Below are 271,248 nucleotides of genomic sequence, written 5' to 3' on the forward strand. Positions count from 1 at the left end.
TTGGATCACTGGCTGTTAGGTAAAGACAAGGATAACGCCAGGGAGGTAAAACACTTAATCTTTAATTAGCTCTGTTGTTCTAAGCTGTTGCATAAAAGCTATTTAAGTTATAACAGGACATAATGTATGCTTGCACAGTAAGAACAACAAATATAGGCAGAACAGTCCTGGTCAGAAGTATCCCTCAATCCACCACAGCAGACCTCTCTGCCATCATTATGGAGCTCATGGCCAGCCTGGCTGAGCAGTGCCAAACAAACAGCCAGCACCAAATGCATTTAATGGCAGCAGCTCCTCCTCTTTCTAAACAATATGTGCAAACATGTCTTTCCGTCCCCTGGGGCTTTCATTGTCTTATGATTAGCAGGTCCCTGAATGTTCCTTGAGGAGAGACATCAAGACAAACCCACTGCAGGCCTTCCCCAGTCCATGGGGCTCTTGCTGCATGTGCTACAAGGAGACAGAGGCCAAGGGCTGAATCACTGTGTAAAAACATCGTTTATGTAAGTGTTTCTCACGTCTATTAATTCTGTGCTTCCTTCTGTATTTTGAATGTTTTAATGATTATTCTGCATTTTGTCATTCAGTTGTTGCAGTAACATCTAGATCCTAAAGTTGTCAGTCCTGATTTCTGTAACATCACAGCCCAACTCCATTAACCTTGTTATTTGATAAAAAGATCATGAACTTTTTATGCTTTCTGTATTGACACAACATGCTGTTAGGTGCTCTCTTTGCTTTATTAACAAAACCAGACACCTTTTCTGAACAAAACCAGGTTTCTTTTCTAGCTCTATACCATTGTACATCTAGGTATGAAGTCCTTTGCTTACTTCTGTGTCCAAGGGAAGTCAGTCGGTGTGATCTTTCTAGATTTCAGCGATGTGTATGATGCTGTTTCTCACAGTCTCATTCTGGACAAAGTGCCCAGCATACAAGTAGGCAAAGGCATGATGTGCTAGGTGAGCAGCTGGCTGATGGGTCAGGCCCAAAGGGTTGTAATAAATGGGGTTACATCAGGCTGGCGGCCAGTCACTGGTGGGTCACACAGGGCTCCATTTCAGGGCCAGTTCTCTTGAGTGTTTTCAGAAATTATTTGGATGCAGGACTTCAAATTAAACAAGCACCAGTGTTGGATTCTCAACCTGGGATGAGGCAACGCTGGTTATACAAACAGACCAGGCTCAGGCCTGACCAGAGCTCAGGGAGTGTTGGAACAGTGATCTCAGCCATAGGGATTGGGTTTTGAGTGGTGCTGTGTGGGGTCAGTGATTCTTGTAGGTCCCTTCCAACTTGGTTCTGTGGTTCGGTTGTCTCCTGATTGGCCAAATGCTCTCACATGCAAGTAAGAAACAAGTCCTTTTTTTTTTTTTTTTTTTTTTTTTTTAATCTAGGCCTTTCTATATCCTGCTTGGTCTTATTTGTATTCATTCCCTTCTCATTATTGCTAAAAGCCTTCATACTGAGAACAGAGATTTCAGTTGTCAGCAGCAAAAAAAAAAAAAACAACCACCACATGGCAAACACCACTCCAACACCAAAACTTCCCAGCCCTCTTTCTTCTTAGCCTCTAATTGCAGATCACACCCATTTCAGATTTTAAAATATGTCTGACTAAAACTTTACCCAATACAAGTGGGTGCAACAAGTCAGAGACGCTGAAGACATTCATCATTAAGGTTGGAAAAGACCTCTAAGGTCATCTAGTCCAACCATCCACCTACCAGTATTGCCCACTGAACCGTGTCCCTCAGTTCTACATTTACACCTTGAACATATCCAGGGACGGTGACTCCACCACCTCCCAGGGCAGCCCATTCCAGTGCCTGACTGCTCTTTCAGAGAAGTTGTTTTTCCTAACACCCAACCTAAGCCTCCCCGGCACAACTTAAGGCCGTTCCCTGTCATCCTATCACTGTGACATGGGAGAAGAAACCGACCCCCACCTCGCCACAACCTCCTTTCAGGCAGTTGCAGAGGGCGATAAGGTCTCCCCTGAGCCTCCTCTTTTCCAGACAAACTGCTCCAGACAAGATGCTGCCTATTAGAGGCATTTATATAATTGAAGTGGTCTATATTTATCAGAAGTGCATGAAGTTCCCACCTCAAGGGTTGGATGCCCAGCAACTTGGAAAACATTAGCTTTCCTAATGAATCATCAGGGAGAAGAACCTAAAAATATGAGTGACTCTGAGGATGTGTCCTGGAGCTCAGGGAGTCAAAGTCAGGTAGCACCAAGTGCCATCCTGGCACTGGCTATAGTTGCGGATGCTATGCTCAGAAACTCCTTGCCTGTGAGAGCAGAACCTGTGCTGGATCCTCATGTCAGACTTCAGCTGTGATGTTTGATGTTGAGCCAGTGTTGAGCTAAAGAGAAAGTCTCCTGACCCACGCAGGGGTCTGCTGACAATGTTTTGAGGACCACTATTGCTGCTTCATCTTGAAACTGGAAGCCAACACAGATTCAGCTTTGCCTGTGAGATCCTACTGCGTGTGGCTGGAGACAGCAAGGTGATCAGACAGCCTGAGGGGCATTTCTGCTGTTGTGCATGAGCTGAAGTGGTTAAGAAGAGATATCTTAGGCAAATAGAACAGCTGGAGGAGAATAATGAATAGTCTCTTGTTTGTTTTTTACTGTTGGAAGTGGTTATGTTTCCCCACCATACCTGAGAACACAGCTTAGTTTGGGCAGAGTGGTCCTCTTTCTGCAGGCCCTATGTTGATTTTGTGCAGTGTCTAGTATGTGACAACTGTCTTTTTAAGCTGTTAATCATTATGTCCTGGATCACAGTTCTGCCTTCCCTTATACTAAATGGAAGACCTGCCTGCTGGAGGCAGACACCGGCCATTCAGCTGTCCTGCTGCATGTTCTTCTCAATGTATTGATGGTCCACTTTGGTGACCATCTTCATGGCTCTGCATCCCTGTATTGCTCCTTGCAATGCCTTTGGTCCCCAGCATCACCTAGTTCAGCATCCTGCTCCATACAATCTGTACGTTTGCTAAAGGTGGCACAAAAGCAGTACGTGCAATTCACACAGTGAATCCACTTGAAGTGCAGCACAATGATAGAGAGGTTAAACTGTACTGAGCCAGTGAATTAGTGACCCATCACAACCAAGGTCAGTGTGCCTCTCAGTAGCATCCACAAAGCAGTCATTCTCTCTGACCCATCTGGAGCCTCCACATTTTGTTATGGTTTGGAAAAGCTTCATCAGAAGGTGTTCTCTCATTGCTATTGTTACAAGTTTCTAAAAAACAGCTCTCTCCTGTGAATGCCAGGCTTGAGGTTACCTAAATGAGCTGTAGAGCTTCCCGACTCTACAGCCAGTATTAATTTAGCCCTGAAAGAGGGATACTGCTGAGCTGTGGGCTATGAGAAGAAGCAGAGTCTTGGGGATGGTGGAAGTGATGCACAGAGTGAAAGGACAGGAGGTGCAGCAACTCAGGGTCTTCCCCAGGATGGAGGGACACGGGTACAGGCTGCCATCACGTTGGTGCTCTGCACAGATGTCTGTATGCACTCTTTGCATGAACTGCACCTGGATGCTTGCCTGTGGGGTTCCTGTGGTCACTGCCCAACCCACCCAGTCACCTGGGCAGCCATTGGTGGGACTAGACTAGTCTTCCTGAGCTATTGCTCCAAGCACCTGGGGGCAGCTCCCTGCCACTGTGATTTGTCCACCCAACCCAGTACCCCCAGCACGGATGCACTGGTCAGTCTGGGACCAGGCTGGGAAATGAGGCTCTGTTGCACAGCAACCAGGAAAAGACACTGATCCAAAACTAACTGTGAAGCTGCTCTGCGCACTGCATATTTCTTAAGCAAGGTAATTTATTTGGAAGAGAGCTGATTCTGGCAGCGCTCCTCATGCACATTTTCTGCTCTCCTCCATCCTCCATGCAGACAGCTCTGCTGTTCCAGAGCTCCTCTCTCCTGCCCTGGCTGTGAGTCCCTATCCTGCAAGAGCTGCTGCAATTGCTTTTTATTTTTAAGCCCTGTGCCACAAACACCTGACCTTGATCATCCACTTGCAGCCCTAGCAGTTTCACACATCCTCATTTAGCCAGCAATAGTAACTAAATGGGCCCTACTGGTGCACAGGGTGGAGATGACAGGTCAGTGTGCCCACAGCTGCTCCCCTAAGTGAGACTGAAGGGGCTGGGCTCACATAAACCCTGCCAGATTTTCTGCTGGCAACAAAGAAGGTCCTTCAGAAAGAGTTAATGGGATGGAAAAGTGGATTATGGCCTTTGTGATGTTATTTTCCTGGTTTGAGACCCAATTTAAATAACCTTTCTTTTTTTTTTTAAATCCTTCAGCCCACCCCATGAGGGAGGATACAGTAGACCCTCATCCGTCATTTGGCTGTGCGCAAGGAGATGCTTGTGATAAATCAATCTGAGAGGAAGCGTGAGCCCTCAAAGCAGGGCTACTGCTGAAGAGGATATGGGCCCACAGGCTGTCATGCAAGGAAGGATATTAGTGCAGACTCAGTCAAGAGAGAAAGCCATACCACCATGCTCAGGCTTGGCTGTAAGTACCCAGGCATTCAGAAATGTTGAACTCGGCGTTCTGGGCTTGAGTTGTGGTGGCACTTGCTCCCAGCTGGCTTATCGAGCTCCCAAATTCACTGCGGAGTCTCCTAATGCAAAGGCACTTGGCAAGCTTTCCCTTATTCCTTGGGCTGAAAGGTGAAGTTGAACCTGGAGGGTTCATGAGTGCTCCACCACATTTTTGAGGTGCAAAACCAAGCACATGCAAAGAGATTTGCTATGGTACGTGTAAAGATCCGGGAAATAATGGGAGCCTGCTCGTGGGAAGGAATGGTGCTGTGCTGTGGTGATGGGAGAAAATATGCTGCAGCCAGTGCTCATTTAGGGGCCAGGAATGTGCTTTTGGTACCACAGCCAGGTCTGCTGCAAAATTTCAGCTTGACTGGAATGCCCAGGATGCTAAGTATGCCCTTCTGAGAGATCCTTCACCCTGAGACAGGCACCAGCTGATACATAAATTAACATTTTCCCCCCAGCTTTCAGAGCAGAGAAGGCTTACAGCAGGTTCTCTAATTGCACAAGTGTTTAGCACGACTTGACTAAATTTCTCCAGGCGCTGCTAATGAAAGTGAATCTACTGGGATGACAAATGTCTTCCTCTTCTCACCCACAGCTGCTGCAACCGCTTCTCGTGCTCCAGTGCTGCCTTGCTGACTCTTGGATGCTGCCTGTGCAAGGCCCAGCGCTGCCTTGCCCGCTTGGTGCGGGTTATCAGTGGTCAGTTCCTGTTTCAGCAAATAGCTCTGCTGGAAAAGGACTGATCTGTAAGTCTCTTGTCGTCCTCCTGTCCATGCTTGGTGGGGAAACTGAATAAAATGCATTGGATGCTGCAGGAAGACACAAAATTTAAATAAATTCCCCTTCCTTCTCAGTAATCAAAATGTTTCTCCCCTAAGAGCCCCTTGATTAATCGATCTCGCAACTGACAAATCGAGGCTGGGAATTCAAAATCCAATTGAAATGGAGGAAAACAACATTATGCACCATCTGATGCAGTCAGCAATGTCACAGAATGAAATGACTGCAGAAAAATAAGGCCTTGTGCTGGAGGAGCCGTCATTAAGATGTGGCGAGGGTATTATTAAGTAAAAGAACATTGATTTTGTTTGAAGGATTTGGCCGTCCATGTTAAATATCATCTCAGTAATGTGATCTCAGTAGTTGCTTGAAATGTCAGACTTGCTTGGCTACATCTGTTTGCTGGGGCTGCTGCCGGAAAATGGAAATGAAATTTTTTTTCTTTATCAGCCATTGGTCTGCATTAGCAACTCGATAGGCTTCACCCATTTGGGGCTGAATTAGCATATGAGCTCACTGCAGTGAATCTAGGTGTGCCAGGAATGCTGGTGTTATCAAATGTGTGATGGTAACAAGATGAGTATTTTCTGCAGGCAGAAGCAGCCACCACAGCGGGGTATTCCAAAGCCAGGATCCTCTGTGAGCTCTGGGCTTTCATGTGACGTGCACTACGGATCCAACGCTGGTCCAGGTCTTCTGCTGCACGACTACACGCAGTGCTGCTGGCTTCAGCTCCACGTTCCTGCTTTGGGAGAGCACGGAGCCTGCATCTCTGCACCCACGGACACTGCTTCTGTCAGGTACCCAAATGCCAGTGCCCTTGGTACTGAGGGAGGTAGAAACACATCGGTGTTCTGTGTGAGTCCTGCTGAAGGCAGCCCTTGGCTGGGCCAGCCTACGAGGCCACCCGTCACTGCTGGGGACGTCTGTTTGTGTCTCTGGGAGAGGTGCTCAGCCCTGCCACCAGCTCAACCTGCCAAGAGGAAAGCAGCAGCCATGTCCCAGCCTGGGCAGGGGTTGGGACTGGGTGGGCTGTTGCATCCCTACCAACTCAAGCCATTCTATGATATTTTCTACAGAAAAAAAAAAAAGAAAGAAATAGGAGAAGAAAATGGAAAGAGGATAATTCTGTGTTTGTTGGGTGAGCCTGGTAGCCACAGAGCACAAAGGGGAAAATATACATGGAAAGCAAAACACAGAAGCTTTTGTGTGATGCCAGCAATTTTTCTTTTCTGAGAAAGGAGCTGTGTGAATGTGAGGTGTGAGATTCTGCTCTTTTAAATGGCTGAGTCAAACACCATCTCAATTACAGAGAGCAGTGCAGGAACATGAAGGACACAGAATGACTGTGTTTTGTCATTCCTCCTGCAGACTCAACACGTGTAGAGAGCGGGAAGAAGGGAAAAGATTGTGAGAGAATTCGGACAGGATTTGGATAGCAGTTTTCAAATGAAATTTAAAGGTTGTTCTTAGACCCAAATGCAGGGTGCTGCTCCAAGCATGAGCAGACTGGCAAACGATCTGCATTTTTCCACTTAATATTACTTCTAGGGATGTGTTTACCACATAAGCAGAAAGAATTACAAATGTTATACTGGATACACTGTCAAAATACCAACAGAGCAATGGCTGGAATTTATAGATTTTCTTAACCTAAAGATTTTCTTCTCTATAACTGACCATTGATACTATTTTTTATTTTGCAAATGAGCAATAGTCCGTGTGGCAAAAGCCAAATGTGGAGGAGGATCCTAAGGGGTGGTTGCTGGCCACAGTGACTGTTTTCCTTAGGGGTTTGGCGACCACTGGAGATGGATCACTAGCATCCCTAGCCGAGTGCTGCAATATGGGGTTGGTTTGGGGTTTTACTGCCCTTGCATTCACTCCCCCTCGCAAAGCTTCCCCAGATGCTGCCCTTCCTTCCAAGCAGCAAAGGGGGAAGGACGCTGCCACCCTCCACACTCCCCTTTGAGGCCACGTTCTGCTGTCCTGGCATGTGCGCATTGACTCCACCGCCGCCCTCCATTGAGCTGTGCACTGAATGATGATGAAGTGACATCGTCATGGCAACACGTGTTGACTTCCCGGTTGCATAGCAACCTGATGCAGGCTGATGTAAGAGGTGTGCTTGTTTCCTCTGCTGGCTGCGCTCCTTTGATGTGTCTACGAGATTCGGGCTTGTTTTAGTCTATTTTCTTTCATTTTCTGGACATGTTGTGACATCAGCGTGATGCTGTGTGTGTGCACAGAGGAAAAGAGATAAAGCTTATCTCCTTCAAACGCCCTCCTTGGGGCACTTAAGATACACAGCTCGTTTTTAGAGGCTCAGTAGTATTCAATCTTGTCATTGTTTTGTGCAATATAGACTCGAGGAGACCGGAAGACACCGTTAAGTGATTTTGTCTCCAGCTTCCCTCTTGATTTTGCATAATCTTTTCCAAATGCCCAATATCTTTGCGTGTGGGGCAGGTCTGCTTTGCATGGTATCGCAGCTCATTGCCACAGTGAAGCTGCAGGTCTGATTTTTGTGCATTGTCGGCTGGGTTTGCTGTTTCATGGGGCATCTGCAGTGAAGGAAGACTACTAAATCTTTGTTTACAGTCATCAGATTGAATTTTTGCACCCGACAGGAAATGATAGAAATCTGCAATGTCCTCCTTGTTGTAGGCTGTGTTTCTTTATACTGAAGCAGAAGAAAGTTTGTCCATGTAGATCAATGGAAGATGGAGAAGCACTTCTGGTAATGTCATGCGTGGCCCAGGGAGAGAATTAGAATATCCTGAGTTGGATCACCGAGTCCAACTCCTGAAGCAGCAGGTTGTGAGACGGTCTGGAAGGGGAAAGGACAACATGCCCTTATAGACCAGACTCTGCTTTAGGGTACCATAGACCTAGGGCACCATGGGAATGCCAGGACCTCCTCTGTCAGGCACCTCAACTCAGAGAGGGGTGAAAGTGGAGATAAGGGCCTCCTGCATACAGATCTGTGCCAATATCTTCTTGTACTATGTGAGGTGATAAGACTGGGCACTTGGGGATGGCACCTGTGCCATCATTCATGAGCAGGTATTGCCCTAACTGGTTTTGGAGAGAGACTGCTTAGCATGGGAACCTGCTGGTGTCCATTAAGGGGAAAAAGTCCCCACCCCTGTCAGAAAATCTGTGTATGCCCTGATAACTCCAAGATCTAAATTCTGATTCTCACAGTAAATACACAGTAAATAAATTTAAAAAATGCTGTCAGGTTTCATCAGTGTGCCATCACCAGTGCTGTAATGTAGTGGTTTCAGAGTCAAAGCACACCTGTAACCAAGTTTTCCTATCATCAGGTCCAGGAGATGTAGATGCAGAAATCTGAAAGGAGAAATTGATCATTTATTGTGCCAAAGACAGGCTGAATCTCTGTATACATCACTCCTCAAATGTGTGGGGTGTTATTTAGTGATGGCAGCCTCCAAACAGCTCTTCCACATGATTGATGGCAACAGAAAATCATCTGTCACTGCTTGGCTTCAGGCTCTTCCAGCAAAACCATGTGTTTGTCAAAGAAGAAAAATACTTTGACAAAATCTGTGGGAGGCTGTGAGTGCTCAAACCCAAAAAAGTTATTGTTGGCTTTTGACATGTGCTTGGGAGAGGCAGTGGCAGCCTTTAAAAGGCCTCTTCAGTGTCACAGAGATGACTAACTGGCTAGCACAGCTCTCCCACCTCTCACCCCATGCCCTTCTCCCCTCCTCTGTAATGAGCAGAGAATCTCTCTCATTTCTTCTCTCAAAGTTCTTCTACCTCTGTAAGGGCATTAACAAATTGCATTTATGATTTCTTTCCTGTCCCATCCCAACCCATTTGGCCTTGTCATTTCTTGGAGGAACACAAATAGTTGTTAAGTATCCCTTTGTTTTCACACTTATTCCTGGGAACTAAATCTCAGCTCTGAACAGAGGAGCGTGTGGACGCGTGGCGCTTTGTCCTGCTCACAGCCTTGGTGCTGCTGTCAGATGAGCTGAACAATCAAAGCCCCACAGAGGTGGGAGCGCTGACCTTGCTTGCAACAGCTCTTCTGCTGACTACTGTGCTTGGATGGACCACTTATTCTTGTCTGCCTGATTGCTTTGCTTTGCAGCCCATTCACAGGAAAACGGGGAGCACTGGGTCTGCTTCCTGACCAGGAGTGAAAACAGCCATGCTGGTGGATGATGCTTGCTGTTACTTTTCAGGGAATGCAATTGCTGCTTTTTTTTTTTCATCAAAGACTGAGACTACCACTCTGTTTATGGATTGATCTGTTTGCTTCAGTTTTGTCTCCTTTGATTGATTTTCTGGAAGAAAATTCAGACATGAGTGGTTTGGTGGAGAAGAATGCTCTCCCATGCGTTTGGCACCATGCTTGTCCAGGAAACAAAGGAAAATGATTTTTTTTCTGAGCAACTCCATGTCGTTGCAGCCTTTTTGACTGCAGGCAAAAATGTTCTGTGACTTTCATACTGGGGCTTTCATTGTACTTCCCAGTGCATAAATGAGGCGGCAGGAAAAGCATCTGGGTGATGTAAGACTGAGCAGTCAGTCTGCCAAGAGAGACAATTGCCTGTGTTATATATCTTTGTGGACAGGTATTGTCTGACCAACTCCTGGACAGATCTGCTGGAGAGATCTCCAACCAGTCTAATATGGCCTTCACTTACTGCTGGAGAGGTCTTTCTAGTATTCAGTTTCTATCTTTCTTCAAACAGTTGGCATCTTTTCTAATCCCAGCTCAACCTATCTTTCCCCATCAGTCATGTTTGGAAGAGCCACAGTTATTCTCATTGCCCTGCAATGGGCAGCACAATAGGACCCTGCCCGGGGTCCTACATCTTCTCTTGGTCCAGGGAAGCCCATGGCCCTTTGCTGAGCTCCTGGCTCTACACTGAGCACCACAGCCAAGGTATCACGTTCCAGGTGCTCCCAAGAGGATTTCACTTCATGCAGGTTTCAGGATGGGCACCACACTGGGCTCCAGCACTTTGCAGCGCCGTGATGCTCTGGTAGCTGCCTCTCACAGCTCCGAGGACAGGGCTAGTGTCAGGGCAGATGCTGTGTGGGCTGCTATGGCTCAGAGATGCAACAGCTGTCAGAGATGTGTCATGCTGCAAGAGGAAATAAGAAAATAAAAGCCTAATACCAAAGACAAAAACAAGCGGTAGCACTTTGCCTCCAAAGTCGCTCATTCCAACCGTGCTTGAGAACTGCCTCTGCATAACATGTAGTGCTATATTTGTCTGCGAGGCAGGAAGAGAGGGAGAGAAAATATTTTTCCATCGAGGTCATTCTTGCTCACTTTTTCCTCTAAGAAAACCAACATGCTCCCTCACCCTTGCTGTTGCCCACCATGCTGCAGGCTCACAGCCCTGGGTTCTCCTTGATAACAGCAGACAGAGTCTTCAGAGCTTTGCAATTCCAAAGTTTTCACATCTCTTTGCAATTTCTGTCCCAGTAGTCATCTTCTACCCCTGCATCAATCCCACTCACACCTCCAACCTCACTCCCATCTGAATGTCCAAGCAAGAAGAGGCAGCGAGAAGCCTCTGCCTGTGGCCAGTTCCCCATGGTCCAGAGCAGTTATAAGGGAAATGCATCAAAAGGGCTGTGCTGAAAAGATGGACTGAAAAAAAATGGACTGAAGTAAGAACATGAAAATGATGTATATTGAGCAGACCTCAGCTGGAACACCTCTTCTTCCCCTGCCCAGGGAGATGTCCGATCCCACAATGAAAGAGTTTCTCTAACACTATCCTTGAAACACCTTTAATGTTTTAGTGTAGGCAAGGTTTGGTTTTTCCTGTAGGGGGATCACAGGATCACAAAACTGTGATTCAACTCTTTTGTTTGCTTGTTTTTGGCTTGAAATTACCCCCACAGCTGGAAGACTTTAATATTACCATAGGAAAAACTAAATGGAACTACTGACATTTCTAATTCCCTGGGTACCAAACTCAAAAATGCAAAACGGCAGCTGTGCATTTCAAGGAGAGCTGTTGTGTCTTTCTTGCCGGGTTGTGGCTGTCAGAAATGAAGATTACTTCATTTGAAGAGCCTTTAAGCTGTGCTTGAAACAAAGCAGGAAGAGCTGGCAACCTGCAAGTGCTGCTGATGGCTTCCTGCGCTGAGAAAGGGGCAGCACAGAGGAGCTGTGGGAATGAGCTCCCTACAAGGCACTTGTTTGCAGAGCCCGCTCATTGGCCAGTTTTCACAGAATCACAGAATCATTAAGGTTGGAAAGGACCACTAAGATCATTATGTCCAACCACCAACCCATCCCTACCATGCCCACTGACCATGTCCCTCAGTGCCACATCTCCATGGTTCTTGAACACCTCCGGGATGGAGTCACACTCCATCACTTTTCATGGATTTACCAAGTGGAGACAAATGAGGTGCCAAAATTCTGCTTCCTTATCTGAATTTCTTCGTGCAGCAAAGCATGTAAAAAAACTGTAAAACTGTAATCTCTATTTCCAAGTGTAAGAATGTTATTATGTTTATTGTCTATTTCATAGAATGGTTTGAGTTGGAAGAGACCCTTAAAGGCCATCTGGTCCAACTGCCCTGCAGTAAGCAGGGACACCCACAGCTCCATCAGGTGCTCAGAGCCCCATGCAGCCTGACACTGGATGTCTCCAAGGATGGGGCATCCACCACCTCTCTGCGCAGCCTGTGCGGTGCCTCACCACTCTTAGTGTAAAAATCTTTTTCCCTATACCCAACCTCGATGTCCCCTCTTTTACTTTGAAACCATTTCCCCTTTTCCTATCACAGCAGACCCCACTGAAGAGCATGCCCTCTTCTTCTAGCCACATATTAGATACATTGACAGGCTGCTCTCAGGCCTGCCCGTACCCTTCCCTTCTCCAGGCTGCACAGCCCCAGCTCTCTCAGCCTGTCCTCACAGGGAGGTGTTCCATCCCTTGGCCCATTTTTGTGGCCCTCCTCTGGACACACTCCAAAAGAATACAAGATGGTGAGAGGAGAGGAAGTTCCCACAGTGGGCAAAGGTGGTGATTCAGCTCCCTTTCCTGAAAAAAGGGGGCAAGATGTTACATGAGCGCCTTGTAGGTATGATGCTGGTGTTGCAGCAAGCAGATGGTTCCTGCTGATGCCACATTGGCTCTATTGAAGTGGAGTGGGATGAGACAGCTGGGACACAAGCATCCCTGGATCCCCCTCCTCCCCTCCCCCCCCCCCCCCAGTCCTGCAGATTTGGTCCCTTCCTGCATATGCAGCTGTAAGTGGATTCAGCAGGATTGGTAGGGATTTGGGGAGAGGCAGATTAGAGAGCTAGCTGTGGGCAAATGCAATTATGGAAAAGTAGTTCATTGACTAGAATTACACGCCCCCACCCCAACACAGAATTATACCCAGGATTGGAACAAATTTAGGATAAACAGACATTGAACACGAGACGTGGAAATTACAAAGGATCTGGAGAGAAGCCAGTGCCTGCTGCTGAAGGAACAGTCCTAATATTCTTGTCATCAACCAGAGCCTTTGCATGGACCCTGCCCTGGGCCAGGCTGCCCTTCTCCATGGGCAAAAGCCAAAGCCCCTCCTCCCCTCTCAGCTCTTCAGTCTCTCTTCCTTTGCTCAAGTGAAGTTCCAGGTGGTGGAGGCCCACAGAATGCCACCACTGACAGCAAGTACCTCACCCAGGTGTGTCAGGCTGAGATTGCCACACTTCTAGCAGAAAGCTGCAGTCTTGCCTCTAAGAGCCATGAAGCCACCATTGTCTTAATTATGTGTCACCTCTGCATGTATTTTATCTGAAATATTGAATCATCCTTTGGTCATATTTCTGGCAAGCTGGATAAGCCAGCAAACTGAACACCCAGACATCCAGACTGCAAGGGTAGCACACAAAGTTCTTTGAGCGATGCTGAGAAGCCAATGGGCCTGAACTACGGATGATTTCCTATTATTCCACCACTAACCACCAAGCTGTCCTCATTTTGGGAAACTCCAACCATCCTGTGTAACCTGCTGGTCAGCTTCTCCGCTCAGTGCAGTATGAGATCCTCTGCTTCCTCCTCTGTAGCTTCAGCAGCAGCTGCTCTCCTCACTCTTGCCATGCTGATGGCAGAACATGGGCTGGTATTTAAACAGGGAAGGGAGAATCTAGCATTGCCACATCAAGCTGCGAATTGGGTTTGTTTCCAAACTGCCATTTAAGCCATTAAAAAAGCCTCAAAGGCAAAAGAGGTGTTGAGAAAAGCGCTACATCAAATGCTTTTACTCCTAAGAGGTACCTGAGAGGTGGTGGAGCCCCCAGGTTTGTCCTCAGCTGAAGCTTTTCAGCTTTTTTCTCCACACCCCGCATCCCGAGGCCCACCTGCTGGATGCTCCACGGAACGGCTCGGCTCTGCTGCTTCGGAGAGCCTCGAAACGAGTCCGCAGATCAAGCGTGCCACCTGCAGCCCGCGTCTGGGACTGCGGGAGGCTCTGCTGCTGCGCCAACAGCAGGGGTGGGCAAGCAGCCCCTTCCTTAAGTAGCCCCTTCCTTCTCAGCTAAACTGTCTGTGCTTAAACTTCCCAGAGGTGAGAACAGGAGAAATGGGTTTTTAAGAGGAATTGAAGAGACTGAATGAGAGATATTTCCCTAATAACTGAGTCGTTAAAACACACCTCTTAAATTATGAATTAAAATGAGGTAAGGCTCATGGGTGTGCTGCCCTATCAGGAGTGCAGAGGGTTTACTGCTGTGCTCTTTCTCAAGGGTTCTTCTCCAACCCATCCATTTCACAAGTGAAAGGGAGAAAAAGTTTCATTCAGGTGCTTTGGCCGAGCAGCTCCAACTGGCTGAAGCTCTGAATGTCTTTGGTTGTGGGGTTTTGCCCAGGAAGACAGTGAGGAGTTGGCCTGTTTCTCCAAGGAGTGGATCATAGAATCATTGAGGCTGGAAAGGATCTCTAAGATCACAATGTCCATCCCCACTAACTGTGCCCCTCCCTGGTTGAGCCTAGGCCTTTCTAAAGGCTCTCCAGTCCTTCAGTCAAAATTAAATGGGGGTTTCAGTAATCCTGCCCTTTTCTTAATCTTTTTTTGCTCTGCTTTTGGCTTAGAGAAATAAAGAACTCTTCTACACCTCAGTTCCCCCACCAAGACAACAGAACCAATTCACCCACAAAGTATCTTGAAAGCCACAAATGCCTAATGGCAGTGATTTCTGGTTAATGGTATGGCAGAAACGCATTATTATACTGAAATATCCACATGCTCATGCTTAACATCTCACACAAAATCACTATCTCAGTCCATTCATCAGGTAAATTATGCCATTTATGAGCAACTCTTGAATGCTGCTAATACAGGTCACTGGGAATGTGGCCACTGTTGGCCCAGCAGCACTGCAGGCACGTCCTGGAGAGCCTGCATGGACAGCAAACTGCGTCTTGAGCTGTTCCCAACAGCACGACCTCCCCCCCATCCCCCAAAGCTGTAACAAATGAAACTGCACCAGAAATACAGAAGTGATTTTTCCGGACGTGATTTAATGGAAACTGAATTCCTTTATCCCATACTCTGAACTTTGGCTTTAGAAAGTGTCTGCTATCTATGAAGAAGTGTCTGCAACATTGTGCTTCCACCTCCGGGCAGCAGAGATGAGTGAGTGCTGACATCTGCCTTCTCTAGCACTTGCTTCTATTAAACGGACATTAAGAGAGGGCTGGAGCTGTGGCCTGCTGTATGCCTTGAGGTACAAATGTTCACAGGAAGATGCCTTCATCCCCTGAACGGTCAAACAGTTCCTCCCAAAGAGATCCCCATCTCCTTTCCCAAACGCATTCCTTTTAAACACATGTTGCTATTTGCACAGCAGTCTTTCTTCTCACACAACCAGCTTGGTTTCAGAGGTGTTTCTGCGTCAGCTTGGCATTTGGAGCTGAATAGCACTGAATCTAATATATGGCATATTAAACAAGGAAATGCTATTTCCTGAAGTGGATGGCTATGTTCCTTGTTTAATGAGCATCAGCCTCACGTGGAAGTTTGTCCCATGTGGAAGGGAGCCGGGTAGGTGCCCTGAAACTATAGCATATAACATTTCCTCAGGGTGCTACAAAAGGTGATATCCCCACCACTAAAAAAAAAATGCCAGGCTGGCCCCAGTAGATGAGTAGAATGGAACATCAGATCACTTTTATCATCGTGCTTAAAGAATGGAGGTGAAGTTTCTGTGCAGGTTACTGAGAAGTTACAGACATTTTTCAGTTTTAAGTACCGTGACATGTAAGCAAATAAGAAAACTCAGCTTCGTGCCTGCAGCGTTTGTTTTTTCTAGAGCCCCATGGATGGCTGTTAATGGGATGACCTGGAGGTGCCTCATACCAAATTGGAGAAAAGCCACCTGAAAGAGAGGTAAAGAGACTTGCTCAGAACACAGACATCTGGAGGTCAGGCTTTGGAAATCATTGAGGCTATTTTGCACATCAGAATTTTGCAACACAATCCGTGTGTTCTTCCACACTGCTCATGATTTGTCTGGCTGTAGTTTGAAGAGTTTCTGTCCTCTGAGGGGCCCGTGCTGTTGCTGCCCAACCACCATTTGCAAGCAAGTGGGGAGCTGCTGAAGTGAAAGCTTACAAACACCCTACAGGCAAAATTTCATTCAAAACTGGTAAGTGAAAATTATGATTAATGATCTATTTGCAGAAGTTATGATCGGTTTATGAATGATTCATGAAAGGAGAAAAGGAGACTAAATAGACTATGAATATCATTTGCAGGCAGTAATTTAAGCAACTTAATCCCCAAAGTGAGATCCTTCTAGTCTCATATTTACCTAATAACACCATGTGGTGCAAGGGGTGGGTGCTGTGTTGTTAATAACCTGCTTCTACACAACACGAATACACCAAAATACAGCTTTGTTGTGACAAAGGGAAGGTGTGCTGTCCGAGGCAAGTCTGCAAAGGGCAAACCTTCAGGTAAATAACTACAAACACACTTGGAAGGGTGAAAGCATCACAGTGTTGAGCAGTGAGGCCCAGCTCCTGCAGCAGCTGAGCACAGCAGCTGCAATTAGCAGCCAAGTCAGGGGAGCAGCTGGGCATGAACATTGTCCTGGAGCCAAGGGTGAAAGGCACAGAGCCTTGGGTCTGAATCCACCTCTCTGTCTCCCTAGGATTGGGATTTATTATCTATTTTCCCTTCTAACTTCTCATTGAAGCTGGCATTCAATGTCAACTGCCTTCAGAAACAGGATGTGAGATACCAGACGTTCTGTTTATGTATTATTTATGATCACAAAATCTGTCTATAGAAAACCTCACATGGATGCAGTCTCTGAATTCCAATGAAGACCCTGGGTTTGGTTTTGTTTTTTTTTTCCACTCAGATTTTGAACAGGGTTGAGAAGGCAAGCCTGTGACTTTGCCCAAAGGTGCACAGTGAGTTTCTGGGTCCAATCTCAGCACATCAGCCGGGCACTTCTGGTTCTTCACCATGTCCTTTCTCTAAGGATTGGTTATCATCTCTGTTCTCTCCTCAGCACCAGCTGTTTGGAACCAGCACTAATGCCTTACCACTGCAACTGGGAACAGCTCCATCCCAGTGGATTAACCAAAGTAGGAGGCTGAGGTGGTTTATTAATGGGACAAGTTTTGTAGGAAAGGCACAGTCCTTCTCTGGAACCAATTAGCAAAGCCAGGAGATTAAAGTAAACTTTGGGGGCGCTTAATGCTTCTCTCCAGGCCTGACATGGAGGTAGCAAGCATCGAATGAAACACAAGGTGGGGATTGTTGTTCAAAAGTAAGCTAAATTATGTAATGCAGTTAAAAATGGGCTATCAAACTGACAAAAAGATCACATCTCCACCGTCTAGTTGGTTTTGAATTTGCCACTTCTAGGTCAGATGTGCAGGAGTAGTTTTCACACCTCAGAGGCAGACAAAAAAGCTAAGTTCTATTAATTGATCTACTGTAAATGTGTCACCTCACGTGGAGAGAGGGCGAGTAGCAAACTGAGCCACTGGCAGTCTGAGCACCCTGTAGTGCCATCAGCAATTCCCCAAGGAAAAAATGCCAGAAGTCCAGTTGCTGTCCATTTCCCTTTGCAGCCCTCAGATGCCATTGCAGTCCCTTTCCCTCACACTGCAGCTCTCACCTTTTTTCTTCCTTTCTAATCCAACCATAGCCCAGGGTGAGCTGTCTGTAAAGCCCTCCGACTCGTGTTCCCTATGGCCAATGTAAGGGCACCTACCCCTTCTCAGTTTGTACAGTACTAAGGAGATTTCTCACCAGCACATCGAGCTCTGACAACTCTTCAGGTGTACATGACAAGAGTCAGCCACTGGAAAAAGGAAAAGGCATATTTAGGTAGTGATGTTGCACTAAGTCTTCAGCCTTGTGTCTCAGTACCTTCAGGCTGGGACCCAGTCACTGTGGTCCTTTTGTCCTGCACAGAACAGTTAAGGAGTTTTGAAGCTGTCTTTTTCCCTTACTACAATTCAGACCCAGAAACACCTTCCATATGTTACTTTCCATGATAAATTACTGCAGCAGCTGCAGTGGGAGCAATTGCTGGGAAAGGATGGCACCTGCACGGCTGCAAGCAGAAGAGGTAGCAGGCTCCAGGAATGTGGTGATCCTTTTAATAAAACCTTTTAAACACTGTTTTGTCAGAAAAAAAATAGCTTCCAGACTGATAAAATACAGCTCTCAGGCACATCAGTATGGAGCACAGCAGGATTTTTGCTTCAGATTGGCTCAATGAAAAGCTCAATATATCCCCATTCAGCTAGCTATCTAGGCTGTGCTTTGTAAGACAAACAGCAACAGCAAGCACTTGTCTGCTCTTTCTTTCATAAAAACAAGCTGTTTTGCAGTCCAGAACTAATAGATGGGGCAGTATGAAATGAGGGTATGGATTTTTTTTTGTTTGTTTTTGTCACTTCCTCAAAGCCACAATAAGTAATGTTTCCACCAGTGACAGAAGAGGCAGTGCACTGGTAGGGACAGTGTTTTAGATATGGATGGCCACCACTGAGCTGTCCTCATACTAGTAAGGCTGTGTGAGTAGAGATCCCTAGGTAATATCTCTTGAGGTCCATTATGCACACCCAGCCAGGTAAAACCCACACTGCAGCAAAGCTCCTGGCAACACCCACAGCACTGACACAGCACCCTTGGCATCATCCTCCTGCTAACTTAACTCTATGGTCCTGCTGTGGAGCTGGGGAGAAGGAAGGAGCATCCTTACCTCCATCACCGTCATCAAAACTTGTGGTCCACCTTTGGCTAAGTTTTGAAACGCATCTAGGAGTAGAACAAAGAAAAGCTTTTTACAGGAGAAGGAAGCAAGAATGCAACACAAACCGCAAAATAAGCCCTGGAGCAGAGCTGTGGTCCCCGTGTTGGAGCACTGTGCCTCACTCAGGTGTCCACATGCACTGTGCTGCCTGGCCACATCGTATTTCTGTGCTGGGCACCCCCTGTGCCTCAGCCCTAGCATCACAGCAAGTAAAGCATCCCGACTGCACGTCCAGAGTTAAGCAAAAATATAGGAACAGGAGCACTCCACGTGACTGCTTCCATCTCCTCCCGTGATTTGTTTCAGTGGTACCTCCTGCCTGAAGGATGACGGAGAACAGCAAGGACTAATGAAACATCTTCCCCCAGGGAAACTTGCCTTGGTCCTTTTCCATCCTCCCTTTCAGTGAGTGATTACAGTGTGCCCTGAGGAAAATGATTCTCTTGATGTCATTAGTATGCCTTACGAGGTTTTTCCAGGGAATAGAAATGCAGATGCTGCTGTTATTCATCTCGAGTTTGAAATTAACGTTGCTTAACATTTTCTGACAGAACCCTTTGCCATCAGAAAATTTGAATTCATTCAAACACTGATATTCTAAAAGCACGATTCCATTTCAGCTTGTCTAGAAGCAGCGCTAACAAACCTAAGTGTTTGGATGAAACAAAAACACGGCATTATGAGCTCCTATTTATTTCGAAATTACTTTTCTCCTAGAAATGTGCTGTTATAAACAGTAATGAAAAGTTAAAACAAATCTAAGTTTGTCTGTCCTTGAATGAAACATTGCTCTAGGAGCCTGTTTCAAAACCTACTCAGCTTTAGAGAAATAGAAGGCTGCATAGGAATAAGGCACAAGGCCCCACTGCTCATCAGCCCCTTAGGACAAGGTTTCCTGGGCTCACAGGCAACCAAGAGCTACCTATATGACCCAGAGCAGAGAGCAGGGAGGGAGGAAAACCAACGTAATGAAGAACAGCCACCCTATACTGCTTTGAAGAAAGTGCATAGAACAAAGAAATGCCCACATTGCACCCAGCTCCTTAGCAAGGCTGCATTTGCAGGCCAGCTTATGTTCAGCAGTCTTTCTAGGAAAAAAATGCAGTGCTGAAGTTGCCTCCTCTGAGCAGAAGTGCCCCTTTACTGCTTCATTACCTCCAGTTAAATAGAATTTGCAAAGAAGCTGTTGCTTTTGGTTTGGGTCTCATCTCTGGCGATCCTGAAAGGATGAGTAATGATTCAGTGAGACAGATTTGTCTCCACTGCTGCATTCACATCCCCATAAAGGTGGAATGTCTCTTCTTTCCACTTGGCTCCCACATCCATTCCACTTGGCTCCTGTATGCACTCCTCTAAAAATCTTACAGTGAATTGAAAAGATTGGGAAATGCATTACACATTAAACCCTCTGTAAAGCAATAACCGAAAGGCTCAAAGAACATCTTCAGACACTCATTACAGGAGGCACTGAAATTTTTAAAGATTCTTGTCCAAATGGATTTAAAGGAGTTGTCTTTACACTGGCACTTAAAATTTAAAAGGACATTTTTTATGATGAAAAAATTGCTACGCTACTGCATTAGGCATAAGAATTACCATCCACGGTAAGTGACATAATCACAGAAATAAAGATATTTAAAAGTTGTGGTTTTAGTGAAAGTAATAAGATCTGGACCTGCTCTGACTATCTGAGCTGCTTCTGTGTTCTGTTGAAATGGAATTTTAGGCAGCCTCATCACCCAGGCAGATCTGCTGACAACTGGCGATTCCTAAAACATCAGTGCTAAAACATGGGCAAAAAATAACCCCCCAACTCCACGTGCTGCTGAAACACAGCTTGTTCCAAAGACGAACCAAATTGCTGTAGCAGTGTTCTAGCATGTGGGCTACAATTGCTGGATTTCTTTAACTACTGCTATTTCCAGTCAAAATGCTTATAATTATAGCAGTAAAAACTATGCTTTTATAAAACAGAATTAGGCACTTTCGTTTACAGTCACTCCCTTCCTTGCCAGACAATACAAGGACACAACAGAGGAAACGCATTTGTTTTCCCACTGAAAGGGTCTCACGCCTTCTCCTTACCAAAACTTTGGAAGAACTGTGCTGAAGACAGAGGGAATATCTCTCCAGTTAAAGAAATAGAAATAAAAAAGAGAGAGAAAGCCTTCCATTTCATAGGAGTCTCAGAGGAGACTGTATGGCTCTCCACAGCTGCCTGACAGGAGGTTGTAGGAAGGTGGGAGTTGGGCTCTTCTCCCAGGTAAGAGTGATATGATGAGAGACAGTGGCCTCAAGTAGCACCAGGGGATGTTCAGGTTGGGTATTAGGAACAAATTTGTCTCAGAAAGAGCATTGAGGTACTGGAACATGGGCTGCCCAGGGTGGTGGTGGAGTCATCATCCCTGGAGGTGTTCAAGGACCATGGAGATATGGCTCTGAGGGATGTGGTCTGGAGTGGTCACAGGCATGGGCTGATGGTTGGACTAGATGATCTTAGAGGTCTTTCCAACCTTAACGGTTCCCTGATTCACTCACTGGACATGAGTGAACACAGTCTCCCTACTGTGGTATGGGCGATGCCACCCTAGAGGAAGATCTAATGCAGAACAGGATGCTCAAGCTTTTGTGAAAAGGCACCAGTGCAGGAAAATTAGTCTGTCTTAGTGCATGGGAGCTCTCAGGATAAGCCTAAGTCCAAAGGGACGGCTAGGAGGGCCTTGATTTTTACCCCATGCAGTTCCATAAGCCTGTATTGTGGTGCCTGCCAGTTTTTCCCTTGCCTCCTTCTGTCAGCCTGGCTTCGCAGGCACCCTGTGATAAAGCTCCAGGACTCACAGGTCATGGTTTCAAGGCGCATCATGCAGCTCACGAAGTCAGCAAAGCCCATTCTCCTGTACACATCGCCGTAGCGCAGGGCCATCAGGTGCAGGATCTGCTCATTGACGGGCAGTCCTGTGGGGGAGAGCAGAAGGACAGCACTGGGGATCACTGCAGGGTGACAGACTGGCCCTGCTGGCCTCGTGCTCTTACAGATAAGCCCTCCTCCCTGTCAGACTGGGTGCCCTCTGGGCCCCCGCACAGCAGCATGCGTTCTCCCAGCTGTGGGAGGAAGAGCTGGGGCAGGGTAGTGGAGAATCCAAGCCCTTCTCATTACATGAACTGTGGTTATTGCAGAATTAAAGATTCTAGTCTTACTTTGCACTTTTCGCTTTTATTTTCTCTAATAAATGATGATTTTCTTTTCTATGGTGCATAACTGCTGCAGTCTGAGCGTAGCACTCACAATACCACCGGCGTTTTCTGCTAAGCAGGAATAGAACGTACTGCTATTATGCAGTACAGCATGCCCAGGATTCCTAATTTTTACATTTTCTCTTATATCAGAAAATGGTGAAAGGTGCATTTCGTTTCTTATTAGCTGATTATTCAGTATTTGTGTCACAGTCTATTTGGATGGAAATTGGTATTCAACTGAATGAACAAAAGTTGCCTATTAGAATGACTCTTTTGTAAGTTAAATAAAACTACCCTAAATATGCTGGCTACCTAAGACATGATTTAAATATTTTTTGCTCTAAAAGCTGATTTACTAAATAAAAGAGAAATGTTATGCACTGATAGCTTCAGGCTAACACATTCTTTGTGACTCCAGAAAGTCTCATTTGCTCATCCTCAGTTTTTAGCAGCTCAGTGGCAAGTGAAGTGCCTTTCCCCCTTTTACCAACCAGTTCTAGACTTACTGGTTTTAAATGGATTCATAATGAAGCCAAATTAGTTTGAAAAGAAGGGAATGGTTTCTCTACAGCTTTTTGGGGAGAGATGCAACTATTGGAGGTGGGTTAGCATGATGACAAACCCTGTTTGCACAAGCCTACCTGGAGAAGGTCCCCAGCAGGAATCTCACACACAATGTGCAATAGTTATGTAATGGAAAAATACATTTATGCTTAGCCCTTCCAATAGCTGCACCATTTTAGCTGCTGCTTCTCCCAGTTCACACTGTAGCAGAAGTGGCCTGGCAGCTTCTTCACTGCCATTTGGCGCATTAGCGCTGCACTGCTCAGGTTATGCAGATGCTCTGCTTGCCTTTCAGCAACAAAAAAGTTACACATCTGTTCTGAGCTGATGATTCCCATCAACAGTTCTTCTTCACCGTGTTCCTCCCAGAGACAGCACCCACTCCAAGCTCCAGGTATACAAATGGGAGTTTCTCTACTGTACGATTACCAGCAGGTTTGCTATCTGTGAGCTATATTTCATGCACAAAGTCTCTGGAGAGATAACCCAGCAATAATGCCTCCTTTGTGCAAAGGGACACTATGCACTCAGTGCAAGTTTCAGCATTCGTGTAGCCAATAGAGGTCAGTGCAAACTAAATAAATGCCTGTCACTGTGGCTTTCCATAATAGACTTAGTCACTGCCTCCCTGAGAAACTGCAGGAATTGGATTATGTGCAAGCTCCTTGCTCCTTTCCCTGGCTGTGTGTTTTGTCTATGACTTAGAGAAACCCTGCAGCCTGTGCTTCTCTGCATCTCTGCTGTTTCCCTTGCTGTGATTCAAAGGGTGGATGCTCCTGTATGGGAGGGGGCAGGTGGGCACAGCGCCATGCAGCAAAGAAAAGGTTTCTGTGCAAAATGAGCTTTCTGTCTCAGTGCCCTGAAACAATGCAGTATTCTGAGCAGAGCTGTGATCCAACTGGCACTTCTGTGCATTCCAAACTGCTTTACTCCTAAAGCCCTTTCTTGTTTTCATCCTTTTCTGCAGGGACAGGAGCTGCTCAGCACACCTGGACATACCTGCTGTCTGTATTGCACTCTTCAGTTCAGATACATCAAGAAATCCAGAACGATTTCTGTCTTCTCTCTTGAAGAGATCCTGAAAAACAGCAGAAAAGCAGCTTTTAGACCTTCATCACTGCTCTTCAAATGTATTGCTACATCTAATTAGGTAGGATGCTTCCCTTCCTTAATAAATTCACTGCAAGGAAGTCAACAGATAAGATAGGGTGACCATGACAGGACAGACCATTTCCAGAAGGCTCAGTCACTGTATTATACCATAAAAAAATTCCACTTTGGGGTGGGTTAAAGCCTTTTTGCTCACTTTCCTGGTTTATGTGCACAGACAACAACAGGAATACTCATACTTCCACAGACAAAAACACATTGTCTGTAATACATTAAATCTGCCAGGAGTCCCTGTGTCCCAGAATATCATCTTTCCCAACAAACCTGAGGTGCTGTCAGTGGGAAGGCACTGCTGCTTAGCAGGGAATCGGCACCCCACTGTCCTAAGTGGCCACGGACTGTCTTGAGAGGGACAGAACAAAGCACAGTCTGCCCATCTCGGAGGCTTCAAGGAATCTTCCCCTTCTGCAGTAAGACTGGAGGAAGAAGGACCTGACTCAGGGAAGCTGCCTGAACTTAGGTGAGGCCCTAAATACCAAGCTGGCATCCACACTGTTTCTGAATCTAATGCTTTTCTCAGAGCAGAGACTTTAAAAAAAAAAAAAAAAAAAAAAAAAAAAAAAAAGGCTTTAAAAAGCGTACCCAGCAGTGGCCACAGATTTGCATCAAATCCTGAGACTAACTGGCCTTCCTACATTTTCCCATTTCAGAAAGCCCCTGATTGCTCGCTTACAGCATTTCACACACTCCTGCTTCCTGCCCTCAGCCTTTGCATGAGAGGATGGAAATCTGACCTACTAAAGATGCAATCTTGGCAACGTCTACTTTGGTATTGCAGTGTCTGCACCTTGGTGATAAAAAAAAAACCAAAACAAAACAGGAGTATGGTTGTGGCAGAGAAAAGAGAGAGCAACCCCATATACCATGTACTTGGTGACACTTCGCCAGAGGCTCCCAAACTCCTGCAGCGTGAGTTGTCCATTTGAATTGAGCTGTGCATTTAGTTAAGAATCAAGCAGTTAATGAGCTAAACCTGGTGATGCCTTCATTGCTGAGGATGCTGCCTTCATGTAAAGGGAGCCTTAAGATGCAGCCTTTTCTGTTTGTTGCTTTCTGTTTAGAAGATCTTTTCTGGTCCCACTTATGCTCCGAGTTAAATATGCCTTTTCTGGCAATTTGTGCAGCTGCTCATATCTATGCTCACAAACAACAAAAGGTTTCTATTTCTATGGTGTCTTTAACCATAAGGGTTCCTGAGGCAATCTCTGAAGCTGACATTGGGCCCCTGAGCACAGCAGCCACTGAGGATGAGAAGAACCTCATGCTCCAGCCCACATGTGCTCTTGCGCATGGGACAGCATGAGATCAGCTCTGTCTGGATCCTTCTGGGAGAAGACGCAGTGAAAGAGCCAAGAACACACAGAGCTGATCCTGATGCCTGTTCTTAGAAGCCACTGCAAGCAAGAAAACACTTCACTACAAGCTACATGAGCCCACAAGTGAAACCTGACTGAAAAAAAGCTGCTATCATTTTTGCAGGTCAGGATAGGTCACACTGTACGTGGGCTGTATGCAGCCCAGAGAATGAAAATCCACCTTGAATCAAAGGAGAGCAGTGGCTTTGTCAGCCAGGTGCTTGCACGTGCCATGCATTCACAGTGCCCACTTAGCCTAGCGGTTGCTTTGGAAAGGGGGGAAACTTCTTTTGCTTGCAAGATGGAGAAACCTGGAAAGAGAGGGATTGCACAGCACTTTTATTCATTCCCTGTCAGCTTCTAAAAATCTGAAAAATTATTCCAAGGCATGGAAGGAAAGAGATGGCGAGCCAGCAAATGGGAGAAAACACACAAGGGAGGATTTATGTTTTCATCAAGGAGTCTTCTTGTTCTACAATGGCCGGCAATGTATTTCCGGCGTTGTTAACAATAAAATGACCGTGGATCCATCTAAATAGGGAAGGCACGTTGGGAAGGATGAATGGCCTGCCAGTCTCAGACACATGGCTGTGAGTGGGCAGAGACAGTGTTTTCCCTTACCTCTGCTGGCAAGCTCTGAGAGCTGACATTCTGGGCTTCTGTGGCTGCACCAACCTGTGCCTGGGGCCTGCATCTGAGCGTGAAGCTCAGCAAAGCCCCAGGCCCCACAGAATGGAAAATGAGACCAAAAGAATTTGTTGCTGGCAGAAGGTATGAACGCACAGGTTGACTCTCACCTTTCAGCAGAGATGCTCCCAGAGCCAGGCCATGCATAGCAAAGTCCTGCATATAGGCTGTGGCAGCTATTTACTGAGGAATGTGGCTAATCTTTGCAGGTTCTCACACTGGGATGCTCAGCTCAGCCATAACGCAAGGCAAGGATGAGCAACACTGGGGAACTTTATTGCTTTTGCTGAAAGGATACATCCATCAGAGCTAAAATGGCTCGACATGAATCAAAGCTGAACTCTCCTCCCAGGCTGGTCATTTCATCTGCAAGGATTGACATAACAGACAGAATCAGCAAAAGCAAACCCTACATTCAGACCTCCACTGGGGGGGAAGGACACCAGTCTGAAGGCACGTAAAACTACACAGCCCCAGATCTAGCTCAAAGTTCTCAGGCAGCAACAAGGGGTGAGGTCTACTGAAGGAGTCTGATCCTTCTTGAAAACCTCCACTACCTCTTTTCCCATTTGGTGCTCACAGGTGGCTGTTCTGCACTGTCTTGACCCATCTACTCACCCTCCTGGAAGCAGAAGGCTCTTGGGATAAGGGTCAGTGAAATAGCAGTGATGAGGAAGGCTGTCCCAGTACTGAACTGGGAGGGGAAGCGTGTATATATATAGATACACACACACATACATACATAATACATACAGATATTACTAAATCTTCTAATTTACACTAAGAATAGGGAAGCACCAGAGGCAAAAACCTTACCTTGCAGGACCATGTCATTAAGAAGTTGTTGCAACTGCAAAGCATCAATAGCTGAGCCCTAATGCAGAATAAAGAGAGGTCTGTGAGAGCAAAGTTTACTCCTGCCTCACTTTTGCCCCAAATACCTTTATTCATGCACCATGGCAAATAAGAAGGACCTCTATCAGATGGATGCATGACCGTGCCTGCACAGAAGCATGCCACAGCCCTACTTGCTGCTGGGCCATTCTCTGTCCTTCCCTGTGAGGGTCTGCTGGGCAGCCACAGGCTCCATTGCCATGGAGTGTTTTCAGTGGTGATGGGAGCAGTTGCTCCTTTCATCCACATTCTCTTCACCAAACCCTCAGCAACTGCCTGCTTCTCTCTGAGCCACCCAAACCATCAGCAAACCAGAATACCTCCCTGCCTGAAACACCGCCAGGGCTTACAGCAGGGCAGCCCTGTTCATTTTCACCTCAGTGCACTGATACAACTATTAACTACAAGAGATCCGTTGTGCAAAAACTTTCGGCAGTGATATGCATATATTTTTTTGTTCTCCTAAGTCAAGCAGTTTTGTTATAATGGTTTATTAAGCCATTAAATGCATCTCCTGTGAATGCACACAGTTTGGCTCAGAAAAAGCAGGAATCAATTACTCAAACACTCACTGATGTTTGGTTTCCAGCTGCTGCAAAAGCAAATGGAAAATGATGCTGATGAGAGGAGGGAATACCCAAAGCTTTCTAATTGCTTTCTGTACATAAACAAACCAAAGCCAAAAAAAGTACACATGCAAGTCCAACATCTCCAATCCTCCTCTGAAATATGGGGATAGCCAATCTGTCCCAGCTAAATTCCTGTTTTTCTGAGGGGTTTTGGCAAGTAAATCAATACCATTTTCAGGGTGCCCCCTTAAGGATGAAGCTACATTTCCAAAAGAACATTTTAATAAATGGGTCAAGTATGACCACTGGAGATTAGTTTTCTTTTTGCAAGTCCACGTGCCTTTTTTATATATATATATTATTATTTTTCAGCAAGATGCTTTAGACAGTGTACCTGCTTTGCATATTTTAGGAAGATAGCCTTATAGGAGCTGTCCTGTTTCTGTCTTGGTACATCCTGGATCAAATAAGAAATGCGCACATAAATAATTCAGTTACAAAACAATTGGAAGCAGCAGTCTGAAGATCAAACAATGCTTCAGAGAGGGCTGGAGAATCAACAGTAGAAATTCAGTTTTAACATCCCTAAAGTGGACTAGTAGTAAGAAAGCTACTGCAGTGAAGGAAGAAACATTGTTAGGATGCTATCACTTAGCACAGCTGGGAGGGAGCTTGGGGAAAACAACTTTAACATCTTGGAGTGGAATTCAGCAAGTCAATACATGAGAATACAAATACCAGGACTGATCCTTATTGATTGCCTTTGGTTGAAACCACTGGCTCAGAGCATGGAAGATGCACCAGGAAGGGCATGTACCAAGAGAATAGAACAAGGTGTTGACTTTTTCCTTCTCTCTTACCCCAATGCAGGCTTGACAGTATCTGAACAACTGCAGCTCTCTTTGGAGCCAATATGGAGAAATATCCTTAACTTCATAAAGTTTCAAAAAAAAAAAAAAAATTGAGCTTAATCCCTAATGCCTTCCATTTTATTCATACTAGTGAAGTCCAACTGCCTGAATAAGATCAGAAACTGTGGGTACCATAATTTGTCAAAGTCAAAACATTGGCTAATGACAACAGCCAAGTAAACTGACAGCTTGTCAGTGGGAAGAGATAATAAGCCACCATTTATGCTACCTCTCTAATGGGGCTTAATTGCAGGCTGGCAAATGAATCACAAGGGAAGGACTCCATTTTCCATTCTCTTGGAGCATCTTTGGCTTCATCAACCCACATAGAGTTTACACTGCTGTAAATAACAGCCTGCTCAGTGGCAGGGGTTTGCAAATGACCACTGAGGCAGCAGCATGGACTGGACCAGCTCTGGCAACATGCATAGTTTACAGGAAGGAAGTCCAGCAATAGATTACAGAACCATAGAATCACCACTCTCACTGAGAAGAATTTTTTCCTAATATCCAGTGGTATCTGGATGGTAACTGGACAGGCTGAAATGTGGGTTGAACTTGAGGTGCACCCAGATTTAAAGTGCAGTTTCCCTTACATCTGTGAAGATACCTAGGCGAAACACTGCAGAAATCTGCTTTGTGTCTCACCTCAATGAACTCCTGTTCTTTATAGAATGCAAACACTAAGAGAAGCCATTCCTTTGGAGAGAGCGTGCACAACTCTGCTCTCAGCTATGAAGTTTTTTGAAAAATGGCTATACTGAGCTGTGGAGTTTCAATCAGTTTCTCCCTCTCTCCTCCTTGGACGCATACCCATTTTACAGACACTGCAGGAATCAATTGTCTTTGAAATGCTTCCCCCCCTGCTTATCACACCGGTATCAGTAGCAGTTTTCCAGGACTCTTACCATTGGCGGCATTGGGTTGAGCTGAGAGTTTGCGTTCCTAGAAAAGAGTTGAGTCACATCACACTGGGAGAAAATGTGCCTTTCCAAGAGCACTGTTCTGCAGACACTGCAGGAGGTAGGCAGCGACCAGTTTGTTTGCCCAGCCTACAGCCCAGCACTCACATCTCCTGGTCTGCCCCAGCTCAGTCAATTCTGTTGTGCTGGTTGCAGACCTCCCTGTGCAACTAAATATGAGCAGACCAAGTGCCTGCTCTGGGGCTGTTGCCCTCCTTTATCTGGGCCTGCGGGCAGCAGCACAGAAAGGATAACTGGACTCATTCAGAACATGTCAGGACTAATCTCCCCACACAGAAGCCAAGGCTGTCCTTCCTTGAGCCACGCAAAAAAAGTTTAATAGTCAGGGATAAACATAGCATCCAGGCTATAAAAAGGCAACATTGATTTGGAGATCATCATTCCTTCTGAGGCTCACTTAGTAGCAGTTAACATTTAACACTGAAGGCGTGCTTTCAGTAGAGAAATCAGGTAAGCCAGTTGTCCATGACAAAGCTTGCGTGGCCTCACAAGGAAGTACCTGTCCCCAGACAGTGAGCACAGAGCCCAGCTAGTGCCCTCTGATCACATGGCACTGATGCTCCCTTCTCCTTGAACAAACCTTAATGCTGTGAGTGCTGCAAGACCCATGGGAAGGGCATGCCCATGCAGTGCCTAGCTTAGTAAGGTAAGGGTCACAAGCTCTCCTGGAAAGAGCTACATCCAAGGGCTGAACCTTCTTGTGCATGAATCATCACACTGAAAGCAGACTAGCCTGTGGCACAGACTACTCATGTTTGTTGTCCATAACTAAGGAGTTGCCTTATTTGGTTCTGAGCCATTTTAACTGAAGGCCAAAACCTAGAGAACAATCTCATTATGAAGATATGGACTTGTGACATAAGAGCTGCAGTCATCTATACTGCAGAACTTACTGAAGGAAAGGCATTGCACATCTGATCCCTAAGGGTTATTTGGTAACGCTGAGCTGTAGGGTTTGCTCTTTAAATAAAGCACACCCAGATATTTATACGCAAATGCAACAGAAGCTGCCTTTGCAGGAACTGTGATATACTATTTTTCTACCATGCTTATTCTTCACGACCCCTCTCTTACTGAGGGGAGCCCTGTTGACCTGTGTATTTGATGACTAGTTGAAGGGTTCCAAGTCTTCCACTGCTTTTTGCTCCTTTGCCAACAACCTGATCCATGCAGGGTCCAGCTGGCACAACATACAAAACTGCATAGTGGCTGCTAGGAAAAAGAAGCTTGCTGTCCTTCTTCTATTAAAGAGAGATTTCTTTGCAGGCTGGCAGGGCATATTCCACAATTATTGCTCATCCTATTGCTCTTCGTACCAAAGCTAGGATCCTTGATGGCTACTGCTGAGCTATTGCCCTGTATTGCCCTGGCAATGGCCACCTATGCATCTGGCAGTACACAAATGATCCCCCTTAACATGGTCCTCAACACTTAGCTGTGCTGTCCCAGCACATTTATAGAGTACATTGCAAGCAAATTGCTACATCAGTTGTCTCAACATTAAATTGTTAAATCCTGGCATACAGCAAATCTGAGGCCTATATGAAGTACTTGTCATTATCTTACTCATTGTAGTCTTGATTCTTTACAAAAATTCGTAAGACAAATTCAAATTCTCGGTCCTCTGTTGTAGCAGGAATGACAGCATAAGTTCCTGGGCTCAAATTAAAGCAGCTGCTCACATCTCGTGTAAGGGAGAAAACTTGTTTCAGAACTTTGGAGTTCTCCTAAAAGAAAAACAAAGCTGGTTATCTCACCTTCCATGCCAGGAATCAAAGTAAATCAGTAAGCGTACCCAGAGCAGCCTTATGCTCCCACTGCTCTATGGATCTACGCTGCCTCTGATATGTCTTAACCTTCCCAGAGGCATGGAAAGCTTGAACAGGAGACAAACTTTGTCCAAGCACACATCAATAATACAAAAAGTTGGAAGAAGTGGGTAAAAAAGGAAAATAAGAAAATATATTTCAGTGAAGAGAACTTCAATTAACAGTAAGGATGCTCTTACTAAAACCTTCCTGAGATCTAGCATAACCCAGGGAATTCACTAAGCATCTCACTTTGATGACAATGCTTTAAGGATCACAACTCAAACCTTCCAGCAAGCGTCACAAGGAAACAGAACGTTCTCATCTTTCTTCTATTATTCCAGCATGTTTGCTGAGATGAAACTAATATTATGCAACAGCTATTATTATGATGACATGTAAAGATAGCATAATAAAAAACCCTTACTAAACACATTCCCCCAAATACTTCAGCATGTATAAATTCCATTTAGAATGGTTGTACAGCGTGGCAGGGTTATTTATGAGCCATGCCTTTGGGAGAAAAATAGCATAAAACTGCTATTCTGGGAGGGAGAAAAAAGATGACTACTGTTACAGAGGGCTGGGAGGTATGCAGACTGCCAAATATTATGGGTCAGATATTGAGCAGATAGAAATGGGCAGCACTGTGAAGAAATAAATGGCACAATCCTTTTTTACTTTTGTGTCTCATTCTACATTCCTTCTGGTAAAAAGCAGAAGCAGATTAATATCTCAAAGAAGTCGAAACTGGTGTGAGATAAGAATCAGACTCTATACACTGCTCAGCTCTAACACACAACATTAAACTTCCCTCACAGCTATGTATTAGTTCTCCACATCAATACCTAATTAAAGGCTTCATAGAGCTATCAGCTATGTCCATTCTGGCTTGCATCTTTGCCTGTGCTGCATTCCCCTCTCATCCTGCCAATGGATGACACCCTTACCAATGACAATGTGATGCGCCTCAAATGATACCGAACAGCGAATAATGCTGATGATGAATAATGGAAGTAAAAGCAGTTGAGGGGGAAGAATGAACCACATGAATCTTAGCAATTGCACTTTCCTTTTGAAAAGAGCCCCCTCTTAAACTTTTTACATGAAGATGCCACTTCCGACTACTCTCAGGCACTGAGGGTAGACACTGTGAATAATCTGAGGGAGTACAGCACTAAGGTCATCTTTCCTTCATTACCAAGGTGTTCCACAGAAATCCTATTGCCCTGGCGATCAGCTGCTCTGACTTTGCCCTTCAGCTCCTGCATGGGAGCATCTTGGAGCCAAAGTCAACTTCAGCCTGAGGCGAGCCATGGGCTGACACCTTACAGAGGTCACATCAGCCAGAAGTGACACACTCATCAAATTTCATCTGACCTTGAGAGCAAAACAAAGTGAAAACAGACCAAACCTTTTGCCTGGACAGCTTCCTGATTAAACAAAAACCTCTTTCCAGTGGTCTATAGAACTATGCCATGACAACCCACCAAAGGTCCTTTTTATCAAAATGAGTGACTAATCAAGATGGGCGTGCACCAAACTAGCACACGCAGGGATCTCCATGTCTGGTGACTGTTGGGGGACAGCTGATGAGGGTGCTGGAAGGACTGGGTTTCCCATTTACCAGGTGTGGCAGATCTAGTTGAGCAGCATGGCTGGTCTCTTGGCACCCTGAGGGCTGACAGATCCACACAGAGGATGCCCTTGAGTACAGATAGTGAGTTCCAGGCACTGAAGAAAAGCCTCCCCAGCTTTCCTGTAGGCTCCCTTCAGGTATTAGAAGACCTCTATAAGGTCCACACGGAATTTTCTCTTCTCTAGACTGAAAAGCCCCAACACTTTCAGCCTGTCCTTGTAGAGGAGTTTCTCCAGCCCTCTGTTCAACTTTGTGGCCCTCCTCTGGACCTGCTCCAACAGCTCCACAGCCTTCTTGTGTTGGGTCTGTCTTAATATGGAAGACATCCAGAAACTTGCTCCAAATAGATTTCTCTCCAAAAGACAGTCCAAAGACAATTAAATCCTTCATTTACATGTGCAGGTATAATAAGCCAGGTAGCAAACAACAAGATCTACATAATATCTAACTGTGCTTACCGTGGTGATAAGAAAGCCAATCTTCAATTTTTGTGCATCCTGCATACCCTCTGCATTTTTTTGTATGAGTGAAATGACCACATTGTAGGATTTGGGGTCATAATTTGTTACTTTGAAGAAATACTGAGGGTTCTTTGAAACTGCACCTGCTGAGGAAGTGTTATTAGATTAGTAATAGCCACTCAGACATCCCAGTAGTAGCCTCTTGTGTTAGATCATGCTTATGAAGACTCAGAAGAGCTAATTACTTCTCCAAAATGCTTTTGATGCAACAAAGCACTGTAGTCCCTTTATTAGCAGGGGTTGAGGAATCTAGAGTTAAACTAATTGCCCATTAATCATTTCAGAAATCTCTGGCAAAGTCATAAATGTCAGGCAGATTTCTCACCCACCCATCTCTGTTTCACCTACATGGCACACTTTCCCCAGGCAGGAAAGCAGTGATTTTCAATCCCCTGGCTGACCCTGTGGCTGAGCTGAAAAAGTACAGCGTTTTGGAGATCATAAGCACATAAATGAAAAACACAAAATGATCCAAAGATATCCTCCTCTTCCTACCTATTACTGTTTGTGATGCAGAAGACAGTCCTGAGGGCCAGAACAAAAAGTCCAAAGGTTTAATAAACAAGAAGCATCCCTGACAAGAAGTGAAACTGGAGGAAAAGGTCTGAGGTGTCAGCATCTACTTAAGTCAGCCTAGACATGAAGCCATGTTTTGAGAGGCCTTGAAAGTTTCTCCAGACCAGTCCTCAGCCTCTCCTCACATGACATGTCTTCCAGCCCTGTTACCAGCTTTGTTGCCTTCCTCTGGGCTCTTTCAAGGACCTTAACATCCCTTCTGTATTGTGGAGTCCAGAACTGCACAGCATTCAAAGTGAGGCTGCACCAGCACTAAGGGGAGAATCACCTCTTTTGATCAGATGGTTATACTGTGCTTCAGGCTCTCCAGTAAAATGCATGGTTTTATCTGGTCAAAAGACCTTGTTCAAATTGAGCTTTGCAGCACAATTCTTTCATTCCATATCCATTTAATTCCAGAGTACCTATTTCTCTAGGGGACCAGTCACATATTTGCCAGACCAGACTTTCTGATGAGGTCCCCTGTAGCACCTACTTCAACAGGCTGAAAGAACATAGACAAGCACATTTTGATTTTAGGCAGCCTAGAATCTCTAAATCACAAGCCCTCTTCTCTCTTTTTTTTTTTCCCCCCCCAACTCAGCAGCCAGTGCCACTGCTTTCTATCTGTTTCCCTAGCTGATAGGCGCTGTAATGAGAAAGAGCAGGCATTAACAACTACCAATCAATATTTCTGCTAACTGGTGCTCACGGCGAATGTTTCAGTGTAAGCCCTGGTGTAGAGGAGAGGATTGGGTGACTGCAGGTAGCACTTATTACCAGAGGACCAGTCATTCCTGCCAGTAGCGAGCAATGGGCTCCACAGGTTGATGTGTCTGTCCACAGACCATCCTGTGTGGTGCTGATCTCCAAAGTCCAGAAACGTTGGGGTGCAGTTACAAACACACAGCCAGGAAAACTGCTCCCGAAAGTTTTTATAGGACATCCTGCAAAGGAGAAAAGCGCACCTTTCAGTCTGAGACACCAGTTGGATATTCCTGTTCAGCCCCTCAGTGTCTTCAAAACAGGGTTACACAGCAGTGGCACAGCGTGCAGACAAGCTTGGCTGACGCTTAGCAGTACAAGTTAGCTCTCAGTGCATTTAGGGTGCCCCAAATGCACATAGAGCCCCAGCAAAATTAAAGGGCATGTTCAGTAGTGCCTTGATGGAGTCCTGCTATCCCCAGCACATCCCTGCCATAGTGCCTTGTACTATCCCACTGCAGTGTCCTGTCCTGCCTTCTATGCTTTGCTCAAGCCTGCAGTGTCCATCTCAGACCCATTTGTTGTTCATTCCCGTCTTCCTCAGGGAAAGGGTGCACTTTCTGAAGAATAAGAGCTTTTATAGAGAATAGCTAATCCATGGCTAACTGGATCTGAGAGTAACCGGAGGCTGTGAAAAGCCACAAGCACTTGCAGAGCAGTCAGGTGCACGAGCCCTAGGAGCTCAACTACTTATTCCTCTGAGCAGTCTGAAGTTCAAGCTAGTCACTTGGAGAGAGTGACAAAATCACTAGGTCTCACGAAGCTGGATTTTCACTACTACTACTTCTTTTTTTTTCCCATCAGCTTGTTGCACAGTATTGGCCAGCTTCACTTCTTCAAGCCTTGTTTCCTCTGATACCACTGCAACAATTTGCTGTTTGCCCACAACTAACACAGGCGTGCTTTGAACCATTACTAAGATAGAGAAAAGAAATGCCCAAATGACCCCTCTTTTACAATGAACACACAGAGAAAGCCTGATAGACAAAAGGATCAGATGGGAAATACCAGAATTCTCCATCATTTTTCTTTCTGTAGAGCTCTTCCTTAATTTCAGGCTCAACATAGTCCCATTCTGGAGAGCTGCAAACAGGAACAAACAGCTGTGAGAGGTACAAGTTTCCATCTTTCCAGCCAGTCTATTCCTCTACCGAGTTCATCAAGTTGAGAGGGATGAAGAGGGGTAAGATAGTGCACATGGGAACAGATTTGTGTTAATATTCTCATAACGAAGACTAGCAAATAGGGCATCTTTGCTCTGCTTAGGGTTACCCACCCTAGAATGGGAAATCCTGCGTCTGCCCCCTGCCCCTAATGCTTCTCAGTGCTGATAGCACAGCAGTGTGCAGAGGGCACATTAGCCAGTCGGATGTATTGTTTCTAAGCAGCATGTTTATAATTAAGGGAGGATTGTACTTTCTGTTGAATGCAAGTTAAACATAATCAATAACTCAATCTATGCAGCTTACCCACTGAGAAAAATGCATACATCGACAAAAAGGTATATCTGAGCTAGGCTTAGCAATGAGTACATATGAAAGCAATGCTTCATGAGTTTTCTCAGCTGGATTTCTTTGCAACTGGAATCAAGGCTATTAGGCTTCTTGATTTAGAAGCGTTTGTTTCATTACAATGGGTGTGAGGTAGAGATACTTTTAAAATTAGCCTATACAAGAGTGATTTGCCTTAGGAGATGGAAGCTTTGAGGCCATACCCATCACTCCAGGGCCCCTTCCACTCCCCGTGGCCCCATGGATTCCAGACTCTGATGATATGTTCCCAATGGTTCTTGAATCTTATCTGTAAAGATGGAAAAAAACAAATCTCAGTCACAGCTTTTCATAAGCATAATATTCAGTGATAATATGGGAAATAAAATACATCTTCTGTACTATGGAAGCCTGGCTTAACTGCAGCTAAAAAGACAGTGCCTTTTCCTGCTAGTAAAGGAGTGATGATGGAGATGCCCTTGCTTTCCCAAGGACAGCAAATAGCAGAAAGTTGACACAGAAATGGCACAACTTCAACAGCTCTGGGAAAGTCCAATGCGAGTTCTGCACATCTAACACTGTGTCCTAGCAAAGACTCTGGGAGAGGAGGCCACTTGACTGCATCGTGCGAATGTTGACAGTCAGCATGGAGAGGTGATGATAAATAAAACCTGTCTCCCTGTTTCTACAATATCATGGCTTCCATATCTGGAGTTTCTGGTGTCACTGTTTGAAGACAGAAGAAACACACCTTCAGAGTGAAAATGAAATGGCAGAAGCGGAAAGGAGAAGTATACTTTTGCTTCTGGCCTCCTTACGCACACTGACAGTGCTGGAAAAAAAAATGCCACGACACTCTCTTCCCATATGCAAAAATCCAATGGCCTGGGCAAGCTCCTGACCACATCCCTGCAGCACATGGGATGCCTTGACTCTCCTGTAAATGAGACATACGTCTTCTCCTTTCTGCACATACCATGAGCAGCAGGAAGCTAGAAGAGACCGCTCCTTTCTCCAACAGGATTTGGAATCTAGCCCCAACCCTGGGAGGGCCAGCCAGAAACTTCTCATCAGGAAAAGTTACAGGATTCTGATACCCTCTTTTCATTGTGCTAGAACCTCTGTATCTCCCAAAATTTGAACTAAATGCTTTCAGAAATCTCTCCTAATGGTGGAAAGTTAATTACAATTACTCAGAATGGAACAGCAGTATGGCTGCCTTCCACATCCCTGTGGTGGACAACCAGTATGAGACCGCTAGGCAGGACCAACTCCACAATCTCACCTTCATGGCTCCTGTGACAGTGTATGCATGACCTTGCACAATCCCATTCCTTAATACTGTGTTTCTCATCTGCAAAAGAGTGAAAATACAGCTTATATCTCTCTGCCATACTGCAAAGGAATGGTCGTTGACTCCCAGAACTGGCATGGGAGAAAGAGATTCAGTTTTAATTTCAGCATTATCTGAGATGTACCAGCTCCAGAGAAACGTGACTGCAGCAATGAGCTGTTCAGGAAATATAACAGAAGTACACGTCTTCCCACAGTTGAAAATTTTTAATGGTACAGAGCTGGTGCAACTACAACATGATGTGGATTGGGCTGCTAGGAGGATGAGAGCCTCAACATCTCACTACAGCCCAATGTTATGCACCTGACCTGAGGGGTTTGTCTTTCACCAGCTTGCAATAGCCAAACTTTCTGTCCTAACAAACCAGACAATACAGAAGCAATGGAACATGCCTTGCAGTTTTCCTTGACATGCTGTATAAGCCCTTGTCAAGTCTTTTAATAAAAGTACTTAATACATCACAAAATATTTTCCAGCTTCACAGCATTAATATCAGTGGCCTGCAAATCATGATATGATAACAGTATCCCCTTACAGAAGACAGGAACATTTTGGCTTTTCTAGAATCAGTCACAAAGCTATAAGACCAAAATCAGCCCTGCTGCAGGAAGATAGCACTCAGTCACGGTGGAATTAGCTAGGAGACACACAAAGCTCAGAGACAGCTGAGTAATTGATTCTATCAAGGTCAAAATGGGAAGAAGGCCCCTCAGAGAGGGATGTGAGTCTTCCCTCCATCCTGTTACCCACATCCACATTCAAACCATCTACAGCTACCCAAAAGCCTTTACATTCCACATTGCATAACCTTATTTACTTTCTGCTGCCAAGATCTCACCAGGCATCCATGAGCTGTGGCCATGAAACAGAGTGATTATGGATGTCCTTTTTTCACTCAAATGAGTAAACTTGCTGCAAACGTAGCAAACAAAGATGTGCTTCTGGCCTTGTGACTCACCCGGCCTGAGGTGCTACATCCCATCAGACACTGAGATTTGCTAGCAGCTTTCAGAATATCCTCCAGATCAGGAGGGGGGTCCTTTAATGAGAACTGCATTTGGACTCCACCTGTGAAGTCTACTAAAGCATCAGAAATGTAGCCCCCGTGCAAGTTCTGGTAGGAGCCCTGCAGCCTGAGAACAGAAAAAATTTCAGTAGTCCTCACACCGTGGTTTTATTAAACAGTGGACAGTGATGGCTTCTGAAATGAACACAGGTACTGAGACAGTAAAAATGGGAGAGCCAGAGACTTTAGGGCCAGGTCGTGAGGTCAGGTAATGAAAGGCAACATGACTGAAATAAATGCCCAGACAAACACATATCCTCTGGGATGAATGAGGCAGGGGGACTTCCTTCAGTGTATTCACCCAAACCTGGAACACCTGTCTGGAGTCACTATGGATAGTGGGAAATACGTAAGGTGCATCTTGTGCCAACAGACACGCTTTAGGGGGATGAGTTGAGTCTCATCCTCAAGTATTCAGTTTCTTTCTTCTGAACCAGAAGGGAGCCAAACACGATTAGTTTAAATGGATGCTTCAGCTAAACGAAGGTGAGCTGTTAATTCCTACGTAATACTTTGTCATGGCTCTTCACAGAAACAACCAGAATTCCTTTTGCAATTGGAAAATAGAGGTCACTTCTCTGTATTTCCAATGCAAAACTGAAAAAAGTTTTCAACACTGTTCCCAAATTACTCTGCTAGAGTGCAAGAGGGCAATAATTTAACGTTGTCAACACAGTTCTTCTGTCTTTATCATGCGCTTTTTATAGAGGCAGCAAATAAGCTGGAACACGTTGTATTTAGAAGAGGTAGATCATGCTGTTAAAGCTCACTACGCACACTGTATTTAATGTACATAATCAAATGAAGTCTGTGGCTAACTGTATTTTGAAGAATTGTCCCTGTCCTCCACGGATGAAAAGAATTAGTCACGGGCACTGGGGAGAAGCTTCTGAAGTGGGAATCTCATAAAGAGCATCTCCTGCAAATTTAATTTAGTAGAGGTTTGCTTTGCTTTGTAAATAAAATCTTATGCAGCAAACTGCTACCAGCTCCTCTGAAATATCTCAGGGCAAAAAAAGAATCCTATTCTTGAGCTACTCAGATGCTGCTTTAGCATTTGCTGATTCTCAACCGGATTTGCTGAAATAATTAGCTCTCATTACCAGTTTGTACTTCACAACAGTTTGTTCCAGGAAACGTCTGCCAAGCCCCAGCCCTTCAGACTTCATTCTAGCATGGGAATTTCTCTTCAGAGTATTTAATAACAGGCAGCATTACAAATGCTAAAGAATAACATCCTGATCTCATTGTCTCCACCCAACATCTGCATGGTCTCTTGGTGACTACAGAGGTAATCCCTGCACAGTCTGCAGTTTTAAACAGAAAAATATAGAAAGGAACACAGAAGTGAAGAAATTTGCTTAAAAAAAAATGAAGGGAAGCATAACCCCTTTGTGTAGCTAGTCATTACCTTCTTCATTTTACTTCTCAGACACTAACATCCCAGAGTTGGACAGAGTACATTTAGGTCCTCAGCACGAGACCTACATCTCCAGGTTATATTGATCTTGTGCTTGCACACAGCCAGTTTCTTACAAAAGCACAGGACAACACGCACAGCTGTGAGCCTCAGTTTCTCCCTTTGTGATCTCTGTAAAGCAGGGGGTGAAGCCACCCCATAAAGCACTCAGCACTGGGTAGGAGAACTGACTTACTTGGCATATGCTTTTTCCAACAAGGATGGCCAGAATTCATTCGATGTTCGAGGGTGTACAGACAGGTAATTCCCATTTAGGAAAGGCAGCCGGTCATCTATCACTACATCCACCCAGTCTCCAAATTGCCAGAACTGAAGGAAAAAAAAAAAAAAAAAAAAAGAAAAGAAATAGAGAAAGAAAAGAATGAGCCCTTTTTAAGAGCTTATATTCATGCCAAGCAACTGTCTCCTGAAGCAGCACAGGAATTAATCTAAAGCATGGATACGTGCAAATTCTCTCCCAAACTACTTCAGGCTAATGGTCTAACTTGTGGACCAAGCTACCACGTGACTGTATTTCCCATGGCAGAGGATATCATTTGGAAACAAACAGACCTGCAGTCAGTGGGAGGAAAAGATTCAATATGGGAAATATGCTAATATTATTGGGTGACAGCAGGAGTTTCAGTTGATAAACAATCGAGCAGACAGTTTGGTGAGCCTCACACTTGGATTTTTGCAACACAGCCTTGTCCAGAGAGTCTCTGTCAAGATCAGGTCCCTAGATTTTCCTTTCTCCATATTTCAATTAAGACTCAGATATGTGCTGTTGTGGAGAGGGACAGTATAGTGACTAAAGATCGTTTTGAGGCGTTATCCATCTCCTCAATAGATGAGGAGGATGCAGGTAGTGGACAGAGCAGATGTTTCCAGCTGATGGAACCTTTTAATGGAGAAGGCTGGAAAGGAGGTCCGTGGGGATGGCCTAAAGGAGCCATTTCCAGAGTCATTAGCAGATTAATGTACCTTAGCATGATTCACAGTCATAAGAGGCCAAGTTCTTATTTGCAGTAATGCTAAGGCCTCCAGTGGAAGTATGCCAGCAATAGATTTAGTCTACCATTTTATTTCATCAGCTTTGGCCAGTGAAAAATCTCAAAGTGAGCTGTTCTTTCAGAAAAGGACAAGACCAGATCAGGTCAGATTCCCATTTTAAGTTGATGCACTCTGCCATAAGCCCTTGGAGTCCCTGAGGAACATTTCTGTTTCTTTTCCCAGGCTGAACAAGGAGTACCTTGCTCACATGTGGCAGACCCTGCCTCAGAGGTATCAGTTTATGTAGCAGAAAAAGGGATTCCTGTAAAAGCGCAAGACTAACTTAATCCACGTAGGTCCTTTAAGTTTTTGGAGGTTACGTGGAGCCTGATGTCCCGGTTGCACAGTTTACATAGCTCTTTAAACATCCCTGGTGAAATAAAGTCATTGTAAGTATTCTCTAGACAAAAATGCTATTCATCTTAACTACTGCTGATGAAATGCTTAACACCCTTAATTCTTGCTGATGAGCAGCCGGCACGGTGGAGGAAGCCTGGAGCAACCCCTCGTACTGCTGAGAGGCAATGCACTCCAGATCCAGAAAGGAAAACATTATTCTAATACAAAAATTGGAGCTTATATGATTTGTCTTGAGATTGTTCACTGAACTGAGGTCTGGTGGCTTTGCCTGTGGATGGCAGTAAAACGTCTGTGATGGAGTAATTGAAAGACATTGCCGAGAAGTCATTTCCATTCCGAGTAGCTTTCTCAGGGGTTTATCACTTGAGGAAAGCCAGAAACAGTTGTATTGATTTGCAGATGAGATGTCAGGAAAAACATTTTCAAATACATAAGGTATTTATATTGCTTAAGATTTAAGGATTGTTCCTAACTAATCCTTTCAGAGCTCTCATGAGAGAAAATTTAGCTTGCATCTTTTTCATTTAAGTGGTCTAGAATCCCTTCAGCTGGGTTGCCTCACGTAATGCACCTCTGCATGTTGGAAAAGGGCCAAGGCAGAAACATCTGATATTCAGAGGAGCAAAGGAACAGAAATTTATCCTGCCTATGAGATAATCTTCCTGGTGCTGATCCACGAGAGCTCCAAGCGGTAAAAGAAGTGTCACTGCCAGAGCTCTTTGTGTATAGCAAAACAGACTTCTGAAAAAAGGAAAATGATGAGTGGCCAAGTAATATACTGATTCTCTCTAGTTCCCATTTAGCTTTCAGAGCTTAATAGTATGGCAAATGCTTCTAATCCCATAAGATATTTGATTGACTCAGATGCAAGCAAGCAGGGCCTGACAGTCACTCACATCTCCCTGTCTCTTACCTGAGAGATTCAGAGGATATCAAGAGTTGGTAGGAAGTGAAATTTACTACAGGACTTTGCTCCTCTCTCTGAATCCGTTCCTCTGACCTGTCTCCCAGGGTTTGCAATTTCAAGTAAATACTACCCAGCTAATAGGGAAAGTTGAAACATACTGGAAAACAGAAAATGAGTCCAAGTAGATAAAAACCATAAGTGCACTGACAGCCACAACAAATCAAAGCAGAAACCAGAACGTCATCTAGACTATCTGTGTACACAGATCCATCCAAACAACTGGTACCTATACCTCTGGAGTGGGTACAAGTCATAACTTTCAGAAAGGGCTTCAAATTCCCAGGAGTTTGATTGTACTACCTGGAAAAGGAGGACCCACTAGAAAATTTGGGATTTACCACAGAGTTCTTAATTGGTTCTCAGAACCAAAGCACTCGAGGATGTTGAGATTTTCGGATCCCTAAATAATCCAACCAGCCAAGCCTGAGCAGTACAAATATGGCAGATTACTTACCCGAAAATGGAAAATCCCAGCATAATCACTCTGGAATCCTTGGTCCTTTGGTAAAACATTTTCCAAAAATCGCTTCTGCATTGTCAGGGAGCCCAGGGCAGCCAGCATCCAGCAGTCACCTCGAGCAAGGGAAAAATCCAGACCATTCAGTAAGTTATTCACTGTTGCAGAAAATAACTGGCTCATCAGAAGAATAGACTTAGACATCTAAGAAGCAGCTTATTAAAAGAAGCCAGTATTCTTCTGTCTTCCTTCTGTTCTTCAAAAACATTGAAAAGCAACCTAGCATTCACCAGTAATGCCCCATGGGAGCCCTGATGCCACTTAACAATCCTTGGCTACTTTCATACTTATCTTTTGTGGTCACGTTGAGATCTGCAGTCTAGAAAGTAGCATAGAAAACCTTCACAGCTCCCAGTGAGGTGAGAAAAAGGAAGACAGCTCTTACAGTACGGGAGCTGCTCTCAAAGACAAAGATGATTATGAGCTGGAAGGAAAAGATGGAACTGATATGAGATGTAGACACATATCTGTCTGAGTAGTGTAGAAGATGGACAGAAGTATCATAGGAAAAGAAAAAAACACAAAACAGTAAGAGTGACCAGATGGAGATGTTAGGATGAAATACATATCAGAGCTGTACCTACTTACCCAATAATTATATTTAACCCTTGTATTCAAAGTTTCTACCTGGACTTATTTAGACCTTGTCCTTATATAGAGAGAGCGGGTGCCATATATGCTAAAGTAGCAGGGATTAGAGCTCCTGCATTTGGTAATCCTGTTAAATATCTCCAATAAATTGCATCCAGACTTGCAGCAGTCTGCAGTGAACTACACTGTTTACCGAGGTCACCATGATTCATGCCTTTCCACCAAGAACTCAGAATCACAAAGCAAGCACAGGTTATTGCTCCCTGTCAATCTTTTCCAAAACAGGAATAACCTTACCTATTTCTCCTTGAACAATATCAAATCTGCTAACTCCGTCCATTATAAAAAAGGGGTTTCTCAGAAGCTCCTGAAAGAAAGAAAATGCCAAGAGAAGTGTAGGGACCCAGCCTCTGCCAGCCACGAGTTCCTGCCCCTTTCTGAGTCCCTAACTGGCTTCTCATTTGGGTTTGTCCAATGCTACAAACACCTTTCAGAGGGCTCTGTGCCCAGCTGCCAAACCATAAAGTTTTCATGGAATCGGATTCCTAGCGAGGTGGTGAATTCCCCATGGCTGTCAGTGATCAAGAGGCATTTGGATCACAGAATCACAGAATTGTAGGGGTTGGAAGGGACCTCCAGAGATCATGGAGTCCAACCCCACTGCCAAAGCAGATAATGTCCTCATTAACATGCTTTAACTTTTGGTTAGCCCTGAGGCGGTCAGGCAGCTGGACCTAATGACATCTGTATGTCCCTTTCAACTCAACTATTCTTCTATTCTAGTCTAATCTATGTTTGTGATGGGAGCAGCACTTTAGAAACCTAGCCCTTTTCCAGCAGAAGGAAAGGGAGGAAAGGAAGTCTCCAATTAGCTCCTCATTCTTCCAAGGAAATACAGTGGGCATAAAGCATCAGGAACTACTGGCTGTTATTGAAAGCATAGCTATGTGCCTAGTTACTTTGCACATTGGTATGCAGACTTCACAATCCATTAGCACTCAAATTGCATGATAAACACAGAAGCTAGATTTACGTTTCTTGAAAGTTTGCTGTGTTTCACAAGAAACCATTATGAGGCTTTGTAGTATTTTCCCCTGGGTTATTCCATTTCTGTGTTTGGTACACTACCTGTATAATAGAATGCTGTATAGATCCTGCTTAGCACAAGTAGCTAAATTAGCAGAAGACTAAGACTGATGAACTTTTACACATCTGCAAGTAACGAGGGCTACAGAGCCAGCTCCAACTGGAAAATTAGAAATTAAGAAAAACTGCATTGACAGACCACAGCCATCAGCAGTCATACAGTCCTGCAGACAGGAGAAAACAGCTCACCTAGAGACAATGAATGGAACCAATCCAAAGCAGAAAGACTTCCAGATATTGGTACTATTGGACTGCCAGGTGAGGGCTTGGGAATGTAGAGTGTAAGGGCAAAACTGCCTAGGGATTTCTTTGCTTGCAGTCCCTCCTCAGAAACACCCAGCTTGAGCTGTTGCTGTAACTTTAACTCTGAAGAAGAATATATTTTTTATTTGTGGCTTATTAGTGTCCTGGAAGCGAAGAATAATAAAAAGATTGGTGTTGTTTGGAAGCTAAACTCTCCTCGCAGCTAGACAAATCTTAATTCAGCAACACTGCTGTGCCTGTTACAGCATTGCTCTGGATTAAGAGGCAAAGCTGCTACCACTGTTCTCCATGCTGAGGGAATTTCCTAGCTCTGTGCTGAGGATGAATCAGGCATACACTGATGTTGCACACCCGAATCCACAGGAAACCTCCACAGAGCAGCCAGCACAGAAGTGAACCAGTCAGACTAACAAGGGAAGGAAGAACAAGGAATGCGCAGCGCTGGCTCAGACCAAAGGTCTGCCCATTGCAATGCTGTCTGATAGGGTGGTGAAAAGTAAGCTCTGCTGCTCCTCCTGCATACATCCATATATATTCCATCCACTGGGGGTCAAAGGACTTTCTTGTCTCGAGGCTCTATCAACAGTTAGATGTGAAAAAAACAGGCTAATCTTAAGGGGTTTTCCCTGCACCACCAGAACTCAATTTCTTGCTTTGCAGCAGGATAACTCAATTCCCGTTCACATCTTTTCAGCACAAATACCTCAGTGCCTTCAAAACCTGCCCCAGCTCTCTGTCACAGCTGGGATAGAGGTGCTTGGACTGCACAGAAGGGAGCCCACCAGCCTGAGAGGAAAGCCCTGCTGGAGAACAGCCATCACTGGAGGCAGAAACCCATTCAGATTGCACCTGCAACTCCTTTGTGTGGTTCAGCCTAAAACACAATGGCAACTACAAACAAAGGAGGTAAATAGGGGACAAACCTCAAGACTTTGAAAGGAGAAATACTGAACAGGATATAAGGGAGCCTCACATTTCCATAGTTTGCTTAAGGCAGCTTACACGACTATGTACATTTGTTTTCTCTATTTTTATTTCTTTGTATTTGATAGGTGTTTCTGCATTCCTCCCCCATGCCATTAAAGCTAAGTTTTTAGGTTAACTCCAAGCTACCATCTGCTTTATTGTCTGAATAGAAGTTGTCTGTTTCTCCCCTCTGGCTACAGATAAGCCAAGACTGATGCAGCAGGAACTGCAGCTCAGCTTAGCTGTGTGCAAAGATCCTAATTCCAAAACCCTTTTTTTTTTTTTTTTAAGGGCTCGGTTCTGTTTATTCAGTTTCTGTGTTCAGATTTCTTTAATGTTGATGCTGTTTCCGGGAAATCTCTGGGAATTAAAGAAAGTGCCAATAAACAAAGCATCACCCAAAGAAGTGTAGAATTAGGATAAGCATTCTGTTCCTGAAATACCTGCACCTACTTTGCAAAGGGCAGAGGAGGAGGAGAGGTCAAATGTGGGAAAGCCCTTCTGCAAAATGACTGTATCAAATAATGAAACTTCTATGACTTAAATAAGTAGCAAGTCCCATAAGACAAGCATTGTCTGAAATTTTACTGTTCTCCCCAATATTTTTTAGATACTAAGTGCAGTAGCAGATGTTCCCCAAGTCTTCACTAAGGGACGATTAATGCTTGAAGCACCACATGCAAAAATCTCTACCATGAGGGCTTGGTGTTGAAAACAGGTCTGGAGCAATTCCCATCTAATGGAAAGCCACAACTACTGCACAGTTAGGAAAAGGGACATTTCAGATGACTGACCTACCCCTCCAGGAACTCCCATCCCAAATCAGCTCACTTTTCAGGTCGAAACAGATGTTTACAGCATCCCTCTCCTTGCTGCCCTGGTCTGCAAGTGGCAGTTCACACACTAGACATGCAGAAGAAGATGCTGTCAATAGGTCAACTTCCTCCCACATGTCCTACAACAAAGGATGCCTTCTTTCAGTGTTGCATGCCCAGTGTTACCTCGGGTTACATTTCCCTGCTTAGCACCGACCTCAAGATGAAGGCATCAGCACCCACATCCATCAGCAGTAACACAAAACACTTTGGCTAGCAAAACTCACCGTTGGCCTCTTCCACACTATTTGCTGCAGCTCATCCTTTGGGAGCAGGTTAGGACCAATGGAGCTGATATCAGCAGGGAAGGTGTCATCCTCGAACAACAGACCTTGGCTCAGAAACAGGGATCGCAGGTGCTCAAAGTCCTGATTATTAAATTTCCTCAGGTTCTGGAGGCCTCCTGTTGTCCCTGCTGTTTGCATGCCTTGCTCCAACCTCAGAGCCGAGCTGAGATTGAGCATTGTGCCCCTTTCCTGTGAAGGAGGAGAGACACAGACAGCCATTAGCTATCCAATCTGAAGTGGTGCCCTGAAGTATGAACCCCTCTTTTTTTAAAATGCTTCAACTTATACAATTCACAAGGCAAGGTACAATTCGCTTAGGAGAAGGCATTTCATACATTCATACATGAAATTCTACACCAGCCAGATTTAACAGTTAGCACTGGAAAATCTACCACATGCCGTGGGCGAGGCATCCTCCTCCTTTAATTAACTTTGCTGTGCTAATATCTAGCCTGCTGTTTAGCTTCACTTTCAAGTCACTGGATGCCATTGCTTTAAAAATTTCTTTTAGTAGGTAAAAAAGTCTTTCCTATCAAGCAAATAGATTGCTGGATCTGGTGTGTTGCTGGTGCAGTACAATGGGAGCAAAAGGCTCCAATAAGAGCTAAGTCTTGGATTTCTTGAGCCCAGAACAGCCCCAGTGTAGGTATGACCCAGGCACCTTGCCCCACATTTAGTGCTACCACTCATCTCGGTGCTTCAAGTCCCTTGGCCATCTTGCATTGTAACTACAGCACAGAAAAACAAGGAGATTTTGTGTTCTATTATCTTAATTAAAAGCCCCACCAAAAAAAAAAAAAAAAAAAGAGAAAAAGAAGAAAAAAAAAAGAAGTCCTATAGATTTCAGAAATCACCCTTAGCCAACAAGATGAGAGAACATTCCCCTTGGGCTTGCAGTTTTTAATACAATGGAAATAAATCTCATGTAATGTACCATAACATGACAAGGGAATGGCTTCTTCTTAACAAATACTCATTTGAAACTGTGCCCAAGCCCCATGCATGCGAAGATCTATTTCTTGCAACAGTGTTCCAGCAAAACTGATTACTAATTCCAAAACTCAAATTAAAACTAACAGAGCTTGAAGGCTGGAGCTGACACGCGCTCCCTCTCTTCTGACAAAGAACACGAGCTTTTAGCGCATGTCTGTGTGCGTTTAATTACGTTGCTTAACATATCCGAAATAATTTGGCAACCAGATTGAAGAAAATAATACGTTTAACTACTTCTGGTCTTCCAAGAATCACTTTGTTGGTGTTTGAGTGTACATGTGCACAGAGACACAAGCTCTGTCTCTGATGGGGTCAGTGCTCCCCAGCTAGCACTGTGCCCCCACTTGGCCACCCCTTTCAGAGCAGCCCTGGCCATATATCCTTTTCACTTGGCTCCCAGAGGTGCAACAGAGACAGGGAGATCACAACAGCTTTTAAAACAGAATGTTGCCTGCCTGGTTGGGGAGAACCTTACAGTTACTGAACTCTGAGGCAGAAAGGCTACAAAGGGACAAAACTGTAATGGAATGCTTGGCCTTTGTACTGTTCCCAGTCATGAGACGTGGAGGGCGGAAACTGACTGGGTAACCCCAAGCACCCACTGTTTTCTGCATTAAACAACTTAAAAACCACCAGCAAAGGGTAAGTCTCTTCACTCTCCTGGATTCATTCACAAAAGATGTCAAACCACTGTTATAATCAGATACTCGGTGGCAAATGCTACTGACAGCTAATTATACTTTGCACAAAGATTTATGTCAGAGTACACGCATTATTTCCTTCAGTGGCTTCTGATAGTTTTCACTGAGTAGGAAGTGGAAATAAGCAATTAGCTTCATCACTGAGCTATCCACCTTCTCCTCTCCATCCACTTTGTTCAGAACATTTCTGATACATGTTGGCTCGGCTGGGTTTCTGTACTTTAAGATTGCTGTATTTGCATCAAGAACGAAGAAGAATCCCAGGAAGGCTAAAAGGCCATCAGCCGTTCTTCTCCTGTTCCCTCTCAAGCACTCCAAAATGTCAGTGTATAATTTAATCTCACACAGTATTCTATACATGCTACAGTAATGCAAGCCCTCTTTTCCTATAAGACCCTGTCACTCATGTACTTGGAGTACTGTAAAAACTGCAAGGAATCAGTTCCTAAATGGCCTTATAATGAAGGAAAGTGGGGTTTCATTAGCTCTCCTTGCACTCAGGGAAAAACAAATGAGAGCATGCTGGTTCTCGGCAGAGTGCCCTCAGTGACAGCCAACTGTACAGGAAGAGCAGGGACCTGAACTTGGGTGTCCCAAGCCCTCCGACAGGCAGACAGCATACAGCATAAAAGAGCCATGAGCACCACCCCACCTCCCCCAGAAAATTCAAGCCCAAAGCTAAGCACTTTGGCAACCCTCCTAGAGATTGCTTTCCCTGTAGTATCTGATACAACCTTCTGTTCCAACTAGTCTATGAAGTACTTCTTTCTGGCTATTTATTTTCCTACATAGCATAAGGACATTCCAGTTACCTTTTTTTCTGCCTCATTTAGCAGCAGCACACAGTAACCATAGAGTCCTCCTCCTCTGAGGATCTCTGCTCCCACCTGATCCGATTACTTCTGACAACTTGCTGTTTTACTGTTAGGCATTTTGTAGGATGGGAAATTCATATTTTTTTTCTTTCCCTCCATGCAACATTAAAGACAGGGACTCTAATTTATTCTGTCTCCCCAAGACGAATCCCTCTCAGTGTTACTGTGGTACTTTCCAGCACTACTCCTTGCATTTTACCTGCTTTATCTCACACTAAGTAAAATAGCAAAGTGATGTTTTACCTGCAATGCCTCCAGTGGAACCCTTCAGCCAAATCCAAGAAGGCGACAGATGGGCTGCCGTTATCCCAGTGCTCCTTTATAGGGCAGCTTTTGCCCTGCCCTTAGCAAACACAATCAGGTTGAATTCAAGTTCAAGGCCAAAACCGAACAATACGACACAGGCGTTTCATACAGATACCACATGTATACACACACAAATGCATTTCTTCTGCCAGACACAGTTAAATCTCTGTATGTATAAAAGTTGATAGTCTAGTTTCCCACGGCTTACCGTGGTTTCAGATGCAGCCGTTTTTACAGGAAAACAAGATTCATTTGCATACACGACAATTCCAGGCTATCCTTCTCGTACCAGGAAATGCAGCAGTGACACTGGGCATAGGTTGGAAGGACTCACCAAGAAACACGCTATCAGAGCTGAGGGTGATGATATGTGGAGCCCAGAGTCGAACTCCAGGATCCAACTCAGGATATTCTGTGATCCTATGAATTATATGGGAAGAGGGAATGTTCTTCATTTTGGGAAGGTGAAACAGAACCTAAAGAAGCCTAAAAGCAGTGGGAATGGCACGCAGAATATCCTCTGAGATGCATTGCTTGGCGGCAATTCTAAATGTATTCCTACATCCTATAAACCCATTTTTGAAGAAAAAGCCTTTGGCATCCTGGTAGACAGCATGTTAAAAGTGAGCCAGCAACGTATTCTTGCAGTAAAGAAAGCCAAGTGCATCCTGAGCTACATGAGCTGGCGCATAGCCAGGGATCAAGGGGATCCTTACCCTCTGCACAGCCCTTTTGTGTCCATTCCTGCAGTAATATGTCCAGTTTGGCGCTACCTAATATAAGACTGGCCCTGAAAGCACTGTAAATCCAGCAGAAGCTCACCAGAATGGTCAGAGTGCAGGAGCACATGGCATCAGAGGAGAGGCTAAAAGTCAAGCTGTTCAACTGGGAGAAAGAAACCTCATTGCAGTCAGCTCTTCATAAAGGGCTCCCAGGAAACCAGACTCTTCTTAAAGGGGCAGCAGAAGAGCTGAGAAATGACACCAGCAACAGCAAAGGAAACAACACGTGATAAGAAAGAAAACAAAACAAAACAAAACAAAACAAAAAACTTTGGGATGGTTCAGCCCTGGAAAAGCTGCATGAGGAGGCTGGAGCATCTCCAACCCACGGAGACATTCAGGTAGATGAGGCCATCAGCAATATCTTCCAAATCAGACCTGATTTTGAGCAGGGATGGGACTTGAAGGTCCCTTCTCACATGAATATCCCTCTGTTTCTTCTTCTGAAGCTACAGCTGATGCAATAGCAATGAGCCTGGCTTCGGGTCTGCTTGGTTACCTCCACAAGGAACATAACAGTCCACAGTGGCTGCGAAGGCCACCTAAGGGCCTGTACGATTAGCTCACTACAAGCACTGTGTTAAGGCATAGCTGAGCTAGCAAGCCCAGGTTATGGCCCAGGTGTATGCACAGCAGGTTAGATAATTAAACCAAGAAATTACCCTCTCTTTTTCAAGCTACCACCACCAATTTGTCAAGAGCAGTTCCTCTGCAGGGAATGTTCCCAAAGCTTAGCTTGGGGCTTAACAGCAAAACATACCAGTATATCATTCCTTCCATAACAACATCTTGAGTTCAGAAATGCCTTCTGCTTGGACTGCAGTCTCTTTGGGCTGGGATGCCAGCACTTCCTGTAGCAGCTGGTCCACAGGAGCTTGGGAAAAGGAGAAGATGAAAACACTCATGAAAAAGGCTGCACAGCCTCTTCATCAATGCTTCATCAAGGTCTGTGGGTCTCCAGGCTTGGATTTTAAAAGCTGGGCACTGCATCCTGCTTACTCTCATTTTAGGACTCTCATTTCCACGCGAGAGTTCAGCATTCAGCATATTCCAGCAGGAAATGCATCTGTGTAGATCAGAATAAAACTGCTCCTGAGAGCGCAGCTTCACTTTCTCTTTAAGAGCTGCTTTCCACAACCACAACATAAATAAAAGCTGATTGCAACAGAAGCAGAGTGTGAAGATTCTTTTAGTTGCAGGAAATGAGCTTGGGGTGATAAATGCTGGTGTTGCCAGCTCATCTGACATCACTCGCACTGCTAATTGCCTCCTCTCTGGGGAAGCAGCAGGTATGTTCCCCTCCAGGTACAGTGCTTTATTGTCTGGAACCGCTATCTCTGCTTAAATGGTGGATTAACATGATTTAAGAAATATTCATTGCAAAGTTGATTAGAAAGCACCATCACCAAGCTGGCAGGGGGTTTCAGTTATTGCAGCACGGCACCGATTTGAGAGTGTCAGCTTTCCTGCAGAAGGCTGTATTGATGTGTCCATTCTCACAGTGGCTTCAGAGGAAGAGATCCAGAAGACACAGAGATTTCTGCATGGCAATAAGCCTTTAGATTAGTTGCTCTCCTCCCAAATGTTTGTGCAGTCCTGCAATAAAATACAGGCATTTGACTGAAAAGCACAGGGCTGTGTGCTGGGAGAGGAGGGGTGTTTTCTGCCAGTGCTACCCTGTTTGATTCTGGCAGATGCAACATTGTGCTGACTTAAGGTTTGCTCTTGCAGAGCAGGGTTGTTAATCCACCTCAGGGTGGCTGTGCAGCTTACTCCATGCATGAGCAGAAGATGCTGAGAGAAACTGGAAACTCAAAGTGCTTCTATATGGACAGTTACCACCCCAGGGTTGTTCAACACATGCCCTAGGTCCTTACTCTCCACGTAGCTTTCCAGCCACTCTGCCCCAAGCATGTACCAATGCATGGGGTTGTTGTGACCAAAGCGCCTGGCCCATGGCCTTCTCAAAGCTCATTCAATTGCCCTCAGCCCAGCAATCCAACTTACCCACATCCCTCTGTAGGGTCTCCCTACCCACAGGCAGATCAGCACTTCCTCCCAACTTGGTGCCATCTGCAAACTCACTGAGGGTGCACTTAAAATATTATTCGCAGCCTCTCTGAATCTCTGTGTTTTCTGTCATCTTTCCAAGGGGAAAAAAAGAACAGAATAACTTTGCCCAAGTAATCCTGGAAGCGTTAAGGAAAGCAGCTCTCCTCACACCACCCACACAGCTTACATGCTGAAGGTTTGGTTGCTGTCTTCTGCAACATTCAGACATATGTTTTCAATTCCCATTTCCATTGTTTTTACCCCATGAAGATCACATTTGTTTTTGCAGAGGTACTCCTAATTGACTCTATGGTAAATAAAAAGGAGACAGGAGACATTTCCAGGGTAGCCAACTACTTCTTTTTCCCTCAACACTTCGCATTTGTTGCACTCACTTTGATCAGGTGTTCTGCTGCTTCTGTCTGATGGGACTAATGGAAAAATCAATCAGTTTCTTTTATTCATTCATAATTTTGTATATTAGTCAAATGTTATCCTAATTTGCTTCTCCTAGCTAGAAGGCTAGGAAAAATATTATTTATAGAAGATCTTGTTCACTTCGGGTATATGCACTCAAACTTCTCCCCATTCACAAGCACGAGCTTTTAGAACTGTAAAATTATCAGTTAAATCATAATTACCAACTTCTGCATCTTCTTATACCCAGCCCTCACCCACAAGCTGCCCCTTAGTGGAAATTAGCCACGAGCTGCATTATTTTTCCATATTTTTCATATTCGCAGATGAATCATTTTGCTTATAAATGAAGTACAACTGCTGCTGAAGTGAAATGTGGTAGCTGTATACCAGTACACAATGAATCAGCACAGTACCACTGCCACTTGGGGAGGGGGATTTGGTGTCAAAAGCCTCTCTCTCTGGAGCCATGTTTTCAGGAGAAACATCCATTGACTTGGGAAGTACAGTAGGAGTTCTTGAAGAATGAAAATAACAAACAAAGAAACAGAAAGCAGGCAGACTGCTACAAATTCTGATGTTAGCTCTACAATTGGTTAGAAAATTCCTAGTGGACTGTTCTTCCTTCAGAAAATGCCAGTCTGTCAAGCACAAAAGCCACTACCGATGAGTTTTCACCACGAGCAAGGCAAAATACATTTCAATAACACCACCAGGCTCCAGTTTGATTTTGGAATGGTCTCATTTTTTTTGGTTTCTGGAAAAAAAAACACATCACTTTATCATTATTATGCAACAGATTCAACATTTTGCAGTGTAAAAATCTGTTAGAACCAGACCTTTGTGGAGGGCCATCAACATGAAGTTCTTGTTTCCAGCAGCACATTAGCCCTTGTTGGGCAGTTCTGCATCCAGCCCTTCTAAAAGCCCTGTTGGCATCAGATAATATGTTCTACACTTTGTTTGTGTCTTGGTGTGAACTGACTGCAATGGTTTCTGAAAAACAAACAAATGTGAAACATTTCTGCCACGCTCTAATGAAAAATCCTTGATCTGCAGATAATAAACAGATAGCTCACTAGAGGCTTTTGTGGTTCACAGTCTTTGCCTCAAGTCTTTGCTGATGAGATGGGCATATTGCACAGCAGAGCTCCTTCTTACTTGGCACCTTGCCATCTGTCACATGTCAGCAAGGACGTGCTGTCTGCATTTTAGGTAGGCAACTTGCTGTTTACCATTCCTCCTTGCTCCCACAAGAAATCCCATGCCTGCAGATAGAGAAAGCTGCAATTTGAGGAGAGCCAGATAGCCGTCCCTGTATTCTGTGTTCTTCAGCAAACACCCCAAACCCGACATTGTGCTTAGTATCCAAACCAGAGAAGGAGAAGGGGAGGGAACTAGAGCTAACTGGGGGAAAATCTTAATACTGTCAACCCTGAAATTAAGACCATGATGTGTCTGGAAGTCAGACATACAGTCATTTCCTTGTTCTGCTGCTACTACAGCCTTCTGAGAATGAAGGAGTGCTTGCTTTGGACCTGCTTTCACTAAAGACCTATTGAGCCTTCAAGAACAATCTTGGCCATGAAAAGAGCCACCTCATGACTTTCTTAACAACATGATGACTTTCAGCATCATAGGGTTGGGCAGTCTCAAAAATAAACAAATAAACATTACTGGCCTGGGTATAGTCACACTTTCTCATCTGGCTACAAAGTCATAAGGATATCTCTGAGCTTACTCACCTGATACTAAATAAAAACCAAGATCCCACCCACAAAGAAGGCAACTCTGCTTATTCTTCATAGAATCACAGAATGGCTTGGGTTGGAGGGATCCTAAAGCCCACCCAGCCCCAACCCTAACCCTAACCATGGGCAGGGCTGCTCCCACCAACTCAGGCTGCCCAGAGCCCATCCAACCTGGCCTTGGGCACCTCCAGGGATGGGGCACCACAGCTCTGGGCAGCAGTGCCAGGGCCTCACCACCCTTTGAGTAAAGACTTTCTGTGCTGAATTTTCCCTCTGCTCAGTAGCGTTACTTCAGATCAAAACAATGGAGAATTTCACGCCTTATCTGAAATTCAAAAGGAAAAGGGAAAAAAAAGCTCCAGAAAAGTGGGTTCCTCTGGCAAAATAAACGGGGTTTTTAATTTTGTTTTTTGCTTTTGTTTTTTTTGGCTGAGGGCTTTGAAAAGGAAAGGTTTGTGTGTTCACTCTTATTTTCCAGCCTGTTGCCACACGCCTGGCTGACGTGCCAGTTCCCATGCCAGCTCATTACTGAAACGCCTTTCCTGCACACTACATGCAAGAGCGGCTTTGGAGCAGCTCCAGCTCTGAGCTCTTATTTTCAGGTCAAAAGCCTCTTCTTAGAGCTGTGCAGCATACTTTGATAACACAGGTCTGCACTCTTGGCTCTGCTCTATCAGCAAAGAACAATGAGGACTGGTACTGTATCCGAGTTATTAATTAAATACCTTAAATAAATAGATAAGCCATTTAACTAGGGCTCAGCACGATAGATAAGCCATTTAACTAGGGCTTAATGCATGTAAAGAGAACAGGATTCCACTACAGAGAACAACGTATGGTCCCTAGTGAACACTTCTGATACTTTTCATTGACATTTCAACTGATTCTCCTTCTTGGTTACCTATATTACGTAGTGGATTAAGGAAACTCACCACAGATTACATTGATCTTTTCCAACCTAACCATTGTATTTCTAAACACCCACTTTCTCTCTGTGAAGGAGAATGGGGAGGACTAAAGCCTATGAACGTCACAGTCAAGCATGTGGGTAAGTCAGAAATAGAAACAGGGTGGGTAAGTCAGGATAGAAACAGGGTGAAAATACAGTACACTGATATAAAAGAGGGCTGAAGATGGAGCAAGAGCTGGGTGAGGAGCCATTCCTCACAGCCCAACCTGAGGAGAAGGCCTTATTTCTCCCACTTGTCTCATTTCTGCCAGCTACTCTGATGCCAGTAAGCCAAGCAGAGATGCAGAAAGGGAACGAATATGGAGCAGAACTCAACAAAGCAGTTATTCTGACTCTCCAACGGAAAAGAAGAGGCAGCTCCATCACAGCACTTCCCAGGGGCAAATCAAGGACAAACTTGCCACAGTGGACCAAAAAGGTTTTGAACCAAAGAGTTTCCTCCCTGGAGCCAGAAAGCTGAGATACTGCATTTAGATGCCAACTGGTGCTGAGATCTGTATGTGTTGTCAGGTTTTATTCCTTAATGTGGGATGACAACATAAGGCAATACTGATCTCATTTACTGCATCTAAGAGGAAACTCTGTATAGGCATGTGTGATGTACTGAAAGGGAGACTAAGCTATTTCTCTCCCACAGCCTGTATTCCAGTTGCTGTGCTTGTTGCAGGCCTCTGTTGTCGTTAGCTGGAGAATCAAAATATAATATACTCGACCCAATATATCCCAGTGAGTAACAGAGAAACGTACTGGGGAGAAAATACTGCAGGCTGTGATGGATTGAATTCCTGAAACAAAGAATTACCTTCCCCTTCTCTCCTCCCTTTCCATATTCCTGCCAAAGCACTGGGGATATTCCTATTAACGGTACAACAGAGAGCATTGCAGCATCACACAAGTCAAGAAGATGGGTTTCATACTGAATAACCAGACTGCCACAGAGAAAGAAGAGACTTTGCTAGGAGAAACATATTGAAAGTGATATAGTACAGCAAGCCCATCCTGCAGTTTATTTGGGGCTGCAGGCTTCTATTTATTATGTGTGTACTGTGCCTCATGCAATAAGACTTTGATCCCTGAGTAGAGCTTCTAGGTACTCTGTAATCCAAACAGTAATAACAAACAATTACTCCATGTCAGAGTGATGAATGATTAAGAACATTTACTGTGTTTTAACAATCAGGTATGTAAGAAACACAGGGAAATTGCAGAACTGTTAATCTTTAATTGTTTGTTTTTTGTTTTTTGGTTTTTTTTTTGCTTTTCTTTTTTTTAATAAACTGGGCTGGCTTAATAAATCTCTAGGAATTTCATTAATGTTTGCAGCTCTGAGGAGATAAGCCAAGTCATTATCATAAAAAATGCTTTATGCAGATTTCTATGTACTTTGTTGTACTTGCTGTGTTATCAGGCCTGCAAAACATGCCTCAGAGCTACAGTGCAGGTATACCGTCATATTTATTCACTTATTTCTACTTCCCCTACTTTCAAGCATGCACCTTTGCCCTTTTTGCCACTGGTGGTGGTTTGGAGGTGAGTTAGACCCTGTAATGGCATTCATCAGTGATCAATAAGTGAAAAGCAGAGAGCAACGACTGTTCCCCACCAGTTGACACCTTTGCTTTGCCAGGAGTTTGAGCTGCGTGCTTCATGCCTGTTGTGCATTTGTGCTCCACAAAGCGACAAAAAGAGAGAACTTTGCCAGAGGAAACATTCACAGAGAGACTATTTAAAGTGAAATTGGAAACCATTTTGCTGGAAAATGAATTCCAATCTATGTATCAAGAGTCCGCCTCAAATATCTGCAAGTTTTGCTTCTCTAATCAGGGAGGAGTGCGAGGCATGGATTTCCAAACAAAACCATGTGCAACTGCCTCTGCTCCTCAGGATCTAACCCAAAGGCCACAGACGTGGCTAATTCAACAACTCCAGTGGACCTTGAAGAACGTCTCTGGGGTGAGACAAGGCTAGTGTGCCTGGGGCCAAACCTCATGCAAGCACCAAGCCTTCATCCCTGCTATTGAATACAACAGGAGACATCAGGGGCCTAAGTCTGTTCCTAATGCAAAGTAACAAGGCACAGTTTGAGCCCACACCACAAAGCTTTCTCCCCATCCCCACCTCAAAAAGGCATTTTGATCCAGGCTGCCAGGGTACAGGCACCTGCAAACGATCATCTGGTAAATAATAATGTTTCTTCACTAACCAGGAAAAAGGATCTTTTTGGATAGGTCAACTTCTGTTTCAGACCCCAAGAAAGCCCTAAATGCCTGAAAGTTTCCCCATTTGCTTTCTTCAACCATACAAATAAAAACCTACTGAGAAGGGCTTTGTTGGCTTAACTACTACTGGGCTCTAACGCAGCATCTCTCAGTCTCAGAGCCATGGAGATTGGAAGGGACCTCTGGGGAAGGCAGGGGTTGGACTTATTGATCCTTGCGTTCCCTTCCAACTAAGGGTATTCTATGATTAAGTCCATATTAACAAGTCTAGCACAAGTTGTCTCCCTGCCAGCCTGGCACTGCTTTTTCCACTTTCTCCACTTCCCTCTGACTCCTCCCTAATACCTGCCTTCCCTCTTGCATCTGTGCAAAGCCACAGAATCATAACATCCTTGAAGTTGGAAAAGACCATCAAGATCACCAAGCCCTATGTCCAACCGAGTCCCAGCACTAAACCATTTAGCTCTATATCCAAGCATTTCTTCCATTCCTTCAGGCATCAATACTCCACTACTTCCCTAGGCAGCCCACTGCAATGCTTGACCACTTCTCTGTGAATAAATTTTTCCTAATATCTAATCTAAGCCTCCCCTGGCACAGTGAGACCATTTCCTCACATCTAATCTCTTATTACTTGAGAAAAGAGGGCACTCACTTCACTACAACCTCCTTTTAGGCAGTTGTAGAGAGCAATGAGGTCTTTCCTCAGCCTCTTCTCCTGACTAAAGAGCCCAGACCCATCAGCCTATCTTTACAAGTCATCTTTTCCAGTCCCTTAACCAGCCTCACTGCTCTTGTCTCCATATACTCAAGCAACTCAATATCTTCCTTCCAGTGAGGGGTCCCAAAACGAACACACTACTCAAGATGTGGTGTCACCAGTGCCAATTACAGAGGGACAACCGCCTCCCTGCTCCTGCTTACTGCACTGTTGCTGATACAAGCCAGGATGCTTTTCTGGCCACCTGAGCACACTGCTGGCTCATGTTCAGCCAGCTGTATCAAAAGTGCTCGAAGAGCAAATATTTGCTAAGACTGGGTCCACTGAGTCTACCTGCTTATTATTACCAGGTGTTGTGTTCCTCCTCTACAGCATCCATATTATCGTGTCTGGTTGTCACGAAAGCACAGAGAAGTCAACAGGTTTTGCTGTGAACCTTTACTGTAGGTATCAAAGACTAAGCTCTGTTCCCAGAAGAAGGAACTACTGCAAAACTCAGAAAGCCTCATTAGCACTGAAATCAAATGCCAGGCTTGAGCTTGAGAGTGGATTTGACTCACACACAGATCTGTTTAACCTTAATACAGTAAAACACTTGACACGTACCTCCAAGCAGCCTTGTGGCCGTGCCCTGCTCTCTAGCTTATGGGACATATTGCCCCAAAGTCACACCAGCACATGAGATTTCACTATAAGCTCTGAATTCCTTCCTTGCAAATAACCAGGCATTTCCCATTGATTTTGCTATCCCTTTCCTCAATGAGTAAGAGGATGTAACACCCAGAGTCTATGAGTATTTGTTGCAATGGCAACAGCAGGACAATTCAGGGAGTATCCTGGTTTGAAAGACAGGTGAATGGGAAAAAGCTTGGTTTTTTTCCAGGCTCAGGCTACTTTCCCATTATTTTTCTACAAATATGCTTCTAAATAATTTTACTGGAAGGAATATATTCAGAAATAGCATTCTGGACAAACCTTGCAGTCACAGAAAACAGACTTATCACTGTGTAATAATGAATTTCTACAACTTTGAGGGGAAAAAAAGAAAAATCACACAGTTTTCCTGCACAAACAGACTATGTTCTACCCAGTGCTGTGTCTGGTCTGTTAGCCTGCTAACCAGATGCAGAAAACTTCAGCAGGAATGGTACTTACTGAAAAAGGCATCAATCTCAAAACAAATCATCCCACTCCATCCAATTAATTTTCTGAGAAAAGCAAAGAAATAACATAACAGATGCCAATGACTTGGTGTAGGACAATTCTGCAAGATATTCAGATATAGATGGGCAGTGAGCGAATTAAAAAACTACCTGTGTGATAAGAAGCTGAAGGAAAGTCTATTGCTACAGTTTGACAATAAGCAGCCCACAAATGTTTCTTCCTAATTTTGGATTGTATTCTTCAGGCACAGGCCAACTACCAAGGATTTAAATGACTTCTTATTTTCAGTAGCACAAAACATTTACAGGTCAAACTTGTTTCAGTCAGAAAATGGAAGCATATTGAGTGGCTTAATGCATTCGGACCAGCTAATCAATGCACCAGCACAACGAAGATTTTGAATCTCAAATACCTTCCTCGGAGCTGCTCATGGACTGAAAAATTCATAAATCAGAAACGAGTAATGGCTGTATTCAGCAAATAATTTCAGACAGCAAATACAGCGGAGAAGCACTCAATCTGTCTGTAGGAAGATCAGAAATGATGCAACATGACTTTGGCTGTCCTCTGGGGAATGATTTGTGCTCATGAGAAACCCCAGCTATTTGTCTCTCAAGACGTCAGCCCTGAGCAGCTGTGTAAGCCTGGTCCAATCCAAACTGCTAAGAGTCATAGCAGTCATAGCAGTTGCCCTACAGAAACATACTTGAGAAAAGGCAAAATAGCACGAAGACACAGAGGGGTGAGGAAAGTGTGTGGAACAGGTCTGCAAACAGTGAGGAGGGGAAAAGGCTGCAGGTGCAAAAGCAGAGATTGCCCTGCATCCCTTGGGGAGGGAACCACAATGGAGCAGGGAGGAAAGAGTAGGAGGCAGGAGCAGCAGAGAGGAGCAGCTGTGGGCCCACCACAACACCCCTCTTGGCACCCCATGACATTTCAGCGCCCCCAGCACAGAACTGACCCATAAACACAAGGCAGCTCTGCCTCCCAAACGGATGCCAAAATGAACTTGCTTTCTTCCCTGCACTGGTCCAATTCAAATGAAAATAACCTGTCACTCGCTGCTGGCACATCAGCCCCAGCCAGTGGACCAGTTCAGGCCTTACTGTCAGATGCTCTCTGGTTAGTTGAGTTCTACTTTGCTGACTTCTTGTTGCTGTTGCTCCTGTTTTGTTCATGGCTTTGCTGCACAGAGTTCTGCTGGTCTCCCAAGGAGATAACACACTGCAGTCAGTGAATGCCACGGACAGAGCATTTTCACTGGAGTCCAATGTCTTCTCCAGCATTTATCACTTCAGTAGCCTAATGAAGGTGAAATGTAATTAGAAAGGCATCAACTGGACTATAGAGTTTGTTTTGCAATTACCTGTACAGCGGGTAACCACTGACACAGAACAGCGCCTTCTCCAAAGCTGGCAAGACGTAGCATAAATGTTCATCATTGGATGACTTAAAGTGACCCTATGCCGCGTTCTGTAATTGCTGCCTTTCTTCCTAAGCACTTGAAAGCAAACACAAAATGATTGAGCTCGTCCCAAGGCAGCTTTTCCAACCGATGGAGATGGTTTGTATCAATGCAACTAAGCCCATATAACTGTCACCTTAATATCTTTCCCACTTGCACGGTGATCAGCAGTGATTTTGCTTGAGTGATTTTTGTCTGTGTAAGCAACCTCAAATGAATGTAACAATAATAAGAAATCCCAGCAGAGCAATTGCCATTGCAAAAAAATAATAATAATACTAAAAATCTCCAAAGCACACACAGAGCACTTTTGATTACACACACACAAAAAGAAAAACAAAATGACTGAGAGTTAAAAGCCATTTCTGAAGTCTCATTTCTTCCGCTCATACTCAAAATCAGCATTTGTATTTAGGGTAAAGTTATTTTAGGCAGTTGCCAGGATGGCTGACCCTTATTTAAGGCTGAATGTCTGAAGGCACAAAGAACACTGTTACTAGATAATGACCTCCTGCTGCTAAATACACACCATGGTTTATTGCTTGATAGACATCATGCAGTAACGATAGCTAATGGTGCTGTTAAAAGACAGCTTAATGCTGACTAGAAGAGAAGGTTCATTCAGAAGCCTCCTGAGCCCAAGCACCACAATACAAAGCATGACACTCTCTTAAAGATCCCAGATTGCTGCCAGGTGCCAGAAAGTAGTTTTAATTTGTTTAATCCCTGACTTCTAGCCAGATTAGCAATTACTTCAGAGAAACAAGACCGTTCTTCAGCAGGATGAAAGCATGGACTTTGGTATCTGGCTAATATCATGAATGTACTCCAGTCTAGGTAGCTTTCAATAACCTGTTGTACTTGCATCCTTCTGACATATCCTAAGATAGATTTTAGTTTCGTGCAGAAGACTGACAAGAGGTAACACTGAAAACTGTACCTCAGAAAGTCAGAAACAGAGGAGATGTAGTCTGTAGACATAACAGTTCGGGCTTTGCTCAGGCTTGCTGTAAAGTAAAACTAAAGGATCTTGTGCAAGAATGAATGAGGTGCTTCCATTTGATTCATCACAATAGTCTTCCCAAGTTCTTACAAAGCAGAGGCCAGCACCCATAACTAGACCAGCATGTTCAGCTTCCCATATACAGATGCAGCACTGATGAATTTCACCACTTCCAAGTGAGACTTACTGACATCTCATGAGCGGACATGGTGACATCTGAATTCAGACTATGATGCTCCTTAAATTTTAGTACTGGAGATCCAATTCTGGCTTCCCTGTACCTTGTGTAGGAGTCCCAACTGCATGAAGAGGACATGAACAAGGAATATTTCGGAGAAGTGGGGTTTTGTTTTTTGTTGTTGTTGTTTGGTTGTTTTTTTTAAAACATTTCCCTTGCAGGATTTTAGGTGCCATCAAAGAAGTAAGTTTAGGTTCTCTCTTCCTCTTGGTTAGTTGAACACAGTTACCTGTTATCCTCTAATCTTTCCTCTTAATCTTCCTACTTACGCTGAAATAGATAGTGCCATTTGGAGGTAGCATATTTTATTTCCTATACAGACATCTCATAAGAAAAGCAATATAGATTACCCCTACAGGTGATAGCTTGTCTGCAGAAGTGAGAGTTTGCTGTAATGCCATACGATGACAGTGAAGGCTCAGTGAAAGCAATGTTGTTAATTGCAGCAATGAAACAGTTACGATATAATTAATGTAAAAATCATGCATGGCTAAAACCAAAGGTATTTTTAATTCCTGTTAAGGTGATATCAAATCTGCTGTTATGATGTGATGGTGGATAATGGCTACAGGGAATCCAGGGAACAGTGACAGGCTGTTGAGTGATGGGACGACCTAATGGGAATGGCAAGGAAACAGAAAAGGACTTTAACAGGACAAATTGAGCACTACAAATAAAGAAAACCGAAAGAAGTCATGCTATAGGAAAACCATATCAGTAGCAGATCTTATGCCTCACAGAGCCTGTTGCAAGGACTGGCATCAGCTTTCAGCACAGTAAAGTGGATATTCAATGTTTCCCCGTTCCAGATGCACAACAAGAAACAAGAATAGAAAAGTCAACTCGTTCATTTTATTTTTGATAAAGAGCAACATCTGGTGAAGAGTAAGATTTAAGACGTGCGTAAACTTTGCTTAGCCTACATCTTGCATTGCCAGTTTAGTGTATTAACAAATGTCTAACTTGAGAGATTAAAGAAACATTGAAATTGATATTATAGATAGTTAGGAAATCTGTATAATATTGAAGAAACTTCAGAAATATGGTATTCCCAGATTTAAAAACTAATTTTAAAAAAGGGCTGAGGGGCAAATAAGTAAATGTAGTCTGTCATACCTGCTCCATGGCTGCCTCAGCTCTCAGCTTATTCTGTAGCTTGGCTTCTAAATGTCAAAAATCTGTCTTGTCATATTTCAAGCTTTCTTTCATCAGGGCAGTTATAAGTACACGCTAAAAATACGCTGAGAAAATCTGTTGATTTTTTTGTGTGATGCTCGAAGTCAATTTTGTCAGCCCACGAATGCAGACAGCCACATCAATCAAACAGCCATGCCCTGTAACTCTTCCCCATACCCAGAACAAAAGACTGTTACCATGATTGCCATTTTCAATGTACAGCAACAGCAGAACTGCAAAACCAATTCATAGGGTTGTATGGGTGTGCCACAGGCCGAGAGGGTTGTGGGTTCATTGGACCTACAAAAATATTTCGGTTTTGCAAAACTGCACTGAAGACATGGCCAGCCCACAAGCCTTCCCCACAAATCCAGCTTGAAATACTGCTATGCTGAGTACTAATCTTTTAGATCTACATTATTTATGTTTCCTGTAGGGTAACTTAATGTAGTGATAAATGAAACCATGTTGCTTGCTGTGTATTAACATATGATTTACTGATTGGTCTTCTTATAGAGATAGACTGCAGTCTCAAGGAAAAAGGAAGAAATGAGCAGTCTCTAGACTAAAAATACAGAGTACACTTTAAAAGACAGTCTGTGTTTCTAGCACAGTTTTATTGAACGTTTTTCATACCCTGGCCCATGGGCTACCTCTTTTAACCAATCTCTCTGTTCTGTACTCAGAATCCTGTCTCTAGTTTCTTCTCAGGTCACTAAGGTGGAACCACTGGGGAGCTTTATGATTCGAACTAACTATGCAGTATACAACTTCATTCTCCATCACTTCAGTGTTTTTGGTTTATTTGTCTCTGGCTAAACATAGAAAGTCCTGCGGTCCAGCAAAATGGACCCAGAATTTGCATTCATGCAAGCACGCAACATTACAGCCATCTGACGTAATGGACATACCTTGTTTGGTGTCCAAAGAGGAGTAATGGTTTTCCATTTAGATTCTGTTTAATAATAAATAGACTCCTGACATTGTTAAATGATAGCCTGCTCATAATAAACCCCATGCTGATCCGCTTGTTTGTTGAAGTGAGTAATTCATCTTCCTGGGCTGCTAAAACATTAGCTGCGATTGTAGAGACAACATGAATCAGACACAACCAACATGTCCCCTGCTGGTTTGCTCATTTCCTCTCAGAGAGAGACCAGAGAGTCTTCTCTTCAAATTACAGATCTTGTTATTAATTGATTTCATTATTAATTGCTCTTAAGGCTTGGTGGGCCACATACATAAGAAACACACACGGACTTCCACTCGTGCACTTCTCCCAGGCTACGTGGTACCAAGCTGTAATCCCTTTGTGTTACTGAATGAAGTGCCTGTGGCCACACTGAATCTACCACAACAAGCTGAGTAATATAATTTTTGCTTTTGATTTTCTATCAGAAAGAAGGCTGGAGAGGGGGGGTGATGAAGGATCATGTTATCCTCAAATCTAATTATGATCTCAGTAGCTCCCGAGGATTTGTTTTATGAAGTGGCTCATAAATTCGTTATCATTACATCCATGAATACCCATTGGTCTTGTGCACTCATAAGGGCTTGTTTGAGTAGTTTTAAATTAGTTTATAATACAAATAGATTTCAGGATGCTCCTGACAGCCAAGCGCCCTGGAAGAGCAGCTCCATGGAATAACTGCCTCAACAGATCTGACTTCTCACTCCATCAGAGCATCACTGAGAGAAAATAGGCTCTCACCAGCTCTGCTGAGGCTGACATGTGTTTCCCCTGAAGCAGTCTCATCACATCAGGAAGGTATAACAAACACGGCATGTGCACAGCTTACCTCCAGGAATCCTGGAATCCTCCAAAAGTTTTTACCAGAAGCCCAGGAAGACCCTGAGAACCTTGCAGGCACCCTGCACGTCTCCCCAGGCCCCAGCACAGCTGTGAACAGAGCAGTGCCACATTTGAACACATGGAACACGAGATTTAGAAAACGGAGCTTTTAACTCACCATTGCCTCACATCAAAATAACTGAGGGCTGGCCAGATCACTTAGCAAGCAGTCCCTTCACCTACATCCATCCGTTCACCTGCAGCTGCTGCTATTGTTACGTGCCACAGAAAGCTGAAGTCAGGTTAAGGTCACATTACCTTTCCCAGTCCAATTACTACAGTCCAGTGGTCACACAGCACCCACAGAACATGCAGTCTTGACACAGCTGAGGTTGGCAGCACTGTGCTGAGGGAACAAAGGGAGTGATACTACACAGGAGTTTTACTGCAAATGCACTCCTATCTCCAGCACCAAAGTACCATCCTAAGGCCTGCTACCTTTTGAATACCTAAAAATTGGATGTTACTAGATACCAGTACACTATTGCACCAGCAGGTACTATTACAAAAGGCAAAGTGGCCTGGGGGCAGTTACTGTGGTGTTTTCTTCCTTGCTGCTTTTCCCTCTAAAGCATACATTCAATTTCACTGCTCTCTGTAGGTTAACTGCCAGAGAACCTAAACCAAGGTGGCTGGAATACTGTTTCAAAATGGAAGGCTCTAAGGGTGGAAGAATCTATACAAAAAGAATAGGCTCTAAGGACAGAATTATTAGCTCATGGCAGGAGGAAGGGAGAAGACACACAAGATACTAAGTCTAGCCAGAGAGAAAAGCAGGGTACACCTGCAATTCTCCAGAGACAACACTTACCATCAGGTGGAATCTCACAGACCAACTCCCTGCTTCCTCCTGAGAGCACTAGGAGCAGGCTAGCATCTGACTCACAAAGCAAGCCCCTCAAAGCAGTCAGAGCTGCTTCACTTACCTTAGCAGAATGCTCTGGGTTACACTACCAGGCCTCGTGAGTCTCTGTAATGTCTTTGGGAAATAAGATACACCTATCCTGGATCAGAACAGATAGGCTTATCTGATTTCAAAGCCAACTCACAGTTGAGTAGAGATTAGATTGGCTGTAAGAAATTCTTGTTATTGTGCAACTTGTTATTCATGGTAGGGTGAAAATGGCTTCAAAGGTGATCTTATGTACTCTGAAGGATATCTTCTTATATCTAATGTACTTTATACAAACCAAATTGGTTTTTGCTTCAAGCATCTCTCTGCAGAAGAAAATCAATTTCAAGTTGCAGCAGCTGTGATCTTTCAAGCTAAAGATCCATTGCAAACTTACTAAGTGTTTGGCAGTGCAAAACTGCAGAGACATGACAAGTAATGCCCATGTCAATGTATGCACTGTGTCCAAATCAAGGTTTGACCTCCAAGATATATAGCAATCCTCTGCCACTCCAACAATGTCCCTAACAGAAATGAAAATACAGTGTAAGCAGATACACAATTTGTTTTAACCCTTACAACATTCTAGGGCAGCAATTTTAAGCCACTGGATCAGCTGTCCTTGAAAATAAAAAACCCTCAAAGTGCAGAATGCTGACCCAACACCTACTGGGCCTTCCTCATCCCCAGGAGTAGGTGATTTCATGCTCAGATGATTTGTGACATCCTTCATTACTCCATAGTCTTACATGGCCTGCTGCAGCAGGTCTCACAGCTCCACAACTCGCTGTGCATCTTCTGAACTCACGTTTGCCCTCTAGCTGCTCTTGTGTCTACAGACCGCCTGCTGGTGCCTCCCATCAGTGCCAAACCTGCTGTTCACCCCAGCTTGTTCACAGCCTTTCTAAATCCACTCTCCAAGGACTGCTAAGGAGGTGAACGCAACTTTAGGAGAGGATCAGGAGCACTTTCTACAGAAAATGGGCTGGACGTTCACGGGGGAGATCCAGAAATTGTCAACAGAATCACAGTTTATGAAAACTGCTTGAAGTACTTCTAGCACAGGCTTATCTAAAAACATTTCAAATGCAACAACAGCATTACGCTACCAGGATGATGACCACCAGGAAAATGGGCTCAGGCAACTTCTCCAAAGCGATGAGAAGGAATGGGACTGGATATCTCTCCTGCAGAGACACGCAAAAAGTGATATGGGTTGTTATGTGTCTCCATGGTGACAGCTAGTTTGCACACTGTAGTGCACATTCAGTACACGATACAAACACAGCCACTCTGCAGGACCACTGCAGAGTCACGTGCACTCTCTTTTCAATAAGAGAATCGAGGATTGAGGGAACTTTGCTGTGGTGCTCTGTTACAAACCGTGGCGCAGCACTGAGTCTCTGGGGCTGGATGTGCAGCTCACTCAGACAAAGCACAGCCACTCTGGCCCATGGCTGGATCACATTCCCAATTTGTAGACAACCATACTAGAGTGCTAAGGAGCCCTGTGTACTCTGAGCATTGCAGCAGAGACATCTGCTACCCTACTGCAACGCAACCATTTTTTTGTACACGTCTCTTAAAAATATGCTTAAACTCATTTCTACTTGACTCCCACACAGTCCTGATTTTGCCATATCCTTTTATTACATGCATCAAGTTGCATGTAAGCTTTCAATCCTCTTGTTGCCTTTTTTTCCTCCAGGATAGGTTGGTTGGTTTCACAAGCAAGTTTAACTCTGTACACTGGCAATGTATTGCCTATGCACTACTTTAACATAAATCACAGAAAAATCAGTCACTGCAGTCAGTCAGGCTTTTATTCTTTCAGGGTCCTTAGGCACTTCCAGTGAGAAATGGGACAGTGGACATTTGGGGAACATCGGTAAGCCTGGAATAGTTCTACTGGATTTGAGCCCTTACATCTCTAAGTAAGCTGGCCACTCATACCAGGCTTCCTTGAACTCTTCGGCCACTTAAAGCAGCCACATCATATTACAACTGGGGCTGGGCTGACCATTCAAATGAATTAACTTAGCGTGAAAATTAATGACCTACATTTTCTTCTACCACAAATATTCATTATTAGCAGATTACAGTCTGCTTGATTTTTGCTTCCTTTACTGCCTTACAAAAATCCAAGCCCGCAGCTATTCACTACAGCTTTTGAGATGTGAAGCTTGAGCAGCACAGGTCCTACTGTACAGCTGTAGTCAGAGTCACATGAAGGAGACAAGTCTACAGACTTGGGTCACCTAGTACAGCCAAGGGCTCCACCCCATTTCTCACTTGCTCCAATTACCTTGAGGAAGGAGAAAATCAGATGGGCAAAAGTGACAAAAACGTGTGAGTTAAGATAAATATAGCTTAATTATTGAAGGAAAGGGAGAAAAACAAAACAAAACAGGTAATGCAAAGGCAATCAATCACTTGACACCTGCAGAAATAAAGCCCAGCCAGTTTCTACTTTGGAAAATTGTCTTCCCAGTTCTTTCCAGTTTTATTTCTGTCTGTATCATTATGGTAGGGGATATCCCTTGAGTCAGCTTAGGGCAGTCCCAGCTGTGTCCCCACCCAACCTCCTGCCCATCCCAGCCTCCTCCCTGGAACAGCAGTGAGACCAAGAATGCCCTGAGGCAGTGCAAGCACAGCAATCACGGAAACATTGCTGCCTGTTATCGACACTGCTTTGGTCACTACAACACAGCACTGTACAGGCTGCTATGATGAAAATTAACTTCACTCCCACCAGATTCTGTACAGACAGATAAAAAAGATAATAGGGCTGTCAGTCCATTGCTAGCCCAGTACTGCTACTGCTATGCACAGCAAAAACTAATACACAGATATCTCTCTGTTCAAAACATTCAGCCTTCAACAAAAGTTTGAGAAATTGAGGTGGGAGAAGGAATCCAAGTCACTCCAAGAAGCAGTGGAAGGGTTCAGCGCTCAGGACTTCAAGCACAGTCCTCCAAGTCTTCATTCACTGGCCCCACTTTCCTGTTGCCACATTATGTGATCAAAGACGTCTGAATTCAGTTTCCTTCTCTTTACTACTGAATTATTTTACCTTTATGTTTTAAGACATTAATGCTTTATGTTATTTTATGGTACTTTGCTGGCATGGAGAGAGGATGAGTATAAAGTATCTGGAAATCAGATCAACAACAAGGTAGGCTATGTAAGACCCCCCCAGCCCAACGACAACTGTGTAGATTTGATCCCACTGGAACATGGATCGTCTTTGGGAAGGGAAGTCTAGGGTGCTTTGTGTTGTGTTTGCATAACCTCACCGGGCTCTTAGAAAGGCAGTGGTAGTTCCAGCCCTGAGTTTCCTGTTCTGTTTTTCCCAAGGGTTCCTCAAGGTAGAAGAAGTGACTCAGAAGAGCTTATGACAATAGAAAAGAATAAAGCATTTCACAAAGCCTAACATCCAGGATTAGAACCATGTTTCCTACTTTATCTCACATTGGTTCAAGTTAATGCAACATGTTACCAAAAGCATTACCACCAAATGACATTAGGGATAAAAAGGCATCACGGTGTGATAATAAATGTCTAGGGAGTGAACAAATATAAAGCAATAACATTCATCTGTTTCCAGTGTGTTTTAATAAGTTTTTTAATAAGTTAAATAAACTAAAAGGGTGAGTTAGATTTCAGCAGCAGTTAATCTTTCCCCTGACACAATGCAGGGTCTCTTTTTAGGGATGCTAAGCAGAAGATTTGCTAAATGCCATATTATGGCTAATCTGGGTGCCTGCCAGTTCATTGCCTGCTTATATTAAGTTTCCCAGGTGATGCTTCGGGCTTCTCTGGAAACTTTTCTGATCCATAGGGCTAATTTCATTCCTAGAGCATGCTATATTCTAAGGTTATGGCCAACAGATGTGTAAGACGATCACCTGCAGCTCCCTGGGTCTAGTCTTAACCAAACAGTGCAGCTCTTACTGGTAGGAGATATTGTGCCTGATGTCACCTTCTCCACTGCTTGCCTTCCACTATCACATAGAGCTTATCACCATAATGCAGTTTTAGAATTGAAGGGGTCATAGACTCATAGAATCATAGAATATCTTGGGTTGGAAAGAACCTCAAGGATCATTAATCTCCAACCACCCCTGCCACAGGCAGGGCCACCAACCTCCCCATTTAATACTAGACTAGGCTGCCTAGGGCCCCATCCAACCTGGCCTTGAACACCTCCAAGGACGGGGCATCCACAACCTCTCTGGGCAGCCTGTTCCAGCACCTCACCACTCTCTCTGTAAAGAATTTCCCCCTGATATCCAACCTAAATCTTCCCTCCTTCAATTCAAAACCATTTCCCCTATATATTATCTACTCTTTCAACTATTTGAAAGGGGTTTAGTATAGCATTCAGGTTTCACAAAATGTGAGATAGTTCAAATAGTTTCTTCCTGGAACATATCCCTGCAGCATGGGTCTGAGTGTTCAAGCATGCTAGTCTAGTGAGGTAGCTGTTTCTGCTGAGGCAAAAAGGAGCATTACCTGTTTAGACAGTTTTGGCTGTCAGCTGGGGTGTTTCTGTCCCATGTGTACAATCATAAAACTAGACAGGTCAAAGCTTTGCGTCAGGCTGTACCCACAGGGTGCTGGACTTCAAAACTGAAGCCATACAGTTCAGCTAAAGCTGGGTCAGCTGCAAGGCAGCAAGCAGCATTTTGGCATCAGCAGCTTGGCAAACCCAGGCTGCAGGCCTGCACAGGTGTGAACACATTAAGCTGCAAGCTCTTGGGAAGTGCTTCTCCTTGCAACTGCTAGATGGGGAATTATTACTGCTTGGCTGTCACCACCAGTGTGAAAAGTAGGTGTGATATTTCCTGGTTCAATTAAGTAGGAACCCTCGTGGAATGAGTCCATTCCATTTTAAGTGCTTCCCCTTTCCTTTGCAAATTGGTGACACGGAAACAATGCAATCTACTGCTGTGAAATGACAGCTTACTCCAGCCCTTCCGTAACAGAAGCCCTTGAGGCTCACACCAAGGGAGCTTGATTAGGTTAGTAATCACTGCAGCACATAAAAAGCACTTATACCCTGAGACACGTTGTAAATAAAGACTTACGCTGGTTCTGCCCTTAAAGCTAGGGAGATTTAAGCAATATGGCTTTTTTCCAGTGCTGAGGGAGGAGAAACTGAGGCAGTAAAATCCTGAAAGCCAGCAATTATTCAAGAGGGGATGCTGAAGGCAACTTGAGGGCTCAAAGCTTGCGATATTTTACCCAGAGTTTGTAGCATGGGACCAAAGGACAGGATTTTCATTAAACCCAAGAGCTCTTAGGGGCACAAACTATTTTTCTCAAGTGATGCTGACAGTCCTATGCAAATTCTCTCCAAGAGCTGTTGCCACACAAGGGCTGCGTGTGCTGTTGGTGCTTCACTGCCCACCTCCTGCTGCTGTGAGGGATCAGCAGGTTTTCTCATAGTGGGGAGGCCCCTTCTGAGGTCTTCTGTACTTTTCTCCTTTGGCAGCCCCAGCACTTAACATGACCACTAGTTAATAACTTATCTAATCACTCATTTATCAAAACCCGAGGAAATAATCTCTGCCAAATCATTTCAGTTGAAAGAACTGGGGTGAGAGTTACTTTGTGATCCAGGACTCTCTGCTCACAGGTACGACTGTGGGAGCCCTAAATCCTTTCTTCTGTACTTTACATCTGGTGCTATGAGATATCTGAGAAACAAAACCAGGTAATTCCTTCACCTGTCCCTTCTTCCTCAGAGCAATCTCTAGTTTTAGTTGCCCCCTCCATTCTTTTGGCAGTAGGACATCACAGGAGTTCCTTCCAATGCAGCCAGGAAATTGGGAAACATATGACACAATTACCTTAAATTACCAAAAATATTATTTTTATGGAAGAAGACTTAAAATTTGACTTATTCCAGACATGAAGCAGCGAGAGATACATAGTGAGATTATAGGGGAGTTTCAATGACCGAGGTTCACCCATGACCTTCAGAGAGCAGGAATAATTCTGCTCCCAGCTTCACAGTGGTTTGTATACTTTCATCTCATACACTGAACCCTCTGTTTGCTTAGACTTTGGAGATTCAGTCACCCCAGTTTAGACAGAGTGAGGACAACTCTGCTACCTGCCAGTTTGCTCCTGGCCGTAGCCACAAATGACTGTCCTGTGTGTGCCTATACATATCCGTGAATCAAATACACATCTGAATGTACAACACAGCTCCACTCAGACTGCTATCAGAAGACAAACTCAATCACAGCAATAAAAAGTGCAAGATAACTCAACGTTTTCCACTTGTTCCCAAGTGACATACTTTAGCAGCCCTTGGCGCATCCCTCCTCATGCACTTGCCTCACTCCCCAAAGCTATGAAGATGCTTGTGTTGCTGAGTCCAAGTCTCCTTTGGGTATCCAAGGCTCTTCTATCTGTTCTTCCAGTGATATTAATAAATACTATACACACTGAACTTTGGCAAGGCCCATCCCAGGAGCCCCAGTGTCCCTCTAAAACATGTCATTTTGGTTTCTTGCCATCCCTTTTGGAACAAATGATTGCCAACAGACCAATAACACCTACGTGCCTTGCAATCAACGTCTGTTCTTCAACCTGCAGCACCGTGCTTTTATTTGATCGATTCCTCTCCTGACCCATAATACATAAGGCTCCCCAGTGGTTTTGCATTTGAGCTCTATCTGGTGCATATCGGCTGTGTGTAGCAAGTCTCAGCACCCAGCCCAGCTGGGTAAGTTCTCAAGCAGGTCAAGACATCACCATGTCCCAGCGCTGACTCATGGCTGTGCTCTCACAAGGGTTGATGACGAGTTCTTTGGTGCTCTCGTTCGTGTCCCCAATGGTCTCAGTGTCCAAACAGAAGCGTGAAGCTATGTGCTCAAGGTGTGACCCAACTTTACCCCATTGCTGCTGAAAAACACACAAGAGGAGAAGCAGCAGTAAATAAATTTCCTCCTCCTCAATACGCTTTTATTATGCTGCTCAGCATCCAGAGACAGTTGTCACTAAGACTTTTTGGCCTGACACAGGGAAGCACAGGTCTGCCCAGCCTATGCCAAGCAGATGACATGCTGAGCCCTTCTCCCATCTGAAGCACTCATTTAAGCTCAGCCTCTGCTTGGTGTTAGAAAGATAATGTATTGCTAATGGCTTTTTCTCCAGGTCACTGGTTCAAATGCCAGCTCAATGATTAACTGCAGAGAAACGTTAGCCTATTCTGGCTGACTGACAGCCCATGTGGACTAAATTGCCAGTTTCAGTTTGACTTCTGCAGATAAGTATCCAGATCACCACCTGCACTAATAGACATCCTTATCAACGCACTCATTTAAGAGGTAAAGGGCTGAACAGGGTAAAGCGTGTGCCCCCAGACTGACTGTACTTCCCTGAAGTCAGAGCATATCACAGTGATTTGATGTGCAGTGATATTATGCTGCAAGAAAGGGAGCTTCAAAGAAAATAGAGGGTCAGTGAAAGGGCTCACCTGCTTGTTGTCACTTTCTTTGCAAGGTGACAGGAGCACTGGGGAGCCAGGGAACAGGGTATACACAGACAAGCACAGCTGCTGCTGACGGACTTGGTGGTTGTATGTGTACGTCCACTCCTGCAAAGAGAAATAAGAGAGAAAGGAGATGAGAAATCAAGGTTGACTGTTGGAGTTCCTCAACCTGGAAAGCAAACACTATGGCCTGGATCCTGCCCCTTCTGAAACCAATCAGAAAATTCATTGGCTTCAAGAGGCACCAGGACATGTCACTAGGGATGCTCCAAGTCTCTCTAAATCTGCAGCTGTCACTGGCAGATTGCTGTACCAAAGCAAATGTCCCTGAAAGTAGCTAGAAGAAAACTGTTCACAAGGTAAAGATAGGCAGAACTGGGCTGTAGTTAGGATTAGGTTATTCCTAGAAGCTGAGAGATCCCTTTCCCTGATGTTCACAGCAAGGTAAGCAACACTCCTATATGCCTGTAGCATTTTGTACAAATCAAGATAGCTCAGTTATTAAGCATGTAGTAAGCAGGAGAGGGTTTGACCACCAGGAAACTATCACAGATTGCTTTATCACCATTTCTAGTTTAATTGTTGATTATGTTTAATAAATTCTTCAGGCTAACTTCGTAAGATCTTGTTTTTCTCATTCACCTGCAACAAGACTGAACTCCAAATGTTTGCAAGCACTGATTTGCTATGACTTTTGAACTTCACTCTCTGACTTCAAAACAGACAGTACAGTACAGTAATTCCTTTAATACAAATCACGCTTCATTCAGGTCCTTAGCCACTTAGAAGGGAAAACATATTCTTGCACAGCAGACCCAGATCTACAGGGACTTCACACTGTCCTCCTTGCATCCAATGCTTCTTAGCCTACTTCTCCCCACCAGCTACTAGAAATTGAGCCTGTCTTTCTGAACAGCCTGCCCACAGGTTTCTCAGCAAGAGCTGCCCAAGATTTCCACACAGAACAAGCATTCATTTTCAGAGCTACGTTTTGCAACTCAAGGGCCTTCTGGCAAGAACTTCTTCTTTGTCAGATGGAACAGAGTTCTCCTGATCCTACAGAGAAGGCGTTCCAGACATCCCAACTGTGCACACTGTCATTCTGGGAAATTGTGCCAAATTAGTCCTGCATCTGTGAAGAACCAAGCCTTAAGGGGTGAATTCCAACACCTGCTCTTGGCACCCATGTTACTACAATCTGCTTTGAAAACTATTTTACATTTTTAACCAATTGCTCATAGTTTAGTTCAGAACAGGGCCTGATAGCACACCTGTGGTTGTGAGGCTCTTCAGCACCAGCAAGCAACTGGTGTCTGTGTTGGATACCTCAGATAATTCAAGGAGTGGATTCCCTGGCGTCTCTAACCTTGCTTCAGGAACATCTCACAGAGAAGTGCTTCTCCCAGAGGTTCTCCACACTTTTTTTTTTTAATTCCAGGCCAGGCACTGCCCATGCCATCCCATTGCTCATCTTGCCTCAAGGAAGCATCATCTGCTCATTCAACAAGGCTCCATGGGACACACGGATGGTTTAAACACTCCTCCTAAGTTCTTCATCCTAAGAAGCTGGGCCTACAAAGCTAGATATGTGCATCAGCTCAACAACTGATATTGGATCCCCCACCCCTGCCCCCAGGATGTCTCGCTACTCTTTTACCTAAACTGACAGATTTCCACAAAACTCTTCTATTTTGACAGAATGGCTTTTTATGGAAGCAAGTCCTGCTGAAAATGTTCTATCCACTTCTAATCACGTCTTGTCACTTTTCAGCCCGAAATGAAAGCCAGAGAAAATAATGCTTAAAATTAAGAAAGTCTAGGGAAAAAAAAAAAAAAAAAAAAAAGACACTCAAATGCTGCAGAATGCATTAAAAACTTCGAGTTAAAATACAGGCAAGTGGATATGCAAAATTTTATCTCACCCCTTCTCTTCCATTATTTCTGCCAGTCAGGATGAAAAATACTGCTTTTTCCCCCCCCCATCAGAAACTACGGTATCTTCTAAACTCTGCCCCATTGAGTGCTCCCATGGCTACTCAACAGTAAGAGCGGCAGAGCCTCTCTGTTGTGGTCAAGAGGGCAGCCCCACAGTCTTCCTAAGAACAGAACTGTTTAAGGAGCTAACATGGCCCCAGCAGTGCAGGCCAGGCTGCAGAGATACCAGCACGGTTGCGAGCTGACCACTGACACAGGGAAACAGACAGAAGAGGAGAAACTGAGACCAATGTTTTCTGCCCTCTCAAAGACAAAGCGGCTTTTGCTGAAGTGGTGGCAGAGCAAGGAGTAAGAGGATGCACTGGGAAAGCTGAGCTACCAGCTGCACACTGCAGCCAGCAATTCTCTGCAGCCTCAGCTAACTCTAACCCACATCTGAGGCATGCGACTCTTTTTCAAGGCTTTAGTGTCATTCGAGCAGGCACCCGTCACTGCTATTCTGCATCATTCAGAAACAAGGAAATTATTTTAAAATGTGACCTTTGGCTTGGCATGGCAGCCCCCAGGCCTAGCAAGAAGCAGCCCGATGCGAGCCCAGAGAAAACACCTTTTTCTTTTTTTTCCTTCAGCAAAGTTGCCCCTGCAAAACGTGATGACCTGCTCTCCTTAGTCTGCTCCTCTTGCTGCTGGTATTAGGGATGTACAGTTAAGTGGAAGCGAGCACACCACTGCACATTCAACTACTTCGTGGCACCCCCAAAGAAGCAAGTGATTGTTATCCTCCCTGCTTTATCAATGGGAACAATGAGAGAATGCTCTGACATGCCCCAAATCACAGTGAGAGCCTGAAGCAAATGCAGATTTTGAAGCCACATCCTCAGGGTCCCACTCCAGTGACTCCACTGCAAGGCACACGTGCCTGCTCTCGGCTCTAACATTTCCTAGAATATGGTTTGGAGAATGCATGCTGATTCACACTGCTTTTTCTTGTCTCAGTGAGACTGAAAAAAAACAAGATCATCCTCATTAAATTCTCAATAGTTTAATGGGCAATCTAACATTGAGAGAACACAGACTATGAAGTTATAAATACCATTGCAATTCAGTGCATTTTGGAAGAAATTAGGCTGAAAGATGAGAGGAAATTATAGTTCTCTTTGTCTTCCTCTGATCTCTGCAGATGGGCAGCAGCATGATCTCAGCTCAGGCTAGCAGAAATAGGTGGTCCAGCCTATACTGGGGTTTCTGCCCCAATCCCTGCTGCTGCCCACGGCCTCCAGCAAAGCGAGGTGGATTACCAAGGTTGAATGGCACCTCTCAGCAAAGGCAGCAGGGTAAATCCAACTGAGGGATTTAGTAAACTGAGGGAATCACCTTGGATCTGCTGCCACAGAATCACTAAACTGTAGGGGTCGGAAGGGATCTCTAGAGATCATCAAGTCCAAGCCCCCTGCTAAAGCAGGTATGCACTGTCTCAAGGGACAGTGACAAGGAAGGTCCCAGCTCTGATCAACCCTCTCATGCTCTACCTCAAAAACTGCCTATCCAAATGGCCAGCAAAGATGTAGGAGGAAAGTACTTCCCTCTTCTGTGCAGACAATTGAGATACAAAGAGATTAAATGACTGCCCCACCTCCTGCAGGAAACCCATAGCTCCACAGAGCCTGACTCTCCAGCCTTCTTACCTGTGCTGTTGCTGCTGTGCCTTTGCTGGTGATACAAGGATTTAAGCTCAGGATGGGTAGCTCTTGGTCTTCAGACTTGTGTGACTCCAAGCAGCTCTGCCTTTGCCTGATCATCCCAGTCTGATATAGCAGTTCCTCGGGAATCCTGTGGGAACAGTGTGAAAACAACGGCCCTACTCCTTCTGGCAAGTAGTGTGCTCCAAGGGAATGGGATGAAGAAGTTGTTGCCATACCATTCACCTTCAGATAAGGACTTGTGAGATCTGTTTCAGCAAGAAACTACCACATGGTAGATGGCCAGGGACACTGCAGAAGCAGCATTCAGGGATGGATGATCAGCCTTTGACAGGGGAATAATAAATAACTGTGCAAGGCAAACAGAGGAGCAAGGAATGGACTGTAAGCAGGCTTTCAGCCTACAGGAGTGGGAAACTGTATAAAAAATGACTGCACAGCGCTGGTATTCCTTTTCAATGCTGCCACGCAGTGCCACACTTGGCAAAAAAGCCAGAAAACAGCAGTTAAATCATTCTCACACTGTAAGTGTGTATTCAGTCACTGCACCAGCAGGTCCCTGGAGGCAGCTCCAGAGATTGTGCACCCTTTCTATGTCACTCCTGGCAGTGACTGCAAGAATGGGTGCAATCATTTCTGGACTATTTTGCAGCTGAGGAAGTGTATATTAATGAAAGCATCAGGCTAAGAGTAAGCCAGAATCACCCAAATACATGTTATCAACTCCTGGCACTGAGAGTCTGATAACAGCGAGGTCCTGCACCACGGAAATCCATAGCTAAGACTGCTTATGGAAAGCAGGATCACAAACAAAATACATTACATCATGAACAGGCGGTGTTGAAAATGAAGACAAAATTCAGCATGCCCTCCTGCAAAGCCCAAGGGAGGAGGTGGGGTGCCGGTGTCTGGGCAAGAGGGAGGTGTGGGACTGGAAGGAAGGAGAACTTTCTGGGGCGGCAGGAATGGGGCTTCCTGGTGGAGATCAGGCATTCATACCGAAGTTCAGGGTAAACGTTCTCCAGGTACCACTTGAAGCTGTGGCATTTCAGCCTCTTCCGCAGCTCCACTCTGCTCTGAATGCTGTGAAGGTACAATGAAGATCATGAGGGTGAAACCCAAGGCCCCCCAAAATCCAACAGATATGCACAAGCAGCAAACACAAGAGCATCAGCAGCACTATTTCCTGCTGTCCTGTGCGTCAGCTTCATTGGTCGCTTTGATATGTGTCTCTTTGGAGATCTCACGTGGTAAAGTGCCACGATGACATACTGCCATTTTAACAAGGAGCCTGGAGTTTAGGCAATGAAAAAGTCTATAGAAAAGCACAGCTATTTAAAAAATGATTAGAAACCAATGTATATTATCTATTATATGCAGTGAAAGCATTAATTTAATATAGCAATGTGCTAGGAAGTTAATATATGCTATTACAAATTACTCTTAGTTTATAGAACTACAGAAGGCCTTGATTCACAGAAGCACTTAAATACAGCTTTCAGTCACTAGAAGTTAATCACATGGCGATATAATTCTTATGTTAATCAAGGCTAAACTTCTGCTGCTGAGGTATCATACTGCAGAGTAGTGTTTCCCAAACATCAGCTCCTCTTTGGGCCAGCTGAAGCGGGTATGGAACTGGTATGACTTCCAGTCCTTCCTTTAGTATAGTTTGTCTTTCCTGCACCTTCATATGAGAGCTGTTACTTAGTCCCATGCTGAAGGATGGGAAGAGGATACAAATTCAGAGGAAATAGGCTAATCTCTGGGATTGCAATTTATTTAGCATGGAAATGGAAGAGTAGCCAGAATGAATATTAATTTGGATTTGGATTCTGCTGTGATCCAAAGGAAATCTTCTAAAGAAAGAAAGAGTATAAGAAAATGAGAAACAAACACAAATACACACACATTTCCTGATATGGAGATGTTTCTGACAGTTCAAAGGATGAATGGCAAACTCCCTGAATATAAAGCACTCACTCCTTTCCAATAACACCTTGCCAGGTCCAAAATCTGATTATTTTCTTGCCTCTCAACTGCTAGCAAGACCTCTGGACTTTCTCCCAAACTCTACTGTGGGATCTGAAGTACTTGTACCCACACCAAGAGCAGGACATGGGCAGAGGAAGTTTCCCTTATCATGACTTGGTTCTCTCATCGAGATACACTAGTACCACATACGACCCGTTTATAACTTTCATTCACTCTGCTCATTAGCTTCTGCCTACCATTAATATTTAATTCAGCGTTACTGCAGAAACAACGCGGCAGGTTTCCTGCAGCAGGGTGATGGCAGCAGGGAGGACACTTACTTTCCATATGGCCTCCCCTGGGCCGCAGGCCGGGCAGCGTAGTAGTACTGCTTGAACTCATCCATCCACACCTCTGCAGTGCGCTTGGTGTTTCTGAAGGAGGCAATGAAAGACAGCTGATGCCAAGGAAGCCTCTGAGGTGATGCCCACACTTTCTAAAAGGCATCAGCTCTTCCAAGATGCTCTCCTCCCAACCTCAATTTTGTCTATGGCTTTACACAAACCACCTGTGTCCTGCCCTCACTACCAGAGAAGTTCCCCGTCCTACCCATTTCTCCAGGCACCAACCCTAAGTTGCCACATCTTGGGTGAGGAATTCACCATCTCAAGCTTTGCTGGATGTCTTGCATCCATCACACCCTGAACTGTGCTTTCTCTTAAGCACCATCTCCCAGGCAGGCAGGCTCGAGGTTGTATTTTGTGAATGGGATTGAGCTCTGAAAACCAGCACGAGACATGCCAAAGATTGAAAGCAAATATTTCATTTGTGTCATTCCTGTAAGAACTCTCCTGCTTTTTTAGTTAACATCTCTGTTTAATCAAAAATACCACGGAGCATCACGGAGTTGCCAGAAGCTGCTTCTCCACTCAGTCCACATATTTCTGCATTAAGTTTGAGTCTGAGATATCAGAAGGTTAACCACAACTCAGCTTTGAAATCCTATGGATACATTTCTGCAGACTGCTTTTCAATCCCTTGCTGATCCATGGTGCTTCCCATTTTTCTGCAGTAGTTTAAGTGCTCTTGTCCAAAAGATGGTTGTCAAGTGCCTACATTTGGATCTCGCATTCTGCATAACTCAGGATATTTTTGCCTGCCTTCCTGATCTCAGAACGTTTTACAGGAAACATGGGAACAAACACCAAGACTTGCACCTTGGTGTTGATTCAGGCCCACCCAAAGCTCACATCCAGCCTTATCTGCAAGAGTCTTCTTTCACAACTAAAACCAAGGGTATCCCTTGGTGACCCAGATTTGTGCCCTTCTCCTACCCTGTGCCTCTCAGTCTGTGCCTCTCTGTCTTTCTGAAGGGATGTGGTAGGGTTACCTCAGCACGCTCAACTGTCCCCATCCTGCCCCAAACACTGCTGGAAATGTTGTATTAGGTGTAACTGGGGGGTGTTGATCTCACTCCTCCCACATTGCTGTCATAAGCAATGCATGGGTGAGCTGCAGAGGGATCGGATCAGTGGCAACCCTGCTGCAACACCCTAAGTCCTCATAAATCCTGTTGGCTCAGTGAAATACCAGGAAACTGACTCTAAAAGGAACACCTGGTGTCTAAGTTCATACAAGAGCAGTTTGTCTGGGAAACAACTCTGCATTATGTCTGAGTGCCCCTGGTGTTTTACTCTGTCCTTTACTTAAGGAACAGCTTTCATCCTTGAGCTCCAAAAGAGGAGGAAATCCTTCCCATCTTAAGCAACTGCTGTCTTCACCTGCTCCCTCCTGGATTTTAGTCCACCTCAGCCATTATTTCAGCACTGGATTCAGTCCCTGTTCCTGGGTGTGAGACCAGGTCTCCTTCAGCTGGGAGGTGCAGCCCATCACGCTCCTACTCAGTCTGTCTGCTCCTTGCTGAGGCACCGGGAGCCATATTTTCTGGTTCAGCTAAGTCACGCTCAGCCCCAGGCTAAGGTCACTGGGTACTGACAGATATGGTTGACAGCCTGCTTTCAGGGCATTATAAATGTTTTCTTATGACCTTAGTGTCTAAAACATTTGCTGTTGCGGTAGCTAGGGCTGAGAGAGCTGCAGAGCCTGTCCCTTCATTTCTGTGGTGATGAAAGGAACCGCGTTGGTGTCCTACTTCTGTCATATTCTCAACACTCTAGAAATCCTAAGGGAGACAGTTGTACCAGCTCACTATGGCTCATGAGATTCCTGCCCATGGGTATTTTGCATTTTTTCAATCTAGCTTTCCTCCCCACCTCCCTGCAAGGCAGCAGCTTATTATTCTCCACAAAAATGAAGCAAACCCCAAACACCCACTTGATGTACGTATTGGCGTTCCCCTCTGGAAAGACATATGGATGTTTCTTCCGGAAGACGTGTCCAACACGGCTGCAGGGGATGATTTCCAGGCTACCTCCACACATCCACACACGGAAGGAGATTTCTACAAGAGAGGCAGCTTCAGCATTTTGTGTTTCTGTCATAGAATCATCAAAACTGGAAAAGACCACTAAGATCATCACGTCCAACAGCTGACCCACTCCCACCACGCCCATGACCACATCCCTCAGTGCCACATCTCCACAGTTCTTGAACACTTCCATGGATGGTGACTCCACCGCCTCCCTGGGCAGCCTGTGCCAATGCCTTACCACTCTTTTTGAGAAGAAATCTTTCCTAACACCGAACCTGAACCTCCCCTGGCACAACGTGAGGTCATTCCCTCTTGCCTTAAAGCAGTCTGAATCTTGGTGTTACCTCTCATTTCATCCTCTGCCATATTAAACTGGGGTAAATCAACTACCATAGGGGCTTTCATAGGCTCAACTCTTGTAAAAGTGTACTTAAAAGCTTCTTGCAATCTGTTTGAAGTTCACACACTCAAAATCTGTTTGCAGCACAGAGCTAACACAGTAAGGAGTCCCTTTACATATAGCCTTGTTCACACTGGAGAACCATCCTGCAGTTTTGCACTCCCACAATGACCTCTGCACTGCCCACATTAGTGCAACTTCCTTTCATGGGACTGCTAATATTACTGGAGAGGCCATGAATTCTGTGCATTAATGATGACAGCAGTGGGTCATTATCTTTATGACTCTAATGCTGGTTGTACAAAGTGAACAGCTCTGAGCATCCATCACCTGCCCCCAAAAGAGCAGGAGCTTACCCTGCCTAGCACATATGCTAATGTTGCAGATCAACAAGATGCACACATTTGCAGGAGCTGAGGTCAGTGACAAGAAGGATTATTCCAAAAATCTGGAAAAATTATCAGTATGGGTAAGATCTTCTGGTGTCCCCAGGCTGCTCCATGGCTGTTCAGCGGGGCCCGGTTAGAGGATAGCTTGCTTGTGGCATGATTCATGATCAACACCAAAAGTTACAGGGCTCCTGGCAGGGAGCTGGATGAGATCCCAGTTGCGAGGTGGCACAGCCAGCAGAATGGCTGCTCTACAGGGTCTGTCTGGTCCCAGCAGCTGGGAAGCTATGAATCTGCAGCTGTATCATCAGACAGTCAGAACCAGCACAAAGAAATGAAATAAAGAGGCTTCTGCAGCTCTGTATGTCCTGTTTTGTGATCTGTTGGTAGTAGAGAGCTAAACAGAAAAAGTGCCTGCTCCAAAGCCACGAACTCCTTTTCACCACATGATGCCACATAGGATGAGCGATAAGCATGCATAAGGAGCTGCTGGGATTGAGATTCCTGGAGAGAACTGCTGTTCCTGGAGCTGGCTGCTGTTGGAGACCAGCAACAAGCAGAGTTGTGTAGCGGGTCAGAGGCAGCACATCTTTACATCTACAGTTCCCTTCTTGGATACTATTTTTGGGCTATCGAACCAACGAGGAAGGCAGGAGGGCTGCAGTCAGTCCCTGCTTGGTTCCTTGGAGGAGCAGATGCTTTGGGTCAAACCAGTGGCAACACACCCACTCACAGAGAGAAAGGATGAGGAAGAGCAAACCGACTGAGCAATGATATATAAATAAATAAAATATGGTGGAGGAAAAAGGTGTGTGAAGCAAACAACAGTGCCAGGCAGAGGGTGGGATACTGCAAAGCAGCAGCATCTGTTCCCTTGGATGGCTGACAGCACTGCTATATGTGTTAAGAAAGAAGATTTTGCCTTCCTTGCTAGCTGTACTCCCCAGAGGTGTGAGCTATTAAAGTCAGATTTGGATCTGCCTCTCTGACATCAAGTGTCTCCTCCTCTTCTCAGAGGCAGTCTATTGCTCTGATCTGCAGCACTGCTGCAGCTGCAAAGTGAGAACAGTCTGGCCTGATGAAGCTCTTAGCAATCCAGGATAAGGAGACATGATACCTGACACCAATCTGCATTGTGCCCTTAAAGTTACTGGTGCAGGCACTCTGCAAATTTAGGGAGGCACCGATGCCTCAATTCATGGCTTTGAAGTGCTATCTATCATCAGACATCAGAATAAGACACATCTTAGCTTTATTCTTGAGAAAATAGGATCAGGAAGAAACAGGGGAGTATGTGTGGTGTGCTCTCATTTGCTGGTAGCACTAAAGCTGAGAACTCTGTTGTTCAGGATATTTCCCTATAGAAAATCAAAGGATCATGGAAGGCAGAGAGTCCTACGCCCCAAGCAACTCCTCATTTCCCACCGTTCATGGTTGTAGATCTCTTACCCATCTGAGACTGCAAGCTACGAATGTGAGAGAAACCATGCAGAGCACTCAAAGCAAAGCCCTAACTAATGTCATGTCTACCTGGCATGACTCTGGAAATAGAACCAATCTTGCAAGGGTGGGAGGAAGAAGGGTGACTCACCAAAGTTCTCCCCGCCCCAGATGTCCATGGCGTTGTCATACTTCCCCAGGTGGTTGAACCAGGCTTTATCAATCACAAACAGCCCCCCAGCAATGATGGGAGTCCTGCAGGGTCAAGGAAGCAAGAGAAGTGCCTGGATGTGCAGAAGAAGCTCTTCCTTTAGCCTCTTCTTCCATCATCAGCTAACTGTGTACTTCCTTCTTACCAAATGAGAACAGTAAACCTCAAAAAGCATCAAAGCCTTTCTTTCAGCTGCCTCAGTATTTTGCTGTCAATCATAAATTGCCTGGCATTTAATGACTGGCTAATGCATCCATCAGCACAACTCCTACAAGCCTGAAGTTCACAGCCCTGATTGCAGGCTTCAGCATCAGAAATGCACTTAATGCTTGGTGGGTTATTCACATGATGGTACTCTCACAGGATTTTTTTTGCCTGCAGCCAGCCCATTAAGAGCACAATTCGAGAGGGGAGGGCAGGACAGAGCCAGCTCAGAAGGGCTTTTTAAAAGCCACTGCTAGCTGTTTGGTCTGTGTTTCAAAACAGGTCTATTTTTTACTCTTTGGATGAGCTAAGAAAAGCTGTGCTGAGATGGCACAGGGGAGGAGGGGAGGGCAGACCCAGAAGAGACTTGATTTTTGCTGGGACAAGTCTCATCCTCACGTGCTCATCTCATGGGACACAGGCACTCAGGATGCCTCAGTGCAGGCTGCTGCACCGAGGAAGTCTCTGTAGTACCCTGCATGAGTGCAAGCAGAGCTTTGCACTCCTATGAGCTTCCTGGAGCCCTGAGCACCCCAGCTCCAGATCTCCCCTCTACCATACACCATAACACTTCACAGCGGGGGATATAGGCAAAAGGGCTCCGTTTGGGATGAGATGCCTGTCCTGACCCACATTCCACTTTCCCCTCTTGACTTACTTAATGGGTTTGGTAGGATCAAGTCGTTTGGCTTTCTGCTCTGGGGAAAGCTGCTCCCATTTGAAATGCAGGCTCCAGTCAAAACCTAAAACCAGTGCAGAGAAATACCTTAGGGAAATTAGAAACGGGCATGGACTAGGAAGCAATTCAATCCATTAGGCTACAGAATCCATGTTGGATGAAATTTTTTTCACTTTTAAATGTCTCAAGCCAATGGAGATAGAGCTCTTGGGAAAGGAGTCCAATGACTAATGTATTTTATACTACATATGAAAGAGAAACAACACTTTGCATTACAATTGCAAAGTCAAGCACATGAAAAGCAGGAAAAGTCAGAATTAAATCTGCTGTTGAAACCTTGCTCTTAGAAGGCATCCTTGTCCCACAATGCACACAGATGCACACTGTCATGGATACTGCATGCTACAAATAGCACAAGCATACTAATAAGTGCTACAGTCGCATCCTCTGTTTTTTGCCTAGAAATCCCCCATTTCTTCAGCATCTGGGCTTACAGTGCTGCAAAGGGTGGTTTTGAAATGACCCTTTATCCTGCCTGATTACTTTTTCCACTATAGCAAACAATAATCCTCACACCATCTCTAAGCCAGCCTGAAAATGGCACAGGGAACACTGAAGAGTGCAGATACACCTTGAGCAGGATAGCTGAAACCCACAGCACAGCTCAGAGCCATGCTTGTACTATGGGACAAGGCCCGTGGTGCTCACTCACCGCCTCTGAGATCTGAGGAAGCTGCCACATAGGCAAAAGTATCCAAGTTGATGATGTCAATAACAGGGCTGACCACCCGTGTGGGGTCCTGGAAAGCAGAAACAAAAGGACCTGTGACTTCAGATCACACCATTCAGCAAGTGGCCAACGGGTGGCCCAGTCTCTCGGATCCGCCAAGCAGATGGAAATTTCAGTGGTAATTTTGGTGGTTCGGCGGCTTGTTAAGGACATGTGCCCATCACTGCCTCCTCCACTGTCACAGCAATTCAAGCCACGACTGAATGGTAGCAGAGGAGCTTCAGGGCACGTCACCAAGAGAGGGTGAGCAGGTGGGCAGCCGGGCAGAGCAAAGCCTCTACAGGATGCAAACCTCTACCTGCCTTTTGCGCATTCATTGGTGTATTCCCCTCTCACCTCCCTCAAGTGCACTTCACTGAATTTCAAAAGTCAGGTAACAAACGGGCATTTGAAATGAGGAAAAAAACCCACAACTGGCCAAGCAGCATAACCACACTGTGTGTAATCACAGGAAAGGAAATTGTTGAATGCACAAATTAAGGGGATATAGTTGTAGTTTTGCCAGAGGTGCGAAAGGGTTAAAACAACAACAATAACAACACAGAAACAACTGCAAGTTATTTTAAATAGTTGGTGGTGATTTAATTAACATCTTCTTGTGGGCAAAGAACTTATACAAACAGTTACAAACAAAAACAGCTACAGGAGGAAGACTGACAGCTTTGGCTGCTCTCTTATCTCCCTTTTCCTTTTCAAAAATCCCAAACTCCAATTATACCTCAAACTTCAAGCTCTCACCCTCACCAGATCAAAACATTTTTCACAGCTATGCAGAGGAAAGCATCTGAGCACACATGCCCTTGCTCTCACTCTCTGAAAAAGCTTTGTTTTAGAAAATGCTCCTAACAGAAAGCACTCGAGTGCAGCTAGAAGAAGCTAGAAGAAGGAACCGAATGCCACAAGCTGTGCTGGGGACTTAGAATCATAGACTGTGAATGACAGAATGGCTTGGGTTGGAAGGGACATTAAAGCCCATCCAGCCCCAACCCCCTGCCATGGGCAGAGCTGCCCCCACCAATTCAGGCTGCCCAGGCCCCATCCAACCTGGCCAACCTGTACAAGGCAAACAACCCACCAAAGCAGCGAAGTTTGCTGCACCCACACATTGTGTGAAGGAGCTCCAGCCCAGAGACAAGCTACTCGCACACAAGAGCAATGAAACCATCAGAGCTTTTCTAGTTGTCCTTGTCCACCCATGTGGACACCAACACAGGCCATGGTGTGGAGGAACAAAGAGTGGTCCCCACCCCAGCAAGGACACTGCCCATCTTGCTGGTTCTTGGCCAGCACACTGCTCAGCCAAAACCCCTTCATTGCAGGCATACTGTGACACTGCTCAGCACGCCCTTTGTGTTGGTTGAAGGCAGGGTAAGGCTTTAAACAAAGACAGTGGAAGCAGAATAGCAATTACTGTATGCACAGCACTGGGAATGGATTGTATCTAGTCATTTAAAAACTGCACCTCAAGCAACTTACTAGTGAGCACTTCTAATGAGCCCACAATCACTCCCAGTTTCAGTTCCACTCCTGCTCATTACATGACACAGCTTTTTACAGGAAAATCCCCTTTACCTTCTGACTGCCTAAAATACTGCAAAGGTTTGACTTTCAGCCCTCTCCATGACTCACTTTCCCTGCCATATAACGAGGACATTTATATTTGCTCACATTCCATGAAGGTGTCTCTGATCCTCAAACAAAAAGCACTGTGTGCTCAGGAGCACAGTGCTGCTGCTGTTATTTACGTGGGGCTGAACACCAGATCTTAATATAGGTAGCTCCAACCTTCTGGTTTTCACTTGCTCTACAGTTTAGGATTGCTGCCATACCAGGACATGCTAATATCCACAACATTCAAATCTTCAATTCTCTTTGATGTGAAACTCTCAAAAATGTAAAAATGCATTTCTTCAGTGTATATTTCAAACAAACAACATTATGAAACTAAACAAACAGCACAAAACTCTAAAAACTTCCTTAAAATAAAGTAACGTGTTTTAACAGTAGAGGACAATGACTACAGCTTGTCTCGCAGCTCTGTGGCAGCCACCCATTCCTTCCAATGGTCAACAAAAAGAGCGAGGAGAGAGGGTAAGGTAGGTAAGATTGCCCCTCATCTGCCTCCTCTACCCTAGGAGAGCACCAAATTGTGGGAGCTGGAAGTGGGAGGTCACCATTCACTGCTTCATCCCACCAGTGTTAACAAATCCGGTTTTGAGGTATGCTCATTGATTCATACCATAAAAATACTGTAGGCTCAATAATTATAGCCTTAGCCACGCTATTCAGTTGAAATGTGACGTTAATGGCTTCAGATATATTTGTTCCCTAAGTAAAAACAAAAGAGATGTGCCCACACGCTCACAGTCATACACTCACAAACATGTTTTTGCAAAAGAGCCACAGCTGCTGTGGTTTCTTTGGACATGCACCAACAGACCCGCACACCTCTGAAGCAGGAACATGCCTGCACCTCTGCCCACTCCGACCCTTTCACTAGCTCTTGGCCTTCTCTCTTCTCTTTGCATGAGAAAGAAAAAGCAAAGCAACTCGCAGGGTGACTGGTGATGGGGAGAGCATTGGCTCAAGGTGGTTTCTACTGTCTTACTTGAAACTCCAGAGCCAAGCTGACTCATCCTACCTGTGACATGGTAAGAAAATGCTTCTGTAAGAAGGCTAATCCTCATCGCAGCAGGAACCCGTCTCTTGGGCACAGCCTGAAGGTGGCAGCAGTAACATGTCATACAGCCCATTGATCACTATGTAACCCTGATGGCCAGGACAGGTGCAGCGGGGTTGGGCAGGAGGAAAGCAAGGACCTGTTGCCCTCATCCTGCTGCATCTACAAGCAATTAAAAAGCAAACAAGCAGGACTAAACGGAAGCAAAGCACCCTTTCAGAAATACTTTCCATGCTGTCTGTCAGACGCAATGGCACCACTGCTACTACGGTACATCAAAATCCCTGTAAAGAAGCTGCAATGGTATCTAGATTCATCCACCCCACAAAGCTGCATCGAAAAGCTGGTTTTCAAGTTGGGTTTCACAGCTCATGCTATTGAAATTCCACAGGAGTTGTGACCAATGACACAAAAATGCCATTTTCACTCCATTACTATTTACCAGCAGCACGATGGGACAGCCTTCTAACTGAGGTTGGGACCTGTTCTGTGCTGAGGGTGCCAGCAACACCAACAACCTTTGCCCAACGATAGGCCCTAACCTGTTGCTGTTCAGATTTCTCCAGAAGCCAGTGCCTTGGCTTCCTTCCTTGCTTCATCCTTTTACTCCTCAGCTGCCCCTATATCAACACCATTCACTAACTGTAAAATTACTGAGTAGCTAATACTAGCAGTAAGGAGCAAGAGATGGAATAGCAGTGGAGGAACAAGGCACAGCAAAGGGACATGACCATCCATCCATGCCACAGCTAGAGGTTTTCTCACACCCTGCCATGCCCCAGGCTGCCGGCACAGGGCTCGTGCTGACTCGAGTGACAAGGCACCACTGAGCCTCCTCATGCACATCCAGCTAGCGCTGCCGACTCAGTGAAAGGCGAGTGTCATTGTCTGCTCTGAAATCAGCAGAATTTAAATCCTATTAAATCAATTTATTAGTGCTTAATTTGCATGAAATTAAATTCGGCCCCTATTCAAGGAGCCGTCACTCCTTTAAATCATTGGCATTGAGCATTTTTACATAAGCCTAATTAAAAACCCTGCTGGAGCCCAGCACAGCAATTCCCCTTTCAAGGCGCAATCCATGCTTGTGAAGTCACAGAACTACTGCCCCAGGAGACACCCCATCCCACCTGACCACACACAGTCACAAAGACACAAAAAAGACCTGAAAAGGTTACTTGGAACTCCAAAAGCTCCTTGTTTTCTTATTAATTGCCTTCACACAGTTGGACAAAGTTGGGTGGTGATGGCCAGTAGGAGAGAAGAGGGGATGAACATCCCCTAAGGGTGGTTCTGGTCCCTTGGGACACTCACCTCTTTGATCCTCTGCAACAGTGGGAGCAGCCAGTCCTTATTCACCTCACAGTGACTGTCCAGGAAGGTCAGTACTCCTGCTTGAGCCACATCTGCCCCTTGAATGCGGGACCGGATCAGACCTGTTCAGGGACACACCACATCAGCTTCCTCCAAGTTGGCTGGGCAGTATCCTCACATAGCCTTCTGGAGGCTCCTTACACACCCCCAAGGGCTTTGACCCATCTAAATCCCATTCAGATAAAATGTGGTTCAGGTTCATCACTGCCTTTCCAGCATCCCGAGCCATGCCAGCCATTTCCCAGTGTCACCAAAGCAAATAAAAAGTTCCACTTGCATCAATAATTTATAGCATTCATGCCAAACCTTAAATTGTGTAACTGTCTCCACTGTTCCAGGGCAAAACAGAACTTGAAATGCTTCAGAATGTCTTCAGAAGACAGAAGGGAACCTAAAGTCTTTCCCTACTCATCACCAGCGCACACGTGGTGAGACCAATTCCACAATAGAACCATGGTTTCCAGTGCCCCTAATCCCTATGTTAAACCCCCTACACAGCTCTTAGTGAGGAGATGAGGGTGGGACCTTTTGAGGCCTCTCTTGCACCTCTCTCGGATTACCAATTTGGGAATTGCTAACCTGCAGCTCAATGGGAATATCTTTTCTGCTGAGGAAAGAGGATCTGCTCTCCAGGTGCTAAAAACCTTGGCTCAACAGGACCCTGATGGTGAATGCATGGTCCTTAGGAGCTGGACTGCTAAATGAGTTTGAGAGGAAAGAACGAATAGAAGAGGGAGATCAGAAAGCCCATTATTGCCCATATGAATTTCAGACTGGTCTCTTTGGCAAGATCACTCTTAGTGAAGACACTCTACAGGAAACCCATTTAGTAATATAGAAATCAGTTGGCTTTCCATCGCTTCTCCTGCCATGCAGCCAGTTCTCAAGTGAGCTGCAATGGAAGGGGATGATCCACTGACAAACATAAGGACATATGGGGTGTTCAAGGGGAGAAAGGCGTCTTGATGAAGGAGAAACAGGGGCAATGTAAGGTGAGACAGCAGCAAATAGAAAGAGATGGGGGTTGCCAGGGGGGCACACCTTTGGGCCTTATGGAAGGTCACTGACCTTCATATTAAAATTCCGTGTAGGAAAAGGACCAAGGAACAGTCTTTGAGTAGGAGGAAGAGGGGCAGAGATAACAAAACCTGGAACAATCCCATGTCTGCCCAGGTCAGCTCCTGCAATACAGTTTGTCCCCACAGTGCTCTCTGCTGTGTGGATTCTGAGATCTTGTAGGTAGACACTACATCCACCCTGTGCTTTCATAAATACTGGTGGGGTCCTGAAGGAGACAGCTTCAACGATGAGCAGGTTCAAGAAAGCCCTTCAGGCTGTGTTCACAAATCCTGACTAGGTTGTGCAGTGCTAATACCTCCAGCTCCATCCAGTGCTGAGGAAGACCATGTAAGCATATGAGCATGTACCCAAATCACAGAGGAGAGGAAGATGGAAAGGAGAAGCAGACTCAAAAGGTTGCAAGAAGTAGCCCAGTAGGGCATGCATCCATCCTCCACACAGCCCTTTTTAATCTTTAAAATATAATTAATTACTTTTTTTTTTTTTTTTTTAATTCCTGCAGAAGCAGCAGGAGCAGTTCTCATCTCTTTCATTAGTGCAAACATCTTTAAAAAGAAGACTGGAGGCTTTGTTTTGCCTGTTCTAATTTTCTGGGTAATAAGCTACAGCTGAGCCATCTCAGATATCTTAATAGACCTTTTTTTTTCTTTTTTTTTTTTCAGGGACAGGGGGGTAAAATCCATACCAATTCCCAGCCCTCTCTCATGTCTCCTATTATCAGTGCTTTGCCCTGTGTGCTCCATCCACTGGAATAGCTGCCTTTTCTTCCCACCCGCTCCATCACTTTCTCATCTCCCAAAGCCTGGGTTCCTCACCCAGGCCAGGATGACCAGGGTGAGTCGGGGTTCAGGATGTTGGCCCTTACCTTCACGCTGTCTGTTTCGCAGGCATTTCACCTTGGGTAGCTTGGCCAACAAGCGGCAGTCATCAGCTTTGGAAACACGGAGGGAAGCAATATCACCCATTAGCACTCAGGTGGTCACAAAAATGGCCCCCACACCCTGAGCAGCAGCTCCAGCAACAGCCCCAAGACCACCCAGACCTGAGGTCCTGTGATCCCACATGCAGCTGCCTTCATTCGTCCTTGGCTGACTTTCCATCAGCATGGGAGAGGAAGACTGAGCAGTACTTGGGCTGAGTACATGGGCAGGAACACCCAGCTCAGCACTCTGAACTCACACCCCATGCATGCACCTCCAAACACATTTTTCCTACTCCAACAATCTTTTATTTGCAGATACATTCACCACAACTTACACATGGAGCTGAGGTTATCTGCATGCAGCAAAAGAATAAAGGCAGCAGAAGTTTGGTACGTATATACAATGGAAACTTGATGCGGATAGTGGGAACTCACATGCATGTGCCATCTGCAGGTTGAACAACTGTGTTCCAGTGAACAAAAGGTGGAGTTGGACTCCATGGCCTTTGTGGATCCCCTACAACTCAGAATATTCTGAGGCTGACAGTGGTGAGAAATAAGTCACCACTGGGCATGAGATAAAAGCACCTGTTGCTTGGAGAGGATTGCAGGGAAAAGTGACCATGTGTTTATATCATATTATGCAAATGCATACGTTTTATGTAAATGTATGCAAAACATATACTAGGAGGCTCAGACTATCACAGGAAAGAAGGGGCCAGATGCAAGACAGCTGAGAAGAGCTGATTTCATGCAGCAAAAAGTTCCCAGACTTGCCCAGCTCAGCCTCCAATCTGCTGGAGTGGCTCTCAAACTCACCACAGCCCTGCTGGCCGCTGTTTTGCTGATTCCCAGGCAAGGCATCAATGCCAGAGATAGACGGCCAGTAAGTAGTCTGTTGTGAAATCTATTCCTAACATCCTCCAAGGTGGTACCGATTTAGCCACAGTTCACTCAATCAACGTGTAATGCCTTATCCTTTTCATGCCTAAGACTTTTTTTCTTTGAGCGCTTACTTTGCAGCTGGGTCTTCCATTTGCTCATTGCACCATCAAGTTCTTTAGCTGAAGACAACCAGGGTCATTCCCTAAGAGCTCACAGCTTCAGCTATGGACTTCTGCTGGAGACCGGACCTATTGATTTCACCGAGTCACCCTATTAACCAGCAGGAAGCAGCAAGAGGATGTGGGCTGTGTCATATACAGCACTATAGGTGAGGCATTCCAGAAATTGGCAGCTCATGAAGAAAATCCTATTCCGCTGTTTACGGCAGTGAAAATCAATCAGGAGCTTCTGGCCATCTACAAAAATGTGTGCAGAGTATATGCTGGGGGGCCAAATAGTCGTGGGAAAGATGGAGGGAGCAGATGCATGCCCAAGTGCCAGTGGTATGAGCCCAAAATTGCTGCTGGCTGCAGCTGAAAGCCAGATCAATCATACCTTCAGCACAATACAGCTAGGTATGGATCAGATTCACAACTACTAGGCATAAAAATGATTTGTCATGTGCTTTTCCTGTATTATTATCCTTAGAACAAATTTGATCATGCAGAATTTGAATTTTCCACATAGCTATGCAGACGTGGGGCAACAGGATTTCCTACCCACAACTACAGAGCTTTAAATTTCCTTTCTTCCCAACAAACTCTCTCAGCAAAAGTCTGGACCTCACACCACCCCTTTCAGCTGGGCAGCCCACTTCTAACAGGGAGTCACTTACGATCGTCGCTGAAGTCGTCCACCAGTATGATTTCATGGATGAGGTGCACTGGGGTGCGGTTCATCACACTAAAAGACAAAGAGAGAAAATCTTTGGCAGCGTTTGACCAACTCATCAGCCCAGAAGATGGGAAAGAAAAGCTTGGGAACCAGTCTTTGCAAAAGAATGGCCAGGCTTGTGTTTCTAGAAAGAGTATATAAGAGAAGACCCAGAAACTGGTCTCTGCTTCAGTAACCTGCGTTGCCAAGCTATCAGCTGCCCACAGCCTAATCCAACAGCTAAGCATCTGATATTCTTGGGAAGTAGATGGGATTCACCCTTATCACCATGGTGAGCAAAAGAGAGCAGCCCAGAACACCTGGAGGAAGAGGCTTCATCTACATGCATGTTGCACCAAATTCCCTTTCTGTCATTTTCACATCTCTAATTTGGTAAATGACATGGTGTCCAATGCCAGCCAGGCCAACACAGAGAAAATAACCCAGCTAAAAACATCATGACACAGCTCACAGCCATGGCAGGGCAATCGTTTTTATCATTGACCTAGTGGTGCTTCAAGGGTTGCAGAGAGGATAAGAACAGAGTTGTAGCCCTCCAGCTCCATGAAAGAAAAGCTGGAAGATGTGGTCTACAGGTCCCTCCACATGTACAGTCACTGCAAGGTGTGTCTGAAAGCTACAACCTTCCCTTAATTATATCAAGGTGTTTTTTTTTGTATTATCATTAAAATTACTGGGCCTGATCTTCCCCTCTCTAGCACAGCACAGAAGTCGGCATAACTATACATATGTAAAATCCTACTGCTATCAAGGGTTAAGGCTGAGCTCTTGAAGCACTGCCCTCTGGGCTTCCCAAAATCTCTTAAATGCTGTGTCTGGACACTGGTAACACCAGACACTGCCACATGAAAACTCTTATCAACAGGTTTCCCCAGCTTTTCAGGCTCCCAAACCCCCAGCAAAAAGCTGGGAAATCTGGAAAACTGTGTTCCTATTCCAGACCTCAGTGGGGAGTGCTGCAGAAGGCAGAAAACACAGGGACCTCGGTGGTCTCACAGCACTGGACACCTGAGAACGTTCATCAAAAGGACTGCATGGTGCCATATGGTATGGGACATCCCCATGGCTGTCTGGGGCAGCTGTCCTATTTCTGTCCCCTCCCATCTCCTCGAGCCCCCAGCTCCTCACTGACAGAGCAGTAGGAGAAGTTGGGAAGTCCTTGGCTTTGTGCAAGCATGCAAGCACAGCTCAGCAACAACTGCAACATCCGTGTGTATCAAAATTGTTTTTCTCCTAAGCCTCAAACACAGCATCACACCAGCCACTATGAAGAAAATTAACCCTATCTCAGCCAAAACCAGGACAACTTCCAAGCCCAGAACTACTTTCCCTGCAGTGACTATGGAAACATATTCTCAGCCTCATCCAGTTTCAGGACCTGGACAAAAGCCATAGTTTTCAAAGAATCATAGAATCATTAAGGTTGGAAAAGACCTCTAAGATCATCAACCATCAATGCATCGCCACCATGTCCACTAATTCCCATGCTTCAGACATTTCTCTCATTAAGGTTGGAGGGGGGGAAAGAAAGCTAGGGCACACAGAGCCAGTTAGACGTGCTGTTCTCACCTGTCAAGTATGTTTTAATTATTATTATTAATAGGTTTGTTATTTAAAAAAAATATATATATATCCCCATATGTGACAGCTGAATTCAGCAAATTACCACAGCTGAGAGTCAGCAAGGGAGAGACAGGAGAGCAATATCACGCTCAGTGGAATATTTAACAAGCGCTGATTGCCTGGAAAGCTAACTTGGTGAAACCTGCAGGAAAAAAAATAGCAGCCTTGTAAAAAAGCCAGCAAACAGCCTGCTGAGAGTGGAAGCGGGGAGGAGTGAGTAGCGTGAATATCCAAAGCCTGCATCCACCCAGCCTCCTATGCAGCTTTGGCTACCAGAAATGCAACGCAGGGCTGAACTCTACAGGCAGGTGATGTCTGTAAGGATAAGTCAGTGAAAGCCACTACACTGGGCTGTATTTGCAGATCTGAGCACTTAGCAGTGTTTGGTGTGTTGGAAAAATTACCCCAGGGCACCCATTTATGAAAGAAGAACCAGAAGGGACAGCTTTCAAGGAGTGCCTGCAGTGCCAGCAGCCTGGGACAAACCCTGTTCTTCAGGTTGCCACCCCATACATTGGAGAGGGTGCCCTTAATGCTGTGCACAACACCTTCAGCAGTGGTGGTCACCACTTTATCCTGTCTGGGCATCTTCTGCTCACCTTGGGGCTCCCTGCCCAAAACTAAGTTCTCACGTGCTTCAGGTTTCACAGCTGAAGGCTTTGCTGTTGACCACCACCTGCTTTTATTTTTCGTGCAGTCTCCATAAAGGGTGCCACAGGTGTGGTGGGATCTCTTCCAGTTAACTGCAGCTATCTAAAATTTGGGACTCCAGCAAGTTTACCTCTTAGTTGTGGAGCACATCTTCCAAGCATGGATCACCCCAACTTAAGTTAGTCAAGTGGAAGCCTCTGTTTTCCCTGTGTGATTAACCCCGTTCAGTTGATTTGGAGGAGTGACACCATCCTAAAGCTCAACTAAGAAAGTTCTGAAGAGTGTGTTCCAGAGATCTATCACAGCTTTAAGGGACCTGATGTTCACTGTTTTTTGTGGGCTTTGGACTCATTACCACCCTTGCCAATATGTCCAAAGCCACCTGCAAGCCCCAAATGGCTTTCCAGCAAAGCCAAATTCACATCTCCATCACATTTTCTACCTTCTTCAGGAAGAACTGGAAAACAGAGACACTGAATCCTTCACATTTTTGACATTAGGGGAATTTTTTAAGGACAGTCTACAAAGCATTTTTAAAAATCTAATACCAGCTTTTCTACTTCATGGAACTTTGCTTAGCTTTGATTTTGTTGTTATTCTATATTTTTATCTTCCTTTGTGTGTGTGTGTGTGTACTTTCTTTTTCTTTTGCATTTATATGGGTAAAATCCCAAGACAATATTATAGTGCTTTGAAGTCCTTCCATTATTTATGGATTTTCTTCTCCTTGAAATCAAACGTAGGTAGATTTGCTGCAGTGATGGACATATTCTAGCAAATCAAAACAGCTTTTAAGTTCTGTGGAGCTTGAGAGCACAATACTTTCTTTCTTAAACCACTCTCAATACAAAAAAAAAATCACGGCTTCTAGTGCTTAAGCTTATTCAACTCATTAAGAATGGATTCTCTGCTGAATTATCTTGCAAAGTTAGTATGGAAATGTTCTTTGTTTCGGTGGATTGAGCAGATATTATGCAGCTGTAACCATGCAGAATTTCACAGTAAGTTTTCACAATCAAATCCAGTTCTACTCCTCAGCATCTTATAGAATCATAGGATGGCTTGGTTGGAAAGGATCTCAAAGACCATCCAGTTCCAGCACAGGCAGTTCCACAGGCAGAGTGGCCAACCACTGAATCAGGCACACCAGCTCAAGCTGGCGAGGCTCCATCCAACCTGGCCATGAACATCTCCAGGGCTGGGGCATGCACATGCACATCTGGCCAACCCATGCCAGCACCTCATCGCTCTCTCAGTAAAAAATTTCCCCAACATTTTGTTCAGATCCTTTCCAGTCTGCCTAAAGACAAGCATCAGATCCAAGAACTCCCATTTCAAACATCTACCCATGCAAATCTCATCCTGACTCATAAAAAGTGTTTTCACAGAGCAGTTCAAACTCTCTGACAGAAGGTTGGCATTTTTTTTCTTTTTTGGTCACCCAAAACACTAGTTGCTTTGCAGAGGTGGCTTGTGGACCTCTGTTAACCTCTGAACCTGTTAATTCTCTCCATGGCAACACAGTGGGGCTTAGGGAAAAATGAAAGGAGAAGGGAGAAATACAGAGAGAAAGGCTTTGGGAGTAAAATTGAGCCCTGGAGGGACCAAAGGTCACAATTATCAAAATCAGGATGAGAGCAAGGAGAGGAAACGCTCACCAAAATGAACTGCTTCAATAAATGAAAATGACTAATTATGGAGGTAGAGAGACATCACACCAAGAATAACCATAATGAGCTTTGATTACACTGCAGCTCTCACATTTTATTCTTTCAAATACCCACCACACTCTTTGAAATTCAAGAGTTCTCTTATGTTAACATCAAAAGGTAAAAGTGCTCTTGGCACTGTGTACTTAGTCACTGTGAGAGATGATTAGCAAATTAAAAGAAAAAAAAAGTCCAGGGCTTAAGCAAAATAAATAAATAAATAAATAAATAAATAAATAAATAAATAAAATGCCCCAAAGTGCTAATTATACAGTTTCTGAGCAACACCTGGCTTGTTTTTGCTCCTTTAATCAGCCTCACTTCAGTTATGGCACAGAATCTGTACAGTGCTACATGCTGTTGGAGGAAGGAGGTGTTGGCTCTGCTATTTCCCTGTTCTGAGAGCACTGGAATGCAGGCAAGGTATCTGCACGTGAGCAGGAGTGAGGTGTTGGTTGTGCAGAGCATCACCCTTCTTTCTTGCAAGTGCCAGGAAAGTGACAGGTGTAATATTCTACCCTCTAATTAGGGATCTAAATATTGGATGTGGTATTCACAGCACTCGCACTGGGACGCCTGCCAAAGGACATGCTTTGGTTTGTCAGCACAAGGTAAATAATGAAGCCTCCCTGTTCCTGCTCTGAGGTCTCCAGCTGCAAATCTGAGGAATAAATATATGAATAAATCAATCTCCTCAGTGGAGAAGGGTGGAGAGAGAAGGAGAAAAAGACACTGAAATTATCCCTAAAGGGGGTCTCTGTATGGCTGCTTCTTTCCCTCATTCCTCCTGGGGTTTACACATGCAGTCCCATTCCATGCTACTGACGAGTCACCACCTTTATTGCAATAAGCCTCAGAGCTGACCACAGGTGAAACTGAACACAGCTGCAAAATAAGAGACTTACTCGAGGTCACTACAAAAGTGAGCAGCTCCAATAAGAACCCAGCAGTAGTTTCCACAAATGTGAAGAAACACTTTGCTATTCACCATCTCTTTCCCTCTGGACAGTTCTCTTCTGTGTTATGATACTCAGTCCTTACTACCTGGGCACTTTCAGGTATAGCAAGCATAGCTGCATACACATTCACAGATGCTGACACCATCATTTGCAGAGATTTGGGCATACCATTAGCTTAGCTTTTGTTGTTTTTTTTCCTCATTCTTCCAACTGGCAAATGGCCAGAGAAAGGATCACAAAACCTTTAATTAATCCATTATTCCACACAGCCTGCTGGCTTTTCTCAGCAGTTTGGATGACGCAAATGGCTCATCAGCAAAGTGTAGCAAACGCCTGTGACGTGTCTGGTGTAAGGGCTGCTGCAGAGGCTGCATGCTGGCATCTCTGCGTCATGGGCTAGAGCATTGCCATCTCTATCTGGAGCCAAGTGCAACCACAGAACCTGCTATGCACCTCAGCCTCAGTGCATGTTGGGCTTTCGGGATCCCAAGTGAACACGTCAGGGCTGAAATCTTGGCAAACAAGAGCTACCCCTATGTATCTACACGACCTTAGAGCCTACAGCTTGTTGCTATAGGAATAGCACCATCCTTCCTCTTATATACACGGTCCTGTGAGAAGTGCTCCCTGGTGCCCTGGTTTGGACAAGCCCAACGATCACCCTTGCCACAATTCCTTCCTCCTGCAACTGAGGTTAATAGGCAGCGTTCATTCTGCAGCAGAGGGGGAAACTTAACTCACTCAGGAAACCAGGTGTGTAATTGCAAATCTTCCACCAGCTTCCAACAATCACCTCTCCGTTCCTCACCTGCCACCTGGGTTATATCAAGAGTGCACCATGGAGATGTAGTGATGAGAATGGGGACAACTGCTGCATGCAGTGTTTTGAGGTACTTGGTCACAAACTGTTCCAAAAGGCATGAAGCAGCTACAGGAGGACATGGTTTGTTTGTCTGGCCAATGGAAAATGATCCATGCTGTTACAGCCACCATGGGATGGAGTTATCTGGAAGACCTAATTAAACTAAGCATTTGCTTCTACAGATCAGTCAGAAGGCACAGCAAATGAACCCACAGAGGATGAAGAGGCAGATGAACTCTCAGCTGGGTCCAACCACAGGCAGAGAGATGGCAATACAAGCACAGTCATGGCCAGAGGGGAGCAAGGCAGGAGCCATGTCACAAGGAAGACTTGCTACTAAGGGCTGGAGGGATCACAGCAAACCCCAGAGTGCTGTTTCCAAAAAGAAAATAGGAAAACTTGTTGCTGGAAGGTCATCTCCAAACCACAGGAATTAGGAGAAAAAGTGCTATTTCCTAAATGTCAGCTCACGAGTGCACAGCATGGCAACTACAGAGAGGCAGGGGGAACCAGGCATAATGTCTAACATCTCTCATGTGGCAGCATCATTCCTGATCATAATTGCCAGCAGAGTGAAGTGCCAAGGTATGGGAGAGATGAGACTGAAGTCTGTCCCCACACTTCCCACATTATAGATGCTCTAGAGGACTGTGCTTGACTTTGCCTTGCCATCCCTGTTACAGTGGAGTCTGGAAGATGATAGCCCCAAGCAGGGCACTGTAAACGTAAAAGAAAAGGTTCAGCATGAAGGACTTGGTAGATAATATGAAGTGTCAGTGCTGTGCACACCCAAAATCCAGTCACCCTAGACAGAGAAAGCAGTAATAGGTTATTAAGTGTGAATTGAAGGAGATGGGATTGGGCAGAAAACCATAAAGCAAAGCAGGAATTCAATTTTAGGACTGTCAAACTCGCCTGTGGCATGGAGTGCACCCACCTGAGGATGGATGCTGCTTCTAGAGGAGTGCTTATTCAGGATGTGACGGTGAACACGGCAGGGCTGAAATCTTGGCAAACAAGAGCTACCCCTATGTATCTACATGACCTTAGAGCCTACAGCTTGTTGCTAACCAAGTCTTCACTATGTGAGCATGGAACATAGCTGTGAAATGTTTATTATTGTCAGACAGCAGAGAACTTTCCTTAAAAGAAGATACCAGCTGAGACCTGGACACAGGCCTCTCAAAGGTGTGATGGACACATTTCATTATATCTTCCCTCAAGTGCAGCAAGGCACATGCTGGGATTAAACACTGATTTTTAAATTCTGCAGTGAAAATGAAGCCTTTGTCTCTAACTGACTACAGCAAAATCCAGCCAAGAACAAACCGACAAATTAAAGAATGGCCACGTTCCCAGAGCATTCCAAAGTGCACCCAGAAGAGAACAGAAACCATCCTTGAAAATCTTGTCTGTATGTGTACTATTAGAGCTTCTCAATTAGTAAAGCCTTTCTGGCATTGGATGGCTCAGTGGAGAAGCTCAAGCAGCAATACCAGAGCAGATTTGCAGAATGATGACCACCCCTAGGCAACAGGGACAGCACAGAGCTGAGCACTGGTACCCAGCTGCATTTAAAACTGTTATTCCAGGCTCTGTAATAATCTTTTGCCTCTCCTCTTAGACAGCCCAATACTAGACTGGAAAAGCAAGCACAGCTACTTGCTTCCCGAGCACCTCTCTGTAAAACCTACTTCTCAGAGACCAAATTTCATGCTAATTTCCCCTGGTAATTGTGCTCATAGCTGGTGGGTCTGTTCACTTTGCTGCAGTGAGTGCTGGCACATTCTGCCTTTCTTCACAGAAAGCTCAAGCCTACTCACCCTTTCTAAAAGCATTTACGACTGCTTCAGGAGACAGAGAGCTCTTACCTCCGAATGGTCCTCAGCAGAGTAGACCTGGCCTCATTGTGGAAGGTGATGACAATGCTGGTGGGAGGGAGATCCTGGCGGTAGCGCAGAGTTGTACACCTATGGAGAGAAAGAGGAAAAGGGCCTTCAGGTGCTGAAATCCAAGGTGGGACGTCATGAACACAAGAAGAGCAGAGTGTTCTCCAGCACGCACTAACTCAGTTGTTGCTTTCTTATTGTTCCACTCAAAACGCTTTTCAAATCCTGCCTTTGCTTGACCTAGCCATATTTCTCATGACTACACAATCACCAACCTCCCAAAAAATCATCATTCATCCAATTATAATGCAATGCCCATCCTCAAAGCACCCCAAAGGTGCACACCCACTCTGCATGCAGGAGAAGCGTTGATAACATTGCTCCATGTGGCAACACCCTCGTCCATCAAAGCTGCATCTCAGAGATGCAAAATATGTTTCTGAATTACTAACCAGCACCAGGCCATGTCCTTCTGTATCAGAAATAGTGCAGTCATCGGAACTAAGGAGTTGATCATTCCTCTGTACTTGGCACTGGTGAGGCTGCACCTCAAGTGCTGTGTTCAATTTGAGCCCCTCACTGCAAGAAAGACATCAAGATGCTGGAGCGTGTCTAGAGAAGGGCACTATAGCTGGTGAAGGGTCTGGAGCACAAGCATTACAGGGAACAGCTGATAGAATGGGATTGTTCAGTCTAGAGAAGAGGAGGCTCAGGAGACACCTTATTGACCTCTACAATGACCTGAAGTGAGGTTGTGGTGAGGTGGGATTGGCCTCTTCTCCCACATAACAGTGACAGGACAAGAAATAATAGCCTCAGGTTGTGCCAGGGGAGGTTCAGGTTGGATATTAGGAATAAATTGTTCTCAAAAAGAATGGTGAGGCAGTGGCACAGCTTGCCAAGGAGTCACCATCCTTGGAAATGTTCAAGAAACATGGAGATGTGACAGTGAGGGACACAGTCAGTGGGCATGGTGGGGAAGGGTTGGCAGTTGGACTTGACCTTAGTGGCCTTTTCCAATCTTAATGATTCTAAGCTACTCATCTCACTGACCCCTTGCATCGTTCAGTAATGCAATGCAGCTGAGTTTTCCCAACCTGACATCACAAGAAGCAAACTGCTTTTGCTGCTCTGTGCACAGGAGAGGCTCTCACTTGCTCTGCAGAGCTGTGGTGACAGACGGTACCAGTCGCTCTCTGTATGCTATTTATACACAATTATCTCCCAGCTGTTTTGAGCTGTGTGTCCTTCCACTCACTTCCAGCACGAGGCGGGGGAGTCTGCGTAGCTAACAAGGGAAGCTATTTCAGGAGAAGAGCAAGAGAGGGTGGAAAATACCGAGCCATCAATACGTTAGTTACTACAATAGTTAAGAAGCTAATAAATAATGCTCCAGGGTATGTACCAGCCACTCATGGGAGAGCTGGGGATATTGCACACCAGCTGAACCCGTAGCGATGTGCTGAGAGCTCCCTGTGCAAGGCAACTTGTCTTTAAAACTCCAGATCTGTTCGTGCTGCGTCAGCCCAATTAGACCTCATGCACGCAGAAAGCACTAAAACTTCATTCACGAGCACATCCAAAGCTTGGTCACCAGCTCTACGGCTCGCCCCTAACTTCTGTTCAATGAGGCTTGTAACATCCCAAAGATGGGATGGATGACTGCGCTGCCATTACTGCGTAGGCAATGGCTACTGCTGCTTCCACACCCCGCATTACACGACATTTGTTTCCTCCCGTTGGCCCTCTTCCTGCATCTCACCCCCCCCATTTTAACAACAGCTACACATTCCGGCTCCTGAGAAAGCAGATTTCAGCTTAAGTGGTTTTTTGGCACTTGCTTGGGTAATAAAAACCACAGCTTGGAAAAGCATTAAATCCACCATGTCCAGGATTATTTTGTGTGACAATTACATCTGGGGTAATTTCAATTTAATACCTCACTGCAAGTGCAAATTGCAGTATGCAGCCCTAAAATTGCTGTAATAATGAAAATAAACCTGCTAAGAACTGCCTGTGCTACCTCAGGCTGTCACTGGATAAATGTTTTGTGCTGCTTGTGGTATTTCATAGGTCACCCAATTGCCAACAAGAAAAAAAAAGAAGCATAAAACCCCACCCGCAATATTTTCAGGAAACAAAGAAAGAAAGTTTGAAAGATTTTTTTTTTTTTAAAGATTGTTCCTTAAAAAACAAAATAACAAAAAAAAAAAAAAAAGTAATAACCTTGCAGTGTGATGAACTTACAGGCTGAAGTCATTTAAAATTGAATTTTAAAGTCTTGCAGCAGCACTGGGGAGCAGTGTTAGCACTGCAAGTGCTAGCAGGGATGTGCAGCAGCCTGCAAGGTGGGAGCTGTAGTCGCTCAGTGAAGCTGGAGGGGCTCAAACCACCCAAGAGAGAGCATCCACACACACAGACTATTCTGCCTTTATCCCAGAAGCCAAGAAGTTGAGCTTTCATTTAACGATAAGTTTCACTTTTCTGAGGTTTATTTCCCATTCCAATTTGAAATACTTTCAAAATTAAAGTTGTTACATCACAGGAGCTGGAAAGACCTCTTGCAAAATCCCAAACTTGGGCATTGCTACAGCTGAGGTCAACTCATCACCTCGCAGACCTTCAAAGACACTGTTTGAAGACATTTCTCTTAGTTTGTTTTGACCCTCCTGCTCCTGACCAAGTTATCAAACACTCGCATAGACTCAATGCACAGCCAACTCTGCATACCTAGAGGTTTTCCTGAGGGGAAACACATCAACTTCCAGAGCATTTCAACCCATTTTGCATTTAAATCGGCTCATAGTGCCCCTCAACACACCAAAGCCTGTCTTGGAAACACAGAGCAAGCAGCCCAGTGATAACAGCATGACTGGAGATCAACTCTGCATCTAAGCCTTTCTTGGTCCATTCATTTGGAGCGTGCTTTTTCCTTGACACTTGCCATCCACTTCCAACGTGTTCTCTACATATTAGTTTTGAGCAGCAGATGAACTACACATGGTGCAACCCCCCCTTTTCTCCTTGAAAACATGTGAGAGAATGGTCTAGCCAGCATGCACCTCAGACTTTTTGGGTTTGCCTCCACACTGCAGCCATGGGGCTCACATCAACCCTCTTACATCAACCCAGAGACCTGACATCTCAAACAAGATGCTCTCACACATACTTTTGTACCTTACCAAAAAGATGGGAGCCCTTCTGGAAATCACTAGCAGTCCATAAGTGAAGAATAAAGCCAAGAAGAGCTTTCTCTTGTTATATTTTTATCATGAAAACTAGCTCAGCACTCTGTAGGCTTGTTGCGCTCACTGTAACTGTGTTCACACGGGGGGGGTCAGCGCTGCCTTCTTCAGGACATGTCACCCCCCGTAACTACTTTTGTTCTTCTTGAAACTCCCCAGTCAAACAGACCACTAAGGATGCTAAAAGTTTGAGCAAGGGTGAGAACGCATAGTGCAACCTGCAATAAATATTCAGTAGTGGTTAACATCAGAGCTGACAAGGAATTATTTGGTATGTGTTAACTAGATGCAGAGGGATAATACTAAGGAAGACCATCAGGAAAACACTGCCAGTGTCTCAAACCAGTTTGGGCTGTAGAGTAAATTCCCAGAAGAACATGTACGACCAAACCACCAGCACTAGCAGGGAATCAGAGCTGCCTGAATGGTCATCACTCACACTGCCTCCAGGAAGTTCCAAAAGATACTGGAGTTCAACTCAAAGAGCAGGTTGGCCAAGGAGGAGATGTTCTTATGTAGCTTCTGGCAGTTGCAGCAGTGTTATATTTAGCTGGTGCACACTTAGTATTTCTTTTAAGTTGCTCCCTCTTTTCGTTTTCTTCCTTTCCTTCCTACTTTTTCTTCCTTCCTTCCCTTTCTCTCTTTCTTTTCCCTGAAAGATGGATAATAAAATAATTAATCCAACAGCTACATTTGAAGAAAGGGAGAAAAGCAAGAAGGAAAAAAAAGCCTTCTGTGCACATGATGTGCTGCTTGCTTGTGAACCGACAGACAAGATGATGCATTAATAATTTATTAACAATTCACTGGATTTTATTCTTTGGAAAAGGGGAGGAGAATAAAAAGAATCTACTCAAATGGAAGGAGAGAATAATATAGCTGCATTCAAAACCAAGTTAAACAAGATTGTACATCTTGATTTTCAAAGAAGCTCATGAATATTTTGGGATTCTTGGGCCCTCCACACTGACTCAGGGCCTATATTGTTTCTCCAACTGATTGTGATTTAACCTGGCTCAGCACCATACAGCCAGTTGCTTACTTTCCTCCCCATGCAGGAGGATGGGGGGAAAAAAATGGGAAAAAAAACAACTCATGAGCTGAGATAAGGACAGCTTAATAAGAAAGCAAGAAAAGGAAAGAGAAACAATCAAAAATCAACAACAACAGAAAGAATAAACAAAGCAAGTGATGAACAATACAACTCCCACCACTATCTGACTGATGCCCAGTTGGTCCCTGAGCAATGGCAGCCTCCCTGGCCAACTCCCTTCATGTTATTGCTCAGCATGATGCCACAGGGTTGGGGACATTCCTGGGCCAGTCTGGGTCAGCTGTCATGGTTCTGTTCCCTTCCAGCTCCTTGTGCACCCCAACCCCCTTACTGACAGTGTAGCACGAGAAGTTGGGAAGTCCCTGACTTAATGCAAGCACTGCAGGTAGTGAGGGTGCTTTTGATGCTTTTGATGGAGTAGCACTTTATAGTTCTGGTTAGCTGGGGAAAAAAAGAAAGAATTTGCTTGCAGCCTGAACTATCAACCGTAGCCAACCTCAGAGAATTAGTTCCATTGCTTGCTAATACCCAACTTCGATTTCAGTCTAGGTAAACATATCAGGTCAATAGAAACACTGCGACAAGCATGAAAGTTAAAACAAACAACTTTATTCTGTCAGAATTGCTCAGAGCAAGCTATCAAAGTAATCAATGGCACATAATAATTATAAGGCAAGTAGTCAATACGTTATAGCAGTCAAAGGAAGAGGGAGGCTCTAGCAGGGAGTGATCAATGGCAGCCTGGGAGCACCAAAGCACTTGGTGATGAAACAATATCCATCCTCTGAAATCACTCGTGGTCCTAGGGCATGCTTTCTCTTTCCTCCAAAAATATAGGATCTTTTCTCTGCCTCATAAGGATGGAGGCTTCTGGAGGTCAAGGAGGAGACACTGTGTTCCATAGAGGAATGGGTGCTAAAAACCCACCCACTGGGAGTCACCAGAAGCCACCACCACCTCCTGCCATTAAAAAGTCCCCAGGGCCTCCCAGCCCTCCCCAGTGCAACACAGCTGTACTTTGCTTCTCCACTGACATCGCCTGCAGATGTTGGGGACCCAGCACGCATCACAGCATTGCTTCTGCTCCACTGCATCATTTGTTCCCTAGAAATCCAACACATTCTTTTTATCTGATTTTAGAAATTGCTTGCCTTTAAATACAGCCTGTCATTTTTAGATGACTAAGAGCGTCAAAAACATTCGAGATCTAAATGATTTCTCTGGGTGAGAAAAACAGATCAGTTAGGCCTTACATCTTCCTGCATTTTTACTGTCAGATTCCTAAGAGCTTAACTTTTGGTTTAGCCTGAAATTGCTAACTCCTGTTTTTAATTTTTCTTAAAAAATCAACCAAGCAAAACACCATTACTCAGCCAACCTGGCCAACTCCTGTCCACTGACATAGTCCCCAAACTGACAACGTAGCCATAACCCAAGCAAGGTGAGCTGAACAGATCTGACCAGCCCCTGCTCTGCCTCCACGCAGAGCTTCAACGCCTTGGATGAAAGCAGTGGCACTTGTGTTGATCTGCTGCTCACATCCTCACATCAAAATGGAGTGGTTCTTCCTCAGGGCACAGCTACTGGCAGGTCACTGGCTTTTATTAAATTCCCAGCTGTCTTCATCCTCCTTCTACCCACCTTCTGCTCCCATCATGACACACAGAGAGATCACTGCACACAGGCAGATTCCTGGAGATGAGCTTTTATCTCTGGGTGAATGTGTCACAGAAGTGGATCTAATTAACTAGGGCTCTGTTGTTGAAAAAGGTTAATATTTTATCATGTCTTCTGTCTGGAGGAATAATTAGCCTTGGCAGTACCAGCTCATCCATTTCCTGAGGGCCTGAGTGAGAGATAAGAGGCTGGAGAGACAGGTGGCACTGATGGATGGATGGCCACTACCTCAAGTTTGGGCTGACAGCACATCTAAGCCGCAGCTGCTTTTCAGCACTAACTCGCAGGGGAATATTAACATGGGAAAAACTCTGCTTCAAAGGCTGTACATCTTCTGCTCTTCCTAGTCTGTGCCCTTAGTGACAGGGGGCACTTTAGAATGAGGCACTGGGATTCAACCAAGAGCCTATCAGCACCAGCTCCAGCACTTTGTCTGTGGGCTCTACAGCTGGGGTTGTGCTGGGGCAGCCTCCTTGATCCCCAGCATCTGCACAAGAAAATCCCCAATCCACTGCATGCCCAGCTATCCTCATCAAAGGATTCAGTGCACATCATCTCCCCACAAGGCTGCTAAGAAGAGCAGAGAGGCAAACTTCATTTTTTCACCTTTCTTGAATGAATGGAGAAATTGAAAAAGAACAAAGGAAGAATCGCTTTCGATCGACCCAGAAGTATTTTGTGCACGTTTTCTTGGCAAAATATAATAGCGGTGGGGGAGGGTATGGAATTTCCAAAGCAAAATCAAAGCCGCCTCATGGGGAAATAAGACAAAAATAACCTCGGTGAAGAAAATCTATCACTTGGGGAAGGGGCAGAAGCTGCTTTCATCTGTTTTGCTCAGCAGTTTTTGGCAAGCAAAATACTAGCCCAAATAAATTAAAGGTGCCTCCTCCACTCTTCTCAGGAGAATGTCTGTCCCTTGTTGACACCCTTTGTATCCAGCGAAGCAATGCAGGGCTGGCACAGGGGGCAGCTTGAATGAACATAAGGCGTAGGAGATGTGAAATCCATGTTATAACTCAGTGTTGGCTAGGTTGGCCCAGAATCTCCTCTCTGCCAGGACCTGGGCTCTGTAAGCAGGGGTCTGCAGGGCCTGGCAGGCTCTGCTGATCCCCCACATCCTACACAAAGCTTTTAGCCAAGAACATGCAGCTCAGGAGCAGTTTCTCCTTGCTGTACAGACAGGAGCCATAACTCACTCTCCCAGCACAGCTCTTTCCTGTACTTTCTGATATGACTAGCTTTGCCCTCCAGAAGAAATGAGTAACAGCCCCTTAAGCAGCACATCCTCATGCATTCAGAACATTCGCCTGTATATTTCCATCAGATCCTTACACAGCCTATCTCACTTCTGAACTCCTTCCCAAGGGTCACCCTCAACCTTTTCGCTTAGGAGAAAGAAAAAGAAGGGGAGAAATAGGACTTCAAATCCACAACTGCAGAATAATCATCATTTGCCATTTCCCTACAGTATCTGTGATCAATTCATAACCAACCCTGTCCCTTAACTGCCCCTGCTGCAGCATCTTATCCCCGTACCATTTCTGCTTAAAGCTATCTTAGGGGAGATAGAACTTCTCAATGCTTAAGCCCACTAAATCACATTTTATATAGCCCCTTCTCAACACTTCTTTCCACTAAATGGAAAGGAAAAAAAAAAAAGCTTCAAAAATGATATAAAGTAAAAATAGATATTTGAAAAAGATGATTGCATTCATTGAGTTCTGTCCCCTAAAGCCATCAGCCTGTCTCAGAAACCATCAGGTCTCCTCCACCAGACAGCAAAAACAGGGCAGGAAGAGTCACGGATGCTGTCACACATACTGGTGACGCCACAGCCATTCCCAAGATGAGAGCCTGGACACATAACCAGCTCTTGGCCAAGATTGCATGCTTCCAGCCCAAATCACAGCCCACAGGTCCCCAAGGAGACCCATCAGGTGTTCCCACACCTGGGTGAGACAGCAGCAGAAGATAAGTCTTTAACCTCCAGTACTTCAAAGCACTTCACTCAAGGCTTGATGCTGAGTAATTTTGCTATACCAACATAAAAGTGTTTTCAGGAAGCCTGCATGTCCCTGAGCAGGTTTTGATCTCTTTGATACCAGTGTGAAACCGAATAATCTCCCTCTGATGCCAGTGGGGCTTGCCTAGATTACAACTGTCTCAAAGGTGATTAAGCCCAGGATGCTATTTAGGGATGCTGCTCACAAACTGCTTCCCTTTTGTGGAGCACCTCCAGGCCAGATCCAACAGAAGCAGGAGAATGGGAAATTAGCTAAAATTAATATTTTCCCCCTTTTCAGGCAGCATCACAGACTGGAGACAAGGACGTTACGTTGAGTTTGCTTGAGCCTCATCTACAGCAGAGCCTGAGCAGTTGTTGCGGTGCAGTGCAGTCACTGCACGGCAGGCAGTGAGGACAGGAAGCTTTATCAAGAGTGCTTTGATGTGTATCACCTCCTCCTCTCATTTAGATGCACTGACTGTGAGTGACTGCAGTGTCTGCATGATAGGACAGACGTGGGTAATGTAAGGCTGGCTACTCGAGCAACTTCAAAGCCCGTTACACAAATCAGAGGCAGCTACAAATTACATGTGCTGCAGTCAAGGTTTTTAAATTGTGTTGCAAAACACTGATCCACACGACAGGCAGGAGACCTAGAGGTCACAGTGGTTTCTGCAACAGCAAAGAAACCTGGTCCGATTTCATAGCCAGGAGGCTGATCTGCGGTTTTCTTCCAAGCCGAATTATTTTACAATTTTATGAAGTGCTTATTTCTGATTAATAGCAAGGAAGGCCTGTGCTGCCCTCTTTGCTTAGCTGCCAACAACTGCAAATCTCAGTATTCTCAGCGTTCTGGCTTTGGACATCATAAGTGATAGCTAATAAAGAACCACAAAAGCAGGAAGACCGCCATACCCCTTTGCATTCAGACACATCCAGATTGGAGTTAAAGAGCTTCGGGCACATGCTAGCTACTCAGCTGCTTTTCAGGTCTTCAGTTCAGGTACCAATGAGGACAGCAGAGCAGAGCACAACCCCACCTCTATCCTGTCAGCCAGGAAATGCAGGTGCAAAGGCACAACACAGGTCTTTATCTGTGCTCTAAAACAAGCCAAGCGAGAAAGACAGAGGCATTTCTGTATTCTCCAGATTATGTTCAGCTTCTGGGGATTAAAAAGACAAGACACACCTATATCCCTGCACGGGGAACTGCACTTCTAACTGATGAGAATCAAAGGAAATGCTGGGTCGTCTCAACATGGTTTTGGACTAGTGGGCAACAAGGTTGGAGGAAAACAGGGCAATGTGAGAAGTGCAAGGAGAGCTTAGAAAGATTAAATCAAAGGCCATGCCATCAAAAACAAGAAAATCTTACGGCACGTGTTGTTGCAAGCAAAGGGAATATGACAGACTGCAAGATAAGATTTTTATGGGGGGCAAGTCCATGTGATCAAGTTTATGGCTGTGAGAACACGCTCCATGTCAGCAGATGATGCTGTGTCCAATCTCCAAACCTGCCAGCATGCCTGCAAGGCTCTCTTCTCAACCACAGCTCGATTTGAGCAGCTGCTTGCTTTTTCTCAGACATGCACATATGCACACAAATATACCCCCTCCAGCAGTTGTAAAATTCAAGCTCAGCCGGGAAGATATGGCCTCTCATAAAACACTTGGGACTCAGGCAGCTTCAGAAATTCAGAGGATTATTGCCTTGTGCCAGGATTGAGCAGGGCTCCGTCTTTGTCCTCCATGCTCTGTCAGCTCAAGACAACACTACAGAACCTGTATTGGAGCTGCAGAAGTAGAAGCAGGGGGAATAGAATAAAACAGGCAGTAGGGGATGCCTGAGGCTGGCTGACATCCTCTGCACACTTAAACACATTCCAGTTGCTAGCAAAGTCTGCTGGAAGTTCTTACATCTCCAGAACACTGCTGCAACACCTGTTGATCTTGTCCCCAGTTTTATCTATCTGCTTCACTTCAACAGTGAGCAGAAATCCCTGCTCAGGCTAGTTCTTCTGGTTCAGATAAGGCACACTCTCTGTCAACTTCCAAAACTAGCCATGCTGAAATGAGCCATGCTGAAAAGCTAAGATACGCTCCCTATGCATGGCACTGCTGCCCAGAGCTGTGGTGCCCCATCCCTGGAGGTACACAAGGCCAAGTTGGATGGGCCTTGGGCAGCCTGAGCTGGTGGGGGGCAGCCCTGCCCACAGCGGGGGTTACAGTTAGGGGGGCTTTAGGGTCCCTTCCGACCCAAGTCATTCTGTAATTATATGATGGCAACTCAACTGCTGCTAAAGGTAAGAAGTGGCAGCGAGGTATCCCAAGCAGCCTGTGACCACAACAGCTAAAGGGATCAGCCACCTACCCCAGCAACAAGCAATGCGCATGCACAGCTCAGACGTGCAACCTGCACCTGAGCTCAAGCTGGTGTTGTGAGCATGGGAATTTCTTAGTCTTGACTCTTGGTGGGGATGGGATAACCATCACAGGATGCTGCATTGCCCTTCCCTTGGGAAAGGCATCCCTTCATGTGGTCCAAGAGCTTGCTTGGTGCATAACCAGGAATGCAATTAAAGCAAAACCTGAAAACCTGGTGTGAGAGCAGAGCATTCTGTTTTGGGCACCAACACTTGGCTGAGAGACTGTAGGAGACCTGTTCACCCCAAGGACGTGCTTTAGAGGTGAACAAGTGTCCCTAAGGCCTCCTGCCCCTCACGTGAGCCTCTTTGGGGATGGCAGCTGGGAGCCCCTTGGCATGGCTCTTTGCACAGCGATGCACTGGAGCAAGGCACATTGTAGGATGCAGCTTCCCTCATGAACAGCTGAAGCACCAGCTGCAACAGCTCCTCAATCACATGTGTTCTGAGTAAACATTTTCTTCTATGTGGGATGTTTTGCACTCTGCATTTCCATCTTCCCCCAGGCCACCACGCCAGGACCTTTCCCTCTTCCTCCATCAGCCTTTTTGCACCCATGTCTCCCAGATCTCCAGCAGCCGTTTCCTCTGTAACTGCTCTCTACCCCTTTGCTAATCGTACAACATCTACAGCACCACTCAGATGTATTCAAGAAATCAGAATCCATTTACTGCATTAAAGAAACTGGAAGCAAATGCAATTAGCACCAGCCCCTCCCACATGCTGTGCCCTCGCTTTTTTCTTAACTTTTCTTTCCACATGCCTGGGAACAAGGTGGCTGCTACCACGGCTGGGGTGCAGCCAGGGGGCAACTGAGTCTACCTTCTTTCTTAGTAGGGCAGATGGTTAATAACCTTGGGGTTAATTCTCTCCAGGAATAGCACGCTCACTCTCTGATCTACTCTAATAAGTGTCCATCAAGGCTGTTAGCCCCATTCTGGAGAAAGGAGCTTCTACTCCTTACTATGAAAAAGGGCTAGGAAAACAAATAGTATTAATAAATAAATAAGTAAGCACTATTGACTACTAGAGGGCTGGAGAGCTGTTGTCATTTCAGCATTTCAACCAAAGTGCTGAAGAGAATTTTTGGGTGCTGAAGGAGATGTTTTTACCACCATGATGCTGGGTTATTTCTTTCAGCAGCTCCAATAAGTTCTTACCTCTCCCGTTCACTCCACAATAGACTCTTACAGCCCCCCATGAACTCCTCCCCCTGTAGAGAAAAACAGTTGCTGAGCAGCTGTTCCATCCATTTGCACCATCTCAGGGCCTCCTTCACAAGAGTTCCCAGCACCAGCAAAGGCTATGCCCATCACAGTGATGTGCTCCTGCACACCCACTGCTACAGCTATATATCACACAAACTTATCCTGCTTTTCTGGAGAGAAAAAAAAGGTTTTTTCTTTCTCATGATCTTGGAATAATGCATTTACATGGGAAGTAATGTTTTGAATTGATAGATTCAGGATTACTACACCTGACAATAAATCAATTGAAGTGAAATATTTGATTTTAAGAATACAACCCAGCCAGAACAAAACCCAGTCTAAAAGCCCAGATCCCCCTCTAACATCCTCAAATCAAGGAAGCAGAACACTACTATCTGCCCATATAACAAGATTTCTTGAAGGAGATGAGGAAAATACAGAAGACTGAATAACATTACCATTGCCACTTCTCCTGATTTCTCTGTGAATCCTAGGATGCCCTTAAATCATAGGCTCACAGAGCTATTATGGTTGGAAAAGACCTCTCATATCACCTACTCCAACCATCCACCTACCATCAGTATCACTCAATCACCACGTCCCTCAGTGCCACATCTCCATGGTTCTTGAGCACCTCCAGGGACAGTGACTCCACCACCTCCCTGTGCAGCCTCTGCCACCGCCTCACTGTTCTTTCTGCAAAGAGTTTTCTTAATACTCAACGTGAATCTTCTGTATGCAACCTAAGGCCACTACCTCACATCCTAGGGGCAAGCGCGTCTCCTTGCTGCGCACACCTCTCCGTGCCCCTGCCCTAACCCCCCCAAGCAGAGCTGTGGTCCCCCCGCAGTGCCTGGCATCCCAGGGCAGGGAGGGCATTGTGGGCAGAACCTGTGGTGGCGGGTGTCACGGACGGCACGGTCACTGGGCATCCTCTCGCTCTCCCGCTGGTTAAAGGCATGGAGCCGGTACGGGTCCTCTCCGCCCTTCCACTTCCGAGCGCTCAGGTATCTCCGCTCTTCAAACTGATCCCACAGGTCGTCCCAGTCCGCCTCGGAGCCCTGCGCGCACAAAGTCAGCCCCATTAGAGACAGGAAGGAGCACCCGGCCCCGCTCCAGAGGTTGGGCAGCCCCGAGCCAGGCGTCGCTGGAAGATGCTAACAGTGAGCCTAGTTAAGCCTTTGTTTTTTGTTGGTTCTTTTTTTCTTTGTTTCTTTTCTTGTTTTCTTTTTCCCTGCAGTCCTGTAGCGACGTGTTAAAGAGAATTTGGAGTTTGAAATGATTAATTTCTAACCAAACACCCCCACCACTGGTGGGTCCCGCTCTCTAGCAGCATGGTCTCAGCAAACGCAGACAGACGCACAGAGCTGCAGCCCTGCCACGCCATGCCCTCCTGGGGTGCCAAGCAAAAAGGACAGAGAAGCTTTTTTGGCAGCAGGCCAGCGAGTGCAAGACAGTGCTGATAAGATCGCATCATTCCAGCAGCACAGGCTCTTTGATCTCAACACGTAATGCAGAGAGATTCAAACATTTACAGATGGCTCAGCCCCTAAGAAAATTGTGATCTTATCCAATAATTGATCTTTACTCCTTTTTTTTTTTTTTTCTTTTTTTCCTCCTCTTTTCTTTTTTTTTTTTTTTTTTCTGTTAACACCATCTCAAAGGAGATTTTGCCTGCTAATAGTGAAAACGAAGCTTTTGAGACGGGTGATTTTTATCCTGTAATTGATTTTACTCACATGCGACAGTGCGCTCGCTGTGTTAACAGGACAGGGAGGAGGGAGCCCCAGCTGCTGCTCATCAGCCAACCACCAGCATTGCTGCAGGGCATCCCCAAAGCACAGTACCCAACAAGCACCCCACTTCAAGGGACTCTCCCCCAACTCGTGGTAGAGCGGGACTACAGGGCCTCTTAGGTATGGGGTAGTTATTCCCCTTGACCTCACAGCTGTATTTGGAGTTCCTCCAGAATTTATCCTGCTGCATGACACAAAGAAAGCCCTGAACTACCAGCTGGATCAGGAGAAAGCCCTCAAAGACTGGGAGAGAGTTATTAAAATGATCAGGTCACTGCACCCAGGAGGTTTATGAGCAGAGGAACGTACGTAAACCATCTGTAGGTTTTCAGGAGGACCGATGTAGACGGGGTGATAAATATTGTTGATGTTTTTTCTGAGGCATCTTGCAAAACATGATTTACTGCTGTGTAAAAGATGAGGGAAAAGCAAGCCGATTGCATCAAAGGTCCACCAAAGCCTTCGAGTTTATAAAGATTTCATGATGTGCCTGGGGGGACTTGCTCTGTTGAAACAACTGCCACCTAAATTTTAATGGTAGGAAGAAAAGCAAAACTAGTTTTTTTAAAAAAAGAAATCAAACTTGATTTGAGAAATGGATTTTAAAAGTGGTCACAGAGCACTTAAGGCCGTTAGATGTCTCTCTATATATTTAAATGTCAATTAAATCCAATAGGCTTAGAGCAGCTGGACACACACCATTCAGGAAAGGCTCCAACAAGCTCGAGTGAGAAGGCTGCTGTGGGTCAGGAAAATGCTGTTTGCTAGCTATCCCCAGCCCAGCTGCACACTTGGAGCATCTCTGTGGTGAACACCCAATACCTGCAACATTTCCTCCTGAAACTTGCCAGCCCACTTTGATTCATCTGCTTCACCCACCTAGAGACAGGACATCAGTTCTGGGTCACTGGATGGGGTCTTAATTGTAATATTTCCCTCACATATTATCACCTCTTCCTTGCTCTAGAGTCCTGTCTTAGGAATTACTTAACTGATGTGCAGAAATCTAAACTTAATTTATTGTGATCTAACTCACTTTAGAAGCCAAATTGCCCTGCACTAGAAAAGAATTAAGTCAATACTCTTCTTGCCTTTCTATCTTCTGCAGCGCTCCTCTCCCTAAGCTTCATATTCATTTTCTCTCATGTACAAGTAATAAATTTTCATTGTTTTTCCTTGGAATTAGATAATTTCTCTTTTAGCACTGCAATTTAATGGCTAGTATTAATTATAGGAAACACTCAGTGCTTAAAGAGTTTGAGAGACTGAATGAATCCACAGGAAAGAGTGGAAAAAGATATCAAAAAAATGAGTAGCTCTGGCCACAAGTGCTATGAAGCTCACTCTCTCCTCCATGCTGCACCCTGCAATGCCTCTGTTGCATTTTCTTACCCACTGCAGAGAACATCAACTGCATCCCATCATGTTGCAGGGATGCTCCCAAGCGAGAATGCAGAGCAGGGAGAACTGTCTCCTGTCAAAAATACCCCCAGATCCCAACAGCAGCAAATAAGAGGTCAAACAACAATCCAAGATCAAGCACAGGGGTGATTTTCCACTTCAACGGCACTGGGTGCAAAGGTGTATTTTGTCATCTCCTGCTTAAATAATGGATCAGGAACAAAAGAAGGGGCAGTGGTGCTGTGGAGGAATAGCAGGTCATTAGCTGCTAAGAATACAATCTTCTGGCAACCATTAGTGCTTTGTTTATGTGGATTTCCCTGAATATGACATATTAATGGCATAATAATTGTGTGATTACAGTAAACCAGGGATCACTGGAGAAGGAAGGAGGGACAAGCATCCCTGGCTGCTTAGGGCACGAGGCATCCTCCAGAATAGTTCTGCCCCCAGATATGGGCTGAAGGTTTGCAAAATGAACTGTCCTGTCCAGAGCAGGGAGCTTGGAGAGTTCATAAGGAAATACATATGGAAAAAAAAAAATCATCCACTGAAAATCACTAAATAGATCATTCCCTGAGCTGAAAGCAGTTGGGAGAGCAGGAATGGCATTCCATCTAGCCCAGGTGGGTGCCAAGGAGGAAAGGTAGTGGGCAGCAGGAACTAAAAGTGGCTCCTGATTCAGTCCATTGCGATGTTTACCGGCTTAAAATAGAGAACATAAGCCTTTGCTAAAATAAAAGTTGTTTTTGTTTTGGCTCCATTTAGACTCACACAAGCAGGACAGACACAAGGCACAGGGTTTCACACGGGCATTCTGTGCTTGCTCTCCCTCTTGGGGTCTGGCTCAGTCACTTGGAGAGCTGGGAGCACCAGCAGAAACAAGGCATGTCATTGCACTGGGACACGATCATAAACATCAGCACATCAACAGAGAGCCTTGCTCTCTGAGGAGCTGCAGCCTCTCTTCCTTAGGTAGGATCTCGCCTCCCCAACCCCTCACCAAGTGTTCATCTCTGAGGCTTTCCTGGGACTTGGGCATTAATAAAAAGGAGGACAGGAGAAATATAAAAATACATCAGCCTAGCAGGAGCTCCAGTAAACAAGGGAAAACTCCTCTCCATTCGGCGCAAGCAGCCTCTAGGGATCCCAATATCCTGAGGCATGTCACTCCAGTCCACAACAATTCGAACTCTGTGTGTGCTGCTGCTCAGGGACACCAAAGAAAGAGGGTAATCCTTTGGCAGGAATTGCAGCCAGGCATTACACAAATGAGATTAAAACATCATGCCAAAGCACTGGGCCCCTGTGAGCGGAAGGCTTGATTATAGGGCTGCTGCTGTCCAAGGCGCTAATGCCATCTGAAGGGATTATATATGACACTTCAAACTTCCCTGTGCCCTGGTGCCTGAGCAGGCACTAAGAGGGACAGCAGCCCCAGCAGGAGAAAGCAGCAGGGCATCACGCTGCCTCCCCATCTCCCCGAACATCCCAATGGGACTTGCTCAAATGCAGGGTAGGACCGCACATGGGGCACTTGAAAAAGCTGAGCATCAAGGTGCAAGTCACACTTTGGGATATATTTTTTCTGTGCTCTAGTCCACATTCTGATAGCCCCATCCCAACCTGCAGCGACAGGCACGGCTACAAGGCCACACTCTGCCTCATGTGGTGGTCCCAGAAGTGGGCTGTGCATCCCCTCAGACCAGGCTTTGTGCCCACAGTGCCGTTCTGGAGGCATCCAGGTACTGTGCAGCAGCTGGGGGACTGGCACAGGACCCACCCCTCCTTCTGCTTACCCTCCAATAAGCAATCCGAGCCCTTCAGTACAAAGTTAGCCAACTGCAGGCATTTGTATGAGCCCACAGAAGTCACTGTTTAAACGCTTAACTCTTAAGCGCTCGCTTAAGCACCTCTTTGGCTCAGGGCCTTCTTCATCAGCTTTGTGCTGACACCAAACACGTGCCGGAAAGGGAGGCAGCTCTGATCCCAGGCTGTCACCTGCCTTTCACAGCCTTCTGCCCCGTGAAGACTTCAGATCCAACTCCTCAGTTTGAGGGCTGTGACACTTGCTGAAGTACCTGGGCACAGGTACACCTTGGTGCCAGCTCCATGGGGTAGACCCTGAAGGGCTACCTCAGGTGAGGATGCAGAGCAGAGCCAAGGACCTCCCATCACTTGGAGGTGATTCAGTATCTCTCAGCAGAGCTGACACCATTCAGGCTGGGGGAAGAAAAAAACTAAATATCAGATCAAATATTAATACCGATACCTAATTAAGACAAAGCATTTTTCTAGCAAAGTCTGTCCTCTGACTTGAGTCCCTAGAGGATCTCTAATCATTCATCACTGAGCTTGCTGCAAGTGACCTTTTCCTGCCTGTGCCTGGTCTCTCTCTCACACACAGCTGTCTTCAAAAGACAGAGCATTGCCTCCTTTTGCTAGCTCAGCAGGAGCACGAGTCCCTGAGGACCTTCCAGTAAGTGTCCCACTTACCCACGGCCCTGAAGCCAGGGCCATGTTGTCATTACCCTTGCTGGAAAATGGCCATAGCAAAGGACTTGGCCTTCGAGAACTTAAGTCTGTAAGCACTGCCTGGATGGAAATATTCCTGTTACGGGTCTTGACCTGGATTTCCAATGCCTCAGTGTCCCCATGCTCATCTGGGCATAGCATAGGCTGCTGGCCATTGATATGGCACAAGGAGCCATTCCAGAGCTGAGGCAGCTGGACCGTGTTTAGGTAGATCACAGCTAGGACCAGCACTCTGTGCATTTTCCATTTGTATCCTCAGTAAATGATGCACAGGGTTCACAACATCCTTCAGGGGCTTATATTTGCCAACCTCACCAGCCAAAGATGAAGGCACAAAGAGCTGCCAGAGGATTATTGATGCAGTTTCCAGTAAGGGCACCAAAGCTTTAATTTTAAACGGATGGCTAGGGCTGCCACCAACATGGGGAATTTATTTGCAAATCAGGAGACTCTAAGTTGCAGGAAGATAAAAATGACAGATTCATTTCATTGATGAAAGGCCAGATTTTGTTTCCAGGGCTTTGCTAAGGAGAAAGGTCTCATCGCATGTTCATGAACCAGCACTTGCTGTACCAGCAGTGGTGCCAGGTTAAAACATACCCCCATGTCCTGCAGGCAGCCTGGACCTGAGCTTCACGTGTGAGCAGTGCTTCTTGTCTGTCATCCTCTTGGTTCCCTGGGGCAGACACAATGCATTGCACACCCCAGATCACAAGAAGTCCCTCTGTAAAAAAATCTGTCTACCTCTATAATTTCCAGCATGATGGAAACAGAACGTTCTTCCTCTCTGTGATGATAGAGAAGAATGCTTTTGCTTTTCTCCACTCTTCTCTCCTAGACCTTTCTAGCAGGCACAAACTTCTGGTCTTACTGGAAGAAAGTAATCTTTTCCTGCCCTGTTTTCATTCAGCTATGAATGTTCTATCTCCTGTATTTCCCCATTCTCCATTAGATCTTCACTTATACATTGCCCAGAAGGAGCCTCCCATAAGAATGTCTCTCATATCTCTCCCTTCAAAGAGCAGAAACCCAATGTCTTCTTATCCATTGCATCCCCCGCTATGCATGAGGCATGAGGGTTCACAGATGCAATTGGTACTTGCTTTGCCTTTGCCAAAACCACACTAAGATGTCAACTCTTCTTCCAGTCTTTGGCAACATGCAGTAGAGCTGCAAGAACAGAGCTTCCACTTCCCTGTCTGTCTCTCCTAAACCCAAGGTTCACACTGCTGACCTCTAGAAGCAACACACAGCTATTGACTCCCCTGAGTTCCCAGTCCAAAAGATGCTCTTCATCCCCTACCGCTCTCCAGAATCAGGTGTGCACATGCAGCTGTAGAGGAGCACTTTACTGCACAAAGATCAGACTTTAATTTGTTAAAATAATAAATTAGTTCACAGGCTAGCCTGACACATGAAGACAAATCCTGTATAATTAAAAAGGAAAGGAAGCCGATTATATGCTCCTGGAGAATATTGCTGCCTGCTTCTGTTTTATTTATACGTTACACTGTATAATGAGCTGAATATTTAGGAGGTCAGCACAAACCAAGCTGCTGACTGGAGAAAAGAGAATACCCAGCTCTGTCTGTGCCTGAAGGCACACAGTAGGAAGGAGAGGATTTTCAGTCGTCTCCCTCTGTCTGCTGCTCCCTCAAGACCCCTCAGGTCTGCTTGGCTCAATTGCTCATTCTAAACTACGTGCGCTTGGGCAGAGATTTTCTCAATAAGCTTTTCCCTCAGTCTCATGTCTGCAGCCCTATTTCATCCCATCCCTCTCCCAGTGGGGTTTGTGTTTTCCCAGCTCTTGTTGCTGGTACTGTTCCCATCACTAAGCTGATTTTTTTTTTTTTTTTTTCCTAATTTTAATAAAACCACATCCTCCAGAACAGAGCACTTCCAGGCAATGCCACAACCCACCCAGAAAGGATGAGCTAGGTCAGTCCTTATCACCCCCTGCCTGCTGGCACCTGTGAACCCTTACTAATGGGTCTGCCAGCAGCAATTAGGAAAAATGAACTTGGGGCAGATCCTCCCTCAGCTCAGACAGAAATCACTGTAGGATGCTGGGGGGCAGCACTGCTGTTAAGAGAGGCTGTTTGCACTCTGCCTGTTAAATCATCCTGCAGTCTTGGTCCAGCTTTCATTCCTCTCTCTGCCACAGGTTTGAGAATGTGTTGCAAAGGGCTCACATCACCACTACGCTGCAAAACATTGCAGATCTGTGAGCTGCCTCCAGCTACAATGCACATAGCAGCTGTGTACTGCCCAAGGCTGTCTCAGTGTCTCTATCCTGCCCTGCTGTGACAGAGGGCTGCTGAAATTCCATGGTCCCCCATCTCTCCCCAGAGCAGCCCTGTCTCACAGCCAGCTGCTGCAGACACTCACCCAAACAACATCTCACCACAGACAAGTCTGATTTCAGCACAGAAATCTGCCCTTGACTCTAGAAGTTTTTCCCAGTGTGATCTCCCTTGGATGGACCTCTGCCCCTCCTCAAGGAGAGCATAGCATCCAGGCATCCCCATGGAATACACAACAAGACCAGTATAACAACCGAGGATGAGATTTGAGATACCTGTCATTGCTGCAAAGAATCTGATACCTACCTGTCCTCCCACAGCCATGGGCAAATGATGCATACAGCGCTCTCTCCAAGACAGGAGAGGGAAAGTTGGATATTACATAGTGGGGGGACATAGAAAGCAGGAAAGCCCTAGGGTGGTTCTTCAAAGGTCAGCAGCAATTACACAGTGCTTTAATTGGGAAAGAAAGGAAGGTAGCATCCACCCTTGGTCCTCCACCCCATCTTGGCATCATCAGAAGTCAAAGGCATTTGGGAACAGTGCAGACCCATGGGCTGTAAGTAGGGTAGCGAAAAGGAGATACTGCAGAAGCAGGCGACATTTGTTTTTCTTGTGAGCCATTTCAGGGCATACGGGAGCTGCTTCCCAGCCATGAAGGTCAAAGCAGTCTTCCCATGCTTCAGCAAGAATGGCAGCTGATTTAGTATTTAGGAGCCCACAGCTGCACTCATTCTCCAGCTGAGCTTTGCTCTTCTTTCTGCATAAATGCCAAAGGTCAGAGCAGGAAAGAGAGGGCAAAGAAGCCAGCAGCTCCTATACTGCTCTGAAATTACCCCTATCAAGAGCCCCTGTGCCTGCTCTGGGAAAGGATCTTGCTGCTCACATGCTTGGCATTTGTGACCCAGTGTGGCCTCTTCACAGCAGCAAAGGCAGTGGTAATCCATCCAGTAATTGCTTCCATGGCGATCTTCACACAGTGTTAGATACTAATGCTGCTATCTTTCCCCTTCCAAACCACACAGCAATGAAGGGTGATTGGTGGCAGCCACATGTGAAGCATCATTGCCAGATAAGGGAAAGTGCCTGCAAGGGAGGGAAAGCTTAGCCTCTATTTTACCTGGTTTTATTCTGACAGGGTGGGGAGGGAAAGAGGAGATTAGAGAAGATATATTCAAGTAAAATAAAATAATTGCAAATGCACAAAGCACTTATATGCATTGCGTTCACTGTCCTCAGCAAACTGACAGAAAGTCCCACATCTCTGCCAGCTAATTGCTTTTGAGGAGCAGAGTTTTACCAGATGGGCACCCAAGGCAGAACCACCTCCACCTGAGCCTCTGCTCAGCAAGAAATGCTGTCAATCAAAGCTCCTGCACTCAATTCCCAGCTCTGGACAAGCCCCAAAGTCCCCCGAGCTGAGCTCAGTTTCCATGTCCCTACTATTAACTCCTCTGAGCACCATCCTGCTGAGTAATTCCCAGCCTCTTCCCTCTTCTCATCTTTGGAAAACCCTATATTGGGATTAACCCAAATTTTGAGCTGAGCCACAGACATTTTGCACAGAAGCAAGTGTTTCTGTAACCTGTGTTGGGTACAGAGCCAATCCTTGACATGCAAGAAGAAGCAGATGGAGCTCAGGTCGGTGCCACCATGCTGCAGGACACTCATATCATCACCCACAGCCCATCCTCCCCAGAACTCTCCTCAAGGAGAAATTGGATATAAAACATTTGTGACAGCAAGAACTGATCTAAACCTTTGATTCTTGGGTACCTGCTGCCAGAATGTTTGCAAGATCCTGGAGCTGGCAGTAATGTGAGTGACAGCACCAGAGATACAGAGGCATAATTTAGAGCATGTGTGTCAGGCTAACCTTCATCCATCTCAGCTCAGTAATAGGTAAAAAATACCCTGGCTATTGAGGAATGCATCATAGCAAGGTATTGTGAGCTAGAAAATAAATAAGCCTGGTCAGAAAGGACTGCAGGAAAGGAAGAGTGCCAAGGGCTGCAAAGGGAGAACCTCAGACACGCCAGCGCCATGCAGAAGGGCCAGTCCAGGGGCTGGCAGCAGGAACCAAAGCTTGTATTGATGCCTGAGAAACATTTTAGGATAGACTTGCCCCAAAAGTGCACCTTGAGGCCAGTGAAAACCGTCTGCCATAACCTGCACCTGATATAGACAGTTTCTGCAGTGAAAAGTGGAAGTCCTTCAAGTGCTGCTTTATGACACACATAAGCCATCCTGCCTACCTTAGAGAAGGAAGCAAAGAGAAGAAAAAAAAAAAAAAAACAAAAAAAACAGGTAATTAATACAATAATAAATAACCTGACATAAATAACCTGACAGCAAGGTATTTCATGAAACAAATATACAAAGCATTTTGCCATACTCTGCCTCCGCTGGCTCCAGGGCTGGGCATTGCAAGGATGCCAAGGGACAATGCCAAGCTCAGCAGTGGCAGGGGGTGACCCAAAGAGGTTTGGCTGCCTTACAGCCTCCTCTACAAGTGTAAAATCATCCCTGCAGGGAGGGAGGAGATGGTGCTGGGAAAATCACAGCTTATTCTGGAGCAAAGGCTCCCTTCTAGCATAGCAAAAACATCTCCTTGCCTAGAGTGACAAGACTGGAAAGGATTTTCCTTCCAGAAAAATGAAGGAGGAACAATGAGTATGGATGCAGTAGATGTACACCAAACTGGAGGCCAACAGAATTGCCTGCTTTGCTCATTCCTCTTCTCCCAGCCTTTGCCTTGTCCCTTCACCAACACTCTTCAGCTCTGCTCCAGCACCAGAACATCCCCTGCTTCACCAACTCTCTGACACAAAGTACAGAGCATCTTTTAGCTTTCCTCCTTTTTTATGCATGCTGGCAACATCTGAATGCGATCAATAGTTCTGCACATATCTAGAAGCCAAAGGAAAAAAAAGAAAAAAAAAACACTCAAAACCAAAAAATAAGCCTACTGCTGAGTTACGTGGTGCAGCAGACTCCAAACACCTCCAAAAAGCATGGGGATCTGGACAGAAACCAGCAAGCAGACACTGAGCTTTGTTGTTATTACTGAAACAAATATCCCCAGTCTGGCACCGACTCTCTCTCACAGACACACAATCCTCTGCAATAAGGAACACAGGATTCTGTAGAAATCAATCAAGAAAATGTAGCTTTGATGGGCAGATATGCTTGGCTGATATGGGACCAAGCCTCCACCCTTGGCCTCATCCCAGCCCTACACGCTGCATGTTGGGAAGGGCAGCGCCTGAGCCAAAACACCAAGCGGGCACACAGGTGGCTGTGGGAGTCCCACCACAGCCTGCAGCAGATGTTTCTGCCCACACCAACACAGATGTCTGGGGCAAGGCACCAGAAATAGCCTGCTACACAAACCAAGACTTTTCCTCCCACACAGAGAGAGAGCTGTAACGCAGAGCCGCCGAGTACAGCTGAGCGTTTGAGTGCATCCCTCTTTTTTGCAGTGGAAGGAATAACATCTCGACAGAAATAAAAACTGTGACGGTGGATTGTGCCAGCTCAGCTGGGAGCTGTCAAACATCTGTATTGTAGAGCCTTCCTTCTCTTGGTCTGCCAGCAACCTCTGTGTCTGCTCTAAAGCAGGAGCAGCAACGCTCACTCAGAGTCATGTGAAAATTATATTTGCAAAGCGCTCGAAGGCACAGCAATGAGAGAGGGTTCACCATGCATTTCTCCTCACTGACCCTATCCTCTGCCTCCCAACTGCAGAAAGAGAAGCAGGCTTTCAGCAAAATCCTCGTTATCCTAAAATACAAATGCAAGGTGCTGAAGTGAACCAACAGAGCAGGAACAAGGCACATCAGGACAATACATTCCCCCAAACTGAGAAGGGAAAAACAAAACCCAGCGTGGAGGTGGGAAATGCCACCTCCTGCAGCACACCTGAGCCAGCAAGCTGCCTTTGGTTCGGCTCTTACCCTCTGCCCAGCACCCCAATGAAGATGAGAAGCACAGCTGGAGAACAGCTGGCCAAACCCCACAGACTGGGATGAGCTCCACTGCCAGGACACACCACCACCCCCTTATCTCCTGAGACACAAGTGGCAATGATGAGTAGAGGGAATTGAATTCTTCTTCATGATTTGATAGAAGGTTCTGAAGAGCTGGCTGAACCAGAGACAGCAGTGAAAGCACAAGGGACATCACAGGTGAGCAAGCATTCCAAAGCAGCAGGAGAATCACAGAATTGTCAGTGTTGGGAACATGAAGAAGGCAACCAGGACATTTATGAAGAGATCTGCAAGGCTCATTTTAAAACATTCCCTTTGCCAGTGCAAATTAATATTTGAGCAAAAAATATTACAGAAAAAGTCAGTTGACTCATGAAGAGCAAATACATTAAATATAGAAATCAAGTAATCGATGTGCAAAAGAGAAGGAATTTTAGTCCTGCTCTGAGCACAGTTCTTGTTGCAGCCTTACACGGGAGCCACCACGTTGCTTTAAGCCCTGAAGCAGGGGCAGCAGATGGCACAGCTTCTCCTTGCCCCCCAGCCATGCTCCTATGCAGAAAGGAGTGGGGCTGGCACAGGGAGCTGCCCCAGCACTGCTGCAAACTGAGTCTTGGAGTCTTTACACTGGCTCTAGTTATTCAATGAAGGACTGACTGTAGGAATAGGAGGAGAAAATTATCCCACGCACAGCCTGATGTTTTTCTCCACATGCTGCTTGTTAGCCTGGCAAACAAATAGCGATGCCATAAATTGCTCTGAATGTTTGCTACGGTTGTTCGCTTGGAATGTTCCTTTACCTCCCTTGAAACACAGCTTTTTTTGGTTTGCCTCCCATGATTACAAAGCAATGAGATGGGGAGGACTGATGCTCACAACCTGAGCATCTCCAGTAGAACACATGCTGCATCCACAGTGAGCACAAACCTCAGCAAGAAAGGAGAGATCGCACCTCCAACTCAACAGCTATGAGACAGGCAGAAATTTAGGCTACAGATGTCACGGCTGTGATGTTACTGCCACAAGCCAGGTCCTGCCACTAAAAGTTGTGTTCACCCACCCCAAATGCAGCTCCTGAACTCCTCCAGACTCCTAAATCACACAAGGCAGTAAGGGCAAACCAAAAACACCAGCAAGCTGATTCTGGAGGATTTTGGTGATCCCCAAGCATAGTATTGAGTGTCTAGAGACTGTCTATTGAGCTGAGGGAAAAGCAACACAGCTCCTAGCAGGGTTCAGCCCATACTTTCCACTGAAGCTTCAATGGAAAAAGTCAGTGGGAAATTCCCAAAAGAGAAAGGCACATTTCCAGAGACTGTGAGATTTCATATTATTTTGCCTGTTCTAAAAGGTCAGATAAAGCATCATGGATTTCCTTCTCCCAGGCAGACACCAACATATCAGCTGATAAAGCCCCAGAAGCCACAGGATGCCCCTGTGCTCCCCAAGGCATATCAGCTGCTGCACCTCCCATGGTGACTCTGTCCAATCATAAACACCAAATTTGCACATATATTGGCCCTTAATACTAGCAGAAGCCTTAACCCATCATTTTTATTCCTTGTTTCAGTGAGAGAGGCTTTGCTTTGTTTTTAATCACAGCGTCCTCACACGCTACAAAAACAAATGTAACAATATCATGTTGCGGGAGTCAAAATTGGAAAGTACAACTGCCTATCAGTGAAAATCAAAGCAGCTTCACTGCCAAAATGGAGCGAAACGCAAAAGAAAGCTTAGATAGAGAGGAGAAAAAGTGGAAATAGCATTAGTAGCATACTTTAATTCATCATAATCTGAGCGAGACCGGTAATGACACTGGAAGGTGAGCCACGCGCTGCCCACTGAGACTGAGATATTCATGAGAGCAGCTGGCTGTCAGCTGCTGCCTCTGCACAAACATAACGAGTGTAGGGCCTCTGCACCCCATCCCTGTGTCCCTGTGGCAGCTGGGGTTGGGCAGTCGGTGGAAGAAGATGCTCCATCCTCCACCTGGCCAGGAATTGCTTTTTGAAAAGCAAGCACAAAACCTCAGCTCCAAGGCAGTATTTGGAGTGGGTTGGGTGTTTTTTTTTTCTTTTTTTTTTTTTCTCTCTTTTTTTCTTTTATGAAAGCATTGTACGAAAATGATCAGCTCTATTTAACAGGCTGTTGAGACATAATAATGTCATCTTCTGCTATCCTGGCTTCTAATGATTTTATTAATCCAATAGCTGGAAGGAGATGTACTCAGCAATTCTGCTCTGTGCAGTTGTATTCTGCTCAAATACAGGTAGGAAGTGTGTCTGAACAGCAACGGGTAAGAGGATATTGAACGCCCATCTTTTCAGCCAGATATTGGCTGGAAATTGAGTTGCAGTGCCGTTTACTGTGACTGAAACCAACCGGATTTGATTCTCCCTTCCCAGAGAGCGCGGGCTCTTGAGAACCACAAAGCTCAGCTTTGGGGTTCCCTCTTCTCTACACAGCAAAATCGCCACCAGGAACAAATTTCCATGGGGTTTGCAATGATCCAGACCAGAAATTGAGACAAAGAGGGAAACAGCACAGCTGTGCCCTTTGCACATCTGAGGTGATCTGTCTCGCCTCTGGCAGCTGGAGGTCTCCAGGCAGACGTTGCAGCTCCTGCTCAGGCAGACCCAGGGAGATGTGGCCGGTCTTCAGGGGCACTCCTTGCGATGCCCAATTCATAGGATGCAATTTGGTTTTATCCTCCATCAGTTGTCCATCAAATTGCGCTGCCAAGGGCACAGAGACACTTGTGGTAACACTGCTGCTCACCTCTGACACTGGATGCCCACTGCACCAGTTGGCTACAAGCAAATTCCTTGCAACTGATGCTTACTCCCAGCGTTTACTACTGAGAGATCCTTCTTTGCCATGAGACTTTTTTTTTTTTTTTTGCCACTCATTTGCCTTCTCTCCTAAAACCTGGGTCCTCACTGGGAACATGATTATAAGCACCCACTACTCTCAGTTTCCCAACAAGCAGCACCGCAGTGTGAGCAGCTCTGAACTCAGGGAGCCTCCTACCTGCACTCAGCCAGGTGTTTCCCCACACTGCTCTCTCTAACCAAACCAACTGGAGTGATTAACCAAGAGGTTCCTTAATGATCCCTTCATCAGGGCTTACTTCATCCAGATCCCTTGTAGGAAAGCCAGTGAAGAAAGGCACTTGTGGAGATGTCAGACTTCTGTGGGGTGGGTGCAGTAGGGAAAGGATGCTCCCCAAAGCAACACCAAGCAGAGCTTGCTTGCAGGGAGCAAATGGGGAGCAGCACATGTAATCTGGGCTGGACTGGGCACTTTTATGATAGTCTACTGCTGGTTCAGCCAAAAAAGCTTTATCAAGCCATCACTCCCCACATACTGCTCTGCCACGTGTGCATGGCTCAGCACGCTGATTTGCAGCAGATACAGCCTAGGCCTGACCCCAAGCACCAAAAGAATTACGTGCAGCTTCCTTGTATAACTTGTTCTCTCTGGCATGTCCTCAGAGCCCCTCCAAGTGTCCTTGCCACCTGAAAAGGAGATGCTGTGTGCGACAGCACCATAGGTTTGTTAACCTGACCCCCGTCCAACTCCTTTTCTTCACAGCAAACATGCTCTCAACCTGTCTGCAAGGGGTTTGTCTCCTATCTCGTGTCATGGTTCTGAACCCTTTCCCTGCATGTTTTGTTTCTGGGAAAAAAAAACAACCTCTGTCACTTGAGATACCCAGGAAAAAAAAAGGAGATGGGCAAAAGAGAGAGATTTAATGCTGCCTTTAAATCTCCTGGCTGGAGGGGCTTCCCATGCTATGCAGTCTAGCATTGGCAATTTAATCATCAGCGTAATACTTCTGCAAACAGCAGCAGACAGCAGAGCCCGCAGGAGCAAACGGTCTCTCTAACAGCATGAATATTACAGGCACTTAACAGCCCTTGTAATCTCGCTGTGGCTCCCATGCAAGAGCACAGGCAGGCAGCACGGCCGCAGGCACGAACCCTGGCCACCAGGTGATAAAGCTTCACGGGGTTCCCTAATGCAGCATCCAAAATCAGCCCTAGTGAGGCGAAAATGAGTGTGGAAATGCTGAAACCTTCAACAGATTCATTTCCATATCCCTGCACCTGTGACACACATGAGAAGGATTTGGGGTGGGGGGGCATTTCTGGGCACTGTATAAATATAAATGCTTCTCAAAAAAAAAAAAAATTGTGCTTTTCAGTTTAAATGTTAGCCTGTTTTCAAAGAAAAAAATCCATAACTAACCTTTATTCTTTAACATTTTTACTTTGTAGTTGGATGAATATCATCCTGAAAAATTTCCCACAGGAAAAGTAAAGCCTATGGCTTCAAAGGAGAGTTTCTGGAAATGGGGAGGAAAGTGGGAGCTGCTCTGCTTTATGTTTTCTGATACAGCAAAGGTTGCCAGCTCTTCCAAGATGGGAACAACATAGAATCATAGAATCATTAAGGTTGGAAAACACCACTAAGATCATCATGTCAATGTCCGACCCATCCCCACTGACCACATCCCTTAGTGCCACCTTTCCACAGTTCTTGAACGCGTCCAGAGATAGTGACTCCAGCACCTCCCTGGGCAGCCTGTGCCAATGCCTCACTGCTCTTTCTGAGAAGAAATGTTTCCTAATATCAGCTGTGAGATGACTCACACACAGTTTGGCTGGCCTCATGTTTGCTTGCCCAGGTCTCATCCCCACCTTAGTCTCAGTAAAGCCTGTGCTGTAGAGAAAGGAAATAAATCGTTGGCATCTTGCTCACACCTTTAATTACTTAGCTGATATTGATATAACACTAATTGAAGCAGAATAATCTTTTCTCTCAAATAAGTGTGCTCACACAAGCATGACTGAGATTAAACGACGTACATTACACTCGGATTAGTTCATTTCCAGCTAACGCAGAGACAGACCCCTGTGCTGAACCCATGGGTGCTGCCATACAGCCTGCTGCCCCAGGACAGCAACCACAGCCTACACACACAGGGCTGCTCAAAAAGCCAAGGGGCTTCTGGAGCAGGTGTAGAAAACAAGGGAAAGAATAAGTTGGTTTGCTTCTGATAGGAAACCTTGGCGACCTTTCTAGATATCACTCTTTCTCCGAGTCTTGGGGCAGTGACTGCACACTGGGCAGTAAAAGCCTCTCCATTGAGTTCAGATATTTTAGTTTTGCCCCAGGAATATCAGCAAACTTGGCAAAATGAGAAGCCTTAAGCCCTATTCTGCACAAACGTGCAATGCACATGATCAGACCTGTGAAGTCTCTGCAGATTTCAGGATGTTTGTAGACTTGACTGTGACTCAAGTTGTGTCCAAACTCTCCATGTATCACCTCCACAAAGGGGATGCATGCTCTTATTTACCCAGGAAACTGTGCAAGTGCAATTATTATTGCCTATAGAGCTCTAAGCTACCAGAGCATTGAGCAGCCTGCACGGAAGTGAATAATGCTGTATGTACCTCAGTAATGGGATCTAGGGTCAGCAGGGAGAGGTAAGGAGAAAAATAAGAGAAAAACACAGTGGGCATTGCAAACACAGCAGCTCATCCCCACTCCTTCCTCACCACTATGCAGGGGAGTGTAAAAGGAAAATTTGTCTTGCTTATTCCATAGGAGAAACTAAACCACGTTGTCTTGTATTGCACATACTCCACAAGCACACAGCAACTGTCATCCCAAAGCACCCCAAGTTATAATCAGGCAGAGTAGCGTGCCCCGAATCGGAGGGAAAAATGCTTAAAAACCAAACAACAAAACAATGTTTTAATAACAAGGACTGGCACAAGCCATGAGCGCACTCTTTAATCCCAATATTTTCTCCCTTGTACCCAATCACAATTAAGGAAAATTAAATGTGTAAAAGTGAGAAGGTCTGTACAAATCATTCTCAGCATGAGGGGGCTGCAGTCAGTGCTTGCCCTGCTGAACATGCCTTCCTCTTACTTGCAAGCCATGCACCTCAATAATGTGCTATGAGGTGTGTTTGTAACTGTCTGATGCCAGCAGTGGTCCTTGAGGAGGAAATGATGTGTGCCTAAATGCAGACAAAGCCATTCAGAAAGCTGGGACAAAGCAGCCTTGCTCTCCTCAGTGGGGCCAAATTACATCCTTTGGACGTATTCCTTCAGCAGTTTCAAAAAATAATAATCGTGCGTCTCTATTTCCTTTGCTTTGCAAACAATATTTAGAGAATAAAAGGTGATTTCAGAGTCCATTTGTTTCGCAGCACATAAGCCCTGCTCTCCTCATATCGCTTCCCAGTCAGGTTTACTGCTGGCATCACCAACAGAAAACTGAGGAGGTAAAGACTTAAAGCCCTCAGTCACTTTGTTATAGAATCCAAAGGAGGGCAATGGAGATGAAGAAGGATGCAGATGAGGCCTCATGGCAGCTGCAGCTCAATACAGGGAGCGGAGGGCAGCGCTGAGCTCTCTGGGGTCAGTGATAGGGCCAGAGGGGATGGCATGGAGCTGTGCCACAGGAGGGTCGGGGCTTATGGACAGGGTGGCAGCCATGTGGCTCATCTGGGAATGCACACAGGGAGCAGAGTAGTGCTAATTTCAAGACGGGCCTGACGATCTCCTTGGCTCACACTTCCTACAGCACCAACTCCTGCTGAGACAAGGAGGGTGGGAAATCAATTTAATTGCAGCTTAGTAAGCAACTGTGCTAAGTGTCACTGGCAAAATCGGAGCCTTTCACTGTGAGAGAAAGGGGAGAACGCTGCTTTTTTATTGCACAAGAAAGTGAATTGAGAGCAAACCCATGTGACAGTCATCTGGCCCTCACGTCTTCCTTTAAACAGGAAGAAGGCAGCAAGAAGCAAACAGCCAGTGCCAGAGCTGCTCCAATTAACAGTCAATCCAGTGCACCCTTTGTTGTTGCACTACACATAATTACTACTTCATGTAAACATCTTTCTTAACCAGATCTGACTTTCGCTTTCTCCCCAGACACATCCTTGTAATGGGCTTCATTTGCTGGGCTGCCTTGTGCAGGGAGCTGGCTATGGCATCATTTCTCACAGTTGCAGTACGTTGCTTTTGCATCTCTATGACTTCTCCCAGACTTGCTTTTCCACTGGCAACGATAGCAGAGCTCGCACCCAGTCACGCAGAAGCACCACGCTGGCATTCCATGGACTGCCTGATGCCAGTTCCAATATCATCCGCAGAACTCCTATGTGCAGTTGCACACAAGCCTATAGGGAAGGCTGGTGTGATTTAAGAGCGAGCTTAAATGATGAAAAAGAGTGGGGCCCAGCACCTCATGTGCTGGCTGCTCCAGCACTGCTCAGGCACGCCAACCTCAGGCCACTGCTTCCCTCAACAAACGGGCCAATTCCATCCTGTTGATTTCCCCGGGTCTGTACAATTGTGCTATTTGCAACTCTGCTGCTCCCAGAATGATGCTCCTCCTTTTGTATGCCTGCAAAAGTAGCTCAGCACACCAGCCCTGCTGTACTCTGCCCTAAACTTTAACTACTGAACTTGCGGAGGAAAAGCAAACCTCTTGTCCCAGTGCTGTGGCATGCCCATGGACTCAGCATTGCCATCTATAACTCCGACCCAGCAGGCTTAGCTCCACTTACCTGCAGAGAGGCACAGACTGCACAACACGCTTGGAACCAAAGAGATGCCTGGAAAGAGCAGGAGATGCACACCCTGCCAGAACAGTCCCTGGGCCCTGATTATATCCAAATAAATCAGGAGGATACTCTTATCATGGAAAGGATTTCATCCCATTTGTTCCTTATATTGCATGCGTTGCTCTACAAATGTTTCAAATGCACTCCTGAACCCACAGCGCTCCTTGCAATGTCCTTTAGATGCTCTCATTAACCTTGTCACCCTCAGATGGTGCCATATCTTCTCTTAGTTTCATAGTTCTCCTGATGCTGATCCCCTCCCGCATCAATCCTAATTTAAAGCCCTCTCATCGCTCTTCCCAGCTTACATGTCAAGAGATGTTTCCCCCATTAAGACAGGCATCCAGTAAATCTCTCATCTCAAAGACCCTCCTATGGTCATAAAGCCTAAAATTCTGGAGCAGACTCCAGTCCTGGAGGCAGGCATTGATGACCTGAGCTTTCCTGCTCCTTTCCCTGCCTCTCCCCATGTCTGGGGGTTTATGAGGAAAACACTGCTCTGAGTCCTTTAGGCTTCCCAATGTTTTTAACCAGCCACGTGGTCAAGCCAGCAGGGCCCAACTCTTATGCAGAGCTAAAAAATTAACAGGGTTTTCATTGCCAGTAAAAAAAATTAGTTATCATTTATTGTTCCTTTACACTTCAGAGTGTGCTTATGCCCAGACAGCACAACTTTCCTCTTCTGCCCCTCTCTGGACCTACACAAACCACCAACTGAGCCCACTGAGCACAAACTTCTCTGTTCCACCTTGTTTCTCATGACAGATTTGGCACTGCAATCCCTTAATGGCTAAGATATGAATTTTTGCAGCGTAAAGTTATTTTAATCTGTTAAGTGGCTCCGCTGCTATAAAACTGAAAGGGATTTAGTATCTGGAGACCGTCAGCTGAGCTCCAGGTGCTGAATCTTTCTCGATGGCAATGATGCAGAAGGAAATGCAGGCTGCTACAAAGCATACAAACACAAGCATCCTTTTGCACGGAGACCAAATCCCACGGGGTGCTGAGCACCCTGAGCACTTGGAGCAGGCGGTGAGGGGGCAGCACTTCTCCTGCCCTGGGAGCCATCCCCATGCTGCATTTGAGCAGAGTCAGGAAGGAGTTGTTGCAATGCAAACATCGAGGTGAGCCACATGCATCTTGTTAGGTCACCTGTTCAATAGAAGAAACTTTTCATCCATAGCCTTTCTGCAACAACCCAGCCTGCAAATGACCTGCTTTGAGCTCTCAGCGGTGCTTCAGCCATCCATCAGTTGGAGCAACCAAGTCGGCATGCATGAGACAATGGCAGGGCTCTGATACAAAGCTGAGCAGACTCTCCCTGCAGAGGAGGCAAGTTGACCGAGGGGCTGCCACCTGCACCCTCAGCTGCCACCTGCACCCCCAGGGCTGCTCCAGCCTTGCACAGCCACTGGCAGGAGTTGGCACGTGGGTGAAATACCACTGCTCCACATACACGTATCAGTTTGGGAATGTCTTTGTAATTAATCCCATGTATCAGCTCCTCTCATTATTTCTTAATGCAATTAAATTATTAATTTGTCTTTTTTTATTTTCTCCTTTTTTCTTTTTTTTTTTTTTTTTTCCCCCCTCCTTTTCAAAGCAAAGCAGAGCAAAGGGTCTGGGTGAGCATGGGCTCAGGGTTCCCACTTCCCTGCAGACCCATTTGGCGAGAGAGCTGAGGTCTCAATGAGAGCCTGGAGGGCATCAACCCCAGTTCACTTCTCTGGTTTCCAGTGCATCCAGCCAGCACACCACTGGGGCGGGGAGACAGATAACAGTACTATAAGAACAGGAAGAAGCTTCTCTGCAACAAGCTCCATGATCCTAAATGGAGCCCACGGCGCTGGATGTGAGCCTAACGAGGAGGGAACAAAGGTTAAACCCACACCGGGGTGGTGTATGGTGGTCACACAGCTGCAGAACGGGCTGCAATGGGAAAGGAGATGGAGGAACTGCTGCTGTCCTGGCGTCAGAGTGAGTCCCAACTCCAAGGGGTTAACCAAGGTGGCACTGCATCCCTGCAGCCAGCAGCACATCACTCATGCCACTCCAAAGCAGTTCCCAACGCCAAAAATATAATGCATGACAAAAATGAAAATCTGTGCTGTATCAATCTCAAGGGGATGCAACTGTTTTGATGGAAAATTCAGAGGAAATGAAGGAGAGGCAATTCTAGCAGTCAAATTACCGGAGTTACGGCAACTTGGCACTTGCAGCTTCAGAATCTGGGGGGCTGAAGTTTGCTCTGCTGGATGATGGGACCAGGCTGGCCCAAACGGTGGGGTGCAGTGAATGGGAGGGGGTTCTGCCAGGAGCCCCACTATTCTGCAATACAGAGCAGTGGCACAGCCAGGGCTGGGGCTGAGCCAAAAGCTGGGCTCATGTGAAGGAGAAGGCAGCAGCTCCTCTCAACAGGGCAGGTTTTATTTTTCAGGTTTTTAAGAAAATTTTTCCAACAGAAACCTATTTACATAAAAGCATGGTTACGGTTAAGGGAGCTTTCCAGTTCAGTGACTTATTACCTTCCCCTGCTTAAATAAATAAATGTACCTACATATAACTATTTTTCGGCCCAAATGTGCACAGATTCATTCCCCTCTGCTGGGGCAAAGATTTTTGAAAGCTTGAAAAACCCACTCCATCAGTTTTATTTCCAAAAAAAAAAAAAAAAAAACCAAAAAACCAAAAAACACGAAGAACCAATCACTCCTTTACATGAATAAAAATCAAACCAAGCTTTACGAGCTCAATTTTTTTCCCCCTAGTAAAGCCGTCAGTTCAGAGCTTCAGAGATGACACACGTAGGAAGAATGGTGAGGATGCAGGCAGCGCACAGCTGCCTGGGGGGAGAAAAGGGAGGAACGGGGGGCTCACACCCCTGCTGCAATAAGCAGCCACCTCAGCAGACCTTCAGTTCGCTTATCCAGCCTAACCCCCATTCACTTCCTCGAGATGTACAGCAGTATCGCCAAGAGCGGGAGCCGATCCAGGTGCTTTCCAAAGTTAGCCCCGCTCCCTGCCCAGCCAACTCGCAGCCGTCATCAAAGCAGCGCCCCGGGAGCCCTGCAGCCTCCCTGCCTTCCGCACCACTCGGGCAGCGGGGCTCCTCGGTTTCCCTCTTTGAGCTGGGTCTGATGCCCCGTGCGTTTCTCCTGCGCTGTCGCTGGAAGGTGCGCACCGAGACTCGGCAGCGTGCGAGCGCCGAGATGTTGAGACGCGGACGCCTTCCGAACGCGAATCACACCGCAAACAGAAACAACGGTAGCAAACACAAAATGACCACAAGTACCACCGAGGCTGTAGATGCTCGGCTCCCAGGCGGGCACGGCGCTGCCCATCCCGTGGTTCCCTCCCATTCAGCGCGGTGCCCGGAGGTGCCTTGTGTCGGAGGCAGCCTGCGTGCCCCATCTCAGCAGCAAAGTCGGGCTCGGCAGCGGCACAGCGGGGATTTCCCTCTGTTCAGAGCATCAGTTCCCCGCCGGAGGAGAGACTCCGGCAGTGGGCACGGAGCTAAACTTTCCACGCAGCGCCCGGTGCCCCCTTACCTCTAGAGTTTGGCCCTCGGGTCCCTCCGCCTCCGGCTTCCTCCTCGCCCCGAAGAAGAGGAGGAGGAGAGCGGCGATCCAGAGCACCCCCAGCACAGACAGCGCCAGGCGGCGGGTCGGGCGCCTCATGGCTGCGGGGGTTGGGGTGACGGGCAGAAAAAGGCAAAAGGGGGCAAAGGGAGGAAAGAGGGGTCTCGACCGTCTGCTTAGGAGCCGCCGATGCGAGTCCCAGGCTGTGAGCGCGCTGCAGGGAAGGGAGAAGGAGGAGAGGAAGGAGGGGAGGGGAGGAAAGGGGAGGAGAAGGGAGAGGCGGCACCAGCACCGCCGTGGGGAGGGAGGGGTGCTGGAGCCGGAGCCGCTCGCCCCTGGAAGGGGCTGCGCGGCCCCCCTGCATGGGGAGCGGTCACCTCGGTGCCCCCCCTCGCACACCGAGCCGTTCCCGGCAGTGCTGCCGAGTTGGCCCCCGCCGGAGCCGCGCTCCTCATCCCTGTCCCGGCCCGGGGGTTGGACCGGTGTTTAACAGCACGCACGGGAGGCTCAGACATGATGGGAAGATTAATTTATCCAATTGAAACAGCAGGGGGAATTCAGGTAGGTGGAATTTAATTACTGCGTTTGGATGAGAAGATGCGAGTCTCCAGAGCTGTCAAGAGCACTTAGAAAATAAAATCATAATCATCGACACGGAGCGGGGAGGCTGCTGGTGCACCATCAGCCCTGCCCCGGGGGTGCTCCCTGCCGGCCCCATACAGCGCAGACCCAAGTGGAGTACCGACACGTTGCCAAGAGAAATCAAGCATCGTACGGTGCTGGGAAAGAGTTGTCTTGCCCGGGTGTCCCTTCTCACCTACCTGACCCGCTGCTCTTCCACACTGCTGAAAAGCATTGCAGCAGCTGAGCTTTCTCTTGCAGAAGACATTAGCGAATAAATTAACTATCGAAGCAGATGCGAGTCGTTTATGTTGGTACAGAAACTGTAGAACAAACCCCATAAAAGCAGGAACCTGTGCATAAAGTAACATACGGAATGAATTGAAGATAATATGTCAAATGCTGGAAAGTGAGTGAGTGTTGGAGCTGCTGCTGATTTATCAGGACCTGAGGGAATGGTATGGGGCTGTGTCAGTGGGGGGGTTGGGAGGTGATGGAAAGGCTCTGCCCCAGAGGGCAGTGGGCACAGCCCCAGTGCTGGAGTTCAAAGACCTTTAGACAGTGCATTCAGACTTAGGGTCTGGGGTGGTGTTGTGTGAAGTCAGGGTTGGAGTCGATGATCTTTGTGGATCCCATCCAACTGGGATATGCTGGGATTTCCAAGGCTTGAACCCATTACCATGCCCACTAAGCCATGAGACATCTCTGCCCAAGTCTGGGGGGAGCCCGCAGGTGGGAATAGCTGCTGCTCTCTTCCTCAAACTTCTTTGCACTTTCTCCTGAAAGACCACGTGTGCCACGTGCTTACAGTCACCTGATAAACTTCCAGCAGCTGAGGTGCACCAGTGATGGCTCTTCACACAGCTTGGAGTCCTCTCATGTCACATCTACCCCAATTCTTAGGCTGGCTGCTCACATACTTCCCTCTGACCTCTCGGGAGCAGGAATCTCTTTCAAACCAAGAATACAGAATCACAGGATAGCTTGGGTTAGATCATCTATTTCCAACCCCAGACCCAGGTGATGGAGATCCAGACCCCAGTTGCATCACAGAGTTGGGTGACAAAGATCTAGAGCCCAACAGTGCTGGAGATTCAGATCCCAATAGCAGCACAGGGTTGTGTGGCAGAGATCCAGACCCAGTGGCATCACAGAGTTGGGTGATGGAAATCCAAGGGCTCGTCTCACCCCAGGCAGAAAGGAGCTGCTGGTGCTCTGCTGGCCCAGATGAAGTGACCCTGGCTGCTTTGTCATGCAGCATTCCCTCCAGCGTGTCTCCCAGACTGCACCCCACGTTAGAAGGCAGAAAAGCTTTTCCAGAGAAAGGCATCTGGCTGTTTTCATTAAGAGGTGGATTTAAAACCTCATCTTTTCTCTAGTTCAGACTTTCTGAGGAAATTATTATAAAATATAGGAGGAAATACAGAAAATATCAAGAAAATACATTACAAATTAGATTACAGGAAAGATAATAAATAGGCTGACCTGACAAAAATGCAATCAGATAATGGTCTCTTATTACCTTGAGAAACAACTCCCTCTGCTGAGGGAAAGCTTTATTAGCAGGGCTCGGCGTGGTGATGAACAACTCCCTGCACCAGTGCCTGGGAAATGAGTGTCTGTGGAGGTACAGCACTGCACAGCGAGTGGTAAAGAAAGCTGGGGTTCCTGTGCAGGTGTGGGCACGGAGAAGCTGTCAGCTTGTTTCATCATGTCAGTATTGCAGAATTGATGCAAAGGGGTCATCTGGTGAGAGCAAAACCAGGGCAGCACTTTGGAGTGGCGAAGGACCTTTCCCAGGGACAGCATGGGGTGATGGCCCTTGGCCTCCTGCCTTTAGGCAGAGAGGGGGGGGAGGGAAAAGCAGCTTTCCTTGCTATTTCAAGTACAGAGAGTGGATCTGTAAAGCATGACAAGAACATTTTCAGACGTCATCACAGCATCTCTACCAAACAGGCTGGCGCTGCAGTTTTTGCTAGCAATACTGCTGGGCTTGAGCATCCCGTTCACATGTGAGATGCCACCCACAGAGAAAAACACCTTTGCTTTCTGAAAGGATGGGAAATGCTCAGGTTTTCATTCCTGGAAAACTAAAAAGGGCATAAGAAACAACATTTGAAAGGCGATTAGAGGAAAGGATCAAAATTCATTGCAACTCAAAGTGGTATGGAGGCCCTGCTGGGTAGCACAGTGTCCTGCAGCAGAGAGCAACTCCACATGAGGCTTATCCTACACTTCTAGCAGGTAAGTGCCAGGAGAATTCAGTTAAAGTTCTTGGATTGCTGTTGTTTGTTTTTTAATTAAAGAATAGTATGAGCTTTCTAGTTGTCTGTCCCCTCCGCCCTGTTGAGATGACAGAAGTGTAGCTTGCCCTACACCAGCAACCTAAACTTTCAAAGTTCAAACACGCACTCACCTTCTCCACATGGGAAATGGTATCACCTCTCACTTCACCACTACCATCAAAAAGGGGAGCAGAGGAATTCTCGTGGGCTTTCTGCCACCACTGGAGTTGCAAGCAGGTCTTCTTCAGTAATAGTAAAGGATGTTTTTTACCTTTTTAATTAAGTCACAAGCATTCTTCTCTAGCACACTTTCCACAATGGCATCTCCAATTAATTAAAGATTTAAGCTGTTCAGGAAAGGCTATGCATAAGATAAATATAAATAAATAAAGAGGGGAGCTGCATTAATAGCGTTTGTTAATTGAACTTCTCAAGTCAGCTGCAGGAACACAAGCTGTTCTGCAAATAGAAGGGAAGCAGCGCACTCCGCGATGTTCACCTGCAGCTCCCACCTTCAGCCAAGCTTGTGTGACTCTGATGGATGGAAGGCACAGACACGGCCATTGGGAGCCTGGAGGAGCCCACTCTGTGCAGGGAATTTGTGACAGATGACCATGAGCTCTGGGAGACGACGCTGTGGCATGCAAACACGTGCCCCATCCATCTCTGAGAGAAGCAGAGAACCCTACCAGCAAAGGGACCAACCCCTCTGTTACTCTGTGGTTAATCAGTGCTTTTATCCTGCTGCAGAACTGTGCCTCTTCAACATGTTCAGGACCATAACTGCAGTTTGGACAGGTGGCATTAATAACAGAATAGAGAACAAGTCAGTGATCAGTGATGGAACGGTTAGCCTGAAGGAAGCCTTGTCCTTATGTCACCTTTAATACTTCTGTCTTTATGTGTGCTGGTGTTAAGCAGACTTCAGGGCCAAATCTTGATTTCTGTGACACGTAAGCATGGGCAGATGCCAATCAGAACGCAGGCATCCATTAACACAGCTGGCAGTATGCAGTGCTGCACCAGGCTTTTTGTGGGAAGGAGCATTTTCACAGCTGGATGCCACCTCTTTGTCCTAGAAAGATATACATAGGAAAAAAATCCCTGACTATTAAGCCCTCCTTTCCCCAAGGGATTTAAAGCCAGAAAGAATGAGCCACACGCTACCTAACTTCTGTAGATTTCAACCCCATTATTTGTGCAGGAATAGATGTTTTTTCTGTACAGAATCATATGCTTTAAGTATAAAGACAGTGACTGCTATTTGATCAGGCCATCTCCTGCTCTCAAAGCAAAACATGCTAACAACTAGCTCCTTATCTCTTTGAAAAATAGGGAAAAGAGAGCAGCTACACCAGGCAGAAAGCAGACATAACCCAAAGGTCCTTGCGTACTCTGTAGACACACAGTGCTAGGAATCCTGCCCACCTACAGGGGGAACAATCCTGTGCACTGAATGCACTCAGGTGGATTAAATATCTCATTTCCCATCACCATTGTTGCTGGTTGGAAAGCAAAGCAGTGGCTTGGTTTACCCACTAGTTAATTACATGCATTTATTCTGCTGTTAGTGAGCAAGAACAAGTTTGAAGCCCAACAGCATTATTTTCCCTTCCTGATATAACACCTCATTAATGCCTTCAAATATGTTAGAATTTGTCCATGCCAGAGGCTCTTGTTGGATCAGAACAATCGATGCAAACAGAGCAGGTAAATTATCAGTCAGAGTCCTAAGAAGTGGAACTATTTCCATTGGGACACCATAATGACTCCTGCCAAATGGGCATATCAACAGATGGTGGTAGGAGCAAGGGGAAACTCTATGGAGGAGCAAAGCAGACACACAAAGGATGAAATGCATCTTGATTTAACTGCACGGAGCTCTGGACAGCAAGACAGGCTCTGAACAGATCAGGCTGTCCCATGCAGGAGGGATATTTCACTGAAAAAATGGTGTATGGGAGATAATTGAAAAAAACTGCTCCAAAGTTCCAGGCTCTGATCTTTTTGCAGTAATGAGCATGCAAGTAGATGATGCATATGCATGAGAACATAATTAAGAGTGGTAAAACCTGGAAGATTTTCAAATTCCTTAGCAATTACCAACTTAAACACACAAAAAAAATTAAGATAGCCTTATCCCCAAAGGAAAGCTGCTGTTCAGAGTGCCTTGCCTCGTTACAGTCAGCTCGAGCCCATGCAGCAGTCTAGCTGCTGGGGGGGGGGGCTGCCTGCTGCAGCAGCAGGTCCTCTCCCTGGGATGGAGGCACGATGCTGACATCCTTCTGCTCTTGCTGAGACAACTAAAATGGTCCCCAAATGCTTTATCAGAACAAAAATAGAAAGAGGAGGGTGTGCAGTGCTGGTGGCTCGAGCTCCCCTGGTGCCCTGTGGGCCTCTCTGGTGAGGAGCATCCACGGACAGATCGCTACCCTGTGAATGCACGTTCACTACATAAATGTGGTAATTATGCTGAAAATTATTCGCGGCAGAAGTGGCAGTAGGGAAATCATTTGCATGAGAAATGGGGATTATTCATGTAAATAAGTGCGTTATTTGTTTACAGAAAGGATCAAGCCTTGCCTAAAGACCTAGAACAGGGGTGCATGTAACAGCTCACTCTTGCCCGCTCCTCATGCCCTCTGTCCTTGGCCTTATCACATTTTTCTAGCAGGTATAGCTTTGTTTTTCTCATCACTTCATTTTGCTGGAGCACATGAGCTCTCCTCAGTCCCTCCCCACAGGGGCATGGAGGACCTCTTACCAGGACAGGCCCCAGGAGGGAGCAGCTCAGCTCTTCTGGTAAGCCAAGGGAAACATCCCCAGTTGATCCCAGCTTCCACGAGCAGGCAGCACTGTGGGGCCACACAAGGACTCGTTGCTTCTATTTGCTTCAAAGAATTCATTTGTTGTAGATTTACCCCATGGTAAGACCTCCAGTGACAACTAGGTTTCTACGAGGTGGGTAGTGATAGGACGAGGGGGAATGGTTTTAAACTGGGACAGGGGAGGCTTAGGTTAGGTATTAGGAGGAAGTTTTTCACACAGAGGGTGGTGATGCACTGGAACAGGCTGCCCAAGGAGGCTGTGGATGCCCCATCCCTGGAGGCATCCAAGGCCAGGCTGGATGTGGCTCTGGGCAGCCTGGTCTGCTGGTTGCTGACCCTGGACACAGCCCACCACACTTCTACAATTTTATATTTCCAGGCACACTCACCATTAAGAAACAAGATGAAGAAGAAACAGGGATTCCTTCCGCTGCACTCAGCAATTTACACTTGCAGTATATGAATTACCTTCTGTTAATTCAGCCCCTACATTCTTTATGTGCTTAGCTATGTGTTAGTTTGATATAGTGTCCCATTCTTTTTGCATTTGATGCAATTAAAGCTCTGCAAAACTCAGCAATTTAAAGGGCTGGAAAGTTGAACATTTGAAAACACTGATCCAGCCTTGCTTCTGCATTGTGCCCTGCCAGGGGCAGAAAGGTGGCCTGATGCAGAAATTGAGTTGTCAGCAATGCTCAGGAATGGGGAATCCCTCAGGTCACGCTGCTCCCAATATGCTCAGGGTTACTTCAGGTAGGAAGCGTGCGACTTTGAGCTTGTTCTCTTTTTCCTTTTAAAAGAAACTTAATGACAATACATCTCGTCTAGTTACAGAGAAGGGAAAAATGTAAAATCTCACACCCAAAGGCTGCAGCCCTTCGATTCTGAGAGCTGAATTCCTAGATCGCACTTTGGTTTAGAAGGCAGCAGCAGGAAGAGGGAGGCTGGTCAGGAGCCTAACCCAGATACAGCCTCGTTCCCCAAATCCATGCAAACTCAGAGGGAAGAGTCTTTCACAGCCTCAGCCCAGACAACAAGCAGCTTCACAGCTGCCAGCCTCCAAGGCAGGGCTGCATATGCCCCATTTCTCACCTGTGAGCTTCAGCTGCTGAGAGCAGAGCTGCTTTCAGGCAGTGAGTGCTTCGTGTCTAGCTGCAGCATATTTTGAGAAAGAAATGCTGCTTTTACCTGAGGAAATAAAGCTCCTTCAGAGCAATGACTTCTTTCATTTTATCTCACAGAATGAGCACCAGCAGTAGACACTGTTCTCACAGCACATCTGCAGGACTGCTCAGCATTAACCTTTCCTCAACGTGACACAAACATAACACATGAAAAGGAAAAACGAGGTCCAGCTCAAACATGACTCTTCCTATTGATCACCTTCTGGGTCTTTTGAACCTGAAAATGTAATTCTCACACTTCTATATGGTTAGCTCCAAATATTCCATCCCAGCGAATCTGGGGAGAAAAGTGAATTTTAACTGCATGCTCTTTTAATTGAGAGTTCCTGTGCTAGATTACAGAAGCAAATTCCTGTTGAAAAACTTATTAACCTCAATAGTTGCAGCAAAGTCTGTTTCCATTGTCTCACAAAGCAGCTGCAAATTTGTACAAAAACCCTCTGTCTTCACTGTGACACTGGAAATTGGGCTCCAAGGACGAAGCTGACTGTCTGGTTACAGCATTATTAGTGATGAAGGGGACACGTAATTCACCCAAGAATCATTTCTATGACTTTCTACCACTTGTTCAACAACAACAACAAAGCAGGGAAATAAGAGCACTCATTCTGCCCAATATCTGCAGCCACCAACGTGACAAGGGAGCACTTTGCAAGCAGTACCAGTCTCTGGCACTACCAGGTTGGGCAGGATTAGTCAGGATTCTGCAGGGCTTTTTGCCTTTATCTATGGAACATCAGCTTCCTACATTACATAGCTGATCTGAGCAAAACAAAGGTCTGCCCAGATTGGAAAGGAGAGCGATGGAGACATTTGTTTCCCCAGAATAGGTACTGTAACAAATCAATCCTGACTGCACTGATAAATTGAACTTCAAGCTTGGTGATACGGCTTTTCAGGTCTAATCCAGTGTAAGACACAGCAGGAAGGAAAGGTAAAGGCAATCATCAGCATTTCATTCTGTGAGGACCAGAGGAAAAAATAAAAAAAAATAAAAAAATCCAACATATATTTTTCCTTCTCTCAGTACAATATTTCAACTATTTTTAAGGAAAACTGTCATGGGGCGTGTGGGTATGGGAAAAGGGTGGCTATGGGGAGGACCATAACAATTTAAATAGTAACCAAGGGTATTGTAGCACATCATTCATGTCCCGAGTCAGGATGTAAGCGTCATACCTGTAAGGGACTCCTGCCTTTAACCCCTCTTCCACAGGGGTGAGATAAGTCTTCCAGCCCTACCTGCTTGGATGAAAAGCCTAAAAACAGCCTGAAAAGCTCACAGAAGAGACCTTGTGCTTGGGACTTGGAATTCTATTACATTAATTCAGCCTCCTGGTAAAGGTGCAGGACAGCAGAGGAGGTGAACACTTGGATGTGGCAGTGGCTTTGATTCAGGATGGTCTCTCTTTTCCCTGAAGTTAAATGTCAGGTCTCTGCCACAGTTTTCCACTGAGGCCACATTTTACAGTAACTTCAGCCAGGCTCATCACACACCTCTCAGTGTTCACCTGTTTTAAGTCCTAGAAATGCAGGACATGTGCAGTGAGGATGACCAGTCCCAGCCCCAACTGCACCAAGTTCATCCAGGAAACCTCTGCTGTATGCAGCAGCGTGTATCCTGCTCTGAGTATTTTGTTTGCAGAGTTCTCTCCAATTTCACATCAGTCTTACTGTTGCAGGATGCCTTGTTATCCAGCTCCTCTTTGCACTCCAGCCATTGTTTGCTATTCCTGTTATTTGCTCCTGTCTTTCCCCCCCAAAAAAGCCTCCATTAGCAATACCAGTCCCAAGTCACAGCCTCACTTTTCTTCTATTTCTGCTTGAGGAATGCCGCCCACTGCATAGCTCAGCATCTCTATAAATACACTGGTTACAAACGAATGCATCCTTCAGCAGCCTTTTAAACCACTCTTTCCTACAACGCACATTGTAAATGAAGAGTAATATATCTTCAGAATTGCCCAGCAAACGTTACTCTGTTAGCAATATAAAAGCCTCACAGTGTCTGAGTAGGTGCCATTGCCAAAAAACATTTTTATTGTGAGCCAGATAATTCAGTTTGAATCATACATGGTTTGGTATAATCATTCCAGTAAAGCATTCTTTATAATTCTGTAACAGCAAGTCACGTGGCTCAATAAAGTTTATTGCTGCAAGTGCTTGGTGATTCATGGCATGGCACAAATTCTGCTTCTTTCCCGGATCAAGTAATCAATAGCAAAATAATCTCCTTGCTCTGCATTAAATAGGTATGAAGCAAATAAGTACGAAATCTTATATATATATACAAAACAATGTGTACAGAATTGAAATTAACTGCCATGTTGAACTGGGGGTCCTGCACCACAGTTCTGCACAAGGCTGGGGGCAGCGGCTACTAAAGCTTTGTCCAGCATCCTTCTGGCCTTGAATGCTTCCTGCAGCACTGCCAACAGGCACTGTGTAGCAAACCCAGCTGGGACTGACAGATTTGCTTCTTGTCACGTCCAGCAGAGCACTGCTGAGAACTCTGCACACTGATGCTCACATCAGCCTAGGGCCACCCTCTTTTGACCATCTCCTTCAGGGCATGCCGAAAGAGCAAGACCTACGTTCTCTCCTACAACCATTTTAGCTCTTCTAGTGCTGTTCCTACATGCAGTAAATCAGTGTTTATAACATCACCCACTGAGTTGAGTGCAAATTAAATCAGGCTTATTTAGTTTGCTCCATTGTGTTCAGCTGCAAGTCACAAAAGGGAATAGAGGCATGGCAACTGGGAGAGGGCACGTGCTTTGTAACGGGGGCAGCTGAAATAGTCTCTCTGGGAGCCCGGCAGGATGACAGCACCATGACATCTGCTTAAGGATCCTGGATGTCCCTGCTCCTTCTGACTTGTTATGCCCACAGTTCTGAATCCTTGAGCTCCAGTGACACACAATAACACAGCACAATAACTGATAAATACGTCATGTTATAAACAGCAAAAAATACAGCTATTTTTCTGGTTCTAACAGTTTTCTCACAAAAAGAGTATGAAAATAATACTCGTAGGAACAGGTTGTTCTGGTGAATAAAGAGCACACTGTTGTTTGTGCTGTTTAATGCCTCCTGATTGAGAACACGTACACAATGGAGTATCTCTCTAAATACACTTCTTGCAGAGGCCTCAGTGCAGTAGGAAGCACATCCCTGAGCTCAGGCTCATGTATAGGCATAAGCCTATGCAAACTTGTTACAACTCCTTCCTACAAAGGCACTACAGTATCTTCTTCCATTATATAGTCATTCCTGCTGGAGCCCTGTTGCATTCAGTGGTCTAAGACTGTGCACAAGAGAAAGAACAATTGTGCTGTCCACTGGAATGCAAAAGCCAAAGCAGCAACCTGTAACAAGCACTCAGTGTGGAAATTTGCAAGCCAAACAACTAAATGGTAAGAAAATGAAGAAGGGTCCTACATAGAGATGCATCAACTAACTCCAACACAGTTTGGTGGGAATAGCCTCAAGCTCCATCATCAAGCACAGCCTTTGGATACTGTCACAGCAAGAGCCAAATTATAACAGTAACAGAGTAACATTAGCATTAAATAGGTAATTCCTAGAACTCAGCCATGATGCTCCATGGCGCACTATGCTCCATGGCGCACCCACAGTGGTTGGCATCCAGCAGTTTCTTCTCAGAAGGGTTGGCTGAAGTGCAATAGGACTCAAAATAAACTTATTCGTTAGAAAAATAGCAGTGCAACAAGTCTGTGGTTGGTAGGTCAAGTCTGCTTGAGGGGGAAGACTTCTTATGAGGTAAACTGCAGGGAAGAGCCCAGATTCCAACGCACACAGCAAGTTGATAGAAAGCAGCCTTCCTTATTGCAGTACAGGTCTTGCTGTCCCCTCCTTTGCAGCACTCCTTCAAGAATACAGTGTCATCATCATCCACTGTAAAATAATGAGGAAAATAGGATAAACTCACCCATTCCTAAGAGTGCCCTGTGATATCCAGAACTGAACCAAACTATAGAATATTGGAGGGTTTTTTCTTTTTTTCTTTTGGTTTTTTTTTTGTCTTTAGAAGGAGTAGAAGCCACAGGGAGGCACAGGACTTCAGAGCCTGTGTTCCTTTTTGTTTCTAACCTACTCTTTAAGTGATCAGATAGAAATACCTTTTTCAAGGCTGGAGAACAAACCATACAGTGCTGCTTGCAATGAAAGAAGCTGCATTTGTCAGTCAGGAACAGGCTTTACCTCAGATTCCCGCAGGTATATCCCTTTACCATCTTGTGTCAAGTTGCGGAAGGCCTCTGTGAAAAAAGGAAGTGAGGAGCATTAACCTGACAGCCAAGACATCAGCACTACCTGTGACCCCTTGTCCTAGGAAAGACTTGATAAGAATGAGTTTATAATCTATCCACAAATGAACGTAAGCCCCCATTCTCACTGGAAGGTCCTGAGCACTGGAACACCAGGAATCCTGAATAAAGACAGGCACTTTACTTTCTGTCCATCTACTTGGCTCTTCAGATGCTGCTGTCGTATTTCCAAAAGCACAATGTCCCAAGCCTCACAAGCTCCAGTTTCAGACACATGGGAGGTGTCCATAGCATGAGCTCACAGACAAAAGTATCACCTGTCTCACCACCACAATTAGTCCAACCAAAGGTATATGGAAAATAAGCAGCTTTCATCTGTAATTTTCCTGCCTCCTACAGAGACTGGTGCAGAGCTGCTCTCTGCAGGGAGCTAAATCACTCTGATACATACAGTCTTTATTTCTGTAGAAAAAGACTGGCAAAAAGGTATAGAGCTCAATTTCCTCTGTCCCTTGCTTTAAACGAATTCCTCCATGTATTCTGAGAAGAAACCCAACCCTTCTATTTTCACTTAGGTTCTGCCAGCTGGAACAGTTTTGGAAGGGCCAGGGCTTAGCTGGGCAGCAGAGCTTTCCCTGGCCAATTGCATAGCATGAGCCTCACCTCCCATGATCTCTACTCGAAGCATGAAACACATGAAGCTCTCAAAGCTGATCTTCAAGTCAGGGTCACCATATCTGATTGCCATCAAATTACAGACTTCATTGCTGAGTGAAATGCCTGCAGGAGAGGGGGAAAAATAATAAAAACATGAAAAGCATTACGAGAGGGCAACTCCCAGTTGTGGGCAGCTAAATGTGCATGCTTCTGGGTGTACATGACTCATTGATCTCAGTCCCTTTCCCAGTCATTTGCTTTTTCAAACCTCCCCTACATTTATCAAGTGCTAACGAGCCCAAACCAACCCCTCAGGTACAGACAGCTCTTTCAAACTCTAACGGGGTCAAATCTGGTCACCTATACTCCTGTTCCTGTTAGAGCTGTAATAAAACACAAACGGGCATCATTCACTCATGAATGAATGGAAGGCAGTAACAGCAGCTGCGTTTAAGAGGGTAGGAGAGGCAATGAAAAAGAAAATCCAGAGGAAGCTGATAAAGAAAGCATGTCAAGCAGCATTTGCAGGGAATTTGCTAGGAATATTTCCTACTTGTGGCCTGGTAGTTTAATTTGCTTTAGTAGAGGTCTGTATGGGTTTTTAACTGTGCTTTCGTTGACACAGATGAACAGGGTGAGCCACACGTCAAAAAGATGAGTGACATTTAAGCTCTAAAACTGCAAAAGGAGGTAAAAGACTGAGCGCCAACCCCCACTCAAAGTATGGAGAGCACAACAGACCTTGGCCCAAGTATGTGAACCTTTGTGTATGTTCTTCATTTCTATTTTAAGCTCAAGATGGTGTATTAATGAAGCTTGGCACTGGTATTGCCTCCGTGCAAGTCCCAGACTTCCAGATTCAGTCCCTGACATGTCATCAGTACAATGCCAAAGATAAAGGCAAAGATTAAGCAGTCTACCACACAGCAAAATACTTGTCAGATATTTTTACCTAGCTAAAAAGGGAAGCAGAGATAGCTAAGACCATGCAGCCTATGATAATTCCCACTCCCCTCTGGGCTCTGCCAACAAGTCCAGATTTTTTCCTGCTCAAATTTTTCCCTTTTTGAGGAAGAGGATGGGCCTCACCAAGATGTGCTGTGGCACACACCTGTCTCCTGTACAGCTGCACGCGTTTCTACCAGGTCTAGCTTTCCTGATCTGCTAGTGTCTTTTTTCTGGAAAACCTCCTGGTGGAAACAAGAAAACAAACAAAAGCCAAATATTTAAACAACAGCAGAGGACAACAAAGGCACTGTGAGTAGAAGAACATTGCAGTGGTACACAGAAATGATTGCTATACCATGTAGAAAAGCAGCCTTTTCCACAGGACTCGGAACTCCTGGATACTCAGCGTGCCAGTGGCATTCAGCTTCATGGAGTAATTAAGGTCAGAATATCTTAAACATGAGAGAATGTACATTACATAAAACTAAATACAAATAATAATACAAAATAAGAAAAAGAACACTGACTGAAAATTCATAGTCACTGTAATATTATTCACACAGTTTTAATATCAAGAAGATAACGACTTCTTAGCCAACAAACTTTAGCTCATAGACTTGATTCTCCTCCCACTACAATCAATGGAAGCCTGGCTGCTGATATCAGAAGCTGCAGGAAATAACCCTTTCTCAAACCTATCCCATTCTGCTACAACTGAAGTGTTATTATGGAAGATGAGAAGTTCGAAAAGCATGGCCATGTTCCAGTCATTAAGAAACCAAAGTGACAGTAAATCTGCCCTAAGACATAATGCTCCAGTGAGTATTAAATAAGCCAGAAGTATCATTCATGCTAAGGAGGATACATCCAGGAGTGCCAGGATACTCTGGCAGGCGTCCAGACTGAAATTCAGGTGAAAACTCCAAAAATCTGAAGAGGATAAAAAAAAGACTGTTTTGAGAGTGCATTGAATATCACTAAGGAAAATGGACTCTGACAAAATTTGTTCTCATTTGAGATGGCTCGGGCCCCAAAGCCCTTGTGTAACTTCTCAGCCGCTTGAGAAGACACATCATTTATGATGATTAAAATATGATGCAGCAGGATGGATTCTACTAGTCTCACAAAACCCAACGTGAGCTCCCTGAAGGCATGTAATGCAAAGTAAAACATAGCACGCTGTCTCCAGTATTAAAGAAAGGACTTCCAAACCTGTAATGCCAAACTGCAGGATCACGAGCAAAGCCACTTGACCTGAAGAGCTCTGGGAGTTGTACTGCACATTAATTGAAGCCCTTGCACTGAACATCTCTCTCTTGCTCTCCCTGCCTCATGCTAAGCATCCTTCCTTCCTTCTCTTTCAGAGGCACTGCCAGCTCTGTTAATATGATTAAAAGTACAGACATCACCAAAAAACATGACACTGCATCTAAGCTTAGCATTCCTGGTTCATACATAAATTAAATGAAGAGTAGCAGAAAGAGACTCTAATCTCACTGCAAGTTGTGACTTTATATCATATGCAGACTTCCAGGAGCAGGAGACAGAACCATAACTCACCAGTGCCTTCTCTGCAGAAAGTGAAGATGTTTTAATCTTGTTAATATCCCTGTTTATTAAATATGAATCAAGTACTGTAACATTTTTCATGTCTTAACCTTGATCACACACAAAAAATAGACTGTTCAACACAGTCTTCTCACGGATAAGGCAGGGCCTTATGGATCACTTTGCCAAGACAGAAGAGCTATCTTAGTATACCTCTGCAGAAAAGAGGGCAGATCTAAGTCACCACAAATTGTCACCACATCAGACTCTTATTCATCTTGTTGCCCATAATGGCTGAATGGTGTATTTCTGTGTTGTGCATGGGTTGGTACCACTGAAGAAACTGGGAAAGGAAACTGGATCCATCACTGTATCTGTAACACCATTACTGTTGCTCAGGGGAAGCAGCCACTGTTGACCTGCTACCGGCACAGAGCAGGTGTCACAGACCTCAGGACAAAGACAGCCCCAAACATGAGTAAGACAGGCTATCTGTGTCCCAAACACAAAGACACAGCAAGGAACAGTCCTGTGCACACACAGAAAGTAAGCAAGCGTAGGAACAGCAGATATGAACTATGTCCATCAGGATAAAGATAAATTCCCTTGCACTGTATGGCTGCCTACTGCTGCAGGCTCACTTTCTAGCAGAGGCACTGCCAACACTGTGGTAGCACAGGATGAAACAAGAGATGGTTTCAGAATCAATACTGAGGTCATGTTGGGTTTAGAGATCAGATTCAGAGTTTGAATCTGCTCACAATATCTTCTTTTTCAGATACTGAAGCTGAAGATTTTCTCTAGAAAGGTTTGCTTCACAGAAAAATTATTTCTCAGCACTTACGTCTCCAAGATACATTATTCAGGATCCTCTGGAGCTGAACAGCATTTATTTCAGGATTCTGTGATACAAAAGAGAATTACTTTAATCACTAAATCTCTTTTCTCCCTCTTTTGTCTTCCCAGCATGTCTCATCTTAAATCCCAATTTTCTGGCCCCGCTCCCGTCACTGTGAAAATCAATAGGAAAGGCTTCCTTTGAATACGACAAGATTCTCAGCCTGCAGGAGCTGCAGTCTGCTCCTGGCTAAGTTCTCAGGGCACATCTGAAAGCCACACCACTCTCAGAATCAAAATTCTACATGTTCAAGAAGCAAAAGCATTTGCTTCTTGTCAGGAAAAGCTCCTGTCAAAATACTGCTAACAGAAACCCTAATATGTTTTGGAGAAAATGTGTTTGCTAAATGCAGGGTATGCTACCGAATAAACGTAGCCACCCCTTCTGAAAGGAGAACTGTATTTCTGCTCTAAAAGCATGGTTGCTGCTATCAACGTGGGATGAAGGAGTAGGAACATGTCTCGGTTTCTCAGGGTGTATTGTCTTCTAACAACTGACTTGCCCCCGTGAGAGCAGAAATTCCCAATACAGTAGGATTGGTTAACGCATCCCACTGTTCTGTCCCTGATACTGGGGACAGGAGTTTATGCTTAAGGAGAGCATGCAAGTCTGATCAGCATCCACACTCTATTCTCATTTCTCTGGCACCCATGGCTGTTGAAATAAAGATGTTAGAGGGTACATACATGCTTAGTCCTTTAGTATCTGTTTATGGATCTGCTTTCCATCAATTTGCTAATGCCTTTGGAGCGTGTGGATACTGTCACATCCACAGTGTCCCATAGCAGAAAGTTCCAGGAGTTTGCCTGTCTCGGTGTTAACATATTCCTAAAGCTTTGTGGTCAAAACTGCTGCTTGAAATCAGCACTGTACACATAGTAGCCCAGCCTTCATAGCCTCTCTCTGTCCCCCACGCTTCTATATCCAAACATGCCTTGCACAGTTAGATGTTTTTGCTATCACAGAACTACATAGTAACTCTGCTTTTCCTGGTGGTGCATGCACTCACCTACCTGTTCAAAACGTTTTGTGAAGAAATCCTCCCAGATCTTGCCTTCATACCTATCAACAATTTCCTTCAGGACATTAAATAAAATAAATTAAATAAAAGCACTTAAGGAAGAAAAACATGGCCATTCAAGGTAAAGTTATTTGAAGATGCTTTTCCAGAACTCTGCTCTCCTCCCATGTTTCTCATCTTCCCCTCACCATTGCAATCAGTGTTACATCACTAATGCAACTCACTGTTTAGATAGCTCCCTACCCCATAGAAATACTAATTCTTGGAAATAAAATTTCAGATAACAGTGTAGAAAAGCATTTCTCTTCCACTCCAAGCTGTGAAAGAAGAAAAAGGGTAGAGTTCAATCCCTGCCAAGGAGAGAATATATACCTTTAGGAGAATGGAAGGGACAAAAGAAGGAATGGACCTGTTTATGCCAAGGGAATGGACTATGCTATAAACCCTCCCAGCTCAAAATACAGTCACACATATATGGCCACTGAGACTAGCTCTTCTTAAAACAACCTATGCATCACTGTATTGTGATAGGGGGATCACATTCTGATTCCACAGTGTCTTCAAGCCTGTCAAGGCATGAAAGAAGTGGGGAGGAGTACAAGAAGTTTTCTAAAAGCTGTGAACAGGAAAGACTGCAGAGTAAGATTGTGTCAGTGAAAGAAAAAAAGAACAGCTGTGAACTAAAATGGTGCCTAAAAATTTGCCTTGATTGTTCACAAGGTCCAAGAATCCGCCCGTAAACCCAAGCCACAATTTGTAAAGTGCTGCAACATGAACACTTACATTCTCACTCTCCCTTTTCATAGTTCAGAGAGACAGGAAAAAACAAACATCCAAGAGCTGAAACCATGGTCCTTCTACTCCCCCTGTATTCACTCACCTTGGAGAGGACGAAACTGGTGTTCCCACCCATTTCCCTGGGGATGTGAAAGAGAAGACATTAAGGAGACATTGCAGAGTTGTTTGTCTTGATCACAAGTGGCATTCCCCACCCCCAGCTACAGACCCCATGCCACTGCTGTGCCATATGTATTTTCTCCAGTGTTACAGCTGCACTAGAGTAAGCCCACCATGCCTATATGGCTCTCCAGTGGCTGTTGGCATTCAAAGTTTCCAAAGCATGATACAACACCTCCAGCACTATCAGCAGAGACCTCTGGCAAATCTACGGTGCATTAAGTGTTGTGCTTCTCCACTCTTAAACATAAGCTTAAACATGCTTTAAGAATCATTTCTGTGGGCTTAGCTCAATGCTTCTCAAAAGGACAAGACCAAAAAGCAACACTTCAGGCACTGAGCATCCTGAGCTGGGAGAGAATCAGGCTCTCCAAGAGGCACTGTGCTGCATGCTTCAGTCCTTATGATGCCCCGCTAGGCTAGAAAGTCCAGATTGTCCCACCATGCAAGAGAACTGGGTGCTGACAGAGGGGCAGCAGCATCTCACCGAAGGACGTGCTTCCTGGAAAAGACACGTAGAATGAATTCAGACTCCTGCTGAGGCTCCAGAGTGGATGGCACAATCACATAGACACCAGGCTCCAGGTGGAAGTCACAAGTCACTTCCCGTTCATCAAGGAACACCTGGCGCTTGTTCACAGGCTGGTGCCGGGTGAAGAATGCTGGAGACAGCTTTTGATTGATTTCCTCTTGCTAGGGAAGAAATACAGACTGTGTTCTGTACCAGCTGAACAATGGAACAAAAGACACACAGGGAATTCAAGGGCATGGCACAGAGGCTGCTTGCCTTCAGATCTCAGATATCTCTACAGCAAAAGCAGCTAAGAGGGTCCATCAGACTATCTCCATCCAACCTGCCCAATATTAAAATGACAAAGAATGGAGCTTCCTCCAACCTTATCAACATTATAATACTACTTGCAAGGAACAGAGCAAGGACTGGGAAAAGATGTGGCTTCTGCCACTTTAAGTTGCTGCTGAAGTAATTTGCATACTGGCAGAAAAGACTGCAGGCAGGAAATGCTCTAGAGACTGCTCCTCACAATCCAGAGCGCTCCCCTTATCTCCTAAGTACCATGCACTCTGTGCTCAGTTTGTTCTTTGCAGTAGGTATCTAGTAGCAGAGCACTTGGGATCTGAATGTAGTGCAAGAGCAACCTGATCCCTAGCCTGTGTCAACAAACTACTTGTCATTCTTGGCTCTTACAGATGTTTCACTCCACAGGCACTTTTCTACAAAAGAAGGATGGATGAAGTATTTATCTAAGCAACATTATAAATGAGATTAATAACACTGGGGGCCTAGTGGAATGCCAAGTAAATATCCCCGCCAGCAAAGACCGCTGTCCCCTTCCAGTCTTGGCAGTTCTTTACATTTAGCCATTTTACTCCCCACCTAGTAATGGAGATGCCATTCCTCTTCCACGACCAGTACCTACAATTTTGAACTCAACTAATTCACGATCACTGTGGCCAAGACAGCCACCTACTGTCACCTCTCCTACAAGGCCTTCCCTATTCTCAAGCAACGGATCTCACAGGACACCTTTCCTAGCTGGCTCACTCATAATTTGTAAAAATAACTTATTTTCAACATGTTCTTAGTAATTTCCCAGACTCGCTGGTCACAATAGTCTCAGTTTATGTCTGGGAAGTTCAAGTCTCCCATAAGGACACGGGCAATTGATTCCAAGATTTCCCCTACTTGTCTATAGAACGGCTCATTCATGCCACCACCCTGGGTGAGTGTACAGTAGTGGACATCCACAATGATAATGGCTTTGCCATCCATCCCCTTCATCCTCACCCAAAGACTCTCTACCATGTCATCCCCAAAGGCATGGGCAGTATGCCTAATCTCTCCTTTATATACAGAGCAACACCTCTTCTGCCCTGCCTACCCTACTGAAGAGCTGGTAGCCCTCCCTCCCAGCACTTGAGATGTGGGACTCAGCCCACCAAGTCTCACTGATACCAACCATATCATAGCCCCGGGAAAGGACTGAAGCATCCACTGCCTCCTGCATGCACTGGCATACAAGCATTTCAGACGTGCTCCAGAATTCACAATGTTCCTTGGAGTATCCTTAGATGCTCTCAGTTTGCAGTCTCTCTATATTGATCTTAGCAACCACTACAAATTTGAAATTAAACACCTGGCTGCCACCAGCTCCCCCCGGGTACAGCACAGCAGCATGCTAGAGCTATGCTCAGGCTCCCTCTGCCAGGAAATTTAATTCACTTGTAACCCTGAGAGTGCCCAAAACATTTAAGTCAGAAAGGAGTGGATTCTTACCTCATGATTACCATGCTAGAAATAGAGTAACTTGGAATACAACTGCACTGCTCTGATTGTAGCCCAACTAGTACTTTGCCAGCTCAAATTCAAAGAAATTCTAACTTATGTGGTATTCTGAGTAGTAATTTAGGGGAAAGTGTACCCTTTCAAGATAAAAGACATTAAACCTTTCCATTGTGAATAATCCTCTGAGATTTGGTTAAAAACTGGGACATACAACAGAGTTTACCTTCCAGAACTTTTTCTTAGATCAGAAAAGGTCCTTTTAAGAGAAAATACTGGAAATATGGCAGGACAAAGCAGCAAACACCTGCAGCGTCAGCTCCAGAACATCCTCAGGTAGAAAGTAAGCTGAGCTATCCTACAAGATCCCTGGCTTACATGGGATACAGGCTCAGTTCCTGCCTCAAGACTGGGAGGCAGCAAAAAGGTGATACTGCCTCCTCTGAGAGTTGCAGCAAGCCCAGCTCAAACACAGCTAAGGACTTGAATAACAGCCCACAATGGTGAGAGGAATACTGCTGATCCAATAAACGCCGATGCCACTTTTAACACCTTCAAAGACCTAGTGCAGATGCTAAGCAACTAATGACCCTTTTCAAGACCACTGAGACCTCCTGACGTGGCTACTCTTCAAAAGAGTAGGGTGATAGTTCTGCATTAATAGTGACTTACTGTAACACCCCAGTGAGCTTGAATACACTGCCACTAGCTGTCGGCCAAAAAAAACAAAGGCAAACACAACACCTTCAATGCTGTCAGAACAGGTCTCTCAGCAAACATCCAGTAGAGGTGACAAAGCACTCACCTGTAGGGTCACCTGCAGGGAGAAAATAAACAGAGGATGTGTCAGACAGGGACCTCTTAGTCACACGTACAGCAAGGCTGTATCTGTGGTGGGGAGCAGCTATGCAGGTGCAGCTGGTCAGCAACTTCAACCTCATAGCAGCAACAAAACTTCTAGCTCCATTCAAAGTAAGATGGGGGTTCTGCAAGACCCTCAGATGAGCAGAGAACTGGTTGGGGAAGCTCTCGCTCCTCCTAGTGACAGCTACTTATTCCTGGATATATAGGGAACCTACTATACTTCACACCTTGTAGAGTGAAAAGCCAATGAAGAGGTGAGGAGCTCGGTTCCGGTGTTTGCTACTGTGTTTCTGCATCAGGGATATAACCACATTGCAGGAGCCCAGGTTTCTCTTACTGTCTTCACTGGCTAAAATATTCAACCAGTACTGGGGGTTCATCCAAAACATGCCTAAGAAGTAAAAAAGAAAAACACTTAGACGTTATTTTCCACCTCAAGATTGATTGCTAGCTTCCCATTTGATGCCTGTGCTCAGACTGAATGAATCCCAAGTTGTCTGGGCCTCCAGAATTCACTGGGCTTTGATCTTAGGGTGCAGTTTACAAGTTTAGTGGTAAAATTCCTATAAGACTGAAGGAAAGATCAGGACCAAGGAGCTTCATTTCTGCCCAACTGCTGTTAAAATTTATTTTGTTTATAAATGTATGATTATTCCTCTACCATATACTATATATGGGATAACTGACTTCAGAACCCACCTAACCTGCTTCCAGAAGGCTTCTGAGCCTCTGTGTCTCCTAATCAGTTTACTTAAAATACTGCATCCTCATGCTCTCCAAAGAGCAAATTTTAACAGACAAGTCTAATGCTCCAAAGATGCTGACTGGCAACTGATCCTAAGACTCCTGCAGTTTATTTCATATCATAACCAGCCTTCTGCCCTGTGTTTGCAAGTAATGCAACTTCTGTGATGGCAGAAACTAGACAATGTTCTTTAGCTGCTTATTTCTGATGCTTGTGTGGTGAGTTAAGAAATAAGAGAACGTTCTGTTGTCAAATTTGTGTTATGGAGTATAAGGGTGCTAATAATTGAGTCAACAAAGAAGAGTCACGCAACATAGCACCCAAAAGAGCGCTAAGCACCCCTCACCCTTGGAGAATCCCAGACTTCCTCCTGCTGTGCTTCCTTTAACCCATCTCCCATTCTTCAGGGAATACATCCATTTTTTCCCATCTTCCTGGCTCACCAGGTCTGGAGTTAATTTACAGATCACAACGTCTACAAAATGAATCTTAAAATCTTGCAGAGACATCCTGGGAAAAAAGAGTGCCAAAAGACATCTTGTCAGCAGTTTAGTTTAATCCATATGGCTCACTAAAAGAAAAGGAAAGGGAGCAGGGAACTTCAAAGCCACGCCATTCTGTGTTACATATGGTAATGCTCAAATTTTATTATGTAGTAAAGAAGCAAGCATCTGCTCCAGCAGCAGCATCTATCAGTAGCAAACGCACGACTCAAGTTTACGCAAAACACAGCGGCAGAGATTGAAGTAATATTGCCACCAAAGGGACCGCAGTGAAATTACACGAGTGACAACATTGCCACCTCGTGGCACAAGCTGTAGAGAAACGACAAGCAAAACAAGCAGGAGCTTCCTAAAGTTATCTCAAAAATAAGAGGTAAGACAACAGCTCTTGAAAGTCGCCGTGTCTCCCAGCAGCCTTAGGAGATCTGGCACTGCCCCCCTTCTTCCTCACTCCTGCCTTTTTTAAGTACAGCATTGCCTCTCACATAATCAAGCAGAGATGGAGAGCAAGCAAGACAGGTCTGTTAGAAAACAGGTCACCATGAATTAGCTGGCATAAGGAGAAAAACAAAGCACTGCTTTGTGGGCAGACGCAGCCCCTGAGCTACCATCAGAGAGAGGATAGGCAAGACAGAGCTGTTACCAGAACTCTCCATCTTCCTTCTTTTTCCTCAGCAAAATTTTCTCCTTTGGGCTCAGCAACTCCCACTTGTAAGAGCTGAGGGCAAAAAGTATGGAATAACTAAGCAAATGCAGCCTGAGATTCAATACAGAAAACACAGGTCTCCTCTATAAAAGGATGCCAAAACCCTTATCCCCACAGATCTCCATGTTTAACCCTTGCTGAACACAGGCCCCCTATGCCTGCAGCTGTTTCAGACCCTCCACAAGTATACAATGTGTATGAGACAGCTAAGCAATTCCAGTTCTCTCCAGTAGAAAGGCTCCACTTCCATCACCTGGTCCATTTACTTGCACACACAGATTCCTAGTAGTTAAAATAAAAATATCTAGACCTGTGTTGCTGGTTAATTTTCTGTCAAAAGAGACATAATAGGAAGAGTGCTTGGCATAACAGATGAATGAAACGGACAGCAAAAAAGGCAGCTGGGAGTAATTTAAAAGGCAAGCCTATGGTATGCTGTTCATTATGCTCTCACACCAGCAACAGCTGGTATGTTGTCATTATGTGGCAGACACGCAGAGAAAGTACTGCTCTGCAGACAAGGTGAAAGTCACTCATATTCCCAACACCTCTCTGTGCTCATCTCCCCTCTCCCCATCCCCAAGCCTCAGCAAATGGGGCTTGTGCAGCAAATGAAAAAAAAAAGTTGGGACAGAAGGAACATACTCTCATTCCTAGGGAATCGGGCTAGAAGTCTACAGTTGCTCATGGTCTGGAATATAAACCACCGTCTTTCACATAAAAAAAAAATCAAAGCAGATTAAATATATGGCCCATTTGCCTCAATAGTTACATGCTTCCCCAAGCAGCCAGGATGAAGGACTCCTTCAGTCACCCAACTCCAACACTTTCCAGCACATGGAGGTCTTGGCCTGGTCCCACTTGTGATAAAGGGCTCAGCGCCCTTAAATATCCTGTTTAAAGCCTCCTGAATTGTTAAGCTAAAATCTGTCACTTTACACGCCATCTAGATCACAGCAACGCATACAGCATCTGATTTCCAAGTATGTTTCCTCTGGCACTTCAAAGAATTGAAAAGCAGAATCAAGTCCTATGATTGAAGCTGCGTGTTGAAGCTGCATGTGTGAAGTGAGGCCGTCTACACAAGCACTGACTGTTGGACAAACATAAATCTCTTAAATCATTGTTTTGAAACCAGAGGGCCTGGGCAAGCAACAGCTATAGACCTGAATGCTCCTAATTTGAGTCTGAAGATGGCAGCATCCTTCCTCTAAGAAACTTTCCCTCACATTGAGCATCAAACCTTCCATTTTTCAAACCCACCTGTCACTCCAGTCTCCATTCCATTCAATTTTCCCCCATGGATTTCTTAGTCTCACTAGGTTTTCTGGTCCATATTGGCAGGTCACCTGCAGAACATACAACAACACTATGCTTGCCAACATCTCAGCAGTTGTCATCTTTTTGATATCACAGATCCTAACAAGCATGATAATAAAAACTACAAACATACAACTCTGAATGAAAGCATGAACAAATTAAGATGCTTTATCTTATCTTTTCTAAGTGAAACCAGAGACCTCACAGGTTCCTAATTTGGAGGCTTGATCCTCCTTTCCAACATCTGTTCATTTTGTGGTTTCGTGGAAGCAGAACTGTACTACTGTGAAGCTAAATCCTATCACAGTGCCATGGGAGACTATGCCTATGGGGTGGCCATACAGAGCACTGCCTCTTGAACTTAAATGCTGTGGTGGGAGAAAGGGGAGGCAGGTTTACTAGGAGCTAAGATAGCAGCATACAGCAGAACGGCTGAACTTCAGCTCATACCAACAAGCTCAGCTGGTCTCCAGCTCCTGCCTGTCCCTTCATCCCATGTGCATAGCTAGCCAAACTGACAGACACATCAATAATGAAGCCTTGTACTTAAAACTTTCCTGCCCTGTCTGGGAGACACAGGCATGCAGCATTCAGCCTTTCTTACAGCTTTCCAAGCACCTATTGAAGAAATGCTAAACATTGCCTTCCCCCACATCCATACCACTGTCCGAAGTCTCAGAAAATCCTTGTCAATCTGTTTTTGAAGCTGGACAAGAGGAGTCTGCCATGAATCCAGCTTGAGCTGGGCTCCTTAGGATCTATTATTTTACTGTCCCATTCTATTAGGCAGATATCTTTAGGGCATTCCCCACAACACTTACACAAATCAGTGGGGTCCATCTGCTACTCTGTACAGGAGCCCTGTTTGGTTCCCTTCTCTCAGGTGCATCTCCTTTTCTAGTTTTCCATGTTTTGACCCTTGTATTCAATTACCTTTTCTCTTCTATGGGTCCTGTCCTGACTGCAGAGGAAGGCTTTCTACTCTGAGCAGGTTTCAGCTCATCCTCCCAGCATACACAAATGCCATTTGTAAGTGATGCACTCAGTGAAGCCCTGTGGCTCATTCCCACTCTTAGAGATATGCTGATCTATAACCACTGTGAAGATCACATATTAAACCAGACATACTTGAAAGTGAATCTTTACCAAGTCCCATCTCTTTTAACCTTGGACTAAGAGAATATTAAGAAGATAACATGGCTGCCATGAGGGAGGGCTCAACCGAAGTTTGCAACAAAAATTCTGAAATCCAAAGAAGTCGTGACCCAGGATATTAGGACTATTCTTACCTTTCTAATACCAGTTACTGTGTAAGCATGGCCAGCAACAAGTCCATTCCTCAAGACCTTTGTTGCCTGTATGCAGGGAAGAGAAACTGAAGGAAAATAAGCCTTTTATTTCAAACCTACCTACACAGCAGGCTTATACCAATACCAGAAACATACACCTGTGTAAGCAGTGACTGTCAAAAGAAAACAGAGAGGGTAGTAGTTCAGAACATGAGTTCAAATCGTGGCTCCCAAACCTCATGCTAATACTTCAGCTATTGGAAAACCCTAGTGTTCTGCAAATGAAAACCTAACTTGGACTTCTAGAAGTGAGAGAGTAAGCTGTGGATCTAGCCAATTATCCACAATTTATGAGGGAACTTGGGTGATTACGCTCCCAATTCCAAACATACAGCAAAGTATGGCTGTTAGGAAAAATGTGGCTATTAGGAGATCAGATTTATTTTGTCCCCTTTCAAACCATTCTCCATTTGCTTTTGAGAGTCACCATCTGCAAAAATGGAATAACTGTTTAATAAAAATTGAAAAATGAGAGGTCTTTATTCAATAGAGACTTTTTGATAGATAAAGCACAATAGGCAGGATCCTACACACAATAGGAACCTTAAGAGCAATCTTTATGCTTAAGAACATGATTTCTACAGCAAGTCACAGGTGTCAGCTTTCTTTCTAGGAATCACAGTGTCTGGATGAGCAGAGGAAAACTTGACTGGAAAGACTTGTAGCTGTGAAACCATTAGTCTCACCCCTAACTGTGTCTGACAGCACATGAGAGATCTGCCATAGGTTGCTCTTGTCAGGATATCCCACAGATCAGGAGGAGCTGCTGGAAGCTTGATCCTTATATTAATGCCACCTGTGAAATCCACCAAGGCTTCTGAAACTTGCCCAATCTGTAGATCTTCATAGGAGCCGTAAAGTCTAGCAAACAAAGACATCAGTATACTCTTGGGTTTATAGCCACAGACAATAGGTTGAGAGATATGTGCCAATGAAAGCATATAATAAGGGGTATGAAGGTTTAGATTAGTTTTGTTTGTTTGTTTGTTTTTTAAATATGCTGTAATTCATGTTTAATGTTAGGGAAATATTTGGCGTGCCCAAGACTGGCCATAGGCTGAAAAGAACTGCTTCACTCATTACTGATCTCCTCACTAAGCAGTACCAAGAACATGCCCATCACTGCTTTTTTGATAATTCAGCCTTAGCAAATTTTGCCTGAATATCTCACCAGACAATGTACCATATCTGATACTCCTTAACAGTTCAGCTTCCAATCTGATTTTCTTCACTACTGAAGAGTAACTTTCTCTTTTTGTTCTAGTGCTACAACCAAATGAATATAGCTGAGCTTTCTCTCCTTCTGGATGATCTTTTTCTCAGTACGAGCTAGATTTTTTCCTGCTCTGCTTATTTTTCCCAGCTCAGATTATTTTAACCCAAGAATAACAAACTCCATCAGTTATGAGTTGTTGCCTTCTTCTCAGTCCCAATAAACCACTCTAGACAAAACAACCCAAAGAGAGAAGCCAATATTTTCAGTATGCCATGTGACTTGTCAAATGCTTTAACAAGTTGAAGGCTTTGTAATATCTCAGAGCAGGAACCTTTATCAAGACGAAAGTAGAACTCATCAACAGACTCCCAAAATGAAACTCCTCGGTGGTTTCTCAAACTGGTAATAGATCAAGAGGGGCATCAGCAATCATTCACCTTTGGAAATCTCTATCTTTGGTCTTCCATTCCTCTGCAGTGTTTGCAAAGAAGGCATCATCTTGGCCAACCCACTATATAAGGAACCACTTTGGGAATAATCCCCTAGCATACGTTTGTTTTCATTTCATATCCTAAACCTTTGGATTTATACTCAAGGGCCTGAATTGGCAAGAGCTACTGCAATGGGAATTTTACTCTTTAGAAATAGAAAGATGAGAACCATTTACTACACTCCAAATGTGGCAAGGCCCAGGAGATGCATTTATAAACAAGTACAAACTGCACAGCACAAGCCAACATATTTCAGAGAGACTATTTTAATAACTTAGAATGAGTCACTTACTTAGCATACGCCTTCTCCAGAAGGGCTCCCCAGAACACATTCTTATAGACTGAAGAAACAAAGACCAGCTCTCCCGCCTCGTTCACCGGCAGGCGATCATCAACCACCACGTCAACCCATTCACCAAAGTGCCAGAACTGTCAGGGGAAAGGAATGAACTGATATTTTCCTCAGAAGGAACCTCCCTTCAAAGCAAGGGCAAAGGCAGGATTGCTTAGCTGCAGGCTCAGGATGAGCTGCCTTGGGTTATGGACTGTATGAGATCAGTGGGAGGTGCTGACTCACCCAAAGATTCAACTCATCAGCCTTACCCAGACAAAGGAGAAAACAAAGTGTGTGTCAGGAGTAAAAGAGGGATTAAATAGGGAAATGAGGAACAGTTGAGCTTTCAGGGAAGGCGTTCCCAATTGTGGGGTGGCAGAGCTGCAGCAAGAGCAGAGTAAAAACTCAGGGCCTTTATGACTGCTGCTGCTATGTGGAGACATTTGTCTTGATAAAATATTGGATAGGGCCCAGCTGAGGAGAAGCGACAAACTGAGACACATCCTCAGACAAGTTAACCCCCTTCCTGCATTGCTTTGTGGCCTTCCAGGCCAGGACACCCCCTGGCTGCTTGCCCTTGGTCAAGGGAAACCCTGTAGAAATAATCCAAGGATTTGACATAAAACATGAGAGGGGATTTCTGAAGACCTCCCTCGCTCCTGTGGAGCAAACATACCCGGAAGTGGAAAATGCCAGCATATTTCCTCTCAAAGCTCTGGTTTTGTGGCACGACTGCAGCTAAGATGTCCTGGTGGAATGTTAGGGCTTGCAGAGCAGCCAGGAACCAGCAGTTCCCTGTGCCAAGACAAACGGACACATGTGGTTGGCTGAAAAGCAAGACCTGTCAGCCAAGTTCAGGAGCTCCATGAAGATCCTAGAAGAAGAGCTGTTGTGCTAATGTCTTTAAAATTATAATGAACAATACACAGAAAATTAGACCAGATGCGTGCTTTATTTAATTAAACCGTGATTGCTTTATAATTGTCCTCCCATGACCTTTTCCTTTAGATATTGTTTGGTTCAATGACAAATTTAAAAAGAAGTAGCTGTCAGTGTAAACATTCTGTTTTTTACTGGCATTACATATTTTTGTACAAACACACTATTACAAAACCTTTCCCTTTTTCTTTGAAAATACTAACTTCAGAAGAGGAGAATTATTTCCATTGGATCTCCCAAGCAAAGCTGTACCTTGTGTTTAAGAGCTTATAGCACTCAATAAAAATTAATTCAGTCCTGCCCTGTCTTGCAGATGCTAATATATCCTTCTACTTCAGGTAACGTGGTATAAAAATGATTTTTTCAACTTCAAAGCTGAGAAGAGAATGCATTCTCTCCAGCTCTTAGGTATGGAGATAGCAGAAATCTCAGATTTTCCTGCTTCTGTGGTCTCTGCTCAGTTGTCAAGTAGCACTGCTAAAGACCACTAAGTGCACACAGTAACTTCCCATTGCAATAGCAGCAGGCTCAAAAGCAACAAAGTGAGCAGCAATTTTAGCTTGTGGAGATAACTGTCACACTTCAAATTCCACCCTGACACTTGCCAGGTTTTTACTGAGCCTGTCCCTCTTCAATGATTGCTTAAACCACACCATGCTAAGCGAAGCAACATAGGCATGTACACCTATTCTGTCCCAGTTTGATTCAGTCAAAATCCCACATAAAATGTTATTTTGTATAAAGCCACTTACATATTTATACTAAGGAATTTTTCCTTACCCACTAATCCTTGGCAGAGGTCAAGTTGCTTTCTGTTTGCAGCATAAAATACTGGAGTTCTGTGCAAAGCCTGGGAAGCACATGGCCAAAGAGAAGAGGAAGACAGCCAAGTTACTAACATGAGCTATTTTAGCTTGAAGTCAAGAACTTTGTCTGCAGAGCTGCAATCTCATGAGATGAGAGATGCAATGAGTTCATCATTTGGAATGTAAAAAACTCATGGATATATGACAGAAACACTCCCTCTGCCTGATTTCAGAATAATTAAGGTAGCTTTCTCCCAGAAGACATTATTCTAGTTCAGATGTAATGCCAGTGTTGTCAGGTACCCAGGCTACTCTGACACAAGCCTAGGCACACCAAATTTTGCCTACACCAAATACAGTCCCAGAGATAAACTAGAACTGCTCAGACTCATCAGTATGGTTATTCACAAATATCTCTGTAAGGAGACAACCCTTCAGACCTGTCAGCCCACCTCCTCTATAATTGCTGACAAGTTTCAGCAAAAGAGGCTACAGTGGCAGAGCAGAAACTGTTAAACTTTCAGCTAATATAGCTGATGTCACCATGATTTGACTGACAGTCAAGCTACAGACTAACAGATATCTGCTAGGGAAGTTTCTGGTGATGTGACAAGAACATGATTCTTGACTAACCATCCAGAAAGAAATTATGCTGTTAGTCTTTTCTTCTCACAAATGCCTCTGGGCACAACTCAATAACTTAAGTGCCAAACTTTCGTTTCGCTCTGATGACCCACAAATTGCTCAAGTTTATTTTCACACTGCTGGCTATCTCTTCAGGCAGCAGCAGAGAAATGGCAAATCCTGAAAAGGCTGCTACAGTAATTAGACACCAGCTCCCATCCGTGGTGAATTTGGATGTTCATCATTTTGCAGGCCATCAGGCATAGATACATAGACTTGTATCACCTTCCCTTTCAAGTACATCTATGCTGATAGAGCTGTCTCACCCTCAGAGTCCAGCTCAGGCCCCTAAGCATGGCATTTGTGCTCTGCCAGATCCTGACAATACAGACTATCTGTGCGATGGAATTACGTATGAAACCCTGAGAACCAGGGCTGCTATTTCCAAGACCTCCTGCTTGTTTTTGAAAAGCTCCTCTACTTCCCTGCTGATTTTCTTGAGTTTTGCAGAAACGTGTCCCTTCTAAGAAATTGGTTAAATTTAACGAAATCTGATGGCTACAAAATAACTTCACTAGGAGATGCTATGTGCTATTACCTGCAGACCTCCAAGGAGACTGAATCTCCCAGATGAGTGCTTTTAGGAAGATCAGAGTATCAGTGTGCTCCTCGATGACTCATTAAGAACAGAATTGCCACTGCTAGTAAAAGGCTAGAGCTAATAGGTCTTCTCTAACTGCGCCAGAACCCCGTCTTGGCCAGCAAGGCTTGCTATCAATTTGTTATGGGAACTTGCTCTGGGATCACAGCTTGGTCCCAGGAGTCTTATTCATTCTGTTTAAGCGTGGGGTAGCAAGCAGCAAGGACCTTGGAAATATGAGCACAAGTAAAGTGCAGAAGCTTCAGAACTGAAAACAACCCACTGATGATCAGTTACTGGTCATGGCAGAAGCTCAACCTTGAGAGCTGGGAAACAGTGCACAAATACAGTAGAGAACAGACTAAACAGTTAAGAAAGAGGGGAAGAAAAAAAAAGAGAAAAAAAAAAGAAAAAAAAGCACAGACCAGCAAGAGGATAAGGCACCTGCCACTGCCTAGGAAAGTAACAGCTTTCAGCATTATAACTGTACGTGGTCCAAGGAATGGGGGCCAAAGGCTAAGAATGGACTGAAAATTCAGAAATCTTCTAAAGCATTAAGATCCTCAATTTTGGGGAGAGAGGCTGTCACCACGAGAACTGACATCACAGAATCTCCACAGAATCATCACATCTGCCAGCATGCTACTTGCTCCAAGGGCACCAGCTTCCACTCACCCCCTTCATTCGCTTTCCCTGCCTGCTCTAAGTGTTACTGGACATAAACTGAATAAAGTTGGTTATGATTTCTGGCAATAAATGCTTTAAAGGCAATTATGAAACTATATGTACGCAAACTTCTGAAATGACAGCTGCTACAATTAAGTATCACTTCTGAAGGCATTAAGGCACTCGAAGTCAAGGAGCAAGTCCACTTGATGTTATCGCTACTTGCTGTCTATCTACTCTGATCATTCTCTTACATGAGAATATTCACTAAAAATCACTTACATGTGGCCTCTTCCAATGTACATTTTGGGGGAGTTTCTTCAGCATCGCTCCCGTTCCAATAGAGCTGATGTCAGCAGGGAAACTCTCATCAGTGAACAGTTGTTTATTCTTCAAGCACGTCTCCAGCAAGGCCTGGTAGTTCTGCTGGACAGGTGGGCTGTGTTTTTGAAAGATATTCTTTCCCAAAGACCCAGGTGACTTCTTTTTTTTCAGGCACGGCAACAAAGGCATGGCGATATTCTTCCTCTGAGGAGCTTACAGGGACCTTGCCCTGCTCAGTCCTGTTAGAAATTCCTTGTATACTGGGATGAGGTATGTCTTCTCCAGAAGAGTTCTGGATCATTAAAATAAATGTAAAAAGTAAATTGAATCTCGGCTCTTAACATTTTTCTTTAACCAGCAGAGGTGGATGGCACTCATAGGAGTGGGCCCACCTCTGATTCTAATCTGATATCTGTCACTGTGTTTTCAAGGCTTTCCATTCTGCAAATTTATGTCAAAATGAGTTACCAATTGACTTTTACCTGGGCTTCAAAGCTATCCACACAGCTATTCTGAGTCTCTCTCCAGACTATTCTAGGCTCTCCAGGGTGTTTTCATAACATGCTAAAACATGAATGACATTCTGGCATGTGGATATTTCCCCTCCCTAAGCAGGAAAAACATTAAGACAAACCAAAAGCTAACAAAACATGGAACGCATTAAGCATTACAAAGCCAGTTACTCAAAACCCTCCAATAGTCATTGCCCTCTTTGCCTCACTCTGAAAAATGATACAATCATCCCCAAGAGATCACATTCCATCTTGCTGATGACCACAGATTCACACATGAAACTGCATACTGAGATTTTTTTTTCTTGGAACATTCAAGACAGATGTTTCTCATCTTTCCATTGAAAACAGCAAAAAGTGATCTCACAACCCATTTTTCATGCCTCATGCTAAATATTAGCAGCCATCACCTTTTGCTACAAGTGGTGAGCATCTTTTGCATGGAGAAAGAAAAAATGATTAAGAAACTCAGAAGACAAATCATGCCCATAAACAGTAACAAGGTTGACTGAAAAAATTCATCCTGCTACTAAGTTCAACAAACGGTTCCCATGCTGAACTGACAGTATTTGGAAGCCTTCCCTTCTCTTGTGAGACTGCAAGTCACTGCCTCAGGCACACTAGGAAACTGATCTCAATTAGGAACCATTGATTGTTACTCTCATTAAAGTTGTAGGTCACCAGCATTCCCTGTGAGAAACCAAACAAACACGGATTACACTGTCCTCCCGCACAGAGCCCTCCTCAGTTGTTTTAAAACTGTTCTGCAATTGATCTACAAGGCTTGCTTCTCAAGGGCAAATGAAAGAAAAATCTTCAAACGATGAAACAAAAATTGGAAACAAAAATTCAATTTCCCACTGGACATTATCATGGTACATTTCAAACCTAGGATGTAAGTGCCTAACAACTTCTCTACTTTTTCTCTATCATCTCTCCCTCCAAACCTTGTCTTTTTTGCAGTCACTGACCTTCACAACTACAAGAATATGAAGAACGGACAGAGACACAGATTTAATGCAAAAAAAATGGTTTGGAGACCCAACTGTGTTCAGTCTTCATGTATGAAGCAGAAATTCTCATTTTGCTGTTCTACAGGAGAAGAATTGGTGACTAATTGAAATACTCAGAGCTATGTCGAAAAGCAAATATCTGAGAAATGATTATTGTGTGTGCTGAACTTCCTCAATACTTGATCAAACCATTGTGACACTTTCACCAGTTCACACCTGTCTGATTTTTATTTGAAAAACAACAAAACTTTTAAATAGGCTTTGAAACTAAAAAACAGTATGAAAAAGAAAATGCTTTCAAAACTGGAGGTTTAAATCTCCTGAACATACAGCCTTATTCCCAAGAAGCTGAGTCAGCAGCCATAACTGTAACTTTACATTGAGTTGGGGGGGCAGTTTGAAAACCTCCCATCTGATTCTACCTGCAGCTGTATTGCTTTGAACTCTTTCCCAAATTATCTGGAAATCTTCGTCTGCCTGCTGTTTGAGACCTCAGTCCTGTGTATGAGCAGGAGCCAGACACAGCTGTATATGACAATACATCACCTGCACTCTACGCAGCAATGTTACTGAACTAGACTGTCAGCAATCAGTGCACCCCACCATGTCTTCTGGTGTGGATGGAGAGTAGTCTGTGCATGTCTCTTCCAGTCATTATGATTTCTAGTGGAAAGGAGCCAAGCATAGCAGACAGGTTAAAAACTGCAGATGGAAGCTGTGAACATGCAGGCTGGATGGATTTGATCCTCTATTCTTTGCATGTTACCCTTGTCAGCACATTTGCCATCTGATGCACCTCTTTCCACTAAATTAGCATCCTGTGCTCTCCTGCTCATCATGTCAGATGCCATGAAGTGGCCTAATTCCTCAATCTTAAATTTAAAGCCTAAAGAAGCCACAGAAAATTCTTCCCTTTCAGTACAAGTAACTGGACCATCAAAGGATTCCCCGAGAGCCTCTTTCCCTAAGAGAGGATTAATCTTGGACAACACTGTCCAGCTCCCTTGATTTCATGAACAAGTATCTACATGGATCTACTCCTGTGTGGAATAAAACAAATGTTTGCATGCAAAATAGTACATTTTAGGGTGAGCAGAACAAATGATGCCAGGCCACCTTTCACAGCCATTCTTGTAATACAACAGAAGTAGACAAATAAACAGTCAAAACGAACAAGTGACTGTATTCCAATACTGTTAATGTTTGTTAGTCTCTTAACATACGTTACGAAAATCGCACTTGCAGGTACAACCTCGAGTCTTTAATTAAACACCGTAGTGTATTTCAGAAATAGAAACTCAACGCTGACTCCTGTTTTTCTCGTGGGTGCGTTAGCAAACAACAATATCCTGAGAAGACGTACGTACGTGTGTTTTCTCACAAAATAAATGAAATCACTGTTAGGTGGAGAGCCTTGCCCTGAATTTCCAGTGCTTAGATTCTTGGCCCAAAAGGTCATGAACATCTTCCGGCACTGAGATTTTCAAGGGCATGCAGGGAACCTGCCCCATAGTCTCCCACTGAAGTTAACAATAAGCCTATAGGGAATATGCCTGGACGGCATTCAGAGCTTCAGTCAATACCTCCCTGAATAAACACTTTTAAAGACTCTGGCTGAGAATTTAAAAGATATATTCTTTACTCTGAAGATTGTCCAAGCTCTGTAAAAATCAGTGGGAACACGAATTTCCCATTTACTTGGGATCTGTTCTTTAGCACTTAAGGTTACAACACCTACATTCATAATCATCCTAACTACCAGAGATCCTGACTGCCCACAACTTCAGCTGAACCTCAGAAGAAACATTTAACTTCTGTGGTCAAATATCAGAAAAATCTTCTATAAACAGCAAAGCTGAGAGCAGAAAGGTGAACAAAATCTTGGTTAGCTGCAACACCAGCCTGCGTTCCCAACCATTTGGCAGGCAGAAGCTTAGTAACTGTAACATGCAGAGCAGCTGACCCAGCTCATTTAGTTGCTTTATATCGCACCCATTATTCTCATGTTTGCTGACATGGGCTTTCTGCCTTTGCCTTTAACACTTCCATGGAAAAGTACAGCAGCAGCTGTTGTTCAGTGTGGCTAGCGGCATCATGTAACTAATACACACTTTTGATCCTGGAGGACAGCTTCCTCTCAGCACCATGCCTCTGGCAAGCAGTGACAGAGTTCTACTTCTTTCAACCCCTTGGAACATCCTAACTGTGCCACCCACATGGATACTGGTCAATAATGCTAGCACCAGAGCTCTAGATGTAGCACTTGGCATTTGATGTCCTACCTTCTCCAGGTGTGTCCTCACAGCGAAGGATAATTGTTCCACTGGCAGTGATGAACTCTGCTTATGTGTTATCCTTACTTCCGAATATATGTATGTGTGCATGTGTGCATATATATGCCTTGCCTGCATAACACCAAGGGCTGGTACTCACCCAACAAGCACTGCAGTAGAAGGCGGGGAAAAAAACATATTGAGCAATGCCAGAACATTTCTGAGAACCCTAGTGTAAAATATCTCACATAAGACATAAAATAAAAGGTCAGCCCATCTAATGTTTGACTCATCCCCTCAAGTAGAAGGCAGCTTCCTTGTTTAGTGTGCTGTTTGATTATTCAACGCACAAAACTCTGTAACACTCCATGCATCACTGGCAAAGCAGAACAGGAGAATGCATTCAACTGTGTCTGAATACATTTAAATGTAATTTCTGCTCAGGTCGGGAAATGGTCAGAAAGGAAATACCCTCAAAAAATACATACTCTCAGAACAGCTGGGGCCATGAGCATCTCTCCACTTAATCCATCAAATCAGAACAATTTTTATAAAGAATATACACATAAGTTCAAATGAAACTGTACATCCTACGGCAGAGTCAATCAAAACCATCAAAGAGTTATATGAGAAATCTCCAAGATTCTGCACTGTAAGGCTGGCTAAGTATGGAGAAGGACTTGGGATTTTTCATTCTGGCACTATTGCAGATATCATATGGATCAGGTCCTTCAGGTAGCCTACAACACACTTTCTTTGCTTTACATCTGTAAAGAACGAACCATCTTGAAGCAAGGACGCTTCCCATTAACGTACACTATCCAAGCCCGTATTTCCCATTTCTGGTGGCACTTCTGGGTACCAGCCCTCGGTTCCATGCTAAGCAATAAGGGGATAAAAGCTGTTTGCACAGGGCAGGACAAAGGACAGCATAGGTGTACCCATCCATTTGTGAACAACAGCAGGAAAAACATCATGAGAAGTATTTCAGAAGAACATGGAAGAGCAGTGAGGGTAGGAAAGGAAGGCAGCAGCTTTCTCGGTTGTAAAGACAAAGCAATGAGTAGCAAAGGGACAGACCACCCTGGAGACAATACCAAGGCCACTTGACAGCAGAAGGCAGTTGAGAAATCTGATCATGCTGAACCAGAGGAAAGTCCCTTACCAAATTTTAGTGGTTTGGGTTTAATTTTGGGCCACTGCACATCCTTCTCCCCTTGTGCCTTTCACACAAACTCTGCTACTCACTCTTGGATCCATAATTAACTGAACTTTTGACACTGCTTTTTGGGTTTCAGACTTGGTGATAAACAAACAGTGACAACAACTGCCCTGGCAGGAAGTGAATTTTACTGAACTACTCTGTTCTCACAACCTTCTTCAAACTGTCAAAAGTTTCACAGCGCTGACTCACAACCTCTTTTCAAACATGGATATTTGCCCATCTCCCCATTCTCAGATGATCTTCACAGGAAGCAAACCTGTCCAGTCTGAGGTGGGGCGATAAGCAAACACACATCACGGTAATTATTTCATGTGAAGTTTCAGTTACACAGCACCGTATTTTGCCCCCAGACATTAGGTTTCGTTTTGAAGACTAAGATGTGACTTGAGTCTAGTCCCATTCACTTCCAGCAGCATCTTCCCTAGCAAAGTCTCTCTGCTGGAAAAGGAGAACACCCAGTTTGGTCTACATGTCACCAGCAACTGAAACTGAAAACCAACAGAACTTTAATCTTTCTGTGTAGAGAGAGGGAGACAAATTCATTAACAGAGGACACCTGCAGACCTGTCCCACCAGTACCAGCACATCTCGAGCACTGCAATACAGCAATTAATGTGCAGGACATTAAAAAGAGTGAGTTTGTGTTTGAAATGCTCAGGGACTTTAAAGAAATAACAGCTCTTCTTCCAGCAGAGACTTTTTATAGGAAAAAAAACATTGTTTGGAAAAAAACAAAAGAAAACAAAACAAAACCCTAAAAATTCATTGCTTTAGTTCCTTTTCTGCTTTCAAAATTTTTAAGCATATATATATGGAATTTAAAAAAAAACTTTGCGTTGAGACCAATCTGCCCAGCAGAAAACTCTACATTAAAATAAGTCTGTTTAAAAATTAAAAAGGAATAAATACAGAAAGCAGATCACAATTTTCAGTTTGAAACCAGGAAAAGAAGAAATAAAAAAACTGATTATACTCTAAACTTCCTTTCCTAATTTTACTTTCTATTGTTTTTGACAAGCTCTACATATCTAAGGTAAGGAGAGCCCCTGAGGAAGTCAGCCTCTCCGAGAGAATCAGCTAAGAAAACAGACCAAAAAAGCAAATAGAATTGTGCAACTTGTGTGAGTCACCTAAAGAAAGTCTATAAAAACTGTGAAGTTTGTCATAATCTGCCATGGTAATAATGAATGCAAATGGAAAGGACTGTCTTCAGATTCTGTGAGGACATGCTTTTTGGCCTTTTGGTATAAATACTTACAATAAACACAGCTTAATCATTAATATTTATTTTCATCTCGTAGATGTGGAACAACAGTGCTTCTGCTGTACCTGCAGCAACTGGTTCCCAGAAGTTGCACAACACAAGGCTTACTCATGTTTCTCTCCCATTAGTGGCACTCAGGAAGGGTATCAAGGTGGTCTGGGAAGATTTGCCATCAAAGACTTCCTGGCCTGACCTTTACTCAGCCCTGAGACTATCACAAGGAACCACTGAGGAGTAGCAGGCTCCATATATAGCCAGAGAAATACCAGATTGGCCTCTGAGGAGCGCAGTCCTTAAATGGAGAGCTATCTAGAAGATGAAAGCGAGTTTTTCTTACAAAACAAGGAATTCTTGCCAAACTTTGTTGATTTCTACGGGGTCCTTCTTTTTTCAGGAATTTTTACTGGAAATAATTAATTCTTAGAGCCAAAATCTCAGTCTATTTATAAGAACTAAAGCAACAAGGGAAATGAATCTTAAAAAGGTTTAAAAACATCAGTTCCCATTTCGGACCAGCTTTAGGCATTGGCAGCAAAGTAGGGGAGCCTGACTTTCAGAACATACAGTCAACTTGTTATTTCCTTCCAGAAAAACAAAGCCAGTCCCTGGACTCATTGCTTCCACCTCTTGGTCAGGCTGCACAGAAAAGCTGTCTGTGTATCTGTGCACACACCCAATTGCAGCATCAGGAAAATTTATCCAGTCAAATACATAGAAAACGATCCCCAAATCCTCCCAGTGCGTTCCCAGGAGAGTCCCTGGCTGCCAACAAACACAAAACACATTCAGTGGAAACAACTTTATTATTCTTTGTACTCATTCAAACATAAGATCCAGGCACCTGGGACCACGTGCACCTCGGTCTGCCCCTGTGTAAATCAACTGCTTTCACTGCATCTCCTTCTGCAACAAATCTAACTTCTCCAGCCTGAAATAGTGCTGGACACAGACGGCTGGGAAAGGGCAGGCACCCACGACACAACGGGACTTCTTCCAAGACTTCTTCTTGCCACATTTCTTGGTGAAGAAAGTCAAACGAAAAAGCTGTTTAGAGATATTTAAGGAAACGCTTGGTCTAAGCCACTCAGCTGCAGTTAGCAGACCGGCAGGGAGGCATTATAGGCAGGCCTGGCCATAGATGGGCACTGCCAACCCTTGCTCTCCATCCCTCCTGCTGCCCAAACTGCGAGAGGAACAAAAGCGCAGCCAACGACTGTTGAACAGTAAATCACTCCCAGCACAGGCTGCTGTGCTCAGAGAGCAGTGACTGAGCGTGACTCGCAGCCGAGCCAGCCCGGCGAGCTTCGTGCCTCATCACCAAGCCTCGCACTGAGGAAGCTGCTCTGGTGCAGCGCTGCAGGCTGACAGGGCTCTCACTTCAGCCACCGGCTTTACGATCGCAGTCTAGAGCGTTATCGTGCAGAAGGAGCCCAGCTCCCTGCCGTGCTCGCACACAGAGAGCTTGTTTCAGCGCGGGATAAAATGGCGGCAGGGCTGAAGGACCCCGCCGCACCGTGCAGCCGCAGCCCCTCTCTGCCTCCGCACACCTCCTCAACATGGCGCCTCCCGGCGCGGCTTCATTCGCCGGGCAGAACGGGCGGCGCTGCCAGGAGTTCCGACTTCCGGCGCCTGCCCATTTCCTGCAGGGCCAACCCTTAAACGCCTCCCGCCGCGCTCTGAGGGCGCTGCCGCCTCCGTTCGCCCCTCGCGCCGTTTCACCGCGGTATGCCCGCGCCGGCAGCGGGCGGCGCGAAGGGAAGCGGCGTCTCCCGGCGCCGGTTGGCCGTGAGGAGCGTTTGCTGACCGAAACCGCCGGTGCCGATCGCGCGGCGGACAGCGGTGTCGGAGGGAGCATGCAAGGGTAGCTCCGGCCGCAGCCCCTCGCACCGCCCCTCGCCCGACCTCGGCGCTCGCGGCGGAGCTGGCTTCGGGCGGCCCGAAGATGTTCAGCTGGCTGGGCACCGACGACCGCCGGAGGAAGGACCCGGAGGTGTTCCAGACGGTCAGCGAGGGTCTGAAGAAGCTCTATAAAACCAAACTGCTGCCCCTGGAGGAGCACTACAAGTTCCACGAGTTCCACTCGCCCGCCCTGGAGGATGCCGACTTCGACAACAAGCCCATGGTGCTGCTGGTGGGGCAGTACTCCACCGGGAAGACCACCTTCATCAGGTAAAACCGCGCCGCCCAGCCCTTCGGTGGCCGTGCGGGTGCCACGGAGTGCCCCTGCCCGGGGGTCTGTTGTACCCGTGTGCCGTCCGCACCCAGCTCCCTTCTCGGTGACCCTGGTGCCGGGCAGCAGCTCTTAGGCTGAACCCCAGCAGCATGGTACAGCTGGGATAGCTGGTAGAACACCAACGTGGCGAATAGAGCTCAGGGCAGGGCATTAGCAGGGAGCGGTGAGTCATTTGTAGCCTTCTTGCTCGGTCGAAGCGTAGAGAGCACAGGAAGCCTCGCAGAGGTACCGCTGTGACTGCTCAGGTTGCTTTTTTCCATCAGGTCGCATCTTTCCATGATAGGACTCATTCCTTCCATCTTATGATAGTGCTTGGGTGGTAGGGCAGCCTCGGGCCTAGGTGAAGTTAGGGAGGGTTCTTGGATTTGTAATGCTCTGTGCCTCACCTTGCTGTTGTTCTGTGCTATGCCCAGAGGCAACACGCAGAGCCTAGCATGTGTTTAGGTGTGTGCATGTGCGAGAGACCTACCAGTCATAAGGGCTCCGAAATCTAGTCCTGTGCAGCCTGCTGCAGTGCCAGAAGCACGTTCATTCCTGACTGCAAAGGAGAGCAATTGCCAACAGCAGGCTCGATACAAAACCTGCATGGAGAGGGTTAAATTTTTCCAGCTGGACTTTGTTGCAGAGATCTCTGCTCAGGCACTGCTAGTTCAGCTTGCAGCAGCCTTTCTCTTGGGATCCTAGCTGAAGCTGTGCTGTCTGCATTTCCTACGTGATTCATGAGCTTAGCATTAAATTCCAGCGTTACTCTGGTGTGGCTGTGTTGAAATCTGTGGAATTACCCCAGTGTATATCTGGACAGAGGCCACAAGCAGCCAGGCCTTTGTTCTACCGGTATGAATTGGTGGAGGAGGGAGCTGTACAGAGTAGAGAGAAGTGAATCAAATTGACTGTGCCTCTCCAGGAGTGACCTTGAGGAATGCAGGGTGTTTGTGTGTTGTAGTATTCCTGCTAGTAATGCAGGAGCCAAGAACAGAATGTATTGTCAGGCATGCACCTGACAAGTAAAATTTAACAGTGGAAAAAGCCTTTCTCACGTGGGTAGGTCAGGTAGATGATGAAAGGATGTGAATAACCCTGAGAAGCAGTTGGCATGTGGTTGGAATGGGTGTTGCTCTTCTGAAAAATGAGAGGCTGACTTGTATAGGACAACTGTCTGATTCCACCCCAGATCTTTGTTCTGTGACTTCATAACAAATGCATTGAAGAGGCTCTTTCTACCTTCTCAGTTATCGATGTCTCAGAGCAGAACTTTCCTGAAATGTGCGGATGCTGCTGGCTATAAAACTAGAGCATCTCTTCTTAATGCTTATCTGGATCACCAGCATCAGCTTTTCTCTGCAGTCACACCTGGGTGCTGTGGTTGGCAGTCATTCCTGCCTTTGCTCAATTGTGTTCCTTTTTCTGTAAGCTTGAGCTCCTTCTGTGTAAGTCTTCATGCTTAAAGCATGTTCCAGACAAAAGGAAGAGATGAGCCTTCTCTTCTGTGGGAAGACAAGAAATCCCTTAGGTCAGCAAGGTGATCTGAACCTTTCTCAACCAGTGCATTTCATGCTTGTGTCCTCATCTCCGAGCCCTCTTTGTGCAAGTCTGGGATGAGCTAGAAAGAAGAAATTTCTCTATTTAAAATTGCATGAGAAGGTGAAAGGTGAACTGTTGAAGAACCTGTGGGTCTCTTGCAGTAAGAGAACTCCAGTATGCCTCCAACCAAACAAAGGCAGGGGATGCTAGGTAACTGTGCTGCTTGTAGTAGGCTTTCAACATGAGCTTGCAGGCACTGGTAGTTAGAGAACTGGGATAAGCACTGGATTAGCTTCCAGTTATTGTGGGAAGGTGAGTGGGAGCTAGCAACAGAGAGCAGGGCAGAATTAAATGGGAGGGAGAAGTAGAAAGAGAAACCACTATTATGTCTTGATGTTAGCATGAAACAAGATGTGTCCAAAAACATGAATTTGTTCACCTACCTTAGAGATAAATTTTTCTCCTTTTTTTTTTTTGTTCCTATTGAGGTAAGCAAAGAAGAAATGAAAAGCTCTGAAGGGGGAAAAAAAAAAATCTCTCTGAAGAGAGCACCCAGTGTCTTGAAGTGAAACTGCTCTCTTATCAGTAGGCAAAAGCAAGGCAGTCAAGGTCACAGAAATGTTCCTGGGGGAGGAGTGAGGTGAACTGTGTGGGTCAAAGTCAGCAAAGCAAGACGAAAGTGCTCTCTTCTATTCTCTCTCTTGCTTTCAGAAATGTAGGGAACTGAACCCTTTTTTTGCTATGCAAAAAAAAAAAAAAAAAAGGCAGCATCACCAAGCAATTTCTGTATTTCTGCTTCCTATTGCATCTTCTTTCCTCCCTCCAGTTTCTGTCTGCATCCATTTGGCTTTCTGCAGGGCTGGGATCTGAAAGGCCTGAATGTTGGAGGCAAGGCACCTCCTCTACCTGTGACCAACAGCCAGAGCAGTTAGCTTCCTTGGGACGGGAGGATGCTGCTGAAGCCTGCATCTAATGTTATTACTTTTAATGTTTCCTGTAAGAGGATGGGAATGCAGGATAGAACATTACTCTCCTAATTAACTTAGATTCTGTGGTCTTTTCTAAAAATAATCCTGGTTTCTGTGTAGCAATCCTGTTAATAAAATAAACAAGCTAGCCAGAGCCCTACTGACTGTCAGCATGGCTTACTTTTCTGGTGTAGCCACTCTTTCCCTTAACAGCTAATCAATTACATGTTCTGGCCTCTCTGGACCACTTGTCACAAGCTATGCCAGGCAGCCCTTCTGTGACCTCCCCATGTGGCCCTGAACCTTTCATCTCTGCTTCCACCAGGCAGTTCTCACCATTTCCTCCTACTGCCCTCCTTCCCTTTCCTCATCCTTTCCAGCCTGCATCACCTCTGCTGCCACAGCATCCTGCAGGGCTCCTGCATGACTCATCACTAGCAAATGGCTCCCTCCCCCACATCCTGTGAGGCATTCCTGCCTGGAGAGCCTGGGATCTCCTTGCCTGGCTTCTATGCCACACCATACCTGGTCAGGCCAGCTCTGCCCTTGTGCAGTTTTTCTGCCCACACCTCATCATCTTCACTAGGTACAAGGACAGCTCTGAAAGGCAGCAGACAACACAATGCTCTTAACCAGATACCAACTCCAGACACTTCTCCAAGTGGGTGGGCTAGAAATAAATGTGCAGCTCTTGCCTGGTGCTTTCTGCAGGCTTTGCAACCTGGTATGAGGTCACTCCACAGGCTCTGGAAGTTGTCCAGTAGCTCAGCACACTGTTCTCACAGGGGAAATAGCCTTACAGCTGCTGCTTCCTAGCAGTTGGTGTCTCCCACAGCCATTGTTTGCTGTCCTCTCTCAGAGAGCCCCAGAGATTTAACAATTGCATGTGTTCATCTTTCCTCTGTTAGCAGAGGCAGCTTGTGTCACTGCCTAGCAAAAGCCTCCTCCCACCCCCAGACAAGTGTCAATAAATCCTCTTGTATTTGTCCTGTGTGCAGTGAAATCAGTAATGCAGGCACCCTGCTGCACAACGTATCCAAATTTTCCAGAGAAGCTTTGCTTAGAATACAGTGCAAATCATCATCTCTGCTCTCACACTGCTTGCTGCACGTTAAGTCAATTAACATCATCTCATAATTTCTTCTCCATGAGAGGGCTTTTGTTGAGATTTTTGTTCTTTTACAAGAAATAAATCAAAAGTGCTTTGAAATTTTAGTTCAGTGGAGCTGTGATAAAAAGCTGTGCTTCTTTCAAGCAGCCTTGTGGGATGAGGAATGTTGTTATAATATAGTGGGCTTTCTCTTAGACTTTCTCAGAAGTCTTGCCTGTAAACAGCAAACAAAAAGCCCAGGGTTTTTTGTGTTCCCTTGGCACTTTGAGTGCTGTCATATTGCACGCGCACCTCAAACTAATATAGAAGAAGCAAGTTACTGTCTCAGCAAGGCTGATATCTAGCATGTGGGGTAAGATCAGCTTCTAAATGCACCTCATTTGTTGCACTTGGCTATTGATATTACTGTTTGTTTTATCTCTAGCATTTGCAAGGGGAGAACTCAAGGATTTATTGCTATATGTGCACTGAAGCTTGTTTTTGTATCACTCTTAAATATTTAATATCAGAACAAAAGCAAAGTACATAGCCTGAGCAGAAGAAAGCCAGTAGCAGTGACTAACACAGCCGAGATGTCCATCAGGTAGTAACACTTTGTACTACCATCCGACTTCTAAGGTGTCTGGCTAAATGGCTTCTGACATAGCAAACAGTTGTTTCAAATGTGAAGAGCTTTCCAGGGAACTCAGCCGAACACATTCGCATCACAATCTACAATGCTCTTGGTTGCAGAGGGGTAGGGAGAGAAGGGGGAAGTGTCTTCTTCTTCAAACTAGAGAGGTTACAGCAGCTGCCAGGAAGGCATATTGTGATTATCAGTAAGGGAGTTGGCACTCTGCAGCATTAACTGCCAACTGGTTCTTAAGCAATGATCTACTTCTATAGGAAAGTTTGACGAGCTCCTAGGTAGGCTTTATTTAGGCCTACCCTCCCCAGTATAAGGAGGTAGAAGGGCTATTTCCTTCCCTTCCTTAAGTATTTCAGTTTTATGGGAACAAACAGCTTCTGTTTCACCTCAGAGTTGATCTCATTAGAAGTTGTTATTTCTGGGGGCAATATGGTAAGCATAGTACTTGGAAACTACTTTGGGAAGGTAAGACAACACGTGATAATGTGTCAAGAAAGAGATGGTCAACTACTGAGGGAATTATGGGCATCATTGTTCCAGTTGTTCTTGCTGCAGCCATTTTCTTCATTAATGCACATCAAGTCAGAGATGACTTGCGATTTATCTTGACCATACACTTGCTTATTTTATCTTTAGATCCATTTGCTTTAGCCTTGCTTGTTGGGAAATAAAGATGTATTTACTGACATAGTGTCAGTAAATAGCTCTGCTGGGTGTGCACAAAAAGCTTTTGTTGTTCCTAAAGCAGTGGACTGAGAACCTCTTTTGAAGTGATGGTTAAAGCAGGAACCCTCAAAAAAGTGATCGCAAGCCTTCATGCTAGTGGTCCTGTAGTGCTTCACGTAAGAGCTTATTCTCTCAAGACTTAGTCACTTATTTGCTCGAGACTCACTTGAGTGAACTAGTGCTAGTTCTTACCTCAGACGTTAGAGGTCCCCACCTCTTCCTTCCTCTTCTTTTTTTCCACCCCATGAATCTATTTTTAACATTACTGCGGTTCTGTATTTATCTTTTAGTTTCATCATAAAAACTAGATTAAAGCAACCGAAGAGGAAGTGCCAGCATCTACAGTCAATAAGCAACGCAATACTGTGCTAACTTCCATAGCCTGACAGTTATATATTCCTCATATAACAGCCCAGAGCTTGTCACCAGGCCAGGTGGGCCAATGTCATCCCATACAGAGGGCTGAACTAGTTCTAGCTCCCTCTTGCAAGCAGTATAGACAAAACAGTCTCAGTTCTTGGCACAGAGAGACATGTTTTCTGCACCTGCACACACAAAGGCAGCTTTGCTCCCAGTGATGGCATTTGGCTCCTTTATAAACCGAAGGAAACTGTCTCACACACGCACCATTGACTTATTGTGAATTTGCAAGTGAAGTCAGAATGTGCTGCCAGGGTCCTGTTTGGAGTCCTATGGGCCTACAGGTGACTTATCTTTCCCTGAAACTTGCTAAACTGTACAGAGAGGCTGTCAGAAGCTTAAGAAATAATAAGGAATTATTGTTCCATTTAGCTTGGTAACAAATACTGAGATATGCTCTGCCATGCACGTGCTTAGTGCTCAATATGCTTGAATGGTTTATATTGCAAACTTGTTACTGCACTGCAGAAGCACACGGGAGGGGAGACTGAAGACTTCAACAGCCAAGTACAGAAGAAGCTGGCATTTAAGTGACTGATTTGGACCGGGGGCTAAGCACATTAGTTGGATGAGCCTGCTGAAATGAGCTGCAGTGAAGTAATTGATATTGGCACCAAAGGCCAGTAAGGTTTCAGGATTAACTCTGTGATAGCAGTGTGCTGCTGTTCTCACTTTGCTGTGCTAAATCTGTTCCAAATGTCTTAAGGATTAAAATATACAAAATGATGAAAACATGATAAAAATCTCTTGCTTGCTGTACAGCCTTTTCATTTTTTTTTAATCCACCTAAAATGCAGAGGCCTTAAATGTGGAGATCCCAAGTAGAAAAACTACTGCAACATTAATCAAATGATACAGTGACAGTACTAAAAATAGTCTTGGAAGGACTCATACTCTCGAGCTATATAATTTCTCTGGGATCTCCAGCACAACTCACTTAGGAATTAGGGAGCTCACGTCTCATGCCTGCACCCTGTTTTTTCATCTATAGGTACCTGCTGGAGCAGGATTTCCCGGGAATGAGGATTGGACCAGAGCCTACAACTGACTCCTTTATAGCTGTGATGCAAGGAGATGTGGAAGGAATTGTTCCTGGAAATGCACTGGTGGTGGATCCCAAAAAACCATTCAGGAAACTTAATGCCTTTGGCAATGCCTTTTTGAACAGGTCAGTACTCAAGAACTTATTTGCTCTGAAATATAAAGTGAGTATGTAATGAGCAGCATAGCTAGCCATTTAAAAGGATAAGGCATGACACTGCTCTTCTGTCCTTCCTCACCACTCCCATCCACATGGCTGATGCAAAGCCGTTCCAGTCCTACCACAAAGACATCAGTCACTCACTGAAGGGATTAATAAAGTCAGGTGGGTCAAACCTTAATTTTACTTGAACAAATGAAACAAAGAACAAAGCACAGCCTGTCATACTCATGCTGTAGGAGTCCAGACATAAATTATCATTATACTTCACTTTCCCTTGCATTAATATTCCTTGCTATTTCTGAGCAGTCAGCTCAGTTCTCTGAAGATAAGTATTCCAATCAGATGCAACCCCTAAAGTCACTAGGGCAGAACTGGCACAATATCCCCATCTCTGCTTTCTTGCCCAGCTGCCCCCCTCCGTTTTTTTTTTTTAATGTTACTTGGATGTCCCTCCATTCTGAGGCCTTGTACATTCCATTCAGCCTCACCTACTAACAAAAAACAGCTGAGAAGATACTACGTTACCATATGAAACTGTCTTGAGGTGGGGGGGGCTTTACACAGCAGCTCTGGTACACCAGGACTGTAACCTTTCCATTCCATAAATGTACTCCAATCATCCTGAGTTTTGGATTTAGGCCTTGCAGGAAGCTAACAGCACACACCCATATCCTAGATGTGCACAAACTGTGCTCCACCAGGCAGATAGGAACAAACTGTCCAACTACACCCATCCATATTAACACAGTGCGGGAGACTTTGCAAACATGGCAGCTACTCAGCCAAACAACCAGGAAAGATGGGCTTTGACTCCATTTTTGACTTCCAGGCTTTGAGAGTTTCAAGCTGTAGACTGTGGCGTCTCCTATCTGCACTGTCCGTGGGCATGCTGGTGTAGACTGTAGTGAGACAGGCAAGGGAAGGAGAAGCATGGGGAGAAGCTTGATTAGGTTCTTCTCTCATCATTGCTTATTCAGAGAACCTCACAGTGGTAGCAATCTCTGTTAAGAACGCAAGCTCACATACAGCAACTTGGTCCTCTGTTAGACACACTTGATATGTTTCAAAATCTTGCAGAGCTCAGAACATCCATACCTAGCTGACAGGTCAAGTAGCTGCCCACACCCTACATGGCAAGGTGCAACAAGCTTCCTGTCTGAAGAACAGAAATGGTAAATGTGGAGAATGTCATCCAAAAGAGCTCTGCCAATAGCCAGTAGCAGCCACAACTGGCTAACAGTCCACTGCTGAAGAGAAGCAACAGTAAGAGTAGCAAAGCCGGGCATAGATGGCAAAAAGCAAGCTAGCTGGACTGACTGATAATGTTCCAAATACAATTTGCTTTTATTACAGCAATCTCTGCTGTTGCTAAGTGTCCGTTAGCCTAGTTCACTTCATCATGCTGTGGTATTACTCTCTCTTACCACTTTTCTCTTGGGAAGAAAGCGTCAAGCATTTGCCTGTGTGGACAGGAGGGCAGAGAGAGACAGCAGTGATTCAGCAGCAGCTGAGATGCAGTACTGCTGGCAATGCAGAGTAGTCAGGACAGCTAATTAACCTTCTTCCTGAAAACACATTTTAAAAAAAGATTTCTGGGCTGGCAGAAGATGACACACTGAAGGGAATGGCTCAACAGTATGAGCATCACAGTGCTGAAGATACAGATGGTAATGTCCAGTCAGTTAGGAAACTGAGCTTAACCAAGAAGTAACTCAGAGAGGGCTGGAAATGTAGCTGATGTAAGCATACAGCCACTGAGCTTAATCAAATCACCCATGCTTATTCATATTGTAGACCCATCTTCTGTACAAGAGACAGTGCAAAGATGTCTCTGCCTTGGTGCTGCTGTGTGAGTGCTAAGGCACTGCCCTCAGGTAGGAAGTTGTGAGCTGGAAATTTAGAGATGGGAAGCAGCCACTCTTCTGAACTGAGGTGAGAGAGCAACAACAGGCAGGTCATTTTACCTCTGGGCAAGAAAGCCAGTGGAAAGCAACAGAGCAGCACAAGGCAGCAGTGTTTGCACTGACCATGCTCATCTCATATGAGAGGTGGCAGTCTGCAGCACTGTGTCCAGTGTGGTGCAGAGCCTGCTGCTCCTGGAGAGCTAAATAAGGGTGCAAAAGCAATAAGCATCCTGCCTCAGCTGGTGCACCCCTCCCAGTAGAGACTGGGGTCTGCCACCTTCCAGGAAGCAAGGAAAGAGTCAGGATTTGTCTGGGAGACAATTAATTTTGCTGCTCAGAGCCTCTCTCCTTTCTCCATTTCCAAGAGATGGAGTGCCTATGCATACCTTCCTGGTTAAGGCTGGAGGTGGGGTTGACAAGCTGCCCTGGGCTGAAAGGAGAGGGCAGCTCTGCAGTACTCTGCTCAGAACTTGTCTCTTTTCCCAGTCTCCTTGTACCAGGTACTTCTTGAGTATCAAGAGTGGGGCTTGTTTTCCTCTCTCCAGCTCTGCTGGCAGTACCCCAGCTTTGGAGGGATCCCAGCAGAGAGATTACAGGCAGCACCTCAGAGGGCTTATTTGGCACCAAGTGCCTGGCATAAAAATCAAGAATTTCAGCCATTACTTTTGTACCACTTTGGCTTGATCGATGATTGCAAGATTCCTCCTACCCCCTCAGATCTGTCTTGGGAAGCTTAAGATAGGGGTGCCTTTTTGTGATCAACAGAAGACATCATGAATAGTAGGTTCCATTTTTAAAGCCATGCTCTACCCTTAAGGGTAGTAAAAGTCCGGTTTGGCATCACACTCTTTCCTTTGTGTGGTTCAGGACAGAACTAAATAGTGTTCCCTGAGGTACTGCAGTTCTGCTGGGACAACAGGAAGGCAGCATCCTTAACAGCCTTGCCACAGAGCCAGAAAGCACTTATTCATGTTGGCCCCTAACCTTCTATCTAAAATTTCCTGTGGAGTACTTTCCTTGGAGAAACTGATGGAAAATCCCCTTGCCTGAGCCATTTAAATGTCAGAAATGCTTAGGGCTGCAAGAAATGCTTAGGGCCGTAACAATGGAGAACAAACCTGGGCTGGCAGAAAAGGGAATAACATGACCTCCTGAGCATTTGTTCTCTGCTGCTATGCCTGGCACACATCAGGAGAGCCAAGCTAGCTCCCTTCTTCTGCATGAGGCGTTATGCATTCATTCAAAAATGCTTCTGTTGCCACCTACCAGGCTGTGGACAGAGGAAAGAGGCAGAAATATTGGGCTGAAATACGTGACAGCTTAGGCATGAAGATGCTTATCTAACCCATAATAATTTACTCATCAGAAGAAAAAAAAAAAAAGAATAAGGCTGTAGCATAGTGTGCAGGAGTTCGTAGCTGTGGGACTTCATCAGAATCAGCTATTCATCAGAGGCTCTGTCTGCCTTCACTGCATGCAGTGGCCTTTGTGGCAGCTCGGTCCTTTATGTGCTTCTGCTTCTTCCCACAGTAACATTTTTTTAATGCATCAACATCTTACCACCCTATTAATAGGCATACATAGGCACACATTTAAAGCTGCCTGGAATACCGTCAGAAAAAGACTATCCATGAAATGCAACCTGGAACTGTGTAAACAGATAGGACTTTGCTGTGCTTTGCTGTTATCAGCAACTGAAACTGAAGATCTCCATCCCTCTGAGAACAGGCACAAGGTACTCTTGTGAGCTAGCGATTTGTGTAGACAGTGAAAACTAAGTGCAGAGGAATTACACAGAAATTAAGCTGTGGAAGGGAGTGGAGTGAATGAATTAGAAACCTGGTGTCAATCAGCAGTGTCACATTGCTAGGAAAAAAGCAAACTTCTTCCTTAGGGATATAAACAGTACTGTCACGTGTAAGGTACACATCCATCCACTCTGTTCATCACTGACAAGGTTGTGGCTGGAAAACCACATCATTTTGGGGCATTATCCCTTGAGAAATACGTAGAACAATTTGAGAGGAATTGAAAGGAAAACTGCAAAGGTCTTTGGTAACTTAGGAAATGAACTAGAACAGCAGCTGGAAAGAATGAAAGATACTTGAAAAAAATGTAGCTTTCTCTAGAGGAAATACCGAGATACAATGACAGCAGAGGGTCTTTTCTCAGAACTGAGAGAACATAAACCATTTTCCATGTCTACTGTGTTTTAGACTAAAAAGCATTGTAGCACGGGAGATTTAGATAAGACATTAAGAAAAAGTTTTTGCTTCAAGAATAAGTAGACTCTCAGCAAAATTCTGGGAATGTTGAACGTACATCCTTATAGGTTTGAAGAACACTTCAGATAAACATCTGATTGATCCTGCCTTAAGGCAGGAGGGTAGACTAAGTCAATTCTTAAGAGCTCATGTTGCTCAGACTTAGGATTTCCGTGGAGGGAGAACAGCACAGATAGCACACTTTCTGTTTAAGACTAGATGTAAAAATAGATAATAAAGCTTACAATGTTGTTGATTTACTGAAGTTATTTCAATTTACTTGAGTTCAGGTCCCTGCAGGGGAATGCTCAAATGACAAAAAAGAAATACCACTTCTCACTAAAATCTGAATGGCAAATAAAAACATTTGGATTTCTATATTGTTTTTCATTAATAATTCACAATATAGGAGCCACAAAAAAAAAAAAAATGACCCACATCATAGATCATAACTGAACCTCGTGTTCTGAAAAATCCATACCAGAGAAAGTGCTCAATTCTGGCCACTTTTTCATTTCTTTAAATGAGGAGTAGCTCCAAACCTCATCTGAAAACTCGTTTTAAGGGAGATCAGAGCCCTCACTTTCCCATGCTGCCTGTAATGTTCAATGCATCACAAGAATCTTTCAGTTTTATATTAAACATTTATTTTTGCACAGGTTTGTATGTGCCCAGCTACCTAATCCTGTATTAGAGAGCATCAGTGTCATTGATACACCAGGAATCCTTTCTGGAGAAAAGCAGAGAATTAGCAGAGGTAAGTGCCAGATTCAGTTCTCTTCCAAACGATAATAATTAAAACCAAATGGACTGTATGAGTTTCCTCTCAAGCTGTACACATTCTAGACAGAAAGACTAGTAGGAGCCTCTCAGAGATGCTGCACAACTACTCATGCCCCTTCAGCTTGATTTGCTATTTGCTAAAGAGAATTTGAATACTACTGGGGAAGGTTGAAGGTTGCTGACAGTGTCAGTAATGTCTGTATCAGTCCAGTATTCCCCAGCAGAGCAGATTTCCATCAGAAAGTGTCAGTCAACCATCTGTCTGTATTGCACAAACAATTGCTTCCAGGCTTCCCAGATCTCGGCTGGACTGGATGAGGTGTGAGAAACACAGACATCCACAATTTTTCAGCATATCTAGATATTAAACAGATCTGATGAATACACAAAGTCTCTTAGTGAGCTTCCTAGTATCTCAGGATGACCCCACGAATCCCTTCCAAGCAGTCTACAAAGGATAGCAAAATGCACACACCTTCATCAAGTTAAAAACATGCTGTGACAGCATTCCTCCCTTCAGCAGAAAATGCTCTGTAGAGTTAGAGTTAAATAAAAGCTTAAATTATGTAAACGTTTTTCAGCCAAAAAAAAAAAACCAAACAACAACAAAACAACACTAAAAGTACTCAGTTCTCTTCTGGAACAGTCATTGTGATGAACATTTGCTTAGGATAAAACCTTTTTTGTTCTTTAAAAAATAATAAAATATGAGTTAAAATTGAACCTTTTTAAGGCACAAAAAAACTTTCCCATATCCCTCTCCTCATCACTTCAAGTCCTGACATATATTGCAAGATCTCTTTCTGTTACTAAAAATATTCTTCTGCAAAATGTACTGGCACTTCTTGCTCCTTTTTTTGCAGTTTTTCTCCATCAGCCTCCCAGTGGACTTGGTGTCCCAATCGTATAGCTGGATTATATGCCAACAGTGCCAGAGCACACAATGCAGTGCTGTTAGGAAAGTCACTGATGCACTTTGCCCCAAGCCAGCAAACACCTCCCCAAACATCTGGGAGAAACCGAAAGTACAGATTGTTTGGGAACTCACTACATAGTCACGTAGAGCCAGGACAGCTGATCACATGAGCCACACCAGTTTGCTTGTCAATAGCTACAGGACAAGCACCTCATCCAGTTTAGATCAGCAGAGCTTTTGTTGATGTTGGAAGAGCTTCAGTGATTTCTGTCTGCAGGGTACCCAGCCCAGGGAGCAAGAAGAGTCAGAAGAGGGCTGAAGTGCTTATGTGTAAGAAGGGCTGCTGCCAGGCATTGGCTTATGGGAAGCCAATGTTTGAAAGGGAATGCTCACCTCCTGGCTCTCGTGGCAGAGAAATAGGAAAAAGTGGTGAGGCTGGGTGCCTTTGCTACCAAGCTCGCAAGCCAGCTGCCATGATTAGCAGGTTGGTTTTGGAGGGAGACAGAGCAACGATGCAGTTTCTAGGCAAAAAAACATGACAGTGCCAAAACTGCTTATACAACAAAATACTTCTGTCTTTCTGTACTTTTCCAGCCTGCTCAGCTTTCACTTGGGAATGAAGCAAAAGCTGGGAGAGGTTTCCCCAGAGAATTTCCAGTTCTTTAACTGCTGAAACAGGGTAGCTCTGCCAGTGCCAGCTTAGCAATCCATCAGGGCTCATCATGCGTACTGTTATACTTAAGGGACCAGAAGCAAGGAAACTGCCTTTTGAGGAATGATTCAGAGGCCCAAGACCAGGTTCTGAAGCTTCTCATCTGTCTGAATTCTTAAATTCAGTGCCTGGTGAAGTAGGCCTGTCAAGCAGGAAAGGTTGATGTAGTCTGTCATATCTGAAGTCCACATCGCCTAGGCATGCAGTGAAATCACCAGCACTTGGTACAGCTGCTGCTACATTTAGACTCTTGTTAAAAATAAATAAAATAGTAATTATAGTCTGCACTGATCTGTCATACTGAGCAATTTTGACTTGTGGACTCCTCCATGGCAGGTGGTTTCACAGGTATGTGGTAACTAGGTGCCCAGATATAGGGGATTCATTTAAGAGGCTGGTGAGAAGTATTCCCAAAGCATCCTGCCCACTATTTTCTCTACTGTTCTTACTTGGAAAACAGCCATTTCTCCTCTGGTCTTTTTCCTAACTGTCATGTATGAGGAATTACTCATCACACTGCTCCATCCCTCACTCTGCATCTTTTTTTTTTCTTTTACATTTATTAGTTTTTATTGTCTCCAGCTATGCATCATACAGCAACAGACTGCTGTATTTGTACCAAAGCAGCACAGTGTCAGTTGCTTTGACAGTTTGGTATCAATATGGATGCTATCCATTTGCGAAGCACTGCACACGTGTCACATGACAGTCCAGCATCTGCAACAGGGGAAGATGAGAAAAGGTGGAACTGTAGTGAAATAAACAGGGACAAAGGGGAGTATCACAGATCAAGTTATGTAGTAAAGGAGAGCCAAGATAGAAGCTAGGACTTACTCACAATTTATCATTTGGTGTAGTCTGCTTTTACCACCTAGCAGCAACTCATTCACTTCAGTAGCAGTGCATCCCTGGACAATGAGCCCTACACACTCCACTAGCTATCAGTCTCAACCTACATACGCACAGACCTAAGCAAATCCAAATCTGCCAAGTTCAGCAATGCTATAGCCAAGTAGTAGCATTTGACCCCTGTTTCAGGGTCATGCTTCCTGAATACATGCTGAACACTTGCTTCATCTTCATCCGATGTATGTCACCTCCTCCCTTTCCTCTTTAGCAGTGAACACAAGGTCATAGCAAGGAGATGAGGATTGGCAGTATCATTCCCCATCAGCTTTCTTTCCAGACACACTATTCCAGTCTTCCACCCTGTTCTATTCAGCTGGCTGCAGTGCAGCCCAGGCTTCCCCAGTCAAGGGAAAAACATGCTAGCCTTGCTTGCCATTCTAGGAAGGGAAGGAGAAGCAAGGACCAGTGACCAGAAGCTTCAGTACTTCAAATTGATAGTTGTATAATCAAGATGCTATAATTGCAATATAGTTGTTTAATCAACAGATATCAAGATGTTGTAATCACAATATAATCGAGAGAATCAAGCAAGGTAGACAATGATCACAAAGAGAATAAGCGGAAGAGCTTACCCTTCGGCTGAGCTCACCAGAAGACACCAAGAGAGGGGATCTCCAGAAGAGATCCTTCCCCTCTGGTAGCCAGCTCTTAAATAGGTCTAGGAGGGGTGGAGCCTGGCTCCACCCCTTCCGGCAGCACAGGTGAATTGCCTTCACCTGTGCTCCTCTGGCTGACTCATGGCTCGCCTCAGGTGATTAATCAGAGGTTCAGGCCGTGACTCAGCAGTTCCCATACAATAGTTACTCCTGGAAGTGAAAGAAAAAATGATAGGAGGTATCAGTCTTAGGCAATTCCAGAGCTCTGACTGAATTTCTAACAGCTATATTTGGAAGAGAAAGGCAAATACCAAGAGAATCAATATTCCCCCCTTCATTAAATGTTTAGAGTACAAAAGCAATAAGAAAACATCTTTTTCCAAAGAGTTTTGTCACGTTTTGACAATATGACACAACCTCTAAGCATCTAAAAAGGACACGTTTCGTACTCTTGCTGTTAACAGTTTCCTGCAATTATGTTTGCTTGCATTTTGCATTTCACTCCACCTGAGAGGTCTGAAGGGCAACAGTTAATCGTGACTTCCCATTTCACTACTGTTACTGCAGTGCAATAGCCACTCTGCCAGCTTCCTCTAAGGACAAGGCAAAAGAGCAGAGAACCTGCACAATTTAAGCCCCTTTTATTTGTAGAAATATTTGATGTCATGAGCCTGGCTAACTCTTCTGACTTGAAAGCAGAATGCAAACTAAAAAAATAAAAATAAAGATCAAGTTTATGAGTTTTTTGTTTGTTTTTAGGGAAGAGGGATGGAATTAATTTATTCCTGTACTTCTGTCCGTGCATCAGCACTGCTCTAAAAAAATGGATTCAGATACCTTCTGAAGTTTCTGTCTGACTATGGACTATGAAGTTTAAGTCTGACTATGGACTGTTTTCAGGATTGGCCAAGATACCAGGAAATACTTGGTCCATCTGTCACAAATGACAAAGATATAAACATGTAACAAGTAGAAAGGAAAAACTCCACTGTGTGTAAGTAGAAGCTGAACAGGCTTTTGTAAGGAGACTTGGCTCTGGACAATACTTTCATCTGTTTTACTTCACCTGAACTGAACTTGTCTAGGGAGATCTCCCTTTGTTTCCAGTGACGTGAAGTAAGAACTCTGTCAGGCTCCCAGTCTCTTCCCAACCATGAAACCATTGCACTAAACAACATAAAAGCAAAAGGCCATGGTGTGCCTCTCCAGGTACCCATTCACGTCTATGTTAGCATTACAAATCTGACACCAGCCTGTCTTTCCTAGCTGAGAACACTATGCAGATTTTCTGTAGAGTTACTCAACTCCCTTTACCTGTGCTTTGGAAACTTTTAAGTTTCCAAAACCCGTGTAATATTTCCATGTTACTTTTCCTTCCTTTACAGCCATTTGCCAGACTCAGGTGGTACCTGTCCCTCCCTCCTGCTACGTTCTTCTCTAGTGTAGATACCTGCTCGTTTAGCCTTTTTGGGATCTTCCCAGAAGTGCTTTCAGAAGGGCATTCCTGTCACTCATTTAGAATTAGCCTTCAAACTCTCTTTTTCACTTTAAAAATACAGATTAAGTAATCATCTGTCTGGAATAGGCACTCATCTGCCAGAGCTGCTCCCTCTCTAGGTAGTCAGTGTTTGCTGTTTCTAGCTACCTTGTCTTCTGCTGATGGTGTCTTCAGGTACTTGACGCACAATGCCAACCTGTCAGTTGACAGATAGGGATGGACTGTGATCCTGGTAGGTTTTTGTTCTGTAGATTATTAACAGGATGGTGTGAAGAGAGCTCCCAGTGGCTAAAACTGAGCAAGAAGGAGGTGAAGAACAAAAAGCAGCTGCCCAGTCTAAAATGTTTCTAACAGCAAGCTGTAAGATAACTGCTATAAAGCAGGAGCTTTGTGTCCTACCCCATTGCAAGCACAGGGTCTGTGGCCATAGTTCCCCAAGATGAGAAATCCAGTAGAACGTGCTCACTTATCAGGCAGAAGCAAACAACCTGGGAACAAAAAACAACCAGTATAGCTAGATGGTGAGAAATGCTGAGCCACTGCGTGCACCCTCACTGGCTTAAAGACATTACAGTCAGGCAGATTTTATGCTGTGTAAGGTACCATCTATCTTCCCACAGTCAGCATAAACATTGTGTCATTCTTGGTCTGGCTTGACATAAAGTAATTGCATAATCCTGCCATATCTTAACTAAATATGTGCTGCCAGGTATACTGGGAGCTCACAGATAACTACTCATTAAGCCACAGCCCGCCTTAGGGAGACTGGATGACAAGATGTTTGCAAGAAGATCATTTCCTCCATTTACTGACAACCCTGCTAGCTTGTCAGCTTTGTGTTACATCTGTCAAATGCTTTTCATGCTATCAGAAAAAAATCTGTCCCCATGAAAAAAAAATAGTCTGACAGAAGGAAATGTTTATCGTATTCATCTTGTCTATTTTCTTAGAGTGCTGTATAGTTGAGATTCATTTTCTGTCCATGTTCTGATCTGTTCTTCTTTCACAACCTTATCTGGAAGTTGTGAAAGAATCCACATCATTAATAGCAAACTGTTTAAAATAGGCATGTTTTTCAATAGAAACACAGCCAGGAATCACTGGAGAGAAAATGTTCCCCTTCACATTTGTCTGAACATCTCTGTAATAATGGTTTTACTTGTATGCAGCTTTTGGCAGATGGCTTTGCAAATGCTCTGTAGCTTTACAATAAACTGTGCTACAATATGTGGATAGCTTCACTCATCAGTGAAACACTGCCAAATCTGGCTGCTTTTGTGAGAGCCCTTAGCAACCCTCCACAACACTAAGATAGGGTGTGAAGAAACAACACATTACCGTGGCATGAGCAAGGAGGACACTTCAGACCCAGAACACCTAATTTGAGAGTAGGTCAAGATCAGTTTTTGATGTAATCTTACACAGAAATAAAGTGGCAGAAGAACCTGTGAGATAAAAACCAGGTAAAAAGAATGTTGAATTAAGGCTGAATTTAATTATAGAATAAACTTTGTATGTTTTCAGGTGTGGAACACCTCCAGCTCTGGCTGAAGTTAGACAAAACATCCTAAGTTCTCTGCACTATAGAAAAGTCCTCTAAAAATGAGCTCTGAACTAAACGTTTAAATATTAATTTCATCTTATTTTTTTTTTAATATCTACGCTAATAGCTTTCCCTTAAAAGTTCTGTACCCTGTTGCCCTGTTATTCAAATGCTTTAATAGTAACCTACTCTTTCATATGCTAAAAGCAAAACTAAAAAGTAAACCTTGTGAATTTTCTGCATGGGAATTCTCTGGGCATGTGTGTGGGAAAACACCATCACAGAGCTCTGTCAGTGACTCCAAGTCAACGGCTGTCAACAGAGGTCTGTCCCACGTGTCCTTTCCACATGTCACACTGTACGTGAAGGGAAATTACACTCAGTGTTTTTCCTCTTCTCCTCTAAATAATTCTGTCACTTAAAAACATAAACCTTAGTTTTCCTGCTACTTCCATACAGGAAATTAAGGACAGATGTAATCAGCACTTGGTAGAACTGCACACAGAGAAATATGTCTCAGCACATACAGGAAAGGTCTCACACATTCACCTAATAGTCCCAGTGAGCGTGACATGTGAGAGGAGCATGTGGATCAGGGTTTTGTCTCAGCACAGGATGTAATCCAGCCCATGTTGTTGCTCTGAAGCATCACCAAGTGTTATTCCAGGGCTTTGTTTTCTCTTTGGTGAAGGACAGCTGTCAGTAGACTCTCCCAACACACAAAGAAGCTGGGAAAGACAGACACTGCTAATCGATCTGTAGATGTAATGAAATCCACAGGGATGTTCTAAACACATATGGTAGGTTACCATAGCAGCAAGGAATGTATCAAGATCCCAGCAAGTATTAATTCCCTTTTCCTGTTGGGTAGGGCAACTTTTTTGACTCTGAATAGGAAATAGAAACAATAGCCAGGCTTGCTTGTACATCTCTACTCTTCTTCCATCCCTTGCAGGTTATGACTTTGCTGCTGTGTTGGAGTGGTTTGCAGAGCGGGTTGACCGCATCATTCTCCTTTTTGATGCGCACAAGCTGGACATCTCTGATGAATTCTCAGAGGTCATCAAGGCCCTGAAGAACCACGAGGACAAGATGAGAGTTGTTCTCAACAAAGCTGACCAGATAGAGACCCAGCAACTGATGAGGGTGTACGGTGCTCTCATGTGGTCCCTGGGAAAGATTGTCAACACACCGGAGGTCATCAGAGTCTATATTGGCTCCTTCTGGTCCCATCCGTTGCTCATCCCTGATAACCGCAAGTTGTTTGAGGCAGAGGAGCAGGACCTGTTCAGGGATATCCAGAGCCTCCCCCGCAACGCAGCCCTAAGGAAGCTGAACGATCTTATCAAGCGGGCACGGCTGGCCAAGGTGAGTGTTGGCATAAAGGAGCCCAGGCATTTAGTTTGGGCCACCCACAGTATGCACAGTAATGGGGAAGTGGTTTTGGTTGGTCTAGCTCACGTAGCTGGTGGATCCTGCCTCTTTTGTTTCCCCTTTTCTTACTTCACTCAGAGGCCTAGCGTATTTGTCCTATGCACTTTGAGGAAGAGCCTACTGCCTCTGCTTGGTGCATCAGTCGTAACAGGCCTGAGTGAAGAGTTGCCACAGGTCAAAGAAGGTAGCTTTTCCAGCTACTGGAAAAAAAAAGCAGCTACTGCTAGCAAACTGAGAATTCAGACAAATACAATATGTCAGAATCACACACCAAGGAAAGTAGGAGTCTTTTGCCTTAAGGAGATAAATCTGCCTCAGATGGATGTGGAAGAGGTGGAGACTGACAAGAATGGCAGATAAGCCTGCCACAAGCATGGGAAAAACTTATGGGCACTGCCAGAAGTTCCATCTCTTATTATTTAAAAGCAGCTGAATGAAGTTTGGAATACTGTGAGGGAAAAAAACTTTTTACACCATAAAAAAAAAAAAAAAGCAAGAATATTTCATTTAAAATTCACTGCCATTAATCACTTCTGTTGGGGAAAGTGGAATTCTGCCTTCTGGAATGACCAGTGCCAACAAGAAACATTACACAAACTTAGTTTTATGAAAATCATTGTTCTAGGTCTGTACATTCCTCACATACAAAGTACACAATATCATAGCATCGTGCAAGTCAAAGACTCATTCATGGTAAAACATTAAACAGAATCTAGAAAGCTTCAAAACCTGTATGTTTGGTTTGGACTGGGAAGTGGCTATTCCCTGAAAGGCCTGCGCAGAAGAAGAAAAACACATCCCTAGAAAGTGGCTGTATTACTCTGCATACCCAAGGCTCCTACACTGCCCTCACCTTGTCTCTGCATAGCTCTCAGCTCTGGAGCGATAAACAGCAGATAGATGCAAACTGAGGAGCTAAACTTCTTCAGGAGGGGGTGATGTGAGTTGACTCCTAGGCACACACGCAGTCCACTGGGAAAGAAAATTTGTGGTGCGTTCTTTAGTATGTCTTCTACATTCTGTGTCACTTAATGCCTTTCAGGTCCATGCCTACATCATCAGTTCCTTAAAGAAGGAAATGCCTTCAGTGTTTGGGAAAGACAATAAAAAGAAAGAGCTTATTAACAACTTGGGAGAGATTTATGCCCGCATTGAACGAGAGCATCAGATCTCACCAGGAGACTTCCCTAATCTGAGAAAGATGCAGGTAAGTAGTGGCATCTTGTCCCAAGTATCAGACACACAAGGAAAAAGTGTTAGAGTAACTGCAGGAAATAGGACAGAAGCCACAAAGCAGACCTTGATTATTGTTGCCTATGCAAAAGCCCTGTAGCAGTCTTGAAGCAAACCTTAAACTGTGTGTAAACCTTAAACTGTTAAAGAATGTAAACACTTTTTGCACATCAAGCTCACAAGAAGCTACTGCTACCTTAGTTTCTGAAGTCTTTGCCTAAGTAGCCCTTAAGAAAATGAATGAAATCCTATGTTGTCAGTTTTTAATTCCGTGTTCCATTTTTAGATTCTCCAGGCCCAAGAATAGTGTTAATCTATAACACTAGAAAGAAAAGAAAGGTACATCTCCCAGAAAGCCTACATATATCTCAGGAGCTGTATTTTTTTTTTCCTCTACTTCACTCTGGTTCTAGCAAGAACCAGAAAGAAACAGTAAAAACTTAAAGCCCCTTATCTGTTTTAAGCAATGAAGCAAGCTTGCTGAGCTGTAGAGCTAAGACCTGACCCAGTGTTCATCCAAGTCAAAGACTTGAAGGACCTTGGATCAGAGCCTTGTATTGTATAATTGAACAATGCAGGGCATGGCTATGTTGGTGTGTGGCTTCAATCCAAGCAGAAGCCTCTTCACAGTTACTAGCTGTTGAAGTCATTACTGGCTCCCTGTGGAAGACACAGCAGCTGTTCATCTTTTTAGTAGAACAGGGTATTTTCCGTAAGTTCTTGAGAATGAGATCTATAGAGTATACCCAATAGAAGGTCCCATTCACTGCTTGTTGAAGTATGCAATTAAATGTTCAAGAATAGCTATGCCACTCCAGTAGGAGTGAATACATTGGATTTAATGAGTAGCAGGTAAAAGATAAAGTTGTATGTTGTTTTTCATTTGTATGAGATTTCTGCAGTCCCTGGTCAAATCACTTTTGCTTAGCTGTGAAAATTACCAAAATTGAGCTATGCTGTGAAGATCTAGCATATTTATGGCATCTGAGAGATGCACAGTATGATAACAAAGGATTTATCAGTGAAATAGTCTGTTGCCAAAGTCACAACTCCTTACCAGAGTGCAGAAGGAGAGGGAATGCAGAGCACCAGCTAGAAGACATAGCAAGAACTGCACAGACGGTTTGCTCTGAACAGTTTGGTCCTCAAGCAGAGGACTTCAACTTAGTTTGGAAAGGAAGTCTTATTTTACATTCTTACTGCCATCATCTAGGCCTTTGGGTAAAACCCCAATCTTCTCTGTACCATATCAGCCCCTCTGTTAGCTAGGAAGACTATTCTCTTCAGGGCTTAAAAAGGATGTAACAGCATGACCAGCCAGGGAAACCCTATCACGTGCCAAGGAGCAGGACTGTTGGAGGAGAGAGTGCTATTCTTCCTGCTCTTCCTCTACACGAGGAGTTTTTGAGCCAAACTGCAGATAGGGAGCGGACTCTGCACTGTTACTGCCCTGAGCACAGCCATGTCACTCACCTCTTGCTCCATTGTCCTGCTTTAAGGATCAGTTGCAGGCCCAGGATTTTAGCAAGTTCCAGCCTCTGAAGAGCAAGCTGCTGGAGACTGTGGAAGACATGCTGGCTAATGACATCGCCCAGCTCATGGTGCTTGTACGCCAGGAGGAATCACAGCGGCCTACCCAGATGGTGAAGGGAGGAGCCTTCGAGGGCACCCTGCATGGTCCATTTGGCCACGGCTATGGTGAAGGCGCTGGCGAAGGGATCGATGATGCTGAGTGGGTGGTGGCCAGAGACAAGCCCATGTATGATGAGATCTTCTACACACTGTCACCTGTCGATGGTAAAATAACTGGTGCCAATGCAAAGAAGGAGATGGTAAGGTCTAAGTTGCCTAACACAGTGCTGGGCAAGATCTGGAAACTGGCTGACATCGACAAAGATGGCATGCTGGATGATGAGGAGTTTGCCTTGGCAAATCATCTCATTAAAGTCAAGTTGGAGGGTCACGAGCTGCCAAACGAGCTCCCTTCCCATCTCCTCCCTCCATCCAAAAGGAAAATAACAGAATGAAAGGAAGGTTACAGGGGACAGGGAAATGGAGGGGAGAAAGATCTAGAGAAATGTTTACTTAAATTATACCTTTAGATGTGAGATTGCCTTTCAATGTATACCTATTCTGCTGTATGAAGAAAAAAAACTAAAGCAGAGCAGAAGTCCAAATCTTCATGATAATATGCAATTAATTCTTCCAGTGTAATGTCCCCGATTTCTAATGTGTAGTCTGTAAACATGGAGGTAAAGAAAGGATCTTGAGATTAGAAGAAATTGAGTAGCAAAAATAGAAGGAAAACTCAAGAGGGCTGCATCTTCTCAGAGAAAGCACTAATAGAAACCTGCTAGCTACTGGTGCCGCTCCTGAGCTTTGGCCACACATTGTGGTCTTTACTGGTTTTGCAAACCTCAGGAGGCTGAGATTCTTGACAGTGAAGAAGAAAGATCTCCAAGCTGTCGACCAAATTAAGGAATACCTCCTAATAATAAGAAATACCAAATTCTAAGTCCCTCGGTTAAAAAGTTTTAGGAATCTGATTCATTGTTAGATGCAAGTCCTTAAAATAACAATAAAAAAAAAGAAACAGCTCTGAACTGTGCATCTGGAGTTCCTCATTATTGACTGTGGAATACGCACTAAGAATTCCCAAGCACCTCTGCCTCCTATTCATTCTCTCGGGGAGGTCAGTTTTCCCAAATATGGCCAAGGAAACAACCATCCCAAAGGAAACAGAAGGACGGGGCACTAGAGACAGACTTTAGGTGGGCTGGAAAGGAAGAACACCCAGGCTCTCTGGTCATTTCAGAAGTTCTCTTTCAAACACCTTTAAACAGGGGTGGTATTCATCATTCGTGTGAAGTGATACGTTTACTGTCATTGTGTGCAGTGAAAGTTACTAGGTCCCATTCTTACTGTAAAGCCAAGAATGCAGCACTGTCACATAGATGGTCTATCAAAAGAGCAGAGAACACAGAGCAGAGCTTGTTCCGCTGTCTGTGCCCCCACAAATATAACCTAGATGTTGACAGCCTTCACCTACCCTCCTCCTCACCACACAGTAATACTCAGAGCCCTCCAGAACCTCTACCCTGAGTCTAGAGACCTTCGTTTTTTTAATACTTCATAAAATTTATGTTTTCAAGACTTGATTTTGACAGAAATCCTTCAATTTCCTATTTTATCCCTCCCCCCCACACACAGTCACTCACACATGCACTCTTTTGTTGTTGCTTTAATGCAGCATTTTGTTCCAATTCCTGTTGTCACTTTATATAAGCTGAGTTCCTACTGTGATAAAAAAACCAAGACAAGTATAACTTATTTTATATCTGTGTTCATATTATATAGAGAAATATATTGTGTATGTAGGATGTGCTTATTGCATTACATTTATCACTTGTCTTAAAAATGAATGCATTAACCTTTTTTGTACCCTGGTCCTAAAACATTATTAAAAAGAAAGGCTAGATCTGTCTATTTCTTTACATGGCAAACTTAAACATAGAAATCAGTTTTGTCTTTGCAGCTATATACAACAACAGAATTCCCAAACGTTCACGTGCAGATCTGCCGTGCTGGACTCGTGCACTGCTGAATGACTGACTAACATCTGTAGCAGTCTCTCTTTTCTGGCAGTCTGATTGCAGCTGTGCGCTGCACTCGCTGAAGCTAGTCGAATCATACCCAAGATTCATCCTGTTCAGAGGTGGAGGGGTGACATTCCAGTAAGTACTTCAGTAGGAACAGAAATACAGTGAAACAGTTTCCTTCTGCTAGTCACAAATGAAAATGCAGATTCATCAAGACCTAGGATCAACACCAAGATGACAAACAGATCTTGCTGGCTCTCGTTTTACTTCTGTCTTCATGACTCTTTCTTGACATGTTTATTACAGTGGTCGTTATCCCCAGTTTAGGACACTGAGGTGCGCTGAATATGAGAGCGCAGGTGAGATAGTCCTGGGGAAAAAGAGCATGAGCAGTACTGATTGGCAAAGTCTCTGTTCAATGTTTGTACAGGATGAGAGGGTGGAAATCGTAGGGTGGAGAGCAAGAAGCAAACAAACAGATTTAGTCTGCCAGTTTCACTCAATTTTCTCAATCCATTTCAACTACACAGTGGCCAGCTGTTATTACAGCATGCATATCTGGAAGCACTAGTCCAAGTTTTTCTGTGGGATTTGCATCCATTCAGATCGAGGGACAAGGAACAGCTGAAAGACCTCAGACCAGTCCCAGCTGGTTTTCTAGTAACCACTCAAACAGAGCATTATACTGATTGTGTTGTGCTGAAATTAAACATTTAAGAAGCAGGAGCTGAGTTGTTCTCTTGGGAGACAGGAGAGGGTGAGATCTTTCAGTCTTTTTCTAGTATACAGCAAGGTGTCCAGAAGGCCAAAAATCCATCCCATGTATCAGATGGCTTTCAGGGCACAGGCCTTTCCATGTTTTTCTGGGCACCACTAGCCTCAGTGGTTGAAAACACTTGGAATAAACATTTTTCATTGTATTGACTGTGTTTTAGCCATCTTGAAAATTCTGCCATTAAACAGAAAATGGAAAGATTCTCTTGCTTGTAGCAGCGGTAAGCCCCACACCACCACATTAGCACTACATCAGGTGCCCCTGCTCCTGCCTCTGCTCTTTGCATCTCTGCTGGGACACAGACACAGCAGTTAGAGGAGAACAAACAATAGCCAGGACAGGTCAAGCACACAGAATGAAACTGCAGCACTGCTCTTTCAACATGTACTCAAAGCCACTTGCACTGTCAGGGCGGAACTTCCCCTGTGTTGTTGAAGGGGAAAACCAGTGAAAGCATTTTAGTGACAGTTACTAGATGATTGCTTTGTGATTCAACAGCAATGCAGGAGAAGGAACAATTCTTACAGGAGGGATCAAGACAGCAACTTGAAAGGCTCTTTTTCCAGAGAGGCAGTTTACATACAGTTCCGTATTCAGACAAGTTCATGCAGCATATTTCACTCTTATTAAGTGCTCCAGGAAATGAGAGGAAACATAAGCATCCTGAGTTTCTCCGTATAAAAATTAGAAGTCTTCAATATGGCCATCAAAAGCAATGTATTTCTCCGTTTCTTTCTCTAAGACAGCAGCTGCTGCTGCCATCACTCCCCTCATCTTTTTCTTACTTGGGGTCATGACTATTTGGGTAACCCCAGCTACGTGGGCTTTTCACCACACCTTGGGAATGTTCTCTTTGCCAGTTTGTGGAACCGTGCTCCTGAAAAACATTGTATATCAATAGCAGTTCTTTTCTTTGGAGCATTTCTCAGTCACTGAATCAGGTTTCCCCAGGAAATTACACAGAGGAACCTATTCATTTGCTATTGGGTGTGGGTGGTGGATTGTATCACATGAATACACAGGTATCACTCTTCTGATGTTCTCATGTCTCTCTCTTCCCATCCTCAGATAAAAAAAAATCCATTGTATCTTGATAGGAAGTGTACTTTGTCTTCCCTCTTATTGGGAAGGATTTTATTTTTTTTTAATAAAAATATCTGAACCTACATGGTGTAAGGGATAAGTGGGCTCCATTAAAATGAAGTTCTCCACTGCAGATAATGCCAAGAGTTTGGATCAACAGCAGTATGCAGCCACTTGTGTGAGCGGAAGGCAGTAGTTACACTAAGTTCCCTGAATAAAATTTAGGGAGGGGTGTAGTTCAGCAAGAAGCAGTTACCTCTGTGTGCTGGAATGTAGCCAGCATGTTGGAATTCAGAGGGATTTTGAATCAAACAAGAAGGTAGAATCAGTTTTTCCATCATCAGAAGTTCTGATGTAAACATCATACAACAATGACATTCAGATTCATGTCTGGAAACTGTTCTTTTAACTTAGTCTCATTATTCCTTAATGCTTTATCCATATGACGACCTTTGGTTGGGGAACACACAGTTACAAACAATTTGACCTTCCATAGAATGATGTTTTGACAACGCCCAGCAAGAACTGGAGAGGAGCTTCTCCAAATTTCGTCTAAGAACGTGCTACATGTCTTGCATCAATGTTATCAATGGTAACTTTCTCCTGTTATTTCAGCGTTGCCCTTATGGGGTCGGCTGCAGAAAGAGGGTATAGGTGACTCCTCGTACATTCAAATTAAGGAATGTGACTGACTGACCTCTTCTTAGGCTTGCCTAAGTCCTCACATCCTTAAAAGCTTGAGGTGCGTGTTTGTAAACACCCAAGGAGAACAGCACTGTTATTCCAGAGCAGCAGCTTGACTACAATAACATCCAAGCTGCTTTTGTGGTGTTTTACAACATAGATTTTCCCCCCCACTTTCCTTCCTTGTGCATAGAAGCCCTTCCCTCTTCACTCCCCTCGCACAGACTGAAGTAAACAAGCCTTGGTTTAGAAACTCCACTTGCTAAGTTCAAGGCTAATGCATGCAAGTTAATTACTGTGTAGCTTTCCAGCTCCCTCAGGCAATGCAGATAGAGTAACAAAGTCGGTATTTATGGTGGGACAACCTGATTTGGAACAGTCCTTCACTGCCCGAAGGGGAGGAAGGCCCAAGCAGTACAGCTCACATTCACCGTGGCACACCCACTGCTTCCTCTGCTAGTCAGGAGCATAAACACTGTACAAGCTGTTGAAGTTTTCAGTGGCAAACCAACACGTTACACATTGTGTCAATGAGCATCAGAATTCATATCCAGCCATCTTTAAGGTTTCTTTATCAACCAGCATGGGCATCTCTGATTTGTACCAAAGGAGAGCGACTGGAGTCTCAGCTGGCAGCAGTGTGTTAAATTCCCAAAAGCAGTTGTTCTGACTGGACAGAAGGACCCAGTCCCTAAGTGTAGATTTATTTCGTGTAGCAATCAAGAGTTAATTCCTGTATACATCTAGAAAGATCATTAAGCAGACTAAACATCCGTAAAAAATAACTAGCACCCAATGATCCAGTTCTAGCACGGAACAAACCTCTTGCAAACTAGGAAACTCAGCCTATTTGCCACAAGGAAGATTAGTTCTTCAATTAATAACATATTTGGTGAATCATCCTTCCAAAGGCTACAAGGAGGCTGGTGGGCATCCTTTCTTCCAATAAATCACTCTTCAAACTAAACCACAAAAATGGCCATGTGCTTCCAGGGTCCCATCTGCAGTCACCGGTGCCATAGGTCAAACACTGATGATATGTTGGGCCCCATTTTATTTTTTTCTCCCATTTCCAACCTGCTTCAGCCCAAGGCCTATGGCAGGCAGTACACACTTGACCAGTAATCATTTACTGACTAAGCCATACACGCTCTCTATCTTGCCAGCTGCACCCATCAAAAACAGCAATGCTACACAACAAAAGCAGTTGAATGTCTTGTAGGCATCCAGACCCATGGTAACTAGGCCATAGTCATGGGCCATTTGTCTCAACGGCCACAACACATGGCCTACAGCTGCCTGTTCAACTATGAAACTTTTATGGTACTTTTTTTTTTCTCTCCAGTGAACACCTCACAGGAACAGGGCCAGTGAGGTTTGCTCGCAGCACTTGTCTTCAAACTCTGCTGATTCAATCACTCCAGTTCTTTGCCTGCAGCAATTCTCCAGTCTTACAATCTGTGTCCCCTGTCTGAGAGAAGATGCTGGGAAGGATGCGTGGTCAGATCTTAGACAGAACACATGAGCAGAAGAGAGTAGAGATCATGTGCTGCCTGCGGACAGGCAAATCCTGCGCCTGAACAGCTTTTCCCTTCCCTTCTACTCTCTACATTTCAATTCAACCTCAAAGCACCACATTATCTCAGTCTTGGCAGTATTTCTCTACCTGTCACTTTCCCAGTTTCCCAGCTCTGGAAGTAGTAGTCACAACCTTTGCTTGTGCTTGTTCATAGCAATGCATCTCTTCAGGACATTCTACCATCCTACTCCCACAAGGGAGCTGGGGAAGCATAGCCCTCCATCCACCCTGCACAACCACAGAGACCTTATGAGACAGAAATGATGGACTTTTGTCCCGTGCTCCCTCCCAGTAGAAAGCCAATCCCTGTCAGTACCCTAGAAACAACACAGCAAAAGCTGCTCATAACCCAGCTCTGGGAAAGAACTGCCAAAGGCATAAAGGGATCAATCATTTGTAGGGGGGATGAGTGGACAGGACAGAAACTTGATGGAAATCAGGCAAACTGCAACACTTGTGCAGGCTTGGTGCAAGCGGAGCTTTGCGGAAGCAGCTCATGCTTCCATAGAGAGTCAGTCTGGCCATCCTGCATCTGCTGTCTGTCCCCCACCCAGCAGGAAACACAAACATCTTCTTCATGAGCAACGTAAGTAAGCCAGGAAATGATAAACTGCTAATGTGACAAATGAGGACACATTGCCCTTTCCAGCCACCCTCTCATCCCACCCCTCTAAAGGATCATCCAAGGTCACAAATATTTCTAATTATCTATTTCTGATAGCCTGCCTCACTCATTCAATTTATTTTACACAAACAAAGGCAGACTGACAGCCTTTCACTACTTTCTTCCAGCTATCAGTTCTGCTTCCCACATTTTCAGGGCTAGCTCGACCTGTTCTGAGCCCATTGCACCTCTCCATCTAAACAAACGAACAAGGACTCTGCCACCCTGGATAGAGACTTGAAATTAAGCTACCAGACATGCCAATTAACTTACAGCCTTAATTATTTTTGAGGAACCTCAGATAATCAGTATCAGGCACCATCTGAGCCAATGCACAGCTAGGTCAGCGTTGCCCCACAGCAGGACCTGCTGGGGACATCCCACTAGGCTCACTCCACAGCTGTCCTCTGACCACTGTGACTTCAGCAAGACAGAGCCAATGGCTGTCTTACTGGAGAAACAGGCTGCTCTTATCAGCTCACCAGAGACAAGCATGCAAAATACATAGCATATTGCAACCTTTGTATTCAACTACATACCCAAAAGGGGAGAGGTTAGGGGACAGAGAAGGCTCTGAACAGAGCCAGAGAAAAAATTGTAACGTACAAGGGGAGAAAGAGGAGAAAGGGGAAGAAAGGGGAGAAAGAGGATTCTTAAAGCCACAGCAAAAAGCTGTTTACTTCCTACTTAAGTCCAAGTGCAAACCCTGAATGCAGTCCAAGAAGTATAAAAAGGCCACTGACTGTTTACTGTGTTTTATAGAAATTTCTTTAAATACCCTATTAGAGATGAGTGCATACAAAGAGGACATAATGGATTCACATGTAAATACAGGTGTTTCATTATACCTCATGATATCTTTGCTCCAACTATGCTTAACCAAAGGCTTCGAGTGATCACAAAACTGCCTCATCTTCCAGAAGTGCTGAACAGCGGCATGTTCACATCTTTGCACAGAGCTCTGGGTTTAAGCCCACCCTTTTAAAAAGGGAATAATTTTATCTTTGCATTTGTTCCAAAACCTTTTCCAAAAGGGGACTCAGATTGGAAGCTCATAAGCACATCTGGCTTTCCAATTGCATTCACATTACCTGTTGCAGGATTGAACCAGCCCCACTGTTGCCAAGCCAATAATGCACAAAGCACTTTACTTGCATGAGGACCATCTGCTGTTTCACCAGAAATGGCACGTAGGGATGGGGGAGAAGGAGAGGTGTGAAGCAGTGCTTGCCTGAAATAATTCTTTTCCACTCAAGCATCCGTAAGCTCAGATTTCTAGGCAAAAGTTCCGTTTTATTTATTTTTTAAAAAGAGATTTGCCAGCAGAAACGAAAGATAAGCAAACAAGTGCTTCAGTCAGCGCTATGAAGACGATAACCCGGCAGTAGCATCACGCTTCCTTTCTGCACTGTGCGTGCCCAACGCAGCTGACTGGACACCAGATATCTCCGTGCTGAGGACTGCCGTAACGTCACACGGCTGCAGGGATGACAGCCACCCACAGATACTCAAACAGATGCACCAGAGGAGAAAAAAAAAAGCAAATTCTGGGCAAGGAGCCAGCGCTGCTCAACACGGCCATCTGACAGAGCTGCACTGTAAGCTCCAGATCTATTTAGTAAAACACACGCACTGAGTAATCAGATATATTTTATTACACTGCAGAATGCCTTTTTTCTTTAATCCAAAGACAGTTCTTAAGTGCGTCCCCTGTGGGTGTGAGCAAGCCCTCCACAAGCAATGGAGGCACCAGAAATGGGGCATGTAAAAGAGCCAGCCAAGCCCCTCTGACAGGTTTTACTGGTTGGATATAGCTTTACACACAGAGACATTTGGCATAGGAACACACCAGTTCATAGGGTAATTAGTTAGAAATTATCCTTCCAAGAAGTCACCTATCACACCGACTCCCTTGATTACTTCTGCTGAATAACAAAAGCCACTGAAGATTAAGCTCTTTTTGTTTGCTATTTTTTTTTTCTTGGTTAAGACTTTGGTTTGTTGTTTCCTGATCTGAATAAAGAACAAACCCAGGATCATAATTTACTACAGAAAACAATGAAGTTCTTATCATTGTAAATATATGGAGTGAGATAATACAAATCCTGTTCCCTGGTATTTCCCCTCCACCCTCCTCCTACCACTACCCTTTCCAGCTTTAGGGCCTCTCCCCTGATTGCATGGAAGATCTGACGCCCATAAGAAAGCCATAAATTACTCCCAAACAGCTACTGAATGTAGCAATGACCGTCCAGTAACACTTCCACAGAGCAATAGAGCTTCCTGGCAAGCTGATAAGAGTTTCCTGTTTTGAATTCTTTTTGGTTTTGTGTTTTTTTTTTTTTTTTTTTTTTTGGTGCAGTTTTTTTTTTTTTGTGCAGTTTTTTTTTTTTTCTTAATGAAAATGAACTCTCTCAAGCATCTCAGAAAAGAAAGGGCCATCAGATTTCCACCTCCAAATGAGTTGTGTTGCAAAATATTCTGTTCTTCTGAAAGAGAAGGGACCAAGTCCAAAACAACAAGCATGCCTACTTGGGAAGGAGGCATGGCTCGAATCCATCGCTGCTTGAGGATGCTGAGTTGGCTTCTGCACACACCACAAGTCCTGTCCTGATCTGTCTCCTCACATGCTTCACTTTTATGCTGCCTCAGCATAGAGGCATACCCAGCTCTGTCCCTAGCAAGGGACAGAAACATATCGAAGCTGAACCCTTCCCATTCTGACCTGCCCAAGGTGCTTTTGGTAGAGGACTCAGCCCTGACCCACCTCTGTTAAAGAGACACACAAACCTCACTTCTCCCCAGAAGAATGGAAAAATTTTACATACCTTTGGTTCATTATCAAGTACTGATAAATAATACCCCCCTTGGATTAGCAGATTCACGTCCTGGATTTTAACATTTAATCCCCTAAAGTCATCTCATTAAAATAATCAGCTTGCAATTCAGCCCATTCTAGGAAAGGATGTAAGAGTAGCTTGTCCTGCAGCCCATGTCCTCTGCCCTTCAGAAAGCAAAGGCAGAACTTCCCTCCCAGCCCCTCTAGGCCCAGAAGCAGCCTGAAACTGATTTCACGTAGGCAAAACTGAAAGGAGATGTTTTGCAAAGGAAAAAAAAATTATGCATAAGCAAGCTAATTTTCAAATGTGAAATTTGAAAGAGACTATGCCCTACAGGGGAAGAACACTCTTCTGATCAGTGCTTTTTCAAAAGCAAGCCAGACATGGTTTTGCATCACTTCTTTAAACCAAGTTTCACCACCTTATCTTACTGTAAAGAGCAGAAGCAGGAAGAACTTGCACAATATAGCAGAAACCTTAGACTTGCATTTTTTGTTTTCATATTCCCCTGTGTGTCAGCCTCACACAGTTATTCGCACATAGGCTTGCCCAGCACAATTTAATTCTTACTTGGTAAGCCAGGTCACTGACTGGTAGTTGTAGGGTCTCACATAGTTGGGCTGCCCCATTAAGCATTGTGCTTGGCCTATGTTTTCCTTCCCTGAGTAAGGCTAGGATCTTTTGTAACCAAAGACTCAGAGCAAAGCTTCGCTGCAGAAAGCAGTGCTTCCTGGTCTTTGTGCATGGAGGAACTTTTGATTTTTCCTTCTCCGAAGGAGCGCATCAGAAGAGTTGTGTAAAGGCTTTGCAAGGATAGAGCTGCTGGCAGTACCAGGCAAGCAAAGCCAGGCCCTCCCAAGCATGTGCAAGCTCCTGGGGAGCTCCAAGACCCCCAACCTGTACACACCTGGCTGAATGACATCTACATTCCTCTCTGCTATTTGGTCATTTCTTACTTTTCTAGGCTGTCAACAAAACATGCTGTGGTGCAAATCTTAAAATGCACATTCCTGACCACGTACTGATAAAGCAAGCTGTGGGTTTCTGCCAAAGCCTTTTTCTGCCCCCAGGCAGCTGGTTCCACACAGCTGGAAACTCCCTGGTAGAGCAACAAGCCCCCAGATGACCTCAGAAGCTGTCCTGTTTCCCATTTGCAGGGACTTTTCCCAGGAGAGTAGTGGATTGCACATGTTCCTAAAGCATAGACGTGAACACATGAAAACCAGCAGCATGGCCAATCAGATGTTTATCCTATGCTTTTGTTCTTCTGGGTGACTTTTCTGGATCTATTTTTGCAAGCCAAGCAAGAAGTCTTTCAGGCCCAGGTCCCAATCCCATAGAGCCACTGTAGATAAGCCTGCAATGGCCCAGCTGCCTCCTGACATGATGCCACCAGGGATGCCCATCGCTAGTGGAGGTGCCTGTGGGACATGCAGCACTGTCACTATGCTCACTGCATATGCATCTGCGGTGCTGCATGTGTGGCACTGTCACCACACCAGAGCAGAGCGTGGCCTGGCCTGGTTCGGTCTGGAGGAACGCTTGTCAGTGTTGGACTCATGAAAGGAAACAGATTTGGTAATTGTGGCTCAGGGCTCACATCATTGCTATGGGTCATGCTGAACTGGGTAAGAAAGTGCTTAAAACCCAGACCTCACCCTGATATGCTGGTCTGTCTGCTGCAGAACTAAAGCTGTCAGTGGTGGGCACTTGGACAAGATAGACTCTAAAGATGCATCCATACATTCTTGTGGCTAGTGAAATATTGGAGCACCTGGTCACAGAAATACTTGGAAGGCTGGCTCTGGGTTCAGGCTGCTCATATGGTGGGAACCATGTGATTAAGATGAGGAAAAAAACGTCTTGTTTGCCTGAGGTGTATAGCATGGCCATAGCAGAGATTCAAGGTGCTTTAATTAATCCACAAAGCCTGCTGCTGAGAGATGAGCAGGGCAATCCCCTCCAAGCACCGTGAGCTCCTTCTTGGCATACATCACTGATTTCTCCATATGGAGAGAAGCAGGGGAGAAGACAAGGGTTTAATTTTAGCCCACAAGTCCTGTGTGTATCTTTCCTTCTTATTTTTATTCTGAACTCCACATAAAAATAGAATTTCCTGCCGCCCGATAAGGGATTCCTGTTTTTCTGTGGGGCCACCTCCTTGGGAAGCTGTGGCTGAGGGGTTATTGATGGCTCTTCAAAGTGCAGCAGCAGAGAGGACAGGATCAACAGTGCTCAGCATTGACATTGTTCCTGCTTTGCCTTAGGGGAAAAAATATATATATAAAGCTGTTGTACCCCCTACTCTCCAGATAAAATACAACCAAATTTAGCATTTCCGGAACTCTGTTTTGGAAAATCTCTGTTTTGCCTAAATATTTTTAGTAGTGGCATTTGGCTTTGCATCCTTCCCAGGTATATGTTTGCAAAAAAACAGCAAATTCCTCAGGCTCGGAGGAGGTACATCCTTGCCCTTTGAGCTGGATCATCAAGGAGCAGATAAACATAAGGTCTAGAAAAAAGAAATCCCTCCCACTCTTCCCACTCCCCACGACAGCTCCCACACTCCTGTCCTTCTGCTGCTTTGTGAAGTACCCTGGAAAAACTAAACCCTGTGAAGTGTGCAGGGAAACTCAGCTGGCAGCTTGGCACAGCTCCTGCAGCGCAGGAGAATCATAGAACCATTAAGGTTGGAAAAGACCAATGAGATTGTCATGCCCAACCACCAACCCAACCCCACTGACCACATTCCTCAGTGCCATATCTCCATGGTTCCTGAACATCTCCATGGACGATGACTCCACCACCTCCCTGTGCCAATGCCTCACTGTTCTTCTGGAGAAACTCTTCCTAATATCCAGCCTGCAAACAGCACCAATGTGGGCTTTTGCTCTCCCACTCAGTGACAACCAGTGCTGCGCCGTGAGCACAGATTTGCCTACTCTTCCCCTACCCTGCTGTTTCTATTTTCATCAAAACCACATTTTTAGTTCCCTCGTGGCATATAGGGGACATTTTCATAGTTTTTCCCTGAGAACGGGAAAATTACATCTCAGTTCTCTCAACTGAATCCACTCGCAGACAAAATCCGAGCCTTCAAAACAGGAGGAAGCATCCTGCTGCTGTGGGAAGTTGCACACTGATGGAAACCCGTCACTTCTCCACAAAATGATGACACAAAAACCCACAGAGCTGACCCCCATGCTGACCCAGCTCATTGCCACTGAGCCTGCAGCTGCTGTTCTGCTTTCTAAAAACAGGTTTTCCTAATACAAAAATTAGAATGGTTGACTTAAATAGCACCAAGGGAGAGCTGCCACTGCATTGCTTTCATGAATAAAGTGAAAATCGCAACATAAGGTTTGTCATAGCTGTTTCTCTTGTGGCAGTGCTCACAGCCCCAGGATGTGCCCACAACCCTTGCGGATCCCTTCCACCCCAGCATATTCTATGGTTCATTGCCCGCTTTTGAATGCACAACACCAGGCACGTGGAGCACCAGATCGCTGCTTATAAGCACACCTTGGGCTTTTTCAGACTCAGACTTCTTTGCCTTTAGGATCCGTGGTGCTGCAGAGTAATGAGAAACAGCTTTCTGTCCAAAGCCCGTTGGGAGAATTGTAGATGAAATGCACCTCAGCACCTGCAGGGAGACAAATGCAATCGCACCAAACATTATCACAGTCACCTAAGAACTGAATACTGCGTTGATTACACCAGCAAGAAATCACATTCAAATCAAAGCAATGAATGCTATGAGGTCACGCAAAAGGCCCTGGATCCTGTCTCTATTTCTGACCAACAACAGCTTCCCAGGAAAGCAGTGGATGAGAACTAGCAGCTCCCGGGGACCCTGGCAGCCCCTACAAGCTGTGGCTTATGAATATCCGGAGATGGGCATCTAAAAGTCTGACTGTCCACTGAAATCCCCAATTTACAGACAGTTAGGACCTATCAAACAAATAATGAGAGGAGGCAGTAATTTTTGGCTGCATATGCTAGCTTTGAATGAGAGAGGAAAATCACTTCCCCTCTTCCTTCTTCCCAAATGATAGTAATAATAGTTAAAAAAAAACAATAGGAAGAGAAGTTTCTCCTTTCTTCACTTTTTGATAAAAATAACCCAGAGGAAATTTAAAAAAAAACAAAAGAAATAGCAAGGAAAACATTCTTGTCCCATGTTGAGATCAGGCAGGAGGATGCTGGATGCAGCTGAAGCTTCTGACGCTTTACCAAAGCTCCTGCCCCAAGCTGAACCCAGCAGAGCTTCCTGGGCGATGCTGAGCCAGGCAATGATGGAGCAGTATTTGCCTTCCTCCCCCCCGTGCCAAGAATATTCCTATCCCTTAAGACATCCCAGCTATGGAGGGGCTGTTGGGCCTCTGGGTGATGCATTTTTCTCCTTGCATAACCTCTCCCTTGACAAGCAAAGGGCTCTGCGATTACTCTCTGAGTAGTTTAAAAAATAATAATAATAAAAAAAGATTTGTTTTAATAACTTTCCTGCTTGTGCCTAGCAACAGTGGGCTGCTCCCACAAAGCTCCCACAAAGACATTTCAAGTATGCATTTGGTTTCCAGGAGGGTGGCATCATATAACAGGGGGAGTGCAAAGCATCCCATAGTTTCACCCCGCTGCACAGTCAAGTGTGAGAGAGCTTCCCACCCTACAGACCAGCCCAGCGATGGGGATTCTGTGTTTGATACACCCCCAGCATCAGTGACATCAGTTTATATGATGGCTGTGCTTTGCTTCAGTCAGGTCTACTTGTTCCACGCTGTCTTGCCCCTGGAAGGGCAGATGTGTGTCATTTTCCTTTCACAGGACGCTGCACAGCCTTATCTAAATATAAACAACCTGGGAATACGTGGGGGATTATTGTCTGGGTGAAAAAAAAGTAAAGCAAACAGATCTTAAATGTGTTTTCCCCTGCCATTTCTGGGACAGCAACATATTTGGGATCAGCCTCCCAAGTTCCCAAAAAATGTTACTCATCCATCAGCAAAAACATCCCGCAAGGCCTGATGTAGAGTAGCCCAAGCATGCCTGGCTGCCCCTCCCTAAAAACCACTGCAAAGGCCAACATCCCCAAGCATTTGAGAAGATGTTGTAGGAGTAATGGAAACAAACAGCCACTAAGATAAATCTTACAGCCAGCAGCTGGGCTCGGCGTCATTCCCTTGGGAAATATGAGGAGCAATGGGCAGACATCTCAGCACATCCCTCAGTGTGCATTCTAGAGCTAACGTTGCCAATTGCCCAGGGTTTGCTGCAGCCTCCCACAAGGCTGCAAAGCTGTATTTCAGCCTCCCAGTCCCAGCTCTTCTCCTGCACTGCAGCGTCCATCAGGGTGAGTCTGGAAAAGCAACAGGAAGGCCAAAGCCAATACCTTGGGCAAGAGCAGTGCTGGGAGAGAAGAGCTGAGCTGACAGCACTAGTGTTGAACAGGGAGCAGCTGATTTGAACCCCAGATCTAAGTCTTGTCATGGGCAGAGAAATGCCAGGCTGACGGGAATGCCATGGCTCAGAGAAAGGGGTATCACAGGATGTGCAAGATGCCCTGCTCCACGTCATTGCCTTCTTCTCAGCCTATATCTCCCCACCCCTGGGGCCCACAGTGGGAAGAGCAAAGCCTGGCCACAAGTTTTACATCCTAGATGTCCTTCCCAACACCTCTATGTTTTTCTCCACCGCCATCTCCTTGCCAGGAAGCTCAGAGACTTGTCAGGCCCAATGTGCTCTGGTGTTCTACAGCCAAGCAGTGTACAATTAAATCAAGCCTGGTTCTGCCTCAGCCTCTCCTCACCACTAGTGCTGATGTAAGTGTAGCCAGTACTCAGTTGAACAGCTGATAGAGTCAATTAGCATGGCTAATCACATGAACCATCACTACATTACCAACAGTTAATGACACCTTGTGAAATTCTTGCATAATAACCTTAGAAAGGACAGGTATTCGGCCCTGACAGTACTGCATGGCAATTGCAAAGGTCTTTGGGTATTTATGACCCTTATTTAAAAGAGAATATAATCTAAAATGTATGTTTCCCCCAATTACTCTGCTCCACAGAGTACTAAAAGCAGTACCCTGACTCAGCCTATCACATAAACATCCTGCTGCCCCCGAGCAGCCTGATACTGTCTTCCTCCCAGGATGAGGAGCTGAATAATAAGTGACAATCACAGCTCCTGCTGCAGGAAAACAGGAAGCTGGAGTTGTACAACCCCTCTAAACACTGTCCTACCTGCTCCACTCCTCAAACGCAACACAAACTTCTCCCCTTTCCTTTCCTGTGGTTTAGCAGCAGCACTGGATGTAAGTTCTGGAAGATACAGATACAGACCTAGTTCACCCCTGTCTGGTGGAAGCAAGGCAGAGAAACATCCCAAATCCTCCCCACCGAGAGACACTCATACTTGAAACTGCCAAAAATGGATGCTCTTATACACTCTATATGGATGCTCTAACAGTCTATAACTGTTAAATTATCAGAAGTGTAAAGGAGCTGGTGTTGTCAAAGTACTCCAGCTCAAGGTGGTGAAGTGCTAAACCTTGTCCAGAGCTGCCCCGTGCAATTAGGGCCGTCTCATGAGTGTGCATTGTGACCTGCAGTAAGTCTGTTTCCCTCATGGCCAAGTGTAAAAGACTCATCTCACTCCAAGCAATGCTCTGAGAGCAGGGCAGCTTGTTCTCCCCTGGCTGCTGCCACATTTCTGCAGTGATTGGTCCAACTTCACACTGTTTGCTGCTCTGAGATGAGCAAAATTTGGATGTTGTCTCCAAGTTTCCAAACAGTAGCCTTCCAAACAAGAAGCAGGAGAAAAAGGAGGTTTCCAATCTGCTTTTCCTTTATCCCCAAGGTAAAAATATCCCTTGCTGAATACAGCAGTATTTGTCATCACCTAGAAAAGCTCACTTTCCCACAAGCAGGCAGTGGGACCTGCCTTCCTCCGCTCACATGTGCGTGCCACGAAGGCCAGCATCAGGAGGAACAGTGCTTTGGGTAGGTCATGGTCACACAAAACAATGCTCTGCAAAATTCTGAAGTGTGGGAGGAATGTGAGAAGGCTCAGGACAAGGATGTTTATTGACACAGAAGAATATCTCCAAAGGGTTTGAGTCCTATGAGAAAAAAACAGTGAGCCCAAGGCAACACAGCTTGAGCAACTGGTTAGGCTAAATCTGGAAATCCTTACACAGGTGATCATTTTACTTGTTTAAAGTATCAGGAAACCTTTTTCTCACGTTTATAGCAGCAGGAGTTTTCCTAAATAAAGGTTTACAGGTGAAGCTTCAAATAAGTTCCCTAATTCCCTTGTACAGCTGTGTTTCAGAGCAGGATGTGTTTTCCTGTCTGGCTCAAACTCCAGTCTGAGAACAATGCTGCCCTCTACAACATGGGGCAGGAAGCCTTTCAGATTGAGGTCTGTTGGCCACCTATGGAAGGTGAGGAAAGTCCACCTCTAAGTTTCAGTCTGAAGTGTCAGCAGACATTTGAGAAAGGTTTCCAGCACCAAAACAAATATCCAAAACAAACAGAAAAGCTTTGGGGACAAAAAATCACTGTACTAAGCATATAAATAGCAAGCCTGAGTTAGAGAGAGAGACAAGAGGCTCCTTTCTTCTCTCTGTCCCATACCTACCTCCACAGCAGTCTCGGCTGTATGCAAGAGGCAGCTCTGCAGCTGCTGGAATAACACAAGATTAATGCTGCTGTGCATGTGGTCTGCTGCTGGTGAGGAAAAAGTCACCAGATGTCTTTTGTGCAGGCCTCTGAATGGTGCTAGGATGCTTACACCCACCCTTCGAGCTAGGAGTGAGCATACAGCTGCAGAATTGCAAGCACCATTTGTGTCCTGTGCTCTTCTTAGGAGATCCATACTAACAAACCTTTATAAGTGCTGCTTGTTCTTTGTGCATTCGGAAAGGCAGGACACTTTATCCAGACAGAGAACATTGCTTTGCTTTTGCCTGGTGACTGCATGCATGACAAGTCTGCTTAAAAATAAACTGCCCTTCTCTCAAGCACTTTCACTCACCAGGGCTGCAGCTGGGGCAGTCCCTACCCAAACGCTGTGGCTTGGTGCAGGAAGACAAGTGCAACTGCCAGCTGTTAGCTAAGAGAACATGCCTGGTTCCTTCTGCTCTTCTGTTTCGTAATCTTACTGCAAACCTTGCTGTTCTGTCTATCCATTGCACCAGGAGGAGCACACACAACAGCTGAGTTTAGATGCACCTTTTAAGCTGGGAAGGAAGAAGAAGACTGCCTTTCCTCTCTGGCCCTGCACACTGACTCCCCAGCATCAGGCTATGCTGTGCTTCTGAGTTTTGGGGGACAGCTTGCAGGGACGCAAGGCCTGATCTCCTGAGCAAGAGATATGGGGATCCCAGAGCTCCCTCTGTTGGGAAAAACTCAACTGCATTTTCCCAAGGAAGGCAAATGCACCCATGGCACCTCCAGACTGCAACCCCTTTCCTATTCATCTTCATGGAGTCATAGAACCACTCGAGCTGGAAGGGACTCTTGAAGGCCATCTGCTCCAACTCCCCTGCAATGAACAGAGACAGCTATGGGCAGGTCAGAGCCCCATCCAGCCTCATCTTGGATGTCATCTTCACAAGTCAGGCTTCCCGGGGAAGGGGAGACACCCCAAACAGCATTTCACCAAGCAGCTATTCTGGCGGCGAATGACGTATCTGTGGCTGTCTCACCCCATCTGCCTCTGCATGGGGATGCTGGCGTGTGGCTCCTTTCTGGTGGGGACTACAGTGATGTGGCACGGGCAGCGTGGCTGACTGCTAGGTATGGTTCAAATGCTGATAAAAAAGCAGATTTATTCTCGTAAATGCAAAGCAGAAGGCAACGCTGTGTGTTCCCTGCCCTTTAGCCAAACAGCCGCCCAAACAGTACTTTAACCCAGGCTCTGGGCGTGTTTTGCCTTAAATCAACACAGGAAGCTCCTGACACCCGTCCTCCATGTCTGCACCCACTCGGTGTTGAGGTACAGCTCTGCCATGCGCTTCCTTCTCCGCATCATCATTGTAGCCACCCTGGGCATCACCATCCTTGTGACCTGGAGGCTTCTCTGGACCCCAGGAGGTAATGCTCACAGCGAGGCCGAGCTGCTCCACAGCACAGGAACAGCTCTCACCGTGGGGCCCTGTGTCTTTATGTCCTCAGAGGGGATCTTTATCTCAGGGGTGGGGGAACGAGGTGTCAGGCTCAGGAAGTAACTCAAGAAAGCTGTGCTATGGGGAAATAGGAGGGAACGAGGCTCTGCTTCTCTGGGGAAGCTGGAGGGGGCTGCGTGAACTGGATAATGCATCTGCTGCCTGCATAATGCATGCCCCCCTCCAGTCCCTACAAACCCTGGGCAAAGCCATGGCTGTATTTTGCAAGTGTTTTGGGTCTGGGTGCATTGAAGATTACCTCAAGCTAGCTTCCAGCATTGCTGCATTCTTTTCCTGCATTCCTGGAGTCCTTTCTCCATAGTTTTGAGAAGGGCTTATCTTCCCTGCCCGAAAACATCCCCAAATCAGAGGAAAATATTTAACTTCCCAAGGACACAGAGGAAACCATCAAAATAATGTTCCTCTCAGAGCTGCCAAATGCAAGTTTGTGGTACTAAACATACATCACAAGGAACATATTAATCTCTGCCTTGATGTGAGCCTTAAGCCTGGAATGGCCTCATCACATCCACAATAAGAAGATAAAAAGTAAGGAGCATAGCTGAAATTTGACAAATTCAAAGCAACTGTCAACTGTCCTTTTATTTGCTTTCACTCTTCATGTGCTTTTAGCTTTTTATTTGCTTTTTCCTTTTCATCTTCAGGAGAAAGAACTTTACATGCCAAAGTGATGCAGGAAGCTAAATCATGCGGACTCCTAAATCACTTCTAGCTACAGAGAAAGATCTCTTATTTTGGCATATGTTTAATATCCGATGTTTAACTCTCAATAGATCCAAAGGGGCTTGTAGGGGGGCGTGTATTTATATTTGCAAACCAATTCACAACTCCTTCATCTCTCTGAACACTTCTGATTCTATTTGCTCTGCAAGCTCAACTCTGTTGAAAGAGAGGAGTTAAAAACAAAAATATGGATTTAGCAGAGAACAAGATCTGTAGCACAAAGCAACTGTTTTGATCACCACTCAAAATCTGTAGCTTGGGAAAAGCACAGTCTGGGCATCCGTGAGCTCTCACAGTCATAGGGAGCCACTCAGAGAGCTCAGGAACAGAATCCATCACGCCTTCTGACCCCATGAGATAACAGCACTAACTGGAAGAGAGCCTGCCCACAGCATCTGGGGTGCTGGCTCATGCTCACAGCAAGGCTTCCCTCACCTCCTGTGTTTGTATGGTGTTCCCAGGTGACATGGCCCCCAAGGCGGAGGAGGATTTCACTCTGACACTGGACACCTTCCTCCATGTTCAGCAGCTCAGGAAGAAAAGCCTGAGAGCTTTCTGCAGCCGGTCAGGCAAAGCCGCCATGCTCCAGACAAGCCGGGAGGAGAGAGCTCATCTGCTCTCCAGGGTGAGAGTGAGCACCAAGCTGAACTTCCTCTACTGCCAGGTGCCAGCAACAGGGGTGGAGGGATGGCAGCAGCTGCTGGAAGAGCTGGAAGAGAAAGAAAATGGGACGCTCCCAGCACCGCTTCCCTACCCTCAGCAGCACACTCTGCAGACAGAGCTGGGCAGGCTCAACCTGAGCACGATAGAAGCTGTGATAGGGTCCTATACCAAAGTGCTCTTTGTCAGGGATCCTTTCCAGAGGCTGGTCGCTGCTTACCTGCAAAGCATGCACAGAAGCTCTTCCTTCAGCAATTTTGTCCAGGAGGCTTTAGACACAGGGATGCAAAATGCCGGCACAGCCTGGAAACCACTCGTCAGCCTGTGCCTGCCCTGCCTCATTCAGTATGACTATGTGCTGATGTTTGGCTTCCTTAGGCAGGAGCTGGGCCACCTGCTGCAGCGCACCAGGCTGAAGGCCAACACCCACCTCCTCCAGCTCACCGATCAACACGTGCTGTGGACTTACAGCTGGCTGTCCAAGAAGCTGCTCGGCGAGCTGTCCCTCCAGCAGAAGCAGCAGCTGGCTCATTTCTATCGCTGGGACCTTTCTGCTTTCCCATTTTCTCACAGCTTGCTGTCGGACCATCTCAGCACTCCAGAAAGCTTGTAGGAATGCTCCATCTGGAGGGAACATTTCAGAGAGCATTAATTCAAGTGCTGTGAACTAGATGAACTCTTGAAGACCGTTGCTCCATGCTGTGTGATTGTCCATGCCACAGCTCCAACTGAAAGGGAAGAGAATTGAGATTGACCACTGCCGGGGACAAGGTGTCAAGGCCCTTTACACTGCTGAGTTGCATTACAAAATGCAGGACCAAGTCCTGGAGAAACACACAGCTTTGGGATGGCACTGGAGCGTAGAAAACTGCACGTCCACTGTGGTGGATTGAATAGCTTTCAACAAACCCAGCATTTGGGGGCATCCTCATGGGCGCTGAATGCACTCCTATTTGTAGTCTGGGCACTCTCTTCCTTTTGGGCCAAGAGCATTGGCAATGGCTTCTTTGTGACGAGCCTGCTCACACAAATGAAAACTCCTAAAGCAGCACAGCCAGCATCTGCCTACTCTACGCAAACCGGTGAGATGGCACTGTGTCAGACCTCCTAGGGAACTGCTGATGGTGTTCCCAACCTTGCTGTGCTGTGAGAAGGCCAGGCCTGCCCCAAGATTCAATCACACTGCAGGGCAGCCCTGAGCAGCCATTGTCTTCTTCAGACTCAATCACAGTGCTGGTCCATCCTCACCAGCCAACAAGGGTCCTTTCACCTTTCCACAAGTTCCCAGACATATACAATTCCCTTACTTTCAACAGAACTAAGCGTTGCCTTGAAAAGGTAGCAAGGCCATAACATTAAAGCCAGAGACTGAACCTAGGGAGCACCCAGAGCCAACCCATCCCTCAACTTTGCCCTTGTCCTGTCCCTCACCCAAGCGGGTATAAATCACCTCAGGAATAACAATCAGTAACATTTCATTCCTCCCAGGTCCTTTCTCTGATGTCCTCTGGTGTTCAAAAGATGAGAGAAAGACATGAAGGAAATAAGCTGAATGTGTTGAATGAATCAGTCTTTTGTTAGAAACCTTAGCATCTCTAGTTTACATCTTTCATCAGAGAAGACAAGATAGCACATCAACTAAAATTCCATCAAGTCCCCAGCATAGCCCTAGGATTGCTGTAGACAAAGCCATCCTCTTTAATTTAGGATAAATCAGCTATTGGTCACATTTTAAGATCTCCCTCTGAACCACTGCCATTACATATATAAGACCTTCATCACAGTGAGCTAATGTCAAAATTCCTGCTCATCTTTCTCTTTGTAGTGGTGTGTGCTGAGGGCTCATAGAAGGCTCCAGCCCTCAGTGTCTCTCATACCTTTTCGCATCTCCACTTGAGGACTGTTTGTCCAGGTTCAGTGCTTTTAAGTCCTTTTTGGACTAAGAATAGGTGATAAGGTGATAATTCTCTCCCAAGTTTTGTTTATTTGTTTAAAAAAACCAACAACCCCAATACAATAACCAGGCAATTACATACTGTCTTGCAGTGAGTGTCTCCCATCCTTGCAGCAATTCCAAACGAAATTTGTAGGATTTTCAGTTACATCTAGATAACATTATTTTCCACTTACTCTTCATTTGAATCTACAGCACAGCTATGATCTGGCAGCAATCTTCTCTCCTAGAGGAAACAGAGATTGAGAAATGAAATGTGAAAATTCCATGAATCACAGTAGTTGAGCCACCTGAACATGGATTGTTTTCTTCCATTACAGTCCTACTGCCTTGTAGTCCCTCTGCTATAAGCTTATTTTCACAGGGAGAGTTTGCTCCTCGAGCTTTCCTTTCACACGTGCACACAGTATGGCTTACAGAAGGGAACTGTAAAGAGGAGAAAAAAAGTTGCAGTAAGCAACTCTGTTCAGCCTTAAGTATAGTGAACTCATGCTGTATATGCAGGCCTGCTATGTAAATATATACATGAGTACATAGCTGCAGAGAACAGCACTGATTGAAGCAGCTGAAGAACACATTGATTTAATATTACAATATTTTAATATTGAACTATTAATATAATATTAGATTAATAATTACTTGATAAATTATTAATTATTATTAAATCATTATATTTAATAATTATGTTTAAAGGCAGAGTAAAACAGCAAAGGAAGCAAAACATGAAAATTCAGATGCAAGATCTTGGTACTTCAGATAGGGGGAAGTAATCCTGCTGAAAGTGTTAACCATAGTAGTGTCCCTACTGCCAAGGAAAGGCAATGAGAACCTCAGGAGAAGACAGTATGCACAGGGAGGCTTGCAGGCTCTGTCAGAGATAGAGATTTTGGCACAGCAAAGTTATTTCAGTTCTCTCTACTGAACAGAGTGGCAGTGTGCAGGCTACTTCTGTTCCTGTTTACAATAAGGAGCAGTACTCATGTTTCTGGGAAAGAACAGAAAAGCACCCTGAACCCAGAATAAAGCCAGTGTGACAAAACCCAACTACTCTGATTGCATGCACTGTTTCTTTTATCACGCATTTACACAAGCATTGAGCAGTTAAAGGCCTGCAGGTCTTGCAGGTATACCCTGGATGAATAAACAGCCTTGTTTTTTGGGCAGTCACAAAGAGCACACACAGAATCCTGTTGGGATGTCTCCAAACGTGGGGATTCTGTACATCTCAGGCTCTCAAGCGTACAAGTTCCCTTTAGGTGAGCAGCACAGAACCTTCATGATGAAGAGCCCAAGGCCTTGGACAAATGCTCTTATCCACATAAACATCCAAACAAGGTTACATTCATTATGCATTTTTGTTCTTTTCTGCACGAGAACAAACAAACAGTGATAAGAGACAGAGAACAGAGTTCTCAGTCCTCCATTCCTGGCTAAATCCTTACTTTTCATCTCTAAACCCTTCACCTTCCTGTTGAGTACAGCTTGGCACCTTTGTACAACTCCTGTGTTCACACTGTGGTGTAACTGCATTTCCTGGTAGATGAAGCCATTTACTCATACAGACAAATGCATGTGCTGTTAAGTACAGGACATGAATTTGTTGATAAAGCAGCTGTGAGGAGCACGTACACACAGTCCTATATGAGGAAGCTCTGTACTCTATGCTCACAGAGACAGATATTCGACTGACTGCTCTGAGGATTCTCCACAAACATTCCTTAACCCACCTCCATGACATCACAGCTTTATTACCCCCTTTTCTCTTTTTCCCACCCCAGATCTTCTGCAGCAATTCATAGGACAGAAGAAATTGCTGTCTCATTGATGGGCTCCATATAACCCATATCTTGAGTCCCAGCCCCAATCTGACAGGCTGAGAAGACAAAGCCTCCCTTTCCCTTCGGCCACTACTAAGAAAACATCTCTTTCAGAAAACGTCATTTTCAAAGGAGTCTCATTTCAGTGATAGTAGAGCTCTGCACCTCGTGTTAAAGTATTAAATCCTGCCGCAGCATCGCTGGAGTTGGATTATACTGACATCTAGAGTTAGCAAAGGAACAGTACTGCGCTGGCTAGGTAAGGACGTGCAGATGCCTAATGAGACATCTCAGTGTATCAGACATCCCTGTGTTTATTACCTTTATTTGCAGAACAACATCTTTGTGATTGTTAGTGCACAAAATACATAAGTTCTTTGTACTAGTTTCCTCTGGATTCACAACCCTGTGCCTGTTGCACAGTTAACTGTGGGTCAAACTGGTTTTCATAGCCAGCCTAAAATTTCTCACTGGGTAGCCAATGAAAATCTGCAAATGCACAAGCTAAAGAGGATTAATGGTTCATTTAGAAAAGCCTGAGAGCAGTGTGATCTCTAACATGGTGAAAATAGTAATACTGCTTCACATACCTGTCCTATATCTGTGGCTGGATTCAGTCTGGTGCCAGAATCCATAACAATGCATGAATGTACTGAGAGACAGAAATAAAGGATAAATCTGCACAGCTGATGAAACTGGCACACTGTGCTTTCATATAAGGAGGAGTAATATATCTGTCCACCACTACCCACACTTGGCCAGTGCTCAACAACTTATGTCAAGCTCAGTTGCTCATGCTATCTTTTAAACTGAGTTCACCCCTAATGTAAAACAAAATTACTTTTTTCCCCTGGAAATTGATTGGAACCAGCACAGACTGGGTCCAAGCTGCCAGGAGCAATGCTCTGTACCTGAGCTTAACCCATTTAGGCATAAGGTCAGATTCTAATGAATTGTCTTATTTCTTCTTCCTTTCTAAAAGATTCCAGTGCTATTTTTACTTAATTCTGATACATTGCTGTTCCTTTCTGCTAAGGCAGTGCTTCCATCTCTCACATAAGCAAATCCCATAACTAGGAAATGGACAGAAGGCCACACTGGACCAATGACAGAGCTAGGGACAGGCTGACAGCCAGTGCTCACTCCCTATGAATGTTTTCTTGATCCAAACAGAAGGCCATTTCCCTGCTGACTCCCTCATTGCTGTCACCTGTCAGACAATCCATCTCAACCTCAGAGCAAGCAGCACCGTAACTGAAATAGCAGAATGGCTTCCCTTTGTTAGTTTGAAGCAATAGCCAAGGTCAGGAATTCTAGACAGGAAAAACAAACAACAGAATCAGATTTCATTCCACAGTCAAAAGAAATACCACCACATCGCAACTTATCAAAATCTTAATGCTCTTATGTTTTATCCCCTCCATCAAGCCCATGCAGAAACGAAAAGCATGAAAAGCTATAAATAGAAATCTGATAAAACTGCCCTATATTCCCAAACCCAATTGAAACTATATCAGTCATTTTTATTTTCCAGTGAATCTCAGGGCTGATGGTGACTATTATGGACTCACTCCTACAAATCCAGTAGCAAATCCTTTGCTTTTTGAATGCAGTTAAATATTTCTTGGAGGTCATGTGTAATGTTTCTAGGTAGGAAAGGATATGTAGCCCTGAATTAGAGCAACAATGGCACTGGGGCTATAAGTCCTCCCAGAATCTCCCTGGATGCAGTCAATGCAACTGAATAAGAACTGCCTCTGCAGTATGAATACTCACTCATCTATAGAACCCAACCCCATTGCTGACAGGCTAACACAGATCTCACAGGCAATTTTAATCCAGCAAAGTGAATAGGAATTTGAAAACAATTAGACTTCTTTCTGACCAGGACTGAAGCCTATCTACAGAAATATAGGTAACCACTTCAGACTTATTTGGAAAAGTTTGTCATAGGCAGGCCCCAGGATCAGTCACAACTTAGGCTTTGGAGACAAGCCCTTGCAAGCTTTGTCTGTTTCACTTGCTCTCTTGCCTCAAACCTCTGCCAATGAGATGCAGAAAGATATATTTGCATTCAGGGGGTGCCAATGAAAACAGTCTGACAGTGCTCATTTGTCTGCTGACAGAGACAGATTACTTACCTGGTAGTCCCAGGATCCTTTAGGATTGAACTGTTTCATCAGCTCAAGTCTTTTTAAGACGGTCTGACATGCATTCTAAAAACAAATAGAGAAAAGCAATTCTATAAGGCTTGAAAAGACAGCATGTAGTATTAAGAACACTTTAAAGTCTCAAAGAATTTTCTGTTTAAGTCAATATTTCCTTTAGGACTTTGGCACATATATAAAAGAACAAAGTTCAGTAGCAGATGGCTTGTTGAGTAGGAGAAATGTAAACTGAAAAGAATTTTAAAACAGATTATGCTGATAGAAGAGAGGAATCCCAAATACAGCACAGAAGTTCCCAGACCATTTCACAGAATACCTTGAATCCACTTGTTTATACAGTAACGTTACCAACTAGCTGTGGGTCACCCTAACACGTGTAGCTCCTAACAGTGAACAAAATCCTGGCTGAAATTCAGCCTACTCAATCAAGCTGTGCAGAAAAATAAAACCTGCCTGAAATACTTCAGTTTTTTACTTTTGCTTCAAACCTGAGAATGGCCAGGACTAAGTTCTCCTTTTCAATGGAAATGTCATATGCCCTATAAATAGATGCCTTGATAACTCCACCCCATGTCAGAGACAACTGTGATGATGCCATTGCTAGAGACATTTGCTCTAAGCATGTAACACCTAGAGGTCTTTGGCTCCACAGCATAGGCCACAAAGCACCTGCGAGTAACAATATACTGTGCTTCAAGTGTAAGATCTCGTTAATTACTAAGATAGTCAGCCATTTAAATAGATAATCTGTTCATTCTGAACAATCACAAAGACTCAATTTTATGACTACAGAAAGATTGAATGAGAAAGAAAAAATATTAGAACAAAATATGGCCATTTGTTATCTAACACCCCCTGACAGTTATAGAAGTTGTGAGATCCCTTTGCCTGCAAAGCCCTTTCTAAAGTTGTTTTCCTTCAGCAATAGATAAATACACAGCAAGTTATCATCTTGTTGAGCCCCAGCTTATGATCCAGTAGCCTTAATACTTGGTGTCAGTACATGGATGGTCATTGCATTGATACCCACGCTGACAGATCCAGCTGTTGGGGAGGTATTTGGGATAGCATTCATGATGGTCTAACTGAAATAAATTTTGAAGGTGGAAATTCTCAGCAACCTGCTAGCAATCTGCAGAGCAAAGAAAAACAATTGCTAAGCGGCTCTTCTCATAGAGGAGCATGATCATTCACTGCCTACACTGCCAGGGTTCACACTACAACTTCCATCCTCTTCCAGTGAAAAGTTTCTCCTTCCTTGGAGACTCGGTTGACCTCATGTCTACATGGGGCTAACTTAGCAATTTTCTGGCTAGTTTTCAAACACAACATGAATACATGTGCACACTTTTGCCAAAACAACGGGCATTCACTTCATTATTGTGAGACCAAGTTCTTCTCTCAATTACAAGAGTATCAGAGGATTAAGAGCCCCATTAGATTCCCTTTTATTTCCATGTGAAAGCATGGTTGTTCTTAGGCCTTTTCACCTATTAAGATATTAAAGTATATAAATAAATGCAGTGTGCAAATATACCCAAATGCACAAACTGTACTTCCATGGGACGACAATAAATTGCTGTTAGACTGTAACCATAACCTGCATTACAAGTAAAGATGAGAATTCTAATTCTCCTGCTCAGATGCAGTAGTACTTTGAAAACTCAGCTGTTGAAACAGTTAAGAGGAATTAATTATGATTTGTTACCCTAGATGTGCACCCAGCAGCAGTGTCAAGCTGCCTGAGACAGTGCTACAGATTGAGTGTAATCAACTCTTTGAAAGGGTAGATAACAGCAGGACAAGGAGAAATGGTTTCAAGTTGAGGGAGGAAAGATTTAGATTGGATGTCAGGGGGAAATTCTTTACAGAGAGAGTAGTGAGGTGCTGGAACAGCCTGCCCAGAGAGGCTGTGGATGCCCCGTCATCCCTGGAGGCCAGATTGGATGGGGCCCTGGGCAGCCTGGGCTGCTATGAAATGTGGAGGTTGGTGGCCCTGCCTGTGGCAGGGGGATTGGAGATTAATGATCCTTGAGGTCCCTTCCAACCCTGGCCATTCTGTGATTCTATGATTTCCCATGTAACCTATGTACTGCACATGGCTCCTTTGATATTACACTGCCCCCATATTACCTCCATGCACAAGAAGAGGCATACCATGAATGAAGAGCCTCATTTTATAGCCCTATGCTGAACTGAGACAGCAGCACAACCTCGCCGCCCTCCAAAAATACACTCCCATTGTTCCAAACAAGTGTCACACTGATGCACATCTGACCATAATTGTTCTGTATGCCAAATTGCTCTAAGCATGTCCTATGCATAGACAAAGTCATGCCTCTGTAAATAATCCTACAAGATACACCCAGCTACACTACAGAGCCCAAACATCTGTATGCCCCCTACAAGTAACACTCACCACCTCTGTACAATGCACACTGAAATATGTGCTCCTCCTTACAACAACCACACAGCTCTACCTAATGCCTCGCCACATAACCTCAGCGTAACAAGTGGAACTCCATTCCACAGTCACAGCACTATGGAGATGCACATTGTACAGACCAATAAATGACTGAGACCACGTGCTCCACTCTCATTCTTTTGCTTCTCAGAGCTCCTGCCATCACTTTCACATCTTTTCTAGGCAGCAGCAACAGCTTTTGGCAATAAAGATTCGGAGAAAAAGATTTGGAGAAGAGGATATGTTGCTTATAGACTTCCCCAAGAAATCAGATAATACTTTTCTAAGGAAAAAGGATGTTCCTGATGCTTCCTAAAACACCAAGCAGTTCACTTACCTCCTGCTTAATCACCTCAGGGCTTTAGCAGAGCACCTTCTTTATTCTACAGAGCACTAAGGTTGCATTAAGTCATTGAAGCCCCTTGCCAGCTGGCCTTACCACATGGAAGCAACACTGCAATATCCATGCTTGCCAACCCACCAAATACAGCCTGCCTCAGGTGGATGTCAAGGAATCTGTTGAGAAATGAATCTGACCAGGGAAACCCAGAGCTTATCCCCAGCCCAGGTCTCCCTTCCCTTGGAAAGACTCTAAGTTCAGGCTTAGGGAAGGGATCTCCATCTCCTACCACCATGATGATAAAATGTGAAATGCTCACCAGTACAAAGCATTACAATTTAACATAGAATTTGCCAAACAATTAATATTCGGCTTGCTCCCTTGCTCCATCTAGCTGAATCAAAGAATTTTGTGTCAATCTAAAAGTAAAATGGAACCTTTCCTTTTTTTAGAAAACGTGCTCCTTCTTTATGTATAATAAAGATCACACTCCAGTGATCATATTCTCACTTTAATAGGCAAGGCTGATGTTTTCAAAAATGTAGGGTAATTTCTAAACAAATAAAATAGATTTGGCTCAGGTTCCTACACCTCTGAGCTTTACAGAAACCAATGCCTGCTGTTGCATGAGGATAGTGTTGCAGCCCTGTGAGCGTATACAAAGAAGTTTTTTGTCTCAGAAGTTGCTTGAGAGGCCTGTGGGAGACTCTAAAGGACTCCCTGCTGCCTACACGTGGTTGCCAGGGGCAACGAAGATAAGGGGAGGGTCCCAGCTCATGTTCTGCTTCTGAGATAGATGGAAGTGACCCTAAGATGAGGGGCCATAGCTGCGCAGGAGTAGATAAGGCTGCGCTGTAGTGTTGAATGTGCAAAATGTGTTGTTATCTTGTGAAAGCAGAGAAAGCCCAGATCGTTTATAAGGACTTTGCAAACAAAGGACTACTGCCTTTTTATGCCTTTTGGCCCATTTTCACCTGAACCCTTTTGTGCCTTTTTTCGTTGTTTGCCTTTTTGCTCATAACACCCCATCGCTGACTGAGAAGTTGCACTCCCCATCCCTGCTGCCTTCCAGATTCGTGCAATGTGAAACTGCAGTGGTCACTATCTCTGCATTCCTATAATGAACCCTTGCTTTTATTTTCTGTCTTATTTTCTGTTTTCTATTTTCACTATTGCTTTCTTCTCCCCCCCAACCCCAAGCCTAACTAACCAGGAACATATGATAAACTGGTTGGGCGATAATGACTTGCAAAGAGCCTCAAGCTTACTGTGGGCATATATATACATGTACACATATATATCATTAATCACCTCCCCTGCAATAATTGGAGCAAGTCTACTTTGCAATAAGCACAGTCACCCAGGCTGCTTATCCAAGGCAGCCCGTGCATACTGTCCCAGGTCCTTGTCTCTGCACCAAAATAAAGAAATCCCCATGGTTTCTATAAACAGCCTTTATACGACTCCTCATGTGAAGTTTGAGCAGTGAGCCTGAGCTATGTACATGGAGCTGGCTCCTTGAAAAATCACCTGGCCTGCTTTATAACATTGGTCCTCATGCCAGGGAAGTATCCAGGTAAAGCTGCAAGAATGGAGTGTCCTGCCAAAAGTTCATGGCAGGAGAGTCAGCCTGGCCCCCATCTCCTTGCTGTGAGCAACAGCTGCTCTTCTTGTCTTGGTACCCCTTTCAGGAGCTTCCCTTTGAGTCAGAGCTGTAACACCAACCACACCTGTCCTATCAAAGGTGATGCAGTGTGAGTTGCCCCTTCTCTAGTTCCTTTTTAAAGTGCTGTTTATTTCAGATGGTCTGGACACCGTGTGTGCACATGGGGATAAGTGTGTGGAGGGGCTAACGGCGAGATCCATGCATGACTCAGTGAGAAGGGCACCCCATATTGACTGGGGACACTGGAGGAACATCCAAACCCATAGTGCTGCCCTGTGTTTTGAGGTCTCTCTGCTCCAGCTCTGCCACAGGCTGTGAGGTGTGCATGGTGCCTCGGCAACAGCCTCCACACAAGCTTGTGCATGGAGACGGGGGATGCACTGTGCACTCCAGCATCTCCAGGGCATGCCTATGGAGGCCTCAGGCAGCCACCTCACTCAGCCCAGAGATCATTGCCTGCATGACACAGGCAATACATTTTACCTCCTGATTCCACTTCAACTTCCCGTTCCATTTCCAGTTCGGGTTATACTTCCTCTTCTGGTTTAATTTCCACTTCTGGTTCATCTTCTACTTTTGGCTTCATGTTCCACTTACGGTTTTGGATTCATTTTTGCTCCAATCCGCTTTTACTTCTGGTTCCACTTTCAATTCTGGTTTCTCATTTACTTCCAATTGTGGTTCCACTTCTGGTTCTGCATTTCCTTCCCTTTTCACTTCCAGTTTCACGATCACTTCCGGTTCTAGTTTACTTTGGGCTACATTTCCACTTCTTGTTTCATGTCTGCTTCCATTACATTTGTACTTCCAGTTCCTCTTCTGTTCTGTGTTCACTTCCGGCTCCGAGGTCACTTCCGGCCAGCCATTCACTCTCGCTCCTTCAGTCAGGGTTTGGTTCCACTTCCAGTCCAATGTTTTCTTTAGGTTCCACATCTCCTTCCAGCTGCAGTTTTACTTCTGGCTCAGTGCCCACTTCCGGTTCACAGTCTGCTTCTGGTTACATCCGTATTTCTGCTTCCACTTCTCAGTTCACCTCCGATTTTGAGTCCATTCCAGTTCCTGCTCTGTGCCAGGCTGAAACATCCCATCCTGACCTGAGCCCTGCCAGGTCAGCCTGAGATGTGCTGTGCTGAGCTGACCTGTGCTAGGTCACCACAAGCTGAGCTGTGCTAAACCAAACTGAGCCCTGCTGGGCCAAGCCGAGTTGTGCGAATCCACGCTGAGCCATGCCAAAATGCGTCTAACTGTGCCGAGCAGTGCTGAGCCATGCTAAACCACGCTGAGCTGTGCAGCTAAGAGCCATGCCAAACCGTGCCGTGCTATGTCGAGCCAAACCTTGCTGAGCTGTGCTGAACCATACCTAGCCATGCTGAACGGTGCCAAACGCTGCTGTGCCATGCTGGGCTGAGCCGAGCCGCGCTGTGCCGAACTGCGCCGTGCTGTGTCAAGCAGAACTTTGCCGAGCCGTGCCATGCCACCCCATGCCGTGCCATGCCACCCCATGCCGGTCCAACCTTCCCTATCGAAGCCACCCCAATTCCAGCCGACCCGACCCGACCCGACCCCGCCCCACCCGAGCCGTGCCGGGGCGGGGCTGCGAGGCGGATCCTGGCCCCGCCTGCGGGGCGACAGCGCCTCCTGCCCGGCCGGTGCCGGCCGCTGCTGCCGCGTCTGCTGCCGGCGGCGTCTCCCTCCCGGAGTAGCGGGTAAGGAGTTGCTCCCGGGGCCGCTGGAGCGATGCCGGGATGGGGCGGACAGCGGGGCGCGGGCAGTCGGGGCTGGGCAGTAGCGTCTGTTCCGAAAGCGGAGTTTGGTGTTCGGGAAAGTGCAGCTGGGGGCTCAAGGGCGAGCCGGTGGGTGGGATTCTTGTTTTGGGCGAGTTGAAAAACATTTGGCTCTGTTTTTCCGCCCGTAAGCGTTTGTTGGCGGCGAAGCGGTGCGAAGGGACGCGGCTGGGGGTGCCGGGAGCGCCGAGCCGCCGTCGGGAGCGGCCGCGGGGCTGCGTTTGGGTCGGGCGTTGCGCCGGACGGCGGGGGCTCATTCTGCCTTAGTTTGGGCTCTCGGTTTGTTTTCGTACCGCACGGAAGCGGGATGAATTCCTGGAGGCTCTCTCGCGGTTTCTAGCAGCGCAGCCGGTTGCGTTAAACTCTGCTGCGTTGGGACGTTCTCTCCTCGCCGCGGGGCACTCGGAGCCGCTCGTTGCAGGAGCGAGGCGATGGCTGCGGGATCTTACATCGGGACCGCTCATCTCCCTGCCGGCTCCGTGGTCCATGTTTGGAGGCCGCGGTTCTCCTACGTCCGTAACAGAGAGAGAAACAAAAGCAGCCGTGCTGGGCTTTGCTCTGATCAGAAGCCGTGTTGGGGCCTGGCTCCGCGCTCGGGTCTGCTTGTCCTCCTTCCTCCCTCCTTCCGCACAAAGTTATTTTCTCTCACTCGGGAAAACAATGGGATGTGTGTAAGTGTAATGGGGCAGCTTGCTCGCATTGCTACCCGTGTCCAGATCTCTAATTGAGGCAAATGAAGGCCGTGTTTGTGTGTGTGGATGTCACCTCTGACACGGCAGCGCAGCGGGTGGTGCCGGAGGGCACAGCTGCTCTTGTTTCCCATCTTTGCCTCATGGTTCTGATTGATGTTGAGTGAGAGCTGAAGTATTTTGCTTCAGGGAGTTGGGCTGTTCTCATGTCCATCCCAGAGGAGCTTCTGGAGAGGTATCTGGATGAGGATTCCTATATGACTGAGATAGGAATTGCACGTGGGTTGCTCTGAAAGTAATGCCTCCTATTTATTTCCATGTAAACTACAAAGGCTGCCGGAACACTTTTTGATAGAGCAAATTCTCAGCTACAAAACACTATTTTCCAACATAGTCACTGCCATTAGCTCTGCATTTTTGCCAGCGATAAACAAGAGCCTGCATGCTACACCTGTGCAAATCTGCACCAGTGGAGGTAATTGCTGTTGCCACTGCTGAAACACCACCCACAGCCTCACTTGTTGGGTCTCCATAAACTTTCAGCAAGCATCCATGAATGTCAGTGGGTGCCATTTTTTCTGCATGGAGCAATTCGGTTTTTTTGCTCCATCCGCACTTGTATGTCAGATGCCACAGTGTCAGATTGCTCCTCTGCTGCCGTCTGTCCCACAGCAATAAGTGCAGAGAGATGTGGGAAGGAAGGTTCAATCTCTGCTGCAGTCTCGGCAACGTTCACCTCCGACGCCATGGGCCAATAACACAATGGAGTTGTGTTGGTGTGAGTCCCCAAGCCCTGTGACAGGGAGAGGTGCAGTGTTTGCAGATGGTGGCTCTGCCAGCAGTGCTGCTGTGTCAGAGGGCTCTGCTGGCTGTGCTGTGCTGCTTTTGAGGAAGGGGGCCAGTGCTGCCTATAGGCCACCCCAGCATGGCGAGGCTTTAAATAATGATGCAAAACTGTCAGAACGTGTCTCCCACCTCTCCCCCCAGCGCACAGTATGATATGTAATGTTGGTGGAAAGAGGCCCTGAAATTAGCTTTTCCATTCCATGCTGACTGTGGCATCCTGTCCATGACAACATGCACATGAGCTGAGGGCCGGAGCATGGTGTGCCACACAGGGAGCTCTGCCTAAGCAGGACCAGTCACACGTGTGGTTTTGTTGTCTTTTCGAGGCAGTTTTTGCAATTAGTTGGTATGCAAGTGCTAGGGAAGGGCTGGTGGAATGGATCCAGGCATGGGAAGCTCATTTCCAGCACCTACCAGTGAAGGTTGGTGTGGTTACTCCATGGCAAAGATGGGAATGGTTTGGGGTAGCAGTGCTGAATTGCCATACAACCGCTTCCTGAGAAGGGGGAGCAGAGGGCAGTGGGAGGCTCTGCTCCTGGGAACCAAAGGCAGGAGGAAACAGCACAGAGCTGTGCCAGGGCAGGGTCAGAGTGGGCACTGGGAAACCTTCTTCACCTTGAGGGTGGTCAGACACTGGAAAGGGCAGCATAGCAAGGCAGCAGGTGCCCTGTGGCTGTCAGTGTTCGGGAGGCATTTGGACAATGCCCTCATTGAGTGCTGTGACTTCTGGCTGGCCCTGAGATGGCTGGGCAGTGGGAGGAGATGATCTCTGAAGGTCCCTTCCAGCTGGACTTCTAGTATATACAGAACAAGATAGGCCATCCCTGTCTGGCTGTGCAGAGAAGTGGGTGTTTTGCTCTGCAGCACTCTAGTGTTTGTCCTCAGCTCTGGGCACTCTCCAGGGACAAAGCATTTGGGCTAGTAAACAAACATGACATTTTAATGACACGGTAGCCTATTACCGCATGCTTGCTGCAGTGTTTATATGTTTGCTACCTTATTTTTTTCCCCCAGCACAGACCGTATCCAGCTGTGAGGTTTGCTTTATTCCCATGGCAAGCATAAGCTCTGCTGGAGCTGTAGTGTGCTGATGCCATTGAGAGTGTTAATTTTTTTCACACCTGTGGGTGTGATATCAGCTGCTGTATCCATAAACTGTGCATGACTTGGGATGGAGCGAGCTGCTCCTGCCTCATGCTGAGGATGTGAGGATGCACTGCTGGGGCTGGGAGCAGGGAATTCCACCCTGACAGCTTCTCCCAGCTGTGCCCGTGCCCTGCAGAGCCAGCAATGCAAGCGCCAGTTCCTGTCATGCTTTGAAGTATTGCTGACCCTTACAGCAGCAACTTGTTTTTGAGAAGTTAGCGCACGAGTAATGCAGCAGGAGACTCCATGTGTATGTCCAAAACACAAACAAAAGCCAAGAAATTCCTGTTCCCAGTCAGCTTTGCCATTTGCTTGTGTTTGCTGCAGCATAGGTTGAAGATGTTTTTATGTCTTGGAAATGTGGAGCAGAGTTAAATAAAAGTGCAGCTATATGCAGTCTTACAACAGAACTTGAGGCAAATCAGCGTAAATCAACCTATGCTTTACATAGAAGCTGTTCTTCAAGTTTTGGTTGTCTTTTTTTTTTCTTTTCAGTGTAGTTATGTGATAAACAAACAGCAATACAAGGAAGATGGCTATAAAGTTCAGAGATAAAATTGCCATATTTTCGTTAGCTGTTACAAGAATGTTTAGGGCACTTTATATATCATATGTGTGTTATTGCTTAATTTGCAGAGAATTTGTACCTCCCCGTGAAGCCATTACACTTGATGGCAAAATGCTTTAAGAACTGTCTACATATTTGTACAACAAACTCATATGGTGTTATGGGACAGTGCTTACTAGGAGAGTTTTGTGTTATATTTCCAGTTAGCATGCAAAGAGTGGATGAAGATGTTCCTGGAAATGTAATTTCCATGTGCTAATGGATGGGGGGTCATAGTCCATCAGGGCAGTGCAGACACAGCTGGTCGAGGTTGCTGACCTCAGCTGGCTGAGGAACAAGGATGAAACATACCAAAGCCAATGCTTTGAGTTGCCCCTTGCAGCAAGCAAGTTTTATGCTTGCACTGCAGCAGCGGATTGCGGGAGTTGAGCAGTGTTTTGGCTGCAAACTTGATCTGAGATTTTAGAAGCAGTAAAGGACTTGGTAATAGCTACAGCCTGTGAAATCTCACAATATTGGTACAGGGATCCTCTTCCTTACGTCCTTGAGGTAATAAAATGAAGAAATTAAGCTGCAACCTTTGTTAGATGCTGAGAGACTGAGTTCATCTGATAAACAGCAGGAATGATTTTGGACAGAATGGGATGAGCTGAAATGAGTTTCAGCTTTTGGGTTTGCTGGAGTCTAATTTAGGATCAACTGTCATTTCAGCTGGCTGCTTTGTTTGTAATCCTAGTATTCTAAAAAGGGCATTTCCTGTCACATATCTGAATGAGATGCTACACGTGCATGTAATTCAGATGTTATGGGCTGCATAGCATGCGTGGTCATAGAGATCAATGGTGTCTCATGTTGTTTTCCTGTAACCTAAAGTGCTTGGGTTATGCTTGCATGCATCCCAGGGGAGCTTTTTGGAGCCCAGACAAATCTGTTTTGCATCCTGACTCTACTGCCTTTTAAAGGAAGAATGCCCTAATTCTTAAGAAGGAATTTGAAGGACTTTTTAGAACTGGAGAGGCAAGATTAACTTATTGTAACAGCATCAGAGAACAAACTGCATAAAGTAGGTAAGCCTGTGAAGGCTGTTTAAGTGCTTGGTGGATGGTGCTACCTGTGACAGTGGAGAGGGTGCATGTCATCGTATTAGCATGACATCACAAAAATAGCCCTTAAGGACCTGTTTGGATTTTTTTTTCTCCACTCCTTGTGGTGGTTGTGGCGATCAGGGAGCAGTAGCAGTGGAACTGCTATCTATATCTTGGAGTGTGTCCAGAGGAGGAGCACTAAGATGCTCAGAGGGCTGGAGCACCTCTTCTATGAGGAAAGGTTGAGGGAACTGGGCTTGTTTAGCTTGGAGAAGAGAAGGCTCTGGGGAGACCTCATTGTGGCCTTCCAATGCTTGAAGGGAGCGTATAAACATAGGACAAGGGGGGATGGTTTTAAACTGAGACAGGGGAGGTTTAGGTTAGATATTAGGAGGAAGTTTTTCCACACAGAGGGTGGTGATGCACTGGAACAGGTTGCCCAAGGAGGCTGTGGATGTCCATCCCTGCAGGCATTCAAGGCCAGGCTGGATGTGGCTCTGGGCAGCCTGGTCTGGTGATTGGCAACCCTGCACATAGCGGGGGGTTGGAACTGGATGAGCACTGTGGTCCTTTTCAACCCAGGCCATTCTGATTCTACTGAAACATTTGCTTCTTGTGCATGTGTTGGGGTTTTTGTTTGTTTTCTTTTACAGTGTTCCTTTTTTTTTTTTTTTTTTTTGGTTCTGAGAAAGTAATAAAAGGTGAAAGCTGCAGTCTTTGAGAGGAATGTGAATGATGTCAGTGCAGAGGAGAGTTCCATCTACCCGAGTATTTTCCTCACAGACGTGCAGTGACTGAAGTTAAATTTTTGGCAGGTATGCTCCAAACAACTGTATGAGTGCATTTTCTAACGGGAAGAAACACGCTCAGTAATCTGCAACATCACATTTTACAAAGTCTGAGTAGCACCAGGAGCTGGGAAAAAGAAATAGCTCAACATCTGGAAATATTACAGGGCACTGAAAAACTTCATTTGTCGTGTGAGAAGGAATTAGGTTGCAAAACGCATGTTTTTTTTCCTGTAAACTGCATTCGTCTTTGCTTATGTTTCCACTTAATCTTGTCTTTTCTGTTCACGCAGCTTTAGTAGTTGGTGGTTTGCCCCCCAGCACATTGCAGTGGGAGGCAAGGCTGGGTTTGGCAGCCTGCTGAGCTCGCCGTCATTTCCGTCAGGCTGTGCCTGCGCATCTCTCCCAGAGCCCGTGCAGCAAGGAGAGCTTGCTGTCAGCTGTGCTCTTCTCTCTCTGGCAGTCGCTTGCTTTTTGTAAATGCCAGATGCAGATGGAGCAAGGCTGAAAGCATTGAAGCTTGCTCTGCGTAGAAACAGTCGTTAATACCACAGAAGGGACAGAGGAGGGGAGCGTGAAACAGGAGAGAAAGTGACGACCAAACTAGAGAGCAACAAGCTGTGATTTTCCTTCCCCTTGACTTTGATGAAGGGGTGGAGTGGGTGAAGGATACAGTAGTAGCTGTGTGTCTGAGCTATGAAAGCCATTTGTAACTTGTTTGCTCTTTTCCTCCCCCTCTCTATCTGTGGACAGGAGAATGCTTATAAAATAACTGGCATAGCGTAAATATTTTTACTGAACAAAAAAGTCAAGAGGTCAGAAAAATAATGAAGGCCCAGAGTGTCTCCGTGCCAAGCATGTATTTGTTCAGCAGTAGATTGAGTGCTTCATGTCACAGTTTGATTTCTTCAAGGCTATTAACTAGCCAAGAAATAAGGGAGAGATTTTAAGCAATAATGACTTGTAGCGTAAGATTTAACTTGGCTGAAGTTTGTTGTCTTTAGAAACAGACTATTCTCCAAATGCTACAGATGAGGAATGGCTTTTGTGGTTACATGCTTATATGCACACATCCTTGCCTTGCAGTTAGAAAATAGTCTGTTTGTACATGAAGGAGAATGGCTCTAAGCCATCGTTATCTAAGCGTAATTAACAGAGTAATGCGTGTGCAGGTGGCTTGGTGTAAATGAACTCTGCCTTCCTTGTGCCTTCAGGCAAATGTGAATGCATTCTGACACAATAAGAGTATGTTTCTCAAATGAACAGTGTTTATATAGGCCCTGTGGTGCTTCATTGTAGTGGATTCCTTTGCAGTCATCAGCAATTTATTTCTTACTTCTGCATCAAGTCAGGAGCAGTGGGGAGGAAGAACTTTGGGGATGACGCCTCCTACAATGAGTTTATATTTCAGTGAATTATTTGAAACAGCAAAGGCAAGCATAATTAATAGCCAGTAAATACTGGTTACAGTCCTGCTTAGAGGACATCTAGCTGTGCACTTTACCAAAGTTAATGTGTTTGATGAAGTGTGGTTTTATTAATTGATTTGAAGCCTGGTGCTTTTTCCAGGACGCCTGCCAATTCAGTACATAGCATATGTTGTTACTTACTTGGCCTTGACTGGCAGCATCGCGTCTCTGCTGAAGGCTTTTAGTCTGCACTTCAGCAGAGGTGTATTGTGTTCCTATCATCATGGAATCACAGAATGGCTCAGGTTGAAGGGACCCCACAGCCCACCCAGCCCCAACCTCTGTGGGCAGGGCTGCCCCCCACCAGCTCAGGCTGCCCAGGGCCCATCCAACCTGGCCTTGGGCACCTCCAGGGATGGGGCACCACAGCTCTGGGCAGCAGTGCTGCCAGGGCAGCAGTGCCACCACCTTCTGAGTGTAAAATTTTCCCCAAGGTCTAACCTGAGTTTCCCCTCTTTTAATTTAAAACCATTCCACCTTGTCTTTTCATTACCAAACCATATAGAACATTAGTCTCCTCCTTTTCATAAGCCCCTCTGGATGCAGTGAGGTCTCCCTAAAGCATTCTCTTCTCCAGGCAGAACAAGCCCAGCTTTCTCAGCCTTTCTTCATAGGAGAGGTGCTTCAGCCCTCTGAACATCTTTGTGGCCCTCCTCTGGAGCCACTCCAACAACTCCTCATCTTCATTGTGCTGGGGGCCTCAGGCCTGGACACTGTGCTACAGGTGAGGTCTCACAAGGGCTCTCTTACGGCTAGCTCTTTCTTGAGCATTTCTACCTCCCTTCTCTATCTTCACTGTGACACGTGATCTCTAAGGGTGTGAGTCCAGAGGTGCAAAAAGTGAACTGATAACTGCCCAGATCCAGGAGGCAGCTCAGGTATGAGCACGGAGCAGGCTGCGAACCACGGGTTGGTTCTGATGTTGGCAGCATCCTCTCTGTGGCCTCTCGCCTGCAGATGCTCATATGGATGCTGTCACCTGTGCCTGTAACACAGTGAGAGTGTCTGCCTTGCAGTGGCTGTTCGTTGCATGAGTTAAGTTGGTGGACTGGTTTTAGCATGATTGCAGTAATATGTGCGCCTTTTCAGCTCAGTGTAGCACCAGATTTGTTCTTGGAGACAGCTGCACCATTCTGAGTGCACCTCATTTGAAGCAGAGGCACAGTATAGAAAAATCTCTGTATTATGCAGCTAAGCTGTACGGTAGAAAATATTGTTTTTATATGGTCCTTGACACCCATGGGATATCATACTGTCTATGACAAGAGCAGAAACATGTAATACACAAAATACGTTAATTAGGCAATGATTTTAAACTAAAAGAAGATATGTCTAGATTGGATGAAAGGAAGAAATTCTTTATGAGGGTGGTGATGCACTGCCTGGAGAAGTTGTGTTTGCTCCATCCCTGGAGGTGTTTGAGGCCAGGCCGGATGGGACTTTGGGCAGTCTGATCTAGTGGGAAGTGTTCCTGCCAACAGCAGAGGGTTTGTGACTGGATGGTCTAAAAGGTCCCTTCCAACCCCAACCACTTAATGATTCTATATGGCTTGTAAACTGCATGTGATTTTTAGGCTTTGTGTGGTTTGAGTATTGCAAGGGTTGGGTTTCTTGCATTTTTTTTCTCTCAAGAGAATTGATTTCAGATTATGTCTGTTGTTTCTTCATAGATGGTTTGTCGGTGATATATCTGTGAGTGCTTCAGATTTCTCCTACAAGATGTGTTCCACAAATCCAGCCAACTGGGTTACCTTTGATGATGAGCCACTCTTCCAGTCACCTCAGAAACTGGTTCATAATCAGAGCAGTTGTAAAGCAAATGGACTGAAACTCAATCTCTCTACTGTGCATGAATCTTCAAGTCGATCATCTTCTACAGGTAGCACTCCACTCTCATCTCCTGTTGTCGACTTCTACCTGAGTCCTGGCCCACCCAGTAACTCTCCACTTACTACACCTACCAGAGAATACCCAGGCATCCAGAAGCACGGGATTCATGTCCTTTATCCTATTCCTGAATGGCCACCAAATGCTAACCCTCCATCACCTGGGGTTTGCTCTTCCCTAGCCTTGCAGAAACCCAGCAGCCTTCTTTTGACTAATGATGGTTCAGTTAAGACTTCATTCTCCAAATCAGTAGATGAAGGAATCACTGGTCTGCAAGGGAGCTGTGACAAGTCAGAAGAGTCATCAGCAGCAGGACAGTTCCCATACTTCCAGACCGACTGTGGTTTCTCCAGTCCCTTTTGGAAGGAAGGATGCTCGCTCAGCACATCTCCAGCTAACATTAATGTGTACGGGAAGGATAAAGTACTTGATAAGGGCACTTGTCATTCTAAAGAAAAAGAGGTTTGCCATGATCAGAAGAGCCTTAACCAGGGCTCCTTCAGCTACATCTGTGAGAGGCTTGAACACCTGCAAACTGATGGCTCTGATGCTGTGGGAGCTCTGCCCATCTCCGGTTCTCATGAATGGCACAAAGATCCCCCAGCTGTTCCTCACAGCCTGTTCAGGAGCCGGAAAGCTGATGGATGGCCGTTCATGCTGAGGATTCCTGAAAAGAAGAATATGATGTCATCTCGGCAGTGGGGCCCTATTTACCTTAGGGTCCTAGCTGGAGGAATATTACAGATGTACTATGAAAAAGGACTCGAAAAGCCTTTCAAAGAATTCCAGCTTCAGCCGCACTGTAAGCTATCTGAACCCAAATTAGAGAGCTATAATGTTTCAGGAAAAATTCACACCGTGAAGATTGAGTGTGTATCTTATACAGAGAAAAGAAGGTATCATCCGAAGGTAGAAGTGATCCATGAGCCAGAGGTTGAGCAAATGCTAAAGCTGGGAACCACAGATTATAATGACTTCACTGATTTCCTTGTAACAGTTGAGGAAGAGCTTGTGAAGCTTCCTACTACTTCTAAACAAAGGAGAAATTATGAAGAGCAAGAAATGACTCTGGAAATAGTGGACAACTTTTGGGGAAAAGTCACTAAAGGAGAAGGAAAGCTTGCAGAAAGTGCTGTTATCACACATGTTTATTGTTTGTGTTTTGTGAATGGAGGTACGGACTGCTTTCTAACTCTAAATGACCTGGAACTCCAGAAGAGGGATGAGCGTTACTTTGAGAAGGAGGTGGAGAAGAAATGGATCAATATTCTTGATTGCCATTTCCACAACTGCGTCAAAATACAGGAATTTGAGCAATTGCGAATTATCAAGTTTACACCCCCTGATGCCTGCAGGCTGGAGCTAATGCGCTTCAGGACACAGTATCATGGAGAAGACCTTCCATTTTCTCTGAAGGCAATGGTAGTAGTTCAGGGGGCATATGTAGAACTTCAAGCCTTTATAAATATGTCTTCAACTGCTCTGATCTCAACACGGTTGCCCTCTGTGAAATGCTGTGAAAATGTTATGATACACTTTCCAGTACCTGCACAGTGGGTCAAAGCACTTTGGACCATGAACTTGCAAAGACAGAAGTCCCTAAAAGCAAAAATGAATAGAAGAACGTGCCTTGGTTCTTTACATGAGATCGAATCTGATCCTGTAATACAAGTCTCAATTGGAACGGCAAAATATGAGAGTGCCTACAGGGCTGTTGTGTGGAAGATAGACAGGCTTCCAGATAAAAACTCAAGTAAATAATTTGCTCTATAAATTGATGGGCTTGGGTGCACGTCTTCTCAGGGTTTTTGCATTGCTCTTACACTTGTCTGCATAATTTTTTTATTTAAGGGCATTTTCCCAATTCAGTGGAGTCAGTAATTATAAGGTTACAGTAGCATGAAAGTGGATCTCATCATTTTGAGTAAACCTCAAGCCTGGAGTTTGTGGCAATAGCTGCACTGCCAGAGAATGCCTCCCACTTCATTCTGGTTGCTCTCTGATGGTGATACCTCAGTAGATACTTGCAGCAATAGGGACAGCTAGATTTATAGTCATGGACATGGGAATTGTTGATATTTCACTAAGTAAAATAGTTGGCTCCCTTTAATTGCAAAAAAAAGTATAATTTAGAGACACAAGAACATAGAAATATATGGTTTTTAAATTCCTGTTTTTTGTCATATTGACGACAGAGGAATATATTTTCCTGTGAGGAAAGGTTGAGGGAACTGGGCTTGTTTAGCTTGGAGAAGAGAAGGCTCTGGGGAGACCTCATTGTGGCCTTCCAATGCTTGAAGGGAGCGTATAAACATAGGACAAGGGGGGATGGTTTTAAACTGAGACAGGGGAGGTTTAGGTTAGATATTAGGAGGAAGTTTTTCCACACAGAGGGTGGTGATGCACTGGAACAGGCTGCCCAAGGAGGCTGTGGATGCCCCATCCCTGCAGGCATTCAAGGCCAGGCTGGATGTGGCTCTGGGCAGCCTGGTCTGGTGGGGGGTTGGCACTGGATGATCATTGTGCTCCTTTTCAACCCAGGCCATTCTATGATATTATGAGATTGCTAGGCTTAAGTACTCATTGTCTAAAGGTATTCAAACTCTTGAGGAGTGTGTTGTTCTGCTTTAAGCTCTGTCGAGTGAAGGCACTTTCCTTGGATAGGTATTTATATGTATTTGAGACTTTGGGAATCTGTAAGATTATTAAAGCAATTACCTCAACTTTGGGCAAAATCTGTACTTTCTAAAAGGGGATATATGTATAGTATTGGGCTAGTCTTGTAATATCCTAACTGTCTGGACTAATTACCTCTTTAAAACATTCAGAGAAGGTTTAGTCTTTGAAATACCTGGTTTCAGGTATGCTAGTACTAATTTGACATGATCACCTGACAATTAGATGTGTAAGCAGGCAAGACTTCATATTCAAAGCAATTAGAAAAAAAAAAAAAGTAAAGGCAAAGATGCTACAGTGGATTACTTTTTTCTCCATTTTAACTAACTGTAAATTATGTTCAGTCTGCTTAGTTGCTTAATTGTGTGTTTTTTTTTCAATTTACAGTTCTATATTTGAATACTTCTGATTGTTACTATGTGACTGTAATATCTCATCAACAGAAGAACTGAAGCGGGAGCAAATGAAATAAGAGTAGTATCCTCAGTCTGTAGATGAACTTGATTGCTTTTAGTGCTACAATACCATTCCAAAGCATCCTGCATCAACACGCTGATGTGGTGGCTGTGAGCATGAAGTGTTGTGTGGCTGCTGGCAGACTAGAACTAGTAGTTTAATCTGATGACATTGTGTTGCCTGGTGCCTTTTGTGTTGTACATGTTTAGGCATTCAGGTCTTCTGAACCTCAAGCAATTTTGCCTTTCCATTTCTACTGATCTAAACAGTGGGAGGGAGGACACAAATGCTTCAGGGGTCAAATCCAGAAAGGACACTGTGTTAACACCATCTCACTTCTTCCTCTTCCTTTGCCCTGACCTGTGGCCGATGCCATATGATTTGTCCTGATTCCACCACAGCAGAATGACTGCTTGGAGAGGAAGTGACCATAGAATCACAGAATATCCTGAGTTGGAAAGGACCCATAAGGATCATCGAGTCCAACCCTTGGCTCTGTGCAGCACCAAAAATGGGGTGGGGGATGTTTTCTCAAGACTTACAGGACTATCTTTGTGGGTCACTTTTAATATTCCTTCAGTATTCCTTTTGATACTCCTTTAGTGTTAGCTTCTGCAAAATCAAGTCAGCAGCTTTAGTCAGGCAGTTTTAAAGAAGATTATGAGTTTTCTTAAGTCTTTAATTCCCTGCAGTTCGTTCACCTTAAGATTAGATGTGCACAATTAACCTCAGATTTCTGGTGTTTGAAAACAAGAGCCTTCTTTCTGTGACATCCTACAGCTTTACGTTGTTTTTCAGGAGTACTTTAAGCCTTGGACATCTGAATAATTCCTCTGGCTGAGATCTGCAAAATCATCTGTATTCTTGGAATGCTCATGTGTTTGAGAAAACATTTCAGCAGTAGTTCTGCCCAGTCAAATTTTAAAGCTTATTATCAAGTATTCTGTACACAATGAAGACTTTAAAAATAGAACTGTCCCAAGGTGTGCCAAAAATCTTGAGGCAATCGAACTAATAGAAATATGTAAACATTCCTGATGTGTTTATTGCAGCAAGAAAAAATATGCCGAGGTTTTTGCTTTCAAAAAGCTTTTGTTCAAGGCTTAAAAAAGGTCGGGGCAGGGAGGGGGGAAGGGAGAGGGAAAGATTGCTTGCAGTCATGTTGTAATTCCATTTATAGACATTGAAATGCGTTAGTATTCACTGGGTTCTACTAAATTGCTTCTGTGGAGAACTGCTGGTGAAGTGAACGCTATGTCAGCTCTGAGATACCGCAGATTTTTAAAGCTGCCTGTGCTTATTTAGATGTATAAATGGAGAGTTGGGAGCCCGAGTGTTAGCAGAGATTGACAAAAGGTTAAAAAGCCATGGCCTTGGAAAGGTTAATCCAATTAAGTTGCTGCATATTGAGTGAATCTGCTGTCTGTGAAAGCAGGACTTTGTATACAGAAATGTGATTTCAGCACAGCGCCGGGGCTGGTCTTTGCACTGGAGGAGCCATGTACATGTGTTGCCTGGGGAGCCTGGGAGACACTACACTTGCAATTGCTGTGTTTTAATCTCTTGCTATGTAAATTTCTGCCTGTGGTATTTCCTGCAATGCCAGTCTTCTTTGGAACCTTGGTATGGCCTGAATTGTCTGAATTCATGAGCCTTTCTCAGATCAAGGTTGCTTGAATGCTACCTCGGGTGACTGGGTGCTAAGTAGCATGAGTAAAGGCAGCAAAGTTACATTAATAATAGCCTGTGAAGCACTGTCTGAATGCCAGATGACAGCTTGAATCTCATTTCATGGACAGTCGTCTGTTTGTTTTTGTTTGTTATTTTTCAGAGGATTGGAGCAATAGTTTGGAATATTTTTTGGACATAAGAACCAGATTGGCAGATGTAAAATAGGATTTAGGTCTTTTAGTTCAAAAAACTTGTAACAAGTTGTCTGATCACCTCAGACCCAGGATTTCTGCCCTAAGTTAGCCAGTAAAAGCTCCATTTTTCTCCCCAGATTATCCAGTTACTTTTCAGAAGTGATTTGTTTCCAGCAGGCCAGATGGCCATGTCTCCATGATGCCTGAAAGTACGTGTTTTGCACAGCTAGACAAGCATCTGAATAACATGTTCTCTTAGATTCCACTGGGCAACTTTACAGGCTTACCCTGTGCCTGCTTGTTTTTGCCATTTTCTCTGTTTCTGGCCAACAACTAGTTTATTTAGCATTACTGTTTCTTTTGCAAAAAGGTTTTGTACACACAGCCTCTCTTTCTTCTAACTCCACTGTTGTACTAGGCTGGGAAACAACAGTTTCATGGAGCAGAGCTGATGAGGACTGGCAAATTGTAGGTGAAAACTGAAGCAATGCTCAGCATCTTCTGAGTGCTGTGCTGGTTGATCGCTTCACGTCCAACAGCTGATGCTCCTATCAGTGCCCACCAGCAGGCAGAGGAACTTGTCTACAAACGGTGAGTACCTCTGGCGTTGATGTTGTTGCAGTAGGTGTTGGGGAAATTCCTGTGTTTTGGGGGTAAGTAGAAGGGAAAAGTGGATGCTGCTCTAGAGGACTTGGGGCAGAAGCCTTAACCAGATCCCAAAACTGTGATCTTTACTTTTGCAGCTACAACCTAGCAGAAAGAAAGAGCCCCAGAACCTACCAGCACCGAGATCACATGAAGCGCACTCTGCCTGTCACAGCCTGTGTTACCTGGAATAGAAGCCTAGATGTATTTTCAAGTGCTGTGTGGTATCTGAACTATAACTACGCCTTGTCTAAAAGAGGATCCTCTAGCATCCTCTAGTTCCAAGAGGAACAGCCCATTTATATCTTCATCTGAGATCATGTGGATATCTACCATGAGACGTTTATTCATCCAGAAAAATTTCAAGCAGTGGTTATTTCACAGATTGCCATTCTCAGAAGACAAAGGACTTTTCCAGACAACTCCCATTACTACTTGTTTCTTCAAAGGCCTCCCTCCCACACCAGGAAGAAACTGATTTCCAAAAAGCCCTAGATGTATGCTCTTTTCTTTCCATCATAAATGAACTCCAAAAAAGATGCTGCTGGACAAACGCTTTCTCCTCAGATTGTTATCAACCATAGCCTCAAGAGGCTGAGAGAGAACATGATCTGCCATCTTAGTGTTGCAGCCACTGCTGTTTTGCCTGGGATTCTATGCCTGTGCTGTTGAGCAGTTAGCACATCCCGACTCAGCAGGTCCTTGAAATCATGAGGAGGACAGCTCAGGTAGGTTGCAGTGCCAGATACAAGTTGGCAGCCAGCAATTTAGCTTTGGAATGGACTGCTACTTCTGGTCTCCTTCACTGTTGGTGCTGCTGTCAGAACTACTGCTGGAACAAGAGCAGATTGAAGAATGGAAAGGCTTAGCACAACAGCAGATTGCTTTGTTGTGTCTGGGCAGACTGAAAGAGTGATTATGGACCAAGAGAGTGCTAGCGCAGGAGAAATGTGCTTGGCAACAGGAAGGCATTACCAGCAGAATTCATGGACAAGACCCACATCACAGCGGGAGACAGACCTGCCTGTCACTGTGTACAAGTCACCTGTCATCTCCTCACAGTTATTTAGTCTTCCTCCAGCTTCCTTCTCAAGGAGCTAGAATACTTGTTTCTGACTGTGTTCCTTCCTTCCTTCATTTCTATAATAAAGTACCTGAAATTACAATTTTGTCTATTTGCGTAATGTCTTTTTGTCCTGAGACTTTAACCACGTGCTGCATGCCCCTGGCATTGCATTTCTTTGCCTAAGACCTTTATGTAAACTGGGTATCAACGTTCTTTAGTGCCGTGAAGTAGTGCCATAGTGTACTCATAGGTGTCAGTGATGTCTCACACATGTGAGGAGCACCAAATTTAGCACAAGTCACAGTCAGTGTCTCCTACTTAACAACCATAACAACCTTGCCTTATGGCTGCATGGACAACTCTGAGCTTGGGTTGTGCACAAGTGAACTGAGCAATTGCCTGTCACACAAAAAGGAGATGACAACTCTGCTGCTTTTGGTCATGGGCCGCAGCTCTGGGGGCGATCGTTGTTTCTTAAGTGTGCAGGGGATGTGAAGCATTGTGCCTTGACTGGGGCTGTAGGTGGATTGAAAAGTCTACAAGGAGGTTTTTCTACCTGTGCTGCTCCGTTGGGTTTCCCTTCATCAGTGCTGGCTGTTGTAAAGGCCATTGTTGGGCCTTTACATACGGAGTGCTATGTTGATGATTCCCATGGGATGGAGAAAGCTCGGTGTATGTTACTTCTGCCTTCAGTATTTCCTTCATTTGGGTGCAGAATTGATAGCTGGAACAGGTAGAAGAAAGAACGAGACTCTTTTTGCTTAAACTTTGAGATGCCAGTCAGTATAATGGATAAAAGCCAAATGTACAGTGTGAAGCCCATCTTTTACCAAATACGACCAATCCTTTCTTTGCTTTTCTTGGCCTGAAGCCAAATGGAAGTTGGTTGTTTATTCTGATGCTGGAGAAGAAAGGAAAGGCAGAATTGCTTCTTTATGCCCTGAAGAATTTGACGATGCGGATGTGATAGGGTTATTTTCATTATGTTATACTGCTTTCCTGCCCAGTGGTCCTGCCGATCTCAGCTTTCACCCTGGTGTTCCTGTGTACTGGGTGAAAGAAATGGTTTCTTTTACCATTTCCACTTTACAACAGGACAGTTGCTTCTGCAGTGTCTTCACTGGGGAGAAGTAGAAATGTTCTTTTCCCATAGCAGAAGCAAAACTAGAAAAGGCGTGCAGGCAGCTTGTATCCTGGCAGCCACACCACATCTTGTTTGAGCTGTGCCCTTATCTGCCTACCATAGACCTCCAGTAATAACTGATGGTACGTAAGATAGCTATATTTCTTGCAGTCAACGTCCCAGTGAAATTCCTACAGCAGAAAGCTCTGGAAAATGCAGTTGTTGGGCATAGGGAGGCATCCCTGTCTTGGCTAAGCTGGGGTCTTCCAGTTTTCATTTTTCTGTGAGATATAAAGTAAGAAATGTATTTTTGAGTGAAAACAGATTCTTCCCTTGTAGTCTGATTTTAGCAGTCATTTTTACTACTCTCTTCTTAATCAGAAGCTGGGAGGATCTAACAAAATGTATGTAAATTAATTTGTAGAACTACAGTGAAAAGTGTGCTGAAGAGAAAAAAGTGAGTAAGGTGCCTCCATATGTCCGAGCAGCAAAAGTTGATAGGATAATGTACAACAAAATAGCTTTGCATTAATAAAAGATAGAGCTGTGATCTCCTGCCAGCAGATTAACCACGCGTTAGAAACAAAGAAAAAGATAATTAACTGGTGCTTTTTTTTTCTGTTTGTTTGTCTGTTACTTCTTTCTCAAGGTGCAGATCATCCACACAGCCTGTCCTACAAACTGGAGCTAGGATCAGACCAGGAAATACCTTCTGACTGGTATCCATTCGCCACTGTGCAGTTCGTCATTCACGATACCTGTGCCTCAGGGACAGAAGTGAAGTCACTGGGCGTCGAGAGTGATGTGCAGCCCCAGAAGCACGTGATTCAGAAAGCTTTTTACCATTGCCAGGTATCTTCAGTTCTGCGTTTCCAATTTTTTCCCTTCCTTTGCCCTACTCTTTTCATACGGTATTCTAACCTTTCATTTGCTTGAGATAATGGCTTCAAGCAAAGGAATCATTAAAAAATAATTCAATGTCTGTTTTTCAACATCATCTTTGATCAGAAGTGTAAATGCAGCCTTGTTTCTCCTCAGTGAGCTATTTTTGGGAGCAGTGGTTTTGAAATCTGTTGGTCTGGAAACGTCTTATTTGTGCCATTGCTGCAGATCATGCTTTCAGTTGTTTGCTAATTCTACCTGCCTTTTGTTTTCTGACTACAGGTTGAAATTGAAAAGAAGTGGATTCGGCTTGATGGAGAAGATCCAGATAAGGCTGGCAACTGCTTGATGCAGTGAAAGAGAGCAGCGGGCATCACTGTAGGGTATTTACACAGGAAATTCTATTGTTAGAAACAGCGCAATGACCTACTTTCACATAAAAGAAGTCGCTGAATATATTTTTAAGTGCTTTTGGGTTTGATTCTGCAAATCAGCACTCATTCTATTGGCTTGTGTTCAAGTCATGTTCCTGTCATGGGAAAACTGATGGACAAGGTCTGCTTATAAAGGTTTGCAAGATATGAGCACTTATTTGACTGATCACAATATATATTTTTTGCATATCTATGACTTGGGAACAATCTCATATTCCACATTGAAACCTAACAGCACTACTCAAAGAGTTTGAGTCACTTGGATATATAATACTCAGCAATAAAACCTGCCAGGGCTCTTACATGCAGACCAGCATCTGTGTAGAGTCCAGCAGGACCAATTACAATTTTTAGTGATGCTTGAAATGCTCCATCCTCCATATTTCTGTTCTCCACAATTTATGTGAGCAGAACAAATTGTAATATTATTCTCTATGAGAGCTTCAACTAATGAGTTAGAACCAGGGTGATTTCACTGGTAAAATGGGAAAGGTTCTCCTGCAGTAATATTCCTCATTTTTCTGTGGCAGTGAGCATTTCCTTCCCAGCACTTCTGTCTGTGTCAGCATTAGACTTTTTTTTTCCCTCTGCTGCAGCAAGTGAGGGGGCAGATCCTCAGCCAGCATAAATCAGCCCAGTTCCATTTCATTTGATGAAGCTCTGATAATTTACACCAGCAGAGGGCTTTGCTCACAAACTGAAAAATTGGTGACTTGCTACCAATTGTTCCTTTAGGATGCAGGGTCCAGATATTGCTTTGGAAACTGCAGGAGCTTCTGCACTGCTGCTTGAAGGAGCCTCAGACAGAGAACATGTCTTCCCACATGTGGGAAGTGAGGTTTCATCATGCTACTGGCTGAAGGCCTTTCTGGAGGGAAACAGTGCAGGAATAGACTATTACAAGGGAAGTGAAGCTGTGTTACTTCACCAAATAGCTACTAACAATTTATTAATGTATTAATGTCCTATCATTGTAATTTAGGAAGAGTTTCTCCACTTCCTTACAGCCATTGTTCCCTTAATCATTTTATGCAGGCTGTAATCCCCACTCCAAGAAAAGAAATACAACAAATTGAAAAAATATTCTTAGCATGTTTTTATTTTTTCCTAAAGTAATCTTTACTTGGAACAGACATGTTTGGAGAACAAAAATACAGTAATGCACAAAGTTTCACTTTATATTTTTCTACAGCTTGTAACTGCTTATGTGACGACGGTAAAAATACAGATAAATGTTATTCTGCCAAAGTAGAAAAATGTGGGATATGCACTGAGGAAGTTACCAGTCGGAGGAAACAGAAGTAATATGAACGTAGTTCACCACGATAAACTTTTCTCCCTGTTTGGAAGCTGAGAATGAGATGGGTAATAGATTCTGTAGTAAGTCCTGGGAGCAGGCTTTTATGGGTATTGCACCGCCAAAGCCGCAAAAAGACTGTGATGCTATTTTGTCACCTTTATATTATCCCTTTTTATTGGCAGCCAGCTCTTATGTGGGTCTAGGAGAGGTGCAGCCAGGCTCCACCTCTTCCAGCAGCACAGCTGAATTGCCTTCACCTGTGCTCCCATGGCTGACTCAGTGCTCGCCTCAGGTGGTTATCAGAGGTTCAGGCTGTGATTCAGCAGTCCCATACATTTATCCACATGGCACAATTGTGAATTTCAGTCTAAGGCTTGCCAGCCTGTGTTCGCTTTGGCAGCAATGGGATCAGGGACACAGGGAATCCATTCCACGAAGATGGAATGAAAGAAAGTTAGTGTTTCATTCATGGTTTTCACAAGTCTAAGGCTGAAAAATTATCCTCTTCAGTCTCAAACAGGTGATTGTATGCCTTACTGTCAGAACACTTGAAAAATATAAGGCAGTTCAATGAAAGAAAGTTTGGGTTGACCTTATTCTCCCCATCAAATTCTAACTCCCCTTTCTATTGCAACAATCTAAAGCAGAAACACTGGCTTCCCTTTTTCTAATATTTCTTCTGCGTGCTCTGAGACCATTGAATATAACCAGTTGAACAAATATTCTCAGTGTTTAACACTTAATGGCTATCATTTTCTATGAATGCTATAGTAGCTGATGGTAAGTAAACATACTGGTCTTTATTGTTTAGAAATCTGGGCAGTAAATTGTCTAACTGTATTCTGGGGTGGGAATAGTTGCTATAACATGTCGAGGTACTCGGTGTCCAGCTGGCAGAGGGACTTGGAGCTTTCATAGCCCATGAGGTACGCTGGCATGGTGCAAGGAAGCAGGGTTTGTGTGTACGTGCTGCCTGCAGCTAGCACCTGCACTCACTGAAATTCTTCCAACTGTTCTGCTCACTTCAGATGCGTACACTTCACTAAAATTTACTGCAGGGCAGTATTTAGATGTACCTGTGTTTCCTTCCCAAAAGAGAAGCAGAGCTTGGGAAGTTTTATATTTTAAACGGAAATCAATGAGAACAGCTATTTTTAAAGCATCTTCTTTATTTACAAAGTATTGCATTTGCTCAAACTGACAAACGTCTTTGCATTAATGTTTCTTATACTAGTTGTGTTACCGTAGATAATACTTGATATAATTTTGGATTCAAAAACACCCATTGAAGTCGATGGAAGTCTTTTAACTGACAAAATGGGATCTGCATCAAAGTCTGTGAGAATAAAGGAGTGGCAAAAAGAAAAAGAAATGAATAGTTGTAATGGGCAGGAAAAGAAAACACTGTAGAATATTCTTGATGCTGGTCAATAAGCAACCTGCAACGCATGCTTATTCCAACCAGAAGAGACAACAAAAGAGACGAAAGGAGATGTAACTGGGTGTCAAAGCTGAAGCCTTGCAGTGACAGGGACTGATGCTCTGGCTGCCCCTGGGCAGCAGCTCTTAGAAATGAGGGTGGTGGTGCACTCCATTGAATGTGATGCCAAGCCACGGTCATCCTTATGCTCCATATAAATTGCCCAAAACTCTACATCTGAAAATGTACTTTCACACGTTGCTTCTAGTTGCATTTATTTTATTTGACAGACTTCTCAGCTGCAGTACTGCTGTCCACATCTCTATTTCACATTTATTTGTCTTTTTGTTGACTAAACACGGTAACTAACTGCTGCAGTTAGTAATTCTTAGCTGTAATTTTGATAACTCTGAAGCAGAGCTGTTATTCTTAATGGAAAATATAATTTTATTTTTGTCAGTTTAACTGTAAACGGATCATGCTGATGATCTTGTAATAACGTTTTGTAGATTGCATATTGATTAAAAAAATAAAGTTGTATTTCAAACTTGCTGTTTCTTGTCCCCTCACTAAAAATTTATCAAGCTTGTTTTACATTTACTGTAATTAACTGGTTGATCTTGTAGTGGCAAGTACTGCAGTTCATTAGAAAAAGGAATTGCACTGTGTGTATGAGTGGGGGATATCACTCCTAGTCTCAAATGATGCTGGTCACAGGAAGCTGAACTACATATTCCATTAATGATCATATACTGCAGGCTTTTTGCCTCGTTTACATAACAATAGTAAGCCAATGAATGTTTTTTTTTTCCTATCCATTGCTTCTCCAAACTCCCTGGGATGTTTGAATGTAACCTAGTGACAATCATTGAAGACCTTCAGAAATTTCAAAGTCTGTTCTTGAAATGAGCTGCAATTCATAGTGAAGGGTGAAGTCACAGTGGGGAAATACATGAGTAAGGCAGAGATCTGTGGGGCAGCACTTCAAGGAATTGCCTTGAAGTATAAAATAACCATGCCACTTATCCTGTGCTGCTGTCTCTGTAGCAGGTGAAAACACGTAAACATTTATTTTTAGGATAGTTTCCTAGCATGCGCTATGTTCAGCTGTTTTATAGCTCTTTCATTAGTAAAATTAATTTTAAAATGACCTGTAATTTTTTAGAAGAATCACCTCTTAGACACAGCACAGTGGAGTTGGGAAGCCTTGGAGCAGGGCTAGAGTTTTCTTGGGGATACAAGATGGGAGGTTGAGTATTCAGGAAAGGCAAGGCTTATTTCATCCTTAATTAGGATTACTTATGCTGGATGAGTTTCTGGGTGTTTTAGAAGAGCAGAGCTGTATTCTGCTATTTGGTGTAGTCAGTCTACCAGGAGTGCCGTTTTCATACAGCTGTTTTACAGGCCAGAGCTCTTATGCTCCCCAGTATCTAGAAAATGTATCATTAAATTGAATTCAGAGAAAGCCTTTCCTACAGTTCCTCTGATAAAGTGGTTTGAACCAGGTAAAAAAACGGGAGAGTCACATGAGGAAACAGGAGTGACACATCATAAATGGGAGAGGAACGAATCACAGGTCCCAGCTTTATCTGTCTCAGATCTCCAAAAGAATGAAGGAGCTCACAGTAAAACCACACTATTAATAAAATTGGTTATGATACCAGAGCACAGTATCTCTAAAGCAACAGCTGAAAACACAGGCAGCGTGTTAGATAATATCTTTAAAATGAAATTAATAGTTCTGCCCATGTCAAGGCTGCTGCATAAGGACTGCCCAGATTCTGCAAGCACTTTCTTCTAAGAACGGTTACTTTTACTTGGCAAGAGGAGCGAGATGGTAGCTGTAAAACAATACCTTAAGAACGAGTCGCTGGTGATGTTCCTCAACAGCAGCAATACTGGTTTTTAACAGCAGAGGGCATTCTCTACCAAGCATCTGAGTTCGCTGACAGTGTTTCAAGTGGTAATGCATTGGAAAACAGTATTTTTTAAAATGAATAATAAAGATTCATCATCCGAAATTAAATCTTCCCTAGACGTCACGTATCAAGAGGAGTATAAATAATTACAAATTAAAACCTGTCCAGTAAATGAATGTTTGAGGTGCCCTTAAGCATCGCTATCCCAAATGCTGACAAAACCCTGAAAAATCAGGAGGATCTGAACAGCATACTAATCTTTTTGATAGCCCGGCTTCTAAAACACTTGAGAGCTGTTAAAGAAACTGCAGTGGGGAGGGCTGGACTGGAAGCTGAATTAAGACTGATGAAACATGGATGCTGTTCCCAACTGCTTTATGTGAGGTTGGGCAAAATATCTGGTGCATTTCTTCACTACAGAGTGGGGTTAAATGTTAAGAAAATGCATAAGCATGAAAATCGTGACAGGCTTGCATTTTATGTTGCAGGACATGGATACTATGTTAAGATCAGCAATATCAAAAGTAGCTAATTAGTATTAAGTACTGCTATTGTTGGATATTTTTATAGATTTTTTTATTCAAAGAAGATTTAACTTACGGATGTAATTAACCAGGCTTTTTTTCATGCTTGTCCAGTGGACACACTGATCACAGCACTTGATGAGAAGGTATCTTCTCAAGTAATTTCTAACAGAAATTTTTCCAGGTAGTAGCCAGACCTCAGGTGATAGCCAAGTGCCTTGATTAGCAGGCAATGCCCATTGCAACCTCTCTGTCTGTCTTGGAAAGTTGTATCCCCACCCTCTATTCTTACTTTCTCCTAAGCAATACCTGTGTGCTATGGGTAGGTGTAGAGTGCTGTTCCTGCATGAAGGGAATTCACGCATTGACTTTGGTGGTGGGGCTTTGGCATTTACCAGCAGTATAAAAGACAGTATTTACAACACACAGGATATGGCTACAGCGCCTTGTGCTGGTGAAATTTGTTAGACACATAAAAAAACAGAAACACACCGTTAACTTGAAGGGCAGGTGAAGCTCATTTGCCACGCTCTGCAAATGTCCTTGTGGTCGTATCCAAAGTAACCTGGCCTCTATTTGAGACAGCTGAGAAGTCCTCCAGAACCAATCTCCCCATTCTGCACCTCTTTTTGAAGTCAGATATGCAAACTGTTCCAAGTTCAGGGAACTCTGTAACACCCTGGATAAATGAAAGACCGTAGTAAGCGAGAAACTCATTTATAAATGTTTTTCTTCCAGTACGTTTTTCACCTTTATAAAACTGCCGTATGGTAATGCTGGCAGATAGATGGCTATGTATCAGGTTTATCTGTCTCATGAATAAGTTGCAGCCAGCTGCAGGATCACCATCTGCAATCTTCAGGGCCCAGTGAGATCCTAAAGGCTTCTTGCTATTTCTGCTAACACGACAGGGCTAATCAGACAGGAGAATAATGGCTCCCTTGGTATGCGCTATCCCAGACAGTTTCAAATGAACACTATGCTTTAAAAATACATTCTATTATTCAAATTATTCTATAAGCAAAGCAACATGCCTTGCCTTTTTCTAGTGTTGATGCAGGGTGTACAGAACAGCTGAATACGCAATTGTCATTTGATTCAAGATCTAGACAGTATCATTAAACATTTCTGTTACAAAGCAAAATTACTTCAGTAGCAAATAGCACTTGTTCTTTGTCTCGCTTGTAAAAATGCAACTTAGAATATGATTATGGATGTTGCTTCTTTTTTTATGTTGTGGGTGTTAGTCTAGCTTTATAATTAAGGGTCTGTCAGGATTTTCAGTGAAATATTTTCATTCTTCAGATTGTGTAAGCCAGCCTTAAAATCAGTGCTTAAGGGCAAGTGTTCTCTTTACAAATCAGGCAGCACTACATACCTACCTAAATACAGACAAAGGAAAAAAAAAAAAAGATGTTTCTAGGTTCTTAGGATCAGGAGAATAACACCAACATAGGTGTGGATAGAAGGTGTGCAAAGGAAGACCGGAAATATACACTCTGCTACATGCATGATTATAATGAACATTTTTCCAGATGTAACCACTAAATTGGTAAATCTCTGTATTAACACACAAACAGATTGCAGCAAATGTAAGCAATAATTTGTGCAGTTGTACCAGACTGTTGCTACTTAACCAAGAGCTTCAGCTTTCTCCCTGTTTATGAGGTAAGAATGACTTCAGAGTTTATTAGAGCAAGATAATATGCTTTTGTAGCCAGCTTTCCTAGATATGCTTTTGCACTACAGAGGCAACCATACTTCTCCAAACTAAGCCTCATTTCCACCATGAACAAAAGCTGGATTTTCTGACTGCCTTAAGGTTCTGTTAGAGCTCTGGGTCCAAACTGGGCACCTCAGGTGCCATGTACAGTCCAGGTGTTGGTCAGTCTTTGCCCTCTAAAGCTGAAAGAAGCAGCTTGGGTTTGGCAACCAGTGCTCAGCTGAAACCCAACGCGTGGCAGTGTATGTGCTGCTTCAGGGATAGGGAGGAAAAGAGAAGCTCAATGGGAGCAGAGGAAAGCATCAGTTCTTTAAAACATTTTCTTCTCCAGTTGATGCTATCACTGATAACAGTTTGTAGCTTTGCCAGTGCACTTTTCATCAGTAGGCAATGGGAGCAATCTTACAATAGCACTGCTTTTTTGCAGGCGAGGAAATGGAGACAAAGAGCAGCAGGATGACCTGCTTGAGGCCACCAAAAAGGCTCAGACAGAAGCTTTAGTTGCTTGGCTGCTTTTGCATTGGCACCTTAGCTATTGGTCCACACTGCCACGATTACCGTGAGACTATCAACAGGAGCCAAAAGGCCAGCGAAAATAATAACTGCGGAGCAGCACAGCTTCACAAAACAGTAATTACTCCAGCCAGCCGTTACTGGAGATGCTACTCAATTCCTGCTTTTGCGGAGCTAATGGCAGTGGCTGGTCCCAGTCAGCCCTGGCTTTCCACCTCCCTCGTAGAAAGCAGGTCCCTACGTGCCGCTCGGCTCGGCCTCCCCCCATCCCGCCATGTCTCCCACGTTCGGGTGGGGCCGGCGGCAAGCAGGCCGCGTCGCCATGGCAACGGCGCCTTAAAGGCGGAAGGGGCGGTTATGGGAGGCTGCCGCCATGGCGCACGGCAACCCTGTGGTGAGGGGCTGCAGCCGCTCCTTCGAGCGGGGCGATGGGGAGAAGCGGCTGCCCCTGGCCTGGTGGGGCGGGTGTTCGCCAGGGAGCTAGGCAGGGGTGCTCTCCTCGTGGTCACTGCTTTATTTTTGCTGATTTGAAGGCAATGGTTGCACTTTTCAGTTGCTTTATAGAGTTGTTGCCTAGTATACAGTGTAGTAATTAGCTGTCCTTGTCCTAAAGCTGTGCTTAGTGCAAGTCCTGCCTGAACTTCATCTTTCCCCTTGTATCAGTATGCTGTTGAGGTGTAGGGATTGCTGTGATTAGTAAGCCTTACACTGCCTAAAGCCAACTTCCATTTTGGTCTGAATGGCTGCGTCTTGAAGCTTGTTATAGCTGGTCTGCTCTCCAAGACAGCAGGGATGAAGCAATAAAACGCTGTGTTACAGCCCTACTGTAGCATAATGATAGCTCAAGAGTTAAAATTACTGTAACTTAGCAACTGTATGGCATCATGCTGTTGTCTCAGACAACAATCTTGGGTCATACAGGCTTACAGGAACAAATGGGCTTGCGTTTTTGGTAGCCTTGCAGACCCCTGACAGAATACTTGTACTGAAGTGCTTGATTCATGTTGTGCAGTTTGTAACAGTTGTTTACGTGGCCAGGTTAGGCTTTATGCAATCACTTCAAATATTACTGTTCATCTTAATTTGAATTTTTTTTTCTTTTCTTTTGGCATAGCCTAAACTCTACAAGTCCATTATTGACGATGTGACTGAAAGTATTCAGGACCTCTTTGCAGAAGAGGGAGTAGATAAACAGGTTTTGAGAAAGCTGAAGGAGGTTTGTTGATTTTCCATGTATTAATAAATACTGTATAGTTATCTGTTTCTCTGTCTTCTAAAGTGTGTCGATTTTTGCTCTAGCTTAGATTTATAAATATTCTGTAAATACCGTACTGGGCTTCTGGAAGTCAGAATCTAGTAGTGATTGTAGCCATGTTTATTGTATGAAACTGGTTTACAGCACTGCTAGTTGGCTGAAGGAAGGGATTACTCCACTGTGCAGCCTCACCTTGAGCACTGTGTCAGGGGAGGGCTGGGGGGTTAGGGAAAGGCTCTGCCTCAGAGGGTGGTGGGCATGGAGCAGGTGGTCCAGAGCAGTGAGCATGGCCCTGAGCTGCCAGAGTTCAAGGGGCATTTGGACAGTGCTGTGAGACGTAGAGTTTGGGTTGTGGGTGATGCGGAGCCTGAAATTGGACTCAGTGATCCTTTTGTGTAGCTTCTATCTTAGCATGTTCTATGATTCTCTAGTTCAGGAAAATCTAGAAATACCTGATTCACGAATAAGATAAGTGGTTTTAAAACTGATATCAGTTGACTTTAATATTCTCTTTGCAGCTCTGGGAAACCAAGGTTATGCAGTCTAAAGCAACCGAAGGCCTCTTCAAACACAGCCACCATTCTTCACGATTAACTCTACGTGTTCCACACAATTTTCATCATGTTTTGCAGGCTCCAACAGGTCAGACTCTGCAAATGCAGTTTAAGTTTAGCCCAGTGTTTTAAGTATCTTTTGGAAGACCTGAAGATGCTGGTATGGTCTTTGCCATGCTTTTGTGTATATCTAGCATAACACAGGACAGTATGTCTCGCCCTGAAAGCAGAGCTTGACCAGTTAAGGGAGAAAAATAAACTTTGATTAAAGCTGTACAGGTATGTCTAGATGCACTTCATCTGCCATTTATTTCTAACAGGAAACATGAAGAGAGAATTTTTGTCCTCTTGCCTCTAGTCTAGAAACGTAAAGCTTCAGTTGCAAATTCACCAGATGTGTTAAGATTTTGCATCCCTTATAATGTATGGCACAATGTGTGCTGGGGATTATGTGACATGCTTGTGCCCTGGAGCTCTTCTGTCAAGCTGGAGTTGAGTCTAGTTCTGAACATCTCAAAATTCAAGCCCTTACTCAGAGTGCAAGTTTTTGGTTTGTCATTTTAATTGGTTACATTTCATTGTGCTAAAAACAGCATTTGCAATGCACAGAAGAATGTGACTTTTACACAGGCTCAGCCAGCAGGACTTAACTCTTCTTGATTAAGGCTTCAGTGGGCCACGTGACCGGTATGGTAATCTCATGGTAGGATGGAATTCTCAGCTGAGGCCTGTGAGAGAGGACAAAGACCTTTCCTGACAAAGAGCAAAGATCATATGTGATTGTTTAATGAAAATGTATCATAGTGCTTGTGTCCATGGAGGACCTTTCATGGTTAGGTGGGTACCTTTCATCTGCTTATTTTTTACAGTCTTATTTGAAAGGACTGTTTTTGGAGATAGATACTTTATTTATCCCACGTTATTAAAGGGGAAATAGATTTGGGCTTTTTTTTTGTTATTGGAAGCTTTACATTTATTTAACTTCATTAATCCTATGTTTTGGAAAGGCACAATCAAATCTGTTGAATTCAGGGAACTTTTTTTTGTTGTTGCCTATTTTTTAGTAGGATTTGAATTGTCCTATGTTTTCAAACTAGTTAGGGATGCATAGATTCTTCTGTGCCTGAAGTTTGCAAAAGTTTTCCCTTTGATTTGTCTTTTAAGTCAGTATTAATGCTTTAGTATACCCATCTTACTGTTAGCACCATTGGATATTTGCTGGAGCAGAAAACAACTTATACGTTTTCTTCATGTTGCCAAGGCAGTGCATCTTATGCATGTTGATTGTATTAATAAATAGAAATGGCATACTTAGCTTCTACACTGCAACTTCTTAAGTTCATTGAACAGAAATACCTTTCCAACAAAATCTCCAGGATAAACTTTTAATAAAGTGCAAGTTTCCCATATCAAGGTATAATCTGATGCTCTGAGTACAGCATAAGCTTGAAGCAATGTAAAAGGAAGTATATCCAGCAGCTTCATCTAGATGTGCTTATTTGTTGATCTAACTGTATGAACTGAAGTTAGATTGCTTTAGTTTTAAGACTTCATGATGTAAGTAACTGAATGTTCAACTGTTTCTGGGACATGCTGTCTAAATAGGCTTTTTTTTTTTTTTCCTTCCTCTTTTAATAGCTTCTTTAGTTATCCCAACTGGAGGAGGCTTTCAGCATTTCATGGCAGCAGACCTGGTATGTAGCTGTAGTGACTTTTCTGTTTTGATTATTCTGAATTCTAAATATTTAAGTTTGTCAGTTGTTAATAGGCTGGTGGGGAGGCAAATTTGAAGCATTTCCCCTGCATAGATGCCTTAGGGCAATATTTAGGAGCAGAAAAGTTAGCATTTCTAATAACTGTTTTATCTGTGCAACGTGGACTGATAGGCAAGGGAACAGGAATCTTATTGGCAGAGAATCCACAGCTGAAGAAACTCAGTGTGTCATGTCTAGCCCTCTTATTTTTGAGGAAAACCATACAAAAGCTAAGAGTTCCTGGAGGGAGGGCTCAGTTCTGTCTAAGCAGGGGAAAAAAGGATGGAGATGTAGCACTTGGTTCTACAAGCAGTGGAGCCAGAAATGAGCTGGAAAACGTGCTGCACAGATTTAGCTCATGGATTGGTAGTACTGAAAATGTACGTGTGTGCAACAATTTTCTTATTATTGAGTGTTTAAAGTCAAGTTGGAAGCTGCATTATCTGTGAGGTGCAGAAATTGGACGAAAGTGATGTTTTTGGAGCGATAGGCTCTGACCTCTTGGCACAGCAGAACTTGTTAGGGCAGGGGAGGATGCCCTATCATCATTCAGAGCATGATGAATGTATTGAGTGCCTGCTGAGCCTTCAGCTAATGAGTTTACCAAGCTGCCAAACAATATTGGGAAGATGTTTGTGTAACATGTGAATTCCCTGATTTAAAATGTGCATTTCCCAAGAACAGCTAGTTTGAAAGGGAACTTTATATCCAACTCTTTGCTTTCCAGGAGAAAAGAGAATGATATCAAGTGTTCTCATAGGCCTAGGTGAGGATCTGTACAGTGTGCGTAAGCTTATGTAAAAGAGGCTGAGTGGAAAGGTGTTGTTGTGGATGATGTGCTCACTGAGGGTCTGCAGGTGGCTTGTTATTTTCAGTATATGATAACTGGAAGAACTTGGGGCAAGCCATTGTCTTTGCAGTCAATACTATCTACCTATATATCAAAAATCTGAAGCAACTCTTCAGTGAAGGTGATTACAAAAAGGCTGTCATTTTTTTTTCCTTTGGACATGTAATTATGACATTTAGGACCCTATAAGAGAATAAGGTATGAGCTGTTACTTAATAAACTTCTTGCATTTCTTAGGGTGCTTCACAAAAGGGTGCAACTCTTACTCTCCCTTCCAGTGTTGCTTATCCCATACATGTACCAGCTGGACTGACTCTGCAGACAGCATCTGGTAAGATTAAAGAGGAGATGTAACACATCAGAGTGCATTGACTGTATGTGGATATAGATGGTTCTGAGTGCAGTAGATAAAATAAATGTGAAGTTAAAGTATAGGTGGATAGAGCCAGTTATCCTCCTCTTCCTTTGTAGCTTGTAATTGCTGCATGGAGGAAGTAATTATGTTGATTAGTTGGTGTGTCAGTTGTTATACTTGTAACATCAGTTAAGATGAGCTGCCAGGTGATGCCATTTTTTTTGTTTGCTTGTTTTACAGCTGTGGGCAAATACATGCCTTTGTCAGTCTGGCTCTGTGTTCTGCATGAGGGGCATCCTTTCTGTTTTAAACTAGTAATGGTGTTTTGGTGTTTCAGAATTGAATTCATTTCTTATTCAAATGAAATCTTAGCACCCATCACCCCTTTTTTTTTTTTTTTTTTAATCACTCTCCTTTACTGATGAAGTCATCTGTAGTGCTGCATAAAATCTACTTGTACTGTTTAAGTTGTGATGAGTGGGAAGGTAACTTCATGGGTTGACTTTTTCCTTAAACAGCCATTCCTCGAGCAATAATGCCACTAGATGTCTATTTCAAGTGTAAGTTAAATTGTGAACTTGGTTCTGGCATCTTAATTCTAACACTGATAATAACAAGGCATTCAGCATTTTGAATGGTTTTCATACAAGGACATACAAGGGGAGGACAGATAAACTAGAAGCTTTCTGTGCCCAATTTTTTTTTTTTTTGTGGGGGTGCTGAAAGGGCCTTAAAAGAATGAACTATCCCTGTACATAGGGATCAGTTTACTGTGCCATTAAAACTATGAGTTTGCTTCTGTAGGGTACTGTGGAGGTACAACCATAAATACCATAAATGGGTATTAAGCATGGTAATCTAGATGGAAGCTTTGATTGAAAAAGCCTCTAAGCTCTTAATTGGGGGTCAAACTGTGCTTGGGGAAGTACTGCTTTGTATACCTCCTGTTGCTTTCTTTTTTCTTTATTTATTTTTTTGCCTGGTGTCTTAGTTTCAGCTGGGACAGAGTTATTTTTCTTCATAGAATCTGCTATGATGCTACGTTTTTGTTTTAGGAGAAAATCAATGTTAACAACACACTGATGTTTCTGGTTGTTGCTGAGCAGTGCTGCCCAGAGCAAGGATGTTTCAGTTTTCTCAGCTTCTCCTATTGCCCTGCCAGGAAAGTGGCAAGGGGGACAAACTGTATGGAGGGGACAGAACCAGGGCAGCTGACCTAAACTGGTCAAAAAGATGTTCTGTACTACACAGCATCATGCAGAAGGAACGTTTGGGGAGAGGGGAAAAAAAGGGGAAGTTCATCAGGTGGGCTGCTGCTTGGGTAGTGGCTGCATCTTAATTAGCAGGTGATGAGTGATTGTTTGTGCACAACCTATTTTATATATATAATTATCATAACTATGATCCTTTTCCCCTCTTCCTTTCTACTATCTTATTAAATAGTTTTTATCTCAACCCACATGTTCTACTTTCTTTTTTTTGTTGTTGTTTTTGCTTCCTAATTTTTCCCCCATTCCACCAGGAAGGTGGAGATTGAATGAATGATTGTTATGCTTAGGTACTGCTGGGTTAAACCAAAACACCTGGGTGTTGGCTATTGTCTCTGCAGTTCAACCTTATGAAGCAGTTCTTCACCCTTCTCTTTGTAGGGCAGCTTTATCAAGTAAATATGCCTGTTATGGTTGCACATGGCCAAGGAGATGCAAGTATTCTGCAGCATCCTCTTCAGCAGATGTTTCAGCCCGTTGGCCAACCTTCAGTTCTGAAAACAAACGTTGCTAGTGTTGCTCCGGTGAGAACATCTTCTGTCCAGGCAACTGCTGAGACATTGCAAACCCAGAAGACTGAAGTCCAACAAACTGTGGTGTTTCAACCGAGTGCCTTGCAGAATAAACACCCAGAGAACTCCACCAACACTGTGCTGTTTCAGCAGCCTGCAGTGAGTCGGCAGGAGATTGCAACTAATGCAGTGTTAAATCAGTGTGCAGAGTTAACAGAAAAATCCCAGTACAGCCATCTTCATACAGCTGTGTTTACTTCAGGATCCTCTGAAGTGTTTTCTCCTGCTGAATCCTTGGCAAATGACCCAGGCAGTGTGCTGCTGCCAGATGTGGAGGGGCAGTTAGACATGAAGCCTCAGGAATCAGTGCAACAGCAGGTGTCTGATGTCATTGAGCTGATTATGAAAGGCAAAAGCTTAGATGATAATGCTGCTCTGAAAGACCAGGATAGCGAGGCTCCCACAGACAAGGTAGGAGCTTTATTTCTAAGCTGGTGAAAATGCATCTGTTGTAAATGGTTGTGTGAAGAACAAGCTTTGAACGAGGTGTGATCAGATGCATCTGTAAGCAGCTGAACAATAACAAAAAGTGTAATTTTTAAGTTTGCTATTGAGCCTGTTTTGAACAGAATAGCTGACTGCTTATTTTTACATTTAGAACTGGTTACCACTGCTGAAAAAAATTGGATTGAATAGAATATTAGTTTGAAAGGCTGAAGTGTGTTAGTTGTAGTGCATTCATAGATTTATAGACTATTTTTGAGATTTTTTTTCTGGCCTCAGAACAGATGAGAATGATGGTTTTAGAACTACAGTGTCTTTGTGATGCTGAATCTACTTGTGGAGAGTGGCCAGTTGTAGTCAAATTGCGTTTGGAATGTCAGTTTAGTTTTAAGTCATAATGTATGAAGGGCAATTAACTTACTTTGAGAGTCCATGCTGAGTATAAGAAGTCAGATTTCTTAAGTGAGAATCTGCAGAAAGGAAATGTACTTTCACGGGGGAAAAATCCTGACAAGCTAGAATCCAGCTAGAGCTGTGTTGGAAAACTTAAATGATTTTATTTCACAAGCCTCTGTCCTGACTTCATTACTCCTTGTTCCAGCAGTCATTTGCAAATATTGCAAGTTCAGGCTGGCGTGCTGACTTTAAGTTGTACTGTTTATATGAGATGGAGGCAAATTTATTAAATACAAATTGAATGACAGTAACAAAAAACGTCAGTAAACAGAAAGCATCTTACTTTGCTCATCTACACTTGGGCGTCATCTACAAGTTGGTGAAGACTGGAGGAAGAACTGAAGGTCAACATGTAGTCTTACTTTCTTGATTTAGAAACTGTATGTGGATGTCAACTTAGTGCTACAGTAAAAATTGAATGTGAAACCAAAGATCACTGAAACTTTAAAACCCTTTTACACTCCTGTGAGTTCCCTGTTCAGAAATTCTAATGCTTTTATGAGCAGTAACTTGGAGAACTGAAGTATTTACTCTCTCATCTTTTTATATCTTATTTAAAAATGCATTTTGAAATGAGGGAAAGGGATGAATACATCTTGGCTTTTTTTTTCGAAAATAAGAAATACTCTAAGTTATTGGAATTTTCTTTGCAATAGAAATTCTAGAGGCTAGGATGAGTATCTTTTTTTTTTCTGAAGAAGTTGTTTAAGTTGTTTGACTACAGTAGTGTTAAAGAAAAGTCTAAGAAAATGTATTTCTATGTTACTAAGGGAATATTTGACACTGATTCCATTTGAGGTAGAGGTAAGAACAAGGTTTTTCAAACATACTTGGGGTTTACAAGTAGGCTGGGACTCGAAGCTCCCACTTAAAGCAACAAGATTTAGGGCACTTATTAAACAAAAATCTTAGGCTTTATACTGAACAATGAAAGCTGTGGTGCTAATTCACAGGCTGTCTCTGGTCTTTTTTTATTCTTTTCAGGTGGAACCTACTGAGCAGGTGGAATCTGATTTACAGTCAGAGAGGGGTATCTGCAGTGACACTGAAGGCATAATTCAGCTAGATGGAACTTGTGATGGTTCTCCCAAGAAAGAAGTACTACATACAAAAGATACAGAAGAGAATGAGTTCATTGACATTATTGAATCAGAGGATCTGAAGATTCTGGAGGGTGAAGAAGATGAAGAAGCTGACAGTACTTCAAACTCTGAGTCTAGTAGCAGCTGTGATAATGAAGAGCCCCAAACAGACATTGTTGAGGAGGTAATTTACTTTCAAGCCCTCTGAAGGATGTTACAATAAAGTAGGTCCAGTAACTCAGTGCTTGAGGTGAATACAACAGCTCCTGTGGAGTATAGTGCAGAGAGTGCATAGTTAGGGGCTTCTTCTCTAGAGGAGGTGCTGCTGAGGAATTACTAGAGAGCTTGTTAGGAGGGTAGCGAACAAACGAAAGGTGTTGAGAAGTCATATGTTTACTGGATCAGTTAAAATACTTGATTAGCAGAATTAAAACTCTCTGGTGAAAGCCTGCCCTCACTGGAATTGACTTCTTTCAGTTTTAAGTAAGATTAGGAAAGTAATATAGTTTTATTTCTCCTGGAGAGCTGCAGAGAATTGGATAGAGGACAGTGATACAAGTGTATTTGTTTCCCAGGAGAAGATGCTGTTGTGTGTATGTGTTCTTGAGATTCACAAAAGCATTAACTTGCAGAATCTGAACTAAAATATATCATAGAATCATAGAATCTTAGAATCCTTCGTGTTGGAAGGGACGTCTGAGGACCATCTAGTCCAACTCTCCTGCAACGAATAGGGACACCACAGTTAGGTCAGTTGCCCAGGGCCTGATCCAGCCTCACGTTGAATGTCTCCAGCAATGGGGCATCAACCACAACGCTGGGCAGTATGCATCATTTGATGAGTATACCAGTTACCAGGTGCAGCTTTGGCTGTAGCAGCTCTGCTTTGTTTTACTTTGTTTTGCCTTGTATTTTTTTGTTGTTGTTGTTCAAGGGAAGGATGCTTTAGTTTTTGAGAACATAGGCGTGAAGATGCTTATAAGTGAGCTTTGTACAGCATCATTTTTCATAGCTTCTAAGCCTTTCTTTGAGTGTTAAACTTCATTGTTCTTGTTGTGTATAATGTCAAGTATATTCAACGCTAACTTGCAAGAATGGATAAAATACTACTTAAATGCAGTCTTATTCTCTAGGACCCATTAAATTCTGCTGATGATGTCAGTGACCTGGACATTGCGGACTTGTTTGACACCAACAATGTGATAGTTTGTCAGTATGAGAAGGTATGATATGTAGTTCTATCTTTGTCCCTTACCTGCTTTAAATATCTTCATATCTGGCCTGCTTTTGGTGCCTTTTGAAGAAAAACTAATGTAATAGATGGATTAGCTGACAGTAGTTGAAGATTTGTGTGCTGTTTTCTGAAATAAGGATGATCAAATTGTTCATAAGGGCCTACTGGGGGAAAGAGAAGGTTGAATGTTTCAAAATTAAGACTTGTAAACCTGCTAAAGCTTATGTGCTTCCTTAACTTCTAAGTAACACAAACAGTTCCATGGATGCACGGCTGCACTTTAGCCATGGATTAAGATTTCAAAATGGATAACAGAAAACAAGAGTGTGTACTGTTCCTAGTTCTCACTTTGAAGTGCTTCTTGAAAGATTTTAGTACAAGAATTTGTTGTCTGAAAAACAAAACAGTTGCTAAGGGCCATTTTGCCCTGTTTTATTTTTAATATTGAAGATTTAGCCTTATTTTGAATTCTCAGAGATCAAATGAAGTACTTGGTTTGTTTTGGACATTTACATGTCTATAGCTTAAAGGCTGACAAAGCAAAGTATGTATCTTATTTTGAAAGCAAATATGGAATAAGATTCCAATAGTTTGCAAAGGTTGACTTGGCTTTTATGCTTTCATAAGAGACTTGTGGTAATTCTTGTATGTTCAGCTAGCTCTGCCTTAAAGGGGTCTGTGTTCTAGGAAACAGTGGGCTAAGAAAACTGTCTTTACTAAAGTGTAACAGATTGAGCTTCTGAAGATAGTTATTTTGGAAGATGTAGCTGCAGGGATGTGTGTGGAGAAGCCATCGGAAATCAAGCCTGTGTTGTTGCAGACATACCAGTACACAAAGGTTTGAAGCATAGTAACTTAATTTGATACCACGAGTGCTATAGGTAGTGGATTTCACATCTGTAGCAAGTTTTGTCTGTCATGAGTTGAAAAATGGGTTCGGTGTTTTTCCTTAAACTGGTATGAAGTTCAACACTAGATAAGTCTATAGGGAATTTAATGTCAGATGTCACTGGAAATTGGCAGTTAGGGAAGTTGAGGGAGGTGTTGGTAACTTCCCCTTTTCCAACATAGATTTAATAAAACATATCCACGTAATAGAAAGTAGATGGAAACAATTTCCTATGAAATTATCTTGTTACCTGTAAAAGAATGCCAAAAGCAAAATGGCTGTCCTTTCTCCTCCTGCTCTCCCATGTCCTGAATTTGAAGATAAGCTGTTGCTTACAACACAGGAAACTTAGATGTTTAAAATTCCTTCCTTGCTATCAAACATAAGCTTTCTGTAGTATGGATCTTCTTGCAGGCCTTTAATAAGAAATAATATGCAAAGTCTATCTTGTTGTTTTGTATGGCAGTTTTTGCTTTTTGAGCAACGTCCTTCTGTTGTTAGCATTACCTTACCATCCTTTGTGCATGCAGTATTGCTTTGTCGTGCATGTGGGAAAAGGAAATGACTGCATTGTAGTGAAGCTGTACTTGTTCGGAAGGTGCAGTATATTGGGGAGTGGTACAATAGTTATATTGCTTTTTTTCCTGCTTTCACACAGTTTCCTTTCCCTACTGGTGTAGGTGAGAGGGTAAGAGGGTTGTTTTATAATTAGTGTTTTCAAAGGGAGATGGGAAAATTAGAAGATTCAGGAAGTCATTCTCTGGAGAGGGTAAGGAATTTGGGATGAACAATTCATGTCCGCTGCCTTTATTGAGTATTTGTGGCATTTTCAAAGAGTATCTTGCATGTTTGGAGCTGCCATTTTAAAATAAATCCAAATTTTGCATACCAATTTATGCTTTAAAAAACCCGTTTCTTAATGGATGGTCTAATTTTTTTTTTTTTTGTGTTATCAGATACATAGAAGTAAAAACAAATGGAAGTTCTTCTTAAAAGATGGAGTGATGTCCTTTGATGGTAGAGACTATGTTTTTGCAAAAGCTGTTGGAGATGCAGAGTGGTGAAACCTGACTGTCGTACGTACGTTAAGACTGGCATTGTTCCTTCACAAGCCATCTGTGAAGCAACTAAACTTTCTATATTTTGCCATAAAGACCCATACAATTAGCTAAAATATGTAAAATCTTTGTTGTTAAAACATGCAAATTAAAATAGTACTGTTAACTACAATCTTTTCTCTTCTGATTATTTCATTACTTTTCCAGCCAAAAAGCATTGTTGAATTGAATAGCTTTAAAGACTAGAATGTTGTGTTTGTTAGTAATTCAAGAAAGCCATAGAATACTAAGTGACTGTATGTAAGTAAATTGTGGTTTAATTTTCTTATTTTTTTTTCTTAAATAAGAGCTGGAGTATAACCTGAAATGTAAAACTACACAGTTGTGAGAGATACTTGTGTTCAGAGTCTGAGATTTAACATCTGTGCGAGTATGAAACTTGTGGCTGTTTCAGCTGAGTATTTTTCTCCTCTTTCTTTCTTCTCCCTTGCTTTTTTTTTTTTTTTCTTGTTGCTGTTAATTTGTGGTGGCCTTTTTTGGCTTCAGCATACAGGCAGGTATTTTATATGCAAGTTGGGAAACATGGGTGGAAGACCCTTGAGCTCAATATATGAAAACTATTATTGCTTATTCTATACCTTCTCTGTCTGCTGGGATGCAATGAATAGTGTGGGGTTTTTTTAACATTTGAATGTGATTTATTTTCACTGTCGACGTGAAGTCATTTAACTTTGGTTCTGCATGTATCAACTACATTCTATGACTACAGACCAGTAGGCTGTGAATGATGCAAATTGTGCATAATAAAAAAAGTCATCTCGTACAGTCTTCTAGCAGTGAGGGTTTTTTTTCCTGTCTTTAGAGAAATGTGTAGAAGTCATGCATGTGACAATAGCTCACCCTGCCATGGGCATTGCATTCCCAGCAGTACTAAACATTAGCTTCCTGTTTATTCCTCTAAAAATATAAAGCTCTGTGCCCTTAGGTCCAGGCCCTATGTCTTCATAGCTGTAGCTTTCTCCTAGCTTACTCATCTTTCTTGTAGGGCAGCGCTGGAAGTTAAATGCCAGGCTGACTCAGAATGGGATCAATCTGTTAGAAGAGCAGTGGCAGCATCGCTCACTAGGTCTGGCAACCCTCTGTCCTGGCTGCATCTGCTGAAGGAAGGCAGTAATGAGACAGTGGAACAGGCTGCCCAAGGAGGCTGTGGATGCTCCATCCCTGGAGGCATTCAAGGCCAGGCTGGATGTGGCTCTGGGCAGCCTGGTCTGCTGGTTGGTGACCCTGCACACAGCAAGGAGTTGAAGCTAGATGATCATTGTGGTCCTTTTCAACCCAGACCATTCTGTGATTCTGGTTTTCTCAACTCTCTGGGGGGATGCTGTAGCCTTGAGAAGGAAACTTAATGAGAAAGTTGGAGAGAAGGAATATGGGGAAGAAATAAGAAAACCAAACCTTGTTCATAATGATATGAAGCATTGTGCAAATGACACAGATGTCTCTTTCCTACCCCTTCTTAGTTTAAAGCTGTTCTAATCGTGTCACTATACTCCCTGACAAAGAACCCCTCTCCAGCTTTCCTGTAGGCCTCCTTCTGGTATGGGAAGTTTAAAAAAAGTCTCCCAGGAACCTTTTCTTCTCCAGGCTAAGCAAGCCTGGAAGCAGGAAGAGCGCAGCACAGAAAAGATGAATTTACAGGGCATGACTGGATGTACCATTCGCTCTCTGAGTGATTCTACTGAGAACAGAGCCTCTTTTAGCTAGTCCTAATTAAGTTAAAATTAAGTGGCTAAAGAGCACCTGATTAGCAGGTAGTTTTAAAGATGAACTGCTGCATCTTTCTGGTTACAGTGTTAAAGGCTGCTTCTAAATGAAGGTGAGGAGTCAGTGCTATGAGCACCTTTGTGATACCTCATCTCACCTCTCCTTGTTTCTTTTCAGAGTTTGTTCATCTGTGCTTGGGTGCTGAGATATGATATAAAAGTACTGGAGTAAGTAATGATTTTTTTTTTTTTTCCTCTTGTAAGCTGTCCTAATTCATAATTATTATATGCCTTCTAACTACCAGTCTGATCTGCCTTTGTATTTTGTTCTTGAAACATTTCTCATGCTTTAATGTTCTGTGAGATGTTGTTTTTTTTTCCCCAGCTTGCTGCAAACTCTGTGTAGTCCATGTGTGTTCATTATAGAAACTTTTCATCTGGAATACAAGGTATATTTCTAATACTGCTGTCTCTCCAAACTGCTTGTAAGACTTACGGGTTGGTGATATTTTTCATTCTGTTTTTTGACCCTCTGACACATTTGAGAAAATGGCTGCTAAATGCATATTTTAGCAGCAGATCTTTTGGCTCCTACAAAACTGCTGAAATGTTCCTTGGGGGCGCCTGTGATGATTTTCCCAGTCCAGAGCTGTGGACTGTGTATATGGGTGTCTTGTACTCCTACACTAGGGATGACTTCCATTTTCTTTCATTGAAGCACACAAGAATTGCCTTTATGTTTTGTTTAAAGTGTTCTTGAATGAATTCAAAGACAACTTTGAATGTGAACACTTAAAGCTAACTCAAAATATCAGAAGTTAGGGATTTTTTTTTTAGACTGGAAAAAAAATGTTCCTTATTAAGATGTAAGCTCAGTTTGCTGATTACTTTAATCTATGCCTTAAGCAGTGATCAGATCAGAGTGTTTTTGATGTTCAAATTTTGCTCTAATGCTTTTGATTGTCACTGTTTGCAGTCGAGCAAATGTGTCACTGCAGATACGACAAGGTGTGTCCACAATATCAGTTGTGACCACTGAAGATGCTTCAATTAACAGCTGTCTAAAACCTTACATTACAAAAGAAAGCTTACCAGGAATAAAGACATAGATTAACGTGTAACTTATATGAGAAGCTTAGTGTGAATCTAAATCACTAAACCAATAATTTACTTGTTCGTTTTTGTATAGCAGAACATTTGAGTTGAGTGAGCTTTTCACCCTTATGAACAGCAATGTAAGTAAATCATTTGGTGTCTACTGGACACACACCTTTGTCATGCCTTGTGTTTTTCCCCAGCTCCTTTTACCAGCAGTCCTGTTTCCTTGTCTGCTCAGCTCAGGATCTGATACCTATAAAGAGGTGTCTCATTTGGAATTCTTACTGCTTGCTAAACCACAGATCTAATAGTCTCCTCTGCTTCTCAGTCCTGCTTTGTTCCCCATGTGTGTGTCACCTGTTCCTGAGCTGTTGTACTGATTGAAAGCACGACATTAAGCGGAAGGTTAGGGAGGGTTGGAGATGTTATTTCTAACTAACACAATTATAAGTTAATGCTAAACCAGTCAGTAGCACAAAGAATCACTGTCATTAGTGTGAAGCAAATCTACTTTGCAGTGCTGTGGTTTGGCAACTACAGTCTGCCCTTTCAAGACCTGTTAGGCTACATTTGTTCAGGAGGAAGTACTGCTCCACTGAGGATCTGTCCTTAGGTATTTTAAGTTTTATCTACAGAATGTTATCTAATACTCTAGAACTTCAATCATGAGCCTGGATAAAATATGTTTGCTTTTTGTTCTGCGAAACAAACTGCCACTGTGTAGGAGTCTTAAGCTACAACGTTGGTTTGGTGACTGAACACTCTGCTCTTCACATGAGAGATGGTGAATCCAACCAACCTGTCAAAAGTAACTGGTGAAAAGGCTTGATCTGCAGGCCCTGGCTATTGTATACCTTTCTGTCCACAAGACTATGAGCTTTTCTGGAGGCCAATAACTAAGTCCCTTTGTTATGCTGCAGTAACAAAGGAACGCTCAATTGTTATTTAAATTGGGAATGCAGCCACAAATCTGGATCTCATTAGCCTCAGAAAACATGTGGTGAAAAAAATGATAATTTTCAGTGGGAGAACATGGTTGCTGCAAAGTAACTACTCTGCTCTGTCTGCTGGGAGTGAGGTTGGAATGTGAGGGCTGAGGAGTCACCAGGACATTCTTAGTGCCATTGGTATCAGTGACGCTGGAGACAGGGCAGATGTGAATAGGGCACTATATTGTCCTTGGTGAGGAAATAAGGCAGTACCTGTCCTGCTGCTGAGCTTATAGGGGCCCTTAACAGCGGGTGTGTTTGATACATAAAATACACTCCTGTGTAGAGCAGTTGGCATTCTGCTGCTATTGCATTTCTTTCCGTTTCTGGAT

The 271,248-nt window shown here is 44.6% G+C and overlaps 6 protein-coding genes across 6 annotated transcripts; 3 read left to right on the forward strand and 3 right to left on the reverse strand.

Moving 5' to 3' along the window:
* Positions 1–17,650: 17,650 nt before the first annotated feature.
* LOC306944300 (calpain-13-like) lies at positions 17,651–46,867 on the reverse strand (the record flags this gene model as incomplete). Its single annotated transcript, XM_079532787.1, has 20 exons — positions 17,651–17,677; positions 18,587–18,642; positions 21,476–21,592; positions 23,438–23,516; positions 24,472–24,540; positions 25,949–26,016; positions 26,467–26,524; positions 27,508–27,570; positions 28,933–28,969; positions 30,574–30,734; positions 32,913–33,058; positions 34,311–34,477; positions 35,304–35,378; positions 36,010–36,095; positions 37,071–37,139; positions 38,098–38,272; positions 39,861–39,994; positions 42,499–42,617; positions 43,450–43,519; positions 46,631–46,867. The coding sequence occupies 20 exons, from the start codon at positions 46,865–46,867 to the stop codon at positions 17,651–17,653; spliced, it is 2,013 nt and encodes a 670-aa protein (XP_079388913.1).
* Positions 46,868–73,023: 26,156 nt separating this feature from the next.
* Positions 73,024–136,422, reverse strand: GALNT14 (polypeptide N-acetylgalactosaminyltransferase 14; the record flags this gene model as incomplete). The annotated part of the gene is made up of 15 exons (XM_079532571.1): positions 73,024–73,185; positions 73,760–73,879; positions 77,395–77,539; positions 78,409–78,492; positions 79,725–79,817; positions 81,718–81,844; positions 84,195–84,298; positions 85,117–85,201; positions 85,850–85,937; positions 89,922–90,043; positions 91,927–91,992; positions 93,704–93,771; positions 101,438–101,536; positions 113,962–114,131; positions 136,294–136,422. 15 exons carry the CDS (start codon positions 136,420–136,422, stop codon positions 73,024–73,026), a joined length of 1,662 nt encoding a protein of 553 aa, XP_079388697.1.
* A 10,710-nt stretch (positions 136,423–147,132) lies between these two features.
* On the reverse strand, positions 147,133–167,577 carry LOC306944301 (calpain-14-like; the record flags this gene model as incomplete). Its single annotated transcript, XM_079532788.1, has 21 exons — positions 147,133–147,159; positions 147,466–147,521; positions 148,194–148,310; positions 149,299–149,377; positions 149,491–149,559; positions 150,001–150,065; positions 151,528–151,585; positions 152,595–152,657; positions 153,483–153,519; positions 154,047–154,252; positions 156,667–156,678; positions 156,953–157,116; positions 157,817–157,980; positions 158,617–158,691; positions 159,943–160,028; positions 161,289–161,354; positions 162,035–162,209; positions 163,348–163,484; positions 164,066–164,184; positions 165,109–165,178; positions 167,347–167,577. The coding sequence occupies 21 exons, from the start codon at positions 167,575–167,577 to the stop codon at positions 147,133–147,135; spliced, it is 2,076 nt and encodes a 691-aa protein (XP_079388914.1).
* An 8,040-nt stretch (positions 167,578–175,617) lies between these two features.
* EHD3 (EH domain containing 3) lies at positions 175,618–198,305 on the forward strand (the record flags this gene model as incomplete). The annotated part of the gene is made up of 6 exons (XM_079532562.1): positions 175,618–175,844; positions 182,274–182,450; positions 187,314–187,411; positions 194,567–194,979; positions 196,088–196,252; positions 197,778–198,305. 6 exons carry the CDS (start codon positions 175,618–175,620, stop codon positions 198,303–198,305), a joined length of 1,608 nt encoding a protein of 535 aa, XP_079388688.1.
* Positions 198,306–230,222: 31,917 nt separating this feature from the next.
* On the forward strand, positions 230,223–247,819 carry STON1 (stonin 1; the record flags this gene model as incomplete). The annotated part of the gene is made up of 4 exons (XM_079550007.1): positions 230,223–230,340; positions 238,533–240,502; positions 247,230–247,432; positions 247,745–247,819. The coding sequence occupies exons 1-4, from the start codon at positions 230,225–230,227 to the stop codon at positions 247,817–247,819; spliced, it is 2,364 nt and encodes a 787-aa protein (XP_079406133.1). The 5' UTR covers positions 230,223–230,224.
* A 7,849-nt stretch (positions 247,820–255,668) lies between these two features.
* GTF2A1L (general transcription factor IIA subunit 1 like) lies at positions 255,669–267,072 on the forward strand (the record flags this gene model as incomplete). Its single annotated transcript, XM_079550008.1, has 9 exons — positions 255,669–255,689; positions 256,410–256,511; positions 257,069–257,192; positions 258,743–258,798; positions 259,946–260,039; positions 261,713–262,314; positions 263,788–264,069; positions 265,019–265,108; positions 266,965–267,072. The coding sequence occupies 9 exons, from the start codon at positions 255,669–255,671 to the stop codon at positions 267,070–267,072; spliced, it is 1,479 nt and encodes a 492-aa protein (XP_079406134.1).
* Positions 267,073–271,248: the final 4,176 nt, after the last annotated feature.

Source organism: Tetrao urogallus (assembly GCF_951394365.1).
Source record: "Tetrao urogallus genome assembly, chromosome: 2".
NCBI classification, from domain to species: domain Eukaryota; kingdom Metazoa; phylum Chordata; class Aves; order Galliformes; family Phasianidae; genus Tetrao; species Tetrao urogallus.